Source organism: Xenopus tropicalis, chromosome 7 (genome assembly GCF_000004195.4).
Source record: "Xenopus tropicalis strain Nigerian chromosome 7, UCB_Xtro_10.0, whole genome shotgun sequence".
NCBI classification, from domain to species: Eukaryota; Metazoa; Chordata; class Amphibia; order Anura; family Pipidae; genus Xenopus; species Xenopus tropicalis.
In genome coordinates this window covers 120,894,304-121,182,661 of record NC_030683.2, presented here as the reverse complement: position 1 = coordinate 121,182,661, position 288,358 = coordinate 120,894,304, and the positions used below count along the sequence as shown (strand labels likewise).

Sequence of the window (288,358 nt, the reverse complement as noted above, 5' to 3'; positions counted from 1 at the left end):
AAAGCCAAATAGTTCTCTTATATAAAGAATCACAAAAAATGATCCAGATACCTTATTTTAAGGGTTCTACTACACAGAAGTTAATGAGCACTCAGCCCATATCCACAGCCCATCCCCTCAACTTTACTTTGATCTCTAAAGTTGGCCAGACATGGTTTTAATGTAACACAATAGTAGCTTCTTCCTATATTTGCCTGAGAAACACTGGGAATATTCAGCCTTACAGTATTGGCACACAAAAAAGCAAGAAAGTGTCCCATAAATGTTACTCATTCCTTACAGCTTATTTCTAGGTAAACGCACCAGATTTCAGCACTTTTTACAACCCAGTCTGTACAATAGGGAGGAACAAATGAACATTGTACTGAGTGTAAAACCCATTTGGCTAAACCAGAGAGAGACAATTTGCACGTTACCCTGTTCCATGGAAGGATTCTTCTCTTTCTCTCATTGTTTCTCCTCTCTCTCCTGACATGATGCTCTTCTCTCCTCTTGCATTACATTCTATTTATGTATCTCATTTATGTCTCCTCTGATTTTCTCAGACTCTTGCTCCCCGCTATGTGTATAAAAGCAGAAGCAGGGCACCACTGTGTTCATCTGTATCACACATTCTGCTCAGAAACCAAGTAAATGATGGACAGAGAAGAAGCCACAGATGTTACTTTATTTAGTATAGGGAAGTGCCAGATCTGTTTCTGCTAAATGGTCAAGAAAGAATTTACATGCAAAGTTGCTTAGTGCTCAGTATGCAGAAAACATTTGGACCCAAAACACAATCCAATGATAATTTATGTAATATTAAATACAAGCTAACATCATATTCTGTATTGGTGTGTTATTGGAATTGTGCTTTACATTATTACATGCTATAATGCTTGTTACTCTTGATGACTAAACTCTAAATAAAATAATAAAAGAAGATAGTATCTAGTAGAAAAATGTCTAAAGTAACTTAACTTTGTACTCATGAAAATGTTTCTCCAATCATCCAAGTGACTTTTTCTACAGGTATGGCATCTGTTATCCAGAATGCTTGGTACCTGGGGTCTTCCAGATAAGGCATCTTTCCATAATTTGGATCTCCATGCCTTAAGTCTACTAAACATTATTTAAACCCAATAGGATTGTTTTGCATCCAATAAGGATTAATTATATCTTAGTTGGGATCAAGTACAGGTACTGTTTTATTATTACAGAGAAAAGGGAATCATTTAACCATTAAATAAACCCAATAGGGCTGTTCTGCCCCCAATAAGGGGTAATTATATCTTAGTTGGGATCAAGTACAGGTACTGTTTTATTATTACAGAGAAAAGGGAATCATTTAACCATTAAATAAACCCAATAGGGCTGTTCTGCCCCAATAAGGGGTAATTATATCTTAGTTGGGATCAAGTACAGGTACTGTTTTATTATTACAGAGAAAAGGGAATAATTTAACCATTAAATAAACCCAATAGGGCTGTTCTGCCCCCAATAAGGGGTAATTATATCTTAGTTGGGATCAAGTACAGGTACTGTTTTATTATTACAGAGAAAAGGGAATCATTTAACCATTAAATAAACCCAATAGGGCTTTTCTGCCCCAATAAGGGGTAATTATATCTTAGTTGGGATCAAGTACAGGTACTGTTTTATTAATACAGAGAAAAAGGTAATAATTTCTAAAAAAAATAATTATTTTTTAAAAGCAGTCTATGGGAGATGGCCTTCACATAATTTGGAACTTTCTGGATAATGGGTCCTATACCTGTACTACATACTGTATATACAAGTGCTGTCCAACTGGTGGCCCACAAGCTGCATTCAACCCACAGGTCTACCTTGTGTGGCCCCTACACTGAAGCCTGGCTGCTCTCACTGCTTACCTTGTTTAAGCTTTAAAAGGTACCAGTACTTAGATTAACTGGTCACTGCATTGTCTGCACCTGAGATTCAGACTGTAAGCCCCTGCACTGTTCAGACCTCAGATTCACACTATAAACCCATGGACCACATAGGCCAGAAAAATTGTGGCCTTGGTACCATAGAAGTTGGACTGCACTGATGGATATCATGACCTGGATGAATGAATCTTCATTTTAGTAGTAGGGAAAGCAAGAAGCTCTGTCCTGTGCGGTTAGTGGCGCCCTGTTGGTATATGGTGTGAGTGCAGCTCAGTGCTTTGGGGCTGTGGGGTATCGGCCTAGAGAAGGTTCTAGTCTCTTGTATGTGCGGTGTTGGTATGGTTTTATTTGAATAACAGCCCTTAGCAATGGTTTCTATATCTCTTCCTTGAGGTGTTTGTCGCCCTGAATGAGAAATAAAATGAGAATATTTCAGCACAGGGTTGGATATCTATGCAGCATATCTAGCAACACTTATTATAATAGTGATCTGCAGCCCAAATAGGATTACTTTATAAATGAGCAGGAAGACTCTGGATTTCCTATGGCTGAGCAATGAGACTCACATGGCAGAAAACAAGTGGCAAACTTACATTTTAGTGTTTTTTGTAGCTTTAAAAAGCTCATTGTCTTTAAAACCTTGAATGCCAAGTAGTTTATTAAAATAACTGCTTAGAAAAAGAATGAACAAAAATAGCCATGAAAAGAATCCTCATAAACCAGAAAAATCATTTTCTTGAGAATTTTTGTGGGATTACATATAAAAAAAAAACATGAAAACCTGAGGAAGCAAAGAAAGATTATTACAATTTTGATGACTGCTCCCACTGACTTCTTATTTTGGATGTCAAAGTTTGTATTATTTTTTTCATGGATTTTTGATTCAATAAATCACAAATTTTTCGTAGTTTGGAGAAAAAAAATCCACTTTTTTTATGGTAAAAAAAGCACAAATCGTGAAAAATGACTTTTAGTAAATCTGCCCCACAGTGTATTCATTGTTTTGAACTGTTCAGACGACAGATGGGGTATTTTATTTGTATATATTCACACTTCTTTATAGAAAGGAAATTTACTTTACTGATTAACTTTGCTGGTTGGCTGATGCAGAATTTTCTATTTTTATAAGTGCTATTAAGTATAATGTTAAACATCACTAACAAACCTACCAACATTATGAACAAAGGATAGCGGCCGCGGCCAATATATTTCTCAGAAAGAAATATTTTTGACACTTCAAGGTGGGAAAATAGCAAGTTATTATTTACAAATGTGTCAGATTTACTTCCCCAGAACTGATGAAAGAAATTCAAATGCCAAACAGAGGCAAAAACACAGGTTATAAGTGATTTCTCACATAAGTTAAACCTCATTGTTTCATATCATAGACTAAAGTAGTGGAGAATATTTGACAGACTGTATCTCTCTTATGGGCAGGGTTGCCAGATTTATTTTTCCAAACGAGCCAAAGTCAGTTCTAAAACCAGCCCAAAAAGCCACTTTGAAAGTAGCCCAAAAATAGCCCAATAAATAAAAAAATAAAAAATTCTAAAAAAAATAAAAGAATATGTGGGAAAATATGCCTTTTTAAAGCGTATCATCACTACCCATACCCTGTGCCCCTTCTCCAGTTACTGGGATGGCTGATAATTCCCTCTGTGCCCAGTCCAGCTGGGAAGTCACTCCAGAAATAGATTCAGATTGTTGCATTAACCCCAGACACAATATACATATGGGTGCCTTAAACTACAGCTCTCAGCAGCCCAAGATATACTGAGAGTTATAGATTAAGGATCAACTACAGAACTGCCATAGTAGAAAGTAACAGTACAATTACATATCCTATAGAGCAGGGAGCTGGTTGTTGCACAGACAGGTTTAGCCTGAAAGAGCAAAAAAGAATACAAAATGGAGCCTTTGTCTATACCAATTGCATGCTGGGTATTGTAGTTTTATATTAATCCTAGTTGTAGGCTAATTGTTAGATACAAACTACATTACCCAGCATGCAGTGCAACAAGCACACAAGGAGAAAAAAAAAACTTTGGCTAGTTTCCAAACTACAAACCTGCCAAAGCTCCAAAAAATAGCCCAAAACAGTACCTTTTGGCGGCAAAACCACCAACCTCGAAACCCTGCTAATGGGCTTTCCCTATACCCCCCTGTGAATACTGCCAAGTGGTCTGGTTCCTTCCCATACAGTACAGTGTGGCTGAGGTAAAAGCTCTGTCACAGTTCATGAAAAAGTGCCATGTTCTGTTCTAAAAGTTATTTCTCCCCTACAACAAGTTGAATGCGCTCTGCTATAGCTATTGTGTGCTGTGCAGCAGCTTTACTGAGTTTGCCCTGCAGGAGAGCTAAGATTTATAGTGAATCCCTGCAGGGCACATGGTACATCCCAAGATGGCCGCTGTATGAGAAATCTGCCCAGCCTGAGCAGCACCTGATTAGGAGTTTCTCAACACAGTTCAAGGGGATTGTTTGTTATTTACTGATGTTCCATGTATTTTACCTGATAATGTATGTTCTTATGTTATAAAAATCCTGTTATGTTTTCTGGGGAATATAAACTAATAACTGCCTGTTGTAATGTAGGTGGACTGGTGGCCTTGCAGTATTCATAATAGTGACAATGTGTTTCCCTGCTGTCTTACAGGTATGCTTTATCCATTTTATTATACTTTGTTTTATGTAGATCTTGTATCCACTATACAAGTACTGTTGTATGTTAAACCTCAGTGCATTAGGGTCTATGGGAGAGGAGGGCTGGTGGCATTACAATATACATGGCACTGGTAGTGCATTCCACCTTAATAAAGAAAGCTGAAAAATGAAGCCACACAAAGCAGTGGGAGTTCAGCATTGTAATTAATCGTAATGGCTGTGTATGGCGTATATTTTCGGCAAGCTGTAAAACGGTTTCTGAGAATACGCTCCTACCTGTGCCTGCACCCGAATGAATGGAATATGCGCCAGTGCAGGCACATGAATCCAAAATCCACATAAAAACAAGAGACTTTGCATGTTCTCACGTTTTTATGCCAATTTCGGCTATACGTGCCTGCACTCAAGCTTATTCCATTCATTCAGGTGCAGGCACAGGCACATTGTGTGGCAATAGCCTTACCTTGCTTGCCTTAGTCACCTGATCCAGCTGTGGGAAATTTCCCAATTAAAGTGCTTTTTAAGCATTAAGGGCTTTTTTAAGCATGTACAGGAAGCTTAGGAAAGCTTTGTGGTTTGGAACTTTGCAGTAGAGAGACATATTTACCAATTTTGTACAGTACACTCAGCAGAATGTGTACTGTACAAAAATATATGGCTTTCTGGGTGAACTTACTTTTTTTTACCTTTACCCCACATAAAATTATGTAAATGTGTTGATTTTGCAATAGCTGAAATGACAAAAATGGTAGATCATATGGGGATATTTTCATTTTGGGGCCTCTACATACCACTTACTTAAGGGAAACCTATACACATTGGGCATCAAACTGTTCTTTGGACCCCTGGCGTTCATATTTAGGGTGTTTTATCTTGGTACCTTATGATATGTGGGAGATAAACTGCTGTAGAATAAATTTGAAAGTGATATTTCAAAAGTAGTCTCACCTCCTAAGAAGGCCAAAAACTGAGTATCTTAGGGATATCTTAGGGATTCACCAGTATATTGGCATTATCAAAGGTGACAATGCAAATCAATAGTTTTAAAGAAGTTTTAAATGCTACTTCCTAGTTACAAGAACTGACCAGTAGGTAGCGCTGTTGTTACAGATTTCATTATGTCGACAGTTGAGAACTTAAAGGAGAAGCAAAGGTAAAAACTAAGTAAGCTTTATCAGAAAGGTCTATGTAAATACAGCCATAAGCACTCACAGAGTACTCTACCTAAAGAAACACAGGATGTCTTGTCTAATCTTTTGTGTACACATGTTCTTCTGTGTCAGACTTCCTCTCTCAGAAAAATAATTTATTCCTGGGGCCAGAGTCTGCACAGTTCTCTCCTCTCTCCCTTCTCCTGCTCCCCCCTCCCATCGCAATGTGTAATATGAGCTACCAGCAGCAGGAAGCTACGAAGACCAGGCTAAACTGGCAGCTGCTATCTTAAACAAATGGAAGGAATGGTAAAGCTTTCTGCAGAATAAACATAGCGTTCTAGGTGGCACTAATGTGGCAAATCTATTGGCAGTAAAATGCCAAAATGACTTTCATTCTCTTTTAAAAAGCTCTGAAAATAAACAATTAATGTAAATCACAAAAGTGCTTAAAAAGCACCCTGATTAATTTTACATTATTTTTAAGGCTTACTTATACTTTTTATTTTACTTTAAATGAAAACTATCCTCCTGAACATTGCAGGCCTCTCTTAAATACTGCCCCCACTGTATCTTTATACACTCTGTATATTCTGTGTCCTGATATCAGAACGAAATTAGGAAATATCCAAATAGTCCATTCACAGGGACTTTTCCTTGAGTTAATGTGTTACAAAGGTAAAGTCAGTTTTGCTGGTCAATACAATGTCATAGTAAATTGTTTCTAAGGATGAAATGTTTACTGGTATGTGGATGGGTGGTTTTGACAGTTATGACAAAGACAAGTGCAGATCATGGTGTCACGGAGTACAAAATGCCACTGCTGAGGCTCCTCCCTTATACGCCTATTCCTGGTATTAATTCCGTTTGACTTCTGAATATAAAGTCTCTTGCAGTTCTGAAGAAATTTTTGGTTTTAACTTTGAGAACTGAAGGCTCACATATTGCACGTCTTCATCAGGGCTTTCACCTTCATTTGGAGAGTTGGGACTCATGCTGGGTTCCTGCTGGAATGTAAAAACATATATTACCAATTAAATAAAAAGAGATGGAGGGAATAATGCCCAGGAAAGTGGATTTGTTGTATTACAAAATTACTTTTGGCAAACACTGTAAGTTCAACAAAACCTAAATATGAGTTGGAAAGGTTGGCAATTCAGACAGATCTTGGAAGTCCTTTTGAATTACTTTTCAAATGTGATGATTTTTTTCTTTTCATTTTCACCAGGATAGAATTTGAGCATATTTGGAAGTGCTTGATGTCAGCTGAACATCATGTGATAGCAGTGACCTTGGTGTTTATGGCTTCTGTTTCAGTTTAATTGTCAATACCAATCCCATACATTAACTTTGCAAATCTTTGTAAAAATCAGTATTAAAATATTGGAAGATTTAGGCCACACTCAGTGATCTACCCTGACCACCCGATTTGCTCCCTAAACTCTATCCACTTCCAAGTAAAGTTACCAACAGTGCGACTTGGTTGCTATGCATAGCTTGGACTCACTAGATAAGCCAGTGATCCCCAGCCAGTGGCTCAGGGGCAACATGTTGCTTCCCAACCCCTTGGGTGTTGCTCTCAGTGCCCCCAAACCAGGTAGTTATTTTTAGAATTCCTGATAGTGTGCATATATGCTACCTAATAGCCAATCACAGCCCTTATTTGGCACCTTGAACTTTTATGGTGCTTGTGTCCATGTCTTTACATTTGACTGTAGCTCATGAGTAAGAAAGGTTGGAGACTCCTGAGATAAGGAATGCATGCAGACTTTTTTTTTAATAGAAAATGAATGTACTGTATCTACAACAATGTAAGGACTTTTATTTTTTGGTTTTATTACTCTTGTCTATACTTAATAATGTTTGAAGGGTTATGACACTGCCGTTTGTGCATTAGGTTCACACTATGTATTTATTTGTAATATATGGATTTTAAACCCCTCTACTGCAATGGACAGCCTCCTACACACTTGGGTCCCTATATACAGAAATCATTATTGATGCAGAAATGAACAATATATCCAAATACTTAAACTGAATGAAATCCTAATAATTTACATGTTGTTAAAGAGAACATAACTTTTGCCAAATGGCAGTAATTACCCTAGGTCTCATGAAATATAATATATTTTAGTGCCCAACTATGTGCATTTTAGCCTTAGTTGGGATCAAGTACAGGTACTGTTTTATTATTACAGAGAAAAGGGAATCATTTAACCATGAAATAAACCCAATAGGGCTGTTCTGCCCCAATAAGGGGTAATTATATCTTAGTTGGGATCAAGTACAGGTACTGTTTTATTATTACAGAGAAAAGGGAATCATTTAACCATGAAATAAACCCAATAGGGCTGTTCTGCCCCCAATAAGGGGTAATTATATCTTAGTTGGGATCAAGTACAGGTACTGTTTTATTATTACAGAGAAAAGGGAATAATTTAACCATTAAATAAACCCAATAGGACTGTTCTGCCCCCAATAAGGGGTAATTATATCTTAGTTGGGATCAAGTACAGGTACTGTTTTATTATTACAGAGAAAAGGGAATCATTTAACCATGAAATAAACCCAATAGGGCTGTTCTGCCTCAATAAGGGGTAATTATATCTTAGTTGGGATCAAGTACAGGTACTGTTTTATTATTACAGAGAAAAGGGAATCATTTAACCATGAAATAAACCCAATAGGGCTGTTCTGCCCCAATAAGGGGTAATTATATCTTAGTTGGGATCAAGTACAGGTACTGTTTCTGACATAACAAGTTGTATCATTTCAGCATAACCACAATATTTCATGTTTCCCTCCATCTTATACAACTTGTTATGTCACACTGTTTTATTATTACAGAGAAAAGGGAATCATTTAACCATTAAATAAACCCAATAGGGCTGTTCTGACCCAATAAGGGGTAATTATAGCTTAGTTGGGATCAAGTACAGGTACTGTTTTATTATTACAGAGAAAAGGGAATCATTTAACCATTAAATAAACCCAATAGGGCTGTTCTGACCCAATAAGGGGTAATTATAGCTTAGTTGGGATCAAGTACAGGTACTGTTTTATTATTACAGAGAAAAGGGAATCATTTAACCATTAAATAAACCCAATAGGGCTGTTCTGCCCCCAATAAGGGGTAATTATATCTTAGTTGGGATCAAGTACAGGTACTGTTTTATTTTTACAGAGAAAAAGGAAACCATTTTTAAAATGTGATTATTTGATTAAAATGGAGTCTATGGGAGATTAAGAACTTTGTGGATAATGGGTTTCCGGATAAGGGGTCCGATACCTGTACCTCAGTCTTATGAAAAATAATACATGGCCAATATCAGTAGTGATTTTCCCCTGGCCAGCAAACAAATTTGTCAGAATAATTCAGCCATTAATGTTGAGTTTATGGTAAATAATAATAGGCAAAAAGGCAGTAAGAACAATAACAGATTCTTACATCAGATCTTCTTTCTCTGTTGGAGTAAACCACTTCATAATAATTTGGGGATGAACTTTTACTTTCTTCAATCTGCTCTGGTGGCCTCCTCCTGGGAAACATAGTCATTATGATTATTCAGTGCTAAAATCTGTATATTAGATTTAAAACCATTAAAATAAAAATAAATCTAATTTCATTTTGTTTAAATATTCAGGTTTTTATTCAGTATCACTACAACCAAATTTATAGTAGTCCCTAAACCTAATTCAGACTTACTTTTTCTTGTATTTCATCATCAAAGTGATGACTATGGCAGCGAGGAGTAAGACAAATATCCCACAAAACACTAATCCTGTGATTTGTATTGTGTCATTTGTGAGAGCTAAAAATAAATATAGAAATATATTATGTGTTATTAAGAGGAGTTGATTCAGACATTACATGTGGCTTGAAATTTCAAGAGACTTCATTTAAAGCCGGTAGGATAACAGCTCCTGGCATATAGCGCTTAGTAGCCGATAACAAATGTAAGGGAATGTAAACCCTTTGCCAATATAAATCCTCATTAAAGGGGTCCTGTCACTCACACATAAAACACTGTATAACAAAAGTCCCTTTGCAAACTAAACATGAAACCCTTTTTATTATTAAATCATTCATACCTGTAATAAATGTATTTTCAAATCAAATCCGAGCTGTCAATCAGATATTGTCTGCCCCACCTTTATGACTGAGGCATAGAGGTGGGGCAGACAATATATGATAGACAGCTCAGATTTTTAATTACAATTAGGGGCTTATTTGTTAATTTTCGATTTTGTGAATTCAAGTTTGTTTTTCTAAAATGGATACATTTGCATATCGAATGGTTGCTTATTTATTAATAAGGAAAAGCTGTATAAAAAAAACAAATAAAAATTTTCTTGAATTTTTCAAGAAGGGTTGGGTCCCTTATTATTACAGAGGGGTCAGTTGGTTGATGGGAACAGGGAAAAAGCAGAAATTCTGAACTCTTATTTTTCATCTGTCTGTACAACTGAGGAGCCAGCTAATTAAGGCTTCCCTTTTAATATGCCCAGTTCTAGTAATTTGGCTACTGACGCATGGGTCACTCAGGGGGCAATTAAAAAGAGACTTGAACATGTAAAGTTAAACAAAGGTCCAGGACCGGATGGGATTCATCCCAGGGTATTAAATGAGCTGAGCGCTGTGATTGCCAAACCTCTTCACTTAATTTTCCAGGATACGTTGAGGTCTGGCATGGCGCCGAGAGACTGGCGGATTGCTAATGTGTGTATTTAAAAAGGGATCCCGTTCTCAGCCTGAAAACTATAGGCCTGTTAGTCTGACATCAGTAGTAGGAAAGCTTTTGGAAGGGGTAATAAGGGATAGGGTACTTGAATACATTACAGTTCACAATACTATAAGTTTGTGCCAGCATGGTTTTATGCGTAACAGATCTTGCCAGAATCATTTATGAGGAGGTGAGCAGGAACATAGATGATGGAATGGAAGTGGATGTCATCCACTTGGATTTTGCTAAAGCATTTGATAGAGTACCTCGAAGAAAGTTAATAATTCTATTGAGGAATATTGGCCTGGAACAAAATATTTATAATTGGATAGAGAACTGGCTGAAGGATAGATTACACAGAGTGGTGGAGTACCGCAGGGGTCAGTCCTTGGTCCCTTATTTTGGTTTAACATTCTAAAACACTCAGACTGAATATGAAAAATCAGAATTTAATGGAACCAGCTGCTATTTAGATCAGTTCTATTGCAATTAAAAACAAAGTTTGAAAAATATACATGAAACATTTTGGTTTAAGGCGCCCACCTCAAAGTCCTAAGTTTATATTCTCCCTGTTAAATTTCTTAACCCTTTGTAAGATGACTTAAGTGGAACTGCCCTTACATGCTAGGTGTTGTAGTATGAACATTTCCGTATTAGAAGAGCAGCAAAGGTGAAAAATATGAAAAAAAATGTTTTATTTGACTGCATTTGAAACCATCCTTTGAATCTTGTGGCATATTTGCACCCTAATTAAATGACAGAAGGATGCCTAAAGCTATTAAAATGAAATGTTGCAATTTATAGCACTCTTTTTTCACATGGGTAACCTTTAGAAGTATGAGTAAGTCACTCACAAATGATAACAACTGTGATTGACGCTGTTGAGCTTCCATGTTTATTCATTGCCCGGCACATATAATCTCCCCCATTATCAGTGGTTACATGAGAAACATCTAATCTCCCACTTGAGGAATTTAGGGGGTTGGTGCTGCTCTGACCCGTTTTTGCCCAGGACAGGTTGGCAGGAGGGTTACTTTCAGCAGAGCAGAGCAGGGACAGGGAGGTTCCTTCTATGACTTCAACCCGGCAACCTATAGAGACATCACAGAGACATGACAAATATGACTTTGAACCATTAAGTCAGAGAATCAACCTTGCTTGAAGATTTACAGCTCTCTGGATTTAAAAGTCCTTATTTGTATCTCCCTTCACTTCCAGATATTCATACAGTAACAAAGTCAGAATTGTCTCTTCTCTAATTATTTGTTATTCTTTTCATTCATGCTCACCTATGACATCTTTGAGTGTTTTTATCATATAGAATAGGTCTAATTTGGAGTGTTCTCTAACACTGGGGTAGGCAGAAGCCAACCCTTATATGTATAAATAAATTTGCCCAGGTGTAGTAGCTCATAGCAACCTATAAGATGATTTCTTTTAAGCATGTGACCAGTTCATGGTATCAGGTGATCAATATGCAGACAAGTTGCACCTTTGCACCTTTTATTACATTTGCCCTAGGTTTTAACTGCTAAAGATGAGAAATACTTGCAATGACAAATTGCTTCTGTACATACTACAAAATGTTTAGAATTAAAACTTAAATACTTTATTAAGATAATTCTAAACATTCTGTTCTTTTAACTGAAGAACAGAATGAAGTGAAGATGAATAAGATGAACAGTATAAAAAAAGTATATTATTACCCGCTGATGTGCAGTTTGAAATAGTTGGACTTTTTGGGGCATCTGAAATTAGAATAAAAGAATAAATGGACTGGTCATTTTCTTTTATGATCTATAAATACAGTATAAATGTATTCCCCACCTCTATGTAATGTGCCTTTGATGCTTGTTGAAATCTGATTGCTGATTGGTTGCCCTGGGCAACATCACCAGTAATGCTTCACTCCACTTTTTACACAGCATGATAAATATACCCCTTACTGTATTTAGCCCTGTAAGTATCCGAGAATAGTACAAAAATGTAAGAATAAAAACATGAAACCTGATTCCATAATTGTATCCGGTTTAAAAGGATATATTGAGTTAGAAAGAAATAAAGGATAATGTACCATAATCTACCCCCTGCTGTAGAATATAAGGATATTAGAAGTCACAGAGAAGAACCTTGACCAAGATGCAGAAAACGTTTATACAAGCCATGGATATGCTAAGGAATGCTGTGCTGCAATGATGCTGAAATTGTGGGGGAAAAAATGCTGCATTGTGGGTATATGACATGCGGGGTCATTTGCAAGTGCAAGGAGTAAAGTGCAGTTTCACGTGCAATCACTACAGTTGTTTCCACAGAAATTTCCAGCATCATTGCGGTTGACAGTTTAAATTGTGCCTGAAGCAATTGTGGCAGTGGATTAAAATTAGAACAAATGCTCTAGCACTTTAACATAAATTGGACAGTTGGCATAATTTGTGATATTCACTGTGCAACTGACATGCGCACCCTATTTTTTAGGTGCAGTTCCAATTAAATGATTGATAGAGGTAGGAACCCTTGAACTACTGCATGGTTAGGAGGTGGCGGTAGCGCCATTGTTTCCCTGTGTCAACAGGCACAACTGCAAAAGAAAGGACCGAGCAGCAGTCATGAACAATGGCAAGGGGGGTGAATATTTAGCAAAGCACTGTAGATTGTATGAAAAACCCACAATGCTGAGTATTGTATAGAAGTGAATGAGATGAGTAGTGGTCCAAGGACAGAATCTCACGGGACCCTCACAGAGAGTTCTAGTAGTTAGGAAGAGTTTTTTCCAAATAAGAGACTTAGAAGGAGCGGTTAGAGAGATTTGAATGGATCGAGGAGAGTGCTGCCCCTTGTATGCCAATGGAGAGAAAATGTCAACGAGGAGCTGGTGATCCGTTGGGTCAAAAGCAACACAGAGGTCAAGAAACATTATTATGGAGAATTGTCATTTGGATTTAGCAGAAAGAAGGTCATTGGAGACTTTAGTTAGTTCCATCTCCATAGAATGTAATAGGGGAAACCAGATTGAAGTGGGTCAAGAAAAGAGTCAGTAAAGAGAAAGTTGGTTAAGCAGTTGTAGACAGTACATTCTCAGGGAAAGGGAAGGGGAAAGATAGGATAGTAGCTGAAAGGAGATAAGTGAGTAGTGAGTAGCTGTAACTATTGCATGTTTAAAGTCAGAGTCTAATGTCCCAGTGGAAAGAGGGAATGTAAGAGCTGGATGAATTCCGAAACTTTCATAGTCGTTGCAACAAATACGATTTGCAAAGTACTAAAAGTTAGAAAAAAATAAGAATTTTTTGTAATCATACCCAATCGTACTTTAATAAATGTGCCCCTATGTGTCAATGGTCCCATTAGTGTCCTATCCACAGCTCCCAATATGCCTTAACCTTGATAACATGTTAAAGTATAGCAGTATTTTAATTATTTTTTTTACACAGATCTACTGCAATGCAGTTTTTTGTAAAATTCTCTCTTTGGTAATACAAAAACAATGGTAATGGCAATGGTAAAACAAAAAGTTACATTCCTGTGTCTCTGAAAAAATGCAGGGGGAAATGAAACCAATGTGGGTGAGTAGATATGGGATGTGAGTGAGGAAGAGGAAGAGAGGAAACTTACACTGAACATCCAGGGTGATGCTGCTGTTAGTGGAGACCCCACTGTAAGTCACTGTACATGTTAGGGGGCTATTGTGCTCTCTCTGGGATGGAGTAACAGTGATATCTGATATGGAGGTGACTTTACCAGCCTGATCCTCCCGCTCATAGTTATATATGTTCTCTATGTTTATCCTTCCTCCCCATGTGATGATTCCCTTGCACCCTTGAGGTGCTGGATGAGCCGTACAAGTCAGTGTTATTGGCTTCCCAGCGATCAGCTCCCCCACAGGGGATATAGTAGGTTCTGGTAGATCTGTAACAGAATTGGGAGATACAGATGGAGCAGATGTTATGAGTCATGTTAATCACACAGTGCACTGCACTCACTACACATTTATTTAATACAATTTTATACAATTTTTTGTAGTCCCATCAATATATAATGCATAATGTAAATTTTACATCATTTCTTTCTGTTCCCCTGAAAAAACATAAAATGGGGGTTCTGCTGTACAGAAGCAGAGATGTTCTAGATATGAGCAGTAAAGCTTTGGGCAGATGCCATCACAACCCCTGTATAGTTTTAGTTTAAACATTCTGCATGAACCCTCGGATGATGAGGACAGAAGTAAGAAAGAGAAAGACAAAAGTCTGTCTCTGATTCGGAGAGAAGCAGCTGCTGGTGAAAGAAAAGCACTTTAAGGCGCAGATTTGTTAAAATGTGAGATTAGAGCTCAACACAGAAAAATTCACCCACTTTGGGTTAATTCTTAAGGGCTTTTTAGAAGTGTATTTATCAAATAAGCCTCAGAATTAGAGTAATCTTAAATAGTTTGGTGGCTCTTCTTATTTTTAGGGAGGAGGAAAATTTTTCAGCAGGCATGAATTTGAGGCGAATTTCCGTTTTTCGGTATTGGATTGTTTCGCGAAACGGGCACAAAAATTTGCTGAGGAAAATTTACTGTGCAACAAAAAAAGTATGTGTCATTAAAATTGTAGTGCTCATAATGTTTTTAAAACACGCGACAATTTTTTTTGCCACGCATCATTTTTTGCGTTTCGCAAACTTTTCACCATTTCTTAAATTTTTCCAACTTGTTCGGCAAAGCGAAATGGGAAAGAGTCACTCATCACTTCTTATTTTATCAAAATGAGCTGACTGGCCCCTTTACAATGGTTTCAACCTTCTTCTCATACATTTGGAAACCATTAGCAGATATCACAAATCACAAAAATTCAACTTGAGGATTTCTCAGATTCACATGTGGAAGCCTTTGCAAAGAACTGATGATTCCATAGTCTAGAAAATATCTTCTTACCATGTTTTTGTTGAGTAAATCAAAATGTCATCGAGGTACACAATAACATACTGAACCAGGAGATCACAGAAAATGTAATTGACAAAATGTTGGAATGGGTCAGGAGCATTACATAACCCAAAAGGCAGTAAACTCAATGTCCAGGGAAGACAGTTTTCCACTCATCCCCTTTCTAAATTAAGTTATAAGCTCCTCTTAGATCCAATTTTAAAAAAATCTCTGGAATCATGGGAAGAGGATATTGGTTTTTAATAGCAATTTTATTAAAGTCTTCATAATGGATACACAGCCTTAGGGAGTGATTCTTTTTTCTACAAAAATAATTTAGCTTCAGCAGGGGAAGTAGATGGTTTGATTAACACTTTCTCAAGATTCTTATTAATGTAGTCTTTAATACTACAAATACTATTCTAGCTGCCCCTGGAAGGAATGCAGAAGAGGAAGACAAAAAGAGACAAATCAATAGTGGTGCTGTGAAGTTTCAACCATGATATGCCAGGAATCACAGGAAGGGGCAAGGATTCCATGACTTTGATTTTTATTGATTCAGCATATTTTTGAGAAGTTGTAACACAAATGAAGAAAATGGATCGAATGGAAAATGGATAGAATAAGGGTGCCATCAGCCATCTTTAGGTGCACTGGTTGAGATTTGGCAAGTTATAGAATAGAATTACAACTAGCAAACGTCATAAAAAAACTGTCAATAACAGCTTCCACTTCAATTATCTTTGCACTCATCTGTAAGAGAAAATGCAAAGTGACATAGGAGTATGCCAGGGAAGAAGGAGAAGCAGCAGCAGCAGCAGGAGGAGAACTTGAAACTGATTTATCATCAGGATTAGTGGGGCAAATCTTATTAAATAGATGACCTGGTTGACCACAGTAAAGACAAAGGTTAAGTTTTCTGCAACAAAGTCTCTCCTCAGAGGATAGCATTATTTGGACAACCCCAGTTGAATTTTCTCTTTCAGTGATTCATGTATCCCAACCCGGGCAAGTTCGTCTTTCAGAAGCTTATTTAGGCCAAAACTAAACTGGTTTTAGGCCTGATCATTCCACAGGGAGTCTGGGGCCCAACAATGAAGCTCAGTGATGTCGTTCTCGACTGGTCTTTGTTTTTGAAGGAGAGAACGAAGAGCAAACTCTGCAGTATCACCTCAGGGACTCATAAAATGAGACAAGGGCCTAAATGAAAGTATAAATATTAGCCAGAATTGGGCTATTTTGTAGTCAATGTGCCCAAATCTATGGCTAGCTTTTAAAAAGTGAGATCATGACCTCCAACTCAAATTTGGTCAGTTGGGAAGGTACAAAGTGTAACCCCTTTTTGGCTAAAAAGCACTTTAAGTACGAGGCTATGGTTAGAGCATGGGGCACATTGGGACTGTCTTTCAACAGAATGGGCCTTCGCTAAGTGGAATGTTAACTAAACAATGTTGTTGTACTATAACTCCCATGGGTAGTGTGTTAAGTAATAGGACACCAGGAGCTCTTGCAGGTGAACTAATTAACTCTTTATTGTCCAAAACAGATGTCAATGTTACAGCACAGGGATGGATAATACTTACAGATGCATCCGGATATAGCAGAACCCACTCCTATAGGATAAAAAAGGAGGGTACCACCGTTTAATCCCACCTCTTGGGAGAGTCTGGGCAGGGTAAAGTACCTGTCAGCTTGCACCACCTTGGAAGACAGTTAGAATGGTTGTTCCCTCCTCAGGTTGATAACCTCTAGCCTTTGTGGGTCCTACTGCTGGGCAGAGATCAGGGGTTATCCTAGCCTGTATCCTGTCACTAGTCCGTGGCCCTAAACTGAGGCAACATTGCCGGATGAAGGGGTACCTTCTTTCTATGCTTCTGGTTGGGGCTGAGCTGCCCTTGCTATATAAATCTGACTGAACTCACTCCTCCTAGAGGGTGCTATAACAGGAGCTGCTATTCTGTATTTTCCTCATTCATGGGGCCCTGTCCCAGATTTTCCTTCAGACTAGGTATTAGGTCTGAGGTTAAATGGCTGTACTGGGGCCTATGTCTGCCTCCAGGCTCAGTGGAGTTGTTGTTGGAAAACAGACAGGCAGCCAAAGAGGAAGCCACACCTCCTTGCTAGACACTATATGAGGCTGCAAGGGGTGTGGACAACCATATGGGCCAATAAAGGATAAGCATAACTATAAACTGTTACAGAGGCTTCTGTCCAGTAACAAGGGATCTATGTGAAGAGGTAGGGGTATCACTCCATAGGGCATTTAACCCTATGGGTCCCTACAAAAGCTTTAACATGAAGAGTAGTCTGCTGTTAATGAAGGTTGTGAAGGCAGTGCAGTCCACAGAAAACTTTTCAGGCATGGTAATGAAGCAGCCCCAATGAATAAGTCAATAAATGAAGACATTAGGGCCCTTGAGGAGCTGAAGCAGCGGAAGGCACCCTGGAGGTCTTGTAACCACCCTTACAGGCAGAATTTAAGTAAAGAACATACACAAAATCAGGAATTCTTCAAAGGAATAATGCAGGTAGCTAGGCCTATAGCCAAGCACTGTATGTATTCTCTAGCATCCTTTTAAATTTGTATTCTGTCTCCAAAATGTGATGACGCACATGTGCGCTAACGTTTACACTGACGCACACATATGGGCAGACATCGGTGCTGATATATGTGATATAATAAGATCTATGGCTTTTATCATTTATCGGTTTTTGTCACAGAAAAGTTAATAGCTGATATTGCCATTACCAGGTTGCTAGGGTATTTACAGTATGCCCTAGCAAACACATACAAGTTAAAATTTAGAGCCTGAAGGCTGTCTCAGAATTGTCTTAGAATGCATGAATTTGTGCTGAAATTCTGCATTTTTTCAATAGTGAATATTTTCGTGAAACTGCGTAAAAAATCTGCCGCAACAAAAAATTTGCAGAGAAAAAACACCCATTGACCTTAATGTATTTGGAGTGAGAAAAAAAGTACCGCCACATATAAAAAAATTTGTTGCGCATAAAAAAAATTTGTTGCCTAAAAAGTCATGTTCTAGGAGTGAGAAATAGCACCCATTGACTTTAAAGCATTTGGAGTGAGAAAAAAAAGTCGCATACAAAGTGCATACAAAATTCGTCACCCATTGACTGATCCCTAATATTTCTTTGGGTTTTGTTGTATATTAGGACATTATATGGGCATCAGTATAATGACATATTGTACAGATCAGTCCCATCTCACTGTACCCCCCACCTGCAATATACACTGGGTTTCTCTTACTCACCTGTCACACTCACACTGAGCTTGTTCCACTGATAGGAATATTTATGTTTTCCGTCTTCAATTCGGAATTCATAGATCCCTTGATCGGCTGGTTGGGCATTGCTGATAGAGAATGAGCAGTCTCCTTCCTGTACTTTCCCAGTCAGGGTGAATCGGCCTTTTGTTCCCTCAGAAACCATAGAGGCCTCTGTAGAGGCTGCAACAATGTCTGGGGTCTCTTTTTTCTTCCAAATCCCTGTGACACGTGTAGATAAAGGTCTATTGGCAGGAACAGTAAATGTACAGGGAATTTCCACACAGAGACCTGATGCCACCGACACTGACTGCTGGGCACATAGAGTATAATCTGGTGTTTTACCATCAGCTCCTTTGGAATTAACACCGCGATTTGTGTGTGTGTGTGTGTTTCGGCCAATCAAAAGCAAAGGAACAATAGAAAGAAATGGAAAAAAAAGAAAGTAAATGAAAAACAGAAATACACACAAAAAATATATTTTAGGTTGAAACGTGGATTAATTATATCAGTTGGTCTTCATTTTTATGGGTTTTAAATGATTTCCAGCAACCAAAATATTCTGAGTATACAAACCACTGCCTAGTTGCTAGAGTAGGCAGCCTTAACAACCAGAGAGTTGGTAGCATCATAATCTGCCCTTTGTGAGTCAATGTCATCTCTGTCAGTGTAATCCCAATGGGAGCAGACCCTGCTTCTCTCCACTGGTGTCTATGCAAGAGTAATGATCTGTGTGTGCTGCACTGGCCTAAATGTTAGCTTTAAGGCAAAGAATCCCTTTAAATAAAGTTACACTGTGCAAGCAAAAGCCACTATGTGGGGTCAGCAAGTGGTTAACTGTATGTTTGCAGCACTGATATTTCAGCTTGATATTATGATACGATATTCACTGGACCACTTTTGGAATGTGTGTAGGTTTGATTTGGTGGGATTTCATACATTGATAGCAGGATCTTTTAGCCACTTTTTTAGATAGTGATATCAGAGTTATAGTGGTTCAGGAATCTAGTATATAATCCAGAATTCCACGTGAGTTTGATCCCCCTTACAGGTAACCCTGCGCTGTTTGATAATTTTAACATTTTATTGTTTAAATTTTTCTATTATTACACATACTCATGGTTTGCATTTTATCTATACTGAATAAAAGCTATATTTTATTGATGAACTTTGTTTTGGACATCCAAGAAGGGGAGGTGCATCTTTATGGTCACACTTTTTCTTTTGTAAAATAATAGCTTTTTTCCCCCTTAATGTACAGGAACTTATGTCTGGGGTCATAGTAAGTGATCCCTAATATTTTTTAGGGTTTTGGTGTAAAAAAATCTCTCCATCTGACATCAGTATAATGACATATTGTACAGATCAGTCCCATCTCACTGTACCCCCCACCTGCAACATACACTGGGTTTCTCTTACTCACCTGTCACAGTCACACTGAGCCTGTTCCACCTATAGGAATATTTATGGTCTCTGTCTTCAATTCGGAATTCATATTCTCCTTGATCGGCTGGTTGGGCATTGCTGATAGAGAATGAGCAGTCTCCTTCCTGTACTTTCCCAGTCAGGGTGAATCGGCCTTTTGTTCCCTTAGAAACCTTAGAGGCCTCTGTAGAGGCTGCAACAATGTCAGGAGTGCCTGTTCTCCTCCAAATCCCTGTGACACGTGTAGATAAAGTGCTACCGGCAGGAACAGTAAATGTACAGGGAATTTTCACACAGAGACCAGATGCCACTGACACTGACTGGGCAGATAGAGTATAACCCGGTGTTTGACTGCCAGCTCCTGTGGAAACAACATGCAGATTAGTGACTGTATTTGTGTGTGTGTTTGTGCCGATTAAAAGCAAAGGAACAACAAAAAGAAATGAAAAAGCCAAAGTTTATTTTATTATTATATCAAATGGTCTTTATTGTTATGGGTTTTGAATGATTTTACTTCTTCAGCTTGCAGTGTAAAATTATATCCAGTCGTGATTCCATCAACAAAAATATGTATTCTGACCATAAAAACCACTGCCTAGTTGCTAGGGAAGATAACCTTAGTAACCAGAAAAATTCCAAACTGGAGAGCAAAAAGTTTATTAAAAAAAATAATAGAATCAAGTAGAGGAATTGCAAGTTTTCTTAGATCAAGATCCACAGATGGCTGGGCTGATTTTTAAACATTCATATTTTTTTGTACTAGGTCATGTAGGAGTCAATGGGAACTTTCCTTGACAAACTGTAAAATATTTGTTTAGTTATTTGAGTTTTTTTAATGTTTGAAAACTCACTAAAATGAGTAAGTAAAATACAAATTAAAGATATTCAAGGTTTTTTGCACGATTTAAGTTATTTAAATGTTAATTGTTTCTTTTTGTAAATAAGGAAACATTCTTGTTTTTTTAATGTGAATTTATTCAAAGTACAAAATACCCTGACAATTTACAAAAACCTGAATTTTGATAAATAGGCCTCTAATGGGGCCATTCGTATTTTTTTCTCGAATCCGATTTATAGCGGTAAAAAGTCTAGATTTACTATGTGTCTAAATGGCTAAAAATCCCAATATGACAATTCACCAGGTTAAACTTGCCAAGTTCATGTAGAAGCCAATGGCAGATGTCCCTTCCCTTCTCTGGAAGATCCTTCTGTTGTCACGAAATTATAGAGGTGCTGGCACTGTTTTTTGTGCGGTAGAGTTTCCGCAGCAACAACTTACAGCAACTTTTCCCATCAGTTTTTCTTAGTAAGGGGCAGATTAACTAAAACTCGAACAAACTTATTTTCACTAATGTATTACATTTACTAAAAAGTCTGAACCTAAAAAGCACGTTTTGGAAAAATTTGTGGAAAAGTGCCAACTTTTTTAAATTGTTGCACCAAAACCTCTACTTTTTAAAAAATTTTGCTGCATAGTAAAGAAAAAGTCTCAACTTTTTTTGGCGACTTTTAGGAGCAGATTTATAAAAATGTAAGTTTAGAGCTTAATACTTAAAAACTCACCCATGTTCTATTCATTCCTATGGGATTTTTAGAAGTGTATTTATCAATGGGTGAAAGGTAGGGTCACTGACACTCTGGACTTTTCAGATCTGTTGAGCTAAGCCTGCTATTAACATTCCAAAACTGCCAAAAATACAAATATCTTAGAAAACAATTAAAATAGAGGTTCCCTTTAAAGTTGCACGCAGCTGTACAAGCAGTTTCCATGGGCAGATGTTTGCTGCCAGGCAGTTGCAGCCAATATAAACAATTTTGGGGCTCTACACAACTAAATGTTCTTATATTATTTGGCTAATACTCATATATAAAAATAGGTTTATATTATTATACTCACCCTTCCCAGGCAAGGACAAGAGAAAGAACAGAACCACAAATCCATGTTGGCAAATCTGAGGCTGTATGTGCCGCATCCTGATGTTTATTGGTGTTCCCAAGGCAGTGAGCGGCCAATCAGATTGTATCTATTAGATCACACCCAGCTGAGCTGAATCCACTGAATCATTTAATCCTTGTCTGTCTGTGTATGAATGAATCAAATAAATCAATGCCTATATTATTATATATGTGCAATATGATTATTTAAGAGTGAAGAGTTAATGGCACATCACTGATAGCTGTATTTCCATCAGAGACACGACATGAAATAGAAGGGAGACTTTGGGGCACATTTATTAAAATGCATATTTTTCTGGCCTTGAAACGCAATATGGTATAATTTTGAAGTAACCACGATAATTTCTGAAGTTTTAAAATGTCTCGACAATGCTTTTATCATTCGGACGAAAATATTGCAATTGCGTTCCGAAATTCACAAAATTTTTGTGAGGAACAGTTCGTTATTGCCACGGAAACCTTTCTGGCTTTGATGCCTTCCATAGGACTCAATGGCACTCGACAGATTGAACCTGGTGAAAAGTTAGTCCCAATGAAAGTGTAACCAAAGCGGTAACGAATTCCGAAATGTTTGTATACTTTGCGCAAAGTATGATTTTTCCTTGGAAATTTACAGAAAAGCACAAAAAAAAGTGTGGAATTTTAAAGAAATTTTTGCACACTCTGAAAATGTTCTTAATTTAGAAAAAATACAAATTTATCTCAAAATTGTTTAGTAAATAGGCCCTTTTATGTCTAAGTATGATCTATTAGGAAGCTCAGCGTAGCGCTGAAAATACAATTCAATGCAGCTTCTCTTTGAGGCAGGACAGTATTTCCTTTTTCTAATACATGTGGCAGCAGCAGGACACAAGGGAGTTTTCGTGGGTGAGAAAAATATTTATTTCTCTAAGTCTATTCCTATTATTAATAGCTACATAAATAGTTATGTCTCAATGTAATAAAACTTCCTTATAACAATATAAGATAAGGAAATCACAGCAGCTCCCATACATACCTACTGCTACATACATTACATGTACTGTAAGTTACATTTTTATAGTTAGTGAGTAACAATCTTAAAAATATAAAATTAAGTACATAAAATGTTTTTTCATTAAAGCCAAATAGAGAATCACCAAAAATGATCCAAATACCTTATATTGAGGGTTCTACTACACAGAAGTTAAAGAGCACTCAGCCCAAATCAACAACTTGTCTCCTATATTCGCCTTTCCTACAAAAACACTGGGGATATTCAGCCTTACCGTATTTGCACACAAAAAAGCTAAGAAAAGTTGAATGTTACTCATCCCTTACAGCTTATTTCTAGATAAAATTCACAAGCTTCCAGCACTTTCTAAGACCCAGTCTGTACAATAGGGGGGAACAAATGAACATTGTACTGAGTGTAAAACCCATTTGGCTAAACCAGAGAGAGACAATTTGCACGTTACCCTGTTCCATGGAAGGATTCTTCTCTTTCTCTCATTGTTTCTCCTCTCTCTCCTGACATGATGCTCTTCTCTCCTCTTGCATTACATTCTATTTATGTATCTCATTTATGTCTCCTCTGCTCTTCTCTCCGTATCCTCCTTAAATGATTTTCTCAGACTCTTGCTCCCCGCTATGTGTATAAAAGCAGAAGCAGGGCACCACTGTGCTCATCTGTATCACACACTCATTCTGCTCAGAAACCAAGTAAATGACGGACAGAGAAGAAGCCACAGATGTTACTGCATTTAGTGTACGGAAGTGCCAGATCTGTTTCTGCTAAATAGCCAAGAAAGAATTTACATGCAAAGTTGCTTAGTGGTTGATAAAAATGTAAGTTTCCATCAAGGGCATCTACGTTTAAGAATACTATTCAGTATGCAGAAAACATTTGGACCCAAAACACAATCTAATGATAATTCATGTAATATTAAAATTAAATACAAGCTAATATCATATTCTGTATTGGTGTATTATTGGAATTTAGCTTTACATTATTACATGCTATAATCCTTGTTACACTTGATGACTAAACTCTAAAGAAAATAATAAGAGAAGATAGTATCTAGTAGAAAAATGTCTATAGTAACTTAACTTTGTACTCATGAAAATGTTTCTCCAATCATCCAAGTGACTTCTTCTACAGGTATGGGATCTGTTATCCAGAATGCTTGGGACCTGGGGTCTTCCAGATAAGGGATCTTTCTGTAATTTGGATCTTTATGCCTTAAGTCATTAATTAAACCCAATAGGATTGTTTTGCATCCGATATGTATTAATTATATCTTAGTTGGGATCAAGTACAGGTACTGTTTTATTATTACAGAGAAAAGGGAATCATTTAACCATGAAATAAACCCAATAGGGCTGTTCTGCCCCCAATAAGGGGTAATTATATCTTAGTTGGGATCAAGTACAGGTACTGTTTTATTATTACAGAGAAAAGGGAATCATTTAACCATGAAATAAACCCAATAGGGCTGTTCTGCCCCAATAAGGGGTAATTATATCTTAGTTGGGATCAAGTACAGGTACAGTTTTATTATTACAGAGAAAAGGGAGTCATTTAACCATGAAATAAACCCAATAGGGCTGTTCTGCCCCCAATAAGGGGTAATTATATCTTAGTTGGGATCAAGTACAGGTACTGTTTTATTATTACAGAGAAAAGGGAATCATTTAACCATTAAATAAACCCAATAGGGCTGTTCTGCCCCCAATAAGGGGTAATTATATCTTAGTTGGGATCAAGTACAGGTACTGTTTTATTATTACAGAGAAAAGGGAATCATTTAACCATTAAATAAACCCAATAGGGCTGTTCTGCCCCAATAAGGGGTAATTATATCTTAGTTGGGATCAAGTACAGGTACGGTTTTATTATTACAGAGAAAAGGGAATCATTTAACCATTAAATAAACCCAATAGGGCTGTTCTGCCCCAATAAGGGGTAATTATATCTTAGTTGGGATCAAGTACAGGTACTGTTTTATTATTACAGAGAAAAGGGAATCATTTAACCATTAAATAAACCCAATAGGGCTGTTCTGCCCCCAATAAGGGGTAATTATATCTTAGTTGGGATCAAGTACAGGCACTGTTTTATTAATACAGAGAAAAGGAAATCATTTCTAAAAAAAAAGAATTATTTTTTTAAAGGAGTCAATGGGAGATAGCCTTCCCGTAATTCAGAACTTTCTGGATAGTGTGTTTCTGGATAATGGGTCCTATACCTGTACTACATACTGTATATCAGTGCTGTCCAACTGGTGGCCCACAAGTTGCATCCAGCCCACAGGTCTACCATGTGTGCCCCCTACATTGAAGCCTGGCTGCTCTTACTGGTTACCTTGTTTAAGCTTTAAAAGGTACCAGTACTTAGATTAACTGGTCACTGCATTGTCTGCACCTGAGATTCAGACTGTAAGCCCCTGCACTGTTCAGACCTCAGATTCTCACTATAAACCCATGGACCACATAGGCCAGAAAAATTGTGGCCCTCGGTACCATAGAAGTTAGACAGCACTGATGGATATCATGACCTGGATGAATGAAAATCTTCATTTTAGTAGTAGGGAAAGCAAGAAGCTCTGTTCCGTGTGTGTAATGGTGCCCTGTTGGCATAGGCGGAGGATGACTTTTGTGTTTGGGGAGGCTAAAGATGGCCCATACACAGACTGACCTACAGCTAATGTGACACTTAGTGGATTCGCTGCTGGCGTAAAAAGTTAACCTCCCAACTACCTCTTGCCGTTCCCACTGACTCCCAGGGATACTGTACAAAAGTGCGGGTGGGGGTGCTTTTTTTTTTTACCCTAAAATGTTTAGGATGTAAAAGTATTCATACGTGCACTTCTGTTAGGGGATCTGCAAACATTTGTGTTTGTGATCAGTTAGCTTAAAGGGGTAGTTCGCATTCAAATTCACTTTTATTTTTAATGGTTTTTCGGTTATTTAGCTTTTTGTTCAGCAGCTCTCCATTTGGTATTTCAGCAGCTATCTGGTTGCTAGGGTCTTATTTACCCTAGCAACCAGGTAGTGGTTTAAACAAGAGATGGGAATATGAATAGTTAAGGGGCCTACTTGGAAAAATAAGTAATACAAAATTATAATAATAATAAAATTGTAGCCTCACAGAGCAATATTTTTTGGCCCCCATTTGAAATCTGTATAGAGGCAGAAGAGAAAGGCAAATTATTCAAAAAAATTAATTAGGAAGACCAATTGCAAAGTTGCTAGGAATAGGCCATTTTATAACATACTAAAGGTTAACTTAAAAGTGAACCACCCCTTTAGATGTGTTTATGTTAGTTTTATAGCAAGAAAGGCAGTGGATACTGACTCCCCATTATATGCAGTGAGACGCAGTCCTTATTTACAAAACCAGCACATTATATACAGTGAAACACAGTGGGTATGGATGGCAGATATTCAGGCCCTGGCACTATAACACTGGCACTGATACACAACATTGGCCCCACTGTAACTTACTATAAATGAACAAAACAATGACAAAAAAAAAAAATAGTAAGTGCAAAAAACAACAACAAATATATAAACACACAATGAGCTTTTTCAGAGGGAAAGAGTTAACTTACCCTCCATCTGTTAGGGTAGGGGATAGATTATAAATTATTATAGATGTCAGGTCAGGCAAAAAACAATTTAATGTCAGCTAGTGATTCTTTAGAACTGTATAGTACCTGTGGGATGAAAACTGCAGCAAAAGTTGAGAGTTGGTTCTTAGGTAAAGTTACAGCTGCAGATTCTTCTTTTCAGTCTTCATTTCTGCACTGTTTCCAGTTTGCAAAATCTCCCGATCCCTGTGTGCATCTGTGCTCTGATTGGTCAATTTTACTGTCTGTCAAGGAAGCTGTGCTCTGATTGGAGAATCAACAAGAAGAAAGATCCAATCGGAGCACAGCAAAACGGGCTTGAGGAACTCATTTCCAGGACAGTGCAGAAACGGAGTAAGGATTTTTTTTGTTTTTTTTTAATGTGCCAAGCAGGTTTGGGGAGGCTTAGCCTCCCCTAGCCTTATGGAAAATCCGCCTATGCCTGTTGGTATATGGTGTGAGTGCAGCTCAGTGCTTTGGGGCTGTGGGGTATCGGCCCAGAGAAGGTTCTAGTCTCTTGTATGTGCGGCTGCATCATGTTAGTATGGTTTTATTTGAATAACAGCCCCTAGCAATGATTGCTATTTCTCTTCCTTCAGATGTTTGTTGCCCTGAATGAGAAATAAAATGAGAATATTTCAGCACGGGGTTTGATATCTATGCAGCATATCTAGCAACACTGTATTATAATAGTGATCTGCAGCCCCAATAGCATTATAAAACAAGTGGCAAACTTACATTTTAGTGGTTTCCGGGGCTTTAAAAACCACAAACAGACTAATTTTCTCTAAAACCCTAAATGCCAAGTAGTTTATTAAAATAGCTGCTTAGAAAAAGAATGAATAAAAATAACCATGAAAAGAATCCTCATAAACCAGAAAAATCATTTTCTTGAGAATTTTTGTGGGCTTACAAATGAAAAAACCATGAAAACTTCTCAAACCAGGAAGCAAAGAAAGATTATTCCAATTTTGATGACTGCTCCCACTGACTTCTACTTTAGGATGGCAAAGTTTGTATTATTTTTGTCATGGATTTTTCATTCAATAAATTACCAGTTTACTGATTAACTTTGCTGGTTGGCTGAAGCATAATAGAGTATTATTAAGTATAATGTTAAACATCACTAACAAACCTACCGACATTATGAACAAAGGATAGCGGCCGCACCCAATATATTTCTCAGACAGAAACATTTTTGACACTTTTGACAATGAGGTAAAACCAGCAAGTTATTAATATTTACAAATGTGTCCGAATTACTTTCCCAGAACTGATGAAAGAAATTTAAATGCCAAACAGAGGCAAAAAAAACAGTATATAAGTGATTTCTGACAAAAGTTAAACCTCAATGTTGGATATCATAGACTAAAGTAGTGGAGAATATTTACCAGACTGGATCGCTCTAATGGGCTTTCCCTGTACCTCCCTGTGAATACTGACAGATGGTCTGGTCCCTTCCCAGTGCTTTAAGATATACAGTACAGTATGGCTGAGGTAAAAGCTCTGTCACAGTTATGTTCATGAAAAAGTGCCATGTTCTGTTCTAAAAGTTATTTCTCCCCTACAACAAGTTGAATGCGCTCTGCTATAGCTATTGTGTGCTGTGCAGCAGCTTTACTGAGTTTGCCCTGCAGGAGAGCTAAGATTTATAGTGAATCCCTACAGGGCACATGGTACATCCCAAGATGGCCGCTGTATGAGAAGTCTACCCAGCCTGAGCAGCACTCTGTTACCTGATTAGGAGTTATGTTTGTGGTTTGGAACTTTGGAGTAGAAAGACATACAGTATTTACCAATTTTGTACAGTACACTCAGCAGAATGTGTACTGTACAAAAATATATGGCTTTCTGGGTGAACTTACTTTTTTTTTCCTTTACCCCACATTAAATGCAAGTAAAACATCTAAAACTCTGCATATTTGGTATTGGTGCATTCAGGAGATTTCAAATTTTTCAAATCAGTTGTATTTTTGTGCAGAAAATAATTTTTTTTCTCATAAATGTGTTTATATTATTTTATTCATTTTTTAGATATTTAGAAGCCTATATCTTGTTACAGAAACTGAACTTACACAAAAATTCTTGCACATTTTGAAAGCTTAGGTTGTCCCCCCAAAAAACCCAATATATTGTTTTCTCTGATAAACTATAACTACCCCCTAGGAAAGGCCCCAAAATGAAAGAGCACAAAATATTCAAAAACAGTCTGGCAATAAAAGTACCGCAAGTGACCAAATCGCCTGGTAATAAAAGGGTTAAACTAAACCAAATTACTTGTTGTGAGTATAAAATTATTCTGTCTATCAGTGTTTCCTGTCCATGTATCCTGTCTGTGTATCTGAGTATTCAAGAATCCTGCCTGAGTATCATGTCTGAGTATCCCAGTAACCTGCGTGAGTATCCAAAAATCTTATCCTGCCCAGTTCTATTATTGTTTACACATTTTTGGCTTACTTAGGGGCTGCTTTACTAACCCACGAATTCGAATTGGAAAAATTCCGATTGGAAAACGAACATTTTGCGACTTTTTCGTATTTTTTGCGTTTTTTTCGGCGCCTTTACGACTTTTCGGAAATTATCGCGACTTTTTCGTTACCAATACGATTTGCGCGAAAAAACGCGAGTTTTTCGTAGCCATTCCAAAAGTTGCGATTTTTTCGTAGCGTTAAAACTTGCGCGAAAAGTTGCGCTTTTTTCGTAGCGTTAAAACTTAAAAGGCGCGACGTTTTGCGCAAGTTTTAACACTACGAAAAAATCGCAACTTTTTGCGCCAGTTTTAATGCTACGAAAACATCTCAACTTTCGGAATGGCTACGAAAAACTCGCGTTTTTCCGCAAAAATCGTATTGGTAACGAAAAAGTCGCGATAATTTTCCGAAAAAATCGCAAAATATCGATCATTACGAAAAAAACGCAATCGGACGCATTCGGCCCGTTCGTGAGTAAGTAAATGGGCCCCTTAGAGTCGCTTATTAAAGCCTTTATTTAACTGTAGTTTATTCATTTTTTGTGTAAAGCACTAAATAAGCTTTCACCTGGTTACCTAGCAGGTAAGATCCTCACAGCCAGTACTACAATTGTGATTTATCCTGATAGCAATCCTGACGTATATCCTGAGTGTGGGGATCCGGTAGCTGCGTAGGTTGGTGCAACAAGGCGGTTACACATACACCGGATCTCTAATTTAATAAATGTGTATTCTGTGTATCCCAAGTTAAAATATAAACTGAAGAATATTTGAACTGGGATTTTCATATTTACTGTAAATCTGAGAACCCCCTCTAAATTCTTCCACAAAGTCAATTACCTATAACTATTCACATTTAGGGGCACATTTACTAAGCAATTATGAGATAAAGTTGGATTTATCCTTCTAGATAATTTCGAGATTTACAAAAAGTGCAAAGGTCATGCTGTGACCCAGGAAAAGGGACTTCCCATTATATTAAGGACCCTTTATAGCTGTACAAATAACTAGGGGACTACAGAGTTAGAAAAGGCATACTGTAGTTTACCAGTTCCCTACACAATCTTGCAACATAAGATTTCATTGCAGGAACAGGAACCACCACATTTGCCTCTTTTGCTATAAACCAACTCTCTGTATTCCTCTTTCTATAAATACAAAATATAAGACAACCAAAGAAATGTGACTTTATTAGATGTGATTAAAAATGTTCAGTAATGGATTAAGAATTTCTGGAAGTTATTATATTTATGCTGTATATGTTCACTCTTTTTTAACTCCATCCTTTCTCTTATTTTTATAATAGAAAATTATTTTATTGCTTGGGTAACTTAGCTGGTTGGCATTTAAGAGGCTGAAGCAGAATTTTCTATTCACACCTTTTTAGAATGTATAATGTATATTGTACACCCAATATACTTCTCAGAAAGAAACATTTTTGACACTTCAAAGAGGAAGAAACAGCAAATTAATATTTACTAATGTGTCAGATTTACTTTCTCAGAGCTGCTGAAAAAAATGTGAATGATAAATGTCCTTATACAGAGAGTCTGCACTGCGAGAGCTGTATTTGAAATATTTTAAGGGATACTTGGTCATTTTTCCATCTATTTATATATTAAGCAGATTTACACTAAATCCAGACTTGTTGAACATTTTTGTGTAACATTTCGCATTTAGAAATGTGTATTCTGTGTATCCCAAGTTAAAAGACTGAACCAAGCTTCAACAGTGAATTGCATATTTAAATCTGTAATGTTATTTTCCACAAAAAATCAGTAGTTTGGGGTTGTTTATATTCATGCCATTGCTGGCCATATTTGTGTGTATAATAGAATTGCCCTGCAGTGCTATATTTGTGTGAAAGCATTTACAAGATAGGATTTTATTGAGGAACAGGAACCTCCAAATATTTTCCATTTATAGAATTTTTACATCATTTCCCTTTTTTGCTATGGATCAACTTTCTGTATTCCTCGTTCTACAAATACAAAATATGAGACAGCCAAGGAAATGCTAGAAAGATGTTATTAAAAAATCACAATAATGGATTTTAATTATTTATTATACAGGTATGGGACCCCTTATCCCGAAACCCGATATCCAGAAAGCTCCGAATTACGGAAAGGCCGTCTCCCATAGACTCCATTTTAATCAAATAATTCAGATTTTTTAAATTGATTTGCTTTTTCTCTGTAAAAATAAAACAGTGCTTTGTATTTTATCCCAACTAAGATATAATTACCCCTTATTGGGGGCAGAAAAGCCCTATTGGGTTTATTTCATGGTTAAATGATTCCCTTTTCTCTGTAATAATAAAACAGTACCTGTACTTGATCCCAACTAAGATATAATTACCCCTTATTGGGGGCAGAACAGCCCTATTGGGTTTATTTAATGGTTAAATGATTCCCTTTTCTCTGTAATAATAAAACAGTACCTGTACTTGATCCCAACTAAGATATAATTACCCCTTATTGGGGGCAGAACAGCCCTATTGGGTTTATTTCATGGTTAAATGATTCCCTTTTCTCTGTAATAATAAAACAGTACCTGTACTTGATCCCAACTAAGATATAATTACCCCTTATTGGGGGCAGAAAAGCCCTATTGGGTTTATTTCATGGTTAAATGATTCCCTTTTCTCTGTAATAATAAAACAGTACCTGTACTTGATCCCAACTAAGATATAATTACCCCTTATTGGGGGCAGAACAGCCCTATTGGGTTTATTTAATGGTTAAATGATTCCCTTTTCTCTGTAATAATAAAACAGTACCTGTACTTGATCCCAACTAAGATATAATTACCCCTTATTGGGGGCAGAACAGCCCTATTGGGTTTATTTAATGGTTAAATGATTCCCTTTTCTCTGTAATAATAAAACAGTACCTGTACTTGATCCCAACTAAGATATAAATAATCCTTACTGGATGCAAAATAATCCTATTGGGTTTAATAAATGTTTTATTGATTTTTTAGTAGACTTAAGATATGGAGATCCAAATTACGGAAAGACCCCTTATCCGGAATACCATTGGTCCCGAGCATTCTGGATAATGGGTCCTATACCTGTACGTACTATGTTTTGTTTCAACAAATCCTTTATTTGCTAACGCTGTGATAACACTATGAATATATACTGTAATTATACTGTTTGAAGCACCATGCATACATACACACACACACACACACAACCTCTGCTCAGCCTCTTAATTGATGAGCGCCCAAGAAACTCTTTTACACTATTTGTACACATTTTCTCATGTACACATTTATTTCTCCATTAGTACTTGCAGAAGTGCAAAAATAAACATTTTGTTCCAGCTTATTTCAACATATGAGATGAAATGCATAGGAAAATCATTCCAACAGGATATGTCCCATCAATAAGCGAAGGCAAAACACTTAAAACTGGGCAAGCAATGTCTTTTTTAATGGAGCCATTAGTATTTATTTAAAAAGCTAAAAGTTGGTGTCAGGTTGAAATATTGATACACATCAGGTCGGTTGGTATGGGAGATGCAAGTTTGTGCTTATATTAGTAAATGAGACCTTTGGTTAATTTGGAAACTCTTTAGAGCTTTCCCATTGTGCCACACAGATGGTAGCACCCTCTAACATTATCCCCTCTAATCCTGGTCTGATTATGTTAGTTTGTTAGGGGGAGCTGGTCACTTTGACACCTGCTCATCCCTTCTATGACCAATCATTCTGTTTCTGACCAATAGATATGACACTATGCAGCAGTACTTATGTTCCTAAAATACTACCTAAATATTTGTACTTTCCATGTAAAATGCATACAATTAAGCAGAAATATCCTGATGCCAAATGGCTGGAAGGTACAGATGCAAATAATCAGTTTGGCAGGGTCTTGTCTTTTGTCTCAGGCAACTTGTTACAAAGGTGAATTTCCCCCCTTTCTTGACAATACAATATACAAAAATACAAAAGAAGCAAAGTAATTTATTAATAACCTGGCATAAGTGCAAGAGCATTATGGGGAGCAAAATCTCACCCATTAGTGATCATTCAACAAAAGAACTGGTGTGCATGCACATTCCAAGTGAATCCAAGTCATTGCATCCACTGTATCTGCTCCAGTGGGAATGTTTCCAAGCCCCTTGACCTTCCTTGCTGCAGCCTTCTCTAAGGGCAGGGGAGTGGGGAGAGATCCACAGTAAAATCATGCATGTACAGAGACAGCAAGCAGGGGAAAATGAAATGTCTATAATCCATGATACTGCCCCCCAGAGTAATCATTTGGGCATATTGTATGTTTTAGATCCCAGGAATTGGTAATAGTAGCCAGATGTGCAAAATAAATATGGTGGTTTGGAAGAGCAAAAGTAGGCGCTAATTTCAAGTAGTTCTATAAAATATCAAAATAATTTTAGTGAAATCCTATTAATTTACGATACTTGTTTGCCCACAATTGTTAAAAATGAAAAGTGTCAGAAACACTTTTTAAACAATTTCATTTTATAAGAATAAGGGGCACATTTACTAATCCTCGAATCCGAATCCCGAATGGGAAAAAATCGGATTGTAAACAAAAATTTTGCGAAACGTTTTTCTTCGCCGTCGCAATTTTTTCGTATTAAGCAATTGTAAACGGCGGAAAAACCAATCCGGGTTTTTCGCAACGGCGACGAAAAAGCCGCGGAAAATATACGATAAAGTCCTAACGGCAACGAAAAAGTCGCGCAAAATGAGAAAAAATACCGGACGCTTTTGGAGGTTCGTGGATTAGTAAATGTGCCCCTATGACTTAAAGGAGATGTAAATGCCTCTGCACAGCACTGCTCAACCACACTTTACTCAGTTGTTGCTGGACTAACAAACCCAGAATACTTTAACATATTATCAAGGTTAAGGCATGATGGGAGCTTTAGACCAGCAACATCAGGATTTTATTCCTAAAGAAGTATTGCTTAATAAAACTTTCCCCTACTTTCCTGAACCAGGGACTGGGAGAGGCACTGGGTGGGGCAGAGGGTGGGGAGTTCTGGGTAGGAATCACTGTGCACTGGCCAATATGAAGATAATTTTGCGCGGGGGGGGGCCTGGTGATGTCAAGTTCAAGGTGCCATCAAGACAAATTCTCTTGCATCTATAATTAGGGTTTTGGTCAGTTGAATTCTAATTGGTGAATTGGTTTTCTATTTATAATCAAGTTTTTGACATCTTCTAAAGGGAGCTAAAGGTGTGGTTGGGCAGCTTTATGGTTGGGTTTGTCCTCCTTACTAGATGGGAAAGGTGAAACTCAAAGGCAGAGCAATAGACTATTTAGCTTGTAAACAGGGACAGACCCCACACCAACAACTGCTTGCAAATATGTATGATTTTCTCTACAGTGTATTAGAAAATCTTCTTTTGTCATAAAAATACTTTATATGGACAATTGTCCAATGTGCCAATATCTATAAATATAAGTGTCAATACCACAGCATTTCCAGAGTATTTCTAATTCCTGTTCTTCCATTTAATTAACCAACTGGCCTGCAAGCTAATAGGTCACACCAGTATTATGTAATGACCCATGGTTGGATTAAAGCTTAAACTAAAAGAAAAGCAAAAACAATAATAATTCATAGATCAATTGCCAGTCTTATTTTGTATTAGAATAAGCCACTTGATAATTTTTTAGGGATGACTTTGACTTTGATCTTTGACTTTCTTCAACCTGTTGCGGTGGCCTTCCCCTGACAAAACAACATAAAATAATTATTATAATTGCCTATGGTCATTCAGCATCAAGAAATATGTCATTTTAATTTAAAGAAATCAACAAGAAAAAAAAATTACTTTAATTTCTAAGTAAATGCTAGAGGTTTCTTTGTATCAACCCAAATCCTTATCCCTTTTTTGAAATTCATTTTTGAAATGAATAAATACATTGATTAATTTTATTTGATTTATTGTATAAATCAAATGTTGAACCTTAAATAGGATTTTTGTACCTATAGTTTTGTTTTAGAACATACAGTGGATAACAAACTAATGACAGATTGTATTAATGTTATCAGAAGGCAAAGGCAGACTTACTTTTCCCTGTATCTCATCACCAAAACTGCTGGCACTGCTATAATACCAGAGAGGGCTAAGATGGAAAGTCCCCGTATCATTAATATTATAAGATGGTTGATCTTGTCATGTCTGAGAGCTAAAAAAAAAATTGTGCATAATAAAAAGGAGGAGGAGACATTACATGAGTTGACAGTGACTTGGAATCCCAAGACAGAGACTCCATATGACTTTAAAAAAGTATTTTTTTTTCTCTTGTATATCAGTAGACAGCCTTACATAGCAACACAGGAGTTTAGAATAAATGTCCATCAATTTTACTGCCTTGTCCACATAATTCTCAAGTATCTTAAGGGGAAGCCAAGAAAAGAAGTTATCTTCAATTTGCCTCCAGCCTTGGATCAAACATTTATTAAGAGTTGTAATATCAGTTTCCTTTAGTTTCTCACTTGCTAAATGGGTATCTGATTCTTCCTCTAAACCAGTGCTGTCCAACTTCTGTTGTACCGAGGGCCGGAATTTTTCCGACCTACGTGGTGGAGGGCCGATAATGGAAGCCAGTTTTGACCACTCCCCTTTTTGAAACCACACCCACTTGAAACCACACCCATGTATCACATGACCATACCCATATTAATGGTTGTAGTACAGCAAAAACCTGCCATACTCTGCCTTCCCTACCCTGCCTGTGTGCGTCACACTCTGGCCTTCCCTACCCTGCCTGTGTGTGCCATACTCTGCCTTTCCTACCCTGCCTGTGTGCGTTACACTCTGGCCTTTCCTACCCTGCCTGTGTGTGCCATACTCTGCCTTTCCTACCCTGCCTGTGTGTGCCATACTCTGCCTTTCCTACCCTGCCTGTGTGTGCCATACTCTGGCCTTCCCTACCCTGCCTGTGTGTGCCATACTCTGGCCTTCCCTACCCTGCCTGTGTGTGCCATACTCTGCCTTTCCTAGCCTGCCTGTGTGTGTCATACTCTGCCTTCCCTACCCTGCCTGTGTGTGCCATACTCTGCCTTCCCTACCCTGCCTGCATGTGCCATACTTTGACTGCGTGTGCCATTCTTGGCTGGTGTGTGCCATACTTGGCCTGTGTGTGCCATACTCTGCCTGCCCTACCTATGCTGCCTGTGTGTGCCATAATCTTCTTGCCCTATGCTGCCTGTGTGTGCCATACTTTGCCTGCCCTATGCTGCCTGTGTGTGCCATACTCTGCTTGCCCTATGTGTATGGCACACACAGGCAGCATACAGTGACACAATGCTGGCACTGCTCCTACAGTCTGCACAATAACTATATATTAAAAAACTTTTTAATTGCAGTACCACTTCAGAATATGTTCTTTTTGTAGTGTGCAGGGATTATTTGTGGGTTTCAACTGCTCCTACAGTCTGAGGTGTGAACAGGTAGACAATGTGGGTGATTACAGCCTGAGCCTGAGGTGTGAACACTGCAGGGGGTGAACAATGCAGAGATTAAAAGGTGTGAACAACACAGGGGATTACATATTTAAACAATACAGCCTGATTACAGCCTGAATCTGAGGTGAGAACCATGCAGGGGGGGGGGCAGTTAATCACAGTACTGATACCATTTAAAACTTACACAAGAGTAAGCCATCAAAGCAGCCAGACAGGTGGGGGGCCACACAGAGGGGGGTCGCGGGCCGCCAGTTGGACAGCACTGCTCTAAACCATCAAATGTATCTACCATTACAAGTCTATCAGGGAAAGAATTCTATAGCTTCACAGCTCTCACTGTAATTAAAAAAAAAACCATGTTATGCCCTAAAATGAAAGGTTTCTTGCCTCTGTAAAGACCAACTTAAGAATAAGGCTAATAAGAAAAAGAGTTGTTTTATTCCCATATATATTTATACATGATAATTATTTGGGGTAAAACTTGAAAAAGGTCCCAAAAACTGGACCAAAATATTAACAAAAGTCAAATAAAAGGGGCTATGCTAATGCACCGGTTTGGTCCACGCCTGACGCTAATTCAGATATTGCTTAGCCAGGCCATTTCTACGTGGGCCAAGTGGGTCTGGGCAAATTTAGCATTGGTTTGTCCAATAACAAAACCCAGAACAAATACATAACCCGATTTCATATTAATATTGTACCTTGTTTGAAAAATCCAAAATAATGCCTCTTCTAAAAGTAATTTAGTCAGCACTCAAGTACTTATTGACGTTTTCCATCAGACCACAGATGTCCTGTGTCAGACATTCACAAATCATTTAAGGCAGGCCAAATATACTTCATTGGTAGTCCTGTAAAAAAATGGCTCCTCTGTTGTATATAATAAGGGAATAACAAAGCACGCTTGTTTAAGAGAGTCCTCTGTTACTAAATTATTTCAATTTTTAATCGCCATGCCCATTCAATCCACATAATATTGCTGTTGATATATGTAAAAAAATATCTGGGAATGTTTTTTTACAAGTGAAACAATCAATTCTTCATTCTTCCTTCTTAATAATTGCTTTACACTTGTTATATTGTAATATTATAGGCCCTAAAACTTGTGCCTTAAGATAATAATAGTCTATTTGAAGCAGAAAGTAGTAATAGGGCTCTGTAGGTTTCTGGACAAACGTATTCATCTTTCCAGTAATAGAATCCCCTATTACCATGCTCTGTCTAACTTTGGATAAGTCACTTACTTGTAATAACAACTCTGACTGATGCTGTTGAATTCCCATGTTCATTCATTGCCCGGCACATATAATCTCCCCCATTATCAGTGGTTACATGAGAAACATCTAATCTCCCACTTGAGGAATTTAGGGGGTCGGTGCTGTTCTGACCCGTTTTTGCCCAGGACAGGTTGGCAGGAGGGTTACTTTCAGCAGAGCAGAGCAGGGACAGGGAGGTTCCTTCTATGACTTCAACCCGGCAACCTATAGAGACATCACAGATACATGAGAATTACTTATTCCTATTTTGTCATGATTACAACAAATTTATAGTAACTTCAAAGGTTTTTAACTGGTAAAGTAGAGAAATACTGGCATAGCAAAGCTGTTTCTGTACCTAAAATAACTAGAATTAAAACAAATACACTTAAAACTCTTCTATTTTATCTACTACTTAGACATGAATATAAAAAGTACAATATTACCTGCTGATGTGCAGTTTGAAATAGTTGGACTTGCTGGTGCATCTGAAATTAGAATAAAAGAAAATAAATGGACATTTTATTTTTATTTTGCACGCAGTAAAAATTGGGTAAAATCGGTGTAACTTTTTACATTTTTTTTCTTCCACCAGAACTTATGTAAAATAATGGTGTAAAATCACCATTCAAATGGCGAACTTCTCCATTTATGTTACACAACTTTTTTACACCATTTTTCTGGCTAATTTTATTTTACACAACATAATAAATAGGCCCCCTAAGTGTATTTAGCATTAGAATGAAGACCCATGGGGCGATTATCCAATTTAGCTATCATAGATTAATATGCAAGTCACCGTGCCTAATCAAACATCCTTTGCAGTGGGCCGTCAAGTCGCCATAACTTTTTAAAAAGTCACTAAAGTGCGATAACGCATATCGCATGCTTTTGAGCCAAAAGTGTGGCGTTTTTACTAAACAATAGGAGGACTATTGGGCAGTATGCTTTTTAAATTTTGACTTGCATTCTCCTTTAAAGAAACTTTTAGGGTAAATACCAAGTGACCAACCTCAAATATATTTCTTAGTTGATTATTTCTTATAATAATTAATCCATATGTTTATTATATAATCAAGTATTTAAGTGCCAAATAATTTAATTTAAATAATTATACAATACCAATATTGGCCAATATACGTACAATTTTAAATGAATATAAATTATTCAAATGATCTCCTAGTTAAGACCTAAAGTGCATTACAGTGCCGTTTAATATATTTTTTTTTTAATTTTTAAAATTTTTGTTGGGTTTTATGTGCAATCCAACTTTAAAGGGTAATGCATACAGTATTTCAATAATAATGAAAGAGCATATTAAACACAGAGTAAGATAAATTTGCGGTACATTCTGTTGCATGTAGTAATAAACACATCAAAATAAAGAAAAGAACTGTCCGTTGTCAGAAATACTTATAGCTGTTGGATTGAGTTTTTATAACCGGTGAAAGGAGGGGGAGGGAGGGTTCCAGATGGGGGGGTCGTCAGGTAGTGAATGGGGGAATATCAGTCATAAGCCCACAGTTTATATTAACTTCCATTAGACAAAAACCTAGCAAATACATATACTATCATTTGTTAATCTTATAGCCCATAACGCCTGGTCCAAGAGCATGGTCCGGCAGGGTGCACTTTCCTACAACTGTTGATTATCATGATTTTTTGGACTTGTTGTCCTCGTTTCCAGATATGCTCGCCAGAGTCGCTCGGTGGCCCAGTGATTTTGTTTGGCTTTATATGAATCAGTGTGTAGTTCCTCAAATGTGCGAATCTCCTCCATTTCTTGAATCCATTCTGCGCTAGTGGGTAAAGTTATGGATTTCCATTTATGAGGAATTAGCAGTTTGGCCGCGTTGAGTGCGTATTGGGTGAGTGATTTCTTAAAGGATGGAACAGATTGGGCATTGTGATGCAAGAGGACTGTTGCTGGGTCTTTGTCTATTTCCAATTGTAGTTTGTCCTTGCAGATTTGTAGTATTTCGGTCCAAAATTTTTGTATCACAGGACAGTCCCAAAATATGTGTATTAAAGTGCCTGATGATAGTCCACACCACCGGCAGGTGTCCAATGTTCCTGGGAACATTTTGCCAAGTTTAGCTGGTGTATTATACCATCCTGTAATAATTTTGTAATTGTTTTCCATTATTCTGCAGCTCCTTTGTAGTATTGTGCCCTGTTGCCAATTGGTAAAGTAACTTTTTTGTAGTCCAGGCAGGAAGGCAGAATTATTCGTTAAAGGAGTTAGTAGTGAGTGTTCTGCCATTAGTTTGGATTTATTCTTTAATGAGTCCCATGTGTTCAGTGCATAGGAGAGTAACGGATGCTCACTCCAAGGGCCATCCCGATGTTTAGGCTGTAGCCATGGGAGCAACTTTAGAGGCTGTGTGGCAAATGTTTGCTCAATTGGTGTCCAGGCTTTGTGATGTTCATGGTAAGTCCAATCTATGATGCATTGTAGCACACTAGCCTGATGGTATAGTTGAAAATTTGGTAACCCCAGACCACCTTCTGTTGTAAGGCGGTGAAGAATGGTTTGTTTGATGTGGGGTTGTTAGTTGTTCCATACAAATTTGCCGGTTAAGTTGTTTAGTGTGGGAAAAAAATCTGAAGGTGGCTTTTGTGGGAGAGTTTGAAAGATGTATAAAATCTTTGGCAAAATGTTTATTTTAAGAATGTTGACACTGCCGAACCATGCAATTTGGTCTAATTTCCTGAATAATAGCATGGTAGTTAATGGAAGTCCAGTCTTTGTAATTGGCGTCAAAAGAATACCTAAGTAAGTCCAGGGGACAAGAAATTTGTCCTTTAAAGCTAGCACAGTTGGGTGGGGGGGCTAATATTAAGTGCACTTGATTTTTTGTAGTTTATTTTAAAATCGCTTAGTAAGCTATAGCGGTCTATTTCTTGTATAAGGCTGGGTAGAGTAATAGTAGGTTGAGTAAGAGTGAAGAACAAATCGTCAGTGTAGGCACAAATTTTGTGGTGGGAGGTTCCTACCTTAATGCCCTGGATGTTAGGATTATTTCAGATAGTTGAAAGTAGGGGTTCTAGTGTTAACACAAATAAAAGAGGGGAGAGAGGGCAGCCCTGTCTCGTTCCATTCTGTATGCTTATAGGTTTTGAAAGGGTACCATTTATTTTGAGTCTGGCTGTGGGGTTTGAATAGAGCAATTGAATCCATTTTAAAGCGTTCTGGCCTATTCCTATGTGTCTCAAGCAATGAAACAAGTCCCACCTCACTCTATCAAAGGCCTTCTCAGCATCGGTAGAAAGGAGAAAAAGAGGGGTGCTGTTATGTTCTCCTGATAGTATAATATTGAATACCTTATTAAGGTTGTCCCTAGTTTCCCTGTGAGGGAGAAACCCAGTCTGATCCAAATGTATATGGTTGGAGAGTCCTGGTTTCATTTGTGTTGCTATAATATTTGCCAAGAGTTTCATGTTGTTGTTGATTAGTGAAATAGGTCTGTAGCTAGTTGGAGAGGCTAGATCCTTCCCTTTTTTTAAAATCAGGCTAATGTGAGCTTCCAGTGATACTGGGGACCAAGAGTGGCCATTTTTTTATTTCACTGAATGCTTTAGTCAAAGGGAGAACAATATGTGGTTTCAGCTCTTTAAAGAATCCCATTCCAACCCATCCCATGAATCTGTCCAGGCCTGGGCATTTGCCAGATGGGGAGTTATTTATCACCTGTTCTAATTCCAGGCTAGACATGTCTAGTTCCATGGACTGAATCCACTCCTGGTCACCTTGGCTTATCTGAGAAGATTAATGATCTGATGATTAATCTGGTAGAGCTTTCTATAGTAATCTGTCAGAATCTTATGTATCTCTTTAGGAGAGTAGTGGATCTGGCTGTTTGTTGATTTAATTTTGAACATATGATTTTTTTGTTCCTTGGATTTGAGCATTCTAGCTAACATTCTGCTACATTTGTTACCATGATCATAGAACATTTTTCTCAAGAAAAATGTGGCCCTATCGGTTTCAGTTTGTAATAGGGATTTTAGCTCCTGTTGGGCTGTTGTTAAATCTGTAAGCGTTTTGGGTGTTCTTGAGGCCTTATGTGACAATTCTAGATTTTTGATGTGGAGAAGTAATTCTTGTTTCTTTTTGGCTCTCTTTTTATTTTAGCTCCTTGTTGTGTTGCTATGCCTCTAATGAAGCATTTATATGCTTCCCACTCTGCTATGGCATTGCTAGCAGTATTGGTGTTATTTTTAAAGTATTCTTTAGTTGCTTTAGTTAAGATTTCCAGGGTGTTTGGGTTCCTCAGTAAGCTATCATTAATTTTCCAAGAAAAAATGTTTCTTATCTGGAGTATTAAGGGAAATATCTAAGTAGACTGGGGCATGATCAGACCATGTGATAGAGCCTATTGCTACCTTTTGGATGTTGTCTAATGCTTTGTGAGATAGAAATATATAATCGATTCTATTATATGTGTCATGGCTATGTGAATAGAAGGTGTAATTTTTATCTTGGGGATAGAGAGTTCTCCAGCTATCTAACAGTTGAAGCAAGTGCAATTGTTGTTTAAGTCTTTTAATCTGTTTAAATGGGAGGGATGATGTTCCCGAAGAGCAATCTAGTTTGGGTTCTAGTGAGGTATTAAAGTCCCCACATACTATTAACGTCCCTTCCGCAAACAGAAGCAACAAATCACAGATCTCATTCATGGTATTAGTCTGTTCTTTGTTCGGTAGATATATTGAGGCCAATGTGTACATGATGGAATTCAAATGTGTAGTTACCCTGAGGGTTTGTTTTGGTAGCTGTAATCTCTAGTTGTAGGTAGTGATGAGCGAATCTGTTCCGTTTCGCTTCGCTGAAAAATTTGCGAATCTTTCAAAAGATCCGCAAAACGGCAAAAAATTTGCGATTCGTAGCCCGCGGCTATTGTTTCGTCGTCCGCGGCTATTGTTTTGTCACCTGCGGCTATTATTTTGACGCCCGGGACTATTCTTTTTGACCCCCCCGACAATTTTTTGACGTGCGGCGAATTTTTCCGCAGCAAATTTTTTCATCCGTTTCGCGAAACAATCCGCCAATGGCGAAACGCAGAAATTTGCCGCGAATCCATGCCTGCCAAAATATTTCGCCCATCACTAGTTGTAGGTTGTTGGCAAGGACAATGGCTGTGCCTCTAACTTTTGTAGATTGTGGGGTGCTATGTATAATCGTGGAATAGTGTTTGTCATACCATTTTGGTGTCTGATTGATTTTGTAATGTGTCTCCTGGATCAGTGCAACCTGTATTTTTTTAGCTTTTAGTTCTTGCAACAAATTTGCACAATCCATTTGCATTGATTGTGTAGACCAGTGCTGTCCAACTGGCGGCCCGTGACCCCCCTCTGTGTGGCCCCCCACCTGTCTGGCTGCTTTGATGGCTTACCTTTGAGTAAGCATTAAATGGTATCAGTATCACTGATACCTGCCCCCCTGCATGGTTCTCACCTCAGATTCAGGCTGTAATCCCTCTGTATTGTTTAAAAATGTAATCCCCTGTGTTTTTCACACCTTTTAATTCCTGCATTGTTCACCTCCTGCAGTGTTCACACCTCAGGCTCAGGCTGTAATCACCCCCATTGTTCACTTCTTCACACCTCAGACATAGGTACTGTAGGCAGAGTATGGCACATACAGCCAGCATAGGGCAGGTAGAGTATGGCACACACAGGCAGCATAGGTCAGGGAGGGTATGGCACACACAGGAAGGGTAGGGCAGGCAGAGTATGGCACACACAGTCAGGGTAGGGCAGGCAGAGTATGGCACACACAGTCAGGGTAGGGCAGGCAGGGTATGGCACACACAGTCAGGGTAGGGCAGGCAGAGTATGGCACACACAGGCAGGGTAGGGCAGGCAGAGTATGGCACACAGAGGCAGCATAGGGAAGGCAGAGTATGGCACACACAGGCAGGGTAGGACAGGCAGAGTATGGCGCACACACAGACAGCATAGGACAGGCAGAGTGCTGCCTGTGTGTGCCATACTCTGCTTGCCCTATGCTGCTTGTGGGAGGTGAACCTGGCAGGGGTTTGTTGTGGGAGTTTGTTAGCAGTTGGAAATAGCCATGAAATGGTCCCTAAGGTGTGTAATTATGTACTGGGGGTTGTTCTGCTATCCACAGGGAAGGAGGAGGCATATGGAATTTAAGGGTATATCTTAATATGACATAATTCTTTCACATATGAATGATGGTTGATATCCCCACAGTAAGGACCAAGTATTTGGGATTTTGCTGTGCTACCACCATTGTGATAAAATAGGTGTGGTTTGAAGTGGGTGTGGTTTCAGAAAGGGGAGTGGTCAAAACTGGCTTCCATTAGCGGCCCTCCACCACGTATGGTAGAGAAATTTCGGCCCTCGGCACCGTAGAAGTTGGACAGCACTGGTGTAGACCATTAAGTTTGTGCTTGTGGGTAAGGGTTTGGGTTTAAAATAAGTCATTGCAATTTGTTCCTTCCGTTTGGGGGAAGATGTGGGAGAATCGGTAGAGGAGAGGGAGAAGGGGATAACAAGGTATGTACTCTGGGCAGAAAGAGAATAAAAAAGATAATAACCAGGGGGTAACAAAAGCCACTAGAGAAACTGGTTTGGCCAGTTTAATCTGAGCTTGTGGTATGGGAGTATGTTCCTTTGGGGGGGTTGAGGAAGGTTAGGGATATCTGATATTTTTCTTGGCTCGGTGCTACGGACCTAGTGGAGGTAAATGAGGTTGGGATCTGGATCAGTCCTCTCAGGTTATTTGAGGTTCGTCCGTGGAAAGCATCTATAAGGGAAGATGATGTCTATTTGTCCGTTGTCTAGGGGCTCAATCAGAAAGAATCAAAACAACAAATTATTAACATTGGATTAAACAGCATTTTCAGAGTAGGTATATTCAATTAAACATATACATGATAAACTGTATTCTCTCTTTATGTTTAACTCAGGAAGCAGAGAAGATGGTGAGACATTTAGGAAGGTATATAGTGGGGGGAGGGGGGGAAAGAGAGGAGAAGAAGAAGGAAAAGAAAAAGAAAAAAAAGGGGGGGGAGAAGAGTTAGGGTTAGGCTTCCTATAGAGTTTGGAGACCTTCAATATAAAAAGGAATAAGATAACAATATACATTTTCAATTAGAAGGCAAATGTATACCCTGAGTGAAACTTTTCAAGTTGCTTTTACCATAGCTATTATCATGTACAATGGGAAAGTGTCTTGATCAATTATGAGACTTAGCTATATTCGGAGAGAGAGTAGATGAATCTTGTGAATTATACTCTTAGTTGTAATTGTAAATTTCACGGATGTTGCTTATCTCGGGGAATGCTTGGTGAGCGAGCTGGTGATTGAGTATTCCTCTGCTTCCTCCACTGTCTGGATGGGGTCGCATCTGTCCCGGGAAGCGGTGTGGTAGGTATCTCGGGCGGTTGAGTCAGGAGACCTTCCTCCGGCGACCCTAGGATATAGTTGCACCATTCTGTAATGTCTGGAATAGGTATGTCCAGTTTTTGGCAAAACTGTGTTGTTTCCATAGGATATCGTAACGCAAAAGTTTTGCCACCTTTATGTGCTAATAAAGCAAAAGGAAAGCCCCATTTGTATGATATGCTGGGCTCCCTCAGTGTCGTGGTAAGAGGTTTTAACAGTCGCCGTTGGTTTATAGTGGACACTGCTAGGTCCTGGTAAAGATTAGTGGTATTTTCCCCAAAATGGATCCCGTTTATGTTAGGAGCTTTTTGTATCATTTGCTCCTTAATTTCAAAGCGAGCTAAACAGCACAGAACATCTCGAGGGAAATTAGCTCTCTGGGGACCTGTGTATTCTTTCTATGTTTATCTCTGGGATATCAGTGTCATTTAGTACCTCTGAGAATAGTTTAATTGCCAACTCCCGTAGCTCCTCCTGTGGCACTGATTCGGGTATTCCCCTAATGCGTATGTTACACCACCGACTGTGATTTTCCAAATCCTCTGTGTGTCGCCTTAGATCAAGAATAGCTTGATTTTGTAGTAATTTAGTGTTGGCTAGAGTGTCTGCTGTTATTTGTGTGATACAGTCCTCCAGTTTTCCTAGTGTATCTCTCACACTCACTAATTCTTGTTTTAGCGCTGAAGTTTCTGTATATGTTGTATGTTTAAGATCAGTGCCCAAAGTTTGCAAATCGGCTTTACGTGGCATCTGTGATAGTATATTTAAAATGCCTTCCAGGTTTCCACTTACCTCTGAAGCTGTGTCTAAGGCAACTTGTGGATCTGGGCTGGTACAAGGCCTAGGCGGCAGGCCATGAGACTCCTCCACCATATTGTCTCAGTCTGGCACCTCAGGCGTCTCCTGTGAGCGCGGAAAAAACTGTTTAATCCCGCCGAAAGAGGTAAGTCCTTGTGCGTAGGGTAGTTGGCAGATGTAGCATTCTTATTATGCTTCCCCATCTTGCCAGGAGTCATCAGGAATTGCTTTTTTATCGGTCTGTAGCACGGAGCTCAGTTCAGGTACGTCTCACTCCTGTTCCATGCAGCCATGCCCCCCACCAATTAATATATTAAGCAATAAATAGTCATTAAGACCATCAATGTAATAAAAACAAATTGTACCATATTGATATTATCTCCAAGACCCTGACCAGTGTGTCTTATTCAATTCTAGTTCAATAACCTCTTATATCTATCTCCAAAATGGCACAAGAAATGATTTTAATTCAAACTTTGTATTCATGCCTTCTGGTATCACTGTATCTAATGTAAATATTCATTTAGACTCTAATCTTAAGAGTTTGGTAACAACGTTCCCCTCACTTTTTTCATTTAGTTTATCTATTCCAAACATACTGAATTTCATCTGTTTTCCTTCATGTGCAAACTCAAAATGTTTATATAAGGAATTATCACTGTCTTTATTTTTTAATCCTCTCAAATGTTCTCCTAATCTTGTTCTTAGTTGTCTTATAGTTCTTCCTACATACATGGAGCTGCATTCACATTGTAGACAATAGACTACATATGGTGTTTGACATGATATATCAGTTTCAATTCTATATCCTTTATCTGTATTTTTATTCAAAAAACTTTTTATATTACCACTATGTTTACATGACTTACAGCGTTTACATGGAAAGAACCTTTATCCTTTAAAAAAAAGACTAATTGAATATTATCTCAGAATATCAATATCTACATCATACTGAAAGTTAATTGAACGTTGAACAACCCCTTTAATAATATGTTTTTTTCTGCAGCAATGGAAATAGAAAAAATAATAATAGTAATAATAATAAGAAGACGAATAAATGTGGGTGAGAAGATAGTTAATGGAAGTGAGGAAGAGAGGAAACTTACACTGAACACCCAGGGTGATGCTGCTGTTAGTGGAGACCCCACTGTAAGTCACTGTACATGTTAGGGGGCTATTGTGCTCTCTCTGGGATGGAGTAACAGTGATATCTGATATGGAGGTGACTTTACCAGCCTGATCCTCCCGCTCATAGTTATATATGTTCTCTATGTTTATCCTTCCTCCCCATGTGATGTTTCCCTTGCACCCTTGAGGTGCTGGATGAGCCGTACAAGTCAGTGTTATTGGCTTCCCAGCGATCAGCTCCCCCACAGGGGATATAGTAGGTTCTGGTAGATCTGTAACAGAATTGGGAGATACAGATGGAGCAGATGTTAATGAGGCATGTTGGTCACACAGTGCACTGCACTCACTACTTTTGATGATTCGCAGCACAAGAGATTGTACAGTAAGCCAGGTTGCTAGGGTGATTATGTATAACAAAATAAAAGACATTTAAAAAACTACAATAGATTTAATAAAGACTTATTGCAAGTTGTTTTAGGACACTGCTGTCTCCATCACAGTAAGGCCAGTGGCACACACAGGCATAAATTCGAATAGGTACGGTTGCATCTAAATGGGTGCAGTTGTGTCAAAATAGGTGTGGTCACATCAAAAAAGTTGCACAACACCCGCTGTTCTGCAGATTTTTCTCTAGTTTTGCAAATTTTTCAGGCAAGCGAAACTGGACAGATTCGCTCATCACTACCAATATACACAGTTCTGCAAACCTTGCCCTTTGTGGATGGATGCCCTTTGTGATCACAAGACATGGCGGACGGGATGTTGGTAATTTTAACCGACCAGAACGTTACTATACAACAAGACCCTGAGACAAGGTTCTCAGTTATGAAATTATTTCTTTATTAATCAAACAAACACAGAGTCTTGTGGAAGCTTTCAGCAACACAGAACAGCAACTGAAATGTGTCACTAACAGCTTCAAATGAGACCCTGAAAGTCTTCGCCTTTTATAGAGGATGACATACCTTATCTAAAAAGTATATGATACCCCTTTTACAACTTTCTGTGTGCTCTGTGGTTCCAGCTGTGCAAATAGCAAAGTGAATGCAGTGATGACTGAGATGCCAGGGGCCCACCAGAAAACCTTGGGCCATAGGCCCACTTTCTAACTATTATTCCTACTCTCCTACCTTGACCTCTCCTCCCTCAGCTTCTTTAATATCCAAGTCTCTTTTCTCTATCCTTCCATCTTTTTTTCCCATACAGAAATAGGGAATGACCATGCATTTGGCCAAATAGTTAGAAGCAACAGGGCCCACTGGCACCTGGGCCCACCGGGAGTTTTCCTGGTATCCTGGTGGGCCAGTCCGACACTGAGTGCATGTAGGGTCTTAGTTAGTCAGCATTATCATGTCTGACCCTTGTGATTTTATAAGATGGTATACTGTACTAGACTTTAATATTCTTTTTTATACCTTGCATATATAGTATTTTTCTACCTTTATCTCCTACCTCACCTGCCTTGGGTTGTCTTTATAGGGGACACTGGGGGATTTTATGTGTCCCTTTATGCAGAACTTACCCGTCATAAGTGAGTGTATCTCAACAGGGAGCAGATTATCCTTTTCTCCACTGGTGTGTCTATGCTAGTGTAATAAACTGGCCTAAATGTTAACTTTAAAGGGATTCTGTAACAATTTTTATGGGGTTCTTTTATTTTCTAAATGACACTGTTTACAAAGCAAATAATTCCCTCTGCCATTTAAAATGTTATTCTTGAACCAACAAATGAAAGTTGGCCGACCGGGTTGCCTAAGTCGGCTTGGCCCGCCCCTGTTTTATTGCACTTTAGTGAATCAACCCTAATATCTGATAATTACTCATAATGTCTGAGCTTATATGCTATCTTTGCAGATAAAAGGGGAAATACACCTCTAATATTTCCTTTAACACCGGGGGCAAAAGTCGATTTATTTTTACTTTTAGATATTTTTGAGATTTAAGAATGGGTTTTTGGCAGTACTTGATTTTTCTGATATTGTTTCTCTAAAAATTCGAGCTTTTCGGATATTTTCCCTGAAAAATTCAAGCTTTTCAGAAATAATTCCCATAATTCCTTTCCTTTTTTTGGCAGGTTTGATCTGTCGAGTACCATTGAGTCCTATGGAGGTTTAGAATAGTAGAGGAATAGACTAGTCAGTGACAGCCTGTCCTTGACACATTTTCAAGGAGAAGTTAATACCCCCATTGTTTTCTGTTGCAGTCAGTTTCAAGGAGGATTTAACCCCTTCATTGTTTTCTGTTTCACCCAGTTTCAAGGAGAAGTTAATCCCCCTTATTGTTTTCTGTTTCACCTAGTTTCAAAGAGAAGTTAATCCTTTCATTGTTTTCTGTTTCAACCAGTTTCAAGGTGATGTTAATCCCCTCATTGTTTTCTATTTTACCCAGTTTCAAGTGAAACTTAAACACATTATTGTTTTCCAAGAATGGGCACCAATGCTCCTAAAATCGGGTTTCTCTTACTCACCTGTCACACTCACACTGAGCTTGTACCAACAATAGGAATATTTAAGGGATACGTCTTCAATTCGGAATTCGTATTCTCCTTGATCGGCTGGTTGGGCATTGCTGATAGAGAATGAGCAGTCTCCCTTATGTACTGTCCCAATAAATGTGAATCGGCCTTTTGTTAGCTCAGAAACAGTACAGTTATTTGTGGAGGCTGCAACAATGCTACAATCCATTATTTTATTCCAAATCCCTGTGACACGTGTAGATAAAGTGCTACCGGCAGGAACAGTAAATGTACAGGGAATTTCCACACAGAGACCAGATGTGACCGACACTGACTGGGCAGATAGAGTATAACCTTTGGAAACAGCAAGCCGATTTGTGTCTGTGTTTGTGTCTATAAGCAAAAGAAACAATGGATTAGCCAGTGTAAATGAAACACATACATTTTTAGGTTGAAACATGGATTAATTAAATCATCTATGCAGTCAGTGCTTTCTCTTCTTAATTTGTATCTCTACAGCTTGCAATTTAAAATTATCCAGTCATGACTCCAGCAACTAAAATATGTACCCTGAGTGTACAAACTACTGCCTAGCTGCTAGGGAAGGGGCCCTTAGCAGCCAGATAGTTGTTATGTTCCAAGTCCGAGAGCAGCAGACCAAAATAGAAGATATACTGACTATTCAAAAACTTGGAAAAACACATGAAGAACATAGCAGGCTGGCACTCCGAATTCCCAAAAATTATGTAGAAAAAAGCAGCCAGATAGTAATAAAAATTGTATATAGTTTATTTAATCCATATGTAAAAAACAAGAGAAGCCTAACGCGCTTTGTACCTAAGGGTACTTGATCATAGGCTAATTTCATTAACAATGCATACATTATTTAAAGGTAAAGTGGCCAATGGGGATGACCCTGCAATTAGCCAACCACAACCATCAAGTAATTAAATGACAGTGGGTGGTTAAAAAGTCAACATAATTTACATAGGGATATACAAGTAGAATCCATATAAATGTCCTATTTTTAGGCTCAATGTAATGAAGTGTTTATTAGACATAACAGGTCTCATTATAATCAAAATTTAGACCATTAGGTTGCCTAGTTTTCAGAAAAAATATCCATTTAATTTCTTTTCTTACTAGTACTGAAGTTATATTGCCTCCTCTAGGATTAGGGATTACTCTATCAATTCATATGACATTCAAAAAGGATAGTGATCTATTTGAGCAATCTAGAAAGTGTTTCGCTATTCAAAAACTGGGATTTATACCTTAATCCTGTTAGTCATAGTTTCCCACAATCCCTGTCAGTATGCTTCAAATTCCAAAAATAAGTAGCTAAACATTGTATACAGTTTTTAATCTGCAAACATCTTCACTGTGTGATTCACAACATGTTTCAGGATGCTTCCATTTATCAAGCGAAACACAAACAGTGTAGTGCCTGACAATTCTCTTCTGGTAAAACCTACTGTGAGCTGTCATTCTGCAAGTTGCTAGCCTAGGCATGCTGGGAACTGTAGTTTATGCAGCAAAAGGTACATACTAGCGAATCATGAGGAGATGCCAAAGCTTGACAGTAGTGCCATAATTATCTCTATATGTAAGGTACCAGCAAGGGGCCTGACACAGTGCTGGGAATCAGCATTCTCATTGGTCACTTGCACTTATTTTTTGACAACTTCTATAGCAAAACTAGGGGGCGCAGTGGGACAGCGTTATGGTTGGGTTGAAAATAGGGGTCATTTACAAGGCTGGTTTTTATCCACCTGTACTGCGTTCTGCACCATTTCTAATCCAGTGCTAATTGCAGCCAGACCCCATATGCCAATGCTTTTTACATGGGCACCAAGAGGTATACTTTTTTCCTGTAGTACACTAGAACTGACGTCCATGGTCACAGTAAGTGACCCCTAATACATTTTTGTTTTGTTGAGCAAAATGTCTCCATCTGACATCAGTATAATGACATATTGTACAGATCAGTCCCATCTCACTGTACCCCCACCTGCAATATACACTGGGTTTCTCTTGCTCACCTGTCACAGTCAAATGTAGCCTGTTATTCTGATAGAAATATTTATGATTTCCGTCATGAAATCGAAATTCATAGAACCCTTGATCGGCTGGTTGGGCATTGCTGATAGAGAATGAGCAGTCTCCTTCCTGTACTTTCCCAGTCAGGGTGAATCGGCCTTTTGTTCCCTCAGAAACCATAGAGGCCTCTGTAGAGGCTGCAACAATGTCAGGAGTCTCTTTTCTCCAAATCCCTGTGACATTTGTAGATAAAGTTCTATTGGCAGGAACAGTAAATGTACAGGGAATTGCCACATGGAGACCAGATGCCACCAACACTGACCGCTGGGCACATATGGTATAACTTTCTGTTTGCCCATCAGCTCCTGTGGAAACAACATGCAGATTTGTGACTGTATTTGTGTGTGTGTTTGTGTCAATTTAAAGCAACGGGAAACTGGAAATAAAAATAAAATAAAAAGTAAATGAAACACAGAAACACACAAATAAATTACTAATCACTAATTACTAATAGTAAGAAATTACTATCACTAAGAAATATATTTTAAGTTGAAACTCAGATCAATAGGTGTTTATTTTTGTGGTTTTTTTTTTAATGATTTCCCTTCTTACTCTGTATCTCTGCAGCTCGCAGTGTAAAATTATATGCAGCCATGAGTTCAGCCACTGAAATATGTTCTCTCTCTCTGACCATACGAACTACTGCTTAGTTGCTAGGGAAGGAAGCCTTAGCAGCCAGAGAGTTGTTGAATTCCAAATTGGAGGCTGCAGCAGAGCAGAAAGTTGATAGTAGTAGTAGCATGAAAAAAGTAGAGCAATTGCATTTGTTCTTAGATAAGGGTCCACAGAGACACCGAGAGTTATACAGGGAAGCCTCCTGTCCCATAACCTAGCCACCCAAACCCCCACTTACCTTATTAGGTATAGAAATCTCATAAAGGAGATCTATATTAAAAAAAAAATGAGTCCCTTTTCTATTCATATTCCAGTGTCTCATTCACACCACTGCCCGGCTGCAAATAAGCAGGACCCTAGCAACCAGATAGCTGCAGAAATTCCAAACTGAATCTAAATAACTGAAAAACTACAGAAAATGAAAAGCAACTGCAAATTGTCTGAGCATATCAATGTCTATGTCAGACTAAAAGTTAATTTCAAGGTGAACAACCCCTTGAAAATATGCAGACAAAAATGGCCATTAACATCAGTACATTTTGTGCAGAAAAAAATGCCACAACAAACACTCATTGACTTAATTTATAAAGTCTATCTACAACAGGCAAATAGTTAATACACTTGGACATCAGCAGTTTAACACACAGTGGCTCATACTCACCCTTCCCAGGCAAGGACAAGAGAAAGAACAGAACCACAAATCCATGTTGGCAAATCTGAGGCTGTATGTGCCGCATCCTGATGTTTATTGGTGTTCCCCCCGCAATGAGCGGCCAATCAGATTGTATCTGTTAGATCACACTGGGTTGAGCTGAATCCATCATTAGATCTGTTTCTGTTTGTGTATGAATAGGTCACATTTATCAATGCCTACTTATTATATATGTACAATTTTAATTAAGGCTGGTAAATTGACATCAACATTCCATTTTATGCAGATAATTCATGTTATGTGTGTGTTTAATGAGAACAAAAATGAAAAATGCTAATGTAATTCAAGTAAAGGTAACAGGACTCCATTTCACCCCAGGGTGCCCCACAAATACCCAGTACCCAGGGCACACAGCTTTACAGATCTAACCCCTGTTTATGCAAAGCTATTACTGAGCTGGGCCCAAGCTGTGTGATTGGCAGTCAGGCTGCCCAATAAGGCCAAATGCCACTCCATCCAAAATGTATGATCTGTTTATGTTTAAAATAAACTCCTCCCATGAAAATATTCTAATATACCCAAACAATGTAGTTAAATCCTGCTTGGCATGCTACTGTCCTTACTTATTGTAATTATGCATGTGGATGCTACATTGCCTACTGGCACTATCATATCTCTTCCCTATTCCTCCTCATCTCCTCCCAATGTCCATGTGTCAGTCTATGGTTTCTATGGAGCCTTGTACATTCTATATGAAGGAACAGCCCATGGATGAAAGCTTGCACAGTGCAAGAACTAACAAACTATGGCTTGCTATTAAATTCCCCAGACCAATTAAGTAAATAAAATGTGGGGTTAGTGTGCATTTAATGTACTTATGACTGGGATTTCCCGCTTTCCCACTTTCCCCGGGATACCCGAGAGTGAGCAAATGCAATTCAATGCAGCTTCTCTTTGGAGCAGGACACTGTTCCCTTTTTGACTCATGTGGCAGCATCAGCATTAGGACAGGTAGGGAGACAGGCGGGGTTTGGTGTGAGGGAAAATATACATTTTAAAATAAATTGATTCCTATTATGAATAACTATATAGTTATGTTCCAAAGTCATACAACTATTTTTTCTAACAATATAAAGAAAGTCACAGTAGCATCCATACATACAGTACCTACTGCCTATTTTTGCCAGCCAGTGAGTAACAATCTTTAAAATGGAAAAATTAGTGCAGAAAACTACTGCAAAGCTTTACATAAAATTACATTTCTGTATAGAATATGTATAGAATATGTATAGAATCAATGAAATGATCCAATTACCATATATTTAGAGTTCTACCACAGAGAGGTTAATGAGCACACAGTCCATATCCACAGCCTGTCTCCACCAAACGACTTCACTGTGATTTATAAAATTGGTCAGAACCAGTTTGCTATTCTTCATTTTACCCAATCATCTGATGCTGCAAAAGTTACCAAGTTATTGGGATGGACCATTGATTATACAGATTGGTTAGAAGCTATTAGATCATACAAAACAATAGGTCTATGACATGGCCAGTGTATTAGGTATCTAAGTACTCAATTAAAACGGTATAGTGAATCTTTATTATTACAACATCCTAGTTTGATTATAGACCTTCAAAAAATAAGAAGTAAAACAAAGACTAACACAAATATGTTCTAGGAATACAATAGTAAGTACTGCCTTTATTTGCCTTCCCTACAGACCGGAGCACAGAAACACTGGGAATATTCAGCCTTACACTATTGGCACACAAAAAAGCAAGAAAAAGTGTCCCATGATGTTAATCGTCCCTTACAGTTTATTTCTAGGTAAAAAGTACAAGCTTCCAGCACATTCTAAGTCCCAGTCTGTACAATAGGGTGGAACAAATGAACATTGTACTGAATGTAAAACCCATTTGGCTAAACCAGAGAGAGACAATTTGCACGTTACCCTGTTCCATGGAAGGATTCTTCTCTTTCTCTCATTGTTTCTCCTCTCTCTCCTGACATGATGCTTTTCTCTCCTCTTGCATTACATTCTATTTATGTATCTCATTTATGTCTCCTCTGCTCTTCTCTCCTTATTCTCCTGCTCCTCTGCCCCCAAATGAGATTCTCAGACTTGTGCTCCCCGCTATGTACGGGCGGCTTAATGTAAAAGCGGAAGTTGGGCAGTTACTACTCGGTGCATCTGTACCACACATTCATTCTGCAAACTGCCCAGTAACCAAATGTGAGAAGCCACAGATATGTATTTATATTTAGTATAAGGAACTGTCACATATGTCAAGAAAACATTTAAATGAAGAGTTAGTGGAAGAAAAAAAATTCAATTAAATCCAGGGTATCTACTTTTAAAAATAACATTCACATTAGCAGTTATTGGACCCAAAACACAGTTTAATGATAATTCATGTATTCTCAAAATAAACAAAACCAATATCTTATTCTGTATTGGTGTTTTATTGGTATTGTGCTTTGCTATAATCCTGATTACTCTCTTTTTTTATGGTTTCTGACCTGGTTTTGCAAGAAAACCCAATAGTTCTTGTTTCTGTTCTCCTTTGGTTCAGCTCATCAAATGAATTTATTCTCTTTCAAATGAAATAAAGACATTCATGTTAGTGGCAGGGGAAGCAGGAAGTTCTGGTTTGTGTGGGTAATGGTGCTCTGTTGGTATATGGCAGGAGTCTCCAACCTTTTTAACCCGTGAGCAACATTTAAGTATAAAAAAGTTAGGGAGCAACACAAGCATGAAAAAAATTCCTGGGAGTGACCAAAAAAGGTTGTAATTGGTTTTGAAGCCCCTATGTGGATTGGCAGACTACAGGGGGCTCTGTTTGGTAGTACTTATGGTCTTTATGCCTCCAAGTTAGAATGAAGACCACTGGGAGCAGCATCAAAGAGGGTGGTGAGCAACATGGTGCTCACTAGCCACTGGTTGGGGATCACTGGTATATGGTGTGAGTATAGCTCAGTGCTTTGGAGCTGTGTGATACTGGCCTAGAGAAGGTTCTAGTCTCTTGTATTTGTGGCTAGCTCATGTTGGTATGGTTTTATTTTAATAATAACAGCAATGATTTTAATGAGAGTATTGTAGCACAGGGTGCGATATCTATGCAGCATATCTAGCAACACAATTACAATAGTGCAGTTATATGGGCTATATAAATAAGCAGAAAGACTCTGAATCACATAGAAGCACATAGTAGTAAACAAGTGGCAAAATTATATTATGGGGCAGATTTGTGATTGCTTGAGCCTTTCAGGTTGAGCAATCATATAGAAAACCCTATGAGCCAAGGAATGCACATGGGTTTCGGAAAAAAAACCCCGGTTAGTCGGGGTATTTTTCCCCGAGTGGGCTTATTTAGATAAGAAAGAGTTTGGGTGCCTATAGGAAAAATAAAATAGGAAAAAATACCTCAACTAACCAGGGTTTTTTCACCAAAACTTGCATGAGTTCCTTAGCTCACACAGGGTTTCTTTTATAATTGTTGAACCCGAAAGTCTCAAGAAATCATAAACTGCCCCTATGTGTAGTTATTGTTTTACACTATTCAGAATCTACATGGGGCATTTTATTGGTATATTCACTTTTACTTTTTAACTCCCTTCTTTCTCATTGATTTACAGAAAGGAATATTATTTTACTTTAGCTGGTTGGCAGTTAAGAGGCTGAAGCAGAATTTTCTGTTCACACCTATAGGGGATAGTGGACGCACCCAATCTCCTTCTCAGAAAGAAACGCTTTAAGCACTTTGAAGAGGAAAAAAAACAGCACATTAATGATATTTAGTAATGTGTCAGATTCACTTCCCCAGAACTGACGAGAAAAATGCAAACAAAAAATATCCCTATACAGAGAGACTGCACTGCATAGTTACTGGCTAATCCAACAAACATCAGCTTGCAAATTCAGGGGAAACATTACATTTTGTCAGAAAAAAAAAGAAATATTTGACATTAGACATTCATTTTTTTACAGACCAAAGAATTCCTGACTAATCATAATTACTGGGGTGAGCCTGTGAGCGAGGTTTAGTCAGTATACAGGAATGGTGATTGTCATAGCACGTTCTAGGAACGTAAAGTGCAGGATTAGTAAAAAAAGAGCGACCTGTGCTCCAACTTAGGAGGGATAGAAGGGAGTAACTTTTCACTAGGCTTTGCTTGCCTAAATGATGGCCTGAAATACTGACGAATCAGACTATATTACATCCCTAATCCATGTCTACTGTAGAGCATCCAAACTACACGAGGCATTAAAACCCTAGGAATGAACCTTAAACCCCCTTACATGTCTCCACAGTGGTGCCACAGATCTGTGCTGTTTGTGAATGTACCTGGTACTTATTACATGTTATTACCTCCAGTGAGTATTTACCCTGCAGATTTGTCTTGAACAAATAAAATATTTTTTTAGTTTTGTTTTGCAAAATAACCTCTGACATCCTTATTTTATTACTTCTGGCAATGGAGAGGTGTAGTTACACAACACCATTCTCATACACTCTTGTATCTAGCAAAGGCCCATCCTGTGAAAAGAGAAGTTAATGTAACCTGTTCTTACAATGTTATTGAGGAACAGGAACTTCAAAATATTTTCCATTCGTAGCATTTTAACCTCATTTGCTATTTTTGTTATAGACCATCTCCTTCTCTGTCCAGTGGCTGACCTAAGCTGCAAAGTGTTTTTTTCTGGTGCCCACCTTCCCCGCGAAATTGTGGGTGACCCACAATGCAAAAAATCAAGGGTTGTCCATGACATGCAAAAAAATTGTGTCTGACCCACAATTTCACATGCATCGCAGTTCACCTGTGGTCCCCCCTACAGAGGGAGCAAACCTGAACCTCCCCCACAGCTGGGTCTGCTTCCTCTATAGTTTCATCAATGCCTCTGTCCAGAAATACAATATATGAAACCTCAAAGAAATGTATCTTTATTAGATATAATTAGCAACAATTTACATTGTTCCAACTCATTTCAATAATATAAAGAGTAGGTGCTCAATAAAGAATCAGCAATAACATCAGGGAAAAGTCTACTGCAAAATAACAAAATGTAGTTGACAGTCCATTTACCTATTTATCGATAAATATTTTATGGCCAACTATCTAATGTGCCAATTTCAGTCGACTGAAGTGGCAATAATACCGCATTTCCAAAGTAGATTTTCTGATTCCTGTACATGAATCTAGTGATACAACTGGCCTGCAAGCTGATAGGTCCCACTGGTATAATGAGATGATTGGCTTTATAGCAAGATAAAAAGAAAGCAAGAACCATAATGACTCGGATCAATTTCCCTTCTTATTCTGTATTACAGTAAACCACTTGATCATTTTCTGGTGATGATCTTCGATTTCCTTTATTCTGTTGTGGTGGCCTTCTCCTGGCAAAACACAAAGGATTACCATAATTACTAGTGGTCATCAAATGGTAAGGATTATGTAATTTATATTAAAAAAAAACCTAAACATAAAAAAAATGTAATTTTTTAGTGTTTATCAACCCAAATTCCCACTTTTTTTGTTTTTAAAATATTTGAAATTAATAAATAAATGAATGAATACATTCAGTTTAAATATTTTATATATAAAAATCAAAAGCTATTGAACCTGAAATGGAATTCTTGTATTCATAGTTTTGTTTGAGAGCCTACAGGGGTTAGCAGCCTAATGCCAGATTGTATTAATGTTATCGGAAAGCAAAGGCAGACTTACTTTTTCCTGCATCTCATCACCAAAACTGCTGACACTGCTATAATACCAGAGAGGGCTAAGATGGAAAGTCCCCGTATCATTAATATTATAAGGTGGTTGGTCTTGTTCTCATGTGTGAGAGCTAAAAAAATAAATTGTGCATCATTAGGAGGAGGAGTTACATTCACATAACATCACCTGACTTGGAATCCAATGATAAGAGACTCCATATGATTTTATATTGTTTTCCCTTTTCTATTTTATTTACTAGATAGCCTTACATAGTAACACTGTAGTTTACAATAAATGTCCATCAGGTTATCTTGAATTTGCTTCCAGTCCTGGGTTACCATTTTGTAAAGAGTATTAATATGAGTATCTATTAGAATGAAATCTAAAACAACTGGACTTTTCTGAGTTTTCTTGAAAACATTTCACCACTCATCCAAGTGGTTTCTTCTGTTCTGAACTAAACTGAAGACGCCACTTGGATGAACCCATCATATGAAACCTGCCCAATATGTATATCTGCTGATTTTGATCCAGATATTGCTTGGCCAGGCCATCGCTGTGTTGGTCAATAAGATGTGGACTATAAAAAGATTTTATTGTCCCATGTAGTCCAAACAAGTGTAAAATTAGCCTTCATGTTCTCACATTATAAATGCACAAAGGTACATTTATCAACATTGCATCTCATCTGAAACTTAAGCTGGCCATACACAGGACATTTAAGTTACTAATTCACCTCTTTAGACAGTCAGCAGCTTATCCTCTGTGTACTGGCCCATGCAGCAGTATCACAAGTACATATCTGGCCAATAATCTGTCAGGTATCCATCAGGCATGTTTAAAATTCCCATCGTACAAGGCCACATCCACACATTTATGTTGTCCTTGCCCATTATGATCTGGCCACTCAGATCCTCACTTTGTCCAGAAATCCCTGGAACAATTACACACCCTGCATGGATTTAGTGCTCTGTGTTGCTTTGTTCCTCCAGACATAAAACACAGAGCCGCTTTGCAGAGCGATTTGACAAAATTAGATAACTGGGCAGCAAACTGGAAAATGAGGTTCAATGTTGATAAGTGCAAAGTTATGCACTTTGGTAGAAATAATATAAACGCAAACTATCTACTGAATGGTAGTGTGTTGGGGGTTTCCTTAATGGAGAAGGATCTAGGGGTTTTTGTTGATAACAAGTTGTCTAATTCCAGGCAGTGTCATTCTGTGGCTACTAAAGCAAATAAAGTGCTGTCTTGTATAAAAAAGGGCATTGACTCAAGGGATGAGAACATAATTTTGCCCCTTTATAGGTCCCTGGTAAGGCCTCACCTTGAGTATGCAGTGCAGTTTTGGGCTCCAGTCCTTAAGAAGGATATTAATGAGCTGGAGAGAGTGCAGAGACGTGCAACTAAACTGGTAAAGGGGATGGAAGATTTAAACTATGAGGTGAGACTGTCGAGGTTGGGGTTGTTTTCTCTGGAAAAGAGGCGCTTGCGAGGGGACATGATTACTCTGTACAAGTACATTAGAGGGGATTATAGGCAGTTGGGGGATGTTCTTTTTTCCCATAAAAACAATCAACGCACCAGAGGTCACCCCTTTAGATTAGAGGAACGGAGCTTCCATTTGAAGCAGCGTAGGTGGTTTTTCACGGTGAGGGCAGTGAGGTTATGGAATGCCCTTCCTAGTGATGTGGTAATGGCAGATTCTGTTAATGCCTTTAAGAGGGGCCTGGATGAGTTCTTGATCAATCAGAATATCCAAGGCTATTGTGATACTAATATCTACAGTTAGTACTAGTGGTTGTATTTATAGTTTATGTATGTGAGTATAGATTGGTAGGTGTGGGTTAGGTGTGCTGGGTTTACTTGGATGGGTTGAACTTGATGGACACAGGTCTTTTTTCAACCCTATGTAACTATGTAACTATAACCTGATACCATACCATGGGGCCGATTCACTAAGGGTCGATAACGCTTATCGCATGCTTTTTTGCATTAAAAAGCATGGTAATTTCGCATGCGTTAAGACGCATATCGCATGCGCTAAAAAACGCAGTTATTTCTATCGCATTGCATTAATTAGCGGCTAGAAATAATACTAACGCATGATTCACAAACACATATGAAGCGTTAAATGCGCTAAATATCACATTAGGCTGTGCGAATATCAACACCTACTTGGGGCAGGTGTTACTTAAAGAAAATTGCGGTTTGTGAGCTTTTGGCAACACAATATGGACTTTGCAGTGGGATTTATTCAAGTCTGTGTTGGCCCCAGAGTGATGCAGCCGCCAGTTTGCAGGGAAATGGCCATTTTCAGAACGGTAGTTTTCCGAAAGTAACTGCTACGTGCGTAAAATTGTGTGCTAATATAGCACGGGGCGAAATATATCGCGTGCAGTGGGAAATAACACACGTGGCGTGAAATAACACAAGAAACACGCTCATCGCAAGTTAAATAACACAAAGAACATCGGGTCTTAATTATGACACCTGTCCTTTTAGTGAATTGAGCGTTAAGTCGCAAAAAATAAGAAGCGATAACGATAGCGCTTGTTTTATCAACCTTCAATGAATCGGCCCCATATATGAGTGTGTTTGAAAAATCCAAAATAAGATCTTGGCTAAAAGTAATTCAGTAATTACTCAAGGTTTTCCATCATAACACAGCTGTCCTGTGTCAGCCACTCACAAATCATTTGATCATTTAAAGCTAATGCCACACGAGGCATAAGGCGGATATTTTTTGCAAGCGCAAAATCGCTTGCTGAAAATTCCACCCTACGCCTCCTATATGTACGTGTACCTGAATGAATGGGATACGCTCGGGGGCAGGCACATGTAGCCGATATACGCATAAAAACGCGAGATAATGCAAAGTCTCATGTTTTCATGCGTATATCGGCTACATGTGCCTGCACCCGAGCGTATTCCATTCATTCGGGTGCATGTACATGTAGGAGGCGTAGGGTGGAATTTTCAGCAAGCGATTTTATGCTTGCCGAAAATATCCGCCCTACTCCTCGTGTGGCATTAGCCTTAGGGATAATGTACCCCCTACTGTAAATGATAAGGATATTAGCAGTCACTGAGGGGTTCTGTGCCCATATAAAGGCACAAGGCTGCAGGCTGAGTTATACAGGGAACTCTGAGTATCACTCATGTATTATAAGGGATACTGTACCCCCTACTGTAAATGATAAGGATATTAGCAGTCACTGAGGGGTTCTGTGCCCATATAAAGGCACAAGGCTGCAGGCTGAGTTATACAGGGAACTCTGAGTATCACTCATGTATTATAAGGGATACTGTACCCCCTACTGTAAATGATAAGGATATTAGCAGTCACTGAGGGGTTCTGTGCCCATATAAAGGCACAAGGCTGCAGGCTGAGTTATACAGGGAACTCTGAGTATCACTCATGTATTATAAGGGATAATGTACCCCCTACTGTAAATGATAAGGATATTAGAAGTCAGAAAGAAAGAGAACGTTACACTTGAAGTCCCTTTTATACTTACCATGAAATTCAAGGGGGACTAACCTATTGATTTAATAAAAGCAGCCTTCAAACCCTTTAATGATCAAACCCCCCAGAAAAACAATTTAGAATTCTCATTGTTAAGCACTAACTCTGCAGTATATATCCTATCTGCATTATTGTTACTTACGTACTACAGTGACACTAACAGTCCCAGAGACGGACCCGTGAGTATTCCTTGCTAAGCACGTGTAGGTTACACCATCAGCAACTGATACATTCTCCAGTGCAAGAATCAGACGCTTTTGAGAAGTTCTAATAAAAATCTCATCTCCTCTACTCCAGGAAATTTCAGCCACTGGGTTGCTGTTTACTTCACATCGGAGAAGCTTTGTGTCTCCCTCTATCACAGCCACTGATTTGTTTTCATAAGTTCCATTGTGTCCTACAGGGAATAAATGGGAAAAAACAGGTAGAACAGTTTGATCCCAGTACAAACTTCATATCTAAATGCATTCCATTTAAATTGCAATTAGTATCAATATTTAGAGATTTCCCTGCACCTGCTTTTACACTGTTAGTAGTGATGGCGGATTGTTTAGCGAAACAGGCGCAAAATTTGCAGAGGGAAAATTTGCTGCGTGACAAATATGTGTCAAAAAAAAATTGTGGCACACATAATTTTCCCTTTTTTCTCAGTCAAAGATTTGCCAATTTGTGCAGCTTATTGTTTTTTACATTCTCTAAAATTCCTAATGAAGTGAATGGGTGTTTCCATGAATAAGTAGAAGAAATCTACTTACATTAGGTAACAAGAAGATGAAGAGGAGAGTGATCCAGCCATTATTAATACCTCTTTAATAGGGTTTTCAATTTTGAAAACGTCTTTGGTTGTATACTGACTAATGGAACTTTGTTCCTGTTGCACATCAGTCAGGAAATTAAACTGCAAGAAGATTGCAAGGGTCAGGGGGATGTTCAAGGGGATGTTCATCTTCAGACATGGCTGCTAGGTTCTGCTCTCTCATCTCACAGTAGGGGATTTCCCAGACCACGCCTTCCCTCTCTTGCTTCATTTGCATATCTGATACCATTGGCTGGAAAGATTCAGCCAACCCGATCAATAAAATATAAATGAAGGAGGAGAGGCAAGTCATGCACAGTGACCAGTTCAGTGTCAACTTCCTGTTTGAGCAGAATGCAAGTTGGTGTCAGCAATCCCTTCCAAAGAGAGAGGAGAGCAATGATCCTGGTCTGTAGCTTCGAAACTAAACATTTTAAATAATAAAGATGTATTCAAAGAACAGGTCCTGTTCAAATTCAGACATTTGTCTGAAGGTGACCATCCCCTTTAAATGCTGTAACCTGTATAAAAGGGGGCCTTCAAAAAGATAACAGGTCATAATAACAATAATATATTGCTTCCCAAGTACATATTCTCATTGCTAGGCACACTGACCCTAGCAGCTAGATGGTGTAAAAAAAATCAGGAAATAGACTAAAGGCAAATTGTTTCAAAATATCATAGTCCAGTGCAGTCCAACTTCTGTGGTACCGAGGGAAGGAATTTTTCTGGCCTACATGGTGGAGGGCCGATAATGGAAGCCAGTTTGACCACTCCCCTTTTTAAACTGCACCCACTTTAAACCACTCATGTTACCACAATAGCTTCTGAGACCATGCCCAGATTAATGGTGGTAGCACAGCAAAAACTCAAATGGTTGTTGCTCACTGCGGGGATATCACCCTCCATTCATATTTGAAAGAATTATATTATTCATACCCTTAAATCCCTATGCCTCCTCTTCCCCTCTGGATAGCACAACAACCCCCAGCATATAATTACTCACCTTAGGGATCATATAATGACTATTTCTGAATGCTAACAAACTTCCAGAACAGACCTCTGCTAGTTTCACCTCCCACGGGCAGCATAGGGCAGGCAGAGTATGGCACACACAGGCAGCATAGGGCAGGCAGAGTATGGCACACACAGGCAGGATAGGAAAGGCAGAGTATGGCACACACAGGCAACATAGGGCAGGCAGAGTATGGCACACAGGCAGCATAGGGCAGGCAGAGTATGGCACATACAGGCAGCATAGGGCAGGCAGAGTATGGCACACACAGGCAGCATAGGAAAGGCAGAGTATGGCACACACAGGCAACATAGGGCAGGCAGAGTATGGCACACAGGCAGCATAGGGCAGGCAGAGTATGGCACATACAGGCAGCATAGGGCAGGCAGAGTATGGCACACACAGGCAGCATAGGGCAGGCAGAGTATGGCACACACAGGCAGCATAAGGCAGGCAGAGATTGGCACACACAGGCAGCATAGGGCAGGCAGAGTATGGCACACAGGCAGCATAGGGCAGGCAGAGTATGGCACACACAGGCAGCACAGGGTAGGCAGAGCATGGCAAACACAGGCAGCATAGGGCAGGCAGAGTATGGCACACACAGGCAGCATAGGGCAGGAAGAGCATGGCACACACAGGCAGGATAGGGCAGGCAGAGCATGGCACACACAGGCAGCATAGGGCAGGCAGAGCATGGCACACACAGGCAGCAAAGGGCAGGCAGAGCATGGCACACACAGGCAGCATAGGGCAGGCAGAGTATGGCACACACAGGCAGCATAGGGCAGGCAGAGTATGGCACACACAGGCAGCATAGTGCAGGCAGAGTATGGCACACACAGGCAGCATAAGGCAGGAAGAGCATGGCACACACAGGCAGCATAGGGCAGGCAGAGCATGGCACACACAGGCAGCATAGGGCAGGCAGAGCATGCCACACACAGGCAGCAAAGGGCAGGCAGAGCATGGCACACACAGGCAGCATAGGGCAGGCAGAGTATGGCACACACAGGCAGCATAGGGCAGGCAGAGTATGGCACACACAGGCAGCATAGGGCAGGCAGAGTATGGCACACACAGGCAGCATAGGGCAGGCAGAGTATGGCACACATAGGCAGGGTAGGGCAGGCAGAGTATGGCACACACAGTCAGGGTAGGGCAGGAAGAGTATGGCACACACAGGCAGCATAGGGCAGGCAGAGTATGACACACACAGGCAGTACATACAGTGAAACAATGCTGGCACTGCTCCTCCCGTCTGTTTAAGGTGTGAACAGGGAAACAATGTGGGTCCTTACAGTCTGAGGTGTGAACAATGCAGGGATTAAATGGTGTGAACAACACAGGGGAATACATGTATAAACAATACAGGGGGATTACAGCCTGAATCTGAGGTGTAAACAATGCAGGGGGCTAGTTAATCTCAGTACTGATACCATTTGAATCTTACAAAAGCAGTCACAGCAGCCAGACAGGTGGGGGGCAAACTGAGGGGGGGGCGCAGGCCAGATGCAGCCTGCGGGTCACCAGTTGGACAGCACTGTACAGTCTATCACTATCATTAAAGGTTCATTTAAAAAAAAATGTTTTAAATACATTATTTAAGACTATTAGTCTTACTAACATTAGTGCGGGATTTAAGTTTAGGGCGCCCGGAAGCCACTCCATTCGCCCCACCCCAGATTACACACATGAGCACTTGGGAGAGGACACGCTGAAGATTTTTGCTCCTCTCAGTGCTCCATACCTGAGCAAATTTTACTTGCAGCTGGGCGGCATGCCATTTCACACTTTAACAAAGCCTTATAAGCATTAAAGCATTATATATAATGCATATCATTATTACCTGAAACTGTTATTGTCATTGCTGGAGGATCTGCAATATAATAAACATTTAAAAATATGCAAATTTAACCAATTAACGTATAGCCCCGATAACAAAAAAACAACATGAATAAAATAACATGATTATGAATACAATAAAATGATAAAAATAACATAAAACCATTTTTGCTCTAAATAAAATAAAAAGCAATACCCAAGGAGCATACTATTTGTTGTTGGGATTTTGTACTAGCCAAAAGACCACTTGGTTGCGCCCCCACTTCAACTGCCGTTTCCCACCTTAAACCTTTCTGCCCTGCTGCCCCTTACATTGGGAATGCCCTCCCTGATCTCTCTGGAGAGACTCCTCCCCCAGTCTTTCTAGAACTAAACTTAAAGACTTACTCTTGGAGTCCCCCCCCCGGCCCCTGATCTGGGAACTGGTTCTTACAGTATATTGCCGTGTCACCCACTGTAACCTACAGCAATTATATTTTCCTATGTGTGTCTGTAAGTTACCCTCCCATATAGATTGTAAGCTCTACGGGGCAGGGACCTCAATCCTCTTGTGTCTTTGACTCTTAACTTATTGCAACTGTATCTTGTATTTATTATTATACTTTGTATCTATCTACCTATCTATATATCTATCATCTATCTATCTATCATCTATCTATCTATCTATCTATCTATCTATCTACCCGTCTATCTATCTATCTATCTATTCGTCTATCTATCTATCTATCTATCTATATTATTTTAATAATCCCCTGTTGTATTAATCTATTATTCTACTGTACAACACTGTGTACATAAGTAACACTTTTACAATAAATATATACATAAAGTCATAATAACTTTAAGCTAAAGTGAAGCCCATTAGTTCCAGCACTGATTTCTATGCAGCCATGGAATAGAAGAGCAGAGGAACGTTTCCACTTCTTCTCAGTCCATCTGAGGAACTGAGTTCCCAGGCAGTGGGTTTGGGGAGTATCCCTGAGCCAATGCAGTGATTTCCCCTACAGAATTGTGCCTGTTTTTAATGCAGTGCCATCTAAGGGCCTGAAGATCTTGGCCATTCAGTATTGGCTTTCAGCCTTGTCCCTTACATAAAAGATGTCTCTAAATCTTTTGATTATATTATGTGTGTAGATGATGAAATCCCAAAATTCTTAGCAATTTTACGTTGAGGAACATTATTCTTAAATGAATGCAATATTTGCCTGTTTTTTTTCTACAAATGAAAAGAAGCAGAATAAAACCATTCCCTTATGCCACTCAAGAAATTAATAACAATCATTTTTTTTTAGCACAATTTAACTAAGCGGCACACATTGTAAATAGTGTATCTTTAATAATATACTTTTATAGCAATATATACTGATATACTATACCCTATGTTTGTTTTGTATTCAGAAAAAAAAGACTGGAAGGAACAACTTTCATTTGAAAGTTTTCAAAATTAATGAGCTAAATTAAGAAAATACAGCATCAATGGAATTAAGAATATAAATAAAAATTCACTCAGACTAGAGTTGCCACTGTTTCTGGGAAAAAAAACCTTTCTATATTCTTATTAATTCTTATTAATTTTAATTCCTATTAACATCAGCATCAAATATCTTTTTTTCCTGTCCAGGCTGGTGCCAATCCTTAGGCTGATGCCACACGTGGCGTTTTTCCGCTGCGTTTTTTCTCAGCCAAAAAACGCAGCACAAGCCACACAGCCCCTGACTATGGCGTTTTTCAGCCTAGTACTGGTGACGTAGCAAATCCCATTTCCATGGTGCTAATAGTGCGAAATAGCAAAAAACGCTGCGTATTTCCGCTAGGTCTGGCAGCTGCCTTTGCGTATACATAAGAATAGCTTGCTGTGCAAATACTGGCGTATTTGGGCCTACGCTTGAAAAATCCGTGCAGTTTTCTAGCGTATTTCCGCATTGTGTGGTTTGCTTCAAGTCTTTTCAAGCTATTTCTATGGATGATGATATCAGGCGTTTTTCAGCCGCCGAGAGAATTAGAAAATATGCAGCGGAAAAACGCCACGTGTGGCATCAGCCTTACACTGAGCAATGTATGAAGGAGACACTAAATACCAGTGAGGAAGAGAGGAAACTTATACTCAATATCCAGGGTGATGGTTTTCTTAGTAGAAACCTTACTGTAAGTCACTGTACATGTTAGGGTGCTATTGTGCTCTCTCTGGGATGGAGTAACAGTGATATCTGATATGGAGGTGACTTTACCAGCCTGATCCTCCCGCTCATAGTTATATATGTTCTCTATGTTTATCCTTCCTCCCAATGTGATGATTCCCTTGTGCTCTTGAGGTTCTGGACAAATCAGTGTTAATGGATCCCCAACCATCGGCTCCCCCCCACGGGATATAGTAGGTTCTGGTAGACCTGTAACTGAATTGGGAGATACAGATGGAGCAGACATTATTAAGCAATATTTTTCACACAGTGCATTCCACCAACCTTTTATATTGTTAAGGGAAAAGTCAGTGTCATCAAATAAAACAGATGATTTAAATACTGTACAGTTAATATACAATTTGACCCCAAAATGTGACATGTAGAGCTCTTTAGGTGCAAAATATGGGATATGGGATGTTAATACAAGACCAGTTGTTAAACTTATTTCTTGAGTGATGCTGAGTAGAGATGAGCAAATTTTTTCACCAGACATGAATTTGCAGTGAATTTCCGCATTTCACCATTGGCGAATTGTTTCGTGAAACTTCAGCAAAAAAATTTGTTGCACCTCAAAAAAAAGTTGTGGTCACGTTAAAATGGGTCATGTAAAAAAAAGTTGTTTGTGTGTCGCAAATTTTTCACTAACCTGAGCAAAACTTGACCATTATTTTAAAATTGAACCATTATATTGTTCTTTGTACTGTGTATAGTAACCTTAAAGGGATTCTAAACCCAACCATAAGGCCGTCCTACTGCGCCCCTTGTTTTTTTTACAGAAGTTGATGAAAACTGTAATTACATATGCAAGAAAATTCTCCAATGAGAATAAGTTCAAGAAAAGTGACCAATGAGAATGCTGATTCCCAGCACTGTGTCAGCCATCTTGCTGTTATCTTACATATAGACATCATTGTGTCATGTTGGCTTCATTATATTCTACTGTAATGGGGATCATTTTTTTTACATTATACAGGTATGGGATCCCTTATCCGGAAACCCGATATCCAGAAAGCTCCGAATTACGGAAAGCATGTCTCCCATAGACTCCATTATAAGCAAATAATTCAGATTTTAAAAATTGATTTCCATTTTCTCTGTAATAATAAAACAGTACCTGTACTTGATCCCAACTAAGATATAATTACCCCTTATTGGGGCAGAACAGCCCTATTGGGTTTATTTAATGGTTAAATGATTCCCTTTTCTCTGTAATAATAAAACAGTACCCTGTACTTGATCCCAACTAAGATATAATTACCCCTTATTGGGGGCAGAACAGCCCTATTGGGTTTATTTAATGGTTAAATGATTCCCTTTTCTCTGTAATAATAAAACAGTACCTGTACTTGATCCCAACTAAGATATAATTACCCCTTATTGGGGGCAGAACAGCCCTATTGGGTTTATTTCATGGTTAAATGATTCCCTTTTCTCTGTAATAATAAAACAGTACCTGTACTTGATCCCAACTAAGATATAATTACCCCTTATTGGGGGCAGAACAGCCCTATTGGGTTTATTTCATGGTTAAATGATTCCCTTTTCTCTGTAATAATAAAACAGTACCTGTACTTGATCCCAATTAAGATATAATTAATCCTTACTGGATGCAAAATAATCTTATTGAGTTTAATTCATGTTTTATTGATTTTTTAATAGACTTAAGGTATGGAGATCCAAATTACAGAAAGACCCCTTATCCGGAATACCCCTGGTCCCGAGCATTCTGGATAATGGGTCCTATACCTGTAGTAGAATTTGTAGTCCAGCAACTACCGAGCAAAGTGTAGTTAAGCAGTGCAGAAGGGGTTATTGTCCTGTTATGTTAATAGAACACAGACATAGCGTTGTGAGCCTCTGTTTCAGTGGCCTCAAGCGTTAAGGCTACGGTCAGACCAGGCTGTTTCTTGCCCAGTGGATAAGCACAGGCCTATGGGCCTACAAGCATTTAAGGCAAAAGTTTTGAGAAAAGTTTTGTTACACAATGCAAAAAGCTATAAAACCCACATTACATTACATGGCAACACAGGAATCAGTGTAGTCTATATATGCTGATTCTGAATCAGAACAGGTCAGTTTTCATTTAGGGAGTGCACCAGGGAGATTAAGCAAGGAACCAAGGGATCCCCAAACTATACTTTAACAGGAAGGTAAGTATGTAGATATAGACTGTGCACTATTGTCTGAATATGTCTTGTTTCTGTCTTATTATGGTGGGTTGAAAAACCCAACCTACTGTTCTTCTTCCGCTTCTTCATCTTCTTCTTCTTCTTAGCGCCCCCATTTTCTAAACGCTACTCCTCTTACAGGTTTAGGGGTACAACACCCAAACTCTCCACACTTCTTCGCCCTATAGCGGAGCAGGCTGCTTGTGCTTTTCTAAGTGATCCCGCCCCCCCATCTTTTTGTGGCGCCGCCCCGAACCCCCCAATTTTCCCATTGACTTTGACAGGGAAGATTTTCAAACTGCTGCCACTCTTACAGCTTTGAGGCTACACCTAGTGATGGGCAAAATGTTTCGGCAGGCATGGATTCGTGGCAATTTCCGCATTTCGCCATTGGCGAATTGTTTTGCGAAACAGAAACAGAAAAATTTGTCGCAGAAAAATTCGCCACATGTTCAAAAATTGACGCAAGAATAATCGCATGTCCAAAAATTGTCGCAAGAATAGTCACGGGCGACAATTTCTTTCCACGCAACATTTTCGCCATTTCGCAAATCTTTTGAAAGATTCGCGAATTTATTGGCGAAGCTTAACAGGACAGATTTTCTCAGCACTAGCTACACCCCCCAAACTTGAATCACACAGTCATGGGGTCAGCCTCAATGAAAATATCATGATTGTTGGATGCCCAAAAGTGGGCGGAACAGCCAATCAGATTTTACCTATTGACTTGGTCGAAATCCAACCTGCTGCCATTCTCACAGTAATAACACCGGGGTCCCCAAACTTTTCACAGTTGGTCACTAGGGGACTGCAGTTTTAGTTTTGAAAAAGTGGGTGGAGCCACCAACAGCCAATCAGATTTCACCTATTGAATTTTATTGGTTTGATGCCAGGGTGACTATGTACCCAAGGTTAAAGAAAGTGGGTGGGGCCACCAAAAGCCAATCACATTTCCAAAGTTAGTCATTGGGTATTTGCCATTCAAAGTTAGAAAAAAGTGGGCGGAGCCACCAACAGCCAAATGCTGTCAGTCCCATAATTTTTATGCCTCAAACTTTGCAAAGTTGTTCACTGGGGGACTGCAGTTCAAAAATAAGAAAAGTGGTTTGGGCCACTAACAGCCAATCAGATTTCATCCAATTAATTTTATTGGTTTAAATTTAAAATGCTGCCATTCTCACACTATTTATGCCAGGGTGCCCACTGTTTGTCACTGGGTGACTTCAACTCAAGGTTAGAAAAAGTGGGCGGGGCCACCAACCACCAATCACAATTCACCTATTGACTTTTATTGGTTTCAATTTAAACTGCTGCCGTTCTGTAACTATAAATCCTAGGGGCCCTAAACTTAGCAGAGTTAGTCACTGGGTAACTGCAGTTCCAGGTTAGAAAAAGTGGGTGGAGCCACCAACCGCCAATCAGATGTCACTCGTTGACTTTCAGTGGGGAAATTTAAATTGCTGCGATTCAGACACTATTAAAACCAGGGTCCCCAAACTCCGCACAGTGGTTTTTACTATATAACTGTGGCCCAAGGTTAGAAAAAGTGGGCGGAGCCAACAACAGCCAATTTCATTCAGTGACTTTTTTCAGCCCAACATGAAGTTTGTTTTTCAAACTTCCCTATCTAGTTTAGTTATGTATTTTGTTGTTGGTCATAATATGCTGTTCCTTATAACAAAATATAAATATTGAATACTGTTCATGTTTGTTGATGTTCCTAATAAATTTCTGTTGTTTGGTTGAACTGTCCCTTTGTGACTGAATCATCTATAATAAGGATTATTTTGTATAGCTGTGTATGCCATATTAGCATCCATATTTGTGCATAATTATACATATAAACATCCAAGGCAACACCTAACTTAAGCTGTTTTGATAGTTTATGACGGTCCCTAAGCTTAGTTTCCCAACAGCAGCCCAGAGCTATCAGAGTGTGTGCATGATCACTTAAACGATGGCCGAACAAAGTCACAAAATGGCAGCCCCCTGTGGACAGCTTTGAAAGCAGAAATCATTACTTTAATTAGGCTTCTCACCCTCTGGGCCTGTGCAGTAAGTTCAGAATGTTTATGTTTATGTTCAGTATACAAAATACAGCATTTCTAGTGATGTTTTATTTTAGATTTTAGTTCCCCATGTGTTTTGTTCTTCTTTAAATTTAGTTTTTTTGTACAGATTTTGCAGAAAATTATTTCAAGGGTTTTTGGGAGAAATTTTTTCAGCGTAATTACAGATTGTATAGAGTATTTATATCACACTGTACAACATGCAGACCAAAATTTCACCTGCAATATTGAGGGTCTTTCTTTTACTCACCTGTCACACTCAAACTGAGCCTGTTCCAACTATAGGAATATTTATGGAAAACATCCTCAATTCGGAATTCATATTCTCCTTGATCGGGTGGTTGGGCATCGCTGATAGAGAATGAGCAGTCTCCTTCCTGTACTTTCCCAGTCAGGGTGAATCGGTCTTTTGTTCCCTCAGAAACCATAGAGGCCTCTGTAGAGGCTGCAACAATGTCACGAGTGCCTGTTTTCCTCCAAATCCCTGTGACACGTGTAGATAAAGGTCTACTGGCAGGAACAGTAAATGTACAGGGAATGTGCACCCCGGCACACAATTGTACTGCCACTGACTGCTGAATTTTTATAGTGTAACCACTATTCCATTGTTCCCAGATTTGACAGTCAGCACCTGTCGAAAATACAAGCAGATTGTTCATGTTCATTAAAGGACAATGAAAGGTTAATATAAATTAAAAGTAAGTCTAAAGGCATTCTTTTTAAGTACTTACTGCATATCTAAATTCCCAGATCCCTGCTTGCTTCTCTGAGATATGGTGCTGGCAGCCTACAGCAGTGTGAAGCCTACAGTGACATAACTGAAATCTCTCTCCCCTTCCTGTAGGTGCCAGCGGCAGCCTTCCTATTCTCTGAGCATGTGTGTAACTTGATCCTGTCTCCTGTTCTGAGCTACACATGGCCACCAGCCAATCAGAAGCGGATCTGGCAGAGGGGAGGGGGGGGGAGGGAATGAAACACATGTGCAGTATGAAGCAAGGAGGGAAAGGAAGGGAGAATACCTTTTTAGAGATAGCTGCCTGTTCTAGAAAATGTGAAGTAAGTGTGAGTGAGTAAATATTTGATTAGGTGAGCCAAAAGTGTGGCGTTTTTACTAAACAATAGGAGGACTATTGGGCAGTATGCTTTCAAAGGCATTAAGGTCAGGCGGATCATGGGGAAGACGGACCGCCCCCCCCCTAGTTTGAACGGACCAATCACGCATGCCCCCCCGAACCCACCCCGGGAAGCATCATACCCAGTGCCACACCCCTTTTCTCTCCACTCTGCATGCATATACTGAGACATGTCTCCATGGAGACATTTTATCCGGCCTCACATCTCCCTAGCAACACCTTACCCAGAATGAGCGCTAAGCCCCTCTCAAGCAGGCCACCGCTACGGGAGATCCAGCTTCGCATCTCCATGGCAGCACCTCTTCCCATGCAAGTGTTCTGCTCCCAATATACACTTAAATCTGGACATGGGCATTAATTCAATATAGATGCGCTCATGCATGCAGACAAGAGATGGTCTATGGTATTGAGATAACCATTACTTCCTTACATCATAAATTACAGGAAGTGCTATAGAGAAATATATCACAATGGGATAGTGAGGCACAAGGGATTTAAAATGAAACCAAAAAAATTTAGTATTTCCTTAGGCACATGTTTCATATTTAAACATTGAGGGTAATGCTCTCATTTAAGCTCCCAGATCCATGTGCGTTCATGAGAAAGATCCACTCACTCTCCTTTCTCAATTAAGCTGTTTCTAAATCTCTGCCTCTAATCCCCATGGAAATATGTGATAAACCCATAGCTCTCAATTCCAAACTGCGACCATGATGGCATTTGTAAAAGTGTCTGCTGACAGGTGGTGTTTTTTATGTGCCTTTACCAAATCAGAGGCATTGTCAGTACTAGAAATATGCCCCAGTACTCTCTGTTTAAAAGCCCAATAGGTCTTTCCTATATATATATCTTATCTGGGCTCCAGTCCTTAAGAGGGATATTAATGAGCTGGAGAGAGTGCAGAGACTGCAACTAAACTGGTAAAGGGGATGGAAGGGTTAAACTATGAGGTTAGACTGTCAGGGTTGGGGTTGTTTTCTCTGGAAAAGAGGCGCTTGCGAGGGGACATGATTACTCTGTACAAGTACATTAGAGGGGATTATAGGCAGATGGGGGATGTTCTTTATTCCCATAAAAACAATCAGCGCACCAGAGGTCACCCCTATAGATTAGAGGAACGGAGCTTCCATTTGAAGCAGCGTAGGGGGTTCCTCACGGTGAGGGCAGTGAGGTTGGGGAATGCCCTGCCGGGGGATGTTGGGTAGGGGGTTCCTCATGGTGAGGGCAGTGAGGGGGTTGGGGAATGCCCTGCCGGGGGATGTTGGGTAGGGGGTTCCTCACGGTGAGGGCAGTGAGGTTGGGGAATGCCCTGCCGGGGGATGTTGGGTAGGGGGTTCCTCATGGTGAGGGCAGTGAGGGGGTTGGGGAATGCCCTGCCGGGGGATGTTGGGTAGGGGGTTCCTCACGGTGAGGGCAGTGAGGTTGGGGAATGCCCTGCCGGGGGATGTTGGGTAGGGGGATCCTCGCGGTGAGGGCAGTGAGGTTGGGGAATGCCCTGCCGGGGGATGTTGGGTAGGGGGTTCCTCACGGTGAGGGCAGTGAGGTTGGGGAATGCCCTGCCGGGGGATGTTGGGTAGGGGGTTCCTCACGGTGAGGGCAGTGAGGTTGGGGAATGCCCTGCCGGGGGATGTTGGGTAGGGGGTTCCTCACGGTGAGGGCAGCGAGGGGGTTGGGGAATGCCCTGCTGGGGGATGTTGGGTAGGGGGTTCCTCACGGTGAGGGCAGTGAGGTTAGGGAATGCCCTGCCGGGGGATGTTGGGTAGGGGGGTTCCTCAAGGTGAGGGCATTGAGGGGGTTGGGGAATGCCCTGCCGGGGGATGTTGGGTAGGGGGTTCCTCACGGTGAGGGCAGTGAGGTTGGGGAATGCCCTGCCGGGGGATGTTGGGTAGGGGGTTCCTCACGGTGAGGGCAGTGAGGTTGGGGAATGCCCTGCCGGGGGATGTTGGGTAGGGGGTTCCTCACGGTGAGGGCAGTGAGGAGGTTGGGGAATGCCCTGCCGGGGGATGTTGGGTAGGGGGTTCTTCACGGTAAGGGCAGTGAGGTTGGGGAATGCCCTGCCGGGGGATGTTGGGTAGGGGGTTCCTCACAGTGAGGGCAGTGAGGAGGTTGGGGAATGCCCTGCCGGGGGATGTTGGGTAGGGGGGTTCCTCACAGTGAGGGCAGTGAGGAGGTTGGGGAATGCCCTGCCGGGGGATGTTGGGTAGGGGGGTTCCTCACAGTGAGGGCAGTGAGGAGGTTGGGGAATGCCCTGCCTGGGGATGTTGGGTAGGGGGTTCCTCATGGTGAGGGCAGTGAGGTTGGGGAATGCCCTGCCGGGGGATGTTGGGTAGGGGTTCCTCACGGTGAGGGCAGTGAGGAGGTTGGGGAATGCCCTGCCGTGGGATGTTGGGTAGGGTGGTTCCTCACAGTGAGGGCAGTGAGGAGGTTGGGGAATGCCCTGCCGGGGGATGTTGGGTAGGGGGTTCCTCATGGTGAGGGCAGTGAGGTTGGGGAATGCCCTGCCGGGGGATGGTGGATAGGGGGTTCCTCACGGTGAGGGCAGTGAGGTTGGGGAATGCCCTGCCGGGGGATGTTGGGTAGGGGGTTCCTCACGGTGAGGGCAGTGAGGTTGGGGAATGCCCTGCTGGGGGATGTTGGGTAGGGGGTTCCTCACGGTGAGGGCAGTGAGGCTGGGGAATGCCCTGCCGGGAGATGTTGGGTAGGGGGTTCCTCACGGCGAGGGCAGTGAGGTTGGGGAATGCCCTGCCGGGGGATGTTGGGTAGGGGGTTCCTCACGGTGAGGGCAGTGAGGTTGGGGAATGCCCTGCCGGGGGATGTTGGGTAGGGGGTTCCTCACGGTGAGGGCAGTGAGGGGGTTGGGGAATGCCCTGCCATGGGATGTTGGGTAGGGGGGTTCCTCACGGTGAGGGCAGTGAGGAGGTTGCGGAATGCCCTGCTGGGGGATGTTGGGTAGGGGGGTTCCTCACAGTGAGGGCAGTGAGGAGGTTGGGGAATGCCCTGCCGGGGGATGTTGGGTAGGGGGTTCCTCATGGTGAGGGCAGTGAGGGGGTTGGGGAATGCCCTGCCGGGGGATGTTGGGTAGGGGGTTCCTCACGGTGAGGGCAGTGAGGCTGGGGAATGCCCTGCCGGGAGATGTTGGGTAGGGGGTTCCTCACGGTGAGGGCAGTGAGGTTGGGGAATGCCCTGCCGGGGGATGTTGGGTAGGAGGTTCCTCACGGTGAGGGCAGTGAGGGGGTTGGGGAATGCCCTGCTGGGGGATGTTGGGTAGGGGGTTCCTCACGGTGAGGGCAGTGAGGTTGGGGAATGCCCTGCCGGGGGATGTTGGGTAGGGGGTTCCTCACGGTGAGGGCAGTGGGGTTGGGGAATGCCCTGCCGGGGGATGTTGGGTAGGGGGTTCCTCACGGTGAGGGCAGTGAGGTTGGGGAATGCCCTGCTGGGGGATGTTGGGTAGGGGGTTCCTCACGGTGAGGGCAGTGAGGTTGGGGAATGCCCTGCCGGGGGATGTTGGGTAGGGGGTACCTCACGGTGAGGGCAGTGAGGTTGGGGAATGCCCTGCTGGGGGATGTTGGGTAGGGGGTTCCTCACGGTGACGGCAGTGAGGTTGGGGAATGCCCTTCCTAGTGATGGGGTAATGGCAGATTCTGTTAATGCCTATAAGAGGGGTTGGATGAGTTCTTGAACAAGCAGAATACCCAAGGCTATTGTGATACTAATATCTACAGTTAGTATTAGTGGTTGTATATATAGTTTATGTATGTGAGTGTATAGATTGGGTTGTGGGTGCTGGGTTTACTTGGAAGGGTTGAACTTGATGGTCTTTTTTCAACCCTATGTAACTATGTACTAACTATGTAACATGGGCACCTGAGCATATAAATGACTCCTTCAGTCCTACAGGTAAAGTGTTGTATAATCTTATGTACAGCACCAAATCTATCTGTTAAGTATTTGCAGGCCCTACATTTGCCACAAGCATGTGTCCCATTCAATGGCTTGTTCCTACCCAAATGACTCCTGACTAATTTGTCTCGCAAATTGGGTGCACGTTGACAGCAAGTCTGCGGATATTGGCCAATGACAGGAACTAGATCAGTCTGCAATAAACCACCTGGACGACCGATTGTATCAGGCAATGGGAATCTTTGTGAGAAGGTCAGCCAGTATGTTGACTTGAAATTGTGTAGATTTGTCACCAATCTTCCATCTTATATTAGAGATACAGGGGATCTATTACATAAACTTCAAGGTATTGCAGTTAAAGCAGATACTCTGTTAGTGGGATGTGATGTAGAATCTCTATACACATCAATCTCACATAAACATGGCCTGAGAGCTATTCGATACTTCATGGAGACAGAAAGTGACTGGGATGGGCAGTACATTGATTTCTTAACAGATCTTACAGAATTCTGTCTCAATACGGTCACAATATGGTGGCTTTTATGCAATATATACCCTTTTGGTATTGCTATATAGACGATTTGATCTTCTTTTGGACAAGCAGTATGGATGCACTTAACAAATTCTTTTCTGCACTTAATGACAATGATCTTAGTATACATCTAACACATATAGCAAGTCAGCATAGGTTTGATTTTGTGGATGTTACTATTTCCGTCAATTTTGACGGATATATCAGTACAGATCTTTTACGTAAAAGTACAGCCATCAACTCGATTTTACATTTTGACAGTCACCACCCTATAGGGACGTGCGTCAAGCACTTATTTTATTGCATTTTTATCCCTGTATTCGTTTTCCTAATCTGTTTTTAGCATAGCTTTGCCATGTGGTACTTTGGTGTAGAAAAATAACTTTACCTATTTTGAATTTATCGAATGTGTACTTTCCAAGACTATATGGTATTCTGGGGGTCTCTGTATAGTCAGGGGGTGTTACAGCACATAATCCGCTGACAGGGGGCTCTGTATGCAAAAGCTGAGCTGGCAGGTGAGAAATCCATATGCGCTATTTTCGTTTTGGGTTCAGTACATACCACAGACAGTATATCTATGCATATTGGGCATGAAACTGTTCAGTAGACCTTAGGTGTTCCTATTTGGGGTGATTTGCCTTTGTACGCAAGAAATTGTGTGAGATAAATGCGGCAAATTGCAACATTTTTATGCGATTTTTCTGAAATTTCATAAAAAACAATAAATTTAGGAAAGCTTTGCAGATTGGTACTTTGATGTAGAAAGGACTCTTTACCCATGTTGGATTTGTCAGAATGTTTACTTTCCAAAAATATATGGTTTTCTGGGTTTTTCTGTACAGTTAGGGGGGGTTACGGCACATAAATCACGGTCATTGGGCTTTTTTTTGCAGAAATTAAGTTGGCAGCTGAGAAAATTCCTATGCACTATTTTCATTTGGGTGTCTCTGTACACCACATACTTTGGTAAATCTTTGCATATTGGGCATAAAACTGTTCAGTAGACCGCTGGCATTCATATTTAGGGTGATGTGTCATTATATGTAAGATATGTTGTAAGATAAATGTAGCAAATTGCAACACTTTAAGGCCTTTTTCAGAAAAGTCATAAAAACCATTAACTTTAGGAAACCTTTGCAGATTGGTACTTTGGTGTAGAAAGGACTCTTTACCCATGTTGGATTTGTCAGAATGTGTACTTTCCAAAAATATATGGTATTCTGGGGGTCTCTGTATAGTTAGGGAGTGTTACAGCTGACAGGGGGCTCTGTATGCAAAAGCTGAGCTGGCAGGCGAGAAATGCATATGCGCTATTTTTGTTTTGGGTTCAGTACATACCGCAGACTTTGGTATATCTATGCATATTGGGCATCAAACTGTTCAGTAGACCATAGGTGTTCCTATTTGGGGTGATTTGCCTTTGTACGCAAGAAATTGTGTGAGATAAATGCGTCAAATTGCAACATTTTTTATGCGATTTTCTGAAATGTCATAAAAACCACTAATTTTAGAAAAGCTTTGCAGATTGGTACTTTGGTGTAGAAAGGACTCTTTACCCTTGTTGGATTTGTCAGAATGTGTACTTTCCAAAAATATATGGCTTTTAGGGGTCACCCTACATTTCTGCAACTTCTACCCCTCATAAAACTCTAAGTGCCATGTGCTTTGATAAACCTATGTACAGTGGGCATCAAACTGTTCAGTAGACCTCTGGGGTTCATATTTAGGGTGTTTTATCTTGGTACCTAATGACCTGTAGAAAATAAGATGCTGCATAGTGGAAGTTTTAAGGTGATTTTTGGAAATGTCATAAAAATCACCAAACTTTGGAAAGCTTTGCTGCTTGGTACTTTGGAGTAGAAAGACATGGGTACCCATTTTAGATTCAGGGGAATGTGTACTTTCCAAAAATATATATAGCTACCTGTGGTGAGCGTACTATTTTGTAGCATTATCCCACATAAAGCATGTAAATGACAGAAATGATAGTACATATGGGGGTATGTTCCCATTGGGGCCCCTACATGCCACATACTTAGGGAAACCTATACATATTGGGCATCAAACTGTTCAGTGGACCCCTGGCGTTCAAATTTTGAACTCCAGTGTTTTATCTTGGTACCTAATGCTATGTGGGAGATATGATGCTGCAAAGTGGAAGCTTTGAGGGGATTTTTGGAAATGTCATCAAAATTGCCAAATTTAGGAAAGCTTTGCAGCTTGGTACTTTGGAGTAGAGAGACATGGGTACCCATTTTAAATTCAGGGGAATGTGTACTTTCCACAAATATATGGCTTTCTGGGGTGAGTGTACTTTTTGTAGCTTTATCCCACATATAATGATGTAAATGTGTTGATTTTGCAGGAGCTGAAATTACAGAAATGACAGTACATATGGGGATATGTTCCCATTGGGGCCCCTACATGCCACATACTTAGGTAAACCTATACATATTGGGCATCAAACCCCTGGTGTTCATATTTAGGGTGTTTTATTTGGTTACCTTATGACCTGTAGGAGATAAGATACTATAGACTTGAAGCTTTGAAGCGATTTTTAAAAAATTTCACAAATTTGGAAAAAAAACAATAACTTTAGAAAAGCATTGCAACTTGGTAGTTTGGAGCAGACAGACAGTTCTACCTAATAGTCACGAAAATTATCGTGGACATTACAAAATGTTCTATAAGTTAGAAAAAATATGAATTTATCTCAAAATACTTAATAAGGGTTTATTAAATGGGCCCCATGGTGTTTAGTTTCATGCTTTGCTAAATTCTGTTTCTTTAGATCAGGGGTCCCCAACCTTTTTTACTTGTGAGCCACAATCAAATGTAAAAAGACTTGGGGAGCAACACAAGCACCATAAAAGTTCATGGAGGAGCCAAATAAGGGCTGTGATTGGTTATTAGGGAGCCTCTATGCACCCTATCAGCTTACAGGGGCTTTATTTGGTAGGAAATCTTGTTTTTATTCAACCAAAACTTGCCCCCAAGTCAGGAATTCAAAAATAACTCCCTGGTTTGGGGGCACTGAGAGCAACAGCCAAGGGGTTGGGGAGCAACATGTTGCCCTCGAGCTATTGGTTGGGGATCACTGGTCTAGATCCTATTTTCCCTGCTCTATTCAGGTCTAACTTTGACTGAATAATCACCCTGTGTGTCCTGTAGTAAATAAGACAGAAAACAAGGAAGGCAATAAAGCATACAAAAAGCTACCCGGCAGCTAAAATAGAGATGGAAAGGGATATTGCAGCTAGGGGTAAAAGGAATCCAAAATTATTTTTTGAATACGTAAATGGTAAAAAAAATGAAGCAAGAAGGGGTGGGAACTTTATTATCAATGGGGGGGGGGGTCGGATGGTTGATGAGAACGGGGAAAAAGCAGATATTCTTTTTCCATCTGTCTATACATCTGAGGAGCCAGATAATGAAGGCTTCCCTTTTAATATACCCAGTTCTAGTAATTTAGCTACTGACGCGTGGGTCACTCGGGAGGGTATTCAAAAGAGACTTGAACATGTAAAGGTAAATAAGCAAAAATGCAAAAATGTATCTGACAGGGGATCTAAACCTGAAAAAATAATTTGTGTAAACTTATCCAGGGTGTTCCATTCAGCATATACAGTGCATTCATTTTTAGATGGTTCTGAGATATGAGTAGCTTTAGTAAGTTATATATAAACATTGAGAAAAAATTGAGTGTTTGCAAATCTGCCTCCACTTGTACCCATGTCCAGACATCTATAGTACCCTTATAACTGAGGCAAATCTAATCAGTTATCTTGATATTGTAACCTAGTCTGATGTTTCCTAGCTTCTCCTGTTCTCTCCACTTAATATTATTATTTCTCTTCTAACCCATAATCTGCTGGATGTTATGCGTTGGGTTTTTGCCACCATACACATTCTATTCGCAGACTTATGTTCCATTCACTTGGCATTTAAGCTGTCATATATAATTGTAATGGAGTCCCTTTATTTCACAAGGGTCTTTACTGTTCCTCTTTCCTCCTGTTCCCCCCCCCCTTTTTTTTTCTTTTTTCTCATTTTACTTCCCCTTTTTTCTTCTTTTTTTCTCATTTTACTTCCCCTTTTTTCTTTTTTTTTCTTTCTCATTATATTTCCCCTTTTTTCTCTTATTTTTTTCTTTTTTCTCATTTTACTTCCCCTTTTTTCTTTTTTTTTTCATCTTACTTCCCCTTTTTTCTTTTTTTTTTCTTTCTCATTATATTTCCCCTTTTTTCTCTTATTTTTTTCTTTTTTCTCATTTTACTTCCCCTTTTTTCTTTTTTTTTTTCATTTTACTTCCCCTTTTTTCTTTTTTTTTTCTTTCTCATTATATTTCCCCTTTTTTCTCTTATTTTTTTTTCTTTTTTCTCATTTTACTTCCCCTTTTTTCTTTTTTTTTTTCATTTTATTTCCCCTTTTTTCTTTTTCTTTTTTTCTCACTTTACTTCCCCTTTTTTTTTTAGTTATTTTTTATAGAACTGTGGGGTTGAGCGAGGGGGTGGGGAGGGAAGGGGATACTTTTATGCACCAGCAACCATTCCAACTCTCGAAGCATTATTGCAGCTTTCTTGAAGTTTAGCCTTTGTGCACATTCGTGTTCAGTAATAAAAATGGAGACAATTCTGCCTAAGTGACCCTTCTGCTGCCGGAGGGCATGTCCTAATCCTGCCAGCAAACAGGTTTAAACTTTATAAGCTTTTTGTTTTAGTTGTTTTTTTTTTTTCTCTTTTTGTTCAAGTCCAACATCCTGCCACGAATATGCCTTAACAACTAGCAACCCTCTAAGATTTTTTTTTCTTAAATGCTAAAACTTCCATTCCAGAGTCTTTTCATCAGTTCCATTTCCATCGCTTAGTGGGCTGTTTAGCTTAGAACAATGTATTTTTTTTCCTATTTGGAAGCACTCAGTTGAGTTTAGTTTCATTGTTGAATAACTGCTGATTTTTCTTTTTTTTTTTTATTATTATTATTTTTAGCTGTCTGAGTTGCTTGCCTGTCACTGCACACAACTCGATATGAAATTGATATTTCTCGTGACAAGTATATTTGGTAATTTGGTAATTTGTTCATACTGTATTTATGGGTATGATGAAAAAAAGCAATAGATATATATTCTTTTATTATGTTTAAATTATGATTGCCATTATTAATCTACAAAAATGTGGAGTGTATGTTCTTTTCACAGTAATATATGCCTTTTTTTTGTAACTACACTTTGTTATTTTATTGTAAATGAGCAAAAATCCTAATTTAAGAGATTTATGTAATATTTTTTTTTTCTTCCTTTCCTGTAGAGAACAAATAATGTAACCTAAAGATAACACTAAGGTGGATAGAAAAAATGAGATTTGTGTAATTCAATGCTTTGTTCATCGGTTCTCATTGTTTTGATAATACAAAGAAACTTTATTAAAATGTAATAAGGAAAATAGGAAGTGACATCAGGAGTGATGTCATCTACACATGCTTTTTAAACCTGTATCAGTTCACTACTGACTTTGTACCTATGATTACGTGTGGCAACGCACGAAACGCGTCAGGTCTGGATCTTTGAATAAAGCCTTTTTGAAGTTTTACAACCGCTGTCCTGGAGTTCGTTGAGTGCATGCCGGTGATGTTTCTACACCTGATTTGAGGCCATTCACTTGGCATCGGCAATAAACTTGTATCCCGGTTCAATGCAGTGTTAGAGTTACATTTTTAGTGTAGTAAATGTCTAATATTTTTTTTTAACAAGCATACAAAAGAGAGGAGTTCAGCCAATGCACAATCCCTGGTCCTCTGTTTTATTAGTATCTATGCAAGTGCACAATCCCTGTTCCTTTGTATGCTTGGTCAGATCAGTTCAACTTTCTTTCTTTGTACTCTTTATTTTTAATCTTTGTACAATTTTCCCATTTAGTCCTACATCCCCTCGTTAGAAAAGTAAGGAGGGCAGGGCTGCATTTTATCCCAGCACTGCCATAAGCACCAGGACTCCAACTGCCCACCCTCCGTCACCAATCAATACATGTGTAGAAAAGTCTATGCCATTTTAGGCAAGGGCTTTTAGGTGCCTATAATGAAATATGGCCCTTAAGCATGGTGTCCCATGATGCCACACCTGCATTTTCTATTTTGACTCCTGTATATTAAATACAATTCCACCTACAGGAACACATTTCATATATATATACAGGTATAGGACCCGTTATGCAGAATGCTCAGGACCAAGGGTATTCCGGATAAGGGGTTTTTCCGTAATTTGGATCTCCATATCTTAAGTCTACTAAAAAATCATTAAAACATTAATTAACCCCAATAGGATTGTTTTGCCTCCAACAAGGATGATTTATATCTTAGTTGGGGTCAGTTACAAGGTACTGTTTAATTGCTACAGAGAAAAAGGAAATCAGTTTTCAAATTCTGAATTATTTGATTAAAATGGAGTCTATGGGAGATAGGCTTTCTGTAATTTGGAGCTTTCTGGATAATGGGTTTCCGGATAAGGGATCCCATACCTGTATATATATATATATATATATATAGCAAAAAAGGGTAAAGTTGTGCTCAACCACTAAATTTTAAACCATTAGGCGGGGGTGCAATGAGGCTGTGACCACAAAATACACATAGACAACAACAAGAGCCCCTCTGCACTCACCCATTATCAATATATATAGGACATTAAGACATTCTGTGCATTAAGCTACTAAGAAATGCCCTCCCCTTTAAGCAAAACAGGGATTGTTTGTCCGTACATTGCAATATACTTCAAGCTGGCCAACTACGTCAAAGTCATCCCTTCTGGCCAGTCCTACACTCACTTATGCAATTCATTAAGAATTCTACTGCTTCAATATACGTTTAGCCATATATATATTAAGGCACACACAGGGGCTCATACTCACCCTTCCCAGACAAGGACAAGAGAAAGAACAGAACCACAAATCCATGTTGGCAAATCTGAGGCTGTATGTGCCGCATCCTGATGTTTATTGATGGAAGGTGATCAAAGGGCAGATTCGATCTAGATCACAAATTGCTGAGCTGAATGCATCATTAAATCCTTCTTTATCTGTGTATGAATAGATTACATTTATGATTTTGTAGCACACCCTTGAGTGTTGGCTATAAGTGTTTTTGAGCTGTGTGTACTACATTTGCTATGGTATAATTTGTAGGCCTCAGTCTGGCGACTCCCTGTAACTCCCAGGACCCTGTTGTTCCGTGGGTGCTGCTTACCCGGGTGTTGCAGATCCGCCAGGATAGTGATTCACCAGGAGACTGCAGGTTGATGCTTAACAACTGAACTTTTTTATTCAATCAAACAGGGTTCAATAGCATTACAAGCAGATTCAGGTTTCTTTTCCTTTATACAGTCCTGGGGATTCTCTCCCTCCAGATAATCTCCCCTCTAAGGGAATACACTATGACCTGAACTTACCACTTTAGGTCCCTGATCTGTGGCTATTAATGCCACGAGGTGATAACCTCACTGACCTCCTGTTGGGGCTTCCAACTGCCCAACTATATACCCTATCTACCCCTATCACTCCTAGAGTGACTATTAACTTATCTGGCTGAATTGTCTAGCTAGTCCTTTATCTCACCTCTAGAAGAGGGGAAGTCCCAGGAAGAAAGACCTCCAAAATAGTGTGGCTTCATTTTTTATACAACAGCACACTGCCACCTAGTGGTTGCTGCCTAACTGGTTTAGGGAACTTCTCTTTTTACACAAACAATTAGGACCACTCACAGGCGTCCTATTCCCACGAGGCCACCCTCTATATTGCCTGTCCCAAAAGGGGGAAACCCAGTCTAAGGGGCCAAATCTTGGGGTCCGTACAATTTAAAACATTATAAAGTACAGTATTATTATTTAAGTTTAGTACACTGACTTCATTTTTTCTTGTCCTCTCCTGTTTATGCTATGCTTAGATATGATTGAGCTGGGCTTTAAAATGAAACTGTTTACACTCATGATTTCCCATTAGAGCACCCAATCTGGTTATCATTAAAAGATTTTGATCAGGGCCATTGAAGGCGCCCGAGCAAAATCTAAGTTCAGGGCTGAATCGGCAGGTGGAGGTAGAATTTCTATTGTTTCTGCCTCCATATCTAACAATTCAGCCCTGAACAAAGATCGAAATTGCTACGTGTATGGCCACCTTAAAGGAGAAAGAAAGGTTAAAACTAAGTAAGTGTAGGGGATCAGAGAACTCTTTTCCCTGTTTCTCTGACATGATCCCACCCAGCTACAGACTGGGGAGAAACCCGATTGGCTGGATGCCCCAGTGCACTGTTGGGAGAGAGAAGGTGTGCCTAGGTTTGGAGCCAAAAATTAGGGGCCCAGCAGTTTATAAAGGGAGCTCCTGTTGTTTTGCCAGAGTTGAGACAGAGAGATCCAGTAAGCAGTGACTGTGTGAAGGCTGAGGGGAGCTCTGCTTATCATTTGAGTGCCAGGTTTTGAGGAGAGATCTGCTACACTGCGGTTAGATGCCTTTACCCCCTGCGGATCCCCAGTGAGTGATCCAACTGAGGGAAAGGTATTAACAGTCTCTGTGTGTGTCCCCTGTGTGTGTCCCCTGGGTGAGGACAGGTGTTTCTCTGGGACTGCTACATGGTAGCAACTGCCTATTCCAAAGGGAGTGGTACTTTGGGGCAGGTAGCGCTACCTGGGGAAACTGAAAGAGCTCTGGGGAAGGGACTTTGCCAGGACTGAACTGGAAAAGGGTATTTCCTCCAGGAGTGGAGAGTTGAACTGAATCCTCAGAGAGACTGAGCCAGTAGTGGCTAAACCCAAAGTTTGATATTTGCTGCAAACTTTGTGTGATTATTTCCTAGTGGAAATCCCCTTGAGGTGTGCTCCTCAGTGTCCACTAGGTAGAGGCACTGCGCTAAAATCCCAGTTCCCAGTACCTTTTATTTGCAAAGGGGACCAATTTCCTGTTTTAAGCAAGTATACAGCCCAAAATAAATGAGTGTGCCAAGAAAGGGTTACACAAGCTTTATCAGAAAGGTCTATGTAAATACAGCCATAAGCACTTACAGAAACGCTGCACTGAGTTCCCTGTCAAAAGATTTGTTGTGTCTGTTTTTCTGTGCCAGAGACACGCAGCTCTCTCCCCTCTCCTTCTCCCCTCTCCCTCAAGAATGCTAAGAACTCACTCCCCCCCCTTAGGATTGTGGATCTGAGCCAATCAGCAGGAAGCTGACTCATAGGGGCTGATTTATCAATCCACGAATCCGAATTCCGAATAGGAAAAAATCGGATTGGAAACGAACATTTTGCGACTTTTTCGTATTTTTTGCGATTTTTGCGAAAAAATCGCAAAATACTGATCATTACGAGGAAGTAGTGTTCTGGCTATTATGTTAGACATCTGCCCACTCCAGCCTTTATAGATTACATTTTTGCCTAACTAACTATATTAGAAATATTTTTTTATTTTGCGCAGTCTGTCTATTTTACCCAGTTTCATTTTTACACTGAACTGCTGAAAGGTGGCTGGAGACCTTAGTATACAAGGGCGTGTTGGTGTGTAGGAAATAAGAAAAAAGATACCACATTTAGAAAATCTGGACTAAAATAATATACATTACATATACATAATAAACGTAGGGATTGATAAAGACCGGGCAGCGATTCTTCTTCACCACAATGTTCTTTCCACTCCTTCCCATAAGAAATCATTAATTCAGTTTGCCCTCAGTGCAGCTAAACGTTTAATTTGTCGCAAATGGAAATCTACATTGCTACCTATAATTCCTGAATGGTTTTTAGAAATGGAGGACATTCTTTAATTTGAGGAATCACTGGGCCACCTGGCGGCCTTGGCTTTCATATATCTAAACTGCCACAGCAGGACTCTAATACTAAATGGTTAACAATACTCCCAAACTGAGAGGACCCTGCCCAACCATGTACGCGTGTACATACTGTATATCATATGTTCTAATCTTTTCTCTTATCTCTCTCTCTGTCTCTTGCTAAATATTATGCATTTTCTTTGCCTGGAACTGTCCCCCCTTTTACGTTCCAAAAACCCAAGTCTCTATGCATAAGCTTTTCACTGACTACAGACGGGTTAATGTTTCTTTTGAAATTTGCACAACACAAGTAAATAAAACTTGTAGAAGCTTTACCGTTATATTTGTAACTAACATGTTATTGTGATCTTGAATAGGAATCACAACTTTGCTACTTAAGAATTGGATTGTTTGTAAAACTTTAATGGAAAATAAAAAAAAAAATAAAAAGAAAAAGATAACACATCTTGCACAATGCCAAATAGTTCTGTAATGTAGGGAATTAATTATATAATGCACAAAGGTTTATATGCACGCAGTCTGTATCTCCAACAAACAACTTTACTATGATTTCTAAAACTGGCCAAACCCAGTCTGTGATTTTACAGACTGTTGCAAAGTCCCAGTATGTACAATAGGGCAAATTAAACTGTATAATGACTCTTCACTTTTACAACATCCATTATTGATCTAAGTTGGGCAGTTACTACTCTGTGCACCTGTACTACACATTCATAGTCAGAGGGGACACAAGCTGCCTTTAATGAATATAAACACTATAACAAGTGTTGTAAAACAGCAATCCGGAAGGCAAAGATTGAAAATGAGGAGCTCATTGTGGCAGAAGCTAAAACTAACCCCAATAAGTTTTTTAAGTATATTAATAGTAAAAAGATGCAGGTTTAGGGTGTGGTCCCATTGTGTTATAGTAACAATATGGTTACAACATTATTTAATCTAAATACCCAAATTAAACTGTATAACGACTCTTCACTATTACAACATCCTAGTTCCATTACTGACCCTATAAAATATAAAGAAAAATGAAGAGCAACACAATTATGTTCTAGGAATACAATAGTAGCTATTGTCTTTATTAGCCTTCCCTACAGACCGGAGCACAAAAACACTGGGACTATTCAGCCTTACAGTATTTGCCCACAAAAAAGCAAGAAAAAGTGTCCCATGAATGTTACTCATCCCTTACAATTTTTGGGAAAAGTCAAAAGCTTCCAGCACTTTCTCAGACCCAGTCTGTACAATAGGGGGGAACAAATGAACATTGTACTGAGTGTAAAACCCATTTGGCTAAACCAGAGAGAGACAATTTGCACGTTACCCTGTTCCATGGAAGGATTCTTCTCTTTCTCTCATTGTTTCTCCTCTCTCTCCTGACATGATGCTCTTCTCTCCTCTTGCATTACATTCTATTTATGTATCTCATTTATGTCTCCTCTGCTCTTCTCTCCTTATTCTCCTGCTTCTCTGCCCCCAAATGAGATTCTCAGACTTGTGCTCCCCGCTATGTACGGGCGGCTTAATGTAAAAGCGGAAGTTGGGCAGTTATCTCTGTGGTCGTGTTTATCACACAATCTGTTTCTGCTAAAAAGTCAAGAAAGAATCTGAAGGAAAATTTGCTCGTTGGTGTCTCTACAGATACAGATTCACACTACATTTCAGGTTTCAGTCCTGGGCTTCCACTTTTGCTATTGATATATATAATGCTAATGCGACTGTATCTGCACCTTGATATTACTTTTTATTTACCTTTCTGCCCACCTGATGCTGGTGTCGCATTGAAACCCCCACATTATGTGCACAATTAAGAGCATGCTGAACTCAAATCCTGTTTGCAAATACTACTTCTAAGAACAGTGAAAATTGAAAGTTTATCATATGTTTAATGGGGCAGAAATACAATTAAGTAAATTGATCAAAGAATGTGGCTTCTGCCCCTGTACATCGGCCTTGATGTCTAGTCTCTTGTATGTGCGGCTGCATCATGTTGGTATGGTTTTATTTGAATAACAATCCCCAGCAATGGCTGTGATTTCCTTTGTCTGAGATGTTTGTTTCCCTGAATGAAAAATGAAGTATTTCAGTATGGTGTGTGATATCTATGCAACATATCTAGCAACACAATTATAACACTTACAATAGTGATCAGCAGCCATATGGGAAAGATACAACCATGATTACTATATAAATGAGCAGGAAGACTCTGAATTTCCTATAACTGATGAAAGAGACTCACATGGTAGAAAAATGGTGGCAATTTATTGTGTTGCACTCTTTAGATAGAAGCTACATGGGGCATTTTATTGCTATATACTGTAGTTACTTCTACTTTTTAAATTCCTTCTTTCTCAGTGATTTATAGAAAGTAAAATTATTTTACTCAATTAGTTAACTGAGCTGGTTGACAGTTAAAAGGCTAAAGCAGAATTTTCTGTTCACACCTATAGGGGATAGCGGTGGGCATCCAATATACTTCTCATCGACACTTTAAAGAAGTTTTTTTTACTAAAGTGTCAGATTCACTTCCCCAAACCTGATAAATGCAAATAGAAATGTCCATGTACAGACAGTCTGCACTGCAAGTGATGCAGTATGCAATATGAAATATTTTAGGGTAATTTTCCTTTCTAGTAAACAAAATGTGTTTTAGACCAAATGGAATAGATGTGACTGTTTTGGTTGTTTATAAATAAGGTTCTAAGTCTTAAACCTGTGTTTCGCTGGGTATATTTCATAGTGAATGACACACAGGATAGATCTGGTCTCCAGTCTCAGGCACTGAATGTGCATTTTTGTTTGTCATTTATATGAGTTAAAGAATGGGGGTCACTGATATTTTCTTATCTGTATAGTTATTGTCTAACCCAACAACTCCTGTATAAATCAGCCAGCAAATTCAGGTGAAACACAACATTTTGCTAAAACCAATATGTGACATTAGCCTTACTGGTGCTTGTACAGACCTGAGAATTCCTGACCAATCAGAACTATTGGGGAGTTTATGTTCCTACCATTACTGGTGAGAGCTGTACATATGTGTGTGGGGGTAAGAGAACCATCTCACCATTTACCCAATCAGATTTCATTGACAAACAGGAACATCAAAATGTTTCCCATATTCCCCCATACAGAGGGAGTAGACCTGGGCCACCCATGGCCAAGGAGTCTGATTCCTCTGTAGTTACACCACTGCCTACTTTTATTAGATGTAATTAGGAATGCTCAGTAATGGATTTCAATGATTTATTATATTTATGTTTTGTTTCAGCAAATCATTTATTTACTAACCCTGTGAATAATAGATGATTAAACAGATATACTGTGTTTTTGCTCACATAAACACATACAATCACCCTCATATAGCATTATATTCAACCCCTTAACTGAGGAGCAACAAGAAACCCTTCTGCAACCTTCTTACATATTTTCATTTAGATGAATTAGTAATATCTTCAGCAAAAAGTCTCCTACAAAATAACAAAATCGACTTGATTGATCTGTAATCAACACAGTACTGTTCGGCTGAGACAGGTGTATGTATGTATGTATATGTATATTTATAAAGTGCTACTTATATACGCAGCGCTGTACAGTAGAATACATTAATACAAACAGGGGGTTATTAAGATAATAATAGATAAATACACAGTATAACAATAAATACAGATAAATACAAGGTACAGTTGCAATAAGTTAACGGTCAAAGACACAAGAGAGGTCCCTGCCCCGTAGAGCTTACAATCTAAATGTGTGAAACTGAGTGCATAGGAAAGTCATTCCAACAAGAGAAGTCCCAAAAATAAGCAGGCGTAAAATGGCAAAATTGGGCGATCAATGTTGCTGCTAAAACAAAGACAAATAAGGATCCAAATTGTATCCAATTGGAAGAGCGCTACAGTATAGTTTAGTTGATGCATTTGCCTTTTTTTTTGTGGCATCACCATTTTGTCATCTGCTCCCAGGGCAGTTAGCCCAGGTCGACACAGCTAGGGACCATGTCTGCTTCAGCAAGCACAGACTATTTCTTCACTGTCTGCCTTACTATATTGAACTTTATGTGCTTGAGAGATATTCTATCAAAAATGTGTTGGGGCAGTGGGGCCACCAATGAAATGTTGCCCAGGTACCATAAAGCAGCCCTGTGTATTAAACAGAACATAGGGAGCACTTTACTTTTGTAGCAGTGGCCTTAGCGTACTGCTTTCTCTAGTGCATTTCCAGAACATCTAATATTCCTGATTCAGAAATCTGAACGTTTAGGAGACAAACCCTCATCTGCCCTGGCCAACCCCAGTTCCTCAATAAGTTTCCTCCTCTTAATGGCAACCTCATCCTTAATGGGCCAGTTGTGAGTTATTTAGTGCTGGGAATAACTAGAAATGAATGAACAGGCCATGTTTTAATATAAATAAATGCATGTACAGCACTACTGTAGGGTTATCAGATGCCCATGTGTGTATGGGGAGAGCTGCAGTTCCTTATTATGTATATTTAATATTAATAAACATGTTCTGTTAAAGAACAAGGAAAGGTAGAATAAAATGTATGAGTATATGAATGACCTCAGTAGGACAGGGGCGTACTGAATTGCTGCCGGGCCCCTATGCAAAGAATCTTGGGAAGGGCCCAGCACGCACTGAAAACTTGATACTACCCCCTTCATCCTTGATCACATGTGCTCCCCGCTTCACAGATGATGAGCGAGTCACATGACATACCCATACACCATCAGTGCTCTGGTAAGGCCCACCGCTGCCCCAATTCCAAGCAACTTGCCCTTCCTGGTTACATTCTTCTCTAACAGCAGGCGAGTAGCAAGTGATCCCACGTGCAGAGAGGGTACAGCAAGTGGGGGAAATAATATGTCTGCCTTCCATGGCGTTGCCCACAAGAGTGATCATTTTGGGATATGTTCTTATTGGTATTAGTGAATTTGCAAAATAAATATGGTGGCTTGGAAGAGCATCAGCAGGGAAATCAATGTCTACTGAATTATATCATTATCTTGTCTTCTCCTTGAAAGGTTGTAAATGCTCAATGAAACAGAAATTCTCGAATACTTGTGTCTAACAAAAATAGATTCATCAACTGCCCACAAGATTGAGCTTGATGGACTTTTTTCAACCCAATTTAAGTATGTAACAAGAAGTATTGGGAAACATACGTTGACTATAAAGGTCCAAAATGTCAAAAATAAAAAGGTGCCAAAAATGAAACACTTTTTCAAAGAATATATTTATCAGTATAAAAAATAAAAATGAGGTTTAAAGGGGATTTAAACACTTCTGAGCAAGTCTGAGTCAGAATAATAAGACAAAGGACGGGGGGGGGGGTTATACCCTCTTATAGACACACGTTATTCCCAGGCTCTGCAGAAGGGGGGGATAGGGAGTTGGGACTCAGAGGGGAATGGGAATCAGGGGGGAATGGGACTCAGGGGGGAATGGGACTCAGGGGGGCTGTGCTTGCAATTGGGCTGTACAACAGTAACACAATAACACAGTACATAACCGTAATGAACCATAATGACTCCGATCAATTGCCCCTCTTATTCTGTAAGATTTCCTTCAGCCTGTCGTTGCCTTCTCCTGGCAAAACACAATCAAACAATTATCATAATTACTTATGGTCATTCAGTGTTATGAATTATGTAATTAAACCTGAACATAAAAAATATTATTATTATTTTAGTAAATATGTTAGGCTTTTTGTGAAGCAACCCAAATCTCCACACTTTAAATTCAACATATTTTAAATTAATAAATACATTCATTAATACATTCAGTTATATTTTTTCTAATACATCAAAGTTTATTGAATCTGAAATGAAATGTTAGTAGCTATAGTTTTGTATTAGAGCCTACAGGGGTTAGCAGCCTAATGCCAGATTGTATTAATGTTATCAGAAGGCAAAGGCAGACTTACTTTTCCCTGTATCTCATCACCAAAACTGCTGGCACTGCTATAATACCAGAGAGGGCTAAGATGGAAAGTCCCCGTATCATTAATATTATAAGATGGTTGGTCTTCTTGTCATGTGGGAGAGCTAAAAAATAAATTGTGCATCATTAGGAGGAGGAGTTACATAAACATAACATCACCTGACTTGGAATCCCATGACAGAGACTCCATATGATTTTACATATTTTCCCTTTTCCATTTCTTTAGTAGACAGCCTTACATAGCAACACAGTAGTCTAGAATAAGGGGAGAGTTTATTAACATCGGACACCAATATCATCCATATATCCCTGGAAGGATGAATTTATTTAGTGCTCTGTATTGTATTGTATTGCAAATACAGAACCTGATACCATACTGATACCATACCAGAAATTCAAATCTTGTTGCTATTGATATATTTAAGATAATATCTGGGATTTTTGTTTGCAAGTAAAGCAATCAGTTCCTCGTTCTTCCATTTGAATTACTGCTTTAAAGTGAGCTGGCCTATTTGAAGAAACAAGAAGTGATGTTATGGCCTTGTAAGTTCCTGGAGACAGAAAAACCAATTCACCTTTCTAATAAAAGATTCCCCTGTTGTTATGATCTGTCTTACTTTCTCTACTAAAGCGGGGATGGTCAGTCAGTTTGCTCAATAGATGCCAGCTCAGATCTGTTCCCCCAACATCTTCAATTAAAATTCACTTGGAATGAACTAGGTACTGATTAGACACCCTAGTATTCTGTCTCTTAATTCCCTATATATGTCTCTGTTTTTAACTCATATGTCCTATTTTTACCCCACCCACTTCACTAGCCCCCAACATCACATTCTTCTGGTTGGAGAGCAACACAAGCATGAAAAAAGTTCCTGGAGGTGCCAATGAGAGCTATAATTGTATATTTGATAGCCCCTATATTGACTGGCAGCCTACAGAAGGCTCTATTTTGCAATTATACTGGGTTTTTATACAATCAACACGTGCCTCTTAATCAGAAATTCAAAAATAACTACCCGCTTTTAGGCCACGGAGAGCAACATCCAAAGGGTTGGTGAGCAACATGTTGCTTGTGAGCCAATGGTTGGGGATCACTGGTATAATGTCATTCTTTGTCAGTTTGTCTAATGGTTCTATCCTTCACTTCTTGCTTATACTTCACTCTACTAAGTACCTAATAAATCTGCCTCCATTAATCCCTGATATCTATCCAAGCACCCATGGATCCTACATATGATTAAGTACTAACCATGGAACCACTTGCAAAGTGTCTAAAACGGGTAAATGTATAGACTGGTCTATTAGCCCCCAGTAATGTCAGGATATTCCCACTCATTTCTTACTCATTCATCTCTGCTCAGAATATTGTTGACTTTGCACTCTCTTTCATTTGGATCTAAGGCTGCTCTCTCCACTAAGAATGCTTATGTATATAGCATTTGTATAGGCATATGTAATCCATCTCATATCAAATAGTTTCTTTTCCATTCCTCTTCTTTAAGACTAAGGGGCAGACTTACTAATCCACGAATCCGAATCCTGAAAGGGAAAAAATCGTATTGGAAACAAAAATGTTTCGAATTTTTCGTCACCGTCGCGATTTTTCGTATTTGTTGCGACTTTTTCATCGCCGTCGCGACTTTATCGTATTTTGCGCGACTTTTTCAATTTTTTCGTATTGAGCGATAGTAAACGGCAGAAAAACCAATCCGTTTTTTTCGCGACGGCGACGAAAAACTCGCAGAAAATATCCGAAAAAGTTGCGACGGCGACGAAAAAAAAGCGGGACATACGAAAAAGTTGCGACGGTGACGAAAAAGCTGCATAAATACCGATCATTACGAAAAAAACGCGTTCGGACGCTTTCGGCCCGTTCGTGGATTCGTAAATCTGCCCCTAAGACTCTGATTCTGATAGTTACCCATTATATTATGAGTAAATGATCCCACTTCAAATGATCTCAAACAATAAACCTTCTTAGTTTTGAGACTTTAATCTGTAGATTCCATACATTCTGTAGGCTTTCTCTCCCAGTGATATCATATACTAATCGGTTTGAATTATTGGACCAGGGTTATTCGAGTGCACTGCCAAAGCAGAAAAAACTTGAGGAGAGCACTCTTAATGCAGCGTGACTGCTATGGTACAATGTGGTCTGATAGTCTCAATTAGACATAATCATAACTGCTACATCGGCAGTGAAAAAATGTTTCGTAGCACACAGCGATTTTTAACCCCTTCCGCTCCTAATCAACATATACTAATTAGTATTCGGATTCGGTTCGGGATTTGGCCGAATCCTGCTGGGTGGGTTCGGAGGTTCAGCTGAACCCAAAAAAGTGGGTTCGGTGCATCCCTAGTTTTAATTGCCATCTAAATGGCTTCAGATATGGACAAATAGAATATGTTGTAAGGGAGACTGCACTTCTGTTTCCACTAAGGAGTAAATGACTGGTAGCCCCAAATACTTTATATTCTGAAAACCCATTTGCTTTTTCATCTTACACATCATTATATTTTCATAATATAGGACAAGGCTGATTTTGAATGCTTGTTTACAACAATACTCCTATTTTGTTGTGCATTTTTGCAAAGGCCCAGTCACTATGAAGGTTTTTAACGGCTACAATTGAGAAATACTGGCATTGCTGAACTGCTTCTGTACATATGCTGCAAAATGTCTACAACTAAAACAAATACTTTAAGACAAACTAGATGAAACATGTTAGACATGAATTTAAAGAAAAGTACAATATTACCCTCAGAAATGCAGTTTGAAACAGTTGGACTCCTTGGGGCATCTCAAATTAGAGCAAAAATGAATAAATGGACAGATTATTTTCTTTTATGCCGGTTAAACACAGTATAGATATATCCCCACCCCCATGTAATGTGACAGGTCGACTCCTCAGCTTCCTTTGATGCTTTCTATACAATAAGGGGGCCATTTACTAACCATCAGATTTTTTCTTTTTTTGATATGGAGTTTTAATGCTAAACGCAGAAAAAAAAGTCACAACTTTTTCGATATTTACTTTGCGTCAAATCGGCTAAGATTCCGAATCCGACAATTCGCCAGCTAAAACCTGCTGAGATCATGTAGAAGCCAATGGCAGACATCCCTTCCATGTCCCTTCCCTGGAGGAGCCTTCTTTTGCTTCGAAACTTTAGAAGTTTCAGATTTTTGAAGCTGGTTTTTTTCTGCAACAATTCTAAAAAGTCGAGTTTTTGGGCCAACAATTCAAAAAAGTTTTCCACGTTTATTTTCCCCGCACAGAGTAGTTTGGATTTTTTGATAAATGTCAGACATTCTTGGAAATGAGTTTATTTGAGTTTTTAAAAGTAAAAAAATAAGAAATGTTGGAGTAAATCTAGTAAATTCTAGTAAATCTGTCTTCTAGTGTATATAACATTGTGTATACAGATGTACTGCAAAATGCCCAAAAAAAGTACAAATTAAAGAATAAAAAGCAAATAACCTGATGCTTTAACTTTATATACTTGAAATGGACATTTTCGTTAGCAAGAAGGAATAAGGGTAAAATCAATTATTCATCTGTAATAAGTAGAGAGAGAATAATATTAGGACCTAGAGGAGAATTTTTATTTACTATGATGAATAAAAAAAGACATGAAATGGATCTTTATGCTGAGGACTAGACAACCTATGGGTCTAAAATCTGATTTTGACGTGTCTTGGTATTATAAAAACCTCTTTGAGTTAGCTCTGTTCTTTATAAATTGTAAAATATTGTAGTTTTGTACTTTTGGGAAAGTTTGTATATTTTTTGTATTTTTACTATTCTACAATGGTTTTAAGGTTCCTCCACCTATCTCATCATCTCCTATAGGTTCATGAAGACCTAACTGTACTTGGCAGGAAGAGGGTATATATATCCTGCACACTGTACCCTATTCAGTCAGCCTATGATTAAGTGCCCTGATGCATGAAACGCGTAAGGCTCTTTTAGTTTTATGTTTTTTTTTAGATTGCATGATTCCCAACAACTTCCTACAGATATACTCTAATCTGATAAAAAGGCTCAATCAAGGACAGAACCATCTAAAACAATTTAGATTTCTCATTGTTAAACACTGACTCTGGAGCACAGATCCCACTTGCATTATTGTTACTTACATTCTACAGTGACACTAACAGTCCCAGAGACGGACCCGTGAGTATTCCTTGCTAAGCACGTGTAGGTTACACCATCAGCAACTGATACATTCTCCAGTGCGAGAATCAGACGCTTTTGAGAAGTTCTAATAAAAATCTCATCTCCTCTACTCCAGGAAATTTCAGCCACTGGGTTGCTGTTTACTTCACATCGGAGAAGCTTTGTGTCTCCCTCTATCACAGCCACTGATTTGTTTTCATAAGTTCCATTGTGTCCTACAGGGAATAAATGGGAAAAAACAGAGCTGGTTGAACAGTTCCCAAGTCCATACTAATTTCATACCAAGGTACATACTTGTTGTACAGATTAGTACAAACATAGGGAGAGACTTGGTAAGGGGATAAGACACCACCAAACAGTAACTAAGAATATTTGAGTACATGTAATATGTATTGCCCCATCTTACAGTGGGTAAATGTCCAAGGAATAACATTAGGTTAAATGAACATAATTATTACCTGGAACTGTGATTGTCACTGAAGGAGGATCTGCAACATGAATAACAAATATGTGCTGGGTTAGAATTCACACTCACATTAATACATGGCAGTAGAAACACAGGGGTTATGGGGGTTTAGCATCTATATGCTGGGGGTCATTAGCTGTACTTTACAAAAAGTGTAATTTACGAGTGGGGGACCTGATGCCCATGCACAGAATACACAGTTATAGACTGTGAGGTAATGTGAGGAGATCAGTGATGTCTAGGAAGTGCTGAATGGAAAGTGAAAGTTACTGCCTGCCCCAACTCTATACTTGAGTGTAAAGTATACTATAATAGTTATGGATGAGTTAATTGGAAAAATAATTTGGGTTTCATGTTTAATTTTAAAGGACTTTTATTATATAGTTTTTTTATGTCTGGGTGACAGGTCCCCTTGCATGCAAACATGCTCTAGAACTTCTGTATAGTTGCACCAGTGCTTTTCTCCTGCCTCTTCTGATAAGGAAAGCACCACCTCTTGGCTCACTGAGGAACTACACATGGAGACAAACCCTGCAGGTCTGTGCTGATCTATATACATTTATATATATGTTTATAACTGTAGGGCATTCACAGCTCACTCTCCAGCCTATCCAATCCCTGTGGGGCTGTACAAGGAGATACACCAGAGAGATGAGCCATTAATCTGTAGGAAGTTAGAAAATGCCAGGCAAGCAGGTTAATTATGTATTTAAAAGCATGTTAAAGCTAAGAGGAACAAAACAAAGCTCACCTGAGGGGGTTGTATTTCATAGAAATAAAGAATTGGGGGGGAGGTGGCATCCCTTCCTAATTCCTAACAATCCTGTGTCTCTCAGGAAATTCAGGGGGAAAAAACCAATGTGGGTGAGTAGATATGGGATGTGAGTGAGGAAGAGGAAGAGAGGAAACTTACACTGAACATCCAGGGTGATGCTGCTGTTAGTGGAGACCCCACTGTAAGTCACTGTACATGTTAGGGGGCTATTGTGCTCTCTCTGGGATGGAGTAACAGTGATATCTGATATGGAGGTGACTTTACCAGCCTGATCCTCCCGCTCATAGTTAGATATGTTCTCTATGTTTATCCTTCCTCCCCATGTGATGTTTCCCTTGCACCCTTGAGGTGCTGGATGAGCCGTACAAGTCAGTGTTATTGGCTTCCCAGCGATCAGCTCCCCCACAGGGGATATAGTAGGTTCTGGTAGATCTGTAACAAAATTGGGAGATACAGATGGAGCAGATGTTAATGAGACATGTTGGTCACACAGAGCTCTCCTCTCACCATTCATTTCATTGGGAACCTGTGTGGGTCTCTAGTGTATATGATCCAATCAATGTGCTTGTTCTATGCCGTCACTTTCAAAAGTACATAATGAGAAGCAGAGATGTTCTAGATATAAGCACTAAATCTTAGGCCAATGCCATTACAACCCCCTGTACAATACATTATTCATGGTTCTACTTTAAAGGACAGGTCTGCTCTTTGGTAAGTTATAGATGGACCTATTTTAAGCAACATCTCACTGTACCCCCCACCTGCAATATACACTGGGTTTCTCTTACTCACCTGTCACACTCACACTGAGCTTGTTCCAACTATAGGAATATTTAGTGTCTCCATTTTCAATTCGGAATTCATAGATCCCTTGATCGGCTGGTTGGGCATTGCTGATAGAGAATGAGCAGTCTCCTTCCTGTACTTTCCCAGTCAGGGTGAATCGGCCTTTTGTTCCCTCAGAAACCATAGAGGCCTCTGTAGAGGCTGCAACAATGTCAGGAGTCTCTTTTCTCTTCCAAATCCCTGTGACACGTGTAGATAAAGTTCTACTGGCAGGAACAGTAAATGTACAGGGAATTTCCACACAGAGACCAGATGTGACCGACACTGACTGGGCAGATAGAGTATAACCTGCTGCTGGGGGTCTATCATCACCTGCAGAAACACCATGAAGATTAATCACTGATTTGTGTGTGTGTTTGTGTATTTAAATGCAGAGGAACAATGGATAGAAATGAAAATGGAAAAGTAAATTAATTGTAATTCAAATTTATTAAATCAGTTGGTTTTATTTTTATTGGGTTTGAATAATTTTCCTTAAAACTGCCCATCCAGATCCACTCAGATGGTGAGGTTGCCACACAAACATATCTTTGTTTGATATGTTTAAAAAGGGGCATTGACTAAAGGGATGAAAACAAAATTTTGCCCCTTTATAGGTCCCTGGTAAGGCCTCACCTTGAGTATGGGGGGCAGTTTTGGGCTCCAGTCCTTAAGAAGGATATTAATGAGCTGGAGAGAGTGCAGAGACTGCAACTAAACTGGTAAAGGGGATGGAAGGGTTAAACTATGAGGTGAGACTGTCAGGGTTGGGGTTGTTTTCTCTGGAAAAGAGGCGCTTGCGAGGGGACATGATTACTCTCTACAGTACATTAGAGGGGATTATAGGCAGATGGGGGGGTGTTGTGTTTTCCCATAAAAGCAATCAATGCACCAGAGGCCCCACCTTTAGATTAGAGGAGCGGAGCTTCCATTTGAAGCAGCGTAGGGGGTTCCTCACGGTGAGGGCAGTGAGGTTGGGGAATTCCCTGCCGTGGGATGTTGGGTAGGGGGTTCCTCATGGTGGGGGCAGTGAGGTTGGGGAATGCCCTGCCGGGGGATGTTGGGTAGGGGGTTCCTCACGGTGAGGGCAGTGAGGTTGGGGAATTCCCTGCCGGGGGATGTTGGGTAGGGGGTTCCTCACGGTGAGGGCAGTGAGGTTGGGGAATGCCCTGCCGGGGGATGTTGGGTAGGGGGTTCCTCACGGTGAGGGCAGTGAGGTTGGGGAATTCCCTGCCGGGGGATGTTGGGTAGGGGTTCCTCACGGTGAGGGCAGTGAGGTTGGAGAATGCCCTGCCGGGGGATGTTGGGTAGGGGGTTCCTCACGGTGAGGGCAGTGGGGTTGGGGAATGCCCTGCCGGGGGATGTTGGGTAGGGGGTTCCTCACGGTGAGGGCAGTGAGGTTGGGGAATGCCCTGCCGGGGGATGTTGGGTAGGGGGTTCTTCACGGTGAGGGCAGTGAGGTTGGGGAATGCCCTGCCGGGGGATGTTGGGTAGGGGGTTCCTCATGGTGAGGGCAGTGAGGGGGTTGGGGAATGCCCTGCCGGGGGTGTTGGGTAGGGGGTTCCTCACGGTGAGGTTGGGGAATGCCCTTCCTAGTGATGGGGTAATGGCAGATTCTGTTAATGCCTATAAGAGGGGCCTGGATCAGTTCTTGAACAATCAGAATACCCAAGGCTATTGTGATACTAATATCTACAGTTAGTATTAGTGGTTGTATATATAGTTTATGTATGTGAGTGTATAGATTGGTAAGTATAGGTTTGTGGGTGCTGGGTTTACTTGGAAGGGTTGAACTTGATGGACTCTGGTCTTTTTTCAACCCTATGTAACTATGAGAAGGGCGATATTACATTGATCTGATCATTTGGCCTGAGGGCCACACTATCGGATCACATTGATGGGATGCAGGCCATCCAGACAAGGACTGTATCAATGTGTTGGATCATGCCACACCCCAAGGGGATTTTTAAACCTGCCCAATAAACATCTGCTCAATTTTAGGCAGATATCGGTCAGTCAGGCACATAGCCGGGCCCCATACACTGGCTGGTAAGCTGCCAATGCAGTCTGTAGGAAGCTTTTATTGGCCTGTGTTTACCTACGTTTGTTCTGTATTCCTACAGCCTGCAGTGTAAAATGATACCCAATCATGTCTGATTCCAGCAACCAAAACATGTACTATTACTGTACAAACTGCTGCCTAGTTGCTAGGGAAGGAAGCCTTAGCAGCCAGAGAACTATTCCTAAATGAGTAGTATTAATAAAAAAGTAGAGCAATTGAATTTTTTCTTAGATTAGGATCCTCAAAGATACCAAGAGTTATACAGAGAAGCCTCCTGTCCCAGAGCCCGGCCACCCAAACCCCCACTTACCTCACTGGTCTCCTATATCTCATATAGTACTTAGAGCTAAATGTTCTGTGTAAAACCTAACGGGGATCTAAACCCAAACCAATAAATTGATGTTAACTTTGAGCAGTTTTTGCGTTTTACATTCATTTTATATTTTTAGTTGTTTCTGAGGTATTTGTGCTTTAACTGAATACAGGAAATTCATAGGAAGTTGAGCCAAACCTGCTATTAACACTCCAAACCTGTCTACAGCTTCTAATATTCTAGAACCCACTTAAAATAGAACATTAAAGTAAATTGTAAAAGAGGACGCCTCTCAATATGTGTTCACTAAATTTGTGGGGTTTAGATCCCCTTTAAAGTTTCATTCACCTATGAAAGCAGTTTCCATGGGAAGCTTTTTGCTACCAGTGCAGCTGGGGCCAACACCAATACTCTGGGGGCCCTATGTAACTAAATAATATTCCCCCTGTGAACAAATAAACAGCACAATGGGCCCTGTGTGAGCTCTATCAGGGCTCAGATACTGATTTGACGGGATGGGAAGGTAGGGCCTTAGGTTCCATGGGCCCCTTATAGCAGATCCAACTATATGTCCCCCATTGCGGGCCCAGCAGTGCTGCCTGAGACAATATTCTGGTTTCTACTTATGGATAAAATGTGGTCTGAACAATATTGTATATTTTATAAATGTATTACATTCCCCCAATAGAAGAGGAAAGCCTGTCCTGAGTTACTACAAGATTTACTGACAGTAGGGATCATGGCTCTAAGGGGGAGATTTATCAAGACACAAATGCTTGGAGCGTTCTTTCGAATGCTCCGAGCGTATTTTCACCAGTTTTTTTGCGCTTGCGCACCTTTTTCATACGCTAGGGAGGGTTCTGCCGCTGTTTACAATCTTTCGGTCCAAAAATTTTGTGACTTTCGGAGCGCCAATACGATATTATCGTGACTAATACGATTTTTTCATAAGCATTTTCGTGATATTTGCGATCTTCAATCTGAATTTTTCCCATTCGGGATTTGAATTCGTGTCTTAATAAATCTGCCCCTAAAGGTTTCATTTACTGAGGCCCAACAACTGCTGGAGCGCAGGGAACTTGCCCTTTAGTATCACTCAGGAATCACTCAAGTGGCCCTTGGGTTTCTGGGCTCTACAAGTCATGGCAGATTAGAATTTCAAAACAAAGTGTGAGTTCAGCAGTGGTGGATACAGGGCTTCCCTGTCTATATGGCTTCCCATAGGCCTTGCTGGATTTTCACTGTTGATATGAGGACTGCAGCAGTATTTATAGTAATAGGAATGAAGGGACTACAGATCCCAGAAGGCCATGCTCTGGAGAGGAAGTGCTCCAAATGGAAGAAAAAAAGTGCACCTGAGGGGGGATAGGAGCTGCTGGCCAGAGTGTGTGTGGGGGGGCTGCATGGGAGACAGTGACAGAGACCCCCCTGCACAGTTTGGGAACCTGAGTGAAATCCAGCCAGGGCCATTCCTAGTTACCAGCTCAGTACTGAGAGCTTGGAGGGGAGACCTGCACCCCAAACACATTGCCTGTCTCACATCTCAGTAAGTGTGCCCCAGTACTGACATACAGGTAACTAATATATATCTAACTAGTGCAGCAGTAACACTGGGACAGCCTGTACCCTATAGCTCCCTCACAGACTCTATAAAAGGAAAACTCTGCCAACACTGCACCAAGCCCCTGTGGGATTATAATTATATCTTAGTTGGGATCAAGTACAGGTACTGTTTTATTATTACAGAGAAAAGGGAATCATTTAACCATTAAATAAACCCAATAGGGCTGTTCTGCCCCCAATAAGGGGTAATTATATCTTAGTTGGGATCAAGTACAGGTACTGTTTTATTATTACAGAGAAAAGGGAATCATTTAACCATGAAATAAACCCAATAGGGCTGTTCTGCCCCAATAAGGGGTAATTATATCTTAGTTGGGATCAAGTACAGGCACTGTTTTATTATTACAGAGAAAAGGGAATCATTTAACCATTAAATAAACCCAATAGGGCTGTTCTGCCCCAATAAGGGGTAATTATATCTTAGTTGGGATCAAGTACAGGTACTGTTTTATTATTACAGAGAAAAGGGAATCATTTAACCATGAAATAAACCCAATAGGGCTGTTCTGCCCCCAATAAGGGGTAATTATATCTTAGTTGGGATCAAGTACAGGTACTGTTTTATTATTACAGAGAAAAGGGAATCATTTAACCATTAAATAAACCCAATAGGGCTGTTCTGCCCCAATAAGGGGTAATTATATCTTAGTTGGGATCAAGTACAGGCACTGTTTTATTATTACAGAGAAAAGGGAATCATTTAACCATTAAATAAACCCAATAGGGCTGTTCTGCCCCAATAAGGGGTAATTATATCTTAGTTGGGATCAAGTACAGGTACTGTTTTATTATTACAGAAAAAAGGGAATCATTTAACCATTATTAAACCCAATAGGGCTGTTCTGCCCCCAATAAGGGGTAATTATATCTTCGTTGGGATCAAGTACAGGTACTGTTTTATTATTACAGAGAAAAGGGAATCATTTAACCATTATTAAACCCAATAGGGCTGTTCTGCCCCCAATAAGGGGTAATTATATCTTAGTTGGGATCAAGTACAGGTACTGTTTTATTATTACAGAGAAAAGGGAATCATTTAACCATGAAATAAACCCAATAGGGCTGTTCTGCCCCCAATAAGGGGTAATTATATCTTAGTTGGGATCAAGTACAGGTACTGTTTTATTATTACAGAGAAAAAGGAAATACATAAATGGAGTCTATGGGAGACAGGCTTTCCGTATGTATGTATGTATGTATGTATGTATGTATATTTTTCCGTAATTAAGAACTTTCTGGATAATGGGTTTCTGAATAACAGATCCCATACCTGTACAAAGTTCAAGCATCCTGGATGTAAACTTGTTTAAGAGCCCCAACGCTGCCAGCTTTTAGGACATTAGCGGGGCTCCCAAACACCCACATTTTGAATTTTAGGTGTTTTATTTACTCTAAATAATTTAGATGCTAGTGCGGTTTACATTGCATTGCACTATAATTGCCATTGCTGCCTGTTCGTACTTTCAGCATTTATCTGCATTTTGCTTTTTTTTCTAACTCATTTCAGCCCAGTTTCTGTGTAAAAAATATGGGGTTGCATCCTATTTGTGTTGGTAATTACTGGGAATCTTTGGGGTGTCACCACTATAGTACGTTAAGCCATACCCTAGGGTGGGCTACATGTATTCATGGGGGAGTTGCACTTGATCCTGTGGCCACATGCAACATGCATCAGTAAATGAACCCTCTAATGTTTAACCCCTTCCCTGCTGGAGCCCTGCTAACCTTGCTGTGCTGTGTATTGCCAGTTAACACACTGTTTGGCATAAATCAGATAGCAACACTAAAACACAAATTCTATAGCAATGGCAGGATCTTCAGCAGGCAAATGGCTAATAAAACTGGACCTACAGTGACAATTTACTACACAGTTACACACAGCGGCTCATACTCACCCTTCCCAGGCAAGGGCAAGAGAAAGAACAGAACCACAAATCCATGTTGGCAAATCTGAGGCTGTATGTGCCGCATCCTGATGTTTATTGGTGTTCCCAAGGCAGTGAGCGGCCAATCAGATTGTATCTATTAGATCACACTGGGTTGAGCTGAATCCATCATGAAATCTTTCTCTGTCTGTGTATGAATAGGTCACATTTATCAGTGCATACTGTAAATTATTATATGTGTAAAATATTATTATTTAAGGCTGGTAAGTTGACACCAACAGTTCTTTTCTGATGCAGATGATTCATGTTGTTATGTGCATTTAATGGAAAAAAATGTAAAGCAAAAGCAATGCAATTGAAAAAAATAGTACTTTTAACAAGTTCAAAATTCTGTGTATATATAGATGGGTCCCACACACACATATATATATATATATATATATATATATATATCCACACAATGTTTTGGGGGATCCCCCTCCTCAAAATGGCTTAACAGGAAACAGGTAAATAAAGGGAAAATCCCCCCGCTTAATTACATACAAGTAAATATACCCAGTGTCTAGCATTATACATTGACACCATAGGAAAATCAACAATCAAATACCTGTCTGGGCCAATCAAAATGTACAAAAACAGTTTGCCATGAGTCCAAAAACTGATATAGTATATAGTATAAGTGTAGTGAACCATCCCTACAATTCCATTGTACATACATTTATTTATATCCATCACATCAAAATCACATCAAATCCATATTACAACAGAATTAGTGTCTTGCTTTCAAAAAGAACCAGGAAAAGTCGAGACTCTTATTGAGCCCCATGGGAGCCAAAGTTTTTAATTTGTAATGTATAGAATCACCAAAACTATCCAATTGCCTTATATTTATATTATAAAATATAGCATTTATATCTATTTGGTCAGAGCCAGTGAAGTAAAATGAAGACCAGCACAATTATGTTCTAGGAATACAATAGTAGCTACTGCTTTTATTTGCCTTCGCTACAGACCGGAGCACAGAAACACTGGGAATATCCAGCCTTACAGTATTTGCCCACAAAAAAGCAAGAAAAAGTGTCCCATGAATGTTACTCATCCCTTACAGCTTATTTCTAGGGAAAATTCACAAGCTTCCAGTACTTTCGAATTCCCAGTCTGTAAAATAGGGGGAAACAAATGAACATTGTACTGAGTGTTAAACCCATTTGGCTAAACCAGAGAGAGACAATTTGCACGTTACCCTGTTCCATGGAAGGATTCTTCTCTTTCTCTCATTGTTTCTCCTCTCTCTCCTGACATGATGCTCTTCTCTCCTCTTGCATTACATTCTATTTATGTATCTCATTTATGTCTCCTCTGCTCTTCTCTCCTTATTCTCCTGCTTCTCTGCCCCCAAATGAGATTCTCAGACTTGTGCTCCCCGCTATGTACGGGCGGCTTAATGTAAAAGCGGAAGTTGGGCAGTTACTACTGCTCAGTAACCAAGTGAGAGAAGCCACAGATATTACTGTATGTAGTATAGGGAGGTGACAGATGTGCTATTAATATTACCATTCAGATCAGCAGATTTTGGACCCAAAACACAGTGATGAGTGAAAGTTTTCACCAGGCAATGTATTCGCAGCAGAAAAAACGGCTGCAAAAGTCATTTATAGCAGCTGGTCAGCTCTATAAAGAGTTAGACTGAGCGCTGGCGACTTGTTTGGGTTATATATAGGCATTATGGTTGAATGTGATGGACGTACGTCTTTTTTCAAACTAACTTACTATATTATGTAAATCATTCATGTTATGTCATAATAATTCCAGAAGATGAAGGCAGGTGTTTCTTTAATGCCTACCTCGTTATATAGAAAATGTACAAATCAACTGGATGATTGGGGGCAGGAAAAGGGGTGTCAGACTTTGGTGATACACAAATGGTTTGCAAGTAGTGAGGAGCGAATCTGACAAGTCTATAGGTGACTATTTGTTTTTACGCACAACAATTTTTTCTTGTGCTTACTACTTTTTTCTCCCTCCAAATGCATTAAAATCAATGGGCGTTTTTCCTTGGTGAATTTTTGCTGCAGTTTCCCGAAAAAATTCACTAATGGAAAAAATCGGAATTTCGCTGCAAATCGATGCCTGGTGAAACATTTTGCTCATCGCTATTTGCAACCAAATATTGAACATTTAGTAGCGCACATTCCCCTCAGTGGAGCTCATAGATAATATCCATATAAAAGATACTGTATAAGACAAGGCATGAGGAGCAGCTATTTTTGTAGCAGTGGCCTCAGTGTGCCTTGGCTGCTGTTTCTAGTTCTCAGTACCCAACCCAGCTGTGCATTTCCAGAACATCTAATATTCCTGATAGAGAAATCTGAACATTTAGGAGACAAACCCTCATCTGCCCTGGCCAACCCCAGTTCCTCAATAAATTCCCTCCTCTTCAGGCGGATGCCCATGTGTGTATGGGGAGAGCTGCAGTTCTTTATTATGTATATTTAATATAAATTCACTCTACTTTTTTTTTTCTAACAATATTATATTCATCAACTGCCCACAGGATTGAACTTGATGGACTTTGGTCATTTTTCAACCCAATTTAACTATGTAACAAGAAGTATTGGGTTTGCCAGGCCTACGTGGCCATTTTTTTTTAGTAAAGAAACATACGTTGACTATAAAGACCCAAAATGTCATAAATAAAGAGGTGCAAAAAATCAAACACTTTTTTAAAGATTATATTTATCAGTATAAAACATAAAAATGAGGTTTAAAGGGGATTTAAACACTTTTGAGCAAGACTGAGTCAGAATAATAAGACAAAGGACGGGGGGGTTGTTTTTAATCCCTTACAGACACACGTTATTCCCAGGCTCTGCAGAAGGGGGGATAGGGAGTTGGGACTCAGGGGGGAATGGGACTCAGGGGGGAATGGGACTCAGGGGGGCTGTGCTTGCAGCTGGGCTGTACAACAGTAACACAATAACACAGTACATAACCATAATGACTCTGATCAATTGCCCCTCCTATTCTGTAAACCACTTGTTAATTTTCTGGTGATGATTTTTGATTGTCTTCAGCCTGTCGTTGCCTTCTCCTGGCAAAACAGAATCAAACAATTATCATAATTACTTATGGTCATTCAGTGTTATGAATTATGTTTTTAATAGAGTAAAGAATCTGAATATATAAAAATATTATTTTTTTTAATAGATATGTTGGGCTTTTTGTGAAACTACCCAAATCCCCACTTTTTCTTTAATTTTAACATATTTTAAACTAATAAATACATTATTCATTATTAAATTCAGTTTTATCTTTTCTAATACATCAAAGGTTATTGAATCTGAAATGAAATGTTAGTAGTTATAGTTTTGTATTAGAGCCTACAGGGGTTAGCAGCCTAATGCCAGATTGTATTAATGTTATCAGAAGGCAAAGGCAGACTTACTTTTTCCTGCATCTCATCACCAAAACTGCTGGCACTGCTATAATACCAGAGAGGGCTAAGATGGAAAGTCCCCGTATCATTAATATTATAAGATGGTTGGTCTTCTTGTCATGTGTGAGAGCTAAAAAATAAATTGTGCATCATTAGGAGGAGGAGTTACATAAACATAACATCACCTGACTCGGAATCCCATGACAGAGACTCCATATGATTTTACATATTTTCCCTTTTCCATTTCTTTAGTAGACAGCCTTACATAGCAACACAGTAGTCTAGAATAAGGGGAGAGTTTATTAATACTGGAGGCCAACATCATCCGGATATCCCTGGAAGGATGAATTTATTTAGTGCTCTGTATTGTATTGGTTCCTCCAGACATACAACCCAGAGCAAATACAGAAGCTGATACCATACTGATACCATATATGAGTGTGTTTGAAAATTTCATTTAGTATTGGTATCTACATCTACACTGACAAAGCTTCCTTGATATTGTCCTTTGTATAAAGCTTGTCCTTCTTTGTCAGTTTGTTTAATGGTTCTATCCTTGTCACTTACTTATACTTCACTCTACTAAGTACCTAATAAATCTGCCTCCATTAATCCCTGATATCTATCCAAGCACCCATGAATCCTACATATGATTAAGTACTAACCATGGAACCACTTGCAAAGTGTCTAAAAAGGGTAAATGTCTAGACTGGTCTATTAGCCCCCAGTAAGGAATATACTGAATGCTGATACTCTTGTATTGTGCTAAAAAGCAGATGATATAAGAATCACATTTTTGGTTCTAGGTAGGAGATTTATTAATTGTACTGACTGTACTGGCTATGTATTGGCTATGTTCTGGCTATGTATTGGCTATGTACTGGCTATGTATTGGCTATGTATTGGCTATGTATTGGCTATGTTCTGGCTATGTACTGGCTATCTAATGGAACAAAGGCACATTGTTCTGAGGGTAAAATTAATTATTTATCTGTAATAAGTATAGAGAGAATAATGTTACAACCTAGAGGAGAAAGTTAATTAACTACAGTATGCTGAATAAAAAAGACATGAAATGGATCTTTATGCTGAGGACTAGACAACCTATGGGTCTAAATTCCAATTTTGATGTATCAAAAAAACTCTTTGAAGATGCCCCTTTCTTTCTAAATTGTAAAATATTGTATTTTTTGAGTTTTGTATATTTTTTGTATTTTTACTATTCTACTTTGGTTTTAAAGTTCCTCCTCCACCTTCTCTCCTATAGGCTCATGAAGGCCTAACTATAATTGCCTGGGTTAGGGTATATATATCCTGAACACTGTACCCTTCAGTCAGCCTGTGATTAAGTGCCCTGATGCATGAAACGCGTACGGTGTAAGTTCTGGTTTTATGTTTGCTTAATAAAATGCAGTGTTTTTCTTAGACTGCATGATTCACAACAACTTCCTACAGATATACTTTAATTTATAAAGGAAAACAAAAAAGGCTCAATCAAGGGCAAATAACCACTAAAAACAGTTTAGAATTCTTATTGTTAAACACTGACTGTGGAACACAGATCCCACTTGCATTATTGTTACTTACATGCTACAGTGACACTAACAGTCCCAGAGACGGACCCATGAGTATTCCTTGCTAAGCACGTGTAGGTTACAGTATCAGCAATGTAATCATTCTGAAGGGCAAGAGTCAGACCCTGCCCAGATGTTTCACTAAGAATCTCATCTCCTCTCCACCAGGAAACATCGGCCACTGGGTTGCTGTTTACTTCACATCGGAGACGCTTTGTGTCTCCCTCTATCACAGTCACTGATTTGTTTTCATAAGTTCCATTGTGTCCTACAGGGAATAAATGGAAAAAAAACAGATGTAAACCAGGTAGAACCGTTTCCAGCTTGTACTAACTCCATACCAAGGTACGTGCTTGTTGTACTAATTACTCACTCACTGTCCCCTAGCAACTAGATAGTAGCCATATTAAAGGACATGTCAACCCCGAAAACATTTTTTTGCCTAATAAAAGAAAACATATGAAGTGTTGGACCTGGACTTGAAGTCCCTCAGCTTTAGTGGGCGGTGCCTAGTTCAGGGAAGTAGAGGGATTTCAAGTCCCAGAATCCATCACTTTACACACAGTGGACTCACAATTGAACAACGTAAGTCTGTCTGTAAGTTACCCTCCCATATAGATTGTAAGCTCTACGGGGCAGGGACCTCCATCCTCTTGTGTCTTTGACTCTTGACTTACTGCAACTGTATCTTGTATTTAGTTGTGCTTATTGTTATACTGTATATTTATCTATTTTAATACCCCCCTGTTTAAATTAATATATTCTACTGTACAGCGCTGCGTACATAAGAAGCGCTTTATAAATAAAGATATACATACATACATAGGGGCTGTATGACACCATGAGCTTTTGGGGCATTGGGTCATATGAGTAACATGGTTTCCTATCAATCTGTGCAATCAGGTCTGTGTAAAAAAATACATTTATATTTATGTCTGAAAGTTCAGACAGTGTTTAGGCACCTTTTGTACATAATCCAACTGAATGAGCTCATGTCAAAGGGGGGGAATATTTTCCCTTTAGGATCCCATAACTACAGACTTGGTAAGGGGATAAGATACCTCAAACAGAAACTAACTGTATATCTATTGCCCCATCTTACAGTGGGTATATGTTCTAAGAATAACATTAGGTTAAATGAACATAATTATTACCTGGAACTGTGATTGTCAGTGAAGGAGGATCTGCAACATGAATAACAAATATGTGCTGGGTTAGAATTCAACTCACATTAATACATGGCAGTAGAAACACAGGGGTTATGGGGGTTTAGCGTCTATATGCTGGGGGTCATTAGCTGTGAAATGAAAAGGGTCATTTACAAGTGCAGCTGCAAGTGTGGTCACATGATATTGGTCACGAATGTTGCCCTTATTTATAACATGTATTTACAGGGGATCTGTGGCCCTAAGAAATTAGCTCATCGCTAATCCCTAAATCTTATACAAATGGGGACCTGATGCCCATGCACAGGATACACAGATTGTGATGCTATGTGAGGAGTTCAGTGACATCTAGGAAGTGCTGAATGAAAAATGAAAGTTTTATTATACTGTATAGTATTTCATGTCTGACAAGTGAGAGCTCCCCTTTAAAAGTACTTGCATGCAAACATGCTGCTAGCACTTCTGTATAGTTGCCCTAAGCACCAGTGCTTCCCTCCTGCCTCTTCTGATAAGGAAAGCGCCACCTCTTGGCTCACTGAGGAACTACACATGGAGACAACCCTGCAAGTCTGTGCTGATCTATATACATTTATATATATGTTTATAACTGTAGGGCATTCACAGCTCACTCTCCAGCCTATCCAATCCCTGTGTGGCTGTACCAGGAGATACACACTGAGAAAAGAGATGAGCCAATAATCTTTAGGAAGTTAGAAAATGCCGACCAAGCAGGTTATGTGTTTTAAAGCATGTGGAAGCGAAGAGAAGCAAAACAAAGCTCCAAAAAGATACTTGAAATGACTGTATCCCACCTGGGGGGGTTCTATTTCATAAAAATAAAGAAGTGTGTGTGGGGGGCATCCCTAATTCCAGCATTCTGTTTCATTAATAATATGCTTTTTGGGGTAATGCACTGCAGCAATGGAAATCTCAAAAGTAACAATTCTCTGTCTCTAAAATGAAAGAAATGTGGTAGAGTAGACATGTGATGTGAGTGAGGAAGAGGAAGAGAGGGAACTTACACTGAACATCCAGGGTGATGCTGCTGTTAGTGGAGACCCCACTGTAAGTCACTGTACATGTTAGGGGGCTATTGTGCTCTCTCTGGGATGGAGTAACAGTGATATCTGATATGGAGGTGACTTTACCAGCCTGATCCTCCCGCTCATAGTTATATATGTTCTCTATGTTTATCCTTCCTCCCCATGTGATGTTTCCCTTGCACCCTTGAGGTGCTGGATGAGCCGTACAAGTCAGTGTTATTGGCTTCCCAGCAATCAGCTCCCCCACAGGGGATATAGTAGGTTCTGGTAGATCTGTAACAGAATTGGGAGATACAGATGGAGAAGATGTTAATGAGACATGTTGGTCACACAGTGCTCTCCTCTCACCATTCATTTCATTGGGAACCTGTGTGGGTCTCTAGTGTATATGATCCAATCAGTATGCTTGTTCTATGCTATCACTTTCATAAGTACATAATGAGAAGCAGAGATGTTCTAGATATGAGCAGTAAAGCTTTGGGCTGAAGCCATTACAACCCCTGTACAATACATTATTCATGGTTCTACTTTAAAGGAGAGGGTCACTCATTAGTAAGTTATAGATGGACCTGTTTTAAGCAACTTTTAATTTGGTCTTCAGTTTGGTTTGGAATTATTAACCTTCCTAAGTCTGCCTGTTTCCAGCCTGCAAGTAAAAATATCTCTCCATCTGACATCAGTATAATGACATATTGTACAGATCAGTCCCATCTCACTGTACCCCCCACCTGCAATATACACTGGGTTTCTCTTACTCACCTGTCACACTCACTCTGAGCCTGTTCCACTGATAGGAATATCTATGTTTTCCGTCTTCAATTCGGAATTCATAGAACCCTTGATCGGCTGGTCGGGCATTGCTGATAGAGAATGAGCAGTTTCCTTCATGTACTTTCCCAGTCAGGGTGAATCGGCCTTTTGTTCCCTCAGAAACCATAGAGGCCTCTGTAGAGGCTGCAACAATGTCAGGAGTCTCTGTTCTCCTCCAAATCCCTGTGACACTTCTAGATAAGGTTCTACTGGCAGGAACAGTAAAATTACAGGGAATTTCCACACAGAGGCCAGATGCCACCAACACTGGTTGGGCAGATAGAGTATAACCTGGGGTTTGGTCCCTATCAGCTCCTGCAGAAACAACACACAGATTAGTGACTGTATTTGTGTGTGTGTTTGTGCCAATTAAAAGCAATTGAACAATAGAGAGAAATTTAAAAAAGTAAATGAAACACAGAAATACACACAAGAAAGAAATAGGATGAAACCTAGATTAATGAAATCAGTTATTCTTCATTTTTATTGGTTTTGAATGATTTTCTTTAATCTGACCATACACTGAAAGATCCACTCATTTGGCTAGATTGCCACACAAACATATATTTGCCCAATATCCCCAAGGTGGGAGATATTAGATTGATCCAATCATTTGGCCTGAGGGCCACACTATCAGATCACACTGATGGGATGCAGGCCATCCGGACAAGGACTGTATCAATGCGTTGGATCGCTCCACACCCCAAGGGGATTTTTAAACCTGCCCAATCAACATCTGCCCATATCTGCAGATATCGGTCAGTCAGGCACTACACTAGCTAATAAACTGCCAATGCAGTCTGTCGGAAGCTTTCATTGGCCTGTGTTTTCCTACGTTTGTTCTGTATTCCTACAGCCTGCAGTGTAAAATGATACCCAATCATGTATGACTCCAGCAACCAAAATATGTACTATTACTGTACAAACTGCTGCCTAGTTGCTAGGGAATGAAGCCTTAGCAGCCAGAGAGCTGTTAAGTTCCAGACTGAGTGTTTCCTGAATGAGTAGTATTAATAAATAAGTCGAGCAATTGCAATTTTTCTTAGATTAGGATCCACAAAGAAATCAAGAGTTATACAGAGAAGCCTCCTGTCCCAGAGCCCGGCCACCCAACCCCCCACTTACCTCACTGGTCTCCGATATCTTATATAGTACTTAGAGCTAAATGTTCTGTGTAAAACCTAAAGGGGATCTAAACCCAAACCAATAAATTGATGTTAACTTACCCAGGGGACTTTTTTGAGCACTTTTTGCATTTTACATTCATTTTATATTTTTAGTGGTTTCTGAGATATTTGCAGTTTTAACTGAATACAAGAAGTTGATAGGAAGTGAATAGCCAGTTTGGGCTCAGAGTTCAGAGCTGTTGAGCCAAACCTGCTAATAACTCTCCAAAACTGTCTACAGCTCCCAATATTTTAGAACCCCCTTTGCCCTATGCAACTAAATAATATTCCCCCTGTGAACAAATAAACAGCACAATGGGCCCTGTGCGAGCTCTATCAGGGCTCAGATACTGATTTGCCGGGATGGGAAGGTAGGGCCTTAGGTTCCATGGGCCCCTTATAGCAGAGCCAACTGTATGTCCCCCATTGCTGGCCCAGCAGTGCTGCCTGAGACAATATTCTGGTTTCTACTCATGGATAAAAATCAGATGTAGCCTGAACAATATTGTATATTTTTATAAATCTATTACATCCCCTAATAGAAGAGGAAAGCCTGTTCTGAGTTGCCACAAGATTTACTGACAGTAGGGATCATGGCTCTAAGGGTTTCATTTATAGAGGCCCAACAACTGCTGGAGTGCAGGGAACTTGCCCTTTAGTATCACTGAGGAATCACTCAAGTGGCCCTTGGGTTTCTGGGCTCTACAAGTCATGGCAGATTGGAATTTCAGAGCAAAGTGTGAGTTCAGCAGTGGTGGATACAGGGCTTCCCTGTCTATATGGCTTCCCATAGGCCTACTTGTCTCCCCAAACTGCCCCTCATGAACATTCCACTGGTAACTCTGTATTCATGGGGGAGTGCGGTATGGCCACATGTATCAGTAAATGAGCCCTCTAATGTTTAACCCCTTCCCTGCTACAGCAGTAGCAGTTGGGTCCCTACAGGACCTACAGCTGACAAATGGTTAATAAAACTGGACCTACAGTGACAGTTTACTACACAGTAACACACAGGGGCTCATACTCACCCTTCCCAGGCAAGGGCAAGAGAAAGAACAGAACCACAAATCCATGTTGGCAAATCTGAGCCTGTATGTGCCGCATCCTGATGTTTATTGGTGTTCCCAAGGCAGTGAGCGGCCAATCAGATTGTATCTGTTAGATCACACTGGGTTGAGCTGAATCCATCATTAAATCCTTCTCTGTCTGTGTATGAATAGGTCACATTTATCAGTGCCTATATTATTATATAAGGCCGGTAAGCTGACAATAACATTTCTTATCTTTAGTTAAAATTCTCATTGAGCCCCATGGGAGCCATAGTGTTTAATTTGCCAATCCACATTGTTTTCTTCTGTAATAAAAATCTGTTATAATTACCACCTCTAGGAGGAGCAGTCAGGACTCGCAGAACTAACCATCCCAACTGCTTACTGCTGTGGCCCTGTATCTAAAACTGGCGTGACATATTTAGTCTCTGCCAAGTCACAGTTTTTAATTGATCTTTCAAGTACATAATTGAAAAAAAATATTATATTAAAGAAAATATTCATTTTTACATAAAAAATTATACTTTGCATTTAAATTTCATGATACTTCCCCTAGTGTATAGTATAAAAAACAACTGTAAATCTTTTACATAGAAACTAAATAGTTCTATAATGTATAGAATCACCAAAAGGATCTAATTACGATATAGTTAGGGTTCTACTACACAGTAGTTAATGAACACACAGTCCATATGCCCAGCCTGTCTCCACCAAACAACTTCAGAAAAAATCATTTTTACTTCATTTTAACCCATCATCTGCTGCCGCAAATGTTTGGTTCGATTGGATAGAAGCTATTAGATAATATAAAAAAAACAAAATGACCAGTTTCTCATGTAACATCATTTCATCTAAATACAGGTATGGGACCTGTTATCCAAAATGCTTGGGACCCGGACTTTTCCACATAAGGGATCTTTCTGTAATTTGACACTCCATACTATAAGTCTACTAAAAATTATTTAAACATTAAATAAACCCAATAGGATTGTTTATACCCCAAAAAGGGGTAATTATATCTTAGTTGGGATCAAGTACAGGTACTGTTTTATTATTACAGAGAAAAGGGAATCATTTAACCATGAAATAAACCCAATAGGGCTGTTCTGCCCCAATAAGGGGTAATTATATCTTAGTTGGGATCAAGTACAGGTACTGTTTTATTATTACAGAGAAAAGGGAATCATTTAACCATGAAATAAACCCAATAGGGCTGTTCTGCCCCCAATAAGGGGCAATTATATCTTAGTTGGGATCAAGTACAGGTACTGTTTTATTATTACAGAGAAAAGGGAATCATTTAACCATTAAATAAACCCAATAGGGCTGTTCTGCCCCCAATAAGGGGTCATTATAGCTTAGTTGGGATCAAGTACAGGTACTGTTTTATTATTACAGAGAAAAGGGAATCATTTAACCATTAAATAAACCCAATAGGATTGTTCTGCCCCCAATAAGGAGTAATTATATCTTAGTTGGGATCAAGCAATATTTGAATTATTTTAAAATAATAGATTCTATGGGAGATGGCCTTCCCTTAATTCAGAGCTTTCCAGATAACACATTTCTGGATAATGGATCCTATACCTGTACCCAAATAAAACAGTATAGTGACTCTTTATTATTACAACATCATTGTTCCATTAGAGACCCTCTACAAAGTAACAAAGACGAACACAAATATGTTCTAGGAATACAATAGTAAGTACTGCCTTTATTTGCCTTCCCTACAGACCGGAGCACAGAGATACTGGGAATATTCAGCCTTACAGTATTTGCACACAAAAAAAGCGAAAGTGCCCCATGAATGTTACTCCCTTACAATTTATTTCTAGGGAAAAGTCAAAAGCTTCCAGCACTTTCTCAGACCCAGTCTGTACAATAGGGGGGAACAAATGAACATTGTACTGAGTGTAAAACCCATTTGGCTAAACCAGAGAGAGACAATTTGCACGTTACCCTGTTCCATGGAAGGATTCTTCTCTTTCTCTCATTGTTTCTCCTCTCTCTCCTGACATGATGCTCTTCTCTCCTCTTGCATTACATTCTATTTATGTATCTCATTTATGTCTCCTCTGCTCTTCTCTCCTTATTCTCCTGCTTCTCTGCCCCCAAATGAGATTCTCAGACTTGTGCTCCCCGCTATGTACGGGCGGCTTAATGTAAAAGCGGAAGTTGGGCAGTTACTACTCGGTGCATCTGTATCACACGTTCATTCTGCAAACTGCCCAGTAACAAGTGAGAGAAGCCACAGATGTTACTGTAATTAGTATAGGGAAGTGACAGATCTGCTTAATATTACCAATTAGATCAGCAGATTTTGGACCCAAAGGCAATGGATTCGCAGCAAAAAACAGCTGCAAAAATTCGCCATGGAAAAAAAGTTGCCAAGACAATGTTGCAGATACAAAAAATGCCCATTGACTTCGAATTCAACAATGCGCCAGGTAAAAGTGCCAAGTTCATGTAGAAGCCAATGGCAGAGGTCCCTTCCCTTTCCATGAAGATCCTTCTTTTGTCAAAAACAATTGATGTGCGCGGCAAAATAGTTGCATTTTGCACATTTTTTGCCATTTCTTGAATTTTTTACAGCTTTGTGAATTTTTCGGCGAAGCAAAATAGGACAGATTCACTTGTCACTACAATTTAATGATTACCGTATATACTCGAGTATAAGCCAATCCGAATGGGTGGGTAACCTAATTTGCACACAAAGGACAGAGGGTGCTAGTCTGGAGGGACCCATGGCACCCGACTCGAGTATAAGCCGAGGGGGACTTTTTCAGCACATTTTGGGTGCTGAAAAACTAGGCTTATACTCGAGTATATACAGTATTCATGCAATATCAAAGTTTATAAAACCAATGACATTCTGTAATGGTATTTTATTGGAATTGTGCTTTACTTTATTAAAAAGTTGCCATAATCAATGTTCCCTTTAATTTATTCTTGGCTATGTGCACAAGGAAATTAAAGGGAACATTGGGCACACATTTAAAAAAACTGAAGTCAGAATAAATACAGAATTTTGTTTTTGTTTTCACATTTCTATTCACACCTATAGGGGATAGGGGACGCACCCAATGTACTTCTCAGAAAGAAACATTTTCAACACTTCAAGGAAGAAAAAAACTTCACTTCTCCAAAACCGATGAGACAAATGCAAACAGACCGCTCTGCAATTGCTGATTTTATTTCTCTAATTTTTTCCTTTCTAGTTTCTATGTTTTTTACCAAATGAAACAGATTTTACTGTCTGGCTGTTTATAAATAAGGTTCTAAGCCTTAAACCTGTGTATCACTGGGTATATCTGACACACAGGATAGATCTGGTCGCTGCTCGTTGGCACCCAATGTGCATTTCAGCTTTTTTGTTTGTGCACAGTGGGAAAAACATGATGGTTTGTGCCTTGTTTTTGCACTTTGCACCCTACCCCATGTGTGAAAATGATCCTCCGTGTTTTGTTTTTTTAATTTTAACTTGAGAAATCACGGGTCACATATTGCAGGTATTCATCAGGCTTTTTTTTTGTTCATTTGACTGGAGACCCCATGCCAAAGTGGGTTTCTGATTACTTTAATTACTTAGATAATAAGAGATGTCGGGAATAAGGGATCTCTAAAGAGAAGCTGGTTTGAGGTACGTATTGCTGAGCATAAAACACACAAGAATGGATTGTATGTTATAAGCAGTTTCTGGCCCAGATCAAAGCTATTTTGGGTGTTCTCTATTACACAGGGATCATGGGAAGCCCCAGCTTTGCTCATACATTCTTAAATCTAAGATGCCATCTAGAATATGCTGTTCAGTTTTGGTCTCCAGTGCTCAAACGGGACATTATTGAGTTAGAGAGGGTCCAGAGAAGGGCAACTAAGCTGGTAAAGGGTATGGAAAGTCTCAGTTATAGGGAAAGACTGGCCAAGTTGGGTCTGTTTACACTGGGGAAGAGGCGCTTAAGAGGTGACACGATAACTATGTATAAATATATAAGGGGATCATATAATAACCTCTCTAATGCTTTATTTACCAGTAGGTCCTTCCAACGGACACGAGGGCACCCACTCCGTTTAGAAGAAGGGAGGTTCCGTCTAAATATTAGGAAAGGATTCTGGTATCCCAAGAATTGACTCTACTTTTTTTTTCTAACAATATTATGTAGGGACCCCAAGATTTGGGACCCTTAAACTGGGTTCCCCTTGTGGACAGGCAATCTAGAGGGTGGCCTTGTGGGAATTAGACACCTAAGAATGGTCCTAATTGTTTGTGCAAAAAGAGAGTTTTAAAAGCAACCACTAGGTGGCAGTGTGCTGTTGTATAAAAAGCCACACCATTTTGGAGGTCTTTCTTCCTGGGACTTCCCCTCTTGCAGAGGTGAGATACAGGATTAGTTAGATAACTCAGTTAGACAACTTAATAGTCACTCTAGGAGTGAAAGTGTAGATTGGAAGTTGGAAGCCCCACCAGGAGGTCAGTGAGGTTATCACCTCGTGGCATTAATAGCCACAGATCAAGGACTTAAAGTGGTGAGTTCAGATCATAGTGTATTCCCATAGATGGGAGATTATCTGGAGGAAGAGAATCCCCTGGGCTGTGTAAGGAAAAGAGATACCTGACTCTGCCTGTTATGCTATTGAACCCTGTTTGGATCAAATAAATCACTTTGTTAAGCAGCAACCTCCAGTCTCCTGGTCCATTCTTCTCCAGGCTGAACTACTCCACCCTGGTAAGCACTCACCTACTGGGCAGCAGGGTCCTGGGAGTTATGGGGAGTTGCCAGTTGTGGCCTACACATTCTACCACAGCAAATGTAATAAAGGTATCGGACCCCTTATCCGGAAACCCGTTATCCACAAAGCTCCGAATTACGGAATGCCCGTCTCCCATAGACTCCATTTTAATCAAATAATTCAGAATTTTAAAACTGATTTCCTTTTTCTATGTAGAAATAAAACAAAACCTTGTAATTGATTCCAACTAAGATATAATTACCCCTTATTGGGGCAGAACAGCCCTATTGGGTTTATTTCATGGTTAAATGATTCCCTTTTCTCTGTAATAATAAAACAGTACCTGTACTTGATCCCAACTAAGATATAATTACCCCTTATTGGGGGCAGAACAGCCCTATTGGGTTTATTTCATGGTTAAATGATTCCCTTTTCTCTGTAATAATAAAACAGTACCTGTACTTGATCCCAACTAAGATATAATTACCCCTTATTGGGGCAGAACAGCCCTATTGGGTTTATTTAATGGTTAAATGATTCCCTTTTCTCTGTAATAATAGTTATTATAGTACCTGTAATTGATTCCAACTAAGATTTAATTAATCCTTATTGGATGAAAAACAATCCTATTGGATTTAATTAATGTTTTATTGATTATTTAGTAGACTTAAGGTATTGAGATCCAAATTACGGGAAGACCCCTTATCCGGAATACCCTTGGTCCCGAGCATTCTGGATAATGGGTCCTATACCTGTATACACAGCTCAAAGACACTTATAGCCAACACCCAAGGGTGTGCTACAATTAGATTCATCAACTGCCCACAGGATTGAACTTGATGGACTTTGGTAATTTTTCAACCCAATTTAACTATGTAACAAGAAGTATTGGGTTTGCCAGCCCTACGTGGCCATTTTTTTTAGTAAAGAAACATACGTTGACTATAAAGGTCCAAAATGTCATAAATAAAGAGGTGCAAAAAATCAAACACTTTTTAAAGAATATATTTATCAGTATAAAAAATAAAAATGAGGTTTAAAGGGGATTTAAACACTTTTAAGCAAGTCTGAGTGAGAATAATAAGACAAAGGACGGGGGGTTTTAACCCCTTACAGACACACGTTATTCCCAGGTTCTGCAGAAGGGGGGGATAGGGAGTTGGGACTCAGGGGGGAATGGGACTCAGGGGGGAATGGGAATCAGGGGGGAATGGGACTCAGGGGGGCTGTGCTTGCAGCTGGGCTGTACAACAGTAACACAATAACACAGTACATAACCATAATGAACCATAATGACTCTGATCAATTGCCCCTCTTATTCTGTATTACAGTAAGCCACTTCATAATTTTCTGGTGATGATTTTGGATTGTCTTCAGCCTGTCGTTGCCTTCTCCTGGCAAAACACAATCAAACAATTATCATAATTACTTATGGTCATTCAGTGTTATGAATTATGTGTATAATAGAGTAAAGAATCTGAATATAAAAAATATTTTTTTTAATAGATATGTTGGGCTTTTCGTGAAGCAACCCAAATCCCCACACTTTCTTTAATTTTAACATATTTTAAACTAATAAATACATTCATTAATAAATTCAGTTTTATTTTTTCTAATACATCAAAGGTTATTGAACCTGAAATGAAATGTTAGTAGCTATAGTTTTGTATTAGAGCCTACAGGGGTTAGCAGCCTAATGCCAGATTGTATTAATGTTATCAGAAGGCAAAGGCAGACTTACTTTTCCCTGCATCTCATCACCAAAACTGCTGGCACTGCTATAATACCAGAGAGGGCTAAGATGGAAAGTCCCCGTATCATTAATATTATAAGATGGTTGATCTTCTTGTCATGTGTGAGAGCTAAAAAATAAATTGTGCATCATTAGGAGGAGGAGTTACATGAACATAACATCACCTGACTTGGAATCCCATGACAGAGACTCCATATGATTTTACATATTTTCCCTTTTCCATTTCTTTAGTAGACAGCCTTACATAGCAACACAGTAGTCTACAATAAGGGGAGAGTTTATTAACATTGGACACCAATATCATCCATATATCCCTGGAAGGATGAATTTATTTAGTGCTCTGTATTGTATTGGTTCCTCCAGACACAAAAGCCAGAGCAAATACAGAAGCTGATACCCTACTGATACCATATATGAGTGTGTTTGAAAAAATTCATTTAGTATTGGTATCTACATCTACACTGACAAAGAGCTTCCTTGATATTGTCCTTTGTATAAAGCTTGTCCTTCTTTGTCAGTTTGTCTAATAGTTCTATCCTTGTCACTTCTTGCTTATACTTCACTCTACTAAGTACCTAATAAATCTGCCTCCATTAATCCCTGATATCTATCCAAGCACCCATGAATCCTACATATGATTAAGTACTAACCATGGAACCACTTGCAAAGTGTCTAAAAAGGGTAAATGTCTAGACTAGTCTATTAGCCCCCAGTAATGTCAGGAATATACTGAATGCTGATACTCTTGTATTGGGCTAAAAAGCGGATGATATAAGAATCACATTTTTGGTTCTAGGTAGGAGATTTATTAATTGTACTGACCTAACATGTAAAATCACCGACCAAGAGAGAAATAGTTTAGTATGTTATTTAGATATGGAATCTTTTTCTTCTTTTTTTTAGTCAACATAGTAGATAAACTCCCTTTTCTAGATCCTAATATTCTCCTTTCTCTACTTATTATAGTACAGAACAGAGGGAAAAAGAAATCACATTATGGAATTGTGGAATGTGGCATTTATTGTACTGTTATATATATATAGTATTCTTTCTTTGTGTTGTAGGTGCAAAGGTTTGTGTTACTGACATGTGTACAAAGTGGCTATGTCATACCTCCCAACTGTCCCGCTTTACGCGGGACAGTCCCGATTTTGTCACACTGTCCCGCTGTCCCGGATTCACTCGTAAATGTCCCGCAGTGCAGAAGAAGCGGCTCCCGAGAGATGTGTGTGACATCACAGGGAGAAAAAGAGCCTGGGGACGCAGACAGAGGAAGCAGGCGGGAGGATGTTGGGGAGGACGCTGGAAGGGGGCTGGAGGAAGGTAAGGGGCAGCTGGGGGATGCTGAGGAGGACATTGCAGGGGAGCTGAAGGATGTAGGGGAGGACGCTGGAAGGGGGCTGGAGGAAGGTAAGGGGCAGCTGGGGGATGCTGGAAGGAGGCTGAAAGAAGGTAAGGGGCAGCTGGGGGACGCTGGAAGGGGGCTGGAGGAAGGTAAGGGGCAGCTCGGGGACGCTGAGGAGGACATTGCAGGGGAGCTGAAGGATGTTGGGGAGGATGCTGGAAGGGGGCTGGAGGAAGTTAAGGGGCAGCTGGGGGAAGCTGGAGGATACTAGGGGGGAGCTGAAGGATGTTGGGGAGGACACTGGGAGGGAGCTGGAGGATGCTGGGATGGAACTGGAGGACACTGGGAGGAAGCTGGAAGATGTTGGGTGGATGCAGGGGGAGCTGGTGGATGCTGGGGGGAGCTGGAGGATGTTGGGTGGATTCTGGGGGGAGCTGGAGGATGTTGGGTGGATGCTGGGGAGAGCTGGAGGATGTTGGGTGGATGCTGGGGGGAGCTGGAGGATGCTGCAGCTGGGAGCGGCCCAAAGTATGGGGACACTGGGGGAGAACCAGCAATGTTTTAGGGGGTCCCTGCTCTGGCACCAATTCAAAACATAACACCTGGCTACCAATGTTTTTGGGGGCCCTGGCTACCAATGTCTGTCATGAGTCATGTCATGTGTCATGATATATAGGTGCCACAGTGCGTAATGAAATCCTTAGAGCAACAATATGTCATAAAATGATTGGGGCCACAGTGTCTGTCTTCTGGTGCACTTTGTGTGAGTTATGCTTTTCAGGTGTGGTTTTATAAAATGGGCTTGTTTTGCGGGGCGTGGCCATAAAGTGGGCGTGGACTGAAAAATGTTGCCGCGCTACGCGTGGCAGATGTTTTTGTCCCTCCTTCTACTTTTCAAATGTTGGGAGGTATGCTATGTACTGGCTATGTACTGGCTATGTACTGGCTATATACTGGCTATGTACTGGCTATGTACTGGCTATGTACTGGCTATGTATTGGCTATGTACTGGCTATGTACTGGCTATGTACTGGCTATATACTGGCTAAGTACTGGCTATGTACTGGCTATGTATTGGCTATGTACTGGCTATGAACTGGCTATGTACTGGCTATATACTGGCTATGTACTGGCTATGTATTGGCTATGTACTGGCTATGAACTGGCTATGTACTGGCTATGTACTGGCTATGTACTGGCTATGTACTGGCTATGTATTGGCTATGTACTGGCTATGAACTGGCTATGTATTGGCTATGTACTGGCTATGAACTGGCTATGTACTGGCTATGTACTGGCTATGTACTGGCTATGTACTGGCTATGTACTGGCTATGTACTGGCTGTGTACTGGCTGTGTACTGGCTATGTATTGGCTATGTATTGGCTGTGTACTGGCTGTGTACTGGCTGTGTACTGGCTGTGTACTGGCTATGTACTGGCTATGTACTGGCTATGTATTGGCTATGTACTGGCTATGTACTGGCTATGTACTGGCTATGTACTGGCTATGTACTGGCTATGTACTGGCTATGTACTGGCTATGTACTAGCTATGTATTGGCTATCTAATGGAACAAAGGCACCAAAGTCTCCCTTTGTTATGAGGGTGTAATCAATTATTTATCTGTAATAAGTATAGAAAGAATAATATTAGGGGAGAATGTTTATTTATTATGTTGAATAAAAAATCCCCCAATGAGAATCCCAGCTGATGTGAGTAAATCCGGCTCCCTGTTCTCTGTTCCTGCAATTGGAGTTGGGAGCAATAAGCACAGTTTCCCAGCAGTTTCCCAGCAACAAGTCTGTCCCTTTTTGCTCAGTAGAATGCTCAGCGGTGAATTTACTTGCATCTATAATTATGTTTTTCTACAACTTCTATGGTTATGATTGGGTTTACAGCCACTTTAAGGTCCATCCCCCTATCTCCTCCTCTCCTATAGGCTTATAAAGGCCTAACTATAATTGGCTGGGTTAGGGTATATATATCCTGCACACTGTACCCTGTTCAGTCAAGCCCTGGTGCATGAACCATGTGAGGCTGTTTTAGTTTTATGTTTACTTAATAAAATTTAGCATTTTTCTTAGACTGCATGATTCATAACAAATTTCTATAGATATGCTCTAATTTGAAAAAAGCGCTTTAGAAAAACAATTTAGAATTATTAATTAAACTATTGTTAAATACTGACTTTGGAACAGAGATCACATGTGCATTACTGTTACTTACATTCTACAGTGACACTAACAGTCCCAGAGACGGACCCGTGAGTATTACTTGCTAAGCATGTGTAGGTTACACCATCAGCAACTGATACATTCTCCAGTGCAAGAATCAGACGCTTCCCAGAAGTTCTAATAAAAAGGTCATTTTTCCTCCACCAGGAAACACTGGCCACTGGGTTGCTGTTTACGTCACATCGGAGACGCTTTGTGTCTCCCTCTCTCACAGTCACTGATTTGTTTTCATAAGTTCCATTGTGTCCTACAGGGAATAAATGGAAAAAAAATGTAAACCAGGTAGAACCGTTTCCAGCTTGTACTGACTCCATACCAAAATACATGCTTGTTGTACTAATTACTGTTTTTTTTTTTTTTAAATTGTGCCAATTTGCATACACATAGGGAGCGAAAATGTGAAGCACCTTTTTTAATGAAAATATTTGGCAAGATGAAAAGATGAAAAAGAAAGCCGATCCTAACACTGTGGCCGTCTTTTTTTTCCTACGGCCCTTCCACTTGGAATTTATATCTCAATCTGGTTGCAAGGGTTACCGGCTATAGCAACTGGCCTGATTTGAATAGCAGATTGGAAGATAAAAAGAAAGGCATCTGAAGACAGAGTACAGGCCCTGATAGTAAAGACTGGAATACATCTCTATTTCCCAATTTTTGTTTGTTTGCTAGGCTCACTCTCCCCTAGCAACTAGATAGTAGCCTTATTAATGGACATGTCAACCCCAAAAACATTTTTTTGCCTAATAAAAGAAAACATATGAAGTGTTGGACCTGGACTTGAAGTCCCTCAGCTTTAGTGGGCGGTGCCTAGTTCAGGGAAGTAGAGGGACTTCAAGTCCCAGAATCCATCACTTTACACACAGTGGACTGAGGGATGTATGACCAGGCCCGGATTTGTGGAGAGGCCACAAAGGCCCGGGCCTAGAGCAGCAGAAATCTGGGGGCGGCATGCCGCCCCCGCCGCACTAAAATCTTTTAAAATTTTTGTTCACATACGGAGCAATGGGGACTTCTCCCCACTGCTCCGTATGCAACTTTGGCCGACCGCGCATGCGTGCGCGCAACCCTACCCCCCGCGTTCTTCAAACATTGCGCATGTGCACGCTCTTCGCACGCATTGCGCACTCGGGGGAGGGGGGCGTGCGACTGGGGGCGGACTAGGGGCGCCCGGTTTAGAAATCCGGCCCTGTGTATGACACTGTGAGCTTTTGGAGCATTGGTTCATATGAGTAACTACGGTTTCCTATCAATCTGTGCAATCAGGTCTGTGTGAAAAAATACATTTATATTTATGTCTGAAAGTTCAGACAGTGTTTAGGCACCTTTTGTACATAAGAACAGGAACAGCACCTCTTGTCTTTGTAGATTAAAATGCCTTTATTGCAAAGTTTTTTGGGGCAAACAACAACAGCAGCAACGTTTCAGGTCACATAAGACCTTTTATCAAGTCTTATGTGACCTGAAACGATGCTGCTGTTGTTGTTTGCCCCAAAAAACTTTGCAATAAAGGCATTTTAATCTACAAAGACAAGAGGTGCTGTTCCTGTTCTTCTGTACCTGGATGTGCCGATGGAAAGTGGCCATTGGGGAACCTGCACTACTTCTAACTAATCACAAGGCTTGGTGCTGACTACTACTCTCCACGTTTTGTACATAATCCAACTGAATGAGCTGAAAAAGGGGGGGAATATTTTCCCTTTAGGATCCCATGACTACAGACATGGTAAGGGGATAAGATACCTCAAACAGTAAATACAGTAAGTGTATTTGAGTAAATGTAATATTTCTTCCCTATCTCAAGTGGGTAAATGTTCTAAGAATAACTTTAGATTAAATGAACATAATTATTACCTGAAACTGTGATTGTCATTGAAGGAGGATCTGCAACATGAATAACAAATATGTGCTGGGTTAGAATTCACACTCACATTAATACATGGCAGTAGAAACACTGGGGTTATGGGCGTCTATATGCTGGGGGTCATTAGCTGTGAATCTCCTTTCCTTCATTCTTTTGGAATCCACAATAAGAGCCATACAGGCAGGCGCCATTTTGTGGGCGCTATTATAAAGGCATATTTTGTATCAACCCTAGTGACAAGCAAATTTTTTCCCCAAGCATGGGTTTCCGGTAAAATTCCACATTTTACCACTGGTACATTTTTTTTGCAAAATTGCATCAAAAATGTGTTGTAAAAATTGTTGGCGCAAAAAACACCTGAAAAATTCCCATTCACTTTAATGTATTTGGATTGATTCCAATGCACTTCTCCCATTGACCAATGAATTTTGCTTGAAAAAGACCCACTGACAAATGCGTTTTACAATTTTTTTTGTGGTTTCACAAATTTTTCAGCAAAACAAAACAGGACAGATGCGCTCATCACTAATCCTTAAATCTTCGTTATACAAATGGGGGACCTGATAGGACCTGCACAGGATACACAGTTATAGACTGTGAGGTAATGTGAGGAGTTCAGTGACGTCTAGGAAGTGCTGAATGGAAAGTGAAAGTTACTGCCTGCCCCAACTCTATACTTAAGTATTATTAAAAAAAAGATTTTGAGTTTATAATTTATAATGTAATTCATATTGAATTTGTAAAGGACTTTTATTATAAATTATTTCATGTCTGACATATGTGACAGCTCCCTTTTAAAAGTAATTGCATGCAAATATGCTCCTAGCACTTCTGTATAGTTGCCCCAAGCACCAGTGCTTCCCTCCTCTTCTGATAAGGACAGCGCCACCTCTTGGCTCACTGAGGAACTACACATGGAGACAACCCTGCAGGTCTGTGCTGATCTATATACATTTATATATATGTTTATATCTGTAGGGCATTCACAGCTCACTCTCCAGCCTATCCAATCCCTGTGGGGCTGTACCAGGAGATACACACTGAGAGAGATGAGCCATTAATCTGTAGGAAGTTAGAAAATCCCAGTCACTCAGGTTAGTGGAGAGCGCCCATGCTGGCTGCTGCTCTCCCAAGCTCCAACCTTGTCTCAGAATCTGGCACTTTTGTGCATAGACAGAACCCAAAATTAAATGGAATCCTATTCATGACACCTCTGGCAACAACTGGGACCGATCAGAATACACGGATCATTTTGGATTGTCAAGATATCAAAAGGATTGATATGGACTGATATTTTCTTTGAAGTCTCCCATTACTGCAACATCCCAGCCTGCTGGAAGCTGACTCCAGACAGTGAAACCCTCAACATTCAGCTGCTACTCAATCCTGTAAGTAGCCATTGGATTAATGCTCAATAGATCTAGCCTTCGTCACCTGTGCCGTCTATCAATTTCTCTCTAATGCATCCTATAATAATTTTACATCTGGAAACATTGAACTGTTTTAAACCTCGTTTCGTACGATATTCGGTGCGTGTATGGCATGTCGGCGAGTCGACCGATAACGCAGGAAGCTGCTGATATCGGTCGACTCGGCCAGGTTAGAAAATTTTGATCGAGGGCCATAGAAGGCGCCTGACCAAAATCTGCCTTCAGGGCTGAATCGGCAGAAGGAGGTAGAAATCCTATTGTTTGGCGGATCTGACGATGTTTCGTGTAACAGATGGTCGCACAAAACGTCGTCAGATTGCCACGTGTGTGGCCACCTTTAAAATCTCAGGCAAGCCACATTAAAGCAGTACTCTGCAATGCCAGGTCAATAAATAACAAAACAGCAGTGATACATGACTTAATAGAGACTTCAGATCTGGCCTTTATAACCGAGACATGGCTGTCTCAAAACTTTGGGCCCACTCTAGAAGCTACAGTACCAAAGGACTTTTCTGTGCTTCACTATCAGAGAGAAGACCGCATGGGGTAGGGGTTGCACTATGCTTCAAACACAGTTTAAGAATCCAACCCTTAGCTGTAGGCCCCACTTATTCTTTTGAATGCTTGGCAGCACAACCTTCAGCTGAAAAAAGCATAAACATACTGCTTATTTACCGCCCCCCCGGAAATGGCTCAGACTTTCTCAAGGAAATTGCAGATCTTTTATCCTGCTTAGCATTGGAACACCATAGATGGATAATCCTAGGAGACTTCAATGTATGGGTGGACACCCACTCCTCCCAGCTAGGAAGAGAGCTACTTCTCACCATGAATGAGCTGGGCTTCTCTCAAGCCATTCATCTCCCTACACACAAGAGAGGCCACACCTTGGACCTCATATTTCACTCAGTCCTATCAATATCCAACATGGGAAATAAATCCTGTAGTGTGGTCAGACCATCACACTATCCACTTTTCCCTTGCAGAACCAGCTTTAAACCGCCAAGCAAAAGATCTCACAAAATACCGTTCTTTAAAAGGCCTGATACCCCAGCATCTCCAGAACAACCTTAACCTGGATGGACTCACAGAACACAGCCTAGACTTTGACTCCCTGGTCCATAAATATAACTGCTGCATATCATCTGCCTTTGACTCTATTGCTCCCTTACGAATAAAATGTTTCTCACCACTACATCACGCTCAATGGTTCGATAACTCCTTAAAGGAACTAAAGAAAGAGGGGCCCAGACTATAATGACAATGGCGCAAACACCAGTGCTCAAAGGATAAACACTCCCTGATTCGTCACCAGGCAACGATCACCAAGAAAAAGTCCTCTTTTCTTTCAGAAGAAATTGCAAAATCAGCCAACAAACCTGCCCAGTTATTCCGCACAGTTGACAGGCTATGCAACCCATCCTGCCTGAAACCCAACATCACATGCTCTAAGGACCTATGTGAGAAATTTGCCCTTCTTCACAGATAAAGTCTCATCTATTCGGTCTGCTATCAAATCCACAACACCGAACACCTATGCAGAGTCTCAAAATGGATGCCACAACAACCTACCATCATGGTCTGACTTTAAGGTAATTACCAAAGAAGTCATCTCACATATCCTTCTAAACCTTCGCCAGACTACCTGCGACCTGGACCCTGGCCCAACACAGTTCATGCTGAAATGCCCTAATCTGTTCAGGCCAGCATTTCACAAGATAGTCAACTGTTGCTTGCAAGCAGGGAAGTTTCCTACCTGCCTGAAAGAAGCAATCATCAGGCCTTTACTGAAGAAACAATCCCTAGACCCAGATATTCTGAGCAACTACAGACCTGTCTCCAACCTCCCCTTTCTGGGAAAAGTTATCGAGAAGGCTGCATACCTCCAACTTGAAGCCAGGCTCTCAACGAACAACATCTTTGACCCCCTACAATCTGGCTTCAAGAAGCACCACAGCTGTGAAACAGCCCTTGTCCAGATTTGCAATGACCTGCTCATGGCCAGAGACAGGGGCGAGTGCTCTATCCTGATATTGCTTGATCTCTCAGCGGCTTTTGATGCAGTCGACCATGAAATCTTGCTTAACAGACTGCAAGAGTACTGTGGCATTGATGGCTTAGTCCTCCAATAATTCTCTTCCTTCCTGGCTGGCAGAACACAACGGGTAGCCTTGGGGCCTTTCCAGTCCAACCCTGTACCACTAAAATATGGCGTGCCCCAGGGCTCAATACTATCCCCTTTGCTGTTTACCATATACATGCTGCCACTTGGGAAAATCATTCAAAAACATGGTCTGACATACCACTGCTATGCTGATGACACCGAGCTATATATGTCATTTAAACCCATGTGTCTATCCCAAAAATAAACACATGCCTAGCTGAACTTCAGGAGTGGATGAACGAAAACTGGCTCCAACTAAATGCTGACAAGACTGAAGTTCTTGTCATCGGTGGCCAGCGCCTAACAGCAAAGCAGCTCCAGACACAGTCAACGCCACTGAGGTTAGGGAACTCAGATCTTGCTAGCTCCAACACTGTGCGCAGCTTGGGTTTACTAATTGATGGGGAATTAAACTTCAGGAGACAAATTTCAGCTGTGGTGAAACATTCCTTCTTTCAACTAAGGAATATTGCAAAAATTAAACACCTCATTCCTTCTGAGGTTCTTCCAACCCTAGTTCACGCCTTCATCACATCACGACTAGACTATTGCAATACCCTCTATGCAGGCCTTCCAAATAAAGACCTACACCGCCTGCAGCTAGTACAGAATGCTGCCGCAAGATTGCTAACAAGCCAACCCCGCCATTGCCACATAACACCAATCCTTCGCTCACTACACTGGCTACCCATAAAATGGAGAATCCTTTTCAAAATTGGCATGCTGACATTCAAATCCCTACATGGCCTAGGCCCCGGATACCTGAAGGACTTGTTGCAACTACGTCACACCTCCCACAATCTTAGATCAAATGGATCCAATAAAATGACCACCCCCAGAGTTCAACTGAAAACCTTTGGATCCAGAGCTTTCTGTCATGCTGCCCCTACCCTGTGGAACGCCTTGCCAAACGGGATCAAGACAGCTCCAACCCTAGACACGTTTAAATCAAAACTAAAAAGCCACCTGTTTAGCCTGGCATTTATGTCCACATAACTTTTCCTCTGCACACATAGATATGTACCGAACTGAGACAAGCTTATGCGCTTTGGGTCCCACGGGAGAAAATCGCTTTACAAATGTTTCGTTGTTGTTATGTGTTTTAAAGCATGTGGAAGCGAAGAGAAGCAAAACAAAGCTCCAAAAAGAGACTTGAAGTGACTGCATCCCACCTGGGGGGGTTCTATTTCAAAGAAATAAAGAAGTGGGGGGTGGCATCCCTTCCTAATTCCCAGCATTCTGTGTCATTAATAATATGCTTTTTGGGGTAATGCACTGCAGTAATGTAAATCTGAAAAGTAACAATTCTCTGTCTCTAAAATGAAACCAATGTGGGTGAGTAGATATGGGATGTGAGTGAGGAAGAGGAAGAGAGGAAACTTACACTGAACACCCAGGGTGATGCTGCTGTTAGTGGAGACCCCACTGTAAGTCACTGTACATGTTAGGGGGCTATTGTGCTCTCTCTGGGATGGAGTAACAGTGATATCTGATATGGAGGTGACTTTACCAGCCTGATCCTTCCGCTCATAGTTATATATGTTCTGTATGTTTATCCTTCCTCCCCATGTGATGTTTCCCTTGCACCCTTGAGGTGCTGGATGAGCCGTACAAGTCAGTGTTGTTGGCTTCCCAGCGATCAGCTCCCCCACAGGGGATATAGTAGGTTCTGGTAGATCTGTAACAGAATTGGGAGATACAGATGGAGCAGATGTTAATGAGACATGTTGGTCACACAGAGCTCTCCTCTCACCATCCATTTCATTGGGAACCTGTGTGGGTCTCGAGTGTATATGATCCAATCAATATGCTTGTTCTTGAAAAAAAGAGATGTTCTAGATTTGAGCAGTAAAGCTTTGGGCTGAAGCCATTACAACCCCTATACAATACATTATTTATGGTTCTACTTTAAAGGAGAGGGTCACTCTTTGGTAAGTTATAGATGGACCTGTTTTAAGCAACTATTCATTTGGTCTTTAGTTTGGTTTGGAATTATTAACCTTCCTAAGTCTGCCTGTTTCCAGCCGGCAAGTAAAAATGTTCTCTGATTCTTATGGTCACTCACCCAGACAAAAAGTCAGATTTATTGTTTTCCATATGTTCTTTTTTCCCTATCGTTCCTATCTTTTATTTGCCTTTTTCTTCTACTACCAGGTTGTTAGGGTAATTATACCCCAGAAACAACATAGCAGTTGAAATTCCAAGCCTAAAAGCAACAGACCAAAATGGAAGATATTTCAAAAAGTACAAGAACATTTTAAAATATGACAGAATACTGCTGTCTCCATTGCTCTAAGGCCAGTGGCATCAAAACAGTCATGTCAAAACAGGTGGGGGCGCATCAAAAAAAGTTGCGCCACAAGCACCTTTCATAAATTTTTCATCATTTTGTGATTTTTCTGGTAGTTTTGTGAATTTTTCACCAAACTGAATCGGGACAGATTCAATCATCACTATATGTTATGGCTATCCAGTTTTATAGGCATAATCTATCACCCTAATGTACCCTTGAGAAAGGCTCTGCCCAAACACGTACAGATATGGTGTTCCTTATCCGGAAACTTGTTATCTAGAAAGTTCTGAATTAAGGAAAGGCCATCTCCCATAGACTCCATTATAAGCAAATAATTCAAATTTTTTAAAACGATTTCCTTTTTCTCTGTAATAATAAAACAGTACCTGTACTTGATCCCAACTAAGATATAATTACCCCTTATTGGGGCAGAACAGCCCTATTGGGGTTATTTAATGGTTAAATGATTCCCTTTTCTCTGTAATAATAAAACAGTACCTGTACTTGATCCCAACTAAGATATAATTACCCCTTATTGGGGCAGAACAGCCCTATTGGGTTTATTTAATGGTTAAATGATTCCCTTTTCTCTGTAATAATAAAACAGTACCTGTACTTGATCCCAACTAAGATATAATTACCCCTTATTGGGGCAGAACAGCCCTATTGGGTTTATTCAATATTTAAATTATTTTTATTAGACTTAAGTTATGGAGATCCAAATTACGGAAAGATCCCTTATCTGGAAAACCCCAGCATTCTGGATAACAGGTCCCATACCTGTTCTGGGCTTAAGCAAAAATATAACAAAAACACGGGAGCACTTACCGCTCAAAAAATCGTGTGCTGCACGCCGATCCTCTCCCCATAGGACCCAAATTGGAAATAGCTGAACACAACAAAAATGGCGGAGCACCACGGAATAAAAAATATAAAAATCAATCTTTATTACATCCTTAGTAATAGGCACGAATAAATCCCTCAGGACCTACGCTTGACGCGTTTCGTGGCATCCCGCCACTTCCTCAGAAGCATCTGAGGAAGTGGCGGGATGCCACGAAACGCGTCAAGCGTAGGTCCTGAGGGATTTATTCGTGCCTATTACTAAGGATGTAATAAAGATTGATTTTTATATTTTTTATTCCGTGGTGCTCCGCCATTTTTGTTCTGTTCTGGGCTTACACTGCTAATAAAAACTCTGCAGTCTGTTTATACTGCTTGGAGCTGTTTGATTCATTTGTACCAAATTGGTTAAAGGGAATGTTCACCTTTAAATCATTGTTATTATGTTATTATGATATAGCTGGTCCTGTACTTGGCAATTTTTCAGCTGGTCTACATTTTTTGTTTTTTTTTTATAATCAGCCTTCCTATCCTGTGAGTCTAGTGTGTGTGTTAAACTGTTGTTTTAAAACACAATTTGCCTAACAATGTGGGTCATTTACGAGGCTGTTTTTTCTCCCACCTGTGCAGCCAGACCCCAGTTGCCAATGCTTTTTTAAATGGGAACTAAGGGCTGTGATTGTGTGTGTTTTAATATTCAGTGTGACAATCTCTCCATCTGACATCAGTATAATGACATATTGTACAGATCAGTCCCATCTCACTGTACCCCCCACCTGCAATATACGCTGGGTTTCTCTTACTCACCTGTCACACTCACTCTGAGCCTGTTCCACTGATAGGAATATTTATGGTATCCGTCTTCAATTTGGAATTCATAGATCCCTTGATCGGCTGGTTGGGCATTGCTGATAGAGAATGAGCAGTCTCCTTCATGTACTTTCCCAGTCAGTGTGAATCGGCCTTTTGTTCCCTCAGAAACCATAGAGGCCTCTGTAGAGGCTGCAACAATGTCAGGAGTCCCTTTTCTCCTCCAAATCCCTGTGTCACGTGTAGATAAAGGTCTATTGGCAGGAACAGTAAATGTACAGGGAATTTCCACACAGAGACCAGATGCCACCGACACTGACCGCTGGGCAGATAGAGTATAACCTGGGGTTGGGGGACTATCAGCACCTGCAGAAACAACATGCAGATTAGTGACTGTATTTGTGAGTGAGTTTGTGCCAATTAAAAGCAAAGCAACAATGGAGAGAAATTCAAAAAAGTAAATGAAACACAGAAATACACACAAGAAATATATTTTAGGTTGAAACTCAGATTAATTAAATCAGTTATTCTTCATTTTTATTCTTTTTGAATGATTTTCCTTAATCTGACCATACACTGAAAGATCCACTCATTTGGCTAGATTGCCACACAAACATATTTCTGCCCGATGTGCACGAGATGGGAGATATTAGATTGATCTGATCATTTGGCCTGAGGGCCACAATATCGGGACATTGATGGGATGCAGGCCATCGGGGCAAGGACTGTATCAATGCGTTGGATCGCTGCACACCCCAAGGGGATTTTTTTCAACATCTGCCCAATTTTAGGCAGATATCGGTCAGTCAGGCACATAGGAGGGCCCCATACACTGGCTGGTAAGCTGCCAATGCAGTCTGTAGGAAGCTTTTATTGGCCTGTGTTTACCTACATTTGTTCTGTATTCCTACAGCCTGCAGTGTAAAATGATACCCAATCATGTATGACTCCAGCAACCAAAACATGTACTATTACTGTACAAACTGCTGCCTAGTTGCTAGGGAAGGAAGCCTTAGCAGCCAGAGAGCTGTTAAGTTCCAGACTGAGTGTTTCCTGAATGAGTAGTATTAATAAATAGGTCAAGCAATTGCAAATTTCTTAGATAAGGGTCCACAAAAAATCAAGAGTTATACAGAGAAGCCTCCTGTCCCAGAGCCCAGCCACCCAACCCCCACTTACCTCATTGGTCTCATATATCTCATATAGTACTTAGAGTTAAATGTTCTGTGTAAAACCTAAAGGGGATCTAAACCCAAAACAATAAATTGATGTTAACTTATTTGAGCACTTTTTGTGTTTTACATTCATTTTATATTTTTAGTGGTTTCTGAGATATTTGCAGTTTTAACTGAATACAGGAATTTCATAGGAAGTGAATAGCCAGTTGGGGCTCAGAGTTCAGATCTGTTGAGCCAAACCTGCTAATAACACTCAAAAACTGTCTACAGCTCCCAATATTTTAGAACCCACTTTAAAAAGAACATTAAAATAAAAGAGGAGGCCTCTCAAAATGTTTACACTAATTTGGGGGGATTTAGATCCCCTTTAACGTTTCATGCAGCTTTCATGGAAACAGTTTGAATAGGAAGCTGTTTGCTACCAGTGCATCTGGGGAGTGCGCTATGGCCACATGCATCAGTAAATGAGCCCTCTAATGTTTAACCCCTTCCCTGCTACATCACTAGCAGTTGGGTCCCTACAGGATCTACAGCAGACAAATGGTTAATAAAACTACACAGTAACACACAGCGGCTCATACTCACCCTTCCCAGGCAAGGACAAGAGAAAGAACAGAACCACAAATCCATGTTGGGAAATCTGAGGCTGTATGTGCCGCATCCTGATGTTTATTGGTGTTCCCAAGGCAGTGAGCGGCCAATCAGATTGTATCTGTTAGATCCCACTGGGTTGAGCTGAATCCGTTATTAAATCCTTCTCTGTCTGTGTATGAATAGGTCACATTTATCAGTGCATACTGTATATTATTATATAAGGCCGGTAAGCTTACAATAACATTTCTTTTCTTGAGTTAAAATTCTCATTGAGCCCCATGGGAGCCATAGTGTTTAATTTACCAATCCACATTGTTTTCTTCTGTAATAAAAATCTGTTATAATTACCACCTCTAGGAGGAGCAGTCAGGACTCGCAGAACTAACCATCCCAACTGCTTACTGCTGTGACCCTATATCTAAAACTGGCGTGACATATTTAGTCTCCTCCATGTGACAGTCTTTAATTGATCTTTCAAGTACATAATTAAAAAGACAAAACATTATATTTGTAGCCCACTTTTGTGACAGTGTTGCTACCTGCTGAGATATTATGGCGCTAACAGGGATCCTGAGCCCCGCTTACTTTGGGGAACAGATGTTATTTGTTTATTGGCGTGCCTCCACCCAGGTTAGGGACAGATTGAACTGTAACTCCCCTCCCTGAGAATGTGATATTGTACTTCTGCTTGGGGACTCCCAGCACTCCCGGTACCTTGCCCCTCCCTTGGGGTAGCTGCTTATCCGGCAGTGAGGATCCTCTTTGTATGAAGAGACCAGGACACTGGTATGATGTTGAACCAGTAGAATGTAGTTTATTCCTTGCAGACAGGCAGGTTATACAGGAGCACACTTATTTGTCAGGTTACACACACTTCCCTTTGGAGACCCTCTCTCCCTGGGGTTACTCGCGGTACTCCTGCCAGATGATCCTCTTTAGGGGTTCCCTCCGGTACTCACGCCAGAAGACCCTCTCTAGGGCTCTCCCCTGTACTCCCGCCAAGCGGACACCCCTTTGAGACCTCACCCCAGTACTCACGCCCAAGCACCCATTGGATTAGGTAATCTCCCGAATTTACCACTTAGTGCCCTGACTCCAGCTATGAGTGCTGGGGGATCTTAATCCCTCTTAATCTCCTGTAGGGGTGATGACTACCCGTACTAAATAACCTGTCTCCCACTCCTAGAGTGAAGTATCACTTCCAGATCTACTATCTAAACACTAGCCTGTCATTAACCTCTGTCCAGAGGGGGTCCCTGGCAGCACATGGCTGCATTCCCTTATATACCTAATGCACCACCCAGTGGCTGCTAACTAAAACTGCAGGGCTACTCCCTGTTAACTATTAACCTCCCAAACCACCCTTGGGAGCCTGTACTAGGGGAACCATCCTAGGGGCCCAATTTTGGAGATCCCTACATATTAGAGAAAATATTCATTTTTACATAAAAATGTATACTTTGCATTTAAATTTCATGCAAATTTCATTTCGTGCAAAAAAAATGACTGCAATTTTTTTACATAGAAACTAAATAGTTCTTTAATGTATAGAATCCCCAAAATGATCTAATTACGATATATTAAGGGTTCTACTACACAGTAGTTGTGCATATGTGCAGCTTGTCTCCAAACAACTTCAGAAAAAAACAGTTTTCCTTCATTTTAACCCATCATCTGCTGCAGCAAATGTTTGGTTAGATTGGATAGAAGCTATTAGATAATATAAAAAGACAAAATGACCAGTTTATCATGTAACATCATTTCATCTAAATACAGGTATGGGACCTATTATCCAAAATGCTTGGGACCCAGACTTTTCCAGATAAGGGATCTTTCTTTATTTGAATCTCCATACTGTAAGTCTATTATAAATTATTTAAACATCAAATAAACCCAATAGGGCTGTTCTGCCCCAATAAGGGGTAATTATATCTTAGTTGGGATCAAGTACAGGTACTGTTTTATTATTACAGAGAAAAGGGAATCATTTAACCATTAAATAAACCCAATAGGACTGTTCTGCCCCCAATAAGGGGTAATTATATCTTAGTTGGGATCAAGTACAGGTACTGTTTTATTATTACAGAGAAAAGGGAATCATTTAACCATTAAATAAACCCAATAGGGCTGTTCTGCCCCCAATAAGGGGTAATTATATCTTAGTTGGGATCAAGTACAGGTACTGTTTTATTATTACAGAGAAAAGGGAATCATTTAACCATTAAATAAACCCAATAGGACTGTTCTGCCCCAATAAGGGGTAATTATATCTTAGTTGGGATCAAGTACAGGTACTGTTTTATTATTACAGAGAAAAGGGAATCATTTAACCATTAAATAAACCCAATAGGACTGTTCTGCCCCCAATAAGGGGTAATTATATTTTAGTTGGGATCAAGTACAGGTACTGTTTTATTATTACAGAGAAAAGGGAATAATTTAACCATGAAATAAACCCAATAGGGCTGTTCTGCCCCCAATAAGGGGTAATTATATTTTAGTTGGGATCAAGTACAGGTACTGTTTTATTATTACAGAGAAAAGGGAATAATTTAACCATTAAATAAACCCAATAGGGCTGTTCTGCCCCAATAAGGGGTAATTATATCTTAGTTGGGATCAAGTACAGGTACTGTTTTATTATTACAGAGAAAAGGGAATCATTTAACCATGAAATTAACCCAATAGGGCTGTTCTGCCCCAATAAGGGGTAATTATATCTTAGTTGGGATCAAGTACAGGTACTGTTTTATTATTACAGAGAAAAGGGAATCATTTAACCATTAAATAAACCCAATAGGGCTGTTCTGCCCCCAATAAGGGGTAATTATATCTTAGTTGGGATCAAGTACAGGTACTGTTTTATTATTACAGAGAAAAGGGAATCATTTAACCATTAAATAAACCCAATAGGGCTGTTCTGCCCCAATAAGGGGTAATTATATCTTAGTTGGGATCAAGTAATATTTGAATTATTTTAAAATATTGGAGTCTATGGGAGATGGCCTTTCCGAATAACACATTTCTGGATAATGGATCCTATACCTTTGCCCAAATAAAACAGTATAGTGACTCTTTATTATTACAACATCATTGTTCCACTAGCGACCCTCTACAAAGTAACAAGGACCAACACAAATATGTTCTAGAAATACAACAGTAAGTACTGCCTTTATTTGCCTACAGACCGGAGCACAGAAACACTGGGAATATTCAGCCTTACAGTAAGAAAAAGTGCCCCATAAATGTTACTCATCCCTTACAGTTTATTTATAGGGAAAATTCACAAGCTTCCAGCACTTTCTCAGACCCAGTCTGTACAATAGGGGGGAACAAATGAACATTGTACTGAGTGTAAAACCCATTTGGCTAAACCAGAGAGAGACAATTTGCACGTTACCCTGTTCCATGGAAGGATTCTTCTCTTTCTCTCATTGTTTCTCCTCTCTCTCCTGACATGATGCTCTTCTCTCCTCTTGCATTACATTCTATTTATGTATCTCATTTATGTCTCCTCTGCTCTTCTCTCCTTATTCTCCTGCTTCTCTGCCCCCAAATGAGATTCTCAGACTTGTGCTCCCCGCTATGTACGGGCGGCTTAATGTAAAGGCAGAAGTTGGGCAGTTCGTCTTTATCACACATTGATTTCAAAAAGGTCTCAAGAAACCAGTAAATGACGGAAAGAGAAGAAGCCACAGATGTTACTGTATAAGGAAGTGCCAGATCTGTTTCTGCTAAAAAGTCAAGAAAGAATCTAAAGGAAGATTTGCTTGTTGGTGTCTCTACAGATACAGATTTATACTCCATGTCAATTTCAGGTTTCAGTCCTGGGCCTCCATTTTTGCTACTGATATATATAATGCTAATGCGACTGTATCTGCACCTTGATATTACTTTTTATTTACCTTATTTCTGCCCACCTGATGCTGGTGTCATATTGAAACCCCCACATGTGCACAGTTAAGAGCATGCTGAAATCCTGTTTGCAAATACTACTTCTAAGAACAGTGACAATTGAAAGTTTATAATATGTTTAATGGGGCAGCAATAACATTAAGTAAATTGATTATAGAATGTGGCTTCTGCCCCTGTACATTGGCCTACACAAGTTCTAGTCTCTTGTATGTGTGGTTAGCTCATGTTGGTATGGTTTTATTTTAATAACAATCCCCAGCAATGGCTGTGATTCCCCTTCCCTGAGATGTTTGTTTCCCTGAATGAAAAATAAAAGTATTACAGTATGGTGTGTGATATCTATGCAGCATATCTAGCAACACAATTATAACACTTACAATAGTGATCAGCAGCCATATGGGAAAGGTCCAACCATGATTACTATATAAATGAGCAGGAAGACTCTGAATTTCCAATGACTAATAAAAAAGACTCACATGGTAGAAAAATGGTGGCAATTTATTGTGTTGCACTCTTTAGATAGAAGCTACAGGGGCCATTTTATTGCTATATAGTTACTTCTACTTTTTAAATTCCTTCTTTCTCAGTGATTTATAGAAAGTAAAGTTACCGTATATACTCGAGTATAAGCCGATCTGAATATAAGCCAAGGTATCTAATTTTACCTTAGAAAACTGGAAAAACGTATTGACTCGAGTATAAGCCTAGGGTGGGAAATGCAGCAGCTACTGCTAAATTTCAATAATCAAAATAAATAACAATAAAAATACATTCAATGAGTGGGGTATATGTTTTTAAATATTTATTTAAACAGTAAACTAGCTCTAGTGGAGAAGAGGGTCAACAAAAACAATATGATATCAATGATGCTATCTTAAGAGTACTACCCCCTTAGCTCAATCAGCAACCAAGCTAAAACACAAAGAGTTAAAATCCTTCAAAACTATATATAGTTTATATAGAATATAAAGAGCAATGTCTAGTGCAGAATGGGACAGGTGAGGATGGTAGATGAAGATGAATTTGGGAGCAGGCCAGGGCACTGGAGGATCTGTTTGTGGGTGGCCTAATTTGCACACAAAGGACAGAGGGTGCTAGTCTGGAGGGACCCGACTCGAGTATAGGCCGAGGGTGATATTTTTTAGCACATTTTGGGTGCTGAAAAACTAGGCTTATACTCGAGTATATACAGTATTTTACTCAATTAGTTAACTTAGCTGGTTGGCAGTTAAAAGGCTAAAGCTGAATTTCCTGTTCACACCTATAGGGGATAGCGGTGGGCATCCAATATACTTCTCAGAAAGAAACACTCATCAACACTTTAAAGAAGTTTTTTTTATTAAAGTGTCAGATTCACTTCCCCAAACCTGATAAATGCAAATAGAAATGTCCTTATACAGACAGTCTGCACTGCAAGTGATGCAGTATGCAATATGAAATATTTTACAGTACTTTTTTTCCCTTTCTAGTAAAAAAAAAAATGTGTTTTAGACCAAATTAAATAGATGTGACTATTTTGGTTGTTTATAAATAAGGTTCTAAGCTTTAAACCTGTGTATCACTGGAGTCAGGAAGGAATTTTTTCCCCTCTGCGGCAAATTAGAGAGGCTTCAGATGGGGTTTTTTGCCTTCCTCTGGATCAACTTGTAGTTAGGCAGGTTATATATAGGCATTATGGTTGAACGTGATGGACGTATGTCTTTTTTCAACCCAACTTACTATGTTACTATGTTACTATGTTACTATATCTGATAGTGAATGACACACAGGATAGATCTGGTCTCCAGTCTCAGGCACTGAATGTGCATTTCACCTTTTTTGTTTGTCATTTATATGAGTTTAAGAATGGGGGTCACTGATATTTTCTTATCTGTATAGTTATTGTCTAACCCAACAACTGTATAAATGTATAAATCCAGCAAATGCAGGTTAAACATGACATTTTGTTAAAACCAATATGTGACATTAGCCTTACTGGTGCTTGTACAGACCTGAGAATTCCTGACCAATCAGAACTATTGGGGTGTTTATATTCCTACCATTACTGGTGAGAGCTGTACATGTGTGTGTGGGGGTAAGAGAAACATCTCACCATTTACCAGATCAAATTAACCTGACAAACAGGAACTTCAAAATGTTTCCCATATTGCTATTTTTGTTATAGACCAAGTTCTTCTATTCCTGCACGAGGGGGGAAGAGTTAACCCGCGATGCAATAAAAATCATGGGTCCCCCATACAGATGGAGCAGACGTGGGCCACCCATGGCCAAGGAGTCATCTGTAGTTATACCACTGCCTCTGGCTACTTTTATTAGATGTAATTAGGAATGCTCAGTAATGGATTTCAATTATTTATTATATTTACGTTTTGTTTCAGCAAATCATTTATTTACTAACCCTGGGAATAATAGATGATTAAACAGATATACTGTGTTTTTGCTCACATAAACACATACAATCACCCTCGTATAGCATTATATTCAACCCCTTAACTAAGGGGCAACAAGAAAGATAAGTGATAAAAAGAAACAGTAACAATAAAATTGTACCGTCAAAGAGCAATAGTTTTTAGTGACCCCCATTCAAAAGCTAGAAAGAGTCTGAAGAGGAAGGCAGATAATTCCAAAACTATAAAATATTAATAATAAAAACAAATTGCAAAGTTGCTAGGAATAGGGCATCCTATAACATGTGAAATGTACTTCAACCACCCCTTTAAGGCTACTAAAAAAACTTTTAAACATTACATAAACCCAATAGAATTGTTCTGCCCTCAATAAGGGGTAATTATATCTTAGTTGGGATCAAGTACAGGTACTGTTTTATTATTACAGAGAAAAGGGAATCATTTAACCATTAAATAAACCCAATAGGGCTGTTCTGCCCCCAATAAGGGGTAATTATATCTTAGTTGGGATCAAGTACAGGTACTGTTTTATTATTACAGAGAAAAGGGAATCATTTAACCATTAAATAAACCCAATAGGGCTGTTCTGCCCCCAATAAGGGGTAATTATATCTTAGTTGGGATCAAGTAATATTTGATTTATTTTAATATAATTGAGTCTATGGGAGATGGCCTTCCCTTAATTCAGAGTTTTCTGCATAACACGTTTCTGAGTAACAGATCCTAAACCTGTACCCAAATAAAACAGTATAGTGACTCTTTATTATTACAACATCATTGTTCCATTAGAGACCCTCTACAAAGAAACAAAGACTAACACAAATATGTTCTAGGAATACAATATTAGCTACTGCCTTTATTTGCCTTCCCTACAGACCGGAGCACAGAAACACTGGGAATATCCAGCTCCAACCCGGCCCAAGGAAAGTCTCCCATAGGGCTCAATGGCACTCTGCAGCTCCAACCCGGCCCAAGGAAAGTCTCCCATAGGGCTCAATGGCACTCTGCAGCTCCAGCCCGGCCCAAGGATAGTCTCCCATAGGGCTCAATGGCACTCTGCAGCTCCAACCCGGCCCAAGGAAAGTCTCCCATAGGGCTCAATGGCACTCTGCAGCTCCAGCCCGGCCCAAGGATAGTCTCCCATAGGGCTCAATGGCACTCTGCAGCTCCAACACGGCCCAAGGAAAGTCTCCCATAGGGCTCAATGGCACTCTGCAGCTCCAACCCGGCCCAAGGAAAGTCTCCCATAGGGCTCAATGGCACTCTGCAGCTCCAACCCGGCCCAAGGAAAGTCTCCCGTAGGGCTCAATGGCACTCTGCAGCTCCAACCCGGCCCAAGGAAAGTCTCCCGTAGGGCTCAATGGCACTCTGCAGCTCCAACCCGGCCCAAGGAAAGTCTTCCATAGGGCTCAATGGCACTCTGCAGCTCCAACCCGGCCCAAGGAAAGCCTCCCATAGGGCTCAATGGCACTCTGCAGCTCCAACCCGGCCCAAGGAAAGTCTCCCGTAGGGCTCAATGGCACTCTGCAGCTCCAACCCGGCCCAAGGAAAGTCTTCCATAGGGCTCAATGGCACTCTGCAGCTCCAACCCGGCCCAAGGAAAGCCTCCCATAGGGCTCAATGGCACTCTGCAGCTCCAACCTGGCCCAAGGAAAGTCTCCCATAGGGCTCAATGGCACTCTGCAGCTCCAACCCGGCCCAAGGAAAGTCTCCCATAGGGCTCAATGGCACTCTGCAGCTCCAACCCGGCCCAAGGAAAGTCTCCCATAGGGCTCAATGGCACTCTGCAGCTCCAACCCGGCCCAAGGAAAGTCTCCCATAGGGCTCAATGGCACTCTGCAGCTCCAACCCGGCCCAAGGAAAGTCTCCCATAGGGCTCAATGGCACTCTGCAGCTGCAACCTGGCCCAAGGAAAGTCTCCCATAGGGCTCAATGGCACTCTGCAGCTGCAACCCGACCCAAGGAAAGTCTCCCATAGGGCTCAATGGCACTCTGCAGCTCCAACCTGGCCCAAGGAAAGTCTCCCATAGGGCTCAATGGCACTCTGCAGCTCCAACCCGGCCCAAGGAAAGTCTCCCATAGGGCTCAATGGCACTCTGCAGCTCCAACCCGGCCCAAGGAAAGTCTCCCATAGGGCTCAATGGCACTCTGCAGCTCCAACCCGGCCCAAGGAAAGTCTCCCATAGGGCTCAATGGCACTCTGCAGCTCCAACCTGGCCCAAGCAAAGGCGAGGGCAACGAAAAATTTGCGCAAGATACGAAAAAGTCGCAATAGCGACGAAATTGTCTCAAAAATAACGATCATTATGAAAAAACGCATTCGGACGCATTCGGAGCGTTCGTGGATTGATAAATCTACCCCAAGGTCTTTGTTGATATTCAGGAGGGCTTATAATGGAGATAAAGAGAGCTGTGTGGATAGATTTATATTAATAAATTATAATATATTATACATATTCTTCAATCTCTTTCCAAAATATCTTTTGGGCAGCAGTTAAGTCTCTGGCTGTATGATAATGCATGTAATCTCAAAATGACTGAAGCCAACATCATATTTTGTATTTTTTATTGTGCTTTACAAAATTATAAAGGTCCTATAATCCTGCATACTCTCTTTATTTGAAACCTATATGACTGAACAGAAAAGAAAAAAAAAATAAGAATACATTTAAAAACATATCTCCTACATTTTGACAACAAAGGGCCAGATTCAGTTTAGTGAGTAAAGGTTATCTCACGGTTTCTCATGTGAAAACTCATGGATAAGATTCAGTTAGAAGAGAAAAAAATGTTCTTCTTAATTCGGTTTCAGTTTTCTCCCATAGGGGCAGATTTACTAATCCACCAATTCAAATCCCGAATGGGAAAAATTCGGATTGGAAACGAAAATTTCTGAAGATCGCAAATATCCCGAAAATGCTTACGAAAAAATCATATTAGTCATGATAATATCGTATTGGCGATCCGAAAGTCACATTTTCATACCGAACCATTGTAAACAGCAGCAGAGCCTTTCCGAATATTTCGCGCGGGTGCAAAGAAATCGGTGAGAATACGCTCGGAGCGTTCTTGTCTTGGTAAATCTCCCCCATAGAGTTCAATAGAGTTTTCCCTGTTCGTATTCCATATCAGCACTATCTGAGATATCCCCGCCCCCATGCCCCATCAGAAGGATCCTCCCCAAAGCTTTAAAGCCACCCCACCCCCTCGTCTTTTTTTTCCTTCTGCTTTGCTTACTCCATTGGAAGCAATATTTTTGCTTTTTAGCCTTGGGAAAGCATTAGGTGATGAAAAGTGGCACCTAGGGACTGGGGTTTGTTGATCCATGAGATCTTTTCCCCTGCACATTACCTCATATCCTGGGATCTTCGGCTCTGTTATGCTTGATACAGGATGCTTGATGCTGGCAGGTGGCAGCCAATCTCATGGCATCTGCTGGATCACAGTAGCTCAAGCAGGGTAATAAGATGGCATGTACATTATATCTTAAGTTACTGGGTATCTCCTCTGCCTTGAGAATAGCTTCACAGCTGGACACTTGTTTTCGAAGCTCTGTTTTTTTTGTTGACAGGGATTAGGTGCTTGTTGCCCAGCAAGCAGCCGTTAAATAGACTTTATGCATTGCCTTGCTAAGCTATCATTGTCACTTCTGTTGGGTTCGGAGGGTCTAACCCTTGCATTGAATTGGCTGAGGGATTACAGCTGTTTAGGCATATTGCATACATGCTACAGGGCTTGAGAATATATTAAGGTTCACCTGGCTTCAAATTATATGCTATGAGTAAATATTTTGGGGTAGCTGCCATTCCATACCTAGTTCCCACAAGAGGACACATGTTTGCTCTTTGAGTTTTCTGTTCTGATTGCAGGGTGTATGGCATGTCTCCCAAGGGATGTCTATGAAGATTTTCATTCATCCAGGTCATGGTATATCTAGTATAAATAAATTTAAAGCAACTGGACTTGTTAAGTAATCATTGAAGACGTTTCACTACTCATCCGAGCAGCTTCTTCAGTTCAACTGACTGGTATGGGAAGTCCTCAGCATATATACTCTTCCACTAATCCAATCACAATGGCACATCCACTCATGCAACTCTAACAAGTAACACCTGCTTTGAAGAGTTGCATGATACTTTGGTAATCCTTTCAAAGTAACTCCACAACATTCACACCTCTGTGAGTTTCAGATGTCACCTTTCTGAAGAGTTACAAAGTGCCATTGTGATTGGATTAGTGGAAGAGTATATATGCTGAGGACTTCCCATACCAGTCAGTTGAACTGAAGAAGCTGCTCGGATGAGTAGTGAAACGTCTTCAATGATTACTTAACAAGTCCAGTTGCTTTAAATTTATTTATACTAGATCTCTCAAGGGATGTACCTGAGCGTCACATTCGCACTGCTTGGGATAACCTATGCTTTCAATTTATGGACTGTTCCATCATAGTCTTTAGCGGTAAGTTCTACCTACATCTCCCTGCCTAGGGCCCAGTTATCTGGCCCATGGTATTGCCTGCACAACAGTTAATTACTTGCCCTGAAGTATTCTCCCTTGGGTGAGGGTGCCTCCAGCTGGGAAGCTTGAAACAGGGAGTTTTTGGCTTCCATCAGAGTGGTCAGGATACAGGGCATACACACTGGTTAGGTCTAGAAGCTCTAACCTTAACTCATACTTGAAAGACATTCCTTATTCCTACCCAGTTGTCTACATTGACTGGGATTATGTCTTCCTGTTCCCATGCTATATATTAGTTTAGCAGCATGGTGGCTATGAGTATGCCTTCCTGTCCAGGTCATATCATATGTAGTGGCATTGCTGTTCATGTCTTCTGCTTGGCTTGCTCAGGGAACAAGTTAGTAATGAGGCATGGGTTGCCCTGCTTGCCATAATGGGTCAGCATATAGCCCAAAATTTAGGGACTGTTTTGTCATTGCAGTACCTGAGATTCCTGGAATTAGGTTACCCTTGTGGAGGGTTATCATTCTAGTATAGTCACCTTGGCATGATAGCAACCTTTAAAGATCGTTATGGGATAGAGTGCTACTAGCGGTCAAGAGGTCAGCATAAGCACATATAGGACTCATAAAGGTCTGACAGGACACATATCCGTTACATAGACGCAGATATTAAAAGTTACTAAACCTTTATTGATACAATATTAATAAAAGTGTATTTTTCCCAGAAAACCTAAGCTGCGTAGTCAACTGAAAATAGATATTTTTCTTACAGGAAAAGTTAATAATTTTGTACCATGAAACTCACCTTTAAACATAGCTAAGTTGGCATTCACCCTGCCACCCATTGGTTTGTAATCCCAAGTGCCACCTTCAGCCTCCCCAAACCATAATATCACTCTCTGCCTACGGCGATTATGTTGCAGATTGTATTAACACTCCATTCTCAGACTATGGGGGGAATTTTCTGTACATGTTTTACTTTGGGCGTATTATGGCCGAGCTACACAGGAGATATTGTTGGATGGGGTCCATCATTAAATCCTTCTCTGTCTGTGTATGAATAGGTATTATGAGTGCATACTCATTAAGCATTGTGGTATCAACTGGGCCATTAATCCTCTCCTGCTGCTGATGGTTATGGAAGGGAATGTTGTTACGTGCATTAATAAAAAGCAAAGACTGAAAAAACAAACAGATTTTTTTAGTTTCAATATGACTCCACTTCCAGCCCAGTGGTTACCCACAAATAGCCAGAATTAGAGAAGGAAGTTGCCCTTGGGGCTCTATTTCCTCTCTATGCTGCGCTGAGGCGGAAATGGACATTTAAGCTGTGAGAAAGTCACACTCACTGTTCTTATTTCGAGCTCAGTCTACTGAGGCAAAATTGGGCCTTTACTAAGAGGAAGACAAGGGTGTTGTGCAACTACTTCTCTCATTGCTATACAGAAAAAAAGACTGAAGACACCAGAGGTTCTTGCAAACAACAAAATAACAAGTGTTTATTGAACCCCCACAGGGTTACTCACAATACAGCTTCTCAGGGGCCAGTGGTACAGGCAACACCACATACAGAGTGTAATACAGACTGACACTCCCCTGAGTACAGACTTGGCAGGAATCTCACTTCCCATCTGCCACACCCCGTAATGGATCCCCTCAGGGAATTCTCTACCTTGATTCCCTATTCACTGGGATCCCTACACTACAGGCAATGTGGCCTGGGGGAGATACCTCCAAAAGTGCCAGTCCTATGTAGGAGCTCAGAACTGCTCTTTCTAGCTCAGCCCTAACTGCCTTACACCCCTAGAGTGGTACTATACAGGGGCTCAGCCCTAACTGCCTTACACCCCTAGAGTGGTACTATACAGGAGCTCAGCCCTAACTGCCTTACACCCCTAGAGTGGTACTATACAGGAGCTCAGCCCTAACTGCCTTACACCCCTAGAGTGGTACTATACAGGGGCTCAGCCCTAACTGCCTTACACCCCTAGAGTGGTACTATACAGGGGCTCAGCCCTAACTGCCTTACACCCCTAGAGTGGTACTGATACAGGGGCTCAACCCTAACTGCCTTACACCCCTAGAGTGGTACTATACAGGGGCTCAGCCCTAACTGCCTTACACCCCTAGAGCGGTACTATACAGGGGCTCAGCCCTAACTGCCTTACACTCCTAGAGCGGTACTATACAGGGACTCAGCCCTAACTGCCTTACACCCCTAGAGTGGTACTATACAGGGGCTCAGCCCTAACTGCCTTACACCCCTAGAGCGGTACTATACAGGGGCTCAGCCCTAACTGCCTTACACCCCTAGAGCGGTACTATACAGGGGCTCAGCCCTAACTGCCTTACACCCCTAGAGCGGTACTATACAGGGGCTCAGCCCTAACTGCCTTACACCCCTAGAGTGGTACTATACAGGGGCTCAGCCCTAACTGCCTTACACCCCTAGAGTGGTACTATACAGGGGCTCAGCCCTAACTGCCTTACACCCCTAGAGTGGTACTATACAGGGGCTCAGCCCTAACTGCCTTACACCCCTAGAGTGGTACTATACAGGGGCTCAGCCCTAACTGCCTTACACCCCTAGAGTGGTACTACGTATGGAGGCTCAGCCCTAACCGCCTTACACCCCTAGAGTGGTACTATACAGGGAGCTACTCCTGCCTTTATCTAATGCCTCATTCATGGAGCCCTGTTCCCCGACTTCACCAAGGGTCAACTACCCTTGGGGTATTTCCTTTACTGGGCCCATGCCTACGCTCCCAGAAACATTGACCCTGTTCCTCAGGTGAAAGCCAAACTCTTTCCAAGAACTTATGTTGTGACAGGAAGTGGTCACCCTACCTGTTATCCTTCCTGCTGTGATGAGCCTTCCCATATTCCTATACAATGATATCTGCAACCTTTTACCTATTTGTTTTTAAATACAATAATCAGCATTAGCAGCAGGAGGTATAAGGAGACACAGGGAGCTTGTTGTGTGGGAAAATATCTCATTTGTAATACAGTATATACAATATGTTTATAAGGTTTTGAAAACTTTTTTTAACATTACATAAAGAAATCACAGCAACATACATATAAAAAAGTACAGGTATAAGACCCATTATCCAGAATGCTCAGCACCTGGGGTTTTCTGGATAAGGGATCTTTCTGTAATTTGGATCTCCATACCTTAAATCTACTGAAAAACCATTAAAACATGAATTAAACCCAATAGGGCTGTTCTGCCCCCAATAAGGGGTAATTATATCTTAGTTGGGATCAAGTACAGGTACTGTTTTATTATTACAGAGAAAAGGGAATCATTTAACCATGAAATAAACCCAATAGGGCTGTTCTGCCCCCAATAAGGGGTAATTATATCTTAGTTGGGATCAAGTACAGGTACTGTTTTATTATTACAGAGAAAAGGGAATCATTTAACCATGAAATAAACCCAATAGGGCTGTTCTGCCCCAATAAGGGGTAATTATATCTTAGTTGGGATCAAGTACAGGTACTGTTTTATTATTACAGAGAAAAGGGAATCATTTAACCATGAAATAAACCCAATAAGGCTGTTCTGCCCCCAATAAGGGGTAATTATATCTTAGTTGGGATCAAGTACAGGTACTGTTTTATTATTACAGAGAAAAGGGAATCATTTAACCATTAAATAAACCCAATAGGGCTGTTCTGCCCCAATAAGGGGTAATTATATCTTAGTTGGGATCAAGTACAGGTACTGTTTTATTATTACAGAGAAAAGGGAATCATTTAACCATTAAATAAACCCAATAGGGCTGTTCTGCCCCCAATAAGGGGTAATTATATCTTAGTTGGGATCAAGTACAGGTACTGTTTTATTATTACAGAGAAAAATGAAAATCATTTTTATAAGTGTGAATTATTTAAGTAAAATGGAGTCTATGGGAGTCGGCCTTCTGGATAAGGGGTTTTCAGATAACAGATCCTATACCTGTACTGCCAATTTTCAGGGGTAACCTTTACATACAGTGATGCATACCATATACAGTATATATACATCAAATTTTTATAGCTAGTGATTAACAATTCTCACACAGAAACAGATCATTAAGTGCAAAAGATCCCTCACAATACCTAATATTCCTGTATGTATAGAATTGCCTTAATAATCCATTTACCATATACTTAGGGTTCTGCTACACAGAAGTTACTAAACAACTTCACTGTCATTTTAAAAACTGCCCCAAACCCAACTGCTCATTTTACATTTAAAACCCATCATTAGTGGTGTCGAATCTGTCCCGTGAAAAATCCGCGAAATGGTGAATATGTCGCACATCAATAAATTTGTCACGTGCATCATTTTTTTTTACGCTCTGTGAATTTTTACGCAGTAAATTTTGCCACCTGTTTCGCTTAATAATCCGCCAATGGCGAAACGCCAAAGTTCGCCGCAAATTCATGTCTGCCGAATTATTTGGCAAAAGTTACTAAGTTACTGGTCATTTTAATGACTGACTATATGATCAGGATAAATATTCTATATATATTTTTATGTACATTGTATATTACGAGTTTCCATTTTATTAAGCCCCCACCTTCTTTTCAACAGACTATGTTTTTTCGGAAAAGAAATGTATTAAAGGGATAGGCATTATTATTCTGGGCTACAGTTTGTATCTATTGTAACTAGTGATGGGCGAAAAGTTTCGCCAGGCATGGATTCGCGGCGAATTTCCGCGTTTCGCCATTGGCGGATTGTTTCGCGAAACGGATGAAAAATTTCGCCGCGGAAAAATTCGCCGCACGTCCAAAAATTGTCACGGGCGACGAAACAATAGCGCGCGACAAAATAATAGCCGCGGGCGACGAAACAATAGCCGCGCGCGACGAAACAATAGCCGTGCGACAAAATAATAGCTGCAGGCGACGAAATAATAGCCGCGCGACAAAACAATAGCCGCGGGCGACGAAACAAGAGCCGCGCAACGAAACAAGAGCCGCGGGCGACGAAACAAGAGCCGAGCGCGACGAAACAAGTGCCGCGCAACGAAACAAGAGCCGCGGGCGACGAAACAAGAGCCGCGCGTGACGAAATAAAAGCCGCGCGACAAAACAATAGCCGCAAGAGACGAAACAATAGCCGCGTGACAAAATAATAGCCGCGGGCGACAATTTTTTTTGTCGCACGACATTTTTGCCGTTTCGCGAATTTTTCGCCGTTTCGCGGATCTTTTCAAAGATTCGCGAATTTTTCGGCGAAGCGAAACGGAACAGATTCGCTCATCACTAATTGTAACCCTTTCTTGGCACACTCACTTCTGTTTGGCGGTTTACTTGCTTTAACAGGAGAATTTTGTTCTCTTTGAATTATAAACTGGGAACTGGGATTTTGGCGCAGTGCCTCCACTTAGTGGACAATGAGGAGCACACCTCAAGGGGATTTCCACTAGGAATAATCACACACAGTTGCAGGAATATCAACTTTATATTACTTTTGAAAATGGAAGTAAAACAACTTTAGGGATAACTGATTTTCCTGCCCTGAGGAACCTGTGCAGCCTATCCACTGCTGGCACAGTCTCTGTAGGTGCCCAGTCCCAACTTGGGTCCAGAAAGACCACAACCCTTGTATTCAGTTCAGTCCCTTCCCCAAGAGCTCTTAAATCCCCCCAGGTAGCGCTACCTGCCCCAGAGTACCTTCCCTTTTGGAAAGGTGGCTGCTCCCACGTAGCAGGCAAACAAACAATACATGTCCTCACCAGGGGACACACACAGAGATTCCACAGAGGACTTTGTAATTCTGTTTTCACAGATTGTAAAGATCACCAGAGTAAAGAAAATTAACGGAAAGTTCCATGTATCATGGCCACATGAAGATAAATCCAAACTGTCCATTTTGCAGGTTCTCGTCTTGTGCTGGATATCGTTACCAAGGCGTTACAAGAATGAAGTTATTTTTTCTTGTCAATACATTGTCAAAGTAAATTGTTCCTGAAGCCAGACTGTTCACTGATATATGATGGGATTAACATTAAGACAATGGCAGTGCAGATCATGGTGTCACTGAGTACAAAATGCCACTGCTGAGCCTCCTCCCTTATACGCCTATTCCTGGTGTTAGTTCCGCTTGACTTCTGAATATAAAGTCTCTTGTGGTTCTGGAGAACTTTTTGGTTTTAACGTTGAGAAATGAAGGCTCACATATTGTACATCTTCATCAGGGCTTTCACCTTCATTTGGAGAGCTGGGACTCATATTGGGTTCCTGGTGGAATGTGAAAAATATACATTTTCAATTATTTCAACAATTCTGCCATATTGGTTTTTGTTACAGCTTCTGAATTACTTTGCAAATATGATCACTTTTTGTCTCCACATTTTGACCAGGTTTGGAACGTGGGCAGAGTTGGAAGGGCTTGATGTCAGTTATGTCATACAGTGGCACAGACCTCTATTTCCTCTATAGCTTTTCCCACTCCCTATTGCTCTTCTGCCTGAGAGCTAGTGGGTGCGGATGTGATGGAGGGGCGGGCAGGAAGTGCTTGTCTTTGAAAACTTTTTTGCAGGGGGCCTGGTGCGGCCTAGAAACTCTACTAATGTCATAGCTATGGCCTTAGTTTCCTGAAACTGCATAAAAATTCATGAAACAGCAAAAAAATCATGAAACGTGGGTACCGTGCAACTTTTTTGATGCAACAGCAAATTTTTGGTGACTTTTCACTGAAGTTTGCGAAAAAATTTGCCAATGGTGAAATGCAGAATTTCATTGTGAATCCATGCCTGCCGAAAAAAATCGCTCATCGCTATCACTGGCTTCTGTTTTACTGGACAACCTCTAATTGCCAATACCAAACCCAAATGTGCATTTGCAGATCTCTCTTAAAGGAACAGTAACACCAAAAAATGAAAGAGCTTTAAAGTAATACAAATATAATGCACTGTTGCCCTGCACTGGTACAGCTGGGGTGTTTGCTACAGTAACACTACTATAATTTATATAATAAACTGCTGTGTAGCCACGGGGGCAGCCATTCAAGCTGGAAAAAAGGAGAAAAGGCACAGGTTACATAGCAGATAACAGATAAGCTCTGTAGAATACAATAGTGTTTTATCTGTTATCTGCTATGTGCCTGTGCCTTTTTTCCTTTGAATGGCTGCCCCCATGGCTACATAGCAGCTTATTTATATAAATTATAGTAGAGTTTCTGAAGTAATCACACAACTTTTACCAGTGCAGGGCAGCAGCACATTATATTTTAGTTACTTTTATACACTTTCATTTTTTGGTGTTACTGTTCCTTTAAATTCCAGATTCAGGTATCTGAACGTTTAGGTCACAAAGAGTGATCTCCCAGAAAACCCTAAGCTTTATCCATTTTTTGGGGTAAATTCCTTATCATGGGCCAGTTAGTAAGTATACAAAGCTGGGATTCACTAGGTGCAAGATGGAACTATTTTTGGGTATATAATGAATGCAAAAACATTACTATTACATTACATTATCATTAACTTGTAACCTTTGCAAAACTCAAGTTGTATTCTATACCTGATTGAAGGGTTATATAACTGCAGTAAATCTATAGTTCCACCATATGTACATGTATTTATTTGTTATAAATGTTATATAATAAACCCTCTGTTTAAATACAGTCTCTGGGACCCTTTGTACCAGTGATCCCCAACCAGTGACTCGGGGGCAACATGTTTCTCCCCAACCCCTTGGATGTTGCTCTCAGTGCCCCCAAACCAGGGAGTTATTTTTGAATTCCTGACTTGGGGGCAAGTTTTGGTTGAATAAAAACAAGATCCCTTATCCGGAAACCTGTTATCCAGAAAGCTCCGAATTACGGAAAGCCTGTCTCCCATAGACTCCATTTTAATCAAATAATTCAGAATTTTAAAACTAATTTCCTTTTTCTCTGTAGAAATAAAACAGTACCTGTACTTGATCCCAACTAAGATATAATTACCCCTTATTGGGGGCAGAACAGCCCTATTGGGTTTATTTAATGGTTAAATGATTCCCTTTTCTCTGTAATAATAAAACAGTACCTGTACTTGATCCCAACTAAGATATAATTACCCCTTATTGGGGGCAGAACAGCCCTATTGGGTTTATTTAATGGTTAAATGATTCCCTTTTCTCTGTAATAATAAAACAGTACCTTGTACTTGATCCCAACTAAGATATAATTACCCCTTATTGGGGGCAGAACAGCCCTATTGGGTTTATTTCATGGTTAAATGATTCCCTTTTCTCTGTAATAATAAAACAGTACCTGTACTTGATCCCAACTAAGATATAATTACCCCTTATTGGGGCAGAACAGCCCTATTGGGTTTATTTAATGGTTAAATGATTCCTTTTTCTCTGTAATAATAAAACAGTACCTGTACTTGATCCCAACTAAGATATAATTACCCCTTATTGGGGCAGAACAGCCCTATTGGGTTTATTTAATGGTTAAATGATTCCCTTTTCTCTGTAATAATAAAACAGTACCTGTACTTGATCCCAACTAAGATATAAATAATCCTTATTGGATGCAAAACAAGCCTATTGGGTTTAATTAATGTTTTATTGATTTTTTAGTAGACTTAAGGTATGGAGATCCAAATTACAGAAAGACCCCTTATCCAGAATACCCTTGGTCCCGAGCATTCTGGATAACGGGTCCTATACCTGTATATGGCCAATATGAAGGCACAGAATATCCACCCTAGTTATCCCAATCTTACTGCTTCCACTCAGTGATCCCATTGGCCTGCAAGCTAATCCGTCAGAATAATGTGCCAATCCATGTTTGGTTTGTAGCTAAACTATAACAATTATGAAAGAGGCAGGAAGAATAATAACAGACTCTTACATCTAATGGTTTTTTTCTTATTTTGGCATAAAGTCCTTCAACATTATTTGTTGGTGAACGTTTACTTTCTTCATTTTTACTTTCTTCAGCCTGTTCTGGTGGCCTCCTCCTGCCAAAATAAATCCAAAGAGGTATAATAATTAGTTGTGATTATTTAGTATTAACATACTGAAATTAAGCTTTAAAACCTTCAACAACTTAAACAAATTGAATTTAATTTTGGTTTCATATTCTAGTCTTTATCACTCTATACAGACAATAGACAGACGTCAGGACATGGTCCTTGACCCTAATACCTGACCTTGATTTCTTTAAATATTATTTAAAAAATAATATGAATTAGAAACTAAAATGGATCCTATGACCTACAGCAGGGATCCCCAACCAGTGGCTCAGGGGCAACATGTTCCCCAACCCCTTGGATGTTGCTCCCCGTGGCCTCAAAGCAGGTGCTCTTGGCTTGGGGGCAAGTTTTGATTGCATAAAACCCAATGTAAAGCCAAACAGAACCTTCTGTAGGCTGCCAGTCCATATAGGGGCTATTAAGTAGCCAATTATAGCTCTTATTGGCACCCCCAGGAACCTTTTTCCATGCTTGTGTTGCTCCCCAACCCTTTTTCCATTTGAATGTGGCTCACGGGTATAAAAGGTTGGGGATCCCTGCCCAACAGTATTGTTTCAAAACCTACAAGGGTTAGCAAAGGTGAAGTAAATCATATGTATTTCATCAGGAAGCAGGAAGGGAGACTTACATTTTCTTTATTACCAAAACCGTTACTATGGCAACGAGGAGTAAGACAAAAATTCCACCAGATATTATTCCTGCAAGATGGATTGCATCATTGGTGTGAGCTAAAAATATAAATAAATATATTGTTTATCATTAGGAGGAGAATGATTGCTTGATATGCTTATATATTGATACATAGCAATAACATCCAGCTCTGCCAGCCTTTATTAGCTTAGTCGCTGCTCTCTGCTATTTTGACCACTAAAGAGCCAAACTGTGCAGCATATTCTAGAAGGGACCAGTCAGGGCTGCCCCTGCCGTGGGGCAAGGTAAGAATCTTGCCTCAGGTGGCAGTGAGCATCCAGGGCAACAAAAAGGCAATAGGGGCAATAGTGCCCTCCCCCCCCGGACCTGCTCCGATGCTGAAGAGTAATTTGTTTGCCAGGCATGGTTATGCTGCGAATTTCTGCATTTAGCCATTGGCGAATTGTTTTGTGAAACCTCAGTGAAAATTTGCAGCGGAAAAATACGTTGTGCGTCCAAAAAATGTGTTGGGTCAAATTGGGCACGGTGGTGTAAAAAAAAGCGCGTGGACGCGTACAAAAAGCTCGGGCGACAAAAAAAAAAACCGCAAACGACAAAGAAAATTGGCACAAAAAATATTGTGACTTTCGGACCGCAATTACAATATTTTCGGACGAATGATCGAGACGTTTTACATTCCTCACACCAAAAGGGCAGTAGAACCAGCTCTGGGATCAACTACCGACATTGTATTAAAAACATTCTATTTTTGAAGTTCTGATTTATGATCCGTATATTTAAGAAACATGACACTAAGCGCACAAATAAGACCATGATACTATTACTCTACATCGTTTACTAGGCTCATTAACAAAGCTGTGAAACGCAGAGATACTGTAATCAGCGCAATTTACCTCGGTTTACCAAGTTTTTTTCCAGAACATTTTTTTAAAGACCAGCGTAAGTATCTCCTATAATGAGCCTTGGCTATACCACATTGCAGAGATGTAGGTGTAACTTACTTTTGATAAGAACCACGGAGATGGATTTACTTGAATTTCCAACTCTGTTCATTGTCTGACACGTATAATTTCCCTCATTTTCAGCTGTTACATGAGTCACATTCAGTTGCGCTGTGAGTGATATTTGGGTGATTGTGCCGTTCTGTATTTGTTTCACCCAAACCACTTTTGCCACAGGGTTACTGTCAGCATCGCACCGCAGGTACAGGGAGTTTCCTTCTTGGACTTCAACAGAGCTTTCATGCACAGAGCAATCTGAAATGAAAACTCACAATTTTTTAAAGCAACACAAGCACCATAAAAGTTCATGGAGGAGCCAAATAAGGGCTGTGATTGGCTATTTTGCAGACTCTATGCACACTATCAGCTTACAGGGGCTTTATTTGGTAGGAAATCTTGTTTTTATTCAACCAAAACTTGCCCCCAAGTCAGGAATTCAAAAATAACTCCCTGGTTTGGGGGCACTGAGAGCAACATCCAAGGGGTTGGGGAGAAACATGTTGCCCCTGAGCCACTGGTTGGGGATCACTGCCCAAATCTCCTCCCGACCCTGTATCCGTTTTGAAAGCGTGACCAGGGAAGGGAAGGTTCCTATTGATTTACCAGCCATGAAGGATTCTAAGGGATCAAATGACATGTTCATGTACATCAGGGCACAATCTAAAGGTGGCCATCTACGTAACGATTTTTGATCTTGTGACCATTGGTCGCAGGAAAGATTGTTCCCACCCTCCACAGACGTTCAGGGCTGAATCGTCGGATATGGAGGTAGAAACAATAGGAACTCTATCTATCTTCTTCTGCCGATTCAGCCCTGAACATAGATGTTGCTTGGGCGCCTTCAATGGTGCCCAATCAAAATCTTTTAACCCACCTGATGGACGAGTCAACCAATATCCGCAGCCTTATGCGATATCGGTAACCTCATCGAGCCGCCATACACGCACTGAATATCATACGAAACAAGGTTTTGTACAATATCATCATGTGTTTATAGCCAGCTTAAGTCTTTATAACCACCAGGATTTCAATATGAGTTTTCTCTCTATCCAAATAAAAATTATAGACAATTGGCAGGTGGGAAATTCCCACAGTTTAACGAAGCCTCACTTAAGTCATAACCCTACCCCAGAGAGGGCATTTTTTATTAGATCACCAGTGTGCATGGGACCAAAATGTGTAAAAATTGTAATGTAAAGTTTTGTAATAAAGACATAAAACAGAATTACCAGTTATATTGCAGTAGGTAATAGTTAGTCTTCTTGGGGCATCTAAAATGAGAAAGAAAGAATGAAATGTTTGCCATTTTAAACAATATTCCATTTACGTGCTATGTCATAAATGATAAATAATTTGGCATTTATCTGTAACTAATGGGAACTAACCCAGCATATACCCATGCACATGCCCAAACTATGTTATAGTACACAGTCACATGGTGGGCATTCAGATTCAGCCCAACCCAAATTCTGCAAAAACAACTGATCCAGGATTTGGATTTCTTTTATAATTTTATATTTTCTTTTATAATTTGCTACGAAACCTTCAGACCTCTAATATTCCAGATTGTAGGTCTCATGCCAATTCCTGAAATATTCTATTGTGAACATTATGGATCTGTCCTGGAACTGTTCCTGGGTTATGCAATTGAAAATATCTTCATTTTGGGATCTGTACAATTGTACTATTATACACCTTTAGGAGTATGGGTGAAACACTTACATATAATAACTACTATGGCTGATGCCGTTGAATCCCCATGTTTATTCCTTGCCCGGCACATGTATTCTCCCTCATTATGAGCAGTTACAGGACCCACATTTAATCTCCCACTTGAGGAATTTAGGGGGTCGGTGCTGCTCTGACCCATTTTTTCCCAGGACAGGTTGGCAGGAGGGTTACTTTCAGCAGAGCAGAGCAGGGACAGGGAGGTTCCTTCTATGACTTCAACCCGGCAACCTATAGAGACACCACAGATACATGAGAATCACATCTTTGTGCTCCTTTATGTCACAGAATCAACCTGTAGGACACACAAATGTATTGAGTGAGAATGCTGATTCCCAGCACTGTGTCAGGCATCTCCCTGGTACCTTACATATAGAGATAATGATGGCATTTTTCCCGTCATTATATGGCACAGGAATCAGACATGGGGATAAAGGGACAGACTTGTTCAGTGCTGGGAAACTGTGCTTATTGCTCCCAACTCCAATTGCAGGAACAGAGAACAGGGAGCCGGATTTACTCACATCAGCTGGCATTCTCATTGGGGGATTTCTTGCATTTTAATGCAGCCGCTGGCCCTGGGGATTTGGGGAAAGTTTTATTGTGCAATATTGCTTTAATGTGCCAGAGTGGGACTTCAGTGTTTTAGCAGCCAGAACAGGACTGTGATTGGTTGGCCTGTATGCATGTTTAATAGTGACCAGGCAGTGACTAGAGCAAGCCGGCAGGGAAAGAAGAATATTGTGAGTCGATCCCTAAGCTCAGGTCACTGACATCAGCCAAGAGCAGACTGAGCATGTGCAGTAGTTGGGCAGGGCAAAAGATGGAAAGCTACTGTGGGCACCTTCAGGGGCATGGGGCTTTATTTCTATAGAGCTTTGGTGGATTTGGGCTGGTACAGGGGCTCACAACTCATACTGTAGCTTGAGGCTACTTGCACTAGGAGCTCCCTGCCGGTGCTTGGGGCTTAGCGCTAGGGGGGAAGATATTTATGAAGAAAGCTATTGTTTCCCCCAACTGGGGTATGAGATCTATCAGCCCGCGCCTCCAGTGGGGGAACCATTTTTTGATGATAGCTGCACTTTACGTCCATTTAAAAAAAATGCAATTCTTTTAATTCAAGAACAGAAAAGTAATGATGATGAGCTTGATGGAACATGTCAGACATAACTATGAGAAGTGTAATATTACCTGCTGATGTGCAGTCCCAAATAGCTGGGCTTCTAGGGGCGTCTGAAATTAGAATGAAAGCAAATAAATGGCCAGTTACCTTGTAAACTGATTATAAATCTATTCCCAATTCTAATTTCTGCACAGGGCTGCCGGCTGAGTTATACAGGGACTCTGAGTATCACTCATGTATTATAAGGGATAATGTACCCCCTACTGTAAATGATAAGGATATTAGCAGTCACTGAGGGGTTCTGTGCCCATATAAAGGCACAAGGCTGCAGGCTGAGTTATACAGGGAACTCTGAGTATCACTCATGTATTATAAGGGATAATGTACCCCCTACTGTAAATGATAAGGATATTAGCAGTCACTGAGGGGTTCTGTGCCCATATAAAGGCACAAGGCTGCAGGCTGAGTTATACAGGGAACTCTGAGTATCACTCATGTATTATAAGGGATAATGTACCCCCCTACTGAAAATGATAAGGATATTAGCAGTCACTGAGGGGTTCTGTGCCCATATAAAGGCACAAGGCTGCCGGCTGAGTTATACAGGGAACTCTGAGTATCACTCATGTATTATAAGGGATAATGTACCCCCTACTGTAAATGATAAGGATATTAGCAGTCACTGAGGGGTTCTGTGCCCATATAAAGGCACAAGGCTGCAGGCTGAGTTATACAGGGAACTCTGAGTATCACTCATGTATTATAAGGGATAATGTACCCCCTACTGTAAATGATAAGGATATTAGCAGTCACTGAGGGGTTCTGTGCCCATATAAAGGCACAAGGCTGCAGGCTGAGTTATACAGGGAACTCTGAGTATCACTCATGTATTATAAGGGATAATGTACCCCCTACTGTAAATGATAAGGATATTAGCAGTCACTGAGGGGTTCTGTGCCCATATAAAGGCACAAGGCTGCAGGCTGAGTTATACAGGGAACTCTGAGTATCACTCATGTATTATAAGGGATAATGTACCCCCTACTGTAAATGATAAGGATATTAGCAGTCACTGAGGGGTTCTGTGCCCATATAAAGGCACAAGGCTGCAGGCTGAGTTATATAGGGCAATAGTAAGGACAGAGCCCCAATACAGGCTGCACCTCCTTCTGCTTCTTCCTTGCACCTCAAAATGATGTGCATTTTAAAGGAGAAAGAAAGGTAAAAACTAAAAGGTCTATGTAAATACAGCCATAAGCACTTACAGAAACGCTGCACTGAGTTCTCTGTCAAAAGATTTGTTGTCTCTTTGTTTTCCTGTGCCAAAGACACACAGCTCTCTGCTCTCTCCTCTCTACTGCTCCCCCCTCCCTCAAGAATTCTAAGAACTCACTCTCCCCCCTTTAGGAATGTGGATCTGAGCCAATCAGCAGAAAGCTTTGTTGAGACACTCACTTATGATGGGTAAAATCCCCCAGTGTCCCCTATAAAGACAACCCAAGGCAGATGAAGTAGGAGATAAAGGTTTATAAATATACTATATATGCAACTATCATTTACATACTGTGCATATAATTATTACCTGGAACTGTGATTGTCACTGAAGGAGGATCTGCAACATGAATAACAAATATGTGCTGGGTTAGAGTCAGATTTATATTAAACATGGCAGTATAAACAGATTCTAGGAGATTGGCATCTATGTCCTGGGGGTCATTCACTAGGAAGTAAAAAGGGTTATTTACAAACACAGATTATTTACACACTGGTCACAAATGTTGCTCCTATTGGTGACACGCTCCTTGCATTCCTGTATAGTTGCCCCAAGTGTCAGGGCTTTCTGTTTGTTACATTCGCCTCCGATGCAATGATTGACACGGGGTGCTGTGGGACGCCTGGAGCTACCACAAGGGAGGGGAGGAGGGGGTAGCTTCCCCTGCATCAATAGGCACAACTGCACTTGATTTGGAACAGAGAATAAAAGGTAGTGACTGGGGGGCAGAGTGCAATTATATGGAAGTGGAAAGAGCGCCCTCTACCTTTAATGTATGGTATTTTTTGTGTAACTGACTGAAAATAAATTTACGGCTCTCATTAGTGGTTGCAAGTGATCCCTATGGATCCAAAAACTGCACTTTGTTATGTATTTGTAAACGACCCTTAGGGACTTCTACTTACTGGCACCATTTAATTACTAAATGCAAATGTCTTTCTTACATTCTTATTGCTAAAATGACTGTTTGACTATAAACATAAAATATTTATTATCACCTTCTGGCCATTCGGGTAATTTTCTAAGTTTGGATAATTTACCGTATATACTCGAGTATAAGCCACCACCCCCCACGCGTTAACATATGCACGGACGCCGAATGTATCAGTCACGTAATCTGGCGCTGCCCTTGGTACTCGAGTATAAGCCGCGGGTTCCTTTTTTAGCACATTTTTTGGGCTGGAAAACTCGGCTTATACTCGAGTATATACGGTAGTCAGAATAGCACCCAGCAGGAGATACATATATATTATTCAAGTTTTAGCTAATCTGTACAGTTGCTTAAAAAATAAATTGTTCAGTCTAAAGTTGACATGTTCCCTACATCTCTGTTATTCTGCTTCTCAGTGGCTGGGTTTGGGTGCCGGCAGTAGGTGCCTTTATAGAAGCTCTAACAGGAGGAGCAGTTATCCAATGTACCCAAACACAGCAATAATGTGAATATGCCACAGCAAAGCCCATGAGGACTGCACTGAGAAAGCGCCACCTCCTGGCACACTAAAGAACTACACATGGGGACAAACACTGCAGGGCTGTGCTGATCTACATACATTTATGGATGTTTATATGTCTGTATTGTAAGTAACTGTACAGTTTGCAGATATAAAGGCTCATTTACACAGTGCAGTGTGGAACTGGGGGTCGGCAGAGTAGGCAGCTTCCTATGGCACTGCAGCTTGGGGGCACAATTAGAAGAAAATGACTATATGGCCACTCCCTGTCTTGCATTAAGTTCTGTGAAGTGAGCAGGAGTGGGACTAAACAGGGGGCAGTGGGGGGGATGGAGGTTGTGGCTGCTGGAAGGGAGGTTGCCATGGAGATTGGGTGGTGGGGCAAGTGGCAGCTGGGACAGGAGGTACCTGCCTTGGGCACAAGTAACTCTGGGCCCAGTACTGCCATGCAGTGTTGTTTGTGATTCAAGTCGGCTGCACCTAGAAGTGCCACCTTCTGGGGGACCCTGGAGTTACCATGACATTCAGGTGCTGGTAGCCCCAGAGTTCCCCAGCATTAATAGCTGACTTGCATCACTTCCAAGGTAATGGTCAAAAATGGCATTAGTGTCCTAAGCACTGCTCCCAGCATGCTCTAGCCTTGATCATTTCCTATGATAATATCCTATGATATTTATGGATTTGTATTCCAGAGGAAATTCAGGGAAACTATAAACCAATGTGGGTGAGTAGACATGTGATGTGAGTGAGGAAGAGGAAGAGAGGAAACTTACACTGAACACCCAGGGTGATGCTGCTGTTAGTGGAGACCCCACTGTAAGTCACTGTACATGTTAGGGGGCTATTGTGCTCTCTCTGGGATGGAGTAACAGTGATATCTGATATGGAGGTGACTTTACCAGCCTGATCCTCCCGCTCATAGTTATATATGTTCTCTATGTTTATCCTTCCTCCCCATGTGATGTTTCCCTTGCACCCTTGAGGTGCTGGATGAGCCGTACAAGTCAGTGTTATTGGCTTCCCAGCGATCAGCTCCCCCACAGGAGATATAGTAGGTTCTGGTAGATCTGTAACAGAATTGGGAGATACAGATGGAGCATATGTTAATGAGACATGTTGGTCACACAGTGCACTGCACTCACCATCCATTTCATTGGGGAAAAAAGTGTGGGTCTCTGCTGCAGATCCAATGAATTCTGTTCCTTCTATCTCATCACTTTCAAAAGTAAATAATAAGAAGCAAAGGTTTTTTTTAGATACTGTATATGTGTGAATACTCTCTCCGTCTGACATCAGTATAATGACATATTGTACAGATCAGTCCCATCTCACTGTACCCCCCACCTGCAATATACACTGGGTTTCTCTTACTCACCTGTCACATTCACATTGAGCTTGTCCCAACTATAGGAATATTTATGGGATCCTTCTTCAATTCGGAATTCATAGAACCCTTGATCGGCTGGTTGGGCATTGCTGATAGAGAATGAGCAGTTTCCTTCATGTACTTTCCCAGTCAGGGTGAATCGGCCTTTTGTTCCATTAGAAACCATAGAGGCCTCTGTAGAGGCTGCAACAATGTCAGGAGTGTCTTTTCTCTTCCAAATCCCTGTGACACTTGTATATAAAGGTCTATTGTCAGGAACAGTAAAATTACAGGGAATTTCCACACAGAGACCAGATGCCACCGACACTGACTGGGCATATAAATCATAACCTGGGGTTGGGCCCCTATCAGCTCCTGCAGGAACAACACACAGATTAGTGACTGTATTTGTGTTTGTGCCAATTAAAAGCAAAGGAAAAATGGAGAGAAATTTAAAATAAGTAAATGAAACACAGAAATACACACAAGAAATATATTTTAGGTTGAAACTCAGATTAATTAAATCAGTTATTCTTCATTTTTATTTGTTTGGAATGATTTCCCTTCTTACTGTATCTCTATGGCCTGTAGTTAAAATTATATCCAGTCGTGACTCCAGCAACCAAAATATATAGTCTGAATGTGCTCACTGCTGCCGACTTGATACCTAGTTGCTAGGGGAGGAAGCCTTAGCAGCAAGAGAGATGTTCCAAACCAGAGAGCTGAAGAGCAGAAGGTTGAAAAAATGTAAGGGGTCTAAACCCATTAAAATAAATGGATGTAACTTACTTGGGGTGTTTCTCTGAGCACTTTTGCAATTTTCATTCATTCTAAATTTTTAGTGGTTTCTGAAATATTTGCAGTTTTGACTGAATATAGGAAATTCATAGAAAGTGTACAGACAGTTATAGGGTCACTGATACTCTGGACCTTTCAGAGCCGTCGAGCCAAGCCTGCTATTAACAGCCCCAAATGGTCTGAACTGCAAATGTCTTAGAAATCACTTAAATTGAACAATTGCAAAAGTGCTCAGAGGCGCCTGAATATGTTTACACCAATATTGGGGGGTTAAGATCCCTTTAAAGTTCCATGTTCCTATGAAAGCCGTTCCCATAGGCAGTTGTTTGCTACCAATGCAGCTGGGGCCAACATCAATAATCTTGGGGCCCTGTGCAACTAAATAATATTCCCCCCATGCCCAGATGAACAGCACAATGGGCCCTTTATAAGCACCAGCAGAGAGACAATATACTGATTTCTCCTCATGGATAACAATATCCAGGAATATCCTTAACCATATGGCATATTTTTGTAATAGAGATCATGGCTTCATTTACAGAGGCCCAGGATACAAATGGAAGAGCATTAAGAAGAGCAATACCTTGCCCCTTAGTGCCCATTCAGGTAATACTCCTGCATCCGGGGCAATTCTTGGCTCTGCAAGTCATGGCAGATTAAAGTCTTACAGTGAGGAGTAGAGTGCAGTGGGGTGGGCACAAGTGTCCTTACTGCTTGCCATAGGGCCTACATGCCTCACCCGTCCTGCCCCTGCAACATTGTATTCATGGGGGGAGTGCAGGTCCTTGCAGTCTGATCTATGGCGGCAGGCACTGATGGTGGGACAGGCTGCAACATGCATCAATAAATGAGCCCTCTAATGTTTAACCTCTTCCCTGCCAGAGCTCTTTGGCCTTGCTGTGCTGTGCCAGTAAATCCGCTTTGTTGCATAGATCAAAGGGTCTGTTCTATAACTGTTCTATAACAGTGGCAGTTAGGTCCCTATAGGATCTATAGCAGGCAAAGGGTTAATAAAACTGGACCAACAGGGACATTTTAATACATAATAACACACAGTGGCTCATACTCACCCTTCCCAGGCAAGGACAAGAGAAAGAACAGAACCACAAATCCATGTTGGCAAATCTGAGGCTGTATGTGCCGCATCCTGATGTTTATTGGTGTTCCCCCCGCAATGAGCGGCCAATCAGATTGTATCTGTTAGATCACACTGGGTTGAGCTGAATGCATCATTAAATCTTTCTCTATCTGTGTATGAATAGATCAAATGTATGATTGTGTACATTTTAATATATGTACAAAATATTTATTATTTAAGAGAGATTAAAAATAGTCCTATTGTAACAATGTGGGACTCGTTTAGCCAATAGCTACACATTAAATCCTGCTTGCTATAATAATAACCTACAGTAGCTTGCTCATGTAGGGACCCCAAGATTCAGGCCATTAGGCTGGGTTCCCCTTTAGACAGGCACCAGAGGGTGGCCTTGTGGGATATGGACACCTAAGGGTGGTCCTAGCTGTATGTGCTCTTTTCTGGTCAAAGGAGAGTTTCCTCCTATATTTCCTATAATTCAGCAGTAAACACTAGGTGCCAGTGTGCTACAATATAAAAATGGAAGACTCACAAGCTTTGAGGTCTTTGGTCCTGGACCCCAGCTCTATCAGAGGCTAGCTACAGGATTCAGTTAGATAATTCAGTTAGATCAATTATAGATAATTCAGTTAGATCAATTATAGTTGCTCTAGGAGTGAAAGGATAGACAGGGTATCTAGTAAGGGCAGTCTGAAGCCCCTCCAAGGATATTAGTGAGGTTATTACCTCCCGGCATTACTGGCTGTAGTTCAGGTACATTCAGTGGCTAGCTCAGGTGGTAGCCAGGGCAGGAAAGGGGAGATTTCCTAAGCGAGAGCATCTCCTAGAGTAAGTAAGGAGAGAGATACCTGAACCTGCATATCATATTACTGGATACTGTTTGGATACAATAAAGAAGTTTATTTGGTTAATCGGAGTCCGCTCAAGGGAGCATTACACAGATTAACCCAGAGAAGTGTCCCAGGGAGGGGTATCACAGTTCAACCTGCCCTGACCCTGGGTGGAGGCACGACAGTTAATAGTGTATCTGCTCTTCCAGATAGCGGAGGCACAGGGCTCCTGTAGCGCCACACGCAAGTGAATGCGTGCTAGATCTCATGCAGTAGCAGAAGAGGGCTACACTTATAGACTTATTTCTAATTCTGCTGTTGCCTACAGACTCCATTGTGCCTTTTGCCTCTCCAAATCTTTCCTATCTCCTTCCAATGCCGATGTGTCAGTCTGTGGTTTCTATAGAAATCCCTGTAATTCTGTTGGAACGCCCTTGAATTTAAAGAAGCCAATAGCAACCAATAAATTCCTTGCTTGGGTTTTCTAACTTAATTACTTAAGTACTTAATTGTTGAAAGCCAATCAATGATAGGATGTTATTGACAACTGAACTTGTGCAATTTAGCACCTATGATTATAAATGAGCCTTCTAATATTTGAATGGAAGATGAAGACCAGCTTGGGTAGGGAGTTGTTATACCTTCTTCAGGCTTATGTGAAACATCTATAGGTTTATACTAATAGTCTTAGTGCCATATCTGTGATAGATGTATCGCACTCATTGCTTCTTTAGCATAGACAAATGACACGGAATAGAAGTACAAAGGAGACTTGAGGCTGACATGTTATCTATTAAGGGTAGAAGCGCTTCAGGGGCTGCTGCTGCCTAATGCCACTCACCCTTACCTGGCCCATCATTACCTCCTTTGTGTCTGAGCAAGTCCAACAGGGCTGCCCGGCTAGTGTAGGGAGTGTAATTGCACCCTCTAATGCTGCAGTCTGAGCCTCTCCCCAAGCCTTCTATCCAGTGTGAGGCGCAGAGCTCAGCCTGACCGGGGGCAGAACTGCAAGAGAACTAACTTACCCTGGTCTGTAAATAAACCCTTATGTCCCTCTTGTAGCCAAGTTTTTGGGTAACACAATTCAGTTCAAATACCCAAATAAAAGCATTATACGATTAAACAAAATGGTATAGTCCCTATTCATTATTACAACATCTTAGTTCCATTATCGACCTTCTAAAAATACCAAAAAGCCAACAAATAATACAGATATGTTCTAGAAATACAATAGAATTTTTCAGACCCAGTCTGTACAATAGAGTGGAACCAATTAACATTGTACTGAATGTAAAACCCATTTGGCTAAACCAGAGAGAGACAATTTGCACGTTACCCTGTTCCATGGAAGGATTCTTCTCTTTCTCTCATTGTTTCTCCTCTCTCTCCTGACATGATGCTCTTCTCTCCTCTTGCATTACATTCTATTTATGTATCTCATTTATGTCTCCTCTGCTCTTCTCTCCTTATTCTCCTGCTTCTCTGCCCCCAAATGAGATTCTCAGACTTGTGCTCCCCGCTATGTACGGGCGGCTTAATGTAAAAGCGGAAGTTGGGCAGTTACTACTCGGTGCATCTGTACCACACGCTCATTCTGCAAACTGCCCAGAACCAAGTAAATGATTGACAGATAAGAAGCCACAGATGTTACTGTATTTAGTTTAAGGAAGTCCCAGATCTGTTTCTGCTAAAAAAAAATGTAAGAAAAAGTTGAAATGGAAAAGTTAACAATTCACCCAGTATCACAGTTACTGAAGCCAACATTATGTTCTTTATTTAGGTTTTACTGGCACTGTGCTTTACAATATAAAATGGTGCAATTATCCTCAATACTCTCTTTTTTGAAAGCTTCATGACAAAACTCTAAAGAAAAGGAGGCCCTTTAGGACCGGAGGAAAGTGGAGGGACAGGGCCATGACAGGGCAAGGATGAGGACCCAGGAAGTGTTAGGTGCAAGGGCTCATGGGGCTTGTAGTCCAGGCAGTGATTGGTAGATGGAAGGGGAGGTAATAAAAAGGGCGAGTGGAGGGGGGTTTGGCACCAATTTTACTGAACAGCCCCACACACCCACCCTATTGAGAGGCACTAGTCGCAGCTAGTGGCTGAGGAATAAGTGGCAGGAGTAGGCAGTAGGAGCCATGGTGGAAGTTGTGCTGGTCAGAGGCTAGGTGTGGCGGTGATTAGCCAAAAGGGAGGGTCAAAAGATAAGGGGAGGAGTCTCTGGGATTTGTTATGCTGGTTAACAAGGGATCTCCATAGGAGCAGCCTTCAGCGGCTAGGGGTGGAGATCCCACTGGATAGTGTTATATATTAACGTGTTGGCATTGTAAAGTTATATGATTGTTTATTATTATGCAATAAACATGGCTGCGGCCTTTTTAACCCACAAGGAGTGTTAGTGAAAAGGGGGTGAGAGTTTTGGGGAGAAAGGGCCAAGACTTGACGCTGCCCATGTCACTTAAATACACTTCCAGTTTTTCAAAAAAATCTTATAGTTCTTGTTTCTGTTCTCCTTTGGTACACCTAAAGGGATGGGTTTATTTTTTCCCATGGAAGGAATGGCATTCATTATATTGGCAAATATACTGTGTGAGTGTAGCTTTGGAGCTGTGGGGTAGCGGCCTAGAGAAGGTTCTAGTCTCTTGTATGTGCGGCTGCATCATGTTGGTATGGTTTTATTTTAATAACAATCCCCAGCAATGGCTGTGATTCCCCTTCCCTGGGAGGTTTGTTTGTTTAGTGATGCAACTGGATTAATACATTGGGGATACAGTGCAATTGTTGAGAAAAGTGTATGGGTTTATAGTATTTGGAACCTGATTTTCCATTAGTGGGTTTAGATGTAGCCGCTCTATACATGAGTATACATTATGTAAAGGAATGGGTTGCTGAAGAAGACAATGTACATCCAGGAAACCAGGGATTCATAATTGATTTTGTCCTCAGATATAATCATTTTGTGTTAATTACTATACATTATCTACAGATCCAGGGAGTAGCAATGGGGGCAAAATGTGCCCCTAATTATGCTCATTTATATTTGGGAGCATGGGCAAAGTGGCTGCTTAAGGAGAGTACTATGGATATTTTTATGTGCTGTATTTTACATTGGCTCAGATATATCGATGATATTTTTCTAGTCTGGCAAATCCCCCATTGCTACTCCGCTACACATTTAATTTGAAGGTTACAAGTTGCTTCACATTTTCATTTTAATTTGTATCTTTACTCTTACTTTCTAGTGCCCGTCATACTCAGTGATTTGTAGTAGGAGAACTGATTTTTACTTGACTTAGCTGGTTGGCAGTTAATTAGTTGAAGCAGAATTTTCTATTTACTCGTTTTTATAACGTTTAACGTAAATAATCATCCATTGACAAAAATACCAACCGTGGGAACACAGAATAGCAGGCGTACCCCACTTCTCTGGGGGGCAAAGCTGTGAGTTAATAGTATTTACCAATGTGCCAGTTTCACTTCCCCAGAACTGAAGTTAAAGTTCCAGTTCAAAAATAACTGCACACACAGTGAGTACTACAAGTGTTGACTTGCTGGAAATATTTCAAGGGGAACTCTCACTTTTTTTTTTTTCGCAGTTTATTTTTTCTTCTGTTTGGAGCTCATTTTACTTACAGTATATACATATAATGCTTAGTAGGCATGCACCAAATCCAGTGTATTTCTCACCATATTTATTACTAATCACAAGCAGGATAGATCTGGCCTTCAATCTTAAGGGCTCAAAAAAGACAACATCTCCAGAAAGGGTCACAGTTTGTTCTTGGGGACTGTATGGGGCTGATTTACTAATCCACGATTCCGATTGAGAAAAATTCGGATTGGAAAACGAACCTTTTGCGACTTTTTCGTGTTTTTTGCGATTTGTTTCGTCGCCGTTACGACTTTTCCGTAAATTGTCACGATTTTTTCGTAACCGTTACGACTTGCGCGAATTGTCGCGACTTTTTCATAGCCATTACAAATTTCGTGAATTGTCGCGACTTGATCATTGCCATTATGACTTTCATGAATTGTCGCGACTTTTTCATAGCCATTACGACTTCCACGAATTGTCGCAACTTTCGTATTGAGAGCTCAAAAAAGTTGCGACAATTTCGCGAAAAAGTCGCAAAGTACCGTTACGAAAAAAACGCATTCGGACGCTTTTCGGACGTTCGTGGATTAGTAAATGTGCCACTATGTGTTTGTAAGAGTTTTTGTCTTTTATATGAGTTAAACCAGGGGAAGACACTAATATATTATGTTCTGGTGTGTAAAAGTTATTGCCACATTGAATATTCTCCCCCGGAAACAGTCCAGCAGGTGATTAAATGGATAACCGAACACATTGGTTTATCTATTAGATCTTGGTCATGTAAACTTGCAGCAGCAGAAAGAGCAGATCTAGGTCTGTACTGGCCAACTTGGCCAAGTTTACTGATGATCTTATTGTGTGGACACCAGAATAAACAGACAACTAGTAGTAGAACCAAAATGTACCCATTCCTTCTATTAAAACATTCCCTCCACCATATTTCAAGTTAGAGAACATTATAAATATAAGGGTGAATTAGGTTTATAGCACATGTGCAATTACTGATGGGAATTGAGTGACCTGTCTGAGTTCTCCTCCATTTTCTCATTATAAAAACTGACAAGGTTTAAAAAAACCCACAGAAGACATTGGGGGTTATGTAATAAAAAGCACTTAGTTTGCCCAGGAGCAGTAACCCATAGCAACCAATCAACAGGTAGAGTTTACTGGTCACCAGTTCAAAAGCAAATATTGTATTAGTTGCTATGGGTTACTGCTCCTGGGCAAACATAATACATTATATGTGAATCGAAATGGGACAGATTCGCTCACTGCTATTAATGGGCTTTTTCAAACTACAGAATCTCTGACCATTTTCAGTTATCTTGGTGTTTCTGTTCCTACCATTAGGCTCTGTCAGTGTCACAGCATTGCCCTGTCTTGTGTTGTTGAGAAACTGGAACCTTTAAATATTTTTCCATTTGTATTATTTTTACCTCATTTCTATTTTTATATAGAGCAGCTCCCTCTATTCCTCTATCTGCATATATCAAATTAGCATCCAAAGAAAATACTCTTTATTAGATGTAATTAGAAACAATTATTCAAAGATTTTTTATTTCGTGTTATACAGGACCTGTTATCCAGAATACTTGGGACCTGGGATTTTCCTGATAAGGGATCTTTCTGTAATTTGGATCTCCGTAACTAACAAAATAAACCCAATAGGACTGTTCTGCCCCCAATAAGGGGTAATTATATCTTAGTTGGGATCAAGTACAGGTACTGTTTTATTATTACAGAGAAAAGGGAATCATTTAACCATTAAATAAACCCAATAGGGCTGTTCTGCCCCAATAAGGGGTAATTATATCTTAGTTGGGATCAAGTACAAGGTACTGTTTTATTATTACAGAGAAAAAGGAATCATTTAACCATTAAATAAACCCAATAGGGCTGTTCTGCCCCAATAAGGGGTAATTATATCTTAGTTGGGATCAAGTACAGGTACTGTTTTATTATTACAGAGAAAAGGGAATCATTTAACTATTAAATAAACCCAATAGGGCTGTTCTGCCCCCAATAAGGGGTAATTATATCTTAGTTGGGATCAAGTACAGGTACTGTTTTATTATTACAGAGAAAAGGGAATCATTTAACCATTAAATAAACCCAATAGGGCTGTTCTGCCCCAATAAGGGGTAATTATATCTTAGTTGGGATCAAGTACAGGTACTGTTTTATTATTACAGAGAAAAAGGAATCATTTAACCATTAAATAAACCCAATAGGGCTGTTCTGCCCCAATAAGGGGTAATTATATCTTAGTTGGGATCAAGTACAGGTACTGTTTTATTATTACAGAGAAAAGGGAATCATTTAACCATTAAATAAACCCAATAGGGCTGTTCTGCCCCCAATAAGGGGTAATTATATCTTAGTTGGGATCAAGTACAGGTACTGTTTTATTATTACAGAGAAAAAGGAATCATTTAACCATGAATCATTTTTTAAAATGTGAATTATTTGATTAAAATTGAGTCTATGGGAGATGGCCTTCCTGTAATTTGTAGCTTTCTGTATAACAGGTTTCCGGATAACTGATCCCATACCTGTATTTAAGTTTTGTTTCAGCAAATTGCTTATTCGCTAACATTGTAAATAATAATAGCTGCATGATAGAGAGACAGATATACTATGACTTTACTGCTGAGAAGTTCCCATAAACACATACAAACACCTTCAAGTACAATGTTTATGGGGTCAGTAAACCCTTAGGGTTTTCTGCTTTCTGGATGTTACCTAGACATTCATTAGGCATTTAGTTAGAGAACTGCAAGCTCCAGAACAAATTATTTGGGCAGAACTAGACGCACATTTTGACTGAAACTGCCAAGCACAACAGACAGTGCCAGACACAGTAGCAGAAAGAGCTGGGGTTTAACACACTGGGAAACACAAAGTCAAAGGTTAAACAACAGGCCAATGTCAAAACCATTAAACCAAACCACAAGCCAAGTTCTTTCCAGGAGCTAAAATAAACCCAACACTGTACACGGGCTAAATCTAAGGGGAGTATTTATCAACATTGGAGACTAACATCACCGGCGATGTTGCTCAAAGCAACCAATCGGCAATTAGATTTAAATGGTCACCCGCAAGTTAGAAGGCAAAAGTTAAGATCTTATTGGTTACTACGGACAGTATCACTGTTGATGTTTGTCTCCAATGTTAATAAATATGCTGTGCAAGGAACAGGAGCCCTATACACTGCCTCTGTAGCTTAGATATGCGGCCAGATGGCAAAAGAGAACCCAGCGCTGGGTTACATTCAGCAGAACCAGACAGCTGCATGTTACACTATACTGGATCATCTAAATGCCCCAGATGCAAGTTCTAGAGGACTAAGATGTGTAAAATGGTGCCCCAATGTGCTAATTTACCCAGAACTTGCATCTAGGGCAGTGCTGTCCAACTGGCGGCCCGGACCCCCCTCTGTGTGGCCCCCCACCTGTCTGGCTTCTTTGATGGCTTACCTTTGAGTAAGCTTTAAATGGTATCAGTACTGAGATTAACTGGCCCCCTGCATGGTTCTCACCTCAGATTCAGGCTGTAAACCCTCTGTATTGTTTAAAAATTCAATCCCCTGTGTTGTTCACACCTTTTAATCTCTGTATTGTTCACCCCTGCAGTGTTCACACCTCAGGCTGTAATCACCCACATTGTTCAACTGTTCACACCTCAGACATTGTATGTAGTGCCTAGACTATGCTGCCTGTGTATACGGCACACACAGACAGCATAGGGGAGGCAAAGTATGGCACATAGGCAGTATAGGGCAGGGAAAGTATGGAACACACAGGCAGCATAGGGTAGGCAGAGTATGGCACACACAGGCAGCATAGGGCAGATAGAGTATGGCACACACAGGCAGCATAGGGGAGGCAAAGTATGGCACATAGGCAGTATAGGGCAGGGAAGGTATGGAACACACAGTAAACATAGGGCAGGTAGAGTATGGCACACACAGGCAGCACAGGGCAGGTAGATTATGGCACACATAGGCAGCCTAAGGGAGGCAGAGTGCTGCCTGTGTGTGCCATACTCTGCCTGCCCTATGCTGCCTGTGAAAGGTGAACCTGGCAGGGGTTTGTTCTGGGAGTTTGTTAGTAGTTGGAAACAGCCATTAAATGGTCCCTAAGGTGTGTAGTTATGTTGCTGGGGGTTGCTGTGCTATCCACAGGGGAGGAGGAGACATATGGATTAAAGGGTATGTCTTAATATGACATAATATAATTCTTTCACATATGAATCACTGTTGATATCCCCGCAGTGAGGACCACCATTGTGATAAAATGGGTGTGGTTTAAAGTGGGTGTGGTTAAAAGGGGGAGTGGCCAAAACTGGCTTCCATTAGCGGCCCTCCACCATGTATGCTAGAGAAATTCTGGCCCTCGGCACCGTAGAAGTTGGACAGCACTGCTCTAGGGCATTGCTTAACACCTTGGTGCTTCCTAAATTGTGCATCAGAATAAAGAGAAAGGACCTTTCCATAGAACCCTGTGGGCACTGACAGCAGGACAGTGTGCAAAGTGCAAAAGACATGGCAACTTGCTCCTGCTCTGCAGTTTGTAAATAAGCCCTCTTATGTAGCCCCTGCAGGCATACTTGTGCCCTCAGCACATCTGAACAGCAGAGCATATCAGTGTAGGTACCAGATTTATGAATAGTTATATACTTTTATGGAGCAGTATTGTGTTGTGTTGCCCTGTCTTTATCATCAGAACATAATATAGAATTGAACCCCCATCTTTTGAACATCAAATATTTAATTAAAGGGTGTTCCGTGAGGATAGGAGAAGGATGGTGAGGGAGAGAGATCATCACATAATAAACAGTCAAACATTATGCTGCCAAGGCCTCCATTGGATAGTGTCAGGTGTAACATCCAACAGAGCTTCTTGTCTGTGAAGAACTGTAAGCTTATCTGGCAAAAATGAATCCTAATGGGCAGCCCAGTATTTCCCCCACCAATGAGGAATACAGAAGCAATGGGTCATGTCCAGTATTTGAAGTTAGAAACATGTACATTATGAATTCAATGTATATATAGATATATATCAAGTTATTTAGGGACAAATTTATTAGCAAAGTCAATTTTCAAATGTTCCACTTCATCAGAACTGATTCAGCCTCTTTCAGCCAACAACCAAAATTCTTTTCTATCAGGTGTTAGAGTTCAGGGACAAAAGCTCTACGAACCCCTAGTAACATGGGTAATGATTTATTAATCTGAACCAGTTGTGAATCATATGCAGCCAGGTAGTTGTAGGTTGCAAGGCAGCAGGCTCTTCTGAGCACAAGTGTTTGTTCAGGAGCACCATTTCCAGCCCACGGGGGGCGCTGTAACCGGCTGCTCTCTGCAAAACGAAGGATCTGTTTATCAAAGTGTTAAATTGTGTTCTTTAATTCGTTGTTTGCAACCAAACCTGCTTATATTTATTTGTACAAGTAAGCAATGGTATTTCCAGGTCAATAACCCCACCCCCACCCAAAGCGACTCCTTACTGATCAGATTGGCCTATGAGCTCCTAGTATTATACATCAATATTACTTGGAAATCCAAGCTTGGTCTATGGAAAGCAAGAACCGTACCAGACTCTTACATCAGACCTTCATCATTCTGTGTTTATATAAACAACTTCATAATCCTTTTGTGACGACCTTTTCCTTTCATCAGCTTGTTGTAGTGGCCTTCTCCTGGCAACAAATACAATAAGTCTCATAATTATTATTAGTGTTAAACATAAGTCATTTGTTTTCAAAGAAACCTGACATTACATAACAAATATTAATTGAATTTTGATGGACTTTCCCCATATAAATGACACTTCCCCCCTTGACTTTTTTAATTTTCAACATGTTTTAATAGAAATAACTCAAATGTTATTGAACCTGATAGGGGTCCTATGACCTACAGTGTTACAGAACATACAACAGGAACAAACACAGAGAGAATTAATTGTATTTCGTGAGAAAGCAAAGTCAGACTTACTTTTTCCTGTATCTCATCACCAAAACTGCAATCATTGTTATTAAAGCAGAGAGGACTGTGATGGAAATCCCACGAATAAATAGTATAAGAAGATGGTTCGTGTCATCTGTGAGAGCTAAAAATCAATACATTGTGCGTCATTAGAGGGAAAGGTTGGTTCAGACATTACTTGAGATGCCAGTGACTTGGAATCCCAAGATGGAGACTCCATATGCCTCCACTCATGGATCAACATTTTGCAAAGCTAAAAAGACATACACACCTGTGTATCTGCCCATACAACTCCATTGAACACCTGTGTATCTGCCCATACAACTCCATTGAACACCTGTGTATCTGCCCATACAACTCCATTGAACACCTGGGTATCTGCCCATACAACTCCATTAACTCCAATGAAGACCTGTGTATCTGCCCATACAACTCCATTGAACACCTGTGTATCTTTCCATACAACTCCATTGAACACCTGTGTATCTGCCCATACAACTCCAATGAACACCTGTGTATCTGCCCATACAACTCCATTGAAGACCTGTGTATCTGCCCATACAACTCCATTGAACACCTGTGTATCTGCCCATACAACTCCATTGAAGACCTGTGTATCTGTCCATACAACTCCATTGAACACCTGTGTATCTGCCCATACAATTCCAATGAAGACCTGTGTATCTGCCCATACAACTCCATTGAACACCTGTGTATCTTTCCATACAACTCCATTGAACACCTGTGTATCTGCCCATACAACTCCAATAAACACCTGTGTATCTGCCCATACAACTCCATTGAAGACCTGTGTATCTGCCCATACAACTCCATTGAACACCTGTGTATCTGCCCATACAACTCCATTGAACACCTGTGTATCTGCCCATACAACTCCATTGAACACCTGTGTATCTGCCCATACAACTCCATTGAACACCTGTGTATCTGCCCATACAACTCCATTGAAGACCTGTGTATCTGCCGATACAACTCCATTGAACACCTGGGTATCTGCCCATACAACTCCATTAACTCCAATGAAGACCTGTGTATCTGCCCATACAACTCCATTGAACACCTGTGTATCTTTCCATACAACTCCATTGAACACCTGTGTATCTGCCCATACAACTCCAATGAACACCTGTGTATCTGCCCATACAACTCCATTGAAGACCTGTGTATCTGCCCATACAACTCCATTGAAGACCTGTGTATCTGCCGATACAACTCCATTGAACACCTGTGTATCTGCCCATACAACTCCATTGAACACCTGGGTATCTGCCCATACAACTCCATTAACTCCAATGAAGACCTGTGTATCTGCCCATACAACTCCATTGAACACCTGTGTATCTTTCCATACAACTCCATTGAACACCTGTGTATCTGCCCATACAACTCCAATGAACACCTGTGTATCTGCCCATACAACTCCATTGAAGACCTGTGTATCTGCCCATACAACTCCATTGAAGACCTGTGTATCTGCCCATACAACTCCATTGAACACCTGTGTATCTGCCCATACAACTCCATTGAAGACCTGTGTATCTGTCCATACAACTCCATTCAACACCTGTGTATCTGCCCATACAATTCCAATGAAGACCTGTGTATCTGCCCATACAACTCCATTGAACACCTGTGTATCTTTCCATACAACTCCATTGAACACCTGTGTATCTGCCCATACAACTCCAATAAACACCTGTGTATCTGCCCATACAACTCCATTGAAGACCTGTGTATCTGCCCATACAACTCCATTGAACACCTGTGTATCTGCCCATACAACTCCATTGAACACCTGTGTATCTGCCCATACAACTCCATTGAACACCTGTGTATCTGTCCATACAACTCCATTGAACACCTGTGTATCTGCCCATACAATTCCAATGAAGACCTGTGTATCTGCCCATACAACTCCATTAACTCCAATGAAGACCTGTGTATCTGCCCATACAACTCCATTGAAGACCTGTGTATTTGTAAAGCCGCCCACAATAATGGCCCAGCTAAATCTGAACTAAATACTCAAAGTACTCAAAGATGTTTTCCATTAGCTTTGATGTCCTTACTCACATTAACTTGTTGATTTTTTAACCTTCTCTTCTCCATCTTTCTTACCCCCACTTCACTGAGCCCTGCCAATGCATAGTTTATCTACCCCCAGTTTACATTGCTTATTAATGCTGTAAGTTTTCCCTTTAGACCCTGTAACTTAGTGCAAGGGTGGGTTGCAATTTGGAATCTATCTCACACAAGTGAATGCTCCCTGTGTATCTAACAAGCGCACACTGAGTGGCACCCACAAGCCCACTAACACTAACCCTGAAACCAGTCGCTTTCCTTGGCAATACAAAGTTGAGTTCCCGTTGTACAGTATAACAGCTCTTTAGTTTCTCAGTGTTGGTTTTAGCACCTTCTTATCACCTACATTCACATACAACACTTACTGTGCAGCCTGTAACGTACAGCTCCGTCTCATACAGAGAAAACACAGACTGGTGTAAAAGTAACTGACTAAATACCCCCCGTAGTCTGATAGGCAGCGGGAAAGAGGGGGAGACCATTCTCATATGATTCCTGTTTTACTTTTAGCTGTTAGTGTTTAATGCATATGGTTACATTTTATGTTGTACATTCCCCCCAAGGTACTTTAGCAACAATAACTCCATACTAGAATCCCATTGACAAATATGAAAATGTTTAATTGGGCTGCAAGACCCAGAGTAATGGCCACAGTCTCTGAGACTCTAGTCAATTTACATCTAATATATTACAACCCAATTTCAAAGTCATACACACATATATAATACGTCTGTTAAATGTGGCTAAAGTATTTTTTTTTTTTTACTGGAAGAGACATAAAGCAACAAGATGGTAAAGGGACTTGGCTACATCTGTAGGTGTAACTTACATTTGATAACCACAGAGATGGATTTACTTGCATTTCCAACTATGTTCATTGTCTGACACATATAAGCCCAACCCAAAACTTGCAAAAACAACTGATCCAGGATTGGGTGAATCCCTAGACATTTCTTTTATAATTTTTTTATATTTGTATATGTGCAGATTTTAGGCCAAAATTACAGAAAAACGTGTTTTGAAACCTTCGGACTTCCAGAGTTGTTATTATATTCCAGATTATAGGTCTCGTGCCCATTCCTGAAATATTCTATTGTGAACATCATCGATCTGACCTGGAACTGTTCCTGGGTTATGCAATTGAAAATATCTTCATTTTGGGATCTGTACACTTGTACTATTATTAATCTTTAGGAGTATGGGAGAAACACTTACAAATTATAACAACTCTGACTGATGCTGTTGAACTCCCATGTTGATTCCTTGCCCGGCACATATAATCTCCCCCATTATCAGTGGTTACATGAGAAACATCTAATCTCCCACTTGAGGAATTTAGGGGGTCGGTGCTGCTCTGACCCGTTTTTGCCCAGGACAGGTTGGCAGGAGGGTTACTTTCAGCAGAGCAGAGCAGGGACAGGGAGGTTCCTTCTATGGCTTCAACCCGGCAACCTATAGAGACATCACAGGTACATGAGAATCACATCTTTGTGCTCCTTTATGTCACAGAACCAACCTGTAGGACACACAATTCTCTGTATTAAATAAAGTCCTTTCTGTATCCCTTTTATCCTCAGACCCCTCACCTATTCATAATATCAAGTCCTTGAAAAACATAATTAAAGACAAGAAGTATTTCATATAGAAATTCACATTCTTTTTTCTAATCCTCCTTCCTCCTCACATGATCCTTCAGCTACAATGATAAAGTTACCACTGCCTTATCTTCTCTAATCATTGGTGCTTTCTGTACTCCATGTTCCCCTCAGCCAATACTCTGTAGCTAGAATACACAATTAATGACTCACGTAGAATTCATACCTTTAGGAAACATATTTACAAGTAAGAATGCAAAACTCAAACCACATAATTCCCAAAAATATGCAAACAAATTAGGTCAAATCAAAATGTCACATTTCTAAATTTTTCAGTTTCACAAATTTCTCTGAAGTTTCTCAACAGACTTGCTCATCACTAATAGAAACCAATCAGATGTTTTCTTTTAAACAGGTGACCTGTAAATGCTACCTGCTGATCGGTTACTACTTTATAACTAAAGGGGGTGCAAACCCAACCATAACCCTGTCCCACTGCGCCCCCTAGTTTTGCTATAGAAGTTGTTGAAAAACAATTATTGATGCAAGAAAATTCCCCACTGAGCATTCTACTGAGCAACCATCTCATTATAAATGCAAGAGAAGTGACCAATGAGAATGCTGATTCCCAGCACTGTGTCAGGCCCCTTGCTGGTACCTTACATATAGAGATAATGATGGCATTTTTCCCGTCATTATATGGCACAGGAATCAGACATGGGGATAAAGGGACAGACTTGTTCAGTGCTGGGAAACTGTGCTTATTGCTCCCAACTCCAATTGCAGGAACAGAGAACAGGGAGCCGGAATGCAGTGTAAAACCTGATATCCTGACCTAAAGGCAATGCTTGATAGGATACTGCAGTCTCACTGCCCTATAAAGCTCTATCAAATTATCAACTGTATCTCATGTACCCCCCCAGACCTGTACTTGTGTCTGAGCCCTAGATTATGTGTCTAGTTCCAAGCTCAATGTGCCAGAGTGGGACTTCAGTGTTGTAGGGAGCAGCCAGACAGGACTGTGATTGGTTGGCCTGTATGCATGTTTAATAGTGACCAGGCAGTGACTAGAGCAAGCCGGCATAGGAAAGAAGAATATTGTGAGTCGATCCCTAAGCTCAGGTCACGGACATCAGCCAAGAGCAGACTGAGCATGTGCAGTAGTTGGGCAAAAGATGGAAAGCTACTGTGGGCACCTTCAGGGGCATGGGGCTTTATTTCTATAGAGCTTTGGTGGCTTTAGTTCTCCTTTATATTTGTTACACAGCTCAGTATTTGGAATCATTACAAGGTGGAAAGAAAAGTCACACAATAAGGATTCAGCTAAAGTCTCGCCCCAAGCTCAAAGTGCCAGAGCAGGTTTGAAGTTTTTTAAGGAACAGCCAGACAGGACTGTGATTGGTTCGCTTGTATGCATGTTAATAATATTGTGACTAGAGCAAGCCAGCAGGGGAAAGAAGAATATTGTGATCGATCCCTAAGCTCAGGTCAGTGACATCAGCCAAGAGCAGACTGAGCATGTGCAGTAGTTGGGCAAGGCAAAAGATGGAGAGCTACTGTGGGCATCTTCAGGGGCATGGGGCTTTATTTCTATAGAGCTTTGGTGGCTTTGGGCTGGTACAGGGGCTCAAAACACATAGCTAAATATTTCTAGCCATATTCTTTTTTAGGCTTTAGTTGCCCTTTAATTCAAGAACAGGAAAGTAATGATGATGAGCTTGATGGAACATGTCAGACATAACTATGAGAAGTATAATATTACCTGCTGATGTGCAGTCCCAAATAGCTGGGCTTCTAGGGGCGTCTGAAATTAGAATGAAAGCAAATAAATGGGCAGTTACCTTGTAAACTGATTATAGATCTATTCCCAATTCTACTTACTGCACAGGGCTGCCGGCTGAGTTATACAGGGACTCTGAGTATCACTCATGTATTATAAGGCATAATGTACCCCCTACTGTAAATGATAAGGATATTAGCAGTCACTGAGGGGTTCTGTGCCCATATAAAGGCACAAGGCTGCAGGCTGAGTTATACAGGGAACTCTGAGTATCACTCATGTATTATAAGGGATAATGTACCCCCTACTGTAAATGATAAGGATATTAGCAGTCACTGAGGGGTTCTGTGCCCATATAAAGGCACAAGGCTGCAGGCTGAGTTATACAGGGACTCTGAGTATCACTCATGTATTATAAGGGATAATGTACCCCCTACTGTAAATGATAAGGATATTAGCAGTCACTGAGGGGTTATGTGCCCATATAAAGGCACAAGGCTGCAGGCTGAGTTATACAGGGAACTCTGAGTATCACTCATGAATTATAAGGAATACTGTACCCCCTACTGTAAATGATAAGGATATTAGCAGTCACTGAGGGGTTCTGTGCCCATATAAAGGCACAAGGCTGCAGGCTGAGTTATACAGGGAACTCTGAGTATCACCCATGTATTATAAGGGATAATGTACCCCCTACTGTAAATGATAAGGATATTAGCAGTCACTGAGGGGTTCTGTGCCCATATAAAGGCACAAGGCTGCAGGCTGAGTTATACAGGGAACTCTGAGTATCACTCATGTATTATAAGGGATAATGTACCCCCTACTGTAAATGATAAGGATATTAGCAGTCACTGAGGGGTTCTGTGCCCATATAAAGGCACAAGGCTGCAGGCTGAGTTATACAGGGAACTCTGAGTATCACTCATGAATTATAAGGAATACTGTACCCCCTACTGTAAATGATAAGGATATTAGCAGTCACTGAGGGGTTCTGTGCCAATATAAAGGCACAAGGCTGCAGGCTGAGTTATACAGGGAACTCTGAGTATCACTCATGTATTATAAGGGATAATGTACCCCCTACTGTAAATGATAAGGATATTAGCAGTCACTGAGGGGTTCTGTGCCCATATAAAGGCACAAGGCTGCAGGCTGATTTATACAGGGAACTCTGAGTATCACTCATGTATTATAAGGGATAATGTACCCCCTACTGTAAATGATAAGGATATTAGCAGTCACTGAGGGGTTCTGTGCCTATATAAAGGCACAAGGCTGCAGGCTGAGTTATACAGGGAACTCTGAGTATCACTCATGTATTATAAGGGATAATGTACCCCCTACTGTAAATGATAAGGATATTAGCAGTCACTGAGGGGTTCTGTGCCCATATAAAGGCACAAGGCTGCAGGCTGAGTTATACAGGGAACTCTGAATATCACTCATGAATTATAAGGAATACTGTACCCCCTACTGTAAATGATAAGGATATTAGCAGTCACTGAGGGGTTCTGTGCCCATATAAAGGCACAAGGCTGCAGGCTGAGTTATACAGGGAACTCTGAATATCACTCATGAATTATAAGGAATACTGTACCCCCTACTGTAAATGATAAGGATATTAGCAGTCACTGAGGGGTTCTGTGCCCATATAAAGGCACAAGGCTGCAGGCTGAGTTATACAGGGAACTCTGAGTATCACTCATGTATTATAAGGGATAATGTACCCCCTACTGTAAATGATAAGGATATTAGCAGTCACTGAGGGGTTCTGTGCCCATATAAAGGCACAAGGCTGCAGGCTGAGTTATACAGGGAACTCTGAATATCACTCATGAATTATAAGGAATACTGTACCCCCTACTGTAAATGATAAGGATATTAGCAGTCACTGAGGGGTTCTGTGCCCATATAAAGGCACAAGGCTGCAGGCTGAGTTATACAGGGAACTCTGAATATCACTCATGAATTATAAGGAATACTGTACCCCCTACTGTAAATGATAAGGATATTAGCAGTCACTGAGGGGTTCTGTGCCCATATAAAGGCACAAGGCTGCAGGCTGAGTTATACAGGGAACTCTGAGTATCACTCATGTATTATAAGGGATAATGTACCCCCTACTGTAAATGATAAGGATATTAGCAGTCACTGAGGGGTTCTGTGACCATATAAAGGCACAAGGCTGCAGGCTGAGTTATACAGGGAACTCTGAGTATCACTCATGTATTATAAGGGATACTGTACCCCCTACTGTAAATGATAAGGATATTAGCAGTCACTGAGGGGTTCTGTGCCCATATAAAGGCACAAGGCTGCAGGCTGAGTTATACAGGGAACTCTGAGTATCACTCATGAATTATAAGGAATACTGTACCCCCTACTGTAAATGATAAGGATATTAGCAGTCACTGAGGGGTTCTGTGCCCATATAAAGGCACAAGGCTGCAGGCTGAGTTATACAGGGAACTCTGAGTATCACCCATGTATTATAAGGGATAATGTACCCCCTACTGTAAATGATAAGGATATTAGCAGTCACTGAGGGGTTCTGTGCCCATATAAAGGCACAAGGCTGCAGGCTGAGTTATACAGGGAACTCTGAGTATCACTCATGTATTATAAGGGATAATGTACCCCCTACTGTAAATGATAAGGATATTAGCAGTCACTGAGGGGTTCTGTGCCCATATAAAGGCACAAGGCTGCAGGCTGAGTTATACAGGGAACTCTGAGTATCACTCATGAATTATAAGGAATACTGTACCCCCTACTGTAAATGATAAGGATATTAGCAGTCACTGAGGGGTTATGTGCCCATATAAAGGCACAAGGCTGCAGGCTGAGTTATACAGGGAACTCTGAGTATCACTCATGTATTATAAGGGATAATGTACCCCCTACTGTAAATGATAAGGATATTAGCAGTCACTGAGGGGTTCTGTGCCCATATAAAGGCACAAGGCTGCAGGCTGATTTATACAGGGAACTCTGAGTATCACTCATGTATTATAAGGGATAATGTACCCCCTACTGTAAATGATAAGGATATTAGCAGTCACTGAGGGGTTCTGTGCCTATATAAAGGCACAAGGCTGCAGGCTGAGTTATACAGGGAACTCTGAGTATCACTCATGTATTATAAGGGATACTGTACCCCCTACTGTAAATGATAAGGATATTAGCAGTCACTGAGGGGTTCTGTGCCCATATAAAGGCACAAGGCTGCAGGCTGAGTTATACAGGGAACTCTGAATATCACTCATGAATTATAAGGAATACTGTACCCCCTACTGTAAATGATAAGGATATTAGCAGTCACTGAGGGGTTCTGTGCCCATATAAAGGCACAAGGCTGCAGGCTGAGTTATACAGGGAACTCTGAGTATCACTCATGTATTATAAGGGATAATGTACCCCCTACTGTAAATGATAAGGATATTAGCAGTCACTGAGGGGTTCTGTGACCATATAAAGGCACAAGGCTGCAGGCTGAGTTATACAGGGAACTCTGAGTATCACTCATGTATTATAAGGGATAATGTACCCCCTACTGTAAATGATAAGGATATTAGCAGTCACTGAGGGGTTCTGTACCCATATAAAGGCACAAGGCTGCAGGCTGAGTTATACAGGGAACTCTGAGTATCACTCATGTATTACAAGGGATACTGTACCCCCTACTGTAAATGATAAGGATATTAGCAGTCACTGAGGGGTTCTGTGCCCATATAAAGGCACAAGGCTGCAGGCTGAGTTATACAGGGAACTCTGAGTATCACTCATGTATTATAAGGGATACTGTACCCCCTACAGTAAATGATAAGGATATTAGCAGTCACTGAGGGGTTCTGTGCCCATATAAAGGCACAAGGCACAAGGCTGAGTTATACAGGGAACTCTGAGTATCACTCATGTATTATAAGGGATACTGTACCCCCTACTGTAAATGATAAGGATATTAGCAGTCACTGAGGGGTTCTGTGCCCATATAAAGGCACAAGGCTGCAGGCTGAGTTATACAGGGAACTCTGAATATCACTCATGAATTATAAGGAATACTGTACCCCCTACTGTAAATGATAAGGATATTAGCAGTCACTGAGGGGTTCTGTGCCCATATAAAGGCACAAGGCTGCAGGCTGAGTTATACAGGGAACTCTGAGTATCACTCATGTATTATAAGGGATAATGTACCCCCTACTGTAAATGATAAGGATATTAGCAGTCACTGAGGGGTTCTGTGCCCATATAAAGGCACAAGGCTGCAGGCTGAGTTATACAGGGAACTCTGAGTATCACTCATGTATTATAAGGGATAATGTACCCCCTACTGTAAATGATAAGGATATTAGCAGTCACTGAGGGGTTCTGTGACCATATAAAGGCACAAGGCTGCAGGCTGAGTTATACAGGGAACTCTGAGTATCACTCATGTATTATAAGGGATAATGTACCCCCTACTGTAAATGATAAGGATATTAGCAGTCACTGAGGGGTTCTGTACCCATATAAAGGCACAAGGCTGCAGGCTGAGTTATACAGGGAACTCTGAGTATCACTCATGTATTACAAGGGATACTGTACCCCCTACTGTAAATGATAAGGATATTAGCAGTCACTGAGGGGTTCTGTGACCATATAAAGGCACAAGGCTGCAGGCTGAGTTATACAGGGAACTCTGAGTATCACTCATGTATTATAAGGGATAATGTACCCCCTACTGTAAATGATAAGGATATTAGCAGTCACTGAGGGGTTCTGTACCCATATAAAGGCACAAGGCTGCAGGCTGAGTTATACAGGGAACTCTGAGTATCACTCATGTATTACAAGGGATACTGTACCCCCTACTGTAAATGATAAGGATATTAGCAGTCACTGAGGGGTTCTGTACCCATATAAAGGCACAAGGCTGCAGGCTGAGTTATACAGGGAACTCTGAGTATCACTCATGTATTATAAGGGATACTGTACCCCCTACAGTAAATGATAAGGATATTAGCAGTCACTGAGGGGTTCTGTGCCCATATAAAGGCACAAGGCACAAGGCTGAGTTATACAGGGAACTCTGAGTATCACTCATGTATTATAAGGGATACTGTACCCCCTACTGTAAATGATAAGGATATTAGCAGTCACTGAGGGGTTCTGTGCCCATATAAAGGCACAAGGCTGCAGGCTGAGTTATACAGGGAACTCTGAGTATCACTCATGTATTATAAGGGATACTGTACCCCCTACTGTAAATGATAAGGATATTAGCAGTCACTGAGGGGTTCTGTGCCCATATAAAGGCACAAGGCTGCAGGCTGAGTTATACAGGGAACTCTGAGTATCACTCATGTATTATAAGGGATAATGTACCCCCTACTGTAAATGATAAGGATATTAGCAGTCACTGAGGGGCTCTGTGCCCATATAAAGGCACAAGGCTGCAGGCTGAGTTATACAGGGAACTCTGAGTATCACTCATGTATTATAAGGGATAATGTACCCCCTACTGTAAATGATAAGGATATTAGCAGTCACTGAGGGGTTCTGTGCCCATATAAAGGCACAAGGCTGCAGGCTGAGTTATACAGGGAACTCTGAGTATCACTCATGTATTATAAGGGATAATGTACCCCCTACTGTAAATGATAAGGATATTAGAAGTCACTGAGGGGTTCTGTGCCCATATAAAGGCACAAGGCTGCAGGCTGAGTTATACAGGGAACTCTGAGTATCACTCATGTATTATAAGGGATAATGTACCCCCTACTGTAAATGATAAGGATATTAGCAGTCACTGAGGGGTTCTGTGCCCATATAAAGGCACAAGGCTGCAGGCTGAGTTATACAGGGAACTCTGAGTATCACTCATGTATTATAAAGGATAATGTACCCCCTACTGTAAATGATAAGGATAGCCACATATTTTGTTTTATAAGTTCCATTATATCCTACAGAGAAAAATGGAAATTAACTGCTTAACTGCCTGCTATTATTTTATAAAATCTCATTCATGTATGAAGTTTATGTATAAAGGCACAGCGCCTTTGTGGAAATCCAATCCTTTTGAAAAAAATGTTCACATTGGAATTTATTTGTATTAAATTAGGGGTCCTTTATTCCTGCCCCCTTTTAGGTTGGAATTTAAGCCCACAGCAATTTTTCTCCAATTATAATAATAATCATATAATAATATATAAATTAATATAATATTCATAATATTAATGATTGATTTTAAGTCAATGATAGAATAATATATATGTGTATTATATATCACCCTTATAACTGGGCAATGCCCTATGCAGTGGACAATGGTCGATTGAACCCTTTTATTGCACTTTGCACACTGCGTGCAGCATTGTAATGACCCCTATCATTTACATACTGTGCATATAATTATTACCTGGAACTGAAGGAGGATCTGCAACATGAATAACAAATATGTGCTGGGTTAGAATTCACACTCACATTAATACATGGCAGTATAAACAGATTCTAGGAGATTGGCATCTATGTCCTGGGGGTCATTCACTAAGAAGTAACAAGGGTTAATTACAAACACAGATTATTTACACACTGGTCACAAATGTTGCTCTTATGGGTGACACGCTCCTTGCATTCCTGTATAGTTGCCCCAAGCGTCAAGGCGTCTTACCAATTGCACCAGCAATTGCTTTTAATGTATTAAATGTAATGGTGACTGATGCAAAGCATCGCCCTTACCATAATGATGCTGGAATTGTGAAAAAAAAATGCTGCATTGTGGATAAAAAGGCATGTGGAACTAGGGGTAGTTAGAGTAGGCAGCTTCCTATGGCACTGCAGCTTGGGGGCACAATTAGAAGGAAAATGACTATATGGCCACTCCCTGTCTTGCATTACGTTCTGTAAAGTGAGCAGGAGTGGGACTAAACAGGAGGCAGCGGGGGGGGTGGAGGTTGTGGCTGCTGGAAGGGAGGTTGCCATGGAGGTTGGGTGGTGGGGCAAGTGGCAGCCGGGACAGGAGGTACCTACCTTGGGCACAAGTAACTCTGGGCTCAGTACTGCCATGCAGTGTTGTTTGTGATTCAAGTCGGCTGCACCTAGAAGCGCCACCTTCTGGGGGACCCTGGAATTACCATGACATTCAGGTGCTGGTAGCCCCAGAGTTCCCCAGCATTAATAGCTGACTTGCATCACTTCCAAGGTAATGGTCAAAAATGGCATTAGTGTCCTAAGCACAGCTCCCAGCATGCTCTAGCCTTGATCATTTCCTATGATAATATCCTATGATATTCAGGGATTTGTATTCTAGAAGCAACTAAGTGAGATGAAAAAATATAGTTTAGATCAAAACAATGCAGGTTTTTATATAAAAAAAAGTGTTTGTTTGTATGCAGTGGAATAATGGAAATAAAAAAGTAAAAATCCTTTATCTCTCAGGAAATTCAGGGAAACTGTAAACCAATGTGGGTGAGTAGATATTTGATGTGAGTGAGGAAGAGGAAGAGAGGAAACTTACACTGAACATCCAGGGTGATGCTGCTGTTAGTGGAGACCCCACTGTAAGTCACTGTACATGTTAGGGGGCTATTGTGCTCTCTCTGGGATGGAGTAACAGTGATATCTGATATGGAGGTGACTTTACCAGCCTGATCCTCCCGCTCATAGTTAGATATGTTCTCTATGTTTATCCTTCCTCCCCATGTGATGTTTCCCTTGCACCTTTGAGGTGCTGGATGAGCCGTACAAGTCAGTGTTATTGGCTTCCCAGCGATCAGCTCCCCCACAGGGGATATAGTAGGTTCTGGTAGATCTGTAACAGAATTGGGAGATACAGATGGAGCAGATGTTAATGAGACATGTTGGTCACACAGTGACTACTCTCACCAGTAATTTAATTGGGGAAAAGAGTGTGGGTCTCTGCTGCAGATCCAATGAATTTTGCCTCTTCTATCTCATCACTTTTAGTAAATAATAAGAAGCAAAGGTGTTTTAGATATATGCATGTGTGAAAAGTCTTTCCATCTGACATCAGTATAATGACATATTGTACAGATCAGTTCCATCTCACTGTACCCCCCACCTGCAATATACACTGGGTTTCTCTTACTCACCTGTCACACTCACATTCAGCTTGTTCGAAGTATAGGAATATTTATGGGATCCGTCTTCTATTCAGAATATATATTCTCCTTGATCGGCTGGTCGGGCATTGCTGATAGAGAATGAGCAGTCTCCTTCCTGTACTTTCCCAGTCAGGGTGAATCGGCCTTTTGTTCCCTCAGAAACCATAGAGGCCTCTGTAGAGGCTGCAACAATGTCAGGAGTCTCTTTTCTCTTCCAAATCCCTGTGACACGTGTAGATAAAGTGCTACCGGCAGGAACAGTAAATGTACAGGGAATTTCCACACAGAGACCAGATGCCACCGACACTGACTGGGCAGATAAATAATAAGCTGGTGTTGGGCCCCTATCAGCACCTGCACAAAAATAATGCAGATTAGTGACTATATTTGTGTGTGTCTTTGTGCCAATTAAAAGCAAAGACACAATGAAAATTGTTTTTAAAAAAGTCAATGAAACACAGAAATACACACAAGAAATATATTTTATTCTATTAAACAATACCCTCTTACAGTATCTAACTAAATTCCATATGCTGGCGGCTCAAACCTGCCAAAAAGGGAACAGGATATGCAAAAACAACTCAATGTAGAATTCCGATATCCTTTACTTTATATCATAAACACATATAATTCATTAGTGACTGGCCAGTCTACTTAAGAATCAATAAATTACAAATACAATAAAACTACACATTAAAAAACATATTAAAAATAAACAGGCCACTCAATTCATAGACAAATTCATAAATATATCATTAGAAAAAATTGAATAAAGTGCACTGTGCCAAAAAACTGATATTATAGAAATCTCTTATATAGTTGTAGTTCAACAACCTCCACCTTATGCAATGCAATAATGTGAACGTACCATATGTGGGAGTGTGTTACTCTCTCTTAGTGACAAAAATGTTGCACAAATCAAAACATAAAACAAAAAATTAAAAACAATATCATTTAATAATAAATCAAATAAATCAAATAATAAATAAAATGATATATTTTAGGTTGAAACTCAGATTCATTAAATCATTTAATCTTCATTTTTATTTGTTTGGGATGATTTCCCTTCATACTCTTTATTTCTGCAGAATGCAGTGTAAATTACATACAGCCATGACTCCAGCAACCAAAATATGTGGTAACTTCTGCCTAGTTGTTACCTAGTTGCTAGGGAAGGAAGCCTTAGCAGCCATAGAGATGTTTTGACTGAATACAGGAAGTTCATAGAAAGTGTATAGGGTCACTGATACTCTGGACCTTTCGGAGCTGTTGAGCCAAGCCTGCTATTAACAACCCAAAATGGTCTGAACTGCAAATATCTTAGAAATCACTTAAATTGAACAACTGCAAAAGTGCTCAGAGGCACCTGAATATGTTTACACCAATATTGGGGGGTTTAGATCCCATTAAAGTTCCATGTTCCTATGAAAGCCGTTCCCATAGGCAGGTGTTTGCTACCAATGCAGCTGGGGCCGACATCAATAATCTTGGGGCCTGTGCAACTAAATAATATTCCCCCCCATGCCCAGATGAACAGCACAATGGGCCCTTTATAAGCACCAGCAGAGACAATGCCTGAGGCAATATACTGATTTCTCCTCATGGATAAATATACCCAGGAAATATCTGGCCTTAACCATATGGCATATTTGTGTAGTAGAGATCATGGCTTCATTTACAGAGGCCCAGGATACAAATGTAAGAGCATTAAGAAGAGCAATACCTTGCCCCTTAGTGCCCATTCAGGTAATACTCCTGCCAATTCTTGGCTCAGAGTGCAGTGGGGTGGGCACAAGAAAGATCTGTCCTTACTGCTTGCCATAGGGCCTACATTACCCGAATACAGAGCTGCCAAATACCAGCAACATTGTATTCATGGGGGGAGTGCAGGTCCTTGCAGTCTGATCTATGGCGACAGGCTGCAACATGCATCAATAAATGAGCCCTCTAATGTTTAACCCTTCCCTGCCAGAGCTCTTTGACCTTGCTGTGCTGCCAGTAAATCCGCTTTGTTGTATAGATCAAAGAATAACAATGAAACACAAATTCTATAGCAGTGGCAGTCAGGTCCCTATAGGATCTACAGCAAGCAAATAGTTAATAATTTTGGACCTACAGCAAGAATACCCAGTAACACACAGCGGCTCATACTCACCCTTCCCAGGCAAGGGCAAGAGAAAGAACAGAACCACAAATCCATGTTGGCAAATCTGAGGCTGTATGTGCCGCATCCTGATGTTTATTGGTCTTCCCAAGGCAGTGAGCGGCCAATCAGATTGTATCTGTTAGATCCCACTGGGTTGAGCTGAATCCATCATTAAATATTTCTCTTTCTGTGTATGAATAGGTCACATCATTCACATGTATGATTGTGTACATTTTAATATATATGCAAAATGTTTATTATTTAAGGCTGGTTATAAATTGCCCTTTCCTGCTGCTGCTGGTTTATCTGTTTCAAGTAAAATCAGAACACTTTGTTAGAAGAGGACTCCGTTTTCACCCCAGGGTGCCCCACAAATACCCAGTATCAGGGCAGACAGTCAGAGTAACAGATCTGTTTATGCTAAGCTGTTACTGAGCTGGGCCCAAGCTGTGTGATTGGCAGTCAGGCTGCCCAGTAAGGAGCTGGGATTGTAGATTTCCTTAGGCCCAAATGCCACTCCATCCAAAATGTATGATTTGCTCATGTTATAAAACAAATCTGCTTATATAACCAAACAATATGGGACTCGTTTAGCCAATAGCTACACATTAAACCCTGCTTGCCATGCTAATAACCTACAGTAGCTTGCTTATAGAATTATTTCTAATTCAGCTGTTGCCTACAGACTCCATTGTGCCTTTTGCCTCTCCAAACCTTTCCTATCTCCTTCCAATGCCCATGTGTCAGTCTATGGTTTCTATAGAAATCCCTGTAATTCTGTTGGAACGCCCTTGAATTCAAAGAAGCAACAACTCCAGTCTGGATCCATCTTATTTGAAAACACTCAGTACAGAGTCGGTAGAGTGTAAATGTGTTTTAAGTGCATCTGGACTGAAATGGTCGCTTTTTCTTTAAATTTATATTGCCTTCTGGGATTGTTGCGGAGGAATCCCAGTGACTGGTGTCTGACAAATATCGGTACTGAATACTTCATGCAGATAATAACAGTGAGGTGAGGCTACTAACCCTAATTCCTTGCTTGCGTTTTCTACCTTAATTACCTAAGTACTTAATTGCTGAAAGCCAATCAATGATAGGATGTTATTGACAACTGCACTTGTGCAATTTAGCACCTATGATTATAAATGAGCCTTCTAATTTTTGAATGGAAGATGAAGACCATCTTGGGAAGGGAGGTGTTAGTATGGGGGTGCCGTTTGTCCAAAGTACATTTTGTCTATATATATACTTTCTATATACAAAAAGCAATCCCCAGTAGATAGAATTAATATATAAAGACTGGTAAAAAATATAGAAAAAATATATTTTGAGTGAAGTATGAGAACAAAATCAATTTTATGCACAAAAGGATAGTATTATATTACAAACTCCATTCTGTCTAACAAATGTATAACATCCATACAAAAAAACAATTATGTGTAAAGTTACTTACAGAATGAATAACGTAAAACACAAATTCGAAAAAATATATAATGGTGTAACTGAATAGCATATTGCAGCTAGATTTTCATGACAAAATAGATGCGTGTGACAGAAAGCAAGATTCTATAGCACAGAATTCATTCTATCAACAAAATGAATACTCAGTTCCACAAAACTGATAAAATATCCATTCTGTGAAACAACACTGTCAGTCAAATTACTGAACCAATAAGAAGCAAGTATATTCATTATCCAATAACATGCAAGTTTTAAATGAAGTCCACTTACTGGTCTTTCTTCCCACTGTTTGAATTGTTTGTATAAAGTTTCTATAAACCACTCCTGTGGGGGCCCCTCGGTATAGTACAATATACAAACAGATATTTATGGTAGCAGTGTAACTCAGTATATGTGACACACTTAAAAATACACCAGTGAGTAGAGCACAAACCCATATAACATAAGCTCCTCCCTCCAAGTATACCAGCTGATTCATATCTTTACTCTACAATATGAAGTTGCACAAGTGTGCATAATTCTCCCACTGTAGTAGTGACCCTAATAAGCTTTGTAGATGATTGTTAGGCTCCAATGTCTGTCCTCCTCCTCACCATAATATTGCACTAGTTAGCTGATAGCACTCTCTTAATAATGTGCTTAGCTATAGTTCAACTACTACATAATACATGCAGCCATGTGATTTAGCCCCTTCATAACTTGATGCAGACAAGCTGCTTGTATAGTATGATATTTAGACCTTATGAGCCGTATCCTAGTTAGCTGTAGTTCAACTACAACATTGTTCATTCTGTAAGTAACTTTACACATAATTGTTTTTTTGTTGTATGGATGTTATATGTAAGACAGAATGCTTGTTAAAATTTACAGAATGGAGTTTGTAATATAATATCTTTTTGTGAATAAAATTGATTTTGTTCTCATTTTTCACTAGAAATATCTCTTATGTATATTTTTTTTACCAGTGTTTATATCCACATATTAATTCTATCTACTGGGGATTGCTTTTTGTATATAGAAAGTATTTATATAGACAAAATGTACTTTGGACAAACAGCACCCCCATACTAACACCTCCCTACCCAAGCTGGTCTTCATCACATATTCATTCTGTCTACTGGGGATTGCTTTTTGTATATAGAATGTATTTATATAGACAAAATGTACTTTGGACAAACGGCACCCCATAGTGTTAGACATTGTTCAGGCTTATCTGAAACATCTACTGTATATGTTTATACTAATAGACTTGTCTTAGTGCCATATCTGTGATAGATGTATCGCACTCATTGCTGCTTTAGCATAGACAAAAGACATGGAATAGACATACAAGGCTGACATATTATCTATTAGGGGTAGAAGCACTTCAGGGGCTGCTGCCGCCTAATGCCACTCACCCTTACCTGGCCCATCATTACTTCCTTTGTGTCTGAGCAAGTCCAACAGGGCGGCCCGGCTAGTGCTAAGAGTATAATTGCACCCTCTAATGCTGCAGTCTGAGCCTCTCCCCAAGCCTTCTATCCAGTGTAAGGCGCAGAGCTCAGCCTGACCGGGGGCAGAACTGCAACGGAACTAACTTACCCTGGTCTTTGTAAAGAGCCCTTATGTCCCTCTTATAGCCAAGTTATGGGGTAACACAATTCAGTTCAAATACCCAAATAAAAGCATTATACGATTAAACAAAATGGTATAGTTGCTATTCATTATTACAACATCTTAGTTCCATTATCGACCTACTAAAAATACCAAAAAGCCAAAAAATAATACAGATATGTTCTAGAAATACAATAGAATTTTTTAGTCCCAGTCTGTACAATAGGGAGGAACAAATGAACATTGTACTGAGTGTAAAACCCATTTGGCTAAACCAGAGAGAGACAATTTGCACGTTACCCTGTTCCATGGAAGGATTCTTCTCTTTCTCTCATTGTTTCTCCTCTCTCTCCTGACATGATGCTCTTCTCTCCTCTTGCATTACATTCTATTTATGTATCTCATTTATGTCTCCTCTGCTCTTCTCTCCTTATTCTCCTGCTTCTCTGCCCCCAAATGAGATTCTCAGACTTGTGCTCCCCGCTATGTACGGGCGGCTTAATGTAAAAGCGGAAGTTGGGCAGTTACTACTCGGTGCATCTGTATCACACGTTCATTCTGCAAACTGCCCAGTAACCAAGTGAGAGAAGCCACAGATGTCACTGTATTTAGTGTACAGACGGCAGATCTGTTTCTGCTAAAAAGTCAAGAAAGAATTGAAATGAAAAGTTGCTTAGTGGCTGCAATGATAATTCATGCACTATATTAGTAATGCCAACAACATATCCTATACCTAGGTTTTACTGGCACTGTGATCTACATTATTACTATATAAAGGTTTGTTACACTGAAACATGAGCCAGTTGATGAGCTTCAATCAATTCCCAAAAACATGAATTTCTGTTGCAATTTATCCCTATAGCAATATGGTGGTAATTTGCACATGTTCTTTAATGTCACTTCATGGGAAAGTGGTTGGTTTATTTTGCCAGGTTTTGTTACATTTCTCCCACTGCTCCAATGTAATGAAGGTTCATTCTGATCCGATACAGTAAATGTGAACAAATCTGGTGTATTTATGCTATAATCTATGTTTCTCGCATGGAACACTGACCATAATAGTTGTATATTCTGTCCCAACATATGTCAGCCTATTTCCATCATTACATCAATCTGAGCCATAAATGGGATTAAAGGGGACTTGTCACCCTAAGAAATATCTCCAAATTATTTTATATCATGTTAGTTGAGCAAAATAAGCTTCTCTTACACTATATAAACCTTGTTTCCTTCAGTCTTGGAATTTACAGTCACAGCAAGAAGGCAGGCGCCATTTTGTGGGCACTGTTATTAAGGCAAGCTTTGTAGCACCCCAAAATCTTGTTTATCTTATAGAATGGGGGACCTGATGCCAATGCACTGGCTACACAATTACATGGTGAGATCACAGCCCATGGCTGAATTTTCAAATTTTGTAATAAATTCTAATTGGAACAGGGTCTAGATTACCCAGAATTGCAGAGTAAATATTCATTCTACAGAAATATAAAAAAGATTCATAAACCCCCAGAAGACTCCAGCAGTGTTACATGCGGCCGCAGGGCCGGAACTAGGGGTAGGCAGAAGAGGCAGCTGCCTAGGGTGCAACGATTGAGGGCGCCAGTCAGGAGCCTCTCCTGCCTACCCCTAGTGCTACTTTGTCATTGCCTCCGCCGCTTGTCATTAGCGGCGGAGGCAATGACCGATCTAATAGCTCTGCCCCCCCCCGAACCTTCTTCTGTGTTCTTCTGGGGGGGCAGGATGGACCAAACCCACTTTTTTGAGTTCGGCTGAATCCTGAACCGAATCCGAATCCTAATTAACATGTGGTAATTAGGATCGGAAGGGGTCAAAGATCAGCATGCGCGGAGCGCAGCAAAATTTTTTTTCACCTGACAATTTAACCCTTTCTGAATTCGGATTCGGTTCGGCTGGGACCGCGGATTCGGACAAAACCAAATCCTTTAAAGAAAAAGCCTGAGATTTGGCCGAATCCCGAACCGAATCCAGGATATGATGCATCCCTATACTTTACTCTTTTTTGTCTCCCTTCTTTTTTCCCACCTGATACTGGTGTCCCCATTGATACTCCTACACTATGGGGCACATATACTAAAACTCCATAATTTCCCATTGTTTTTTCATTTTCAAACTCGAATGAACTCATTTTCTCGACTGTCTTACGAATACGAAAAAAAATCCAATATGAAAATTCTGCACTGGAAAAAGTTTTTCAAATTGTCGCTCCGAAAATGTGACTTTTTCAGATTGTCACACAAAAACCAGCATCAAAAATCCAAAACCTCTAAAGTTTTGAGACAAAAGAAGGATTTGCCAGGAAAGTGAAGGGATTTGCCTTGACTTTTACATGAACCGGGCAAGTTTTACTTTGCAAATTGTCAGATCAGATCAGTTCAAAGCATGCTGACCGGGGAGATTGCTATCGTTCATCGAAACTGAGAAAATGACTAAAATAAGCCCTATTGATGTCTCTTGAATAATCATTTTTCAAAGTCTACAAGAAAAAGTGATTTAATGGGGCATCAACACAATTAAGTAAGGAGCTCAATGACCCAGGTTTCTGCCCCTCTATAGTGGAGGTTTGAGTACTTACAAAAAAGCTTATGCAATTACTTTTTATGCTTAAATAAGTAACTTATTTTTAGAATGATCCATTAAACAGGTAAAATCCTCATTTCTCTCTTTTTTGGGAACTATATAAGAATACATTTAACACACACACTTCTCATTAACATGGTAGTTCTTGTCTCTTTTTTCCTCTGGTTTAGCATGAATGAGTTAATTCTTATCCCCAGAATGAAAAGACATTCATGTTAGTGGCAGGAGGAGCAGGAGGTTCTGTGTGGGTAATGGCGCCCTGTTGGTATATGGTGTGAGTATAGATCAGTGCTTTGGGGCTGTGGGGTAGCGGCCTAGAGAAGGTTCTAGTCTCTTGTATGTGCAGCTGCATCATGTTGGTATGGTTTTATTTGAATAACAATCCCCAGCAATGGCTGTGATTCCCCTTCCCTGAGATATTTGGTTCCCAAACTGACAAATGAGTGGAAAAATATTTAGGAAGTTATATTTCAGCACAGGGTTTGATATCTATGCAGAATATCCAGTAACACTGTATTACAATAGCAATTGGCAGCCATTTGGGAAAAGCCCAACCATGATTACTATATAAATTAGTAGGAAGACCTTGAAGCAAGTACAAAAAAGTGGCAAATGGCATTATGTGTATTTATTGTGTTGCACTACTCGGACGTTAGATGGGGCATTTTATTTGTATATGTTCACTTGTAACCCGTTTCTTACTACACTCCTGTAGAATCGAATCACACTTTCTTTTCTTGGCTGTTACTTATGACAATCCAGAAGCCCTGAAATCTTTTTGTTTATTGAAAGATACTGGAAACTGGGATTTATAGCACAGTGCCTCCACCTAGCGGGTACTGAGGAGCACACCTCGGGGGAATTTCACAATTCACAATTTCAAAATAAAACACACAGTTACAAAGATGAACTTTATCTAAAGATGAATAAAGCATGAATCAGTGTTTATTATAAGCAGTAGTCCTGCCCTGGGGAACCCATGTGTTCTATCAACCCGCGGCACAGTCTGTCACTCTCTCCTGTTGGACAAAGAACTTGCTCAGTTCAGTCCCTGACAACACCCCAGGTAGCACTACCTACCCCAAAGTACCTCTCCCTTTGGATAAAGCATGGGAAAGGTATGTAGTATAAACTATAGTGAAATTAGATAAATAAAGACACAGACAAAGTTGCTTGGGTGGATAAAATGGCCGCAGCTGTTTTATTACGATATTCTTTATAAAGCCATAAAATTGTTTTATATATATAGAGAACAACGTATTTTAAAAACTTCCTAGCCAGCCCATGGAGAACCAAATGTCCTAGGCCGCCTAATCATTTAAATGAGAAGAGTACTTAGCCCCGCCTTACCTTCCAAGCCGGGATGTAGTCTCGACCCGAAAAAACAATTTGAAACAACAACTCCCTCCAGCTGCGACAATATAATTTTTTTTTTTTTTAAACTTTATTACATATTAAATAGGGTGGGTGGGTGGGATCTTGAAAGCATCCTGGAGACGTTGCAGCCTCGAAGCCAGCTGAAGACGACTGAATGTGAGTATAAGTCGCGGTCTCAATATATACCCCCACCAAAGCCTCATGTGACCCTGAACCACCAATGACATATAAGCTCTGAACTCTGCCCTGTGACATCACAACCTTGCCGACAACTTAAGCCAATCAAAAGGGGGGTCATTCACCAAAATTTTATTTTACCTCAGACGGAACATTTTTAACTGTTTAAAAGCCAACCTTCCCATGCATTATTACAAGCCCTAAACGTTCTTGATAATAACAGTTACTTCAATGTAGCAGGCTCACAAGAAACAATTAATTAATAAATGAGCCATTTGATTAACCTGGAAATTCTGTAGTGCTTTGCCAATGTATAACCCCCTCCAGCTGCAGAAATCTGCCACCTAGTTCATGAGTGTGCAACACAAATAATAGTGCATAGAAACAAGCAAACTTTCCTGCCAGGCATAGGTTTTTTGGTCAAATAGGTCAATTTTTTTTCACCAATCCAAGATGAAATTTCTCCATGTGGTCTGAAAAAAAACCTCTGTTTTGGCTGATCTGCTCACCAGGTTTAAATGTGCAAAGGAAAAATATACCTAATAAACAGGTCACTATATGTTTGATTGACTTCAAAATATGAAAGAAGTAGTTTATTTATACCCAGACATACAGTAAGAGGCTGATTTATTAAAATGTGTTTTTTTTCTGGCCTTGAAAGTCGTATAAACTTGACATGATATAAAGTTTATATTTGATAATTACACATTTTTTGAGCCAAAGGTATCATTAAAATGTAAAAAATTTGAGTTTAAATTAATTTCCATGAATGAGCGTCATTTTAGGAGCATTGGCACTCATTCTTGGAAAACCATAATGTGTTTAAGTTTCACTTGAAACTGGGAGAAATAGAAAACAATGATGAGATAAACTTCCCCTTGAAAGTGTGTGAAATAGAAAACAATGATGGAAATTCCCGAAAAACTCAAATGTTTTGAGAAACAATATCACAAAAGTTAATACTGGCAAAAACCCATTTGTAAATCTCGAAAATATAAGTAAAAAAACTGTGTCTCAAAATTGCTTAGTGAATGTGCCCCTTGTTGTAAGATTACTATGGGGAGCAAAATCTCACCCCTTAGTACTCATTCAAAAAGCACCGGCGTCCATAGAAAATCTGGGTTCTGCACCTTATGATGGATTCAAAATCAAAAACATTCCGTTCTGGTAAAAAGTCAGCCCTGTCCTCACCCCCTGCCATAACTTCAGATGATCAGTTAGTTAAGTGCATAAGTTATAGGGGAGGGGAGGGGACACCTAGATGTATTCTATCAGTTCAGAAAATCTTAAGCAGCCTCTCCTGAGACCTGCCATGGTACAAGGAAAACTGCAAAGAAAATTAGATTAATGCCTCCTTCTACATTTTACCTTATCCAGCTCTAAACAAAAACAAATTGCATATCCTTTATATAACTATATATATGCAGAGACTGATATAAATAGGCACCTGCACTGAGTATGAGAAAAGTAAATATGTGAATACTCTGTAGCATCAGAAAATGGATGATTAACATTTAAGAAAAGGACAAGTACAGATCATAGAATGACTGAGGGCAAAATGCCACCGCTGAGCCTCCTCCTCAGCTTATTCCTGGTGTTCGTTCCCTTTGACTTCTGAATATAAAGTCTCTTGTGGTTCTGAAGAGCTTCTTGGTTTTGATCTGGAGATTTCAAGGCTCACCTATTGCAGGTCTTCATCAGGGCTTTCACCTTCATTTGGAGAGTTGGGACCCATGTTGGGTTCCTGCTGGAATGTGAAACATATATTACCAATTAAATACTCAGGGATATTACCAATTACTCAGGGATGCAGGGAATAAGGCATTTGTCAAGGAAAGAGCAACAACACTCTCCAAAACTACTTTTTGGCAAACACTGTACAAAAACACAGAAGTGAATTTGCAGATTTCTCTTAATTTCCAGATAAAAAAATTCTCAACATTTAGATTTTAGATGAGGTACTTAATAATTTGAATATAAATAAATGAATATATAACACTAGTAAGACTTTTATCCTGGGCTGAAGGGATACCAGATGGCTGTGTGTGCATTGGGGTATATCTAGTTGCACAATATGCATGTGTAGGGGATCAGAGAACTCTTTTCCTGTTTTTCTGCCTGTGACATCATCCGGTTACAGACTGGGGAGGAACCCGATTGGCTGGATGCCCCAGTGCACTGTTGGGAGAGAGGGCGTGCCGGAATTTGGAGCCAAAAATCAGGGGCGGGTCCAGCAGTTTATAAAGGGAGTCCTGCTGTTTTTGCCAGCCATTGATAGAGAGATCCGGAGAGAGTAACCAGCACTTACTGTTGTGTTCAGACTACAAAGAGAGGAGTCTGCTGAGCTGCTGGTGATTGCTAATTCCTCTGTGTGAGTCTCCGTGTGTGTTCCCTGGTGAGGACAGGTGTTGCTCGAGTGCCTGCTACGTGGGAGCAGCTGCCTTTCCAAAGGGGTAGGTACCCTGGGGCAGGTAGCGCTGCCAGGGGAGCTTTCGGGGAAGGGAATAAACTGAAGAAAGGGGTTTTGCCTATTTAGATCAAAGTGTGACTGTGCCAGGAGTGGATACACTGCAAAGGTTCCCCAGGGCAGGATTATCATTTATCCATATAGTTGTTCTTTGTTTTATTTCAACTGTTATATAAAGTTATCCTTGCTGCAAAGTGTGTGTGATTATTTTCCAGTGGAATTTCCCCTGAGGTGTGCTCCTCTGATCTGTAAACCCCAGTTTCCCAGTATCTTTCACTATTGCAAAGGGGACTCAGGGGACTAAGCACAAGCCAGATAAGTGAGTGTAATCCAGCTTTTGCAGGTGTGCCAAGAAAGGGTTACACATGTGTATTTATTATAAAAAGAGGTTTTCTATCACAGTTTTCTATTAAATTGAAATACTTATAATGACTTTGATAGTCTCTTAAATGTATGGAGTCCAAGTTACTCATACTTCTTGATACAGGAATAAAATTGACATCAACATATTATAATGTTATTGGAATCCATTAGTTAACACAACTTTATTGACCTCCTCATTTTGATATATAATGGGTTCTACCAGGCTGAATAATTTGGCACTACAAGTTTGGTTTATAGCTAATAATAACTGATCAAAGGCAGCGAGAACAATAACAGAATCTTACATTAAGCTTTCTTTTTTTTATTTTGGAGTAAATCACTTCATTATTATTTGGTGATGAATTTCTATTTTCTTCCGCCTGCCCCGGTGGCCTCCTCCTGGCAAACAAACCCAAAGAAATAGAATGAGTACTTATGGTTACTCAGTGTTATACATGTGTAAATTATATTTTAAAACTTTGACAAAATGTATTTTCATTTTGTTTACAGAACACACAACGTGTAGCACAGCGGGGGTTAATCACATTCAGTTCATCAGAAGGCAGGAAGGTACTTACTTTTTCTTGTATCTCATCACCGACACTACTATAATTACTATGGCAGCGAGGAGTAAGGCAACAATTCCACCATAAGTAAATCCTTTATGATTGGTTGTGTCGTTTGTGAGAGCTAAAATAAATAAATGAATATACTGTGCATCAATAGGATGAGGAGTCGTCTCAGACATTACATGAATTTTCTGCAACTTAAAATAAAAAAATAGAGAATTCACTTAATCTCAGGAAGGAGATGCGATAAAACTTTAACCTTTTTTCTGCCAACAACCTATGGGATACGTCGTGGCAGAAAAAGGCTTTAACTGCCAACAAGCCAGGGGGGCTGTCATGTCGGGACTGCGACACGATCGTCGCGGGACCGACCTACAAGCAGCAGACATGATCACATCGCATCTGCTGCTTGGCCCCACTTCCTGCTCCCCCCAAGCACCGGCCCACTGACTCCAGGACGCAGCAGGAGGACCAGGACTGTGATCGGTGCTTCAGGACAGGTAAGGTGTTTTTATTTTTGCACTTACACACTTACACACACACATTTACACATACTTACAGCACACAATTTAGCAGTTTTTATTTTTTTGTTTTTGTTTTTTTTTTTCATTTTGCACACTTATATACACTTATATACACACTTACACACTGTCACACAACTTTTACATATGTACACACGTATACACAAAAACTTTTTTCTTTTTTTTTTTCCATTTTATTTGTGTTTAGTTTCTTTTCCCTAAAAACTGTTTATTTTGACAGCGTGACTATTGGATCAGATATTCTGACCACTAATTACACTGTCATGTGACTTATTTTGTTGTTTCACTGATTTTTATCGCATTTTATCCCTGTATAAGTGTTCCTAATCTGTTTTTAGCGTAGCTTTGCCAGGTGTAACTTTGGTGTACAAAAATAACTTTACCTATTTTGAATTCATCAGAATATGTACTTTCCAAAACTATATGGTTTTCTGGGGGTCTCTGTATAGTTAGGGGGGTTACGGCACATAAAACGCTGACAGGGGGCTCTGTGTGCAAAAGCTGAGCTGGCAGGCGAGAAATACATATGCGCTATTTTTATTTTGGGGTCAGTACATACCACAGACTTTGGTATATCTATGCATATTGGGCATCAAACTGTTCAGTAGGCCTTAGGTGTTCCTATTTGGGGTGATTCACCTTTATCTGATCTTTATCAAGAAATTGTGAGAGATAAATGCGGCAAAGTGCAACATTTTTATGCGATTTTCTGAAATGTCATAAAAATCTGCAAACTTAGGAAAGCTTTACGGCTTGTTACTTTGGAGCAAAAAGAAATGTTTACCCATTATAGATTTGGGGGAATGTGTACTTTCCAAAAATATATGGCTTTCTGGGGTGAGCGTACTTTTTTGTAGCATTATCCCACATAAAGGATGTAAATGTGTTGATTTTGCAGGAGCTGAAATGATAGATCATATGGGGGTATGTTCCCATTGGGGCCCCTACATGCCACATACTTAGGTAAACCTATACATATTGGGCATCAAACTGTTCAGTGGACCCTTGGCATTCAATTTTTTTATTCAAGTGTTTTATCTTGGTACCTAATGCTATGTGGGAGATAAGATGCTGCAAAGTGGAATCTTTGAGGGGATTTTTGGAAATGTCATCAAAATTGACAACTTTAGAAAAGCTGTGCGGCTTGGTACTTTGGAGTAGAGAGACACGGGTACCCATTTTAGATTTGGGGGAATGTGTACTTTTCAAAAATATATGGCTTTCTGGGGTGAGTGTAACTTTTTTGTAGCTTTATCCCACATATAATGATGTAAATGTGTTGATTTTGCAGGAGCTGAAATAACAGAAATGACAGATCATATGTTCTCATTGGGGCCCCTACATGCCACATACTTAGGGAAACCTATACATATTGGGTATCAAACTGTTCAGGGGACCCCTGGCATTCATATTTAGGGTGTTTTACTTGGTTACTTTATGACCTGTAGGAGATAAGATACTATAGACTGGAAGCTTTGAAGCGATTTTTTTTTAAATTTCACAAATTTTGATAAAACCAATAACTTTAGGAAAGCATGGCGACTTGATAGTTTGGAGTAGACAGACAGTTGTGCCTATTCTGTATTCCCCAGAATCTGTTCTTTCCAAAAAATGTACTTTTCTGTGATAAACCTTCTGTTAGTGGAATTTTTGGCTTTGAAATCTAAAGTATGCAGCTTTCTGGAGCAGTGCTTTGGGAATTTGGTAGTGTCCTGCTGGGAGTTTTTGACCTATACACGTGAGAAATCTCCATAAAACTATATATATTTGGTATTGGCATGTTCAGGAGACATGGGACTTTCCAAATCAGTTGTATTTTCGTGCATAAAATAATTTTTGTTTCTATTTGTGTATTTTTGTTTTCATTTTTAGACATTTAGAAGCCTATATCTTGTTACAGAATTGGAATTACACAACATTTCTACCATATTTTGAAAGCTTAGGTTGTCCTGAAAAAAACTATATATTGTTTTCCTGGGTAAACTAAAAGTCCCCCCGAGGATAGGCCCCTAAAGTGAAACAGAATGCAGAATGTTCAAAAACTGTCTGGCAATACAAGTTCCGCTTTGACCAAAACAGCTGGCAGTGAAAGGGTTAAAAAGTAACTTTATTTTCTTGTGTACTAGGAGGCAAACAGCTTTACATAGTTACTACAAAATAGACGAGGACAAACAAATGTCAAGTTCAACCCTTCCCCCTGGTTTCTGGTACTTTTCCCTCTCTATTCAAACAAGCCTGTGTCACCCATAATCTGCTGGACCCTATGCAGTCTGGTTTTCGGCCTGCGCACTCCACTGAGACGGCCTTATGTAGAGTGGCAAATGATCCCCAGACTGCCAAGGCCAAAGGACGCTACTCAGTTCTCATTCTCCTAGACCTTTCCTCTGCTTTTGAGACTGTCGACCATTCTGTCCTTATGCAACTTCTATATTCTCTGGGTATCCGGGATCAAGCAGCATCCTGGTTCTCTTCCTATATCTCTAACCGCTCCTTCTCTGTTGCTCTTGCTAACAAATCCTCTACCCCGGTTCCGCTTAGTGTGGGGGTTCCGCTCAGTGTGGAGGTTCCGCTCAGTGTGGGGGTTCAGCTTAGTGTGGGGGTTCAGCTTAGTGTGGGGGTGCCTCAGGGCTCTGTGCTTGGGCCTTTGCTGTTCTCCCTGTACACTCTCTCTCTTTAGGAGACCTTATTTCTTCTTTTGATCTTAAATACCACTTATATGCAGATGCACCCAGATATATTTAGACCCCCCTGCACTAACTGCTGATGTTCAAACTCAGATTGGTAACTGCCTCCTGGCTATCTCCTCCTGGATGAACCGACGCCAGCTCAAACTTAACCTAGCTAAAACAGAGCTCATGGTCTTCCCGCCCAAACCTTGCCCTCCTCCTCCTTTCACCGTTACTATTGATGGCATGACCATCAACCCTGTTAATTCTGCACGCTGCCTTGGGGTTATCTTTGACCAGTCACTCTCCTTCTCTAATCATATTAATAACACTGCCAAAACCTGCCGTTTTTCCTCCACAATATTGCCAAGATACGCCCCTTCCTTTCACAAGTAACAGCTAAAACACTAATACATGCCCTTATCCTTTCCCGCTTAGATTACTGCAATCTCCTACTAACCGGCCTCCCCGCCCCGCCGCAATGAAATTGTGAAATTTTGCTCCTGTACAAAGCAATGGGGATTCCTCCCCACTGCTCCATATCGGAATTTAAATGGGCACGCCTCCAAAACCACCTAATGAGCTAACCTCTTAGGCCTAGATATACTGTAGTTTTAAAAAATAGTTCAATCAAGAGCAGATAATCACTAAAAGAATTCTACAAATCTAATTGTTAAACACTGACTGTGGAACACAGATCCCACTTGTATTACTGTTACTTACATGCTACAGTGACACTAACAGTCCCAGAGACGGACCCGTGAGTATTCCTTGCTAAGCACGTGTAGGTTACACCATCAGCAACTGATACATTCTCCAGTACAAGAGTCAGACCCTGCCCAGATGTTGCAATAAGAATCCCATCTCCTCTCCACCAGGAAACATCGGCCACTGGGTTGCTGTTTACTTCACATCGGAGACGCTTTGTGTCTCCCTCTATCACAGCCACTGATTTGTTTTCATAAGTTCCATTATATCCTACAGGGAAAAATGGGAAACATTGGTGCAGAACAGTTAGACCAAAGGGATTCTGGGAACAAATTCCTTAAAGAGCAAGGAAAGGCTCACAGGTAAAAATGGTTGGGAAACCCTGCTCTAACCAATTACTAGCTGGACAAGGTCTATTCTAGCCAAAAATGGGTTATAAATGAGTTTATGTGAAAAGGGGGATTATATTTTACTTTGAGAACCCATGTTTACCCCTTGGATGTTGCTCCTTGAGTTAGAGCCGAGGGTCCCCAACCAGTGTCTCAGTAACAACATGTTGCTCCCCAACCCCTTGGGTGTTGCTCCCCGTGGCCTCAAAGCAGGGGCTTATTGAATTCCTGTCTTTAAGACAAACTTTAGTTGCATCAGAACCAGTTGAACTGCCAAATAGAGCCTCCGTAGGCTTCCAGTCCAAATAGGTGCTATGAAAAGCTAATCACAGCCCATATTTGGCACCCCCGGGTTCTTTATGGGTTCAAAGTTTGGTGACCCCCACAGTAAGGGGAAACAGCACCACCAAACTGTAGCTCAGGACTCCCTAGTTGGGTAGTTAGTACTGATGCCCCAACGTCACAAGATTAACATTAGGTTAAATAACTCCCACAGTTAAATGAACTTATCATTTACATACTGTGCATATAATTATTACCTGGAACTGTGATTGTCATTGAAGGAGGATCTGCAACATGAATACAAATATGTGCTGGGTTAGAATTCACACTCACATTAATACATGGCAGTAGAAACACAGAGATATAGTATCTGCTATAACATATAAAAAGTAATTTATAAACACAGCTACAAGCGCTGTTGCACTAGTCACAAACATTGCCCCTCTTGAAACAGTTACTTGCACTTCTGTATAGTTGTACCAAGCACTGATGACTCTGTCCTGCCTCTATTGATGAATGGTGCAAAAGGGTTAACAATTAAGCGAGTAACAATAAGCAACAAAACTCACTCACCAGCAATTACAATAACATTTTAATAAATCAGACACAATTGTTTCTGGAAAGTACAATTTGCACACTGCACTGCTGTCATAACGGACCTTTAGAGACTTCTACCTGACAGGCACCACTGATTTACTAAATAAAATTCAGAGCATGAAAATGCATTTGTTTAACCCTAAAAGAGCCACAGATTGTAGAATTATGATCTGTGGATAAAAAGACTGTAGTTCCACAGATCGTAGATTCTACAATCTGCAGCATTCTGGGTAGGGGAGCGGAGGAACAGCTTTTACAGCCGCTCCTTTGCTCCCCTCTCGTTCCCCAGCCCCTAGGCAATGAGCAGAGATGAGGAATGAGTGGCCTCTAAGGCACAATTGCCCAGGCAGCAGCAGACATGTGGAAACCCCCCTGCACCATCCCCCAACCAGGATCCTGACATGATTCCATTCTCTTCCTCCTGGATGCCTTCCTCTTCCTCCAGCCGCATCTCCAGCCTGCAGCTTCCTCTAGGGCTCAATGCTTCTGGGTCTTGTTGGCCCAGGCTCCCTGGATCACAAACTTCTGCTGGAAAGAGGAAGGCCAAAGAGGAAGTGCCCACCCCCTGCCAGACACTACATTACAGTGAGCAGGAAGTGATCATACTATCACAGATACAGGGATTTTTAACCCTATAGGTCCCTACAAATTCAGTTGGGTTTACGTAAGAAAGCTGCTTAAACACTATCTGAACTTTCAGAAATAACCGCTCAGAAAAGCTTTGATGTTTGGTAATTAGGAGTAGAAAGACATAGTTACCCATTTTGGATTAGTTAGAATGTGTACTTTTTGAAAATATCTGGTTTCCTTGGGAATATCTACTGTTCCAGGATTTTTTGGCTTTTGATTCTAAAGTATGCCGTATTCTGCTGTAATGATTTGAAAGATCTGTAATTTACTGCTGGGAGTCTTTCAGCTATAGAAGCCAGAAACCTCCATAAAACTATACTTATCAGGTATTGGCACGTTTGAGTGACATGAGGCATTCTGAATCAGTTGAATTTTTGAGCATAAAATATTTTTCTGGTATAAATCCCTATATTATGACATATAGCATTTTTTTTTATTATTTATCCAGAAGTGAAAATACACAAAACTCAGGCAGATTTAGAAAGCTCAGATTTTCCTGAAAAAACAATGTATAGTTTTCCTAAGTAAAAAATATCTGGCATTTGCAAATGAAATTAAAAATTCAACTGGCACTTAAAAGTTTAATACATTCTTAATGCTAAAAAAATACTTCTTTAATATAAACATTAAATATTTAATAATATACAGGTATTGGAACTGTTATCCAAAATGCTTGGGACCTGGGGTATTCCGGATTAGGGGTCTTTCTGTAATTTGGATCTCCATAATGTAAAACTTCTAAAAATCATTTAAACATTAAATAAACCCCTTATAAGGGGTAATTATATCTTAGTTGGGATCAAGTACAGGTACTGTTTTATTATTACAGAGAAAAGGGAATCATTTAACCATTAAATAAACCCAATAGGGCTGTTCTGCCCCCAATAAGGGGTAATTATATCTTAGTTGGGATCAAGTACAGGTACTGTTTTATTATTACAGAGAAAAGGGAATCATTTAACCATGACATAAACCCAATAGGACTGTTCTGCCCCCAATAAGGGGTAATTATATCTTAGTTGGGATCAAGTACAGGTACTGTTTTATTATTACAGAGAAAAGGGAATCATTTAACCATGACATAAACCCAATAGGACTGTTCTGCCCCCAGTAAGGGGTAATTATATCTTAGTTGGGATCAAGTACAGGTACTGTTTTATTATTACAGAGGAAAGGGAATCATTTAACCATTAAATAAACCCAATAGGGCTGTTCTGCCCCCAATAAGGGGTAATTATATCTTAGTTGGGATCAAGTACAGGTACTGTTTTATTATTACAGAGAAAAGGGAATCATTTAACCATTAAATAAACCCAATAGGGCTGTTCTGCCCTCAATAAGGGGTAATTATATCTTAGTTTGGATCAAGTACAGGTACTGTTTTATTATTACAGAGAAAAGGGAATCATTTAACCATGAAATAAACCCAATAGGGCTGTTCTGCCCCAATAAGGGGTAATTATATCTTAGTTTGGATCAAGTACAGGTACTGTTTTATTATTACAGAGAAAAGGGAATCATTTAACCATGAAATAAACCCAATAGGGCTGTTCTGCCCCCAATAAGGGGTAATTATATCTTAGTTGGGATCATGGGCGTCCACAGAAGGGGGCAAGAGGGGGCACTTGCCCCCCCCTGGAAAAGTAGCAAAAAAACAAAAACCTTACTCGTTTCTGCACTTTCCCCTCAAGCCCGTTTTTGCTGTGCTCCGATTGGATCTTTCTTCTTGTGGATTCTCCAATCAGAGCACAGCTTCCTTGACAGACAGTAAAATTGACCAATCAGAGCACAGATGCACACAGGGATCGGGAGATTTTGCTGGAAACAGAAATGAAGACTGAAAAGAAGAATCTGCAGCTGTAACTTTACCTAAGAACCAACTCTCAACTTTTGCTGCAGTTTTCATCCCACAGGTACTATACACAGGTACTATACCCAGGTACTATACACAGGTACTATACACACAGGTACTATACCCAGGTACTATACACACAGGTAATATACCCAGGTACTATACACAGGCACTATACCCAGGCACTATACCCAGGTACTATACCCAGGCACTATACACAGGCACTATACACAGGTACTATACACAGGTACTATACCCAGGCACTATACCCAGGTACTATACCCAGGCACTATACCCAGGTACTATACCCAGGTACTATACCCAGGTACTATACACAGGTACTATACCCAGGCACTATACCCAGGTACTATACCCAGGCACTATACCCAGGCACTATACCCAGGCACTATACCCAGGCACTATACACATGTACTATACCCAGGCACTATACACAGGCACTATACACAGGTACTATACCCAGGCACTATACACAGGTACTATACACAGGCACTATACACAGGCACTATACACAGGCACTATAAACAGGCACTATAAACAGGTACTATACACATGCACTATACACAGATACTATACACAGGTACTATACACAGGCACTATACACAGGTACTATACACAGGTACTATACCCAGGCACTATACCCAGGCACTATACACAGGTACTATACACAGGTACTATACCCAGGCACTATACCCAGGCACTATACCCAGGCACTATACACAGGTACTATACACAGGTACTATACCCAGGCACTATACACACAGGTACTATATACACAGGTACTATACCCAGGCACTATACACAGGTACTATATACACAGGTACTATACACAGGCACTATACCCAGGTACTATATACACAGGTACTATACACAGGCACTATACACAGGTACTATATACACAGGTACTATACACAGGCACTATACACAGGTACTATATACACAGGTACTATACACAGGCACTATACACAGGTACTATATACACAGGTACTATACCCAGGCACTATACACAGGTACTATATACACAGGTACTATACCCAGGCACTATACACAGGTACTATATACACAGGTACTATACACAGGCACTATACACAGGTACTATATACACAGGTACTATACACAGGCACTATACCCAGGTACTATACCCAGGCACTATACCCAGGCACTATACACAGGTACTATACACAGGTACTATACCCAGGCACTATACACACAGGTACTATATACACAGGTACTATACCCAGGCACTATACACAGGTACTATACCCAGGCACTATACCCAGGCACTATATACACAGGTACTATACCCAGGTACTATACCCAGGTACTATACACAGGCACTATACAGTTCTAAAGAATCACTAGCTGACATTAAATTGTTTTTTGCCTGACCTGACATCTATAATAATTTATAATCTATCCCCTACCCTAACACATGGAGGGTAAGTTAACTCTTTCCCTCTGAAAAAGCTCATTGTGTGTTTATATATTTGTTGTTGTTTTTTGCACTTACTATTTTTTTTTTTTTTTTGTCATTGTTTTGTTCATTTATAGTAAGTTACAGCGGAGCCAATGTTGTGTATCCGTGCCAGTGTTATAGTGCCAGGGCCTGAATATCTGCCCTCAGTACCCACTGTGTTTCACTGTATATAATGTGCTGGGTGTGTAAATACGGACTGCGTCTCACTGTATATAATGGGGAGTCAGTACCCACTGCCTTTCTTGCTATAAAACTAACATAAACACATCTAAAGGGGTGGTTCACTTTTAAGTTAACCTTTAGTATGTTATAAAATGGCCTATTCCTAGCAACTTTGCAATTGGTCTTCCTAATTAATTTTTTTGAATAATTTGCCTTTCTCTTCTGCCTCTATACAGATTTCAAATGGGGGCCAAAAAATATTGCTCTGTGAGGCTACAATTTTATTATTATTATAATTTTGTATTACTTATTTTTCCAAGTAGGCCCCTTAACTATTCATATTCCCATCTCTTGTTTAAACCACTACCTGGTTGCTAGGGTAAATAAGACCCTAGCAACCAGATAGCTGCTGAAATACCAAATGGAGAGCTGCTGAACAAAAAGCTAAATACCCGAAAAACCATTAAAAATAAAAGTGAATTCGAATGCGAACTACCCCTTTAAGCTAACTGATCACAAACACAAATGTTTGCAGATCCCCTAACAGAAGTGTGCGTATGAATACTTTTACATCCTAAACATTTTAGGGTAAAAAAAAAAAGCACCCCCACCCGCACTTTTGTACAGTATCCCTGGGAGTCAGTGGGAACGGCAAGAGGTAGTTGGGAGGTTAACTTTTTACGCCAGCAGCGAATCCACTAAGTGTCACATTAGCTGTAGGTCAGTCTGTGTATGGGCCATCTTTAGCCTCACCTAGTATCATCCTGCAAAAAAAAAAAATATATTTATATATATATATATATATATATATATATATATATATATATATATATATATTTGTCTGTTGCAGGATGATGCTAGCTTACTTGCCCCCCCTTGGAAAATTTTCTGCGGACGCCCATGGTTGGGATCAAGTACAGGTACTGTTTTATTATTACAGAGAAAAGGGAATCATTTAACCATGAAATAAACCCAATAGGGCTGTTCTGCCCCAATAAGGGGTAATTATATCTTAGTTGGGATCAAGTACAGGTACTGTTTTATTATTACAGAGAAAAGGGAATCATTTAACCATGAAATAAACCCAATAGGGCTGTTCTGCCCCCAATAAGGGGTAATTATATCTTAGTTGGGATCAAGTACAGGTACTGTTTTATTATTACAGAGAGAAAAGAATCATTTAACCATGAAATAAACCCAATAGGACTGTTCTGCCCCCAATAAGGGGTAATTATATCTTAGTTGGGATCAAGTACAGGTACTGTTTTATTATTACAGAGAGAAAAGAATCATTTAACCATGAAATAAACCCAATAGGACTGTTCTGCCCCCAATAAGGGGTAATTATATCTTAGTTGGGATCAAGTACAGGTACTGTTTTATTATTACAGAGAAAAAAGAATCATTTAACCATGAAATAAACCCAATAGGGCTGTTCTGCCCCCAATAAGGGGTAATTATATCTTAGTTGGGATGAAGTACAGGTACTGTTTTATTATTACAGAGAAAAAAGAATCATTTAACCATGAAATAAACCCAATAGGGCTGTTCTGCCCCAATAAGGGGTAATTATATCTTAGTTGGGATCAAGTACAGGTACTGTTTTATTATTACAGAGAAAAGGGAATCATTTAACCATGAAATAAACCCAATAGGGCTGTTCTGCCCCAATAAGGGGTAATTATATCTTAGCTGGGATCAAGTACAGGTACTGTTTTATTACTACAGAGAAAAAGGAAAACAGTTTTAAAATTCTGAATTATTTGATTAAAATGGAGTCTATGGGAGACGGGCTTTCCGTAAGGGGTCCGATACCTGTATGTATGTATGTATATATATATATATATATATATATATAGTGAACCCAGGGTGGCACTCTGCTTAAGCTCTTAGCTCGGGTGCAAGGTAAATGATTTAAATATCCAAAAAAAGACCAGCAACACTGAGTTATATTCCAAAAACAATCAATTGTGTATTAAAAACGCATGAACAGCCAACGTTACGTTTTGGTCCCCATCGGGACCTTTGTCAAGAACCCCCAGCATCCAATCAGCAATAAGCATGTATCATTTTAGTAAGACTTTGCCAAATAATATATAGAGCTTTGCTAAGAAAAATTCCTCCATCTCAAGTTTCAAGTTTTATTGTCATATACAAATAACAATGAAGCATCATTACCCTAATGAAGTTCTTTTGGCCCGTGTTCCCCCTAACTTTACATAGACAAAAAAAAAATACAAATATTAAATATAATAAAAGTGTGCAATAAAGGTACAAGTATTTACAATAAAAAAATGATTGTAAAGAATTTAAAGAATTTTAAAGAATTTAAAGTGGCTTTGCTTAAAGTGAAACTGGGAAGAGTCCAGTAGTTATGGGGAGTGTGTGTTGGTGTGTGCAGAATGTCAGCAGTTCAGAAGTCTGATGGCTTATGGGTAGAAACTGTCTCTGTATCTGCTGGTGCGGGTCTGGATGCTCCTGTACCGCCTGCCTGATGGTAGGAGCGTGAAAAGTCAGTGGCTGGGGTGGCCGGGGTCAGAGAGGATCCGCTGCATCTTCCTCCTACAGCGCTGTCTGTACAGGTCCTGCATGGCCGGCAGTTCAGTCCCGGTGATGCGCTGTGCTGATCTCACCACCCTTTGCAGAGCTTTGCGCCAAAGCATTACAGCTGCCATACCAGGTGGTGATACAGCCGGACAGAATACTCTCAATGGTGCATCGATAGAAGTTTGTGAGTATTCTGGAGTCCATGCCGAACCTCCTCAGGCACCGCAGAAAGAAGAGCCGCTGTCTTGCAGCTTTTGTGATCACACCAACGTGGTGAGACCAACTCAGATGCTCACTGATATTGATGCCCAGGAATCTGAAGCAGCTGACTCTCTCCACCTCTGCTCCCTCAATGTGAATAGGGGTATGGCCTCCTCTCTGCAGTCTCCTGTAATCCACAATGAGCTCCTTAGTTTTGCTGACGTTGAGCAGCAGGTTGTTGTCACAGCACCATGATGTCAGGGCTCTCACCTCTGCCCTGTAGGCCGACTTATCTCCATTAGAAATGCAGTCGATGATGGTGGTGTCGTCTGCAAATTTGATGATAGTATTGGAGCTGTTTGTTGCTGTACAGTCGTGGGTGAACAGGGTGTAGAGCAGGGGGCTGAGCACACATCCCTGGGGGGCACCGGTGCTAAGTGTCAGTGTGGATGAGGTGATGTTGCCGATCTGAACCACCTGAGGTCTGTTTGTCAGGAAGTCCAGGATCCAGCTGCACAGGGAGGAACTGATGTTCAGGTTCAGTCTGGATGGTACGATGGTGTTGAAAGCGGAGCTGTAGTCAATGAACAGCATCCACACGTATATGTTTCTCTGGTCCAGGTGGGAGAGGGCAGTGTGAAGTGCAATTGCTATGGCATCGTCTGTAGATCTATTTGACCTGTAGGCAAACTGAAGTGGATCAAGTGAAGCAGGGAGTAAAGATGTGATGTGAGCCTTGACTATACGCTCAAAGCACTTCATGGCAATGGAGGTGAGTGCTACTGGGCGATAGTCATTTAGGCAGCTCACATTCATTTTCATAGGGACAGGGATGATGGTGGTCCTCTTAAAACATTTTGGGACAGCAGACTGGAGCAGGGAAAGGTTAAAAATGTGGGTGCATGCTTTGAAAACACGACCTGGGATGTTATCTGGTCTAGGAGCTTTCCGTGTGTTTACTTTTCTGAGATATACTTTGCCTGAGATATCTGAACAGGGCGACCGTCCTCTTCCAGCAAAAGCTCCTGAGATAGGTGTTTATCAAAGCGTGCATAGAAGGTGTTCAGCTCATCAGGTAGAGAAGCAGTTACCTCCCCCCCCCCACTCTGCAGCTCTTTCCTTTGTACACGTAGTCTGTGATGGTCTTCAGTCCACTCCACATGTTACTGATGTTAGAGTTGCTGTCCCTTAGCTGTTTTTATTGCTTTCCTGAGTGCATACAGGGATGATTTGTACTCACTTGGGTCTCCGGATTTAAAGGCTGCAGTCTGCGCTCTGAGCGATGCGCGGACCTCTCCATTAACCCATTAACCCATGGCTTCTGGTTAGGGTAAGTTCATACATTAACCCGCGGTACAACGCCATTGATGCATTTATGGATAAAGTCCATTACGTACTCAGCGTAGTTGTTGATGTTGTTGTCTCTCCATCTGACATCAGTATAATGACATATTGTACAGATCAGTCCCATCTCACTGTACCCCCCACCTGCAATATACACTGGGTTTCTCTTACTCACCTGTCACAGTCACAATGAGCCTGTTCCGACTATAGGAATATTTATGGTCTCCGTCTTCAATTCGGAATACATAGAACCCTTCATCGGCTGGTTGGGCATTGCTGATAGAGAATGAGCAGTCTCCTTCCTGTACTTTCCCAGTCAGGGTGAATCGGCCTTTTGTTCCCTCAGAAACCATAGAGGCATTTGTAGAGGCTGCAACAATGTCAGGAGTGTCTGTTCTATTCCAAATCCCTGTGACACGTGTAGATAAAGTGCTACCGGCAGGAACAGTAAAATTACAGGGAATTTCCACACAGAGACCAGGTGCCACCGACACTAACAGCTTGAAATTTATAGTATAACCTGGTGTTTGATCATCAGCTGTGGAAAAAAAACAGGCAGGGGTATGATTGTGTTTGTGTGCATATGTGCAGGCACGGGGCTGGCACCGCCCTAATCATCATCATTAGTCACCTGGGCTGCCTGGGGAGTCCCAGTTTGAAAAAAATGCCCTCATATGTAAAGCCAAGCCCCTGATCCAGCCATGCCCAGTTATGCTAAATCACCACCCTGGATCTCTCAATGCCCCACTCCATTTGCTTCACATTTTGGGGCCTCTGACTCCAGAACCCCCTCTACCCCCTGAATGGCAGCCCTGTGCAATTTTCAGGTGCAATTGTCATATTTTTTTTTCAAAAAATAGTGTTTTTTGAACAATCTGAATTTCAGGTCACCTGTTGTACCAGTTGCAGTTAATGCGGCACAATCAGTGCAATTGCACTCAGTTAGGCACAAGCGCTTTAATGAATTTGTGAAATTAATTAATGTAACAGCGACATTTGTTGGATGACCCTAAAGTGGGAGGAGCCAACAACAGCCAATCAGCTTTGATGCTACACCCAAACTTGACTCATATAGTCATGGGGTCAGCCTCAATGAATATATGATATTTGTTGCTTGCCAAAAAGTGTGCGGAGCTACGAACGATTTTACCTATTGACTTTATATGGAGTATATCCAACCTGCTGCCATTCTCACAGTAATAACACCAGGGTCCCCAAACTTTGCAGGGTTAGGCACCAGGTAACTGCGGTTCAAGGTTAGAATAAGTGGGCGGGGCCACCAACAGCCAATCAGATTTTACCTATTGACTTTCAATGGAGTATATCCAACCTGCTGCCATTCTCACAGTAATAACACTGGGGTCCCCAAACTTTGCAGGGTTAGGCACCAGGTAACTGCGGTTCAAGGTAAGAAAAAGTGGGCGGGGCTGCCAAAAGCCAATCACATTTCTTTCATTGTTTTCAGTGGGGAAATTTTAACTGCTGCCATTCTCACATGTTTAATGTCAGGGTCCCTAAACTTTGCACAGTTTGTCACTGGGTGATTAAGGTTAAAGTTTAGGAAAAGTGGGTGGGGCCATCAACAGCCAATCAGAATTCACTGACTTTTATTGGTTTAAATTTAAACTGCTGCCATTCTTTAAACATTAATACTAAGGTCCCCAAACTTTGCAGAGTTAGGCACCAGGTAACTGCAGTTCAAGGCTAGAAAAAGTTGGTCACTACGGAATTTAATACACAGTAACATGGCTACACAGTAAGCGGCTCATACTCACCCTTCCCAGGCAAGGACAAGAGAAAGAACAGAACCACAAATCCATGTTGGCAAATCTGAGGCTGTATGTGCCGCATCCTGATGTTTATTGGTCTTCCCAAGGCAGTGAGCGGCCAATCAGATTAGACCTATTGAATCACACTGTGTTGAGCCAAATCCTTCATTAAATCCTTCTCTGCCTGTGTATGAATAGGTCACATTTATCAGTGAATACATTGCAACATATGTATACTATCAATATTATTTTAATACAATATCTCATCCTGTGCCATGAAACAAATGAAACGTAAATCTTTTTAGAACCTAAATTCTTCTTCATGATCAAGAGAAGTCTTAAATAGGGCTTGCAAAGTGCAGTTGGAAAGGCTTTCATTTTTTAACTCTCAGACTCTTCAAAACTAATTGCTGACAGGCTGCTATGTGCAAATTAGCTATATGTGTAAATCAGCCCAGATTATTTGTTTTTGTTAGTGAATTTGGAGATAAAGATGGGTGCAGGGAAAGTGGTTATTCTCCCAGTCCGTGTTATTGTATCTGTAGAATTATACTTATAAACTATACTTGTTTGGGGCGGCAGTGGTAGATGCAATGGAGTCATTCCTGAACTTCAGTCTAATCTCCTTACGTGTATTGACCGCAATGTCTCTCCCCTCTGCACTTTCTAGTACAGGTATAGGACCCATTATCCAGAATGCTCGGGACCAAGGGGATTCCGGATAAGGGGTCTTTCCATAATTTGGATCTCCATACCTTAAGTCTACTAAAAAAATAATAAAACATGAATTAAACCCAATAGGATTGTTTTGCATCCAATAAGGATTATTTATATCTTAGTTGGGATCAATTACAAGGTTCTGTTTTATTTCTACATAAAAAAAGGAAATCAGTTTTAAAATTCTGAATTATTTGCTTATAATGGAGTCTATGGGAGACGGGCTTTCCGTAATTCGGAGCTTTCTGGATAACGGGTTTCCGGATAAGGGGTCCGATACCTGTAATACATATATGTCATTTTAGCCATTATACTCGCTAGAAATAAAAATATCAGTGAGCAAAGGAGTATGCACAGGGCTAGCGATGGTTTCTTTTTTATTTGGCCAATTTTGTTCCAGAGGACTTTTCTGTTTCCTTAGTGGAGTAGCCATTAAATAAAACAATGCTACTCGTAAGTTACGTTTGTATAGCTCCCGAATAATTTTACCATAAAAAGAGTACATAACGTTTTACATAAAGCAAAATACTTCTGTAATGTAAGGTATTAACTACAAAAAATAATCCAATTGCCGCACATTCAGGGTTCTACTACACAGAAGTTAATGAGCACACAGTTTATATCACAGCTTGTCTCCACCAAACAACTTTCCGGTCATTTCTAAAATACAATTTTAGCTTTTTGTTCAGCAGCTCTGCAGTTTTGAAATTCAGCAGCTATCTGGTTGCTAGGGTCCAATTTAACCAAGTGACTAGGCAGTGGTTTGGAAGCGAGACAGGAATGTAAAATAGAGGAGGGCCTAAATAGAAAGATAAGTAACAATAACAATAAAATTGTAGCCTGTAGATTTTTGGCTTGGGGGGGGGTCAAAGACCCCATTTTAAAAGCTGGAAAGAACAAAAAAAAGAACACCAACTGAAAAGTTTCTAAGAATAGACCATTAGATACAAAGGGGCCCATTTACTAAAGAGTTCTGAGAAAATTTCTTTTTCTAATTTTTTTTAACTTATAGAACATTTTAGAATGTATGCGAAAAGTTAGTTAAAATTCAAAGTTTTTTTGTTACATTTCCACAAGAAAATCGTACTTTCGCAAAGAATATGAACATTTCAGAATTCGTTAATGCTGTGGTTACACTTTCCTCAGGACTATCTCTTTTTTCCAGGTTTGGTCTGTCGAGTACCATTGAGTCCTAAGGCATCAAAGCCAGAAAGGTTTTTATGACTTAACCAACTTTTCGGCACAAAAATATCATGACTTTCGGCATGCAATTCATAGAATCGATAAAAGCATTTTTGTGACATTTTCGAACTTCAGAAATTGTGATTACCTACCATATCATGTTTTAAGCCATGAAAAAAATCGGATCTTAGTAAATGGGCCCCTAAAAGTTAACCTGAAGGTGAGACACCCCTTTAAATTATTTGCACAAAAAAGCAAGGAAATAAATCCCCATATGCAGAGCAGTAAATATTGAAACTTAACCATCACTTACACTTTATTTCAGATTATTTCCAGCACATTTAAGACCCAATCTGAGCAACAAAAGCAAATCTTTAAAAGTCGGTTCCCAAAACGCTATTAGAATTAAACAGTTCTAATTTTTCCATTACTTTACCCCATTACATGAAGTATTCTCTTATTGTTTCTCTTCTCTCCTCTTGCATTACATTCTATTTATGTATCTCATTTATGTCTCCTCTGCTCTTCTCTCCTTATTCTCCTGCTTCTCTGCCCCCAAATGAGATTCTCAGACTTGTGCTCCCCGCTATGTACGGGCGGCTTAATGTAAAAGCAAAAACAGCCCAGTAAACACTGTGGTCATCTGTATCACACATTTATTCTGCAAACTGCCCAGAACCAAGTAAATGACAGATAGAGAAGAAGCCACAGATGTTACTTTATTTAGTATAGGGAAGTGCCAGATCTGTTTCTGCTAAATGGTCAAGAAAGAATCGAAATGAAAAGTTGCTCAGTGGCTGCAATTCAATGATAATTCATGAGATATATTAGTAATGCCAACAAAAGGTGATGTAGCTAGCCAGTCAAAATGTTTACAGGGTAACCCTTTTGAAATAAATTCCATGTGATTAACTGGCCCAGTGTTTCTGCAGATGTTGGTATTTCTGGCTGGGTGCAGGCAGTTCTTAATCTAAATAATTTGCCATAAATCCAAGGCCCAGGTTCAGTCCCTTCTCCAGAGAGTTTTCATTAATTTGTACTCCCAAACCTTCCTTTCATTCTCTGTTTTAAAGTTTCCCTTAAGGACCATGATCTCAAATTGTTTATGGAGTGGTGAGGGCTGTTAAAATGGTTCCCTACTGGTGTGTCCAGTTTTTTATTTGTTACGGTAAAGCGCTGGTGTGTATTTCTCTTTCTCAGGCTTTGGCCAGTCTCTCCTATATACAGTCCCCCTGTTGGGCATCTAGTGCACTGTATTAAGTACCCCACGTTGGAGGAAGAAGTCGTACTGGCCATGGATGCTGTATTCCTCTAATGTGTCCGGAATCTGTATTTTGTCTGAATTACAGACGTGTGGGCAGGTTTTGCATTGTTTTTTGCCACAGGGATAGGTTCCATTTTTGTTGGGTTGTATTAAGGCACTTCTTGTTATTAGTCTTTTTAGATTAGGGGGCTGCCTGAATGCCAGAAGTGGTGGGTCTGGGAATATGTTTTAGAGCCTCTCATCCTTGTGAAGTGTGCACTGTAGATCCTTGGCTATTTTTCTGAGAGTCTTTAGTTGGGGATCCTTGGGTTGTAGCCTCTGTTAATGAAGTCCGCTTTGAGTGTTCTTAGGTGGTGATCTCTTTCAGTGGCGTCAGATTGTAGAGCGTTTAGTGCGATCAGGGTGAAAGCTATCGTACATTAGATAAGATGGTTTATCCGTTGGCTTTCGATATATGGTGGTTTGTAAACTATTTTCCCTGATATGAATGTTTGTATCTAGAAAGTGAATGTGAGTAGGGGAGTAGTTCAGTTTTAAATTGATAGTTGGGTGAAAGTCATGAAATTGTTTGTGAAACTGAATGAGTTCTTGTTCAGTACCTGTCCAGATTATGAATATGTCATCTATGTAGCGGAGGTACGTCAGAGGCTTGGTGTTACAGGTGAAGATAACAGTCCTCACCACTCCATAAACAATTTGAGAACCTTGGTCCTTAAGGGAAACTTTAAAACAGACAATGAAAGGAAGGTTTGGGAGTATAAATTAATGAAAACTTTCAACTCTCTGGAGAAGGGACTGAACCTGGGCCTTAGATTTATGGCAAATTATTTAGATTAAGAACTGCCTGCACCCAGCCAGAAATACCAACATCTGTTCCGTTTATATGACTTTGTTAACACCTTCCACACAGATATTCCTTTTTTCTGGGTATTTGATCTATGAGCTGAATGTTGTATATATATCAGAGAGCAGCACAGCTTCATTGTAATCAGCTTGAAAAAGGAATTAAATGTTCTGAAAGCTTGCTATGGTTATCTTAGTTAGCCAATAAAGGAATCACCTTTACCAGTCACCAGTTACAACTCGGTGCATCTGTACCACACGTTCATTCTGCAAACTGCCCAGTAACCAAGTGAGAGAAGCCACAGATGTTACTGTATTTAGTGTACAGACGGAAGTGGCAGATCTGTTTCTGCTAAAAAGTCAATGATGCAAAAATGCAATGATAATTCAAGCACTATATTAGTAATGCCAGCAACATATCCTATACCTAGGTTTTACTGGCACTGTGATCTACATTATTACTATACAAAGGATTGTTACACTGGAACATGAGCCAGTTGATGAGCTCCAATCAATTCCCCAAAACATGAATTTCTGTTGCAGTTTGTCTCTATAACAATATGGTGGTCATTTGCATGTGTTCTTTAATGTCACTTTATGGGAAAGTGGTTGGTTTATTTTGCCAGGTTTTGTTACATTTCTCCCACTGCTCCAATGTAATGAAGGTTCATTCTGATCCGATACAGTAATTTTGAACAAATCTGGTGTATTTATGCTATAATCTTTCCTTCACTACATAAATCTGAGCCATAAAGGGGATTAAAGGGGACTATAAATAACATAAATCTTATTTCCTTCAGTCTTGGAATTACACAATTACAGCAAGCAGGCAGGTGCCAGTTTGTGGGCACTGTTATTAAGGCAAGCTTTGCATCCCCCAAAAATCTTGTTTATCATATAGAATGGGGGACCTGATGCCCATGCACTGGCTACACAATTACATGGTGAGATCATGAGCCCATGGCTGAAGTTTCTAATTTTGTAATAAATATTAAAGAGGCATTCTAAATGGAACAGGGTCTAGATTACCCAAAATTGCAGACTAAATATGTTAGTACACTGCCAGTTAGCAACAAAAACCTTCTCTCTAATATACTGTGTTATACTGTTATGTTCTGCCAGTAGGTGTCAGTATACATACTGTTTTGTGTTTATAAAGTTTTTATGAACCTATGCATTCTGGGAAGAGTCTCCAGGATGTGATGTTATGTTCCTGTTTCCTTCTTGTTGTAAGGTGAATAAAGTATCAGCCATGCTTGCAGCATCATCCTGATTGGTAAGACTCCTGACTGTTACTGCTACTCCAGATTACCCAGATACTCTGCTAACAAAATATTTATTCTACAGAAATATAAAAAAAGACTCATAAATAACCCCCAGAAGACTCCAGCAGTGTTATATGCGGCCGCATTTGTACTTTACTAGGGATGGACCAAACCCACTTTTTTGGGTTCGGTCGAATCCTGAACCGAATCCTGATTAACATGTGGTAATTAGGATCGGAAGAGGTCAAAAATCGGCACGCGCAGAGCGCTGCAAATTTTTTTTTCACCTGACAATTTAACCCTTTCTGAATTCGGATTCGGTTCGGCTGGGACCGCGGATTCGGACAAAACCAAATCCTTAAAAGAAAAAGCCTGGATTTGGCCGAATCCCGAACTGAATCCAGGATTCGATGCATCCCTATACTTACTTTTTGACTCCCTTCTTTTTTGCCCACCTGATACTGGTGTCCCCATTGATACTCCTACACTATGGGGCACATACACTAAAACTCCATAATTTCTCATTGTTTTTTCATTTTCAAACTCGAATTAACTCATTTTCTCGAATGTCTTATGTATACGAAAAAAAATCCAATATGAAAATTCTGCACCGGATAAAGTCGCAGAAAACTCATGTTTTTCAAATTGTCGCTCCGAAAATGTGACTTTTTCAAATTGTCACACAAAAACCAGCATCAAAAATCCAAAACCTCTAAAGTTTTGAGACAAAAGAAGGATTTTCCAGGAAAGTGAAGGGATCTGCCATTGACTTTTACATGGACCGGGTAAGTTTTACTTTGCAAATTGTCAGATTCGGAAGTGCACAGTTCAAAGCATGCTGACCGGGGAGATCACTATCGTTCATCGAAACTGAGAAAATGACTAAAAAGAAGCCCTATTGATGTCTCTTGAATAATCATTTTTCAAAGTCTACAAGAAAAAGTGAGCCTTGAAAATTATGATTTAATGAGGCAGCAACACAATTAAGTAAGGAGCTCAATGACCCAGGTTTCTGCCCATCTATAGTGGAGGTTTGGGTATCTACAAAAAGCTTATGCAATTACTTTTTATGCTTAAATAAGTAACTTATTTTTAGAATGATCCATTAAACAGGTAAAATCCTCATTTCTCTCTTTTTTGGGAACTATATAAGAATACATTTAAAACACACACTTCTCATTTAACATTGTAGTTCTTGTCTCTTTTTTCCTCTGGTTCAGCAAGAATGAGTTAATTCTTATCCCCAGAATGAAAAGACATTCGTGTTAGTGGCAGGAGGTTCTGTGTGGGTAATGGTGCCCTGTTGGTATATGGTGTGAGTGTAGCTCAGTGCCATGTGGTTAAAGCCTAGAGAAGGGTCTAGTCTCTTGTATGTGTGGTTAGCTCATATTGTTATGGTTTTATTTGAATATCAATCCCCAGCAATGGTTGTGATTCCCCTTCCCTGAGATATTTGGTTCTCTAAATGACAAATGAGTGGAAAAATATTTAGGACGTTATATTTCAGCACAGGGTTTGATATCTATGCAGAATATCCAGCAACACTATATTACAATAGCGATTGGCAGCCATTTGGGAAAAGCCCAATCATGATTACTCTATAAATTAGTAGGAAGACCTTGAAGTAAGTACAAAAAAGTGGCAAATGGCATTATGTGTATTTATTGTGTTGCACTACTCAGACGTTAGATGGGGCATATTAATTATATATGTTCACTTGTAACCCTTTTCTTACTGCACTCCTGTAGAATCAAATCACACTTTCTTTTCTTGGCTGTTACTTATGACAATCCAGAAGTCCTGAAGCCCTTTTGTTTATTGAAAAATACTGGAAACTGGGATTTACAGCGCAGTACCTCCCCCTAGTGGGTACTGAGGAGCACACCTCAGGGGAATTTCACTAGGAAAATAAAAGTTTATCTTTATTACTGTGTGTTTATCTAAAGATGAATAAAGCATGAAACAGTATTTATTATAAGCAGTAGTCCTGCCCTGGGGAACCCATGTGTTCTATCAACCCACGGCACAGTCTGTCACTCTCTCCTGTTGGACAAAGAACTTGCTCAGTTCAGTCCCTGACAATGTGTCCCTTCCCCAAGAGCTCTTTAACACCCCAGTTAGTGCTACCTACCCCAAAGTACCTCTCCCTTTGAATAAAGCAGTTTCTCGCATGTAGCAGACTCATGAGAAACCCCTGTCCTCACACAGTGGCATGCTCTTTCTATGTGGCTGGAGCTCAAGGCTTGTCCCAATCTGAGCACACCGCAGCCTTTCTTGTTGCTGACAGCTCCTTTACTTTCCATGCTGCTTTCTCCTTCCCTGGATCTGGCTCTGACTGGCTGCTGCAGCAGGGGTTCCTTTATAACCTCTGCTGGCCCACCCCATGGATTTTGCTGCAAAGCCTCTCTCTCTCTCTCTCTCTGGGTCCTACTCTTTCTCCAAGATACAGATGCACTGGAGCCCCGAGCCAATCGAATTTCTTTCCAGCCTGTAACTGGCCTGGATGATGTTACAAACAGAAAACAGGGGAAATGGTTCTCTCACCCCCCGCACACTCTTACTTTAATTAATACATTGTAATAAGAAAAAACATGTTTACTATATTGGTTGACAGTTAATTGATTAAAGCAAATTAGCCTATGCACACCTTTTTAAATGTTCTTCAACACTCGAAGGAGACGAAAACAGCACGTTAACAGTATTTCCTAATGTGTCAGTTTCACTTCCCCAGAACTGAAAAATTAACGATACACAGATAGTATGCACTAGAAGTGCTGATTTAATATTTTTTGTTCCTACTATTCAGAGCCCCTTTTATTTATATATACTGTATATTTTAAGAAGCTCTAATGCAATGTTCATATACCTTTTTAATATATTTCAACATTTGCACTTGAAGATGAAACTGAGGTGCAACAATATACATTATGTTTCAGGTAATTTCAGTATTTCAGATAGTAGTTGCTAAGTTAATAATTAGCAATACCTTCTAGGAAAAGTCAGTTGATTACCGTATTTTTCGCCGTATAAGACGCACTTTTTCTGGGGGGGAAAAGTTGGTGCGTCTTATACGGCGAACTGTCTTCCTCTCTGTGCCGCGGCTCTCTGCTATATCCTCGCTTTTATAAGCTTGCGCCCAAGTGTACTGATGTCACACACACAGGGCGCAACCTTATAAAAGCACAGAAGCTGCTGGGAGCCGCGGCACAGAGAGGAAGACATCACGGGAGCCGGAGGCCGCTGGGGGGAGGTTAGGGGGGAAATGGAAGGTGCTTGGGGGCCCTGGGGGAAGATGAACAATGCTGGGGGTGCCGTGGGGAAGCTGAAGGATACTTGCGGGGGCCCTGGGGGAAGCTGAAGGATGCTTGGAGGCCCTGGGGGACACTGAAGGATACTTGGGGGGGGCCCTGGGGGAAGCTGAAGGATACTTGGGGGGGCCCTGGGGGAAGCTGAAGGATGCTTGGAGGCCCTGGGGGACACTGAAGGATACTTGGGGGGGGGCCCTGGGGGAAGCTGAAGGATACTTGGGGGGGCCCTGGGGGAAGCTGAAGGATACTTGGGGGGGCCCTGGGGGAAGCTGAAGGATACTTGGGGGGGCCCTGGGGGAAGCTGAAGGATGCTTGGAGGCCCTGGGGGACGCTGAAGGATACTTGGGGGGGGGCCCTGGGGGAAGCTGAAGGATACTTGGGGGGGCCCTGGGGGAAGCTGAAGGATACTTGGGGGGGCCCTGGGGGAAGCTGAAGGATACTTGGGGGGGCCCTGGGGGAAGCTGAAGGATGCTTGGAGGCCCTGGGGGACGCTGAAGGATACTTGGGGGGGGCCCTGGGGGAAGCTGAAGGATACTTGGGGGGGCCCTGGGGGAAGCTGAAGGATACTTGGGGGGGCCCTGGGGGAAGCTGAAGGATACTTGGGGGGCCCTGGGGGAAGCTGAAGGATACTTGGGGGGGCCCTGGGGGAAGCTGAAGGATACTTGGGGGAGGCCCTGGGGGACGCTGAAGGATACTTGGGGGGGCCCTGGGGGAAGCTGAAGGATACTTGGGGGGGCCCTGGGGGAAGCTGAAGGATACTTGGGGGGGCCCTGGGGGAAGCTGAAGGATACTTGGGGGGGCCTGGGGGAAGCTGAAGGATACTTGGGGGGGCCCTGGGGGAAGCTGAAGGATACTTCGGGGGGCCCTGGGGGAAGCTGAAGGATATTTGGGGGGGCCCTGGGGGAAGCTAAAGGATATTTGGGGGGGCCCTGGGGGAAGCTGAAGGATACTTGGGGGGGCCCTGGGGGAAGCTGAAGGATACTTGGGGGGGCCCTGGGGGAAGCTGAAGGATACTTGGGGGGCCCTTGGGGAAGCTGAAGGATACTTGGGGGGGGCCTGGGGGAAGCTGAAGGATACTTGGGGGGGGCTGGGGGAAGCTGAAGGATATTTGGGGGGGCCCTGGGGGAAGCTGAAGGATACTTGGGGGTGCCCTGGGGGAAGCTGAAGGATACTTGGGGGGGCCCTGGGGGAAGCTGAAGGATGCTTGGGGGGGCCCTGGGGGAAGCCTCATTATGAGCGAGCCCAGAGACAATTAACTTTATACAGTTGATATAAAATATTTTACTACAGTATTTGCTTCAGAATCTTTTTTTTCTAGATTTTCCTCCTTTAAAATTGGGTGCGTCTTATATTCCGGAGCGTCTTATAGGGCGAAAAATACGGTAATACACAGGCAACACTGTTGTAATAATATTGCTCACTGGGAAATATGTAAAACTGAGTGCATAGGAAAGTCATTCCAAATGGAAAAAAAAGTCCTATAAATCAGCAAGGTCAACACCCTAAAAACTGAGCAATGTATCTGCAAAATAAAAAATTCTTATTACAAAGGGTTACTGGTATTTGTTTTAAATGCAAGTTGGTTGAAATGGGTCATGAAAATCAGGTTGGTTGTTATGGGTGATGCAAGTTTGTGCCTATATTAATAAATGAGCCCTTTGATTAACCTGGAAACTCTCTAGTGCTTTGCCAATGTATATCCCCCTCCCAGCTGCAGAAATCTGCCACCTAGTTCATGAGTGTAACACAAATAATAGTGCATAGAAAAAAAAAAAAGAGGTTTTAATGTGCAAAGGAAAAATATACCTAATATACCTAAAATATGTTTGATTGACTTCAAAATACGAAAGGAGTAATTTTATTAATGCCCGGGCATACAGTAAGAGGCTGATTTACTAAAATTTGTTTTTTTCTGGCCTTCAAAGTAGTATAAACTCAACATGGTATAAATTTGAATTAAACGCAATCATTGTTGTATTTATAAAATGTCACAAAAATTAAAATGTAGAATTTATAGTCGATAATTACACATTTTTTGAGCCAAAAGTATGATTAAAATGTAAAAAAATTTAAATTCATTTCCATGAATGACTGTCATTTTAGGAGCATTGGCGCTCACTCTTGGAAAACAATGAAGTGTTTAAGTTTCCCTTGAAGCTGGGTGAAATACAAAACAATGAGGGGATCAACTTCCCCTTGAAAGTGTGTGAAATAGAAAACAATGATGGAAATTCCCGAAAAACTCAATTTTTTTGAGAAACAATATCACAAAAATTAATACTGGCAAAAACCCATTTGTAAATTTCGAAAATATAAGTAAAAAAAACTGTTTCTCAAAATTGCTTAGTGAATGTGCCCCTTGTTGTAAGATTACTATGGGGAGCAAAATCTCACCCCTTAGAACTCATTCAAAAAGCACTGGAGGCCACAGAAAATCTGGGTTCTGCACCTTATGATGGATTCAAAATCAAAAACTGTCAGTTCTGGTCATGTCAGCCCTGCCCTTACCCCCTACCATAAGCTCAGATGATCAGGGTAAGTTAGATGCATGAGTTAGAGGGCAGGTAGAGGCAGGAGAGGGGACACATAGGTGTATTCTATCTAACATATCAACTCAGTTCAGAAAATCTTAAGCAGCCTCTCCTGAGACCTGACTTGGTACAAGGACAACTGCAAAGAAAATTACATTAACACCTCCTACCACTTTTTACTGTATCTAGCTCTAAACAAAAACAATTTGCATATCCTTTATATAACTGTAGGGATCCCAAGATTTGGGCCCTTTAGGATGGGTTCCCCTTTAGACAGGCACCAGAGAGTGGCCTTATGGGAAATGGAGACCTAAAGGTGGTCCTAGCTGTTTGTGTGTGAAAAGGGAGTTTCCTTGTAAGTTAATAGCAACCACTAGGTGGCAGTGTGCTGCAATATAAAATGGGATGACACACATTCTGTGTAAGGTCTTTAGTCCTGGGACCCCCTCTGTAAGAGGCTAGCTACAGGCTCCAGTTAGATAGTTCAGATAGATCTGTTATAGTCACTCTTGGAGTGAGAGATTAGAAAGAGTATCTAGTAAGGGCAGTCTGAGGCGCCTCCGAGGAGATTATTGCGGCATTACTGGCCGAGTTCAGGTACATTAAGTGGCCAGCTCAGGTGGTAGCTAGGGACCACAGAAAGGAGATTGCCTAAGCAAGAGGGTCTTCTGGCGTGAGAACCGGGGAGAGCCCTAAGAGAAAGGTTCTCTTGGCATGAGTATCGGGGAGAACCCTAAGAAAGGATCTCTTGGTGTGAGTATCGGGGAGAGCCCTAAGAGAGAGGTTCTCTTGGCGTGAGTATCGGGGAGAGCCCTAAGAAAGGATCTCTTGGTGTGAGTATCGGGGAGAGCCCTAAGAGAGAGGTTCTCTTGGCGTGAGTATCGGGGAGAGCCCTAAGAAAGGGTCTCTTGGCGTGAGTATCGGGGAGAGCCCTAAGAGAAAGGTTCTCTTGGCGTGAGTATCGGGGAGAGCCCTAAGAGAAAGGTTCTCTTGGCGTGAGTATCGGGGAGAGCCCTAAGAGAAAGGTTCTCTTGACGTGAGTATCGGGGAGAGCCCTAAGAGAAAGGTTCTCTTGGCGTGAGTACCGGGCAGAGCCCTAAGAAAGGATCTCTTGGTGCGAGTACTAGGGAGTAGTCGTAAGAGAGGGTCTCCTAGAGTAAGTAAGGCGAAAGTACTTGAACCTGCATGTCATAATACTGGATACTGTGTTGATACAATAAAGAAGTGTATTTGGTTATTCAGCACTTCCAGTCTCCTGGTCTATTCCTCAAAGAGTGGATCCTCAACTGCCTGGAAAGCACCCACCCCAAGGGGGGCAAGGTCCCGGGAGTTGCAGGGAGTCCATACATTTGGAGGACAGCACAGATTAACCTAAGAGAAGGTTCCCAGGGAGGGGTGTTACAGTTCAACCTGTCCCTACCCTGGGTGGAGTTTAACAGTGTACATGCTCCCCATAAAAGCGGGGACACAGGGTCCTGTAGCGCCACACGCAGGTAAATGCGCATTAGAAGTTCAGCAGTAGAAGAAAAGGGCTATAATAACTTTATATATGCAGAGACTGATATAAATAGATAATCTCCCCACCTGCACTGATTATGAGAAAATCAAATATGTGAATACTCTGTAGCATCAAAAAATGGATGATTAACATTTAAGGAAAGGACAAGTACAGATCATAGAATGACTGAGGGCAAAATGCCACCGCTGAGCCTCCTCCTCAGCTTATTCCTGGTGTTCGTTCCCTTTGACTTCTGAATATAAAGTCTCTTGTGGTTCTGAAGACCTTCTTGGTTTTGACCTGGAGATATCAAGGCTCACATATTGCAGGTCTTCATCAGGGCTTTCACCTTCATTTGGAGAGTTGGGACCCATGTTGGGTTCCTGCTGGAATGTGAAACATATATTACCAATTAAATTACTCAGGGATATTACCAATTACTCAGGGATGCAGGGAATAAGGCATTTGTCAAGGAAAGAGCAACAACACTCTCCAAAACTACTTTTTGGCAAACACTGTACAGTCCAACTAACCCTGACTGATATGAGTTGGGAATTACTTTGTATATGTAATGACTTTTTTCTGTCTTTACATTTTGACCAGGGTAGTAAAGGGGGAACATTCAAAAGTGCTTAACGCCAGTTGGACATCATGTCATACGTCTCAATAAAGGGAGTTTATTGTCCCTGGATTCTGTTCCAGTAAGGCATCTCTAATTGTCAAAATCAAAATACAGAAGTGAATTTGCAGATTTCTCTTAATTTCCAGATAAAAAAATTCTCAACATTTAGATTTTAGATGAGGTACTTAGTCATTTAAATATAAATAAATGAATATATAACACTAGTAAGACTTTTATCCTGGGCTGAAGGGATACCAGATGGCTGTGTGTGTATTGGGGTATATATAGTTGCACAATATGCATGTGTAGGGAATCAGAGAACTCTTTCCCCTGTTTTTCTGTCTGTGACATCATCCAGTCTGGTTACAGACTGGGGAGAAACCTGATTGGCTGGATGCCCCAGTGCACTGTTGGGAGAGAAGGTGTGCCGGACTTTGGAGCCAAAAAAAAGTATGTTAAATAGAAAACAATGATGAGATAAACGTCTCCTTGAAAGTGGGTGAAATAGAAACCAATGATGGGATTAACTTCCCATTGAAACTGTGTGAAATAGAAACCAATGATGGAATTAACTTCCCATTGAAAGTGTGTTAAATAGAAAACAATGATGAGATAAACTTCTCCTTGAAAGTGGGTGAAATAGAAACCAATGATGAGATTAATATCCCCTTGAAACTGGGAAAAATAGAAAACAATAAGGTGAATAACTTACTCTGTCAAGGACAGGCTGCCACTGACTATTCTATTCCTCTAGTTCCTCCAATATGCATGTGTAGGGAGTCAGAGAACTCTTTCCCCTGTTTTTCTGTCTGTGAGACCATCTAGTGCGGTGACAGACTGGGGAGAAACCCGATTGGCTGGGGGCCCCAGTGCACTGTTGGGAGAGAGGGTGTGCCGGACTTTGGAGCCAAAAATCAGGGGCGGGTCCAGCAGTTTATAAAGGGAGTCCCTGCTGTTTTTGCCAGCCATTGATAGAGAGATCCGGAGAGAGTAACCAGCACTTACTGTTGTGTTCAGACTACAAAAAAAGGGAGTCTACTGGGATGCTGGTGATTGCTAATTCCTCTGTGTGAGTCTCCGTGTGTGTCCCCTGGTGAGGACAGGTGTTGCTCGAGTGCCTGCTATGTGGGAGCAGCTGCCTTTCCAAAGGGGTAGGTACCCTGGGGCAGGTAGCGCTACCTGGGGGGACTTTAGAGCTCTTCGGGAAGGGACTGAACTGAGAAAAGGGTTTTTGCCTATCCGCATCAAAGTGTGGGACGGGCACCTTAAAGACTGTGCTGGGAGTGGATAGACTGCAAAGGTTCCCCAGGGCAGGATTGTCATTTATCCATATAGTTGTTCTTTGTTTTATTTAAACTGTTATATAAAGTTATTCTTGCTGTGAGTGTGTGATTATTTTCCTAGTGGAATTTCCCCTGAGGTGTGCTCCTCAGTGTCCACTAGGTGGCGGCACTGCGCTGTAAACCCTTAGTTTCCCAAGTTTCCAAGAGTGTAATCCAACTTTTGCAGAAGTGTGCCAAGAAAGGGTTACACATGTGTGTATTTATTATAAAAAGAGGTTTTCTATCACAGTTTTCTATTAAATTGAAATACTGATAATGATTTTGATAGTCTCTTAAACATACGGGGCCCAAGTTACTCATACTTTGATACAGGAATAAGAATGACATCAACATATTATAATGTTAGTGGAATCCTATTAGTTAACATAACTTTGTTGACCTCCTCATTTTGATATAATAATAGGAAATAATGTGTTCTACCAGGCAGAAATGTTTATAGCTAATAATGACTGATAAAAGGCAGCGAGAACAATTACAAAATCTTACATTAAGCTTTCTTTTTTTTATTTTGGAGTAAATCACTTCATTATTATTTGGTGATGAATTTTTATTTTCTTCCACCTGCCCCGGTGGCCTCCTCCTGGCAAAACAAACCCAAAGAAATAGAATGAGTACTTATCATTACTCAGTGTTATACATGTGTAAATTATATTCATTCATTTTCATTCCTTTTGCTTACAGAACACACAACGTGTAGCACAGCGGGGGTTAATCACATTTAGTTCATCAGAAGGCAGGAAGGTACTTACTTTTTCTTGTATCTCATCACCAAACCTGCTATAATTACTATGGTAGCGAGGAGTAAGGCAACAATTCCACCATAAGTAAATCCTATAGGATGGGTTGTCTCATTTGCGGGAGCTAAAATAAATAAATAATATACAATAATAAAATAGATTAATTAATGTACTGTGCATCAATAGGAGTAGGAGTCGTCTTAGACATTACATGAATTTCCTGCAACTTCTCAGGAAGGAGCTGCCATATAACTTTAAAAAGTAACTTTATTTTATTGTATATCAGGAGGCAAACAGCTTTACATAGTTACTATAAAGTAGATGAGGACAAACAAATGTCAAGTTCAACCCTTTCCCCAAGTAAAGTCTACATCATTTACAAATTCAGAGGAAGGCCAACAAAAGTCTGAGTAGCACTCGTGTATTATAAGGGATAATGTACCCCCTACTGTAAATGATAAGGATATTAGCAGTCACTGAGGGGTTCTGTGCCCATATAATGGCACAAGGCTGCAGGCTGAGTTATACAGGGAACTCTGAGTATCACTCATGTATTATAAGGGATAGTGTACCCCCTACTGTAAATGATAAGGATATTAGAAGGCATATAGGGGCTCTGTGATCTTAATTCACAAAATGAATTGAAGTCAATGAGCATTTTTTTTGCGGCTACCATGCATTTTTTTTTTTTACCACAGCCATTAAAGTCTATGGGTGTTTTTTCTCAGAGAAACCTGGTGAAAAACATTGCTCTGAGTATCACGTGTTCTATAGGGATAATGTACCCCCTACTGTAAATTTTAGGGATAGCAAAGACACAGAGGAGGAGACTGGAGTTCCAGGGTGACTTACTAACTGACCTATCTAACATATTATATACTGTAAAAGCAGCTTCCAAAACCACCTAATGAGCCTAGGATGGTCTTTCCTACAGATATAATGTAGTTTAAAAAAATAAAGGGCAGATAATCACTAAAAAACATTCTAGAAATCTAGTTGTTAAACACTGACTCTGAAATACAGATCCTACCTGCATTATTGTTACTTACATACTACAGTGACACTAACAGTCCCAGAGACGGACCCATGAGTATTCCTTGCTAAGCACGTGTAGGTTACACCATCAGCAACTGATACATTCTCCAGTGCAAGAATCAGACGCTTCCCAGATGTCCTAATAAAAAGGTCATTTTTTCTCCACCAGGAAACAATGGCCACTGGGTTGCTGTTTACTTCACATCGGAGATGCTTTGTGTCTCCCTCTATCACAGTCACTGATTTGTTTTCATAAGTGTCATTATATCCTACAGGGAAAACAGGAAACACTGGTGAAGATCAAAGATGAAAAAGAAAGATGTTCCTGCCGTTACAAGCATCTTTTTGAAAGTTTTCACAAATCAGAGGGATTATTGTTTCCCTTCATCTTGGAATTTAAACTGCAATTTGGTTGCAAGGGTCAGTGGCCTTAGCAACTTAGCTGGTTTGAGTGGCAGATTTGAAGATAAATAGATAAGGGCCTTGTAGCAATATGATATGTTAGATTTAGCCACTAGAGGTCTCACTCTTTTAGACCTGGGTACCAGTTAGCTAACAGAGACTTGTTGGTCCTCTCTGGGATCTTTATGAAGACAGAAGAGATCCCACAAATACTGAACTTGCAGAAATAGGTATAAATGTGTTTTTCTACACAGACATATCTGATTCCATAGACTGAAAGGAAACCATATAAGTCTGCCTGGGCTGCAGGAACAAGTTCCCCTCCCTTAGGGTCACAGTCTTATTCAACTCCTCCCTCACCTTGGTCTATTATGAACTGATGGATTCTGGGAGTTGGATTCCCACAGATTTCCATAGCGGGTGGATCATAGATTCTCAGAGAGGTAGAAACACTTCAAATCTTAGAATCCATCACTTCACAATAAAAAAAGGGAGGAGTTGTATCTATTTACATATGTGAAGTTATTGGCAGTGATGGGTGAGATAATTTGGCAGGCATGGATTTGCAGCAAATTTCCACGTTTTGCCATTTTTGGCACAGTAAAATTTTCTCACATGGGTAAAATAAGTGCCACGCAGCAAAAAAAACCCAAAAATTGTTGCGCTCGTCAAAAAAAATGGTGTTTTCACAGCTTTTGAATTTTTCAGCAAAGCGAAACGCGACAGATTCGCTCATCACTAGTTATTGGCCACTTCCTGCACACTGTATTGTGGTGTCATGCAGGAGGCGGGCACTTCCTCTTTCCAGCAGAAGGATTGTGTTTCAGGGAGCCTGGACCAACCAGGCCCAGAAGCATTGAGCCCTAGAAGAAGCCATAGCTCTAGTGAGAAAAGTTGGGGAGCAGAGATCCTGTGAATGTGTGCAGGTTATACATCTGTAAGTGCACATTCTAGGAGTGTGAGTTAGTTCGGGATTATTTAGAAAGAAAAGGTATGGCTCCAACGAGGAGAAATTAGTGGGTTTAGTATTCCCAAGGCTCTGCTGCCTTAGTGAAGGGACAGCGGTAACAACAGGGAATTCAGCCATAGCTCCGCTCCCTGGTTCAAGTTGGATGTAGGGATCCAGGCCATTTAAGGTGGAAACTAGTGATGGGCGAAATGTTTCGGCAGGCATGGATTTGCGGCGAATTTGTCCGAATTTTTTGCGAAATGGATGAAAAAATACACCGCAACGAAATAATAGCCGCGGGGGACAAAAAAAATAGCCGCGCGACAAAATAATGGCCACGGGCGACGAAATAATAGCTGCGGGTGACAAAATAATAGCCGTGCAACAAAATAATTTGCCGCACAACATTTTTGCCGTTTCACGGATATTTTGAAAACAGATTCGCTCATCGCTAGTGGAAACCATTGGGACATCAGTCTACTTTCCCACATTGATCTTCACATTTGTGCTACAACACTCTGCATTTATATTGATTTGCACCTGTTGCTGTACTACCCCATTACTGGGAGTATTCCACTACACCCTTCTTACCAACTCTTCCCCAAAGGCCCATCCTTTGAAAGAGACTCCAATGTACCCTATGCTCTAACCAGTTACTAGCTGGACAAGGTCTATTCTTGCCTAAAAGGGATTACAAATGAGTTTATGTGAAAAAGGGAATTATATTTTACTGTAAGAATCCATGTTTACAGACTTAGTAATTGATCCCCAACCAGTGGCTCATCAGCAACATGCTGCTCACCAACCCCTTGTATATTGCCCCAGTGGTCCCAAAGGAGGTGCTTATTTTTGACTTCCTGGCTTGGAGGCTTTAGTTGCATCAGAACCAAACAGAGCCTCCTGTAGGCTGCCAGGCTATGAAAAGTTAATCATGGTCCATATTTGGCACCCCAGGTTCTTTTTGAGTTCTTGTGCATTTGAAAAGTTTGGTGACCCCCACAGTAAGGGGAAACAGCACCACCAAACTGTAGCTCAGGACTCCCTAGTTGGGTAGTTAGTACTTATACTCCAATGGCACAAGGGCTACGGTATATCTTCTGAGATAAACATTAGGTTAAATAGCTCCCACAGTTAAATGAACATATAATTTACATACTGTGCATATAATTATTACCTGGAACTGTGATTGTCACTGAAGGAGGATCTGCAACATGAATAACAAATATGTGCTGGGTTAGAATTCACACTCACATTAATACATGGCAGTAGAAACACAGAGATATAGGGCCTGATTCACTAAAGTGCGATAAAACGTGCACTATTTATAGCGTGCGGTAAAAATTTTATCGCATCTTAATTTTCGCGACTTTTCGCACGATTCACTATAAGCATACTTGCGCTATTTTACGCGCGATATTGCATGCGTTATTTAACTCGCGAAGACTATTTCAATGCGGTATTTGCCAGTACATGCGCTAAATAACGCACGCGAATAGTCACCGCATATGAATGGTAGCTTAGAAATAGTGTATAAAAATTGTTGCCGCATATAAATGGTGTATATAAATATTAGCCACATATAAATGGTAGCATATAAATAGTAGCATATAAATAGTAGCATATAAATAGTAGCATATAAATAGTAGATGCTTATAAATAGTAGCCGCTAGTGATGAGCAAATGTGTTCTGGTTATCTTTAGTTAAAAAATTAGCAAATCTTTCGAAAGATCCACGAAATGGCAAAAATGTTGTGCGGGCAAAAAAATTGTTGCTGTGACTATTATTTTTTGACGCATGTATAAATTTTTGGACGCGCGGTGAATTTTTGCATGGCAAATTTTTTCATGCGTTTTGCCATTGGCGGATTGTTTTGCGAAACGCATGAAAAAATCCGCCGCGGAAAAATTCAACGCACGTCCAAAAATTCGCTGCGAATCCATGCCTGGCGAAACATTTCATCAATTGTAGCCAAATAGAAATAGTCGCGCAAATGAACACACGCCATGTTAGCCATACACGCCAATACTTGCGGAAAATTACTGTATTAAAAATGAACATTTCGCTGCAAACTGGCGGCTGCGTCACTCTAGGGGAAACACAGACTTCAATAAATAACACTGCAAAGTCCATATTTTAGTCCACTTTAGTGAATCGGGCCCATAGTATCTGCTATAACATATAAAAAGTAATTCATATACACAGAAACAAAGCGTTGTTGCACTAGTTACAAACGTTGCCCTTGACAAAATTTGTTAAAGGTACTTGCACTTCTGTATAGTTGTACCAAGCACTGATGACTCTGTCCTGCCTCTTATGAATGGTGCAAAAGGGGGCAATTAACAATAAGCAATATGTCTATGAAGATTCTCATTCGTCCATGTCACAATATACAATATATCTACATTATATTAAGTCTAAACAACAACACTCCCCAGCAATGACATCCATTTTAACACATCAGACACAATTGTGGTAGACACAACTCATTTCTTATCTGCAGTGATGCTGGAATTGTGGGATAATGCTGCATTGTGGGTATAAGGTGATTTATTTCTGGAAAGTACAGTTTGCACACTGCCCCGCATTCATAACGGACCCTTAGAGACTTCTACCTGGCAGGCACCACTGCTTTACTAAATAAAACTCAGAGCATTAAAACACATTTGTTTAACCCTAAAAGAGCCACAGATTGAAGAATAATGATCTGTGGATAAAGGGACTGTAGTTCCACAGATCATGGATTCTACAATCTGCAGCACTTCTGGGTAGGGGAGAGAGGAGCAGCTTTTACAGCCGCTCCTTTGCTGCCCTCTCGTTCCCCAGTCCCTAGGCAATAAGCAGAGATGAGGAATGAGTGGCCTCTAAGGCACAATTGCCCAGGCAGCAGCAGACATGTGGAAACTACATGTCTGCTGCTGCCACTACTTCCTGGACCCCCCAGCACCATCCCCCAACCAGGATGCTGATGGATGGTTCCATTTGCTTCCTCCTGGATGCCTTCCTCTTCCTCCAACCCCATCTCCAGCCTGCAGCTTCCTCTAGGGCTCAATGCTTCTGGGCCAATTTGGTCCAGGCTCCCTGGAACACAAATGTCTGCTGGGAAGAGGTAGGCCAAAGAGGAAGTGCCTATCTCCTGCCAGACACTACATTACAATGTGCAGGAAGTGATCATATTATCACAGATACAGTTGAGGAAATAATTATTTGACCCCTCACTGATTTTGTAAGTTTGTCCAATGACAAAGAAATGAAAAGTCTCAGAACAGTATCATTTCAATGGTAGGTTTATTTTAACAGTGGCAGATAGCACATCAAAAGGAAAATCGAAAAAATAACTTTAAATAAAAGATAGCAACTGATTTGCATTTCATTGAGTGAAATAAGTTTTTGAACCCTCTAACAAAAAAAGACTTAATACTTAGTGGAAAAACCCTTGTTTGCAAGCACAGAGGTCAAACGTTTCTTGTAATTGATGACCAAGTTTGCGCACATTTTAGGAGGAATGTTGGTCCCACTCCTCTTTGCAGATCATCTCTAAATCCCTAAGGTTTCGAGGCTGTCTCTGTGCAACTCTGAGCTTGAGCTCCCTCCATAGGTTTTCTATTGGATTAAGGTCCGGAGACTGACTAGGCCACTCCATGACCTTAATGTGCTTCTTCTTGAGCCACTCCTTTGTTGCCTTTGCTGTATGTTTTGGGTCATTGTCGTGCTGGAACACCCATCCACGACCCATTTTCAGTTTCCTGGCAGAGGGAAGGAGGTTGTCGTTCAGGATTTCACGATACATGGCTCCGTCCATTTTCCCGTTAATGCGAATAAGTTGTCCTGTGCCCATAGCAGAAAAACACCCCCAAAGCAAAATGTTTCCACCCCCATGCTTGACGGTGGGGACGGTGTTTTGGGGGTCATAGGCAGCATTTTTCTTCCTCCAAACACAGCGAGTTGAGTTAATGCCAAAGAGCTCTATTTTGGTCTCATCAGACCACAGCACCTTCTCCCAGTCACTCACAGAATCATTCAGGTGTTCATTGGCAAACTTCAGACGGGCCTGCACATGTGCCTTCTTGAGCAGGGGGACCTTGCGAGCCCTGCAGGATTTTAATCCATTGCGGTGTAATGTGTTTCCAATGGTTTTCTTGGTGACTGTGGTCCCTGCTAATTTGAGGTCATTAACCAACTCCTCCCGTGTAGTTCTAGGATGCTTTTTCACCTTTCTCAGAATCATTGACACCCCATGAGGTGAGATCTTGCGTGGAGCCCCAGAGCGAGGTCGATTGCTGGTCATATTGTGTCCTTCCATTTTCGAACAATCGCACCAACAGTTGTCACCTTCTCTCCCAGCTTCTTGCTAATGGTTTTGTAGCCCATTCCAGCCTTGTGCAGGTCTACAATTTTGTCTCTGACATCCTTGGGCAGCTCTTTGGTCTTTCCCATGTTGGAGAGTTTGGAGTCTGCTTGATTGATTGATTCTGTGGACAGGTGTCTTTTATACAGGTGACTTTTTTAAAAATATCTGGTCTCCTTGGGTATATCTACTATTCCAGGATTTTTTGGCTTTGGAATCTAAAGTATGAATTTTTCTGCTGTAATGATTTGAAAATTCTGTAATTTACTACTGGGAGTTTTTGATCTATAGAAGTCAGAAATCTCCATAAAATTATACATATCAGGTATTGGCACGTTCGGGCGACTTTCCAAATCAGTTGAGTTTTTGTGCCTAAAATAAAATATTTTTCTGGTATAAATCCCTATATTGTGACATATAGCAATTTTTTTTAAGAGTTCTAAATATTTTTCCAGTAGTGAAAATACATAAAACAGATTTAGAAAGCTCAGGTTTTCCTGAAAAAAAACAATGTATAGTTTTCCTAGGTAAACTAAAAATCCCCTCCAGGAAATGCCCCAAAAGTGAGAGAGCACAAAATGTTTAAAAACCGGCTGGCACTTGCAAATTAAATGAAAAATTCTGCTGGCACTTAAAAGGTTAATACATTCTTAATGCTAAAAAAATACTTCTTTAATATAAAGATTAAATACTTTATAATATTCAGGTATTGGAACTGTTATCAAAAATGCTTGGGACCTTGGGTTTTCCCGATAAGGATTCTTTCTGTAATTTGAATATCCATACCGTACGACATTTTGCCCCAATAAGGGGTAATTATATCTTAGTTGGGATCAAGTACAGGTACTGTTTTATTATTACAGAGAAAAGGGAATCATTTAACCATGAAATAAACCCAATAGGGCTGTTCTGCCCCCAATAAGGGGTAATTATATCTTAGTTGGGATCAAGTACAGGTACTGTTTTATTATTACAGAGAAAAGGGAATCATTTAACCATGAAATAAACCCAATAGGGCTGTTCTGCCCCCAATAAGGGGTAATTATATCTTAGTTGGGATCAAGTACAGGTACTGTTTTATTATTACAGAGAAAAAAGAAATCATTTTTAAAATTGATTTGATTTATTTGATTAAAATGAACTCTGTGGGAGATGCTCTTCCTGTAATTCGGATAATGGGCCTGATACCTGTACTTTTTGGTAATGCAACACCACAACTGAAATATGAAAAGAAAAATCCTGTGTTTGAGAATATTCAGGGGAAACTATAAACCAATGTGGGTGAGTAGATATGGGATGTGAGTGAGGAAGAGGAAGAGGGGAAACTTACACTGAACATCCAGGGTGATGCTGCTGTTAGTGGAGACCCCACTGTAAGTCACTGTACATGTTAGGGGGCTATTGTGCTCTCTCTGGGATGGAGTAACAGTGATATCTGATATGGAGGTGACTTTACCAGCCTGATCCTCCCGCTCATAGTTAGATATGTTCTCTATGTTTATCCTTCCTCCCCATGTGATGTTTCCTTTGCACCCTTGAGGTGCTGGATGAGCCGTACAAGTCAGTGTTATTGGTTTCCCAGCGATCAGCTCCCCCACAGGGGATATAGTAGGTTCTAGTAGATCTGTAACAGAATTGGGAGATACAGATGGAGCAGATGTTAATGAGACATGTTGGTCACACAGTGCTCTCCTCTCACCGCCAATTTCATTGGGAACCTGTGTGGGTCTCTAGAGTATATGATTCTATCAACTCTCAATATCAATATTTCTTATGTAGGGCCATTATAACCCTTGTACAATACATTTGTTTATTCACTTATTCACTATAAAAAAATAATTTATAATGGCCAGATTCAATTCAGTGAGAAAAAAGTTCATCATGTGAAAACTTATGGGCAAGATTCAATCTTGAGATGCAATTTATTTCACAGTTTATTATGTGAAAACTCTATTGAAGTCTATAGGAAAAAAATATTTTTCTTGTCCATACGTTTTGACTTGATAAACCATGAGATAACTTTTTCTCACTGAATTAAATCTCGCTCAATATATTAAAGATGGGCTTATCTTCATCAGCTTTTCAAAGCTTCTTCATTATGGTTTTTGAATCATTATACTTCATGTTCTGCGTAGTGTAAAGCTCTCTTGTTGACACACAACTAAAAAATTGGTTAACTTTTTGGGTTTATTTGGGTTAATATTCTTATTTGTTACTATTTTACTTTGTTTTCATTTATTTATCTTCACTTTTTTACTTCTAAACTGCTGCCATGTTTCTGGGTTTATTAGTGATAAAAATCATTATACCAAGTATCAGTTTAATAACATATTGTACAGATATAAATTCTCTTATTCACCTGTCACAGTCACACTGAGATGGTTCCGACTATAGGAATATTTATGGGATTCGTCTTCAATTAGGAATTCATAGATCCCTTGATCGGCTGGTTGGGCATTGCTGATAGAGAATGAGCAGTTTCCTTCCTGTACTTTCCCAGTCAGGGTGAATCGGCCTTTTGTTCCATTAGAAACCATAGAGGCCTCTGTAGAGGCTGCAACAATGTCAGGAGTGCCTGTTCTCCTCCAAATCCCTGTGACACGTGTAGATAAAGTGCTACCGGCAGGAACAGTAAATGTACAGGGAATTTCCACACAGAGACCAGATGCCACCAACACTGACTGGGCAGATAGAGTATAACCTGGGGTTGGGGGACTATCAGCTCCTGCAGAAACAACACACAGATTAGTGACTGTATTTGTGAGTGAGTTTGTGCCAATTAAAAGCAAAGGAACAATGGAAAAATATGAAAACAGAGAAGCACCTGTGGAGAAGCATGCAGATTTATTACTGTATTTTAAAGTGTCTGTGGTTACACAGAAGAAATATAATGTCTACCTCCAACAGATTAAGATGTAACATTGATTAATTAAAAGACCTTTTCTAAGACACATTTCAGTTTATCTTCATTTTTATGGTTCTGGAATTATTCATTTTTCTTGCCTGCCTTTTTGTAGGTTTTATTTTGTTTGTTGTTGTTTATGATTTAGATGATATTTCTGCCATACTTTCACTGTACAGATGGTATTGGCATGGTTGTGGGGAATTTTTGTTTAAGGTGATGATCCACCTCCTTTTTATTTTTAAATTTTAAATATGGCCTATGGTTTTGACTCCAAAGGGGCATATTTATCATGCTTTGTAAAAAAGGGGAGTGAAGCATTACCGGTGATGTTGCCCAGGGCAACCAATCAGCAATTCAATTTCAACAGTTAGAAAACCAAAGCAAAGCATCTGATTGGCTGCTATGAGCAACTTTACCAGTAATGTTTAACTCCACTTTTTCCACAGCATGATAAATATACCCCTTAGTCTACATCAGGGCGGGCAAAGCTGTCTTGGTGTCCTAGGCAACCAGGCTGGTCAACTCAGGGGGTGGAGCGTGCATTGGGAAGCGCTGGCAACGCTGAAAGTGCAGACTAGGGGTAGGCAGAAGAGGTACCTGCTAGTGCCCCCATTACCGCACCCTAGGCAAGTGCCTCTTATCTACCCCTAGTTCCAGCCCTGGCCTACATTATGGCCATTATTCTTATGCTGCCCCATAGCCTTGCCACTTACCCATTTACCTCAGTAGGGTGTATGGCAGTCAGGAGGCAAAGCACTCTCCCACAGTGCTTACAGCTGAATGCCAGTTTAAAACTTTAAGAGGGATTCCAACCAAAATAATTTTTTTCCCATAATGAAACTTTCCAAAATATATTTAGTAAAGCATCAATGCTTTTAAAAGGGCAAATTTCTAATTCCCTCTCTCATCATATCACTTATTGATTACTGTAACTCTCTATTAACATACCTGCCAACATTTGATAAATGCAAAGAGGAAAAAAAATAAATGATGTGCGCAGTGCTAATGAAGGTGAAATTGCCCTTTAAGCTGCCTTTTAAGCAGTGTAGGGCAGTGTCGGACTGGCCCACCAGATTACTGTACCAGGAAAACTCCCGGTGGGCCTCCAGTGTAAGTGGACTCTCTTGCTTCTAACTATTTAGCCTATTTCATGGTGATTGCCTATTTTTTGTATATAGTATGTAGAGAAAAGAGACTAGGATAGAGTTTGAGGGAGGAGAGGAGGAATTAAAGTTTTGAGAGCGGGCCCATTGTCCAGGGTTTTCTGGTGGGCCCCTGCCCTCTTAGTCCGACACTGGGCAGGGGATGAGGCAAAAAGCTGACAAAAAGTAGCTGACAAAAGCTACTTATCTAATAAAGTTTGAGAAACTTTGTATCTTATTTAGCAGTCAGTGCAGGTGATCAAAGGGAAATGAGGGACTTTTCAGTAAGAATCCGGGACTGCAGGTTGAGCTGTTAAAAGAGGGACTGTCCCATGAAAATCGGGACAGCTGGGAGGTATGTATTAATTAGACTTCCCCTTCAGAGACTGCTGCCAGGCTCATACACCTCTGCAACCGCTCCTCCCTGCCGTGCCGCTCTGCCAATCCCTCTGTTGTGCCACTCTGCCAATCCCTCTGCCGTGCCACTCTGCCAATCCCTGCCGTGCCACTCTGCCAATCCCTGCCGTGCTACTCTGCCAATCCCTCTGCCGTGCCGCTCTGCCAATCCCTCTGCCGTGCCACTCTGCCAATCCCTCTGCCGTGCTACTCTGCCAATCCCTGCCGTGCCACTCTGCCAATCCCTGCTGTGCTACTCTGCCAATCCCTCTGCCGTGCCACTCTGCCAATCCCTCTGCCGTGCCACTCTGCCAATCCCTCTGCCGTGCCACTCTGCCAATCCCTCTGCCGTGCCACTCTGCCAATCCCTCTGCCGTGCCACTCTGCCAATCCCTCTGCCGTGCCACTCTGCCAATCCCTCTGCAGTGCTACTCTGCCAATCCCTGCCGTGCCACTCTGCCAATCCCTGCCGTGCTACTCTGCCAATCCCTGCCGTGCTACTCTGCCAATCCCTCTGCCGTGCCACTCTGCCAATCCCTGCTGTGCCACTCTGCCAATCCCTGCCGTGCTACTCTGCCAGTCCCTCTGCCGTGCTACTCTGCCAATCCCTGCCGTGCTACTCTGCCAATCCCTGCCGTGCTACTCTGCCAATCCCTGCTGTGCCACTCTGCCAATCCCTGCCGTGCTACTCTGCCAGTCCCTCTGCCGTGTCACTCTGCCAATCCCTGCCGTGCCACTCTGCCAATCCCTGCCGTGCTACTCTGCCAATCCCTGCCGTGCTACTCTGCCAGTCCCTGCCATGCCACTCTGCCAATCCCTGCCATGCTACTCTGCCAGTCCCTCTGCCGTGCCACTCTGCCAATCCCTGCCGTGCCGCTCTGCCAATCCCTGCCGTGCCACTCTGCCAATCCCTGCCGTGCCGCTCTGCCAATCCCTGCCGTGCCACTCTGCCAATCTCTGCCGTGCCACTCTGCCAATCCCTGCCGTGCCACTCTGCCAGTCCCTCTGCCGTGCCACTCTGCCAATCCCTGCCGTGCCACTCTGCCAATCCCTCTGCCGTGCCACTCTGCCAGTCCCTCTGCCGTGCCGCTATGCCAATCCCTCTGCCGTGCCGCTCTGCCAATCCCTCTGCCGTGCCACTCTGCCAATCCCTCTGCCGTGCCGCTCTGCCAGTCCCTCTGCCGTGCCGCTCTGCCAATCCCTCTGCCGTGCCGCTCTGCCAATCCCTCTGCCGTGCCACTCTGCCAATCCCTCTGCCGTGCCACTCTGCCAATCCCTCTGCCGTGCCACTCTGCCAGTCCCTCTGCCGTGCCACTCTGCCAATCCCTCTGCCGTGCCGCTCTGCCAATCCCTCTGCTGTGCCACTCTGCCAATCCCTCTGCCGTGCCACTCTGCCAATCCCTCTGCCGTGCCACTCTGCCAGTCCCTCTGCCGTGCCACTCTGCCAATTATTCTGCCGTGCCACTCTGCCAATCCCTCTGCCATGCCACTCTGCCAATCCCCCTGCCATGCCACTCTGCCAATCCCTGCCGTGCCACTCTGCCAATCCCTACACTGGCTTCCCCTACCATCCAGGATAAAATTCAAACTAACGACTCTCCCATACAAAGCAGTTCATAACTCTGCCCCACCCTACATCTCTGAACTTATCTCTAGATACCAACCAACCTGCTTGTTACTCTTCTCTACTGACCTGCACCATTCTAGCACCATCTAGAAGCAGGATTTAACACTCAAACCCCCTTTTCACACTAGGTGTGACAGATAGTTAGAGCTAGACTGTTGAGCATCTTTTGGCTCCAACAAGGATTGTCATTAGGATTAAGTTTACTATTGCCCAGAAGTAGTACAGAATCAGGGCTAGATAGAAATTGTCTGGGTTCCACTTGGAAGGAGACTCCCAAAAGCTGGGGGTAACCCATTGTCCTTGTGTCACTGAATATCGTACCTGATTAACCCTGTGGGGATAGAGTCTTATTGACCCAGTGTTGTGAGTATTTACCTGATCTGTGAATCCTGCATTATTGGTGCTATTTACTCCTCTCTGGATTTAGTTAAATAAACAATTCAAGAACCACTGGTGCCTTTACTTTGTTTCAACTGAGAGTTACAGTCACACAACACCCTGACCTTCACCATATGCGAGGTCCCCTTCCTGAGAAAAATATTCTCATCCTGGGCACAGGTATTGGTAAAGTGGGTGAATTTGGGGGCACAATTCATCATAGGATTACACAGGCCTCTATATTCATTTATAATTTTTTCAAATGTTAATCCATTAATTACATTCCCTTTTAGAAAAGGAAAGTGGATGTCCTTATAACTGACTCGTAATTCGATATCAGTGGAAGTTCAGGCCCTGTATGATCTACAGCAGGAAAATGGTTATTAAAATTCCATCTAAGGTTTTATTATACACACACAGTAACACACAGCGGCTCATACTCACCCTTCCCAGGCAGGGGCAAGAGAAAGAACAGAACCACAAATCCATGTTGGCAAATCTGAGCCTGTATGTGCCACATCCTGATGTTTATTGGTGTTCCCAAGGCAGTGAGCAGCCAATCAGATTGTATCTATTAGATCACACTGGGTTGAGCTGAATTCATCATTAGATCCTTCTCTGTCTGTGTATGAATAGGTCAGATTTGTCAATGCATACTTATTATATATGTACAATATGAATGTCAATTTGACCATTCCATATTTATCCATTCCTCTTCTGCTACTGATGGTTACTGAAAGAAATGTTGAAAGAAATGTTGACCTGCAGGCTCACAAACTAACTGAACAGTTATGTCCCATGTGGCCCCCCTAAAGTCACTGATTGGCTGCTGACTAATAACAGTTTAGAGAGCTGTAAAACAGGAAGTAGTGTTCTGGCTATTATGTTAGACATGTGCCCACTCCAGCCATTATAGATTATAGATTACATTTTTGCCTAACTAACTATATTACAAATAGTTTTTCTTTTTGTGCAGTCTGTCCATTTTACCCAGTTTCATTTTTACACTGAACTTCTTCTTTTATACTCACTGCTCTTCTTTGAATGTACTTAAAAATAACTGAAAATATATTTCTTGTAGAATAAAGAGTTAGGGGCACATATACTAAGCAATTATGAGATAAAGTCGGATTTTTTCTTTTTCTAGATAATTTCAAGAATTACAAGTGGGTTTTCACCAGAACCAGATTTTGTCGTTGTTATTCCCGAAAGAGTTTTCCGAAAATAACTCCCATAATTCATGATTTATTAATGTTTAGTTAATTTTTTTTTGTAAACTAAAACTTTGTTGGGTTTAATCTGTCGAGTAACATTGAGTCCTATGGAGGCTTAGAATAGTAGAGGAATAGAATAAGTCAGTGACAGCCTGTCCTTCAAGCACAAATTAATCCCCTCATTGTTTTCAGTTTCACACTTTTCAAGGGGAAGTTAATCCCAATAAGGGGTAATTATATCTTAGTTGGGATCAAGTACAGGTACTGTTTTATTATTACAGAGAAAAGGGAATCATTTAACCATGAAATAAACCCAATAGGGCTGTTCTGCCCCCAATAAGGGGTAATTATATCTTAGTTGGGATCAAGTACAGGTACTGTTTTATTATTACAGAGAAAAGGGAATCATTTAACCATTAAATAAACCCAATAGGGCTGTTCTGCCCCCAATAAGGGGTAATTATATCTTAGTTGGGATCAAGTACAGGTACTGTTTTATTATTACAGAGAAAAGGGAATCATTTAACCATTAAATAAACCCAATAGGGCTGTTCTGCCCCAATAAGGGGTAATTATATCTTAGTTGGGATCAAGTACAGGTACTGTTTTATTATTACAGAGAAAAGGGAATCATTTAACCATGAAATAAACCCAATAGGGCTGTTCTGCCCCCAATAAGGGGTAATTATATCTTAGTTGGGATCAAGTACAGGTACTGTTTTATTATTACAGAGAAAAGGGAATCATTTAACCATTAAATAAACCCAATAGGCCTGTTCTGCCCCAATAAGGGGTAATTATATCTTAGTTGGGATCAAGTACAGGTACTGTTTTATTATTACAGAGAAAAGGGAATCATTTAACCATGAAATAAACCCAATAGGGCTGTTCTGCCCCCAATAAGGGGTAATTATATCTTAGTTGGGACCAAGTACAGGTACTGTTTTATTATTACAGAGAAAAGGGAATCATTTAACCATTAAATAAACCCAATAGGGCTTTTCTGCCCCAATAAGGGGTAATTATATATTATATAATATAAACCTGTTGGGTTTATTTAATATTTAAATGATTTTTAGCAGCCTTAAGGTATGGAGATCCAAATTATGGAAAGATCCCTTATCTGGAAAACCTCAGGGCCCAAGCATTCTGTATAAAGACCCTGTCCCTATATATATAAAGTTCCACTGTCAGAACTATATACTTTATTTGCCTTCCCTACAGACCGGAGCACAGAAACACTGGGAATATTCAGCCTTACACTATTGGCACACAAAAAAGCAAGAAAAAGTGTCCCATGGATGTTACTTATCCCTTACAGTTTATTTCTAGGTAAAATTCAAAAGCTTCCAGCACTTTCTCAGACCCAGTCTGTACAATAGGGGGGAACCAATGAACATTGAACTGAGTGTAAAACCCATTTGGCTAAACCAGAGAGAGACAATTTGCACGTTACCCTGTTCCATGGAAGGATTCTTCTCTTTCTCTCATTGTTTCTCCTCTCTCTCCTGACATGATGCTCTTCTCTCCTCTTGCATTACATTCTATTTATGTATCTCATTTATGTCTCCTCTGCTCTTCTCTCCTTATTCTCCTGCTTCTCTGCCCCCAAATGAGATTCTCAGACTTGTGCTCCCCGCTATGTACGGGCGGCTTAATGTGAAAGCGGAAGTTGGGCAGTTATCTCTGTGTTCGTCTTTATCAAACGTTGAGTTCACAAACGTCTCAAGAAACCCGTGAAAGACAAACAGAGAAAAAACCACAGATATTTCTGTATAAGGAAGTGCCAGATCCATTTCTGCTAAAAAGTTGTGAAAACATTTATGTGAAAAGTGCTTGTTGGTGTCTTTACAGATACACCCCATACTCCATGTCAATTTCAAGTTAAGGCTTACATATGTAGGAATGCTATTCAGTTTAGGATTTTAACTAAAAACAGGATTCAATGATTCACTCCTACTGGCTCCGGAAGTGGTTTCCCAGTCTCTAAGCTCTTAGTTAGTCATTGACTGTAGGGAGGGCCACATAGAACATAACTTTCAGTTACTTTGTGAGCCCGCAGGTCAGATTCAGATGCAAACTAACTGAACAGTTATGTCCCATATGGGCCCCCCCTCAAGTCACTGATTGGCCACTGACTGATAACAGTTTAGAGAGCTGTAAAACAGGAAGTAGTGTTCTGGCTATTATGTTAGACGTCTGCCCACTCCAGCCTTTATAGATTACATTTTTGCCTAACTAACTATATTGAAAACCTTTGTTATTTTGCGCCGTCTATCTATTTTACCTAGTTTCATGTCCTTGAATAAGAACAGATATATACAGTTGTGGTAAAACAAGGATAGTGATTGAATAGTATGGGGTCAGCCCCATGGAAGAAGAAAATGGTAAGTGGTAACATGTTGTGTTGGATGATGACCCCCAGCATGGCCGGTAGTTAAAACTATTCAGTACTCTGTTCTAGTGATGTGCGAAATGTTTTGCCAGGCATGGATTCGTGGCAAATTTCCACGTTTTGACGTTGGCGGATTTTTTCCTGAAACGGATGAAAAAAATCCCCACAGAAAAATTCACTGTGCATCCAAAAATTGGCCCACGTCAAAAGAATTGTTGCAGGTGTCAAAAGAATTGGCACACATCACAAGAATTGTCGTAGACATCAAACGAATTGTCGCAGGCATTTTTTTTTTGACGTGCGACATTTCCGCCATTCCACTAATTTTTTTGCCGTTTCGCAAATCCTTTGAAAGATTCGCAAATTTTCCGGCGAAGAGCAATGGGACAGATTCGCTCATCACTACTCTGTTCTGTAATACTCTGTATTATGTATATCTCGTATGAAGCTCCCTGGTTGGGGGGGGATCAATGAGCAATTTACTTATTTTAATCCAAGATTTATGAGTCATATTTCCCTAGTGTAGGTTTAAAGGAAAGGAGAATGCACCAAACAACTACAATGGGGCTGATTTTTCAAAATATATATTTAATACATATATAATATTACAACCCCCATGTGCGATGTGTAAGGCGCAATGGGTTTCAGTTCATCCATCCTTATCAGAGTGAATCAGATGATGAACTAAAACCAGTCGGGTTAGTAAGGTAAAGCAAGGAAAAGAATCTGATTTTAAAGCAGTTTTTTTAATTATGAAATTGTATAGAATATATATTTAATAGATGGAAAATGACCAGCATTAATAATAATAGCGAATACAAATGAAATAGAATATGAAAAAAACAAATTACAGCATAAATTGTATTGAGAAATGATCTCTACATCCACTCACAGCTTGGGATCTGACTCCTATTGGGCCTGACAGAATGGGACAGATCCTTTTGGTGCAAATAATAGGGCTGCATACACTTTAGTCAGACTCACACTACCTTCTTCTGTGCAATGAGCTCTCCTTTATTACTGGCATTTTATAATCCAGTTGAGCCCTGATCATATAAAAACTCCTTCTAATGTCCAGTGCTTCCCAGCCCTTTTTGGATCAGAGATTTGGAACTTTTCTGTCACAATAGAGACGTTTGGGAGCATACACTGGTTATACACAAGCATCGCACATACATTGGGCACACTTAGGGGCACATTTACTAATCCACGAACGTCCGAAAAGCGTCCGAATGCGTTTTTTTCGTAATGATCGGTACTTTGCGACTTTTTCACAAATTGTCGCGACTTTTTTGCGAAAGTCGTAATGGCAATGAAAAAGTCGCGACAATTCTCCAAAGGCATAATGGCAATGAAAAAGTAGTGACAATTCACGAAATTTGTTATGGCTATGAAAAAGTTGCGACAATTTGCGCAAGTCATACCGGTTACGAAAAAGTCGCAACAATTTACGGGAAAGTCGTAACGGCAACGAAAAAATCGCAAAAAATACAAAAAAGTCGCAACAATTTACGGGAAAGTCGTAACGGCAACGAAAAAATCGCAAAAAATACGAAAAAGTCGCAAAATGTTCGTTCTCCAATCCGAATTTTTCTCATTCGGATTCGGATTCGTGGATTAGTAAATCAGCCCCTTACTGTACATGCTAGGTCACATCAGCCAATGAATAGGCAGAGGAAGGTCCTTTACTCCCGCACTTCCTGTTACAGTGAGAACCTTCATTATTTTCTGTCAGGTGATCAGTAAATGTTTCTCTATTGGGATCCCTCAACTATTAATCTATCTACAGTATCTATCTATCTATCTATCTATCTATCTATCTATCTATCTATCATCTATCTATTTATTCTGTCTGTCTATTATTCTTTGTACCTGTTAAAATTTGCAAAATACAAAGTGGTAATTCACATTACTAACTGACCATGAGCTGTATAAATATTATATATACAGTATGTTTGTTGGTCATTTCTGACACTTTTCCTTATGCCCTATATACACTGTAAATTGCCAGATGAGTTGCCATTCTATTGGTCACTTTCCAGCTTTTGAGCAGCCTGAAAATGTTTTTGAAGAAAAGAATTGAATTCGAAAAGACCATTTTTTTCAGAATCTCATCTTTTTTTACAAAGATAAATTCAGTTGTTCTTGTCAATGCAGAGTCATAGTAAATTGTTCCTGAGGCCAGACTGTTCACTATTATGTGACTGGTAATGTAAAGTTCTGATAAGAGCCAATAGACATCATGGTGTCACTGAGTACAAAATGCCACTGCTGAGGCTCCTCCCTTATACGCCTATTCCTGGTGTTATTTCCGTTTGACTTCTGTATATAAAGTCTCTTGCGGTTCTGGAGAACTTTTTGGTTTCAACTTTGAGAAATCAAGGGTCACGTATTGCAGGTCTTTATCAGGGCTTTCACCTTCATTTGGCGGGCTGGGGTCCATGTTGGGTTCCCGCTGGAATGTAAAAAATATATTACCAAAGAGAGATGGAGGGAATAAGGCATTTGTCCAGAAAAGTTGGTTTACTGTACTAGTTCATACGTTACATAACATTTTCTTTACATAAAAGACTTTCATGTACAGTATATTATTACAGTATTATTACAGAGATTACAGAGAAAAAGGAATCATTTAACCATTAAATAAACCCAATAGGGCTGTTCTGCCCCCAATAAGGGGTAATTAAATCTTAGTTGGGATCAAGTACAGGTACTGTTTTATTATTACAGAGAAAAGGGAATCCTTTAACCATGAAATAAACCCAATAGGGCTGTTCTGCCCCCAATAAGGGGTAATTATATCTTAGTTGGGATCAAGTACAGGTACTGTTTTATTATTACAGAGAAAAGGGAATCATTTAACCATGAAATAAACCCAATAGGGCTGTTCTGCCCCCAATAAGGGGTAATTATATCTTAGTTGGGATCAAGTACAGGTACTGTATTATTATTACAGAGAAAAGGAATCATTTAACCATGAAATAAACCCAATAGGGCTGTTCTGCCCCCAATAAGGGGTAATTATATCTTAGTTGGGATCAAGTACAGGTACTGTTTTATTATTACAGAGAAAAGGGAATCATTTAACCATTAAATAAACCCAATAGGGCTGTTCTGCCCCCAATAAGGATTATTTATATCTTAGTTGGGATCAAGTACAGGTACTGTTTTATTATTACAGAGAAAAGGGAATAATTTAACCATTAAATAAACCCAATAGGGCTGTTCTGCCCCCAATAAGGATTATTTATATCTTAGTTGGGATCAAGTACAGGTACTGTTTTATTATTACAGAGAAAAAGGGAAAATGTTTAAAAATGTTGAATTATTTGATTAAAATTGAGACTATGGGAGATGGTCTTCCTGTAATTTGGATCTTTCTGGATAATGGGTCATGAGTCATGTGACAGAAATTATATCACTAAGCTCTGATTATAACTGATGACATCACTCAGCACTGTTTATAAGGATATAATTTACATTTTGGTCCTATAGTGAAATGACCAATCTGTATATTATAACACAGTAGTGTTCTGTGCTGATCCACAGTGGCGCTTTAAAGGAGAAGGAAAGTCATTTTGGCATTTTACTACAAATAGATTCCCCACTGTATTGCCACCTAGAACACTATATTTAGTCTGCAGAAAGCTTTACCATATCTGAGTAAAGAGCCCTAGAAGCTCCCTCTGTTTGTTTAAGATTGCAGCTGCCATTTTAGCTTGGTCTTCATAGCTTCCTGCTGCAGCTCTAGCTGTTATAGCTCAGATTACACATTCCTAAGGGAGGGAGTTTTATGATTTTTTATGAGAGGGGGGAGCAGGAGAGGGGAGATAGAAGAGAGCTGTGCAGACTTTGGCCCTGGGAATGAAGGATTTTGCTGACAGAGGAAGTCAGATACCCAAGAACATGTTTACAAAAAAAAAAACAATAAATCCTGTGTTTCTTTTGATAGAGGACTCAGTGCAGCTTTTCTGTGAGTGCTTATGGCTGTATTTATATAGACCTTTTTGATAAAGCTTTCTTAGTTTTTACCTTTCCTTCTTCTTTAACTCAGTGATCTAACTGGCCTGCAAGCTAATCAGCCATAATAATTTGGTAATCCATTTTGGTTTAATGTTAATAATAGCTGAAAAAGACAGCAAGAACAATAACAGAATCTTACTGTTTTTCTTTTTATGTTGGCGTAAACTACTTCATAATTATTTGGTGGTGACCGTTGACTTCCTTCAACCTCCTCTGGTGGCCTCCTCCTGGCAAATCAAATCCAAAGAAGTATAATGAGTACTTATGATTAATCAATGTGGAAAATATTCCAATTATCTTTTCAAAACTAAAGTTATAGAATGTTTGGGTATAGTTCCTGACCCTTATTCTCCAGTTTCAGACACCCAAAAGGGATTCTATTATCTACACAAGTGATCCCCAACCAGTGGCTCAGGGGCAACATGTTGCTCCCCAACCCCTTGGATGTTGCTCTCAGTGCCCCCAAACCAGGGAGTTATTTTTCAATTCCTGACTTGGGGGCAAGTTTTGGTTGAATAAAAACCTACCAAATAAAGCCCCTGTAAGCTGATAGGGTGCATAGAGGCACCTAATAGCCAATCACAGCCCTTATTTGGCTCCTCCATGAACTTTTATGGTGCTTGTGTTGCTCCCCAAGTCTTTTTACATGTGACTGTGGCTCACGAGTAAGAAAGGTTGGGGACCCCTGATCTACAGTTTACTTTCAGAACATACAATAGTTAGCAGAGCTAGAGGAAGATTTATTTCTCCAGGATGCAAGAAGGGAGACTTACTTTTTCTTGTATCTCATCACCAAAACGGCTGTTATTGCAGCGAGGAGTAAGACAAAAATTCCTCCAAACATGAATCCCTCAAGATGGATCTTATCCTTTGTGAGAGCTAAAATAAATACATATATTGTGCTTTGTTAGGAGGAGGAATTGATTCAGAAATTACATGAGTTTGCCTGAGATTTGGAATCTCAAGACAGAGAACCCACATTATCTCAAGAAGAAGATTCTATATAATTATAAAAAGCTATTTTTTTTCTTGTATGCCAGGAGGAAAACAGCTTTACATAGTAGTTAAGGACAAATGTAAGTCAAGTTCAACCCTTTGCCTTTCTTCATAAATACTACATAACTTTCCAAAGAAGGTGAAAATATAATTTCTCTAGTTCAGATGAGGTAAAACATCCTTCCTGGCTCCACAAGAACAGTCCCTGGCATACTTTGTACTAAGCAAATGAATATAGTATAATTTTACTTGTTAAAGAGACATCCAGCAATTGTTTTCAAACTATGTAATGTATCTGCCAGTAAATGACTTGTGAGAGAGATTTTCACACATTCCAACAGTTGTAATTAAAAAATATATATATTTTTACAAGTTAAGACAAAACCTCCTTATTCCTAATCTCAATGGATGCCCTTGTATACTGTGAAAAGCCATCAACAAATTGTTGACAGTGTTTTTACTGCTGATACTTTTGGTGCTAACAGGAGCCCTAAGCCCCCGCTTACTTGGGGGAACAGGTGTAACTTTACTTAATGGCGTGCCTCCACCCAGGGTGGGTATAGGTAAAACTATAACTCTCCTCCCTGGGAACTTGATGCTGTACTGTAATCCTTGGTCATGGACTCCCAGCACTCTCACTCCTAGAATGAGCTATTACTTCCTTAACTACTATCTAGATGCTAACCCGTTATAAACCTCTGAACAGAAGGAGGTCCTGGGCTAGAAAACCTGCTGAACCAGGAAACCTTCCCTTTTTATATTCTAACACACCACCCAGTGGCCACTGCCTGAACTACAGGGAAACACCCCTTTTCACACAAAAACAACTAGGACCACCTTTAGGTGTCCAAATCCCATGAGGCCACCCTCTAGTGCCTGTTGGGGATCCCTACATATTGTACAGTACTCATATATAGTCATACATATTGGTAAAATCTTCTGCTTCTATTCCCACTATTCTATTCCCCAATTTGGCCAGCCTTGTTATCTTAGTCTTCACTGGACTTTCTCTTCTTCGATAATTTTTTTTTTGACCACTGCAGTTCAAACCTGTACAGAATATTTAGATGGGGGTCTTACCAGTGCTTTAGAGAGAGGCAAAAATATCTTCCCCTCATGTGAATCTTTAACCCTTTTAATAAGATACATCACTTAGATGCCTGTGTGAAATGACTCACAACTGCGACCAGTTTGCAAGTTTTCATTGCATTGTTGAATTTTGATTCATCTGCCACAATTGCATTAGGTGCAATGATGATGGACTTTTGGGGAAAATGCTGCATTATGGGAAAAAACATGGAGATGGCACTCAAAAATGCACTTTGTTTACGGCACTTGTGATCATAAATGACTCCTAATACCTTGCTTCTAGCGATGAGCCAAAAAAATGCAAAACTACAGAAAAATTCACTAAAACAGTGAAGAATTTGTCAAATGCATGACTTTTTTGACACAACCTGCCCTTTTTTCATGCGACTGCACCTTTTTTTATGTGACTGTGAATTTTTGCAGGGAAATTTCTCAGAAGTTTTGCAAAACAATTCGCCAATGGTGAAATCCATGCCTGGTGAAAACTTTTGCTCATCACTACTTGTTGCTACTAAATAGATTCAATGGCATCAATCTGTAGATTTTTGTGTCCTGATCAAGCACCAACAAATTGCTTTTCAACGCCATCCAACAATGCATTAATGGACATTGTATAAGAATCCTTGGCAAGATCTTACCATACTCATCATCACCCCCTTTCAACTATAAAAACCGAGAAGTGTGCCCAACATAACTTGTCCTTATAAAATCCTGCCGATACTGCTTATAATGTCATCCCTAGGACTTCATCTTAAACACAATCTTTTACCAAAACTTCAAACTATTTCTATAAACTATAAGTAAAATAATGGTTTTCATCATGAGAAGTTATCTAAAAATCAATTTTCCAGTTCCTTAGAACTATTGCCGACAACACTGATTCTATTGCAGCCGATCTGGTGAACTGTAGCCCCCCAGAACTCTTTTAAAACACTAATTGGGGGATGACAAATATTTAGTACAATAAAATGGTGAAGGGGAACGTCTCTTTTATGGGCAACAAATAGGTGCTCTGGGAAATCAGTTGTCTCATTCATGTATGCATGGTTCTTGTCTTTAGTATTAATATGGTTTATTAGACTAGAGGTTCCTTTATTAAGCTGTGCTAGGTACAGAAAATCTGCACAATTCACCATGTTTTTTCTCGTTCACAAAGTCCAACAAAATAATTTTTAGACACCAACATACAGTCAGCTGTGACTCCTCCACATTCCAGAGATGTAGGTGTAACTTACTTTTGATAACAACCACGGAGATGGATTTACTTGTATTTCCAATTCTGTTTATTGTCTGACACATATAATTTCCCCCATGTTCAGCTGTTACATTAGTCACATTCAGTTGTGCTGTGAGTGATATTTGGGTGATTGTGCCGTTCTGCATTTGTTTCACCCAGGACACATTTGCCACAGGGTTACCGTCAGCATCGCACCGCAGGTACAGGGAGTTTCCTTCTTGGACTTTAACAGATGAGTTTCCTTCCACAAAGCAACCTAGAAAGAGAAGTCACACTTTTTTTTAACCTTTTTTTTACGGTTTTTAGTTTTCTTCCATAGGTCGCAGCATATATTGTTTATTGCAAAAAAGTCTACATTAAAAAAAACCTTAAAGAATCCACAGAATTCCTCCCTACCCTGTTACCTTCTCATAGTGACTAGGGCAGGGATCCCCAACCTTTTTACCAATGAGCCACATTCAAATGTAAAAAGAGTTGGGAAGAAACACAAGCATGAAAAATGTACCTGGGGTGCCAAATAAGTGTTGTGATTGGCTATTAGGTAGCCCCTATGTGGACTGGCAGCCTATAGAAGGCTCTGTTTGGCTTTACATTGGGTTTTATGGAATCAACACTTGCCTCCAAGTTAGAAATTCAAAAATAACTACCTGCTTTGAGGCCTCTGGGAGCAACATCCAAGGGGTTGAGAGCAACATGTTACTCCTAAGCCACTGGCTGGGGATCACTGGACTAGAGGAAAGCTTCCTAATGATTTGCCACTCTTGAAAAACTGCCTAAAAGAATCTGGATTCACATTTAGGGGCATATTTACTGAAATGTCAAATTTGATGAACTGCCAGAAATTCAACAAAATGCATGGATGAAAAGGTTTGGCATATTAACTTTACAAAATACATCAATTTATCAAGATGGCCAGTGATTTTTCACCTTGGCATTCTCCAGGTCCAGGCTGGTGACGTACCATTATAAATATACCGGAGACTTTATCATCTCATTATTTGTGCTATACCCTCCATGCCACTGTCCCACGTATTAACTCTCTCTCATCATATAGAGGGGATAATATATTGAAAAAAAAGAATAAAATCTGACACTCTCAGTGTTTTTACATATAGCACTTACATAAATTCCAATATAAAAATGATTTAAAAGATTATCACTTTATAAAAAAAAAAAAAAAATCTTAAATAATGGTTAACATTTAATGATGGGACGTAAACCTTATGAAATATGTTGACCCCTAGTTTAATTGGAAATACTAGTGCTAAAAAGAATTGGCTTTCATAAATGTGGCTTAAATTACATACAATAACGTCCCACTATATTCAAATCACTGATAGCTTTGTGTCTACAACCAATGACAATATTATACATCAACATAAGAAAGAGTTAGGAAACACATTAAAAAAGAAATCAAGTGGATTTTCAATGCACTGTAGGTGCCGGTCAACCTTCAAGACTAAGTTATATAATATGTTCCTGGTTCCTAAAATTGTGGATTGGGTGCATCCCTAGTTTTAAGAAGCGTATTTATCAATTGGTATTAAGCGCTAAACTTACATTTTGGTAAATCTGCCCCTTAGTGAATACATGTTTGGCAGAGTTTGATGAGAAGATGTATCCTTTATTAAATATGCACATAATACTTGACCAAATATCACGTTGATGCACATAAGTAGATAATATGAACCATCATCATCATCACCAGTTTCTTAATCTGACTCCTCTCTATGCTCCTATCCCTGGAACCCTGCATGTAGGATTCTGCAGTCTCCTTTCCCATTCCAGTTGTTTGTTTCATCTTAATATTTTGGTTTCACTGCTTAAATATTGACCTTGCATCAGTTGCATTTTCTGCATCTCCAGTATTTCCCTCCCCCCCCCTTGCCAACAATTCACTCTTTCCAATGTGCGGTGCCCAAACTCACATTTAACCACACAGTGGAACCCACATCCCAGAGCCCCACACATAAATATTTTAGACTGTGCCTCAAATTTACCCAGACCATAACAATTTCAGAGTTTTGTGACAAAGACATAAATAGAAGAATCACCATTTACTGCACAGTAGTTAAAAGTAAGTCCTCTTGGTGCATCTAGAATAAGAAAGAGGGAGAATTAAAGAACATACATTTTTTTCTGTATAAACAGTACTGTATTTACATGGTATGTCATAGATATTGCCTGAATTGAGATTGCACTATAATGAATAGTAACTAACCCAGCATAAGTCCATATATATACTCCCAAACAAGCAAGAATAAGCCCATATTAGAAGCTCAGCTTCAGAAGATCAGTGGAAAATATTTTATTGGGCTACAAGACCCAGATAAATAGCAACAGCCTCAGAGAAATCTGATGACCCCCTCTGGTATATTCACACCCGATATACAGTAAGTGCCATAAGCACATACAAAAGACACATAATCTTGCTAATGCTCTTATCATTTACTTTTGATCTTAAGGCTCCTTTCTTTAAACATGATTAATCTATAGGAGTAGGGGTGAGTTACTCACAAAGGATAACAACTGTGATTGATACTGTTGAATTCCCATGTTTATTCCTTGCCCGGCACATATAATCTCCCCCATTATCAGTGGTTACATGAGAAACATCTAATCTCCCACTTGAGGAATTTAGGGGGTCGGTGCTGTTCTGACCCGTTTTTGCCCAGGACAGGTTGGCAGGAGGGTTACTTTCAGCAGAGCAGAGCAGGGACAGGGAGGTTCCTTCTATGGCTTCAACCCGGCAACCTATAGAGACATCACAGGTACATGAGAATCACATCTTTGTGCTTTAATATCAAAGAACCAACCCTGCTTCCAACCCTCTTCTCTATCTCTTTTCCACACCAGATCTCTGACCCACTGAAAATATCACTAAGCCTTTGAAAATCGTATCGAAGACAAAAACGATTTCATATATAAATTCTCATCCATTTCCCTAATCCTCCTTCTTCTTCGTTTTATTCTTCAGCTGCAGTGACAAAGGCAGAATTGTCTTCTTGATTTAACTTACTGTACTTCTCACTCTCTTCACCCAATAATCTCTTGCTTATGGGAAAGGTATTTACTATACAACTCTACAACTGTAGCAAATATTTCGTTAAGTTTTCCTTATCCTTTTATTTAGATATTTACCCCCATATGTGTAGGTGTAGGTGCCCAGGTATAGTAACCCAATAAATTAATAAGATGTTTGCTTTTAAACAGGTGACACATGAATGCTGCCTGTTGATTGGTTGCTATGGGTTCCTGCACTTGGGATAGGTAGGGTATTTTATTACATTACAGAGTTGTGAGCAGCAAGAAAAATTTGTAAAATATTGTAAAATAATTGTATTGAATTGCTTGTTACGCTCCTCTACTGACCTGCTCCCCAACTCCTCTCTCATTCCCCCCTCACACACTCGCATTCAAGACTTTGCAAGGGCTGCCCCCCTTCTCTGGAATTCGCTCCCACAATCTGCCAGACTTTCTCCCAATCTCTCTGCCTTCAAGAGATCTCTAAAAACGCACTTATTCAGAGAAGCTTACCCTAATCTAGTTTAGCAACACCCTGTGCCCCACCTCTCACAACTCTGGTCATGCCCATTCCCACACCTTGTGTCTCAACCCTTTCTCCTTGTAGAGTGTAAGCTCTTTTGGGCAGGGCTCTCTTCCCCTCGTGTATCGGTTATTGATTGTTTTATATGTTACTCTGTATGTCCAATGTATGGAACCCACTTATTGTACAGCGCTGCGGGATATGTTGGCGCTTTATAAATACATGTTAATAATAATAATAATAAAAATAGGTTGGGTGTGGTTACAGCTATAACATTCCCAAGTTACCAACTTAAAAACACCCCAACAAGCTCTGCAAACCTCCAGCATATTTAACATCTATGCTTCATTCATCTCTGCTGGAGATATATGTAATAACAATAATATGGCAAATTACTCATTACTTATTAAGTAGATGTTAATAATAGATAATAATTAAGTTAAGAATTAAAATGGAGTGATGATGAACTAGATAGAAAATGTCAGACATGAATAAAAAAAAAGTATAATATTACCCTCTGATGTGCAGTTTGAAATAAATGAACTCCTTGGGGCATCTGAAATTACAATAAAAGAAAATAAATGGGCACTTTCATTTAAGGGCACATTTACTAAGCAATTTTGAGCAAAAGTTGATTTTTTTTTATTTCTAGATATTTTTGAGATTTACAAATGGGTTTTCTCCAGTGCTCAATTTTTATGATATTGTTTCTAGAAAAATTCAAGTTTTTTTGGACATTTTTCCTGAAATAGTCAGGGCTAGCCTATCCTTGACACACTTTTTCACCACTACTCAAGTTTTCTGATATTGTTTCTAGAAAAATTTGAGTTTTTTGGACATATTCCCTGAACAAAAAATTGACTTTTCCAAAAAGAATTCCACTAATTCTTGATTTATTAATGTTTAGTTACCTTTTTTTTGGCAAAAAATAAATTTTTGGGCAGGTTTGATCTGCCGAGGACCATTGAGTCCTATGGAGGCTTAGAATAGTAGAGAAATAGTCAGTGCTAGCCTTGACACATCATTTTCAAGGGAAAGTTAATCCCATCACTGTTTTCTATTTCACCAAGTTTCAAGTGAAACTTAAACACATTATTGTTTTCAAAGAACGTTTGTCTAAAATGGCTGCTGGGTCAATTTCTGTTTGGGAAAAATAAATAGGATTCATTTAAACTCGGATTTTTTTCAAATTTTAACAATACTTCCAGATCAAAATTTTCGTATGACTGATAACAGCTTTATTGTGACATTTTATAAATGCAACAATGATTGAGTTTAATTCGAATTTATACCATGTCGAGTTTATACGACTTTGAAGGCCAGAAAAAACGAATTTTAGTAAATCAGCCCCTTAAAGGAGAAGGAAAGGCTAAGTCACTTGGGGGTGCCAAAATGTTAGGCACCCCCAAGTGACTTAGATCACTTACCTTTTACCCCGGCTGATGCCCCTGTACAGAGAGAACAGCCCCAGCCCGGGGTAGCTGCGAGCGCTTCCTACTTCCTTTTCGCTTGCGCGCGCATGCGCAGTAGAGTGAAAAGCCGAACTTAAACAAGAAAGTCGGCTTTTCACTCTACTGCACATGCGCTGGCCAACGGATTTCACCGTCAGAAGAAGGAAGGAGGAAGCGCTTCCTACAGGTACCCTGGGCTGGTACTGTTTTCTCCTAACAGGGGCACCAGCCCGGGGTACAAGGTAGGTGATTTAAGTCACTTGGGGGTGCCTAACATTTTGACACCCCCAAGTGACTTAGCCTTTCCTTCTCCTTTAATGTTACAGGTCAACTTCTTGATTTTCTTAGATACATTCTGTACATTCAGTGGCAGAATGATCAAAAATCAAGTTTGAGTTTTATTTGCAACTCGAGAAAAAAACCATGGGAAAAACGTGAATGTGAAAATACTCGAGAACATTTTTCAAAAATGTAAATGATATCTATATATACATATATATTATATAGTTATATTATATATTATTTAGAATTCATTAAAAAATGCAAAAAGCCAGCAGACATAGGAACATAGGAATTGTCGGACACAACTTAATTTTTTTCGCACTTTATTAAAGGGGCTGAAAAGTCAAGAATTTCAGCCCCATTATAAATTAATGAAACAATTTATTTTTTTCTTTCACAATAACATGTGACCCTTGTTATAAAATACAAGTATATTAGTCACTGAGAAGCACTGTTCCCATACAAAGAGGTAGAGAGATTTCTGGCCTAAACAATCATACATGAAACCTTGAGTAAGTTTAAAGGGACAGTAAACCCTAAAAAAGAATATGGCTAGAAATGTTTAGCTATGTGTTTTGAGCCCTTGTACCAGCCCAAAGCCACCAAAGCGCTATAGAAATAAAGCCCCATGCCCCTGAAGATGCCCACAGGAGCTCTCCATCTTTTGCCCAACTAGTGCACATGTTCAGTCTGCTCTTGGCTGATGTAAATGATCTGAGCTTAGGGACCGACTCACAATATTCTTCATTCCTATGCCGGCTTGCTCTAGTCACTACCTGGTCACTATTAAACATGCATACAAGGCAACCAATCACAGTCCTGTCTGGCTGCTCCCTAAAAAACTAAAGTCCCGTTCTGGCACTTTGAGCTTGGGGCGAGACTTTAGCTAAATCCTTATTGTGTGACTTTTCTTTCCACCTTGTAATGATTCCAAATACTGAGCTGTGTTACAAATATATAACAAAGGTTGGAAACAGAGGCAGAAACTGTGACAAAAGTTTCAGTCACTTTGCTATTTACAAAACAGCCCATCTGGGAATAAACTTTCCCAATGTAAAGGCTTTTCTGTATATAATACAGTGACTGTATATGCACCTTACACTCTCCCCCATGGCTAAGGTACAGAGTATTACTAGCTTTAGTACACAACAAACCAATAACCTCGCAAAGTGTTTATGAAGCAGTTGCATGGGGGTTTGTGTGCATTACACACGGGGAGAGGCCAAACTGTGCCAGTAGGTGTATAGGCAGAACAACATGATATGTACAGGGGAACCTCTGCACAAACACTATGTTCCTTCCCAAAGTGACTGACACTCAGTTCAGAGTTTGTGCTCTCACTATAATAAATAGGCTGTGTATGGAACCCCCAGTCTGCTCAGCAAACAGTTGCTTTGGTCAAGGTTTTGGTTGTGCTGTAGTTGTCAGTGTCAGAGAAAGTTGTTTGTAGAAGGATAGAATTCAGACAGTTCTTTGGTTAGAAAAATTACCACAGTTACCTAATATTTTGGGTGAGGGACATTTGGTAATATTTGGGAGTCTGTTGGAAACAAGTTCCATCTAAATACTGAGATAAACCTTGTATAGGGAAGGATGTATATGATATCCTGTAATAAAATGTGTATAATAGGGCAGCACTAGTTTATATGTACCTGTACCCATGATACACCTGTGTCTCTGTGCCAATGGGGTCATTTGGCCAGTATTATTTATGGATTAATTTTAACCTAGTTCTCTATGGAGGTTGAAGAAAAAGTGATATACACAAGAGCATTGACCAATGAGAATGCTAATTAGATTCCCAGCACTATATCAGCCATTTTGATATTATCTTACATATAGAGATAATTATGTCATTTTTCCCTTCATTATATGGCACAGGAATCAGACATGGGGATAAAGGGACAGACTTGTTCAGTGCTGGGAAACTGTGCTTATTGCTCCCAACTCCAATTGCAGGAACAGAGAACAGGGAGCCGGATTTACTCACATCAGCTGGGATTCTCATTGGGGGATTATTTTGCATATTTATGCAGCCACTGGCTTTGGAGAGCTGGGAAATGTTTCATTAAACAATGCAAAAACTCTAAAAGCCACATTACATTACATGGCAACACAGGAACCAGTGCAGTCTGCATATTATGATTCTTATTATTAATCAGATATGGCAGATATTACCTGATGTGCTGTTTTGATAATTTACTACATTCCCTAAGCTCCGCCTCCCAACAGCAGCCCAGAGCAAACTGAGCATGTGCAGGAGCCAAATCTTATAGAAGATGGTCTAACAAAGTAACAACATGGCAGCCCCCTCTGGACAACTTTGAAAGATCATTACTTTAATTAGGCTTCTCAATCCCTGGGCTTGTGCAGTAAGTTCATAATGTTTATATTTAAGTTCAGTATACAAAATACAGCATTTCTAATGATTTTTAATTTTAGACTTTAGTTCTCCATTAAGTAAGTAAACTCACACCCGGTCAGATAAGCTCGTCCAGTGGGTTTTTTCCCAGAGCGTGCTTTTGTAAAAAATAACAATTTCAGCACCTAAACCTTAATAAACATTTTTTTTGCAAAAAAAACCCCATAGACTAACGGACACAAAACAATACATGAGAAACTCACCCAAGGCTTCATGTCTTCCTACAGACACTTAAGCTGAAAATGGTTTAATGGCAAGTAACTGCTAGAAATGACTGAAATCTCATAGTTAAGTACAGACTGTGGAACATAGTTACATGTGCATTATTGTTACTTACATTCTACAGTGACACTAACAGTCTCAGAGACGGACCCGTGAGTATTCCTTGCTAAGCACGTGTAGGTTACACCATCAGCAACTGAAACGTTTTGAAGCACAAGAACCCTCTCTCTGGGTGCTTTAATAACATTGTATCCTTGTCCTTCACCACAGGAAATATCAGCCATTGGTCTGCTTTTTACATAACAGCTTATATTCACTGAGTCTCCTTCTGTTATAGTCAAAGATTTGTTTTCATATGTTCCATTATATCCTGCAAAGAAAAATGATAAATGAGTGCACAACAGGTAAAATAGTTTGAAACCTGTACTGGCAATTTCAATATTCAAATTATATTTACTTGCACCCACTTTTCCACTGTTAATGATGCAAAATGAAGTACAGGTATTGGACCCCTTATCTGGAAACCCATTATCCAGAAAGTTCCAAATTACGGAAAGGCCATCTCCCATAGACTCCATTTTAATCAAATAATTCACATTTTTGAAAATGATTTCCTTTTTCTGTGTAATAATAAAACAGTACCTGTACTTGATCCCAACTAAGATATAATTACCCCTTATTGGGGGCAGAACAGTCCTATTGGGTTTATTTAATGGTTAAATGATTCCCTTTTCTCTGTAATAATAAAACAGTACCTGTACTTGATCCCAACTAAGATATAATTACCCCTTATTGGGGGCAGAACAGCCCTATTGGTTTATTTCATGGTTAAATGATTCCCTTTTCTCTGTAATAATAAAACAGTACCTGTACTTGATCCCAACTAAGATATAATTACCCCTTATTGGGGGCAGAACAGTCCTATTGGGTTTATTTAATGGTTAAATGATTCCCTTTTCTCTGTAATAATAAAACAGTACCTGTACTTGATCCCAACTAAGATATAATTACCCCTTATTGGGGCAGAACAGCCCTATTGGGTTTATTTAATGGTTAAATGATTCCCTTTTCTCTGTAATAATAAAACAGTACCTGTACTTGATCCCAACTAAGATATAATTACCCCTTATTGGGGGCAGAACAGTCCTATTGGGTTTATTTAATGGTTAAATGATTCCCTTTTCTCTGTAATAATAAAACAGTACCTGTACTTGATCCCAGCTAAGATATAATTACCCCTTATTGGGGCAGAACAGCCCTATTGGGTTTATTTCATGGTTAAATGATTCCCTTTTCTCTGTAATAATAAAACAGTACTTTATACTTGATCCCAACTAAGATATAATGAATCCTTATTTTAACCAAAACAATCCTATCAGATTGAATTACTGTTTAAATATTTTTTTTCAGTAGACTTAAGGTAGGAGATCCGAATTATGGAAAGTCCCCTTATCCAGAATACCCCAGGTCCCAAGCATTCTGGATAAAGGGTTCCATACCTGTATACAGGATAGCCAGGGTAGCCAAGAATCCATTCCATTTATCTGCCTGTCGCTCTTATGCCGGCTATTGTTTTTTTATTCCTCTCTAATAAAGTGAATGACAATGAATTTTGCATAGACATAAAATGAAGTAATTTGAAGAATATTTGGAAATGAGAAAACAGAGAGGAAAGGTAATCAAACCATTACCCATTGCTCTTTATAAGAGATTCACGTTAGAATTCATTTGTGCATTTTAAAGGAAAACTATACCCAAACAATGTAGGTCTCTATAAACCTGTAAAACTGTGTTTCATCTAAATAAACCATTTTCATAAAAATATACTGAAGAATGATGGGCCACCTTCTGGTATCATAGGATTCACAGTGCACACAAACAAGCCAAGGCACACATACATGCTAGGCCCCATCAGCCAATGAATGGGCAGAGTTCTGCCTTTTACTCCCACACTACTTCCTGTTACAGTTAGAGCTGCATCACTTCCTGTCAGCTGATCTCTGAGGGAGCACACAGCCCATCACTAAATGGTTAAGTATTTATTCTGGGGGTGTAGTTTTCCTTTAAATGTTGGTACCTTTTCTCCTACAGCCCTTCAGCTTGGAATATAAATATTAATTCCATTGCAAAACCAAAAATTGTTTGATGGGCTTTATTCTAACTGTAAGTACAGTATTTTTTTTTTAATCTTAATGAGACCACTCCAAACATTCAAAATTGTCTTTATTATTTAATGCCCCATGTCTGTAGACCAGGGAAGGGAATAATACCCCACCAACCAGTAACTCTGAGCTACACAGGGAATGTTAACACTTACTGAACTCTACTGTATGTCATAAAATATAATTATAGATCTATCTGGAAAACACTATAGATTCCCAGCAGTTCATTTTATCACTAGTGATAAGCGAATCTGTCCTGTTTTGGTTCACCAAAAAAATCAGCGAAACACGACTTTTTTGACGTACACGGTTTTGTTTTTTTTACGTGCAACAATTTTTTTACGCGCATTTTCGCTGAAGTTTCGCAAAACAATTCACCAATAGCAAAATGTGGAAATTCGCTGTGAATCCATGCCTGGCAAAAAAACTCATCGCTCATCACTGTTTATCACATTTATTAACACTTTATTATTGGAAATTTTTCATATGTTTACATATATATATATATGAATGCACATACCTTTGTTAATTTAACAAGCAGGGGGTTATTAAAATAATATATAAATACAAAGTATAACAGTAAATACCAATAAATAAAAATAAAGATACAGTTGCAAAATGTTAAGAATCAAAGAGCCAAGAGGATGGAGGACCCTGCCCCATAGAGCTTAAATGTTAAAGTATCTGTATTATGAGCTGAGCAGTAACAATGCTTTGTGCAGCAGCCCCTCTGATTATTAAAAAAAAACCAACTCAATAGTTAAATATAATTATTACCTGAAACTCTGATCTTAATTGAAGGAGAATCTGCAACATGAAAAACAAAAATGCACCGTGTAAGTACTGAGAGTTCAGATAAAACAAGGCAGTTCAGCAGAAACAAAGGGGGAATGGGAGATAAACATCTATATTGTGGGACACAGAGATTCCTACATTACTGGTACAGCTGCATTACTAAGCAAAACTCAAACATAATAAAAAGAACCTACTGATATAAACTTACTCCCAGTGCTTCTCTTAAAATTTGCTCCTTAGATTAATTTTCTATTTTTGATTGATTAACAGAACATGCTATAGCAAAGCCCATACAAAAGTCAATATTCTTTGTCATTTATAAGATAAACTCCAATTTACTACTATGTTGTTATAATTTATATAATAGTGAATTTGTACTCCACGGTGCAGCAGCAGGACCTACAATTCATTTATTTGTTCCTATTTGGAGCAATTATGACAGTAGGTGTTTCTGTAGGAACAGAAAGTATTCCTTAAAGGAAAAAGAAAGTCAAAGTCACTTGGGGGTGCCAAAATGTTAGGCACCCCCAAGTGACTTTGACCACCTACCTTTTACCCCGGGCTGGTGCCCCTGTGAGGAGGGAACAGCACCAGCCCGGGGTAGCTGCCGGCGCTTCCTTCCTTCTGATTCGCTGCGCGCATGCGCAGTAGAGTGAAAAGCCGAACTTAAACATTAAAGTCGGCTTTTCACTCTACTGCGCATGCGCCCACCGCTGGCATTCAGGAAAAGGAAGCCAGGAAGAAGGAAGCGATCCGCTCCAGGTGCCCCGGGCTGGTGCTGTTTTCTCCTAACAGGGGCACCAGCCCGGGGTACGAGGTAAGCGGTTAAAGTCACTTGGGGGTGCCTAACATTTTGGCACCCCCAAGTGACTTTGACTTTCGTTTCCCTTTAATACACATCAGTGTCTATTTGCCATTATGACAGCCATGTGTTGGGAAGGGAAGCCTCTGTAATTTCCTGTTTATGCCACACCCTTTCCTCTTTACACATTTTGCTTTCATTTTAGAGGTCTCTTTTATCTTGTGTCTTTTAGGGTCTGATACCTTGTACAATATAGAGTGTCTGATGGGGACTGTTGTGTACAAAGTTCTTCTAAAGTGGTGAGGAGGGTGTCAATGATCATTTTATTAATGGGGTCTTGTATCTAGTGTCTATTTTGTGTATATTTAAGCTGATTTAGAAAGGATTCTTCAGCTGGACAACTGGACAAATAGATGTCAGGGGTAACAGTTTTTTAATGTATGAGCTTTCATTATATTTTCTCCTTAGGAATGTTCCTTTTACCATACCGGGGGGGGGGGGGGGGGAAGTAAGGACTGCCCATAAGTGGAGAAATGGGACCCCCACATGTCAACTGGACAGGGGCAGTCTTCAGATATTAGTCTGCTTAAGAAATAGTTTCTCTGCAGAATTTTAGTAATGTACAGTAGATGAGTCTGGCCTGATGTAAAGGTAAACAAAGGTCCAGGGCCGGATGGGATTCATCCCAGGGTATTAAATGAGCTGAGCGCTGTGATTGCCAAACCTCTTCACTTAATTTTTCAGGATTCATTGAGGTCTGGCATGGTGCCAAGAGACTGGCGGATTGCTAATGTGGTGCCGTTATTTAAAAAGGGATCCCGTTCTCAGCCTGAAAACTATAGGCCTGTTAGTCTGACATCAGTAGTAGGAAAACTTTTGGAAGGGGTAATAAGGGATAGGGTACTTGAATACATTGCAGTTCACAATACTATTAGTTTGTGCCAGCATGGTTTTATGCGTAACAGATCTTGCCAGACTAATTTAGTCGCCTTTTATGAGGAGGTGAGCAGGAACCTTGATGCTGGAATGGCAGTTGATGTCATCTACTTGGACTTTGCTAAAGCGTTTGATACAGTACCTCACAGAAGGTTAATGATCAAATTAAGGAATATTGGCCTAGAACATAATATTTGTAATTGGATAGAGAACTGGCTGAAGGATAGAGTACAAAGAGTGGTTGTAAATGGAACATTTTCTAATTGGACCAGTGTGGTTAGTGGAGTACCGCAGGGGTCAGTCCTTGGGCCTTTGCTTTTTAACTTGTTTATTAATGACCTGGAGGTGGGCATAGACAGTATTGTTTCTATTTTTGCTGATGACACTAAATTGTGCAAAACTATAAGTTCCATGCAGGATGCTGCCGCTTTGCAGAGCGATTTGACAAAATTAGATAACTGGGCAGCAAACTGGAAAATGAGGTTCAATGTTGATAAGTGCAAAGTTATGCATTTTGGTAGAAATAATATAAACGCAAACTATCTACTGAATGGGAGTGTGTTGGGGGTTTCCTTAATGGAGAAGGATCTAGGGGTTTTTGTTGATAACAAGTTGTCTAATGCCAGGCAGTGTCATTCTGTGGCTACTAAAGCAAATAAAGTGCTGTCTTGTATAAAAAAGGGCATTGACTCAAGGGATGAAACATAATTTTGCCCCTTTATAGGTCCCTGGTAAGGCCTCACCTTGAGTATGGGGGGCAGTTTTGGGCTCCAGTCCTTAAGAAGGATATTAATGAGCTGGAGAAAGTGCAGAGACATGCAACTAAACTGGTTAAGGGGATGGAAGGGTTAAACTATGAGGTGAGACTGTCGAGGTTGGGGTTGTTCTCTCTGGAAAAGAGGCGCTTGCGAGGGGACATGATTACTCTGTACAAGTACATTAGAGGGGATTATAGGCAGTTGGGGGATGTTCTTTTTTCCCATAAAAACAATCAGTGCACCAGAGGTCACCCCTTTAGATTAGAGGAAAGGAGCTTCCATTTGAAGCAGCGTAGGTGGTTTTTCACGGTGAGGGCAGTGAGGTTATGGAATGCCCTTCCTAGTGATGGGGTAATGGCAGATTCTGTTAATGCCTTTAAGAGGGGCCTGGATGAGTTCTTGATCAATCAGAATACCCAAGGCTATTGTGATACTAATATCTACAGTTAGTATTAGTGGTTGTATATATAGTGTATGTATGTGAGTGTATAGATTGGTAGGTGTGGGTTAAGTGTGCTGGGTTTACTTGGATGGGTTGAACTTGATGGACACTGGTCTCTTTTCAACCCTATGTAACTATGTAACTATGATGGGGGGGGGGGGTTGTAACCACCATAATGCTTGAAGGGGTCTATCTATTAGGGACTTCTCTATCTGGTTCCATTTTGCTATCATTATAATAAAACCATCTACAATCCTACCCAAGGTAACCATATATTTTAAGGCAGTGAAGTCCCAAGTCACCTTGCAATTTGTGCTTTGATGAGATACTTTTGCATATACTGGGTTTAGTCCCTGCCCAAATATAAGCAGTCAGTGCCACATGTAAGACATCAAAAAAAGCACTCTGTTTGTTTCAAAGTTTGAAGTAAATAAAGTATTCTTGGTAAAATGTTCATTTTTATCAAACCAATATGGGCAAACCAGGATAATTTTGGGAGTTGACGGTGTAGACGATCCTGTGTGATTTGTGAGAGAAACGTTATATGGTTTAGTTGGAAGAGGAAAGATCTGCCGAAATATGTATTACTGAGTATTTTATTGACTTTATTGGCTTATTTCAATTACTATACTTTCCATATTCTAGAACTAATGAGGGAAGAGATATATGAGGTTGCATAATGAAAATTAAAGGTCATCGGCACATAAGGCGACTTTATCACTCTTACTCTAAATTTGTATTATCAATATATTATGATTATTCCTAATTGCATTAGCCAGATGTTCCATAACATATCGGGGAGAGGAGGAACCCATATCTAGTTCCATTATGAATCTGGACAGGGCTAGATAAAAAGCTGCTAATTTAAATTCTAGTTTGTGGTTCTTTATACAGTGCCACAACTCTTTGTATTGCCTTTTAACCTAATCCTTTCTGGGAAAGCGTTTCTTGTAAGAAAACCCAGCTGACGTTGTCAAAAGCCATCTATTGACAGTATGGGAATATCCTGGTGTTTAGCATGGATTATAATTGGTATTGTCTTAAGGCTGATGCCAGATAAGGCGTTTTTACGCTGCGTATTTTCTAATTCTCTCGGCGGCTGAAAAACGCACAATATCATCATCCATAGAAATAACTTAAACAGTCTCGATGGAAAACACACTATGCGTAAATACACTAGAAAACGCGTTACCACGGACTTTTCATGCGTTTGCCGAAATACGCTGTTATTTGCACAGCAAGCTATTCCTATGTGTACACAAAGGCAGCTGCCAGACCTAGCAGAAATACGCAGCGTTTTTACTATTTCGCACTGTTAGCACCATGGGAAACGGGATTTGCTATGTCACCAGTACTAGGCAAAAGGCCCGGCTGAAAAACGCCATAGTCAGGGGCTGTGTGGGTTGTGCGGCGTTTTTAGGCGGAGAGAATACGCAGCGTAAAAACGCCACGTCTGGCATCAGCCTTAGGGTGTTATCTTTAGCCTGTTCGGCAAAAATCCCAGCTGCACAAAATCAGTTAAATACAGTAGATGAATTTTAAGCTTTTCTGCCAAGATTCTGGAATATAATTTCATATAAACATGCAATAGCTTGATAAACCTGTAACTTGAACAAGTTAGTGAATCTTTGCCTGGTTTATGGGTCAGCAAGATGTGCAGCTCTAACATCGTCGAGGGCACACAAGGGTTTGCGTCTATATTATCGAAAGCTTGTAACATTAATTCCAAAAGCTCAATTTGTAAGGCTGTAGAAAAAAAGCAGTGTATCCGTTTAGACCTAGGGCCTTGTCATATGGTATATTTATTACAGGGGATAATAATTCCATCAGGGTAATAGTTACAGGCTATGTTTACCTGCCATACTTCTTGTAGTTTCTCATGAAAGTACAGGTATTGGATCTGTAATCTGGAATGCTTGGGACCAGGGGTCTTCCAGATAAGGGGTTATTCCATAATTTGAATTATTTGCCTCCAAATGTATCTTAAATGGCATCAAGTACAAGGCACAATTTTATTATTACAGAGAAGAAGGGAATCATTTAACCATTAAATAAACCCAATAGGGCTGTTCTGCCCCCAATAAGGGGTAATTATATCTTAGTTGGGATCAAGTACAGGTACTGTTTTATTATTACAGAGAAAAGGGAATCATTTAACCATTAAATAAACCCAATAGGGCTGTTCTGCCCCAATAAGGGGTAATTATATCTTAGTTGGGATCAAGTACAGGTACTGTTTTATTATTACAGAGAAAAGGGAATCATTTTTAAAAATTTGAATTATTTGTTTAAAATGGAGTCTATGGGAGATGGCCTTCCTGTAATTTAGTACGTTTTTGGATAGTGGGTTTCCAGATAACAGGTCCTATACCTGTACTCTATATTTCTGTTTCAGAAGAAGAAAACTAATCTGAGAGCAATTCCTCCTGCTGGGGAATCAAGTACAAGGCACTCTTTTATTATTACAGAGAAAAGGGAATCATTTAACCATGAAATAAACCCAATAGGGCTGTTCTGCCCCAATAAGGGGTAATTATATCTTAGTTGGGATCAAGTACAGGTACTGTTTTATTATTACAGAGAAAAGGGAATCATTTAACCATGAAATAAACCCAATAGGGCTGTTCTGCCCCAATAAGGGGTAATTATATCTTAGTTGGGATCAAGTACAGGTACTGTTTTATTATTACAGAGAAAAGGGAATCATTTAACCATTAAATAAACCCAATAGGGCTGTTCTGCCCCCAATAAGGGGTAATTATATCTTAGTTGGGATCAAGTACAGGTACTGTTTTATTATTACAGAGAGAAGGGGAATAATTTTTAATAATTTCTAAAAATTATAGTTATTTGTTTAAAATGGAATTTATGTCCTTTCCATAATTCAGTACTTTCTGGATAGTGGGTTTATTTTTCTTAGGTTTTATCCACTATCTTATTTTGAAATAAACACCTGAAAACTTCTTTCACTGAATGTGCTCCAAAACCAAAGATTTGAAAACAATAGAAATATGAAATACTACTTTTTGAGGAAATTCAGGGGAAAAAAACACAGTAACCGATGTAAATAAATGGAAGAGAGGAAACTTACACTGAACTTTCAGGGTGATGCTGCTGTTAGTGGAGACCCCACTGTAAGTCACTGTACATGTGAGGGGGCTATTGTGCTCTCTCTGGGATGGTGTAAAACTGATAATTGATTTACCAGCCTGATCCTCCTGCTTATAGTTATATAATTTCGTCATTTTTATCCTTCCTCCCCATGTGATGTTTCCCTTGCACCCTTGAGGTGCTGGATGAGCCGTACAAGTCAGTGTTATTGGCTTCCCAGCGATCAGCTCCCCCCCAGGGGATATAGTAGGTTCTGGTAGATCTGTAACAGAATTGGGAGATACAGATGGAGCAAATATTAATGAGACATGTTTGTCACACAGTGCTCTCCTCTCACCAATTATTTAATTGGGGAAAAGGATGTGGGTCTCTAGTGTATATGATCCAGTTAATGTTGTTACTTTTGTCTCATCACTTTTAAATGCACAATAAGAAGCAGTGAAGCACTTTTTAAACCCGAGCACTTATTTATGTTTTTACGTGTTTGTCACTTCTTTTTTCATTCCCGTAGGATTTTGTGGTGCAAATCAGCCCATTAGGGCTCTGCCCCAAAGACCTAGGGGAGAGTTATATGGCCATTAGGCTTTGGCTCTGCCTGAACTTGGCTCTAGTTCCATTGGCACTGCCCCATGATAGGAGGAGTCTCAGCTTGCAAGAACCCCTTTCTCTTTCAGTCAGAAGAGAGCACTTACACAGGTACAATAATTATAATATAGAGCAGGACAGATGCCATCATTATATCTTTACAAAACATTGTCCAGTGTTCTTTTATTATTTTTTTTAATTCTTTGATTATTAAAAATAAAACTCAACAGTTAAATATAATTATTACCTGCAACTTTGATCTTAATTGAAGGAGAATCTGCAACATGAAAAACAAAAATGTACCGTGTAAGTACTGAGATTTCAGATAAAACAAGGCAGTTCAGCAGAAACAAAGGGGGAATGGGAGATAAACATCTATATTGTGGGACACAGCGATTCCTACATTACTGGTACAACTGCATTACTAAGCAAAACTCAAACATAATAAAAAGAACCTACTGATATAAACTTACTCCGAGTGCTTCTCATAAAATATTTGCTCCTTATATTAATTTTCTATTTTTAATTGATTAACAGAACATGCTATAGCAAAGCCCATACAAAATTTATATAACAGGGAATTCATACACCACGGTAATGTCCTACAATTCATTTATTTCATCATATTTGGAGCAATTATGACAGTAGGGGGCTGATTTACTAATCCACGAATCCGAATCCCGAATGGGAAAAAATCGGATTGGAAACGAACAATTGTTGCGAATTTTTCGTAGCCATTACGTTTTGCTTGTATATTGTCGCGACTTTTTCGTATTGAGCGCTCGTAAACGGCATGCAAACCTTTGCGACTTTGCATGATTTTGGAAGCCTCCCATAGGACTCAATGGCACTCTGCAGCTCCAACCCAGCCCAAGGAAAGTCTCCCATAGGGCTCAATGGCACTCTGCAGCTCCAACCCAGCCCAAGGAAAGTCTCCCATAGGACTCAATGGCACTCTGCAGCTCCAACCTGGCCCAAGGAAAGTCTCCCATAGGGCTCAATGGCACTCTGCAGCTCCAACCTGGCCCAAGGAAAGTCTCCCATAGGGCTCAATGGCACTCTGCAGCTCCAACCCGGCCCAAGGAAAGTCTCCCATAGGGCTCAATGGCACTCTGCAGCTCCAACCCGGCCCAAGGAAAGTCTCCCATAGGGCTCAATGGCACTCTGCAGCTCCAACCTGGCCCAAGGAAAGTCTCCCATAGTGCTCAATGGCACTCTGCAGCTCCAACCTGGCCCAAGGAAAGTCTCCCATAGGGCTCAATGGCACTCTGCAGCTCCAACCTGGCCCAAGGAAAGTCTCCCATAGGGCTCAATGGCACTCTGCAGCTCCAACCCGGCCCAAGGAAAGCCTCCCATAGGACTCAATGGCACTCTGCAGCTCCAACCCGGCAAAAGGAAAGCCTCCCATAGGACTCAATGGCACTCTGCAGCTCCAACCTGGCCCAAGGAAAGTCTCCCATAGGGCTCAATGGCACTCTGCAGCTCCAACCTGGCCCAAGGAAAGTCTCCCATAGGGCTCAATGGCACTCTGCAGCTCCAACCCGGCCCAAGGAAAGTCTCCCATAGGGCTCAATGGCACTCTGCAGCTCCAACCCGGCCCAAGGAAAGTCTCCCATAGGGCTCAATGGCACTCTGCAGCTCCAACCTGGCCCAAGGAAAGTCTCCCATAGGGCTCAATGGCACTCTGCAGCTCCAACCCGGCCCAAGGAAAGCCTCCCATAGGGCTCAATCGCACTCTGCAGCTCCAACCTGGCCCAAGGAAAGTCTCCCATAGGACTCAATGGCACTCTGCAGCTCCAACCCGGCCCAAGGAAAGTCTCCCATAGGACTCAATGGCACTCTGCAGCTCCAACCCGGCCCAAGGAAAGTCTCCCATAGGGCTCAATGGCACTTTGCAGCTCCAACCTGGCCCAAGGAAAGTCTCCCATAGGGCTCAATGGCACTCTGCAGCTCCAACCCGGCCCAAGGAAAGTCTCCCATAGGGCTCAATGGCACTCTGCAGCTCCAACCTGGCCCAAGGAAAGTCACGATACTGAAGCTTGAATGAATCCAAAACTTTCGTTCTCGGCACGACGGCTACGAAAAAGTCGAGACAATTTACGAGCAAGTTGTAATGGCTATGAAAAAGTCGCGACAATTTACGAAAAAATCGCAAAATACTGATCATTACGAAAAAAACGCATTCGGACGCTTTTCGGACGTTCGTGGATTAGTAAATGTGCCCCTAGGTGTTTATATAGCAATAGAAAGTATTCCCATCTCTCTTCATTTAACATTATTTACGCTTTTGTCTCATGAACACAGTTGAACGAAAAATTCTGGAGTTTTACATTTCATTAAAAAAGTTTCCTAAATACAATATCAGGGAAGCCTCTGTCATTTCCTGTTTGTGCCACACCCTTTCCTCTTTGCACATTTTGTTTCCATTTTAGTGGTCTCTTTTATTTTGTGTCCTTTTAAGGTCTGATAACTTGTACAATATGGAGTGTCTGATGGGGACCGTTGTATACAAAGTTCTTCTAAAGGGGTGAGGGGGGTGTCAATGATCATTTTGATTTAGAAAGGATTCTTCAGCTGGACAACTGGACAAATAGATGTCAGGGGTAACAGTTTTTTAATTTATAATCTTTCATTATATTTTGTCAGTAGGAATGTTCCTTTTACCATACCTGGGGGGGGGGGGGGAGTAAGGATTACCCATAATTGGAGAAATGGGATTCCCACATGTAAACTGGACAGGGGCACTTTTCTGAAACTAGTCCAATAAGTGTCCAATGTTCTTTTTAAAGGGGAGGGTAACTGTTAAATTAATCCTTAGTATGTTATAGATTGACCTATTTTAATCAATTTTCAGTCTTCATTATGGATTTTGAGTTATTAGGCTTCCTATTCTGCTTATTTCCAGCCTGCAAGTGAAAATGCTCTTTGGCTGTCAGGGTCACTGATGTCGGCAACCCCAAACATGTCACATTTCTAGATTCAGTTTTATTGTTTTTTCTTACCAGTCTTTTCTTTTTCATTTATATATCTTTACTTTTAATTTCCAAACTGCTGCCAGAGTAATTAATTCCTCTAAAGTAGAATATCAGCATTCCTGTATTCCATTTTATAGAACTGTCTGATCAGCTGACAGTATGCTATGGTTGTCCAGTTTAAAGGTATAATATACCTTTATATTAGCTTTTAGTATATTATAGCTGGACCGATTGAGATTCTTTAATAGGCCACTTAACATAATATAAACTGTTATATGTTATATATATAATCTGTTTGCTAAATATTCATTCTGGGGGTATCGTTTTCTTGTAAATGCTGTGCACCAATTGACGCAAAGGAACAATGGATTCAGTGGAAGGTAGAAGTACCATCAACCAGAACATTTTTAGCACCGATGTGTCTGCGGCATATCAGGACTGGGATCGCACTGGGATTATAGGAGTGCCCTTAAATGAGGCTCTAGAAAGTAATTTTCTGAGACAGATTGCAATTGGTCTTCATTTTTCATTATTATTATTATGTTTTTTTCAATTATTTGACTTTTCATTCAGCAGATCTCCAGGCTGAACTTCAGCAGCTGGTTGCTAGGGTCAAAATAAGCTTAGCAACCAGGGAGATGTTTGAATGAGAGACAGAAATATGAATAGGAAGGCGCCTGAATGGAAAGGTGATTAATAATAAATAACAATAAAATTGTAGCCTCACAGACCAATAGTTTTTTTGGCTTCTGGGGTCAGTGATCCCCATTTGAAAGCTGGAAAAAGTCAGAAGGAGGCAAATAGTTAAAAAAAAATAAAAATGAATAATAAATTAATAATGAAGACCAATTAAAAAGTTTCTTTGAATTGTCTACTATACAATTTATTAAAAGATAACTTAAAAGTGAACAACCCCTTTAAGGCTAGTGCCACACTGAGTGGCCTGTGCATAACCACAGGCTGAGATCTGCCCCTGTGCTTGAAAAAAAATATATATATATACGTAAAAGTTATTTCCCTGCACCAAGATGAAAGCTATAAATTAAAATGGATGTTGTATGTTACATTGTGGTTTCATAGACTTTCCATAATAACATTTTTTAGGTTTTTGTGATACACTGGGTTTCTCTTTCTCACCTGTCACAGTCACTCTGAGCCTGTATGAACTATAGGAATATTTAGTATTTACGTCTTCAATTCGGAATACATATTCCCCTTGATCGGCTGGTTGGGCATTGCTGATAGAGAATGAGCAGTCTCCTTCCTGTACTTTCCCAGTCAGGGTGAATCGGCCTTTTGTTCCCTCAGAAACCATAGAGGCATTTGTAGAGGCTGCAACAATGTCAGGAGTGTCTGTTCTCTTCCAAATCCCTGTGACAAGTGTAGATAAAGTGCTACCGGCAGGAACAGTAAATGTACAGGGAATTTCCACACAGAGACCAGATGCCACCGACACTGACTGGGCATTTAGAGTATAACCATGTTGACAGTCGGCACCTGTGGGAAAACACACGTAGGGTTATGAATGGGTTTGTGCATGTGTGTATGTATGTGTGTCTTCCTGTGCATATGTATGTATAACATATGTGTCTGTGTGTGTTAAAAGCAAAGAAGCAATGAAAACAAATAAAACACCACAAGAAACATTTCTCTTGATCTCATTTTTATAAGTGTTTAATTATCTCCCTGCCTATTCTGCATCTCTCCAGGCTGCATTTTCATCCACTATCAGGTTGAGGCAATAAGGGCTATTTACTGCTACAAGTGCACTTGCACTAAAATGGATGTAAATGGATGTAAATGTTTGCGTATTTAATCCATTCATTAAAACCCACTTGCATGTGCTTGTCGTTGTCCTAAGAGCCATTGTGCCCTCCCAGTCTAATGATCCCTGCACAATGTGCATATTGAAGCTGGGGGTGCTACTGTCACCCTGATCATGTGTTCAATACTTATAATGTAGAGCAGGACAGGTGCCATCATTATATCTTTACAATACATTGTCCAATGTTCTTCTTTTTTATTCTTTGATTTAAATAAAAACAAAAAGTCAACAGTTAAATATAATTATTACCTGAAACTTTGATCTTATTTGAAGGAGAATCTGCAACATGAAAAACAAAAATGCACCGTGTAAGTACTGAGATTTCAGATAAAACAAGGCAGTTCAGCAGAAACAAAGGGGGAATGGGAGATAAACATCTATATTGTGGGACACAGAGATTCCTACATTACTGGTACAGCTGAATTACTAAGCAAAACTCAAACATAATAAACCTACTGATGTACTTACTCCCAGTGCTTCTCTTATATTTGCTCCTAATATTAATTTTCTATTTTTAATTGATTAACAGATCAATCTGTTGATTAACAGAACATGCTATAGCAAAGCCCATACAAAAGTCAATATTCTTTGTCATTTGTTAGATAACCTCCAATTTACCACTGGGTTGTGTGAGAGAAATGCTGGATTAGAGGTGGAAGGTGTTTATATTTCTCCCAGATTTCTCTCTTATATATACTAAGCTCCAGGGAAAGTATGTCAGCAGTGCATTTGACTTTTGGAAAAGCCGGTAAAAAGGGCCCTGGAGCGAATGGAAGTGAGCGGGTGGGACTTCCATTCAACAGGCTATCCAGGTTTTGGTGAAGCCTGGCTAATTAGTGGCCTCGTTAGGCTTCAGGGGAAACCCCTTTAAACATGGTGTCTGCAGAGTGACTCACTCTCTCCCTTCCTGGGGAACTGCCTGCATGCAGTAAGGAGAGAGCCGGACACAGTAAGTAACCCAACTACTTTTGTTTTTTGTAGAGTTGGATGCTAAATCCTCTCTATTGCATAGAGAGGGAGCTGCTGTATGTTTAGTTAGAGCCGGACAGGCTAGGATTTACTTTTATATGTATGTATGTATGTATAACTTTATTTATAAAGCGCCACAAGGGTACGCAGCGCTGTACAGTCTTACAGAATACAAAATTACACACAGGGAGGACAAGTGATATAATAAATAAATACAATAAATATATATATATATATATATAAGTGCCATGTGGTATGAGACACAGTAGGAAGGAGGTCCCTGCCCCGTAGAGCTTACAATCTGAGTGGTTGGGTGACATACAGGCACAAACTGGAAGGTAAGAGTGCATCAGGTATGGGCATTTGCCCTTAAGCACAGGACTGGGCAAAATAATGTCTTAGTGCTCCAGAAGGTAACAGGTGAGTTTTTTCTTAAAGAGAGTGGGTGAGTTTTCCCTACGGAGGGATTCAGGGATAGAGTTCCAGAGGGAAGGAGCAGCGAGATAGAAAGGTTTAAGACGAGAGAGCGCAGTGGGTGTGGATGGTGTAAAGAGACGGAGGCTCTGAGAGGAGCGGAGGAGACGACCAGGAACATGTAGGGAGACCAGTGAAGAAATGTAGTGAGGAGCAGAGGAGTGAAGGGCTTTGAATGTTAGCAGAAGGATTTTGTAAGCTATCCTTTGCTTGACAGGCAGCCATGCTAGTGAGCTTAATTGAGGGTGAGCTGGATCCCTCTTAGGAGAGAGCAGGAGGATCCTGGCAGCAGAGTTTAAGATTGATTGCAGGGGAGAGAGGTGGGAGTCTGGGAGGCCGCTTAGTAGGAGATTGCAGTAGTCTAAGCGGGAAAGGATAAGGGCATAGATTAGTGTTTTAGCCGTTGCTTGTGAAAGAAAGGGGCGTATCTTGGCAATATTACGGAGGAAAAAGCGGCAGGTTTTGGCAGTGTTATTAATATGGTTAGAGAAGGAGAGGGACTGGTCAAAGATAACCCCAAGGCAGCGTGCAGAATTTACAGGGTTGATGGTCATGCCATCAATAGTAATGGTGAAAGGAGGAGGAGGGCCAGGTTTGGGCGGGAAGACCATGAGCTCTGTTTTAGCTAGGTTAAGTTTGAGCTGGCGTCGGTCCATCCAGGAGGAGATAGCCAGGAGGCAGTTACCAATCTGGGTTTGGACATCAGCAGTTAGTGCAGGGGTGTCTAAATATATCTGGATGTCATCTGCATATAGGTGGTATTTAAGGCCAAAAGAAGAAATAAGGTCTCCCAAAGAGAGAGTGTACAGGGAGAACAGCAGGGGACCAAGCACAGAGCCCTGAGGCACCCCCACACTGAGCGGAACCGGGGTAGAGGATTTGTTAGTAAGAGTGACAGAGAAGGAGCGGTTAGAGAGATAGGAAGAGAACCAGGATGCTGCTTGATCCCGGATACCCAGAGAATATAGAATTTGCATAAGAATAGAATGGTCGACAGTATCAAAAGCAGAGGAAAGGTCTAGGAGAATGAGAACCGAGTAGCGTCCTTTGGCCTTGGCAGTCTGGAGATCATTTGCCACTCTACATAAGGCCGTCTCAGTGGAGTGCGCAGGCCGAAAACCAGACTGCATAGGGTCCAGCAGATTATGGGTGCAGAGGAAGTTAGTTACACGAGAAAAGACAAGACGTTCCAGGAGTTTAGAGGCTAGGGGCAGGAGAGAGACAGGACGGTAGTTAGAAAGGCAGGACGGGTCCAGTGTAGCCTTTTTAAGAATGGGTTTGACACATGCTTGTTTGAAGAGAGAGGGAAAAGTACCAGAAGCCAGAGAGGAATTGAATATGTGGGTAAGAGCTGGAGTAAGGGCAGGGGCACACTGTTTTAGTAGGGACGAGGGCATAGGATCCAGTGAGCAGGTTGTAGGCGGAGAGGATCGGAGAAGCTGAGAAACTTCAGACTCTGTTACGAGACTGAAGGAGCTGAATACGGAGAGAGGAGATTTAGGAAGGTCGAGATTACCGGTATCTGAGGGTTGGGAAAATTGATTGCGGATAGAATCGACTTTGCTTTTAAAGAAGTCGGCAAAGTCCTGGGGGGTGTGTTCAGATACGATTGATTCATTAGGTGAGGGATGAAGTAGCGCGTTAAATATGGAGAATAAGCGCCGCGGGTTTGATTTATTATTATTTATAAGTGTGTTATAGTATGCTTGCTTGGCCTGGGATAGGGCAGTATTGAGGCACACCATAAGGAATTTATAGTGGAGGAAGTCAGCTTTAACGCGTGATTTCCTCCAAATGCGCTCAGCAGATCGTGCACAGGAGCGCAGAAATCGCGTCTGAGGGTTAAGCCAGGGACGGGGATTGCGGGCACGACTGCGTTGGGGCTGCAGGGGGGCATGGGTGTTAATTGCAGATGATAAAATTGAGTTGTAGCTATTTACCAGTGACTCAGGATCAGAGGAAGCGCAGGAGGAGGAGAGGCTAGAACTAAGAGAGTTAGAGAGAGCAGTTATATCAACCATTCGCGTGTTGCGAATCAGGGTTTTAGGCTGAGAGTTAGAGGGAGAATGAGACACGTGCGAGATAGAAAAGGAGATAAGATGATGATCTGAAAGAGGAAAAGGCTCACTGTTAAATGTAGATAGATCTAGATTTTTAGAAAAGACCAGATCTAGAAAATGACCATCCTTATGGGTAGCTGTATTAGTCCACTGCCGGAGATCAAAGGAGGAGGTTAGATGGAGAAATCGAGAGGGCCAGGGCTGAGAGGGGTCATCTATATGGCAATTGAAGTCACCTAAAATGATTGCAGGGGTGTCAGAGCATAGAAAAAAAGAGAGCCAGGATTCAAAGTCAGAGAGAAAAGTAGCCAAGGATTTTGTAGAAGGAGGTCTGTAAACAACTGCCACCCGCACAGAGAGAGGGTGGAACAGCTGAACCGTATGCACCTCGAAAGAAGGAAACCTGAAAGTAGGGGGTATAGGGATTAGTTTAAACCGGCAATGAGGGGAGAGCAGAACCCCTACCCCTCCCCCACGGCCAGTAATGCGGGGAGTGTGAGAGAATGAAAGGCCGCCATAAGAGAGAGCTGCCTCAATAGCATTATCATTTTATGTTTTGTTTTCCAATATACTCCTGTGTGCCGGTTATATGTGAATAAAGCTGATTGCGGTCAGCTTAAAACTAAATGCTGGGTGTAAACTGTTGTTTTCTGAGACCAATCTTATCCCTGCAATCTACCTAAACCCCCAGAGACTGCACTGTTTGGTTGAGTTGCCTTACAGTTGTTATAATTTATATAATAGGGAATTCTTACACCTCGGTGCAGCAGCAGGACCTAATGTCCTAGAATTAATGTATTTGTTCCTATTTGGAGCAATTATGACAGTAGGTGTTTATGTAGCAATAGAAAGTATTCCCATCTATCTTCATTTAACATTATTCCTGCTTTTGTTGAAGGAAAAATTCTGGAGTTTTACATAAAAAAAGTTTCCTAAATACAATATCAGTGTCTATTTGCCATTATGACAGTTGTTTCCATTTTAGTTCCATTTATTTTGTGTCCTTTTAAGGTCTGATAACTTGTACAATATGGATTGTCTGATGGGGACCGTTGTATACAAAGTTCTTCAGCTAGACAGCTGGACAAATAGATGTCAGGGGTAACAGTTTTTTAATGTATAAGCTTTCATTATATTTTCTCCGTTGGAATGTTCCTTTTACCATACCTGGGGGGGGGGGTGGAGTAAGGATTACCCATAATTGGAGAAATGGGACCCCCAAGTGTAAACTGGACAGGGGCACTTTTCTGATAATTGTCCAATGTTCTTTTTAAAGGGAAGGGTAACTGTTAAATTAATCCTTAGTATGTTATAGACTGACCTATTTCAGTTGGCCTTCATTATGGATTTTGAGTTATTAGGCTTCCTATTCTGCTTATTTCCAGCCTGCAAGTGAAAATGCTCTTTGGCTGTCAGGGTCACTGATGTCGGCAACCCCAAACATGTCACATTTCTAGATTCAGTTTGATTGTTTTTTCTTACCAGTCTTTTCTTTTTCATTTATATATCTTTACTTTTGATTTCCAAACTGCTGCCAGGCTGCCAGAGTAATTAATGCCTCTAAAGTAGAATATCAGCATTCCTGTATTCCATTCTATAGAACTGTCTGATCAGCTGACAGTATGCTCTGGTTGTCCAGTTTAAAGGTATATTATACCTTTATATTAGCTTTTAGTATATTATAGCTGAACCCATTCTAATTTTAAATAATTAAACTTCCTTATCTTATTTCCAACCTGCAACTGAATTTTTTTTTTATAAAATTGCTGCCCCCTGGGATCATAGGAGTCACAGTGCACACAAACAAGCCAAGGCACACATACATGCTAGGCCCCATCAGCCAATGAATGGGCAGAGTATTATTTTGCTCCCACACTACTTCCTGTTACAGTTAGAGCTGCATCACTTCCTGTCAGCTGATCTCTGAGGGAGCACACAGCCCATCACTAAATGGCGGGTCAAGGGAAAGGCTGTAAAAGGACAATATTTACTGATATATATATTCCAGTTTGGGGAGATTCTTTAATAGGCCACTTAACATAATATATACTGTCTGGTTACGTAATCTCTCCATCTGACATCAGTATAATGACATATTGTACAGATCAGTCCCATCTCACTGTACCCCCCACCTGCAATATACACTGGGTTTCTCTTACTCACCTGTCACACTCACACTGAGCCTGTACTGACTATAGGAATATCCATCGGATCCGTCTTCAATTCGGAATTCATATTCTCCTTGATCGGCTGGTTGGGCATTGCTGATAGAGAATGAGCAGTCTCCTTCCTGTACTTTCCCAGTCAGGGTGAATCGGCCTTTTGTTCCCTCAGAAACCTTAGAGGCCTCTGTAGAGGCTGCAACAATGTCAGGAGTGTCAGTTTTCCTCCAAATCCCTGTGACACTTGTAGATAAAGGTCTATTGGCAGGAACAGTAAATTTACAGGGAATTTCCACACAGAGACCAGATTCCACCCACACTAACCGGTGGGCATTTAGAGTATAACCTGGATGTTGACAGTCGGCGCCTGTGGGAAAACACACGTAGGGTTATGAATAGATTTGTGCATGTGTGTATGTATGTGTGTCTTCCTGTGCATATGTATGTATAACATATGTGTCTGTGTGTGTTAAAAGCAAAGAAGCAATGAAAAGAAAATAAGTAAATTAAACACACAAGAATAATTTCTGTTGGTCTCATTTTTATACGTTTTTAATGGACTTAAATGTTCGTGCATTGAATCCATTCATTAAAACCCACTTGCACATACTTGTCGTCCTAAGAGCCATTGTGCCCTCCCAGTCTAATGATCCCTGCACAATGTGCATATTGAAGCTGGGGGTGCTACTGTCACCCTGATCATGGGGGTAATTCTCTCACAGTGAGTAATGTTAATAGGCTCACCAGGCTGTTACAAAACCACCACTGTGAGAATGTTAGCCACAAATTTGCAACTGATTTGCAAAAACTACACACACTGCATTCATTAAGGATGTATTGGGTAACAGGCATAACATATGGCTGATATATATAATTACAATTCTTACTGTAACAGCTGATATAAAAATATATTCCTTCGTGCAATACACATCTCTATTAATATTTTTTGCAACTGTTTATCTATATTATATTCCCCAGTTAGAAAATGAGAGAGGGGGGTCCTGGAATATTTTTTTTTTGTTTTTTCCTGCAGTAGGGATTATTCCTCCCACATGTTTAACCCATTCCTTCCAGGGTTCCTAGATCTTGCCATGTTGTGTGTTGGCAGTAAACAAGCAGCACATAATGTCAGGTCCCTGTATGATCTACAGCAGGCAGATGGTAAACCTCTACAGATATTATAGACACAGTAACACACAGCGGCTCATACTCACCCTTCCCATACAGGGACAAGAGAAAGAACAGAACCACAAACACATGAGGCTGCCACATCCTGATGTTTATTGGTGTTCTTGCTGTTCAAAAGGCAGTGAGCACCCAATCAGATTGTATCTATTAGATCACACTGGGTTGAGCTGAATCCATTATTAAATCCTTCTTTACCTGTGTATGAATAGATTAATATTATTTTTACCCTTTGAGCCATAATTATGATTTCATAAGTACAGGTATGAGATCCCTTATCCGGAAACCCGTAATCAAGAAAGTTCTGAATTACGGGAAGGCCATCTTCCATAGACTCCATTATAAACAAATCATTCTAATTTTTAAAAATGATTTCCTTTTTCTCTGTAATAATAAAACA

At 40.4% G+C, this 288,358-nt stretch overlaps 9 protein-coding genes and 2 long non-coding RNA genes across 12 annotated transcripts in view; all 11 read right to left on the bottom strand.

The window, feature by feature from the left end:
• LOC116412461 overlaps nt 1-746 on the bottom strand; it is a 4,136-nt gene extending 3,390 nt beyond the window's left edge. Inside the window, exon 1 of the long non-coding RNA XR_004223711.1 lies at nt 417-746. This is a non-coding gene — a long non-coding RNA (uncharacterized LOC116412461). The remainder of the gene's footprint in view (nt 1-416) is intronic.
• Nucleotides 747-12,947: 12,201 nt separating this feature from the next.
• On the bottom strand, nt 12,948-18,951 carry LOC116412390 (sialic acid-binding Ig-like lectin 12). The gene is made up of 3 exons (XM_031906561.1): nt 18,598-18,951; nt 13,942-14,331; nt 12,948-13,006 (listed from the first exon to the last, which is right to left on the bottom strand). The coding sequence occupies exons 1-3, from the start codon at nt 18,773-18,775 to the stop codon at nt 12,948-12,950; spliced, it is 627 nt and encodes a 208-aa protein (XP_031762421.1). The 5' UTR covers nt 18,776-18,951.
• An 18,785-nt stretch (nt 18,952-37,736) lies between these two features.
• On the bottom strand, nt 37,737-51,826 carry LOC100485858 (sialic acid-binding Ig-like lectin 5). The gene is made up of 3 exons (XM_031906560.1): nt 51,597-51,826; nt 38,203-38,244; nt 37,737-37,981 (listed from the first exon to the last, which is right to left on the bottom strand). The coding sequence occupies exons 1-3, from the start codon at nt 51,772-51,774 to the stop codon at nt 37,737-37,739; spliced, it is 465 nt and encodes a 154-aa protein (XP_031762420.1). The 5' UTR covers nt 51,775-51,826.
• LOC116412230 lies at nt 47,245-49,596 on the bottom strand. Its single transcript, XR_004223597.1, has 2 exons — nt 49,567-49,596; nt 47,245-47,371 (listed from the first exon to the last, which is right to left on the bottom strand). It is a non-coding gene; the product is annotated as an uncharacterized LOC116412230 (long non-coding RNA).
• A 6,019-nt stretch (nt 51,827-57,845) lies between the features above and the next one.
• Nucleotides 57,846-89,172, bottom strand: LOC108648058 (sialic acid-binding Ig-like lectin 12). The gene is made up of 8 exons (XM_031906629.1): nt 88,957-89,172; nt 84,716-84,882; nt 72,496-72,876; nt 68,057-68,221; nt 65,833-65,862; nt 62,315-62,569; nt 58,653-58,773; nt 57,846-58,321 (listed from the first exon to the last, which is right to left on the bottom strand). The coding sequence occupies exons 2-8, from the start codon at nt 84,789-84,791 to the stop codon at nt 58,240-58,242; spliced, it is 1,110 nt and encodes a 369-aa protein (XP_031762489.1). The 5' UTR covers nt 84,792-84,882; nt 88,957-89,172; the 3' UTR covers nt 57,846-58,239.
• A 3,983-nt stretch (nt 89,173-93,155) lies between these two features.
• Nucleotides 93,156-100,124, bottom strand: LOC101730610 (sialic acid-binding Ig-like lectin 12). Its single transcript, XM_018095748.2, has 6 exons — nt 99,789-100,124; nt 99,135-99,428; nt 98,214-98,243; nt 97,716-97,970; nt 93,561-93,681; nt 93,156-93,223 (listed from the first exon to the last, which is right to left on the bottom strand). Exons 1-6 carry the CDS (start codon nt 99,964-99,966, stop codon nt 93,184-93,186), a joined length of 918 nt encoding a protein of 305 aa, XP_017951237.2. The 5' UTR covers nt 99,967-100,124; the 3' UTR covers nt 93,156-93,183.
• Nucleotides 100,125-108,454: 8,330 nt separating this feature from the next.
• On the bottom strand, nt 108,455-118,138 carry LOC100486156 (sialic acid-binding Ig-like lectin 12). The gene is made up of 8 exons (XM_031905882.1): nt 117,909-118,138; nt 115,929-116,106; nt 113,684-114,049; nt 112,904-113,197; nt 111,870-111,899; nt 110,729-110,983; nt 109,151-109,271; nt 108,455-108,796 (listed from the first exon to the last, which is right to left on the bottom strand). The coding sequence occupies exons 2-8, from the start codon at nt 116,002-116,004 to the stop codon at nt 108,745-108,747; spliced, it is 1,194 nt and encodes a 397-aa protein (XP_031761742.1). The 5' UTR covers nt 116,005-116,106; nt 117,909-118,138; the 3' UTR covers nt 108,455-108,744.
• A 3,586-nt stretch (nt 118,139-121,724) lies between these two features.
• On the bottom strand, nt 121,725-250,718 carry LOC105947862 (sialic acid-binding Ig-like lectin 12). The gene is made up of 8 exons (XM_031906216.1): nt 250,510-250,718; nt 248,284-248,461; nt 243,751-244,116; nt 242,722-243,015; nt 209,010-209,039; nt 208,097-208,351; nt 122,419-122,539; nt 121,725-122,071 (listed from the first exon to the last, which is right to left on the bottom strand). Exons 2-8 carry the CDS (start codon nt 248,357-248,359, stop codon nt 121,993-121,995), a joined length of 1,221 nt encoding a protein of 406 aa, XP_031762076.1. The 5' UTR covers nt 248,360-248,461; nt 250,510-250,718; the 3' UTR covers nt 121,725-121,992.
• siglecl1 (siglec-like 1) lies at nt 156,883-197,156 on the bottom strand. Of its 2 annotated transcripts, none has more exons than XM_031904863.1 (11): nt 196,915-197,156; nt 193,570-193,696; nt 191,587-191,768; nt 165,536-165,719; nt 164,934-165,227; nt 163,019-163,048; nt 161,505-161,546; nt 160,308-160,544; nt 158,586-159,856; nt 157,562-157,661; nt 156,883-156,918 (listed from the first exon to the last, which is right to left on the bottom strand). In XM_031904863.1, exons 2-9 carry the CDS (start codon nt 193,643-193,645, stop codon nt 159,738-159,740), a joined length of 1,164 nt encoding a protein of 387 aa, XP_031760723.1. In that variant the 5' UTR covers nt 193,646-193,696; nt 196,915-197,156; the 3' UTR covers nt 156,883-156,918; nt 157,562-157,661; nt 158,586-159,737.
• Nucleotides 250,719-253,080: 2,362 nt separating the features above from the next.
• Nucleotides 253,081-260,891, bottom strand: LOC100491310. The gene is made up of 5 exons (XM_031906224.1): nt 260,848-260,891; nt 258,792-259,049; nt 256,245-256,350; nt 255,611-255,698; nt 253,081-253,903 (listed from the first exon to the last, which is right to left on the bottom strand). Exons 2-5 carry the CDS (start codon nt 258,937-258,939, stop codon nt 253,754-253,756), a joined length of 492 nt encoding a protein of 163 aa, XP_031762084.1. The 5' UTR covers nt 258,940-259,049; nt 260,848-260,891; the 3' UTR covers nt 253,081-253,753.
• Nucleotides 260,892-261,165: 274 nt separating this feature from the next.
• Nucleotides 261,166-288,045, bottom strand: LOC116412389 (sialic acid-binding Ig-like lectin 13). Its single transcript, XM_031906559.1, has 11 exons — nt 287,988-288,045; nt 286,775-287,140; nt 281,727-281,756; nt 281,358-281,387; nt 280,421-280,780; nt 276,556-276,585; nt 275,704-275,985; nt 269,657-269,686; nt 266,833-267,087; nt 262,855-262,896; nt 261,166-261,547 (listed from the first exon to the last, which is right to left on the bottom strand). The coding sequence occupies exons 1-11, from the start codon at nt 288,043-288,045 to the stop codon at nt 261,303-261,305; spliced, it is 1,728 nt and encodes a 575-aa protein (XP_031762419.1). The 3' UTR covers nt 261,166-261,302.
• Between the last annotated feature and the right edge of the window lie 313 nt (nt 288,046-288,358).

Bases quoted from the DNA above. Each gene is read 5' to 3' on its own strand.
- LOC105947862 (XM_031906216.1), bottom strand. From the start codon at position 248,359: ATGTGGCACATACAGGCTCAGATTTGCCAACATGGATTTGTGGTTCTG. The intron at 244,117-248,283 runs GTGAGTATGAGC...TTGTTTCTGCAG, and splicing joins CTTGCCCCTGCCTGGGAAGG to GAGCTGATAGTCCCCCAACC. The intron at 243,016-243,750 runs GTGAATAAGAGA...ATTCTGTTACAG, and splicing joins TCTCAGTGTGACTGTGACAG to ATCTACTAGAACCTACTATA.
- LOC116412389 (XM_031906559.1), bottom strand. From the start codon at position 288,045: ATGTGGCAGCCTCATGTGTTTGTGGTTCTGTTCTTTCTCTTGTCCCTG. The intron at 276,586-280,420 runs GTGAGAAAGAGA...TTCATGTTGCAG, and splicing joins GCTCAGAGTGACTGTGACAG to ATTCTCCTTCAATTAAGATC. The intron at 269,687-275,703 runs GTAAGTTTCCTC...TTCATGTTGCAG, and splicing joins CATCACCCTGAAAGTTCAGT to ATTCTCCTTCAATTAAGATC.
- LOC100485858 (XM_031906560.1), bottom strand. From the start codon at position 51,774: ATGGTTTCTGAGGGAACAAAAGGCCGATTCACCCTGACTGGGAAAGTA. The intron at 38,245-51,596 runs GTGAGCAAGAGA...TTCTAATTTCAG, and splicing joins GCTACATTTGACTGTGACAG to ATGCACCAGCAAGTCCAACT. The intron at 37,982-38,202 runs GTAATATTGTAC...ATGTCTCTATAG, and splicing joins TTCAAACTGCACATCAGCAG to GTTGCCGGGTTGAAGTCATA.
- siglecl1 (XM_031904863.1), bottom strand. From the start codon at position 193,645: ATGCGGCACATACAGCCTCAGATTTGCCAACATGGATTTGTGGTTCTG. The intron at 191,769-193,569 runs GTGAGTATGAGC...ATTTTTGTGCAG, and splicing joins CTTGCCCTTGCCTGGGAAGG to GTGCTGATAGGGGCCCAACA. The intron at 160,545-161,504 runs GTAATATTACAC...GTGTCTCTATAG, and splicing joins TTGGGACTGCACATCAGCAG to GTTGCCGGGTTGAAGTCATA.
- LOC108648058 (XM_031906629.1), bottom strand. From the start codon at position 84,791: ATGCGGCACATACAGCCTCAGATTTGCCAACATGGATTTGTGGTTCTG. The intron at 72,877-84,715 runs GTGAGTATGAGC...TATTTTCGACAG, and splicing joins CTTGTCCTTGTCTGGGAAGG to GTGCTGACTGTCAAATCTGG. The intron at 58,774-62,314 runs GTAAGTAACAAT...TTATTTTTTTAG, and splicing joins TGTTAGTGTCACTGTAGTAC to CTCTCACACATGAGAACAAG.
- LOC100491310 (XM_031906224.1), bottom strand. From the start codon at position 258,939: ATGCAGAACGGCACAATCACCCAAATATCACTCACAGCACAACTGAAT. The intron at 256,351-258,791 runs GTAAGTTACACC...TATTTATTTTAG, and splicing joins CTCCGTGGTTGTTATCAAAA to CTCTCACAAAGGATAAGATC. The intron at 253,904-255,610 runs GTAAGATTCTGT...TTTACATTCCAG, and splicing joins CCAACATAAAAAGAAAAACA to CGGGAACCCAACATGGACCC.
- LOC100486156 (XM_031905882.1), bottom strand. From the start codon at position 116,004: ATGCGGCACATACAGGCTCAGATTTGCCAACATGGATTTGTGGTTCTG. The intron at 111,900-112,903 runs GTAAGTTCCCTC...TTCATGTTGCAG, and splicing joins CATCACCCTGGATGTTCAGT to ATCCTCCTTCACTGACAATC. The intron at 109,272-110,728 runs GTAAGTAACAAT...TTTATTTTTTAG, and splicing joins TGTTAGTGTCACTGTAGCAT to CTCTCACACATGACAAGAAG.
- LOC116412390 (XM_031906561.1), bottom strand. From the start codon at position 18,775: ATGGTTTCTGAGGGAACAAAAGGCCGATTCACCCTGACTGGGAAAGTA. The intron at 14,332-18,597 runs GTGAGTAAGAGA...ATTCTGTTACAG, and splicing joins GCTCAGTGTGAGTGTGACAG to ATCTACCAGAACCTACTATA. The intron at 13,007-13,941 runs GTAACTTTTTGT...TTTCTTTTGCAG, and splicing joins TTTTTCAGAGACACAGGAAT to TTGTGCCTGTTGACACAGGG.
- LOC101730610 (XM_018095748.2), bottom strand. From the start codon at position 99,966: ATGGTTTCTGAGGGAACAAAAGGCCGATTCACCCTGACTGGGAAAGTA. The intron at 99,429-99,788 runs GTGAGTAAGAGA...ATTTTGTTACAG, and splicing joins GCTCAGTGTGAGTGTGACAG to ATCTACCAGAACCTACTATA. The intron at 93,224-93,560 runs GTAAGTCTGCCT...GTGTTTTGCCAG, and splicing joins GTGATGAGATACAGGGAAAA to GAGAAGGCAACGACAGGCTG.